This window comes from Rhinolophus sinicus, linkage group LG04 (genome assembly GCF_036562045.2).
Source record: "Rhinolophus sinicus isolate RSC01 linkage group LG04, ASM3656204v1, whole genome shotgun sequence".
Lineage (NCBI taxonomy): Eukaryota > Metazoa > Chordata > Mammalia > Chiroptera > Rhinolophidae > Rhinolophus > Rhinolophus sinicus.
This window is the reverse complement of record NC_133754.1, coordinates 187,032,141-187,315,986: the sequence shown is the minus strand read 5'-3', so window position 1 is coordinate 187,315,986 and position 283,846 is coordinate 187,032,141. Positions and strand designations below refer to the sequence as shown.

The window sequence follows — 283,846 nt, the reverse complement described above, 5'->3', positions numbered from 1 at the left end:
CCCCAGTTTCATGTTCATATCCCTGGGAACTTTGAAAGCCACCAAAGTTTGGGTCCCACCCCGAACTCTAAAGGTGTGGCTGGCGTGGGGTTTGCTCAGAGCCCCCTGGGTGATGCTAGCGTGCCACCAGGTAGAAGGCCTGGGAGGGCAGGGGAGGCACCCTTCTCTCTCTGGATGGTTCCCTCTGGATGGGATCTCAGACCCCCATATCAGAATATTTCCCCCGTGCTGCCCTTCGCAGAGGCCTGTAATCCAGGGAGAGGCTCCCATTAACTATGCACCGGAGAGAGAAGTCAGGTGTGGCCCCTTCCTCCTGCCTCCCGTTAGCCCCCACACCCACCCACGGCGACCTGCAGGTCAAAGCTAGTCTCCCCACTATTGAAGCCTGGCCTTCTCCAGGCACCCCCTCCACGTGCTGGCCACCATGCTGGCTCTGATACTGACCCCCTCCCATGATACCGGGCTGGTTGTCAGGACTCAGCTTAGAAGCCACCTCCTGGGGAGACTCCCTCACCCCCACTCTCAGGCTGAAGCATGTTCCCACCCACCCTGAAGTGTGCCTTCCTGGCTCCAGAGGTCCATGGGCAGTGAGCAGGTATGTTCTTCCCCTCACGCCCCCACCCTAACCCGCACCTGGCAGGGGTGGGGCCTCCTATACATTTACTGAATGGACAGAAATGGGCCTATCTGGCAAAGTTTTATCCCAGAAATGGCCTCAGGGCGCAGGGGGGTGAGCAGGTAAGAGGGCTGTTCTGTCCTCTGCTTCCTCCTGACCTACCAGATGTGGGCAGAGCCCCTCCCTGGCCTGGTCCGCAGACTGGGGCAGCCCTCGCTGCTAAACCTGGGCTGTTTTCCTAGGCCTTCCAGCTGGGACTCTTTCCCAGGCCCAATGATTTCTCCAAACCTCTAAGTGCTGGTTTCCTGGGGCTCTTAAAAATCCACAGACAAACACGAATTTGCGATGAGAGGCTTGCTGTTTGCTTTGCAGTTAATTATTCTATGTGTCGGCTCAAGGCAGAGCAGGGACTGTAGGAAACATAGTCTAGAATTGTCCTCAGAAGGCCCAGACCCAGGTCCCTCGTCTGCCCATGGAAGGCTGCAATTAGGACAGGGCAGGCTGGGTGGGCGGGGTGCGAGTGCCGCTTCCCCTGGGCACGGAGATGCGAGGGAGCCGGGCACAGCCCTGCACACGCCTGCATGTTCCGCCTGCACTATCTGGGGCATGAGGGACACGTGGCTGTAGCGGCTCCTGCCGGCTTCACCAGACCCCAGGGGGCTGTTACAAGGGACGAAAGATCTTTTCCACCAGCAATTTTCAAACTCTGCATCGGAACCTCACACAGGACATGGAGGAAAACACAGACACCTTCCCTTCCTTGGGCCCTCCCTCACAGGTAGGGCTGATTTAGCAAACAGAAACGCAGGATGCCCAGTTAAATTTTAATTTTAGATAAAACAACACATAATTTTTAGTCTAAGTATGCCCTATATAATGTTTAAGATATACTTACACTAAAAAATTAAGGTTATCTGACCCCAAAAAATCAGATTTAAATAGGAGACCTGTGTATAATGTAGCAACCAGCATGTTTCTCAGCTACCCAGCATGTTCCCAAGGGCAGCCCATGGCCACCTCCACTGAGCTTTCAGGAGCCTTACAGACCTGGCTGGAAACAACCCCTGCTCTTTTCTAGACCAACTACCCAAACAGGGAAGCAATTCTAGAGAGACTGATCTTTCAAGAGTCAAGCAGCCAGTTGGTGAGGTCTCCTGACCTACCCACTTTGTACCCGTTCATTTGTCTATCCATCAATATATCCATCCTCCACTATCCACCCACCCACCCAAAAACTCATCCATCCATTCACCCGTCCATCCAGCCACCATCCAGCAAGCAAACATCCATGCAGAACCAACTAGTCTCTGGCCCTTGTATAGCTGCGAGGAAAGCAGATGGAGTTTATATGTCCCGTGGGCTTCATAGTCATTGCAGGAGCAGACTCTAGCTAGCTCTAGCGTCACTGGCAAGTGTCCTGAGATAAGTGCTCTAATTAAAGAGTGTGTGGCATGCCCTGGAGCCCTGCAGAGAAGCCCAAGCTCTGGTGTAGGGAGGGCTTGTCCCTGAAGGTGATCCTGGGGCTGTGTCTTACGGGAGAAGAGGGCATTTGGCAAGGAAGAGGGAAGCGGGAAGACCCTCCAGGCAGCAGGGCAGCAGAGGTGTGAAGCTGCGGGAAGTTGTAACTCGAGTGTGTGTTTCAATCCTCAGACATGGGTTGAGTTTGCTCAGCACAGGCTTTGATTGCACTGTTGACATTTTTGGGAAGATGATTCTTGGTTTAGCTGCGTCCCAGATGCCAGCAGAACTTGTGACAACAAAAATATTTCTGCACATTGCAAATGCCCCCTGGGGGGGAAATCGCCCCAGCTAAGAGCCCCTGTTAGAGACTAGAGGGGCAAAGATGAAAAGAAATGCAGTCCTCCTTTCAGGAAGGTTGTGTTCTTCCCGGAAACAGGGCGGTGGGGAAGTTGGTGGTGGTCGTGGTGGTGGTGGTGGGGTGATGAAAAGAAAATCTATTACAACACACCCTCCATTGTAACAGCATTAAAAATTTTCTAAACCACAAGCAAATACCTCGAAAAGGGAAAACTATCCACAAAGAGTTAACGACATGAATTGGATTGCTACTCTTAAGTATACATACCAATAATGTAGGTATGTGTATATAAACAGGCAACAGCATATTGAATTTTTTCACACTGTTTACCTAGCATAATTTGCAGTTGGTCTGTATTTGATTAAATACCACCTTCTTTTATGTACGAGTTACATAAGTAAATAGAAAAATCATTTATGGTCCAATGCCCCATGAAAAATTAATCTCAGGTCTGTCCTGCCTGCATATTCCGAGTTGTCGGGGACATGTGGCTAATTGAATGTGGGGAGGGGACAAGGTGTCACTGGGGGCGCTCTGTGAGCCTCAATAATTCTCTGCATATGTGTGGATTAAAAACTCCCGTCGATGGTTTTTTAATCAAACAAATCCTGCAGACGTTTCAAAATAACAATTATTTTGTACACTGTAGACTGGAGGGTTCTCTGGGGAAATTATTTCCTCAGTCATAAGATTACAGTGTTTGAAAGCAAGTCTCCAGCCCACCTGGGGCCCCCGTCTCACACCTTGCAGCACTGCTCTGGCCTCAGTCTCAGGGGCAGAGGAGGTGACTGTTTTCCTCTGAGCCTGGACCCCACGCTGCTGACTCAGAGCTGTACCCAGAGCCTCATGGGCCCAGCAGTGTGGTGAGGCAGAGAGAAATCAGGCTGGTCCTCCTTCCAGGAGCTTAGAAATTCTAGAAAATGTAGGAAGGGACCATTCCTGCCACCAGCATCTGTGTCCTGGGGCCGCCACAACAAAGTACCATAACTGGGTGACTTACAACAACTGAAGTATATTCTGTCCCAGGTCTGGAGGCCAGAAGGTCAAGATCAAGGAGTCCCAGGGCCACGCTCCCTCCAGAGGCTCGGAGCGGCCCCTTCCTGCCCCTCCCAGCATCCAGGGACCCAGGCATCCCTTGACCTAGAAGATGCCCACAGACGCTGAGCGTCCACTCACCGTCTCCGCTGGGAAGGCCTCCCAGTGTCTTGCAGGTGGAGTTTGTCCCTCCCTTGTCCCTCCCCGTGGAAATGCGCCCCAGGTCTCTTAGCCACTGCCTGGCCTGGAGCCACACACAGCATACAGCACAGCCAGGCGGGGGCGGGCGGGCTCACTGAGGTTCCCCCCGGCTGTGGGGCTTGCTTCTGTCTGAAGCATGGGGTTCCGATTCCACAGTGGCTACCGCTGGGCCTCCGCCCCCTCCACTGTCCACACTGACCATGACAAGCTGCCCAGTGACTGCCCCATGACCAGGTCCTGTATCCTCTGCTCCCACTTGTCAGGACTGTGACCTCTTTCCTGGAGCATGGTCCTGGTTTTCCTCTCTCCTCAGGACTCCCTCCTCGTCACCTCTGCAAGGTGATGCCCAGGGCCTGGGCTTACTGCCCTCCTGTCCGCTGTCTGCCCTCTGCCCCGAGGTGGCCAAGTGCAGCCTCAAGGCTTGCAGCTGCTGCCTGCAGTTCAGGGCCTGCCCTCACCCCGGAGCTCCTGCTCAGCCGGTCACCGGCCTACGTGAGCCACCCTGAGCTCCTAATGCTCATCGCCACACAGCAGGGTTCACACACAGCTCGTGCTTCACACCCTGCAGCCCATTCTCTGTGTCTCCGCCGTGGGAGCACTGCCGGCCCTGACTCATCTCCTCCCACTGCCTCCATCAGCACGTGCCTGATCTGTCAGCCCACCTGAGGATGCACCCTCCGTCACTCTCTCTGCCTCCTGCCAGCAGCTCACGGAGCCACCCTCACGTGACAGCACCCGTGCCACCAGGACAGAGCTGTGCTCCCCTCGCCCGGCGCCCCGAAACAGGCAGGCGGAAAGTCCAGATGGAGTCACGCCAAAGGCTTCGCTGGCGCTCGGGGAACTCGGCGGCCCCAGTGAGCACCGCTGGCCCCACTCAGGCCTGGCCCTGCCCTCCTCTCCCGTCCCCCCATTTTCACTCCTTCCCCCCATCCCACCCCAACCCCCAAAAGTGTCATTCACCATGACCTCTCCTCCCTGGCACATAGTAAATGTCTATTATCTGAATGTCACTAATCTTTGGGGTCAATGAGGAATGGACAAAGCTGACCGTGCAAAGGGTTGAATGTGAAGGTCAGTCCGGATCCCAGGACAAGACCACCAGAGTCCTGGGACATGCTCACTGATCTGCCGGGAGGTGACTCAGCCCCCCCAGGTCCCCCAGCCCTCCTGGGGTGACACCTGGGCCAGCTCATCGGCTTGTCTGCTTCCCAAAGCACGGCTGCTGAGGAAAGAAATGGGCTTTAATTTGCTAAGAAACGATTGATTTGGCTCAGTTCACTGCAGCATGAGTCATTTTAATTAGCACCATCTAATACTATTTGAGATGAATTTTGCAAGCGTTAGCAGCTCCGTTTTTTCTCTCTCCAAAGTCATTGCTGTAAAGTTACCGAAGAGCCCTGCAGTGGGTACTGGCCCTCTGGGTGCTGTGCCAGCTACCCCGACTGGCTGGGCTGGCAGAGGAAGGAGGGCGGGCCCCTTTCCAAGGAGGGCCATGGTCCTGGGCTGTGGCTGGCACCTCATCACTCACACCCTCCCAGGCCCAGAGGAAGCCACCACACTGACACCTGGCCCTGCCCATGGAGGTTCCCTGACGTCTGCTGGTGACGCCTACATGCCCGACGGGCCATAGCTTTTCATCAGCACGAGTTTCATTCAGTGCTCACAGTGACCCTGGGGTCCTTGCAGTCTACCATCCAGCCTGTGAGCTGCAGGAGGTGGGGACCAAGGGTCAAGTACACATCACTGTGGGGGTCAGCCCAGGGCCCTCCCCCCCCTCCGGGGCTGCTTCCAAAGCAGCAGGGGGCCGATGGTCCTGCCTTCAATGGGCTGAGTCCTGCTGTTTTGTTCAGCATTGACCTTCTGCTCGGCCTAACTGCAGACACCCAAATGGGGGTTGGGGGTGGGGGTAGGGGAGTTAGGGGGCTTGGGGGGAGGGAGGAAGGGAGGGAGGGTCTTTTTGCCTGTCCCACTCATGGTGTTGCATCGAATGTGCCAGGTCTACTTAGCCTCACCAAGGACACCTGTGCTGTGAAGCTTTGGGCTGTACCTGGTCCCCGCGGGTCAGCGGAGACACCGTGAGATGCCAATCTGCCTTTCCTCCTAGGCCAAAGTCCAAGCCCCTTGACAAACTGTGTTAAGAGCTGAGCTCCAGAATCGGGTCCTCTGGCCCAGCCTCAGCTGTCCACTGGGCAGGTGGCCTTGACAAATCCTGCACGTCTGAGAGCCACTCTCCTTAGCTGTCAGATGACGACCATAACCCCCAAGGATGGCCAGGAGTGAAGGAGGCCAGCCTCACCTGTCCAGCTCACAGGGACCTGGGCGTGTTCAGTAAAGTGGCAGGAGCATCCTGTTGTCCCACCTTTTAACTCCCTCCAAACCCCACATGGCTCATGGGGGGCCAGGCATGTCCCCCGTGTGAGTAGGTGCCTGCAGACTCTGAGCGCGTCTCCTGGAATCAGAACAGGGCTCCCCGAACAGTCCACACGGAGCTTCCGCCGGCCACCACGGGCCCCACACCGTGGCTGAGTTGTACCCCAGACCCCTGGCCGCCCGGGACTCAGCTATCCCAGGCTCTCCTGAGCTGCCCGGTGTCTCAGTAACATGGGTCCAGATAATTGACAAGGCTTGTCAGGGAAGATTTGAGGGAAGGAGTTGAAGAAACAGATCTTTGAGGAGAGCTGTAATGTATTAAGATTACTCTCCAATGCGCGCTTCAGATTTCAGTTTTTCTAAACCAAGGCCTGGAAGACAGTTAAGGGCAAAGGGAAGCTAACTCAAGGTGGCAATGGGACTTTGCCTGTTCCGGGGTGGCTGCCAGCACTAAGGGCTCCCCCAGTTGCTACAAAACAAAGACACTTCCTTCTAAGATGGCTGCAGCCTACGGATGAGCCCAGGGCAACTCAGCTTTCCAATAAGCCATCATGAAAATCCTCCCTGGGCCTTGACTGCAGCTTTTAAGGCTCTCACATCCATTCTCTCATCGAAAACAAAAAAATTACTGTTTATTGAGTGCTTAGCGAGTACCAGCTCCTGTGTCTTGTCCAGCTATGCGGCGACCCACGAGGGAAGTCTCCTTACTGTGATTTTGCCCATGAGGAGACTGAAGTCCAGAGAGGTCAATGAACCTGCCCAGGGCCACACAGCAAAGAGGCAGAGACACCAGCCTGAGCCCTTCTGCCCCCAAAGCCTCATTCTTAAGCCCTCTGCCACCCTTCCCCCAATCCTCCCGACTGTGTGCCTGACCAGTGGCCAATAGCCCAACTTCCCCACAAGAAACAACGGAGACGCTGTGCAAAGATAAAGGCAGCTGAGTGTCATTGATGCGACAGTCACTCTCCTCTCTACATGGGGATATTTTTGAAGATGCTCATAATAAGAAGTTAAAACAAATAAATAAAGTCTAGGCTGCCCAGGCCGTGCCCAGGGCTGTGGATTGGGGTCCTCCGGGGGTGGGCCCTTCCCCAGGCTCCTGGGTTTAAAAAGCTTTAGTACAATGGCAAAATGGCAGGTAAAGCAAACCTTTGCCAACACTTCCTATGACAGAGGACATTTAATTTGTACCTTTTAAGATGCTCTTCGTGGTTTTGCTGTTCCGACAGAGGCTGCGCTCGGTGTATTGATCCCATGCTTTGTGGGAAGGTGCTGTTTCTCCCCTAGAGGCAGCAGGATGGGCTGGGCCAAAGAAACGCCCACCTTCACTCAGGAGAGTGGCCCCCCACCCCCAGGGCACCAGGAGCCAAGATGTGTGTCAGGATTTCACAGGGAGGCGCTTGGTGAGATGGGGTTGAGGGTCCTGCCTCCTACAGACTGTGTGTCCTCGGCTGGGCGATTTATGTCCTCTGTGCCTCAGCTGCCTCGTCCATAGAATGGAAGCATCCTGAAGATTAAATAAGAGACGCCTCTGCCGTGAGTACTCAGTACACCGGTCGCTGTGCGCGAGGTCAGCTGTGTGGGCCTGGAGGGGAGCTGTGCAGAGCTTTTTGGAAACGGCTGAGGGACCCTCACTTGGTGGACAGCCACCTTCAGAGCATGGAGCCCCCCTGGGAGGCAGCTCTTAGCCCCCCCCCCCCCCGGGAGGCCCCCCCGGGAGGCAGCTCTCAGCCCCACCGGGAGGCCTCGCTGTGCTCCCTCAGCCGGTTGTGAGCACAGACTAAGGAAACGGGCTGCTCCCTCCTCGAGGGAGCCTGACATTTCACCCGGCGACCACCGGACAGCAAAGCAAGACCATGCCCGACGTGGCTCCAGGCCCAGAGAGAGCTGCCTCCCACCCACGGCCTGTGAGCCGGGAAGGTGAACAGGGCCTGAGTCAGTGCGCAGGTGCTCGGACAAAAGCCGGAGCTGGACTCTAGTGGGGGGCAGGGCACATGGGCGTATTCCCTGCTGAGACCTCGTCCTGCATTCCAGAGCAGGGGACAGATGCCCCCCCACCCCCCACCCCCGTCCCCTCAGCACCCCCAGCCCCACACTGAAGCACTGACGGCCTGTCCTCACTTTTCACTGTCCCCAAGCTCTGCAGAGGGTGGCTTGGAACCTACACGTGCGTGCCTGGCTCCACGCAGCCTGGCAGGCACCTCGTGCAGGGTGGCCACGTTCATTTCTGAGTCCCCAGAGCCTGTATAGCCCCATACCATAGAATGTCAGTGCAAAAAGATCGTGGCATTGGGAAAAACAGAAGTTGGTGGGTCCTGATGGCTGAGGACATTCTAAGCTCCAGACCCGGCCTGGTGGTTGCTCTCATATCCGGTGCAAAGTGACAAAGACCTCATGTCACTGGGCACAAAGTCCTTCTGAGGACCCCTCACCTAGCCTCCTGCCTCGATGGCTGTCCCTGCACTCCCAGAGTAGTCACCCGTCAGCGGCCCAGCCAGCTTAGTAGGTTTCGGCCTTCCACCTCGCTGCAAAGCTGTGTGACGGGCACCTCTCAGCTGGCCATCCCCCTGGCAGCCCCAGGACAGAGGATGGAAGGGGAAGATTGGCGTCGCTGGCCGGGGGCCCGGCCCCACCTCTTTCACGTCTGTCGGTATGTCCTGTGTTCTGGTGCTTCTGCCCCTGGTTCACTGGGCCTCTGGTTGCTCCCAGATCCAGCCGAGACCCCTCGAAGAGCAAAGTCCTCTGTTTCCTGCCCACTGGCAGGTGTTTCAAACGTTATAAGGTCCAGGCACCGTGTTAAGAGAAACCCAGAAGTGTCCTGAGGAATCGGCCAGCAGAGGGGTTGCTGCCACTGGACCAGACTGCTGATGTGCCTGGAAATAAACCCACAGCTGCTGGAGGGTGAGCGGTGGGGGGGCGTTGGCCAGATGAGACACTGCAAGCCGCAGAGGACAGACAGACGGCCATCAGGAATACGACGGCGAAAATCCTTCATGACTGTCAAGGTTGTTTCTATGCCACACATAAAAATACACTGCGACAGCTTAATAAGTCTATTTAATTACACATTAAATCTTAAATGTAAATTATGATGAAATTCGTAAATCCTTTTGTACAAATTCAAATGAGGAGGGCAGCTGAGTCACTCGGATGTGGGAGGCCCACCTTCTACCTCCCGACTTCTCTAGGTGGTTGGCATGGTGCCATCAGCCATGGCACCGTCCCCAGAACCAGGAACAAATTGAGAAAGCCCCCCCTCTGCAGTGGAAGCTGACAGCAGCAACTAAATCAGTGAGCAGGTCCTTACCCTCCTTAGCAAGTGAGAAAATGGGGTCACGGAAGTGGAAAAACACCTCACTGGTGTGCCCCCACCCAGCAGGGGCCCAGGGTGACGCCTTGCCCCAGTGTCCTGTGGATGCCAGTGGGGTGGGGGTGGGGGAACTTGCCTCCACACCAGGATTCCTTTTTCTCCAACGTGGTCGTGGCTGCAAAGAAAATATTTTCTGGTCTCAGTCACCAAGTCTGTTTTTCCAAACACAAACACTGCTTAAAATGAGAAGAAATAAGTGTTTGTTTTCCGTAATGCTGCGAAGTATCTAACTGCCCCTCCCAATTCTAAGAGCACCCACCCTCTGGTGGCCCAAAAGGTGAGAGCTATAGGTTAGGGAGATGCCGGCGGCAGCCCCAGAGTAGGCTGGAACTTATGGGCAGATGGGCAGGCAGTGACCAAGTCCTTGATCCCTGGACCCCCAAGCAAACTGCACGCAAGCACGGGGGTGGGGATGGGGTGGGGAGGGAGGCAGCCCCATTGACCCCCTCTTTCTGAAGCAGATGGCAGAGGGACGAACTTGGGCCCCAGGTGGTTTGCAGTGGAGTCTGGGAAAGTCAGCCTCCCAGTTCCTGGAGACAGGTCCCCAGAGGTGCAGCCCCTCCTGCGGGGGGGGGGGGGGGGGTTGGTGCAGCCAGTTACACGGGGAGTCGAGTCCCACCCCTCCCAGTGGGTAAGGCTGGGCCCCATCTCAGCCAGCCTGTGACTCCATATAGCTGAAAATGAAGGCTGGAGCCACACCACAGAGACCCACATTTCCAGGCTGAAAAGCTTTATGCTGCATGCAGCTGGCCCAGACCCTTGGAGGCCAGTGGGGAGATCCATTGCCAGTTAACTCTGACAGACAATATTCTGGGCTCTGGCAGGAGCAGGGGGCACAAGCCAGGAGGGAAGCTGGCAGCAGCTGAGGGAAACTTGCAGTGAACGGCAAGGTTAATGTGCCCGGATGATTGTCCCCCATGGGAAGACAAATGCATTCGTTACAGGCCCTTTCTCTGCAGGGTCACCACGGTGTGTGGACACCCCTCTCTCACCTCCTCATACACCTCTGCTCTCCTGTGACTTTAACACAGTGGGGACCAGGTGGCTTTTCATCCGCTGTTCTGGAGTGGGGTCAGGCCGAGGGGCTCAGGCTGCTCTTTTCACATTGCACCAGGAGGTGACCCCTCTCCTTGGCAGAGAAAGCTGGAACCTCCTGAGACTCCCCCTGTTTCTGAGTCTGGGGGCTTCTGTCCACGGTCCTCTTGCTATTTTTCTGGGGACCCTTATTCTGTCACTTCTTTCCTAGCATTTTACAATTGTTCTGCCGGCAATGGCTGTGTTCACTGAAGCTCCTCAGGTATAAGTTGATTAAGTAGTTGGAACGCCACTGTGGAAGCGGAGTCCTGGAATAATCCCCATTGACAGGCAGGAGAGCTATGAACTGGGGCCCCGCCCACTCCGGAAGCTGATCTAAAACACGAGGACTCCACTGACATGACACGCACCACACGGTTGATTCCTGCACGCTCACCTCACGTGCAAAGGGACTGTGGTCAGCTACATCTCACCGCTGAAGAGGGCAGTCTCTGAATTTCTGTAACAGAAACGTGCCCAACCCTTTCTCTTTACTGTGGGGGTCTCTGTATTACTTGAAAGAAAGGCGAGTTTGAGCAAACAGCTACGTACTGAGTTCCCACTCTGTAACAATTCCCAGTCCTGGACTATCCACATTCTGGTTGTGGAAATAAAATGTGTGCCCAATAAACAACAATGAAGATAACCTAGATGAGAAGGAATTCACTAGTAAACAGTGTAGATCTTACTAGGCACCAGAGGAGCTTAGAGAAAAGAGACGTGTGTGTGTGTGTGTGTGTGTGTGTGTGTATGTGTGTGTGTGTTTCAGAGGCAAATCAAGGGGCGCTTCCTGGAAGAGGCGGTTTTCACACCAGGGATTGAGACAACCACTGTTTTATTTGCTCGTGATTCTATGGGTCAGCAGTGAGCTGGCCTCAGCTGGGTGGCTCTGCTGGCCTTGCTGGGGTCGCTCGTGCAGCTGCAGATATCTGGCATTTGATGGTGCCAGGCGGCCTCACTCCTGTGCCTGCTGGTTGGGACTGCCTGTTAGCTGGGCCTCTCTCATCTGCTTCCGAGCTCCTTAAATGGTGTGTCAGGGCAGGAGATTGAGGGTGAGACCGACAAGCCCCACAGCGTCCTTCACCACCTTACTGATCGGAGCAGGTCCCCAGGTCAGCCCAGCTGCTACCCCTGACACAGAGTCACATGGAAAAGGGGCCTGCGCTTGGGGTTGGGAGGACTCAAGTCCATGGGTACAAAGTTGAACACCTTTGGGGAAAACATAGTGTAACAAACCATTAGTGTCATGTGGTACCTTCCCAACACTCTGATCTGCCCATGTTGTCAGGGATCCAAGCAAATATCGACAGGAAGGGGCAGGGCACCGCGTGACGGGGGTGTAGGCCAGGCCACCAGTGCGAGTGGCAAGGAGGTGGTACAGGGGTCAGACGTCCGTGCGTGATTAGTTGGTGCCAACGGGCGCGAGCGCTCCCCGGAGTCAGCTTGAGGGGCTGTCCAGGGTCTGACTCAGAGTGGAAGGGACTCCACGCCCACCAGTGGGCAGCACGTCATCTGTGGAGAAAACGGACAAGAGAAAGAAACGGAGCACCACTAGCGTCTTGTGCAACCATCACAGCACCTTCCTTCCGTGCAGATGTTCTCCTCACCTTGTCCCACGTCCAGGTAAGGGCTGCTCCCCCGCCTGTGATGCCCCAGCAGCTAAGCCCTTCTGGCACACGCCAGGGAGGGCGCTCACCCTGAGGAGGCAGCCTGCAGGGGTGAGCACCGGAGAAGGTCTGTGTAGGGGTGTGATGCGTGCTTCAAAGACCAGCACATTTAAAGCTTGAAGCGAGCGTCACCACGTCACCAGGAAGCCCAGAGGCCCTTCGGTTCCCAGCCAGGTGGGCCATTTGTCCTGGATGGCCTGGCTGCCCAGCTTTGGGGCACAGTCAGCACACAGCCTCCAGGCGTCAGCTCCCATGCAGGCCTCCCGGCTTTCACTTTGCGTGTTTTTGAAGCTCTGCTATTAGGTGCATGAGTGTTGAGGCTTTTTAGGCCCCCTTCTGAATGGACTCCGTGATCATTATGGAAAGACCTTCTTTATCCCTGGTGAAATCTTTGCTCCGAAACCGTCTTAGCCTTTTATTAATGTAGCCAAACCAGCTTTCTTTCGATTAGTGTTAGCATGATATATCTTTTCCTATCTGTTTACTTGTAGCCCAGTTCTGTCTTTCTGTTTAATATGGATTTGTTATAAGCTGGAGATAGCGGTGTCTTGTTTGTTTACCCAAACTGTCAATCTCTGCCTTTTAATTGGGGTATTTGGGCTCTGACTTATGATGGGGGAACAGGCCTCGTCCTAGTCCTGCCTGTGTACCTGGACTGTCGCCTGGTCCTTCCTCGTGGGTGGTTTTTGCCCCCTGGCCTCACACACCGGTGCCAATTCATTGAAAACTCGTGGCACCTTCTGCCGATTTCTGGAACTCTCTTTGCAGCATTCCCCCCTTTTGTACTCTGCCTTGTATCTCCCTGAACCCCCAGCTCTGTTCCCTACAGTGTGGGAGACCTCGGCTCCGCCAGGCGCCCCTTCTCACCTGCCACCTGGGGACTCTCTGGGGAGTAAGCAAGAACAATCCCAGGGCTCACTTCCTTTGTTTTGCTTTGTTCAGGGTGTATTTGTCTTGTTGTCTGACTTGCTGTCCAGACTCTTTAGAACCATTGTTTGATATGTTTTGTTCAGTATTCGGGGTTTTTGTTTTTCAGTTAACTCAAGAGGGAGAGGCATCTGGTCCCTGCTACTCCATCTTGGCTGGAAGCTACGTGAATTGTTAAATTTGCTCCAGCCAAGAGACGGTTTTCCTGGAGACATCCATTCAACAAATATTTATTCACTGACTGTAAGTCCTCTGGGCAGTGATTGGGCACGGGGAGGTGGCGCGGAGAATAAAGACAGATCGCTGCCCTCGGAGGCGGAGAGACCTTAAGCACATCTCACCATTAGCTATTTACTATAGTTGTGACATTTGAGGGCTAGAGAAGCTGACAGCGTCTGAGGACAGGTGAGCCAGCCCATGTGACTATCCACGAAATGCATGTTTTTGGAAAATGAGTGGCCAGGAGTTCATCTGCAGAATCAGGGGGAGAGAAGAGGAGTGGGTCCAAACGGGCAGTGGATTCAGCGGGTGGGTGGGACGAGGGTCCAGGCCAAGGGTGTGGGGCCTCCACAGGGAGGAGGAGTCTGGGCACAACCCCTACGTGCATCAGTGCCCAGGGAGGCACGTTTGCCTCCAGCCAAAGCTGTAGCCACTTCATTCTCACCGTCACGCAGCCCGCAGATAGACAGCCACGTGGCACACGTGTGCCAGCCTGGTGCTGGGTGCTGAGAATTAAAGAACCAGAGAAACAAACCAACCAAAAAAACTCACCAGCAAGAACAAATAGGACCAACAAAGTTCTCTCCTGGGAGGAGGGGGTGGGATGCTCGAGAAAGGCTAATAAGGAAAGTGCAAGGGGCTGCTGGGAGCTTGGGGAAATGACTGAGGGCGCCATCGGCTCACACACCTGCGGTCGGGGAAACTGCAGGTGTGTGGTGGTGGCAGTGGCTCCAGGGCAGGAGGAGAGGGACAGGGGTGGAGAGGGCACTCCAGCCAGTGTGGGCTCTGGGGCAGGAGGGTGGGTGCACTGTGGGAGGGGGAGAGGGACAGCAGGTGCCCCGGGAAGTCTAGCCCAGCCCTTGTGTACCTTCGCTTGGTAACACAGTATCCACGGAACATCCCTGAAGACGAGCTTCTAAGTGTCCAGGCTGAACGGGTGTTGGCCTGAGGCAAGGGCGCAGTCAGAAGAACTTGGGATTGAGTGGACTAATACCCCTCAACTTTCTCACTCATCAGCGAGAGGCCATTCCCATGGGCTGTGTGGGGACCTGGCCAGGTTTATTGTGGTGACTTGTCCCTGTGGAGCATTCATAGGGCCCTTCCCTGTGCCAGGCACTGGGGACCCGTCAGTGCACAGGACACGTGGGTGCAGGTGCTCATGAGGACATGAGGAGCCTGGGGCTGGGAGAGGGAGAAGCCGTCAGTGTCCCGCCCCCACTGTGAACGGGTGCAGAGCAGGGGTCTCCTGTTGCTGGTGCTTCAACGTCTCCTCCCCTCCTCACACTTCCGTTGTCACAGCAGGAAGGGCAGAGACAACTGAGATTTTAACATGAGCCGTAACACAGCTTTCCTTGGTCGTGCCCCTGAGTTGACCAGGAGGCAGGCAATGTCCCAGGACAGCAGGACAGTCCAGGCTCCGCCTCCAGAGTCCACCCGGGCCCAGCCTGCGCTCTGCAGCTGGGCTTATGCCTCAGGAAGGCCCAGGAACGTGGCCCGGAGCAAACCACTGTCACAGTGAACGGAGGACGGGCCCGGGAGGGAAAACGGCTCAGCACGAGCTCGGGGCCGTGGCTCTTCCTCTTTCCTCCCTCCTATGTAGGCCAGACACTCAAACTATCAGAGTGAAAGCAGCCCAGGGGGCCTAGCCTCCGCACCCCCACCTTTCAGGTGGGGAAACTGAGGCTGAGATGGTTGCCCAGGGACCTGAAGATGTAGCTGGAGTCCGATGCTCAAATCCCCCGATGTCTGGTCCCAAATGCCTCTCCACCGGCCTGGTGGCCGGGGCGCTCCTGAGGCCGAGTGTCGCCTGGAAGGGATGTGCCCTCTGATGACACGTGCACCCCGGGCAGCCTGGAACGGCTTGGCTGTTCCTGTCCCAAACCACTTTGGAAAGTACTGCCCTCTACCACCTGACCCAGGGCCACTTAGGGTCCACTCCGAGAAGGTTTGGGGAGAGACGGGGCACTCATCGACTGGGAAGTACAATTATTGTTTCATTCATTAAGGATTGATTACACGTGTGGCCGGTCATTTAAATAACGGCTCCGCTGATGCCGTTAATTGAATGATGAATGATCCTCACCTTACTCCTCGGAGTCCACACCAGAGCTGCCCCAGAACGCAGCCACCTCCGCTCCCTTCCTTCCCACGGGACGGTCCCCGAGGCGGGGAGGGCTGGCAGCCCCAGTGTGGGGTCTCGTCCTAGCCCAGTATTCAGGGGCCCCGCCCAGCTGCCAAGAACTCACTCCACTTTAAATGTCTCCATGAGGAACTTAATTTCAATTTAATAACAGACTGCGTGTGGCTTAATGCCACCTCATTATTAAAAGCAGATTGATGGAGGTTGAAGGCACGAGACAGCCCTCCCAGGTACTGTGATCTCAGTGTTGTCTGGCCACACACGACAGAAGTGAATGAACACCCAGCCTGTTGGAGCCCAAGGGAGGCACCCATCAGGCATTCATTCATTCATTCATTCATTCATTCATTCATTCATTCATTCATATGTGATCAAAGAATAAATATGCAAACACAGAACAGACGCAGCCCTCCCTCTCCCTGACTCTCAGTCAAGTGTGAAAGGCGGGCAATCAGCAGAGAACAGCTTCTGGGGACACCTGGGCCCCAACGTTCTCCCCGGGTGCCCATGAGCATTTATTTGTATGAGGAAAACACGGCTACCCATCGCCCCCATGCTCCACCCCACCTCCCATCGCCCCCACGCTCCACCCCACCTCCCTTTCCCTTGAGGACAAGAGCCTCCAGGTGGAGCCTCGGCAAAAAGCAGGCAGGAGTTATAAATCACAGGTGTGGGGAGGGCCCCTCAGAGGGGGGAGCAGGGCGCCAGATGGCTGGTGGGGGAGCAAGGAGGCCCTGAGGCATCAGAGAGAATGGGGAGCTCCCGTCAGTGTTGTCAGGACTGTGGACCCTGCTGCCCAAAGTCTGTGAAGGAAGTGAGCAAAGATGGAGGTGCCTGTTGGGGATGCTTCTCTGCATGTGGGGTCACGGCCTGGGAAACAGCAGTTCAGGCAGGCTTCCTGGGGGAGGTGGCCTTCTGGCAGCACGTTCCAAGCGGCACTGCATCTGCTCCACATTCCCCTGTGCTCACTGAGCACACATTTCCCTCTGCATCTCTACCGAAGCTTAGTCTTAGGACAACCTGCGTGTCCCCATGTCCCCACTCACCTTTACCTGTTACCACATGAGATTTTAGTCCAGACTCATGACCTCCTGGGCCCCACTGGGCATTTCCAGCCGTGAAACCCTGGGATGGGACTCGACTGCCCACTAGGCCCTCATGGCCTCTCTGCCCAGCAGGCTTTGCTTCCAGGCCCTTCTCAGGGCTGACGTTGGCCCATGTGTCCAGGGGGGTGAAGAGAAGGGGTGTTGGGCTCCCGCCCTTCCCCACCCTTGCGTGAGAGCAGAGCTGAGGACAGCAGCGGTCGCATTTATACCCAGAAGCGGCGTGTGGGCTCGCCACGCTCACAGTAATGAGGATTTAGTATTTGTCAGCTGCTCGGGCTCACCAAGCATTTCCACGTCCACGTTTCATGCCATGCTCACAACCACCCAGCTGCCCTCTTACAGACGCAGAAACAGGGCTCCAAGAGGCCAGGGAAGCTCTCGGATGGCCACAGCACCGTGTTGCCTTACAGCTGCCAAACTGTTTGTTGCCCCGCGCTCTTCCCAGGATTTCACAAGGGAGTGCCTCAGCAAACTGAGGCCCGATGGAATTATATTGGTCCCTCCCCTTCAATGGATTCCTTGGAGATGTGCGTGTGTGTGAAGGCATATTACAAGCTCGAACACAGTGGGAACTTTCGGAGAGACAGCCAGCAGGCTACTAACACACAGATCTTGAGATTAACAATCTTTTACCTCTTTAGAAGTTTACCAATAAAAACTACGCGTTGGCCAGATTCGGGGCTCAGTCCTTGAGACTTGAGACCCTTGGCCCTGCTGGCACTCTGATCTTGGCTACTGTCTGTTTTTAGCCCTGTGCCGCCCTTCTCTCTTCCCATAGCTCGTGTTGTGCTGGACACGACAGCACGGGACCTGAGATTTCACCTGACAGAATCCCCGGGCTCTCCAGGTAGCTGGGTCTGTGGAGACAGGACTTGGGGTGCCCTCAGGAGACTTTCACTTTGTTCTGGGTCCTGGGCGAGCATCTGGAGCCTCAGGGCCTTAGGGGCCTGAGCAACCACCACAGCTGGTCCTGCTTCCACAGCTCCCTCCCCTTTGCTGGAACTAGTTGGGCTGCGAATCTGTGTCTGCGGACCACAGTTCTCAGAACAGCAAATATTCTGTTCTTTTGATCTGACACTGCTACTGTTCCGCTTCTAGCACCGGGCAGGTGGGGGCGGGGCGAGCTCTGGGAGGGGAGGGAGGGGGCGGCTGGTCTCAGTGCCTAAGGCTTCCGTTCTCTGCTTGGTAGTGAGGGTTTAAACCACTGATTTCAGACTTCTTCCCTCAATCTTTTCTCCGAGGTCTCTGCCGTGAGTGTTGGGTTCAGCCATGTTATATGCTGTCCCCTCAGCCCTGTGGGCCATAAACGAAGCCCTAGCAGTCCGAGTTCTTCCCTCTCCCGCAGCTGAGGTAGTTCCAGGATGCAGCGAGCTCGAAGCACTGAGCGAGGTCTGCGTCCTGCGCCCGCGCGGCTCCGTCTCCGCACTTCTCCCTTCTCTCCTCCCCCGCTGGTGCAATTCGCCCACCTGTAGGTGAATTCAGTAGTGGGCTTCTTCATCTTGCCTGTCTGCTGTGCAGGGAGTCCTTTGTGGAGTCACTGTTGTTCGATTAGCTGCAAATTCCAGGGGAGCTTTACAGAGGCTCACCTGACGCTGCCATTTGATGACGTCTCCTCCGCCACATAGTATTTCAAGAACACAATATCCCATGAAATGATTATTAAATAGATGGATAATGGACGGACGCCTGGTGCCATCATTAAATGTCTCTGACTCACTGTCCACAGGACATTCACGTTGAAGTCAGTGTGTGATTGTTCTAACCAGACTGTAGCTGAAGATTGTGTCAGAGACGGCTGGTGCTGGGTCTGTGTTGTCTTCCTCCAGGGCACACGTGACCACATGTCCCAGATGTCCTGGGGTTGGGTGTGACCGTGTGCTGAAGTCTGGCCAATGGAACACGAGAGGGAGTGATGCATTCTACTTCCGGTCAGCCATAAACTTCCCATGTTCTGTCCTCACTCTCTCTCCCTCTCTGCCAGATGAACGGTAGACAGGTGGAGCCATGAGTCAGGAGAGGCCTGGATCCCGAGTGACCATGTGGATTTTTGTGTTGGGTGAAGCCCCTGAAATTAGGTTGCTGTCTGCCAGAGCCCACCCATGTCCCCTTGTCCAGTGATCTCCCAAGACGTCCTCTAAGGGACCTGTGTTGGGTCATGGACACATGCATTTTAAATTTTGACACATGTTTTCAGATTGCCCTCCACATGTGGCAATGTGTCCTTCCAAGGGCTCCCTGTAGTCTAGCCTCCAGCCCCTGCAAGTGCCGCCAACAAGGCAGGGGTTGGCCTGCCCAGACGCATGCACTAGGGCTTAGGTCCAACCTTGGCTTTGAGTCTTGGTGCCGTCCCCTCCCTCCTGGACTGTGAACTGCCCGAGTGGGCCCATTGGTTCTGCTCAGCTCTTGCCAGGGACTTGGTTTTAAATAAAGAGATACACAAGGAGCCTACTCTATGCCAGGCCTGCAGGAGTGGACCCGGGGCCAGGGTTAGCTCTGCCCCTGTGATGGCATAGCCATGCCCTGTCCTAATGTCCACTGGATGCTGGTCTCCCAGAGGGCAGTTTCTGCTTGGTCCAGCTCAGCACACAGTGGGCACAGGCTGTTTATTATGTGGATGAATAAAGCCAGGACTGAGTGAGTAAACACATAGCAAAGGGAAGTGTTATGAGTTGAACTGTATCCCCTGAAGTTTGCATGTTGAAGTCTTGACCCCCAGGACCTCAGAATGTGACTGTACTTGAATATTGGAGCTTTGAAGGGTAATCAAGTTCAAATAAGGCCATTAGAGGGGGTCCTAATACAATATGACTGATGTTCCTCAGATAAAGGGACTTTATTGCACCGATGCAATAAAGAGAGGACCATGTGGGGACACAGGGAGGCAGCGGCATCTGTAAGCCCAGGGGAGGGGTTGTGGGAGGAGCCAGTCCTGCCCACACCTGGACCTGGGAGTCCCAGCCTCCAGGACGTGGGACGATAAAGGCGTGTTGCTTAAGCTGCCCGGTCTGTGTTGTTTTGTGACCGCAACAGAGCAGACCAAAGCAGGGAGCTGTGTAGGACGTGCTGGCTTGTCGCCCCCAAGGTACATCTAGTGCCATAATGCGGTTGGGGCCAGGAGCCTCTGAGGATACCAGGAGGTCCCTGTCACCAGTCCCAGTGCCCCCCAGCCCTGTGCAAGCCCCCAGCCCCACATGATCAGCCCCCTACTGGCTGCAATTCCAGTGCCCACAGCCCCTGTTTAGTTGGTTTCTAGAACCCAGCGGACTTGCCTTCATTAGCGGCTGTGGATCTCATTTTCAGCAGCTTCAGTCCCACACCTCTGACACGTCAGCATGTTGCATTTCACTACGCACACTTGGCCCTGGACGGCCAATTATTTCCTGTTTGGAACAAGTTTTTCATTTTATTTCAGGCAACTCGGAGAAAATTATGCCCCAGGATGAGTTAGAGGGGTTTAAAGAGCGGTGAGCATTGCATACGCAAGTGCACGTGTGTGAAATCCTGGGATGTGTGTGTACGTAACTCCTGCCAGGGACGTCTTCTGGCTTGTGGGGCCTGTTCTCTGTGATGCTACCTTCACACTTTGGAGTTAAGGAGACTGAGGGCTGAGTCTGAGCCCAGCCACTCCTGCATGAGCAACGGCAAGTGACTTAGCTTCCCTGGGCCTCAGTCTCCCCATCCATGTGTGGGAATGATGACCGTAGTGCACATGTAGAAAGCAACCAGCATGGAGCCTGGCTCACAGCCGCACAGCACTGTTGTCATTATGGCTCCCAGCTGCCTTGTTCCTCCTGAGAAACCCATGAGATCGGTGGAAGGCACCACGCTGACATACCCATTATGCAGAGGAGAAAAATGAGGTTCGGAAACAGTAAGGGTGTGCTGAGCTGAGCTGGGACTCAGGTGCCTGTCGGACAGGCGGACGGGCCCCCGTCAGGGGGTCGACAGCGCAGCCTGGCTGGGCACCGGGGCAGCTGGGAGCACTACTGAGAGCAGAGTGTGTCCTCCACAGCGTTTATGTGGGAGACATTTTCTTCCTGTGTTTCAGATGAGCACACGCTAATAGTCACCTTTATGTTCTGAGCAAGTTACAGACGAGTTCCTTTAAGGCCATTTATTTGCCTTTGTGGCCTTTAAAAAGCCCAATTAAAGTTTATGGCTCTGGATGGCAGAGCCAGCCTCCCGTTATTGTGACATCTGCCGCTGGAGTGGTCCCAAGGAGGGGACACTGCACAGTTCTCCTCCCGATTGTCAGCCTTCCCGCCACCCAAGGGCTCTTGCCAGAGGGAACAGCACAGATGAGAAGACGCAAAGCAAACCCGTCAAGTGTTCTTATTTGGAGCTTCAGGAAGAGCTCTAGACAGAGACCCAGGAGTCCCAGGTCTTGGTCCCAGCTCGGCCACCAGCCTCTGTGTGTCTCTGGTCACAGCAGCTCATGGCCTCACCTGCCCACTTGGGAAACCAGCAGGTTGGGGGAGTTGGTCTCAAGGGCCAGCTGGGAAGTTCTATGATTGAACGACACAGGGTGATGTTTAGACAGACGGGCAGCTCAACCTCGGGGACCCTGGATGCCCAGCCTGGGGCTGACGGTCTGCAGGAATTGTCTCTCCTCCCTGGTCTCGAGCTGGCGCTTCCTGCTGGCTGCTCTCCCCCCGACTCTCTCTGTCCTGTGGAAGGTCGGGGATGCCCTTAGGTGCTCTGCGCAGCTTCCAGGCAGCCTGTCCCTGTGCTGGCACTAGAAAGCCACTGAAATGCCAAGTCCCCAGCCTGGGCAGATTAGAGGATGCAGGGTGGTAGGTATGAGTGGGAATAAGGCAGGGAGCAAAGGTCTCAGGGTCCCTTGTAGGGCCGCTCACGGGAGCAGACGCTGGCCCTTCATCCTGGCCGAGCCTCTCGTCCCTGCCCTTTCATCCAAGCAGCTTTGACAGAAGCCATCGGTGTGCCTACAAACCAGAGAGGCAGCACCACCGTGCTGCATGGGAGAAAGGTCGCCGTGCCCTTCGCTGCTTAGCATGGCTCTGTAGGAAGGGCCTAATTACTAATTGAAACCCAGGCTTCTGGGTCGGAATACCGATCCTACAGCTGTGCAGGCCTTAGTCACACCTCTTCCCAGGCCTCGTAAAGAGCCGGCGGGAGTGGAGAACCTGGTGGTTCCTAGTTGGCGTCCTGTGAGCAGCCCGGTGGCCCCTCCTCCTTGGGGTCTCAAAGCCACTGTGAAATAGTGGGGCTGCCCTTCCTGGCTCTCTTCCCAGGGGCCACACCCAGAAACGGGGTTGCCAGGAGGGTCCGGCCTGAGAGCCCAACATGGGCCTGGCCGGGATGGGGACGTTCCCTCTCAAGGGTCTTGCAGCCTTTTCTCTCATGTCTCGGCCAGTGGTCCTTGGGCCATCTGCCTCAGTTTTGCCCGTGTTGGTCACAGCTATTTCCCAGGCCCCACCGCAGCCTGGGATGAGCATTTCCAAAGTTCTAGAAAGGTGGGTTTTCACAGGCTCTGTGGGGGTTGTACGAACGGTGAAGTTGGGACACTCCCGGGTTTGCCTGGCTGAGGGTGCGAGGACTGGTCAGGCCTTGCCACCGCCCAGCCATCCGGCACTGTCTGTTGCCTGGACCCGTCCAGACTGGCACAAGGCTCATCAGTCCCAGCTCTCCCACCTCTGCACTTGGCTTCTTTCTTCCGTCTGCCAGAACACAGGCTGGGGGCTGACTCATCTCTGAGACGCAGGCCCTCCCTGGGATGAAGGGACTCTTTGGGGCAGAGGCCGAGTGCGTTTTCAGTTTTCTGAAGGATAGGGCATCATATGAGTCATAAGCATGGATTTTGCTCTTTTGTGGGCATTAAGCCTGTTTCAATAAGCTTTATAGGATACGAGGCTGACCGGGGAGGGGGACCTGCCTAAGCCACATGACTTCCCAGAAGCCCCTTCCTGCACAGCCCGGGTTGCTTTGACCCCCCCTGGCAGCTGGAAGGCAGAAGCAGCGGCCATGTCCTTTTCTGCTCGGAAGGCTAGAGCTGGCCGGGGCGGGGGTGGGTTGGGGAGTGGGGCATGTTGCAGCACACGACGCTGTTGCTTGCCTGCGGGCATACCTCGTGACTGTGGGCAGCAGCTTCCACACCTGCCGGGGTCCTCCACGGGCTCTCCAACTCCTGGGCGGTGTGTTGTTCAGCTCCTGTTGGAGGGCGGTGGCTTCTCCGACGCGACAGCCGGCATCGAAGATGGGGGCTGTGTGGTGAGGCTGTCCTTGAGCTGCCATTCGCCCTAACAGCTGCCAGGCTGTCCCTTCTGCCCCCACTTCACGTCCATGTCTCCTTCCTGACCGGCTGCCCTGCTGACTTCAGGCTGCACCAGCAAATGCAGAAGCAAGCGCCTCCCGTGGCCCATGTTTCTAGCTCCCACAATTACATTAGGTCAGAACCTGTAATCAATCCTTCAAATGCATCTCCTGGTGGCTGGCTCTCCTCTCTGATCAAAGCCTTGCACAAACCTTGTCCCCCTGTAGTGAAACCCTGTTCCCCAGTCCCAATAGATAAGAAAAAAGTTCTCTGTGGTGTACAGCAGGTATCAGGAGAATGGTGACAATGTCTGTGGCCAACCAGAACTTCCACTGAAATAATTGCACAAGGACACCCATGAAATTCATGAAAATGGCTTTGCCCTTAGAGTGCATAGACTAGGACCCCTGTGCCAGGGGGACAGCACGCCCTGCGGTAGCTCATCTCATCAAATCAAGACCATGAGAGCTAGAGCACACATGCATACATGCACACACATATATGCATACATGCACACACATGCACACACATGCATACATGCACACATGCATATGTGCACACACATGCACACACATGCATACGTGCACACAGACGTGCATATGCACAGAGACACATGGAGACACAGACATACATAACAATGGAAAGCTTTACTAAAGTCCATTTTAAATTCTAAACAATGAATGCCAGGAAAAATTTCACTGGGGGACAGTCCTCGTGGACTCTTGTCATTCTTGTTTATTTTTGGAAACTTTAAGAGGAGAAAAGGGTCTCAGAAACATAATTTTGCCCTGCCATTGACAGGTAGCGAAGGTAAGACCCAAATGGGGCAGGACCTCCCTGTGGGCGGTTTCACAGCTAAGCCGGCGGTGGCATGGGATTCGAGCTGGCGCGTGGGTCTTCTCTAGGCACGGGTCTTTCTTCACGGGCCCCACAGCATGGCGACACCTCCCTTGGCCCCGTCTGAGCTGCCTGCCCCTTCGCAGCCTCCCAGCTTCCTGCCCAGAATGCTCCAAACCGCAGTATCCTTGGCTCAGGCCCTCATTCTATCCGGGCAAAGACCAAGTGAAAGAAGCGAGACTGTGGCACAGAAGCACACTGCGGCCCTATCCGGTTGGCCCCGGCTGTCGGAATGATGCTGCCGGCTGTTCCAGAGGGACGGGGCGCCCGCCACACTGCACTGTGGGCTGTGCCCTGGACAGAGCACACAGGCTGGGCTTCCAGAGTGTCCCTGGGGGGAGAGGAGTCATTGTGCTGGCGCCACAGCTGCCGGGAAGCCCTGCCTGTGCGAGGAAAGCCTCACTTACCACTGCGTCCAGAGTCAATTTTCATTCATAATTGATCAGCGTGTGAGCACCTCCATTATTATGCGCCATATGAAACCGCTGTAATTAATAGCACGGTATGAGTCGGAGGCTTGTTTAAAGACCAGGTTGACAGAGAACTATGTGCTATGTTCTGTGAACCGTCCTTCCTGCACCAATGTTACTTCCAGGTGACAGAAGCGGGGCTTGGAACCCAGCTCTCCAGGCTCTGACGTCCAGCAGCCTTTGCTCCAGTGCAGACCCCACGCCAGCCCCAGGCCCCGGGTCACATCAGAGCACGGACGACAGAGAGCGTGGACCCTCCTTTCTGCCTTATCCCCTCCCCCCAGCTGCCTGTCCCCTTAAACGTGGGTCCCGAGGCCAGTGTCCAGGGCCCTCTGAGGCACGGACACTTGGCGAGGTCCCCAGGAAGGTCCCCAGTGAGCAGGTTCCCTATAACCTCACTCAGCCAGGGAGAAGCCAGCCATGTAGAGAGAGTGCTGCTTCCACCTTCCGGGGCCACTGGATGCAAACCTCTGAGCCCACCAGGCTTACGTGCCACAGGGCAGGGCGTCTCTCTGCCTCCATGTTTCCCCAGTGCCTGGCGCATCAAGTTCAATGACTGGCCTTCGACGTAGTGAACTTAGCACGAGTTTTGATAAAAGCTCTGCCAGTCAGTGCTGCTTCTTGCCTTCCACCTCCCACCCCACCAAACCAGGAAGCAAGGGCTCTGGTCCCGCTCCCCACATAAGAACACAGGACATGGTGAGGCCAAAAAGAAACACACACGGAACCATAGATAGGGGAGTCACACCACTATATATTCTTGATGGCAGCTGGTTGAGACGCAAAAGCAAACATCTGCCAGCACCCCAACAAGGGGTTTTCCTGCACCCCAGTCTTGCTGGCGGCTGGGCGAGACACAGGAAGTAGGATCCACACGATCTGCAATCCGCCGTCTGCTTTTTTTCCTGCCAGCCCACCAACCAGCAAGCCACAGCAGTTATATCAGTGGCTAATTGGCCAACTGGCCACAGCTGATGGCTAACCAGTCACAGTTGATGACCATCTACTACCCGAGCCAGCACCTTTCCATGTAAGGCCGAGAGCCTGGAAATGGCTCTCCTGGCTCTGTCCCCACAGGCCCAGCACTGTCCTGCCACACCCGGGTGGGGACACCCAAAGCAGGTGGTGGAGGCCAGCAGTCCGAGAGCAGTCGGGGTGGGACATGACCCCCACGCTGCCTTCTGGGGAGGGGCTTCCAGCAGGTATAGGGGCCAGCAGCCAGCTGAGCTGAGGCTAAGCCATGGCACTGGGCTTGCTGTTGGTGGCCTTCACGAAGGTCTGTCCTCTGTGAGACGGAACAGTCAGCCACCCTGTCTGCCCGCTGGAGGCCAGTGGAAGGGACAGTGGAGCAGGACAGCTTTCCAGGCCACGAGGAGGAAGGCAGCCAGAGGGACTTGTGGGACTGAAGGTGGACAAGTGGAGGACAGCCTGGAACTGGTTGGGGTGAGGGTAGTGTGTGGGGGGCTTTCCAGTGCTGAGCTGAGTCCTCCAAGCTGGGGATCCATCCAACCCAGCGTTAGTGTCGCAACTGCCCGGATGGCCGCTGAGCTGCCTGAGGGACGAGGCCAGCTGCAGGTGCCGTGTGGGCCATGCTGGGCACTTTGGGGTCAAGGCTGTCCCCGGGGGCCACGAGGCAGGAAGACTCTTCTAGCACATTCCAAGGGAGCCAAAGCCCTCTGGCCTGCTGGCCGTGCCCCAGAGACTCAGGGCAGGCAGGTTTCAGGGGGACTCTGGCATCTGAACTTAAGAACTCTGCCCAGGGGTCCTGACACACACAGGCAGCTGACCAGAACTCACAGCTTCATTCCCCCCCCCCCCCTTCCTGAGGTCTCAGGCTCCCTCCTCTGACACTCAGGGGCTCCCAGCCTGCCTCCCCAAAAGGTAGTTGGAGGGAGGAAGTGCCGGACCTGGCAGAGCATTCTGAAAGCTGCACACACGTGGGTGGTTGTCAGAGCCTGGCCGCCCCCAGCCTCCTGGGAGACAGATGGCGGGAGCCTGCACAGAGCAGAGCGGGGAGGATCTGAGAACCCAGCCGGAGGCCAGGCTCCTGGGCAAATGGCATCGCCCTGAGGCAGACACCGGGCCTTACCTGGTTCTGGTCGGCCTAACGGTGCAGGGCCCCGGAGAAGGGCGTGCACAAAGAAGTGGGTGGGGGTGTGCGTGAGCCGTGTGAGTCTGTGCGTGAGCCGTGTGAGTCTGTGCAGGGGGTGAGCCTGTGTGAGTGCGTGTCTGTGAGTGCATGGTCTCCCTCTGAGAATGGTGGAAGGTTTGGCACAGATGCACAGCTGAGGGTGACGAGGCGGGGTCCTCGCCGTCCCTATCTCTGCTCCAGCCAGGATGAGCTCTCCAGAGGGACTGTGGGTTCAGGGCTGGGGATCACATTTCTTCCCGTTTCTGACCCCCAACAGCACCCAGCACTTGACTCTTGTAGAACTGACACACTCAAGGCCCAAGAAAAGGTCTAAGGCCATATTTGCAAATTGTCCTTTCATTGGTCAAGGACTTCTTAAAGCCAAAATGGAGGCTGGGAATCTGAGAACAAAGGGCCGACTTCAAATCAAGTTGGGCTCCTGCTGGGGAAGGTGGAAGCTGCAGATGGTGGGGCGGGGAAGGGCAGGGCGCTCCTGGACCTGCTGGCACGGGGCCCCTGGGGGACCTTGGGGGTGTGATGTGATGGTACCCACTGGCCCCACCCACTGCTGATTCCTCAGCTGTGACAGAAGTCAGACACCGCAAGGCACTGCTCCTGCCCACCCAGCCGGTGCCACAAAACCATGGCTCCTGTCCCTGAGAAGTGGTCCAGCCACCCTTCCACTGGGCCCCCCAACGGTGACATTTGGGGCAACTAAGCAGTGGGCTTTCAGAAGTGCCTCTGCCGGTCAGTGGTCCTGGCCGGAGGAGGGCAGCAGGTTTTGCACCGGAGGCCACGTCACCAGCAAAGGCCCGTTTGGGAAGCTGGGGTTCTGAGCTGGGAGAAGAAAGGGGTAGATGAGCCTGCGCCTAGGAACTGTCAGCAGAGCCCCCACCCCAGCCCAGTACACGGCCCCACCTCCAGCCAGGAGGCCACGTCTCACAAACCCAAGTGCATCTGAGTCACCGGGGACCCCAGGCTCCAAGCCAGTGACTGGTCAGGGCAGGAGCCTTGTCAGTGTCTTGTCATTAGGGACCAGCCAGGCCGGCGGTCAGCACTTCGAGGCAGAGTGTGTGGGCAGAGGGAGAGGAGGGCTCCTTTGCCCTGCACCTGCACCCTCGGCCTAGGGTGACTTTACCCAGGACCACGGGTGGCCCCGTCCCCAGGAGGCAGTTGGGTGGACGGGCTCCTGGCAGAAATTAGGAGCTTGGCACTCCATCCACTTGCATCTCGCCAGGCAGCCTGGTTAATCTGTTTCTCACCCAGTGCCTCAGTTTCCCCATTTGTGCAGGAGGGTCTTGGTGTTCTTCGAGGTCCAGGATCAGATCTTACAAGTGCAAGGGCAGGGTCAGGCCATTTGTGACCAAAGGTGTGACAGGTGAGAACTCCTTGACCTGCCTAGTGTTCGGGCTCTCTGCCCTCTTCCTATGTCTGCTCACTGCTCCTCCCCGGCCACCCACCATCTGCACAAGGTTCGCAGGCACCTGCCAGGGTGGTCACGTGTCACGAGGTCGCCTGTGCCCAGAAAGACGCTGTATCCCTTAGGGGGAGCCTGGGGGAGTCCGTGCTGGGCAGGGACAATTGCTGAGGTGAGGTTTCAGGCACGTGCAGGGAGGCACGCTGGGTCCAAAGTCAGGCAGGCCCAGGACGGGCAGCATGCAGACGTGGGACTGTGCCTGAGAAATGCTCCCACAGGCTTGATGTGGGGCTGGCACCTCCTGTTGGCTGCTTTCTGCAGGTAGCCATCAGCCTGGGCAGAGGTGCCTGGAGGGACCGAGTTTGCTGCTGTGGGAGGAGGGGCGGCCGTCAGGCAGCGTGGCTCCCCTGTGCGGCTCTTCTGTGCTGTTACCTCACTTAACCCTCCTGTGGCCTCATGATGTCGACTGTTGTTGTCTTTATTTATAGGAATCGAGATTCTGAGAAGTTTGTCGAGATCATGCAGGGCATGAGCTAAGCCAGCTGGTCTTTCCACCCTAGGTGCCCATGGCCTCGTTCCTGCCAGGAAGGGCCCTGGGAGGGCGCTGTTCCCACCACCACGAGCCTTGCCCAGCACCCCGCTGCAGAAACATCACTTCCCAGGACCTGGGGGAGGCCGCTTGGGGGCTCTTCCGGTCTGACTGGAGAAGTGTACAAGAAGCCAGGCTCACTCCCGAAACCTCCTCTCTGCCTCAGTTTCCCCTGTGTAAAATGACCAGCTTGGGTAACACAACCTCTGAGCTCGGTGGATAAACTGTTCATAATGGGAAGCTGCCCACAGAAAACATCAAAGAGACGCCTGCTTGACACCAGTGCTTCCCTCACCCACATGCTTGGACCGCACCCCCCAGCCCCCTCCAGCTCACCCCGGGCACCTAACTCTCCTGGCCTCGCCACCGCCACCGCACACAGGTCATCTTTAGTCCCTGGTGGCAGGTACAGAGCCGTCAGCTCCATACTGTATGTCAGCTGAGGGGGGAGGGGTGCGAGCAAAAGAAATGTTTAATTTATCACCCGTTCCAAGAGCTGAGGGAAAAATAATAATAATTCTGTCTTGAGCACCGTGAGAATATTATTTACAGCCTCAAACTTTCACAACAATTTGAATGCCAAGCAGGATGCGCTGTATTTATGGCAGCTTTGCCCCAGTGGGGAGGGAGGCACGTGACAGGCAAGCAGCACTTCGCTTTAACTGTTCGTGAAGAAAACGGTGAGGCTGCCTTCCAGGCTGAAATGTGCAGGTACCAGAGACGAAGAATGAAAGCCAATGCAAAGGCGCTCGGTGACAGCCCTGCCCCGAGCACAGCAGAGCTGGGCGGCTTTCTTTTCATTTAAAATAACATTTTTATTGATGTGGCATTTGTGCCCAGGCGAGGCTACAGCAGCCAGCGAGCAGAGGCTACAGGGACGAGGTGCCCCGCCCTGAGCGTCTCCAGTGTGTGCCGAGGGGACAGGGACGGGGGCGGGCAGGCACCTGGCTCAGTTTCCCTGCTCCTCGGGACAGGACCAGCCCTGAACCCCACGCGAGAGGGTCGGTGGGGGAGGGGCAGGGGGCGGGCACAGTGATGAACGAGCCGCTGAGCGGAGCTTTGAAGATGAAAAATATCCTCCCGGTCGCGGGATTAATCATCACATAATGCGTACTCCGTAGCTGCGCGGCTGAACTACCTGCAGTCGGCGAAATGAGTTCCCTGGGGCTGCTCTGGGGGTGGGGGGGAGGCCCCACTGGGGCCCCGGAGAAGCAGTTCTCTGCAGGGGGGCGGGCGGGGCAGGGGGGGCAGGGGGGCGGGGCGAGAGGACAGCAGCGCCCTCCAACGGTGGCCGGGGCTCCACGGCCCGGGGCTGACCGGGGAGCTGAGGGCGGCTCTTTGTGATGAAAAAATCGATTGAGCCTCTTCCCCCTTTAAAGGGGGCTGACAGTGCCCTTGGCCCTTTCGAGAGCCTGTCCCAATGGGGGAGGTCAGCATGGATGTGTGCCCTGATCTGTCCCTGCTTGTCCCTGGAGGCAAGACCCTCTCTGGTCAGGGGGCGCCTCGGGGCCAGGGGTTCATCCTGTTGACCATTCCTAAGGCGGCAACCTCTGGGCACCCGCTCTTTCCTTTCTGAGGCTTGTCACAGGTCAGTGTCTCCAAGTCCTTACATTGCAGTGTCACCCCCAACTGAACAAGCTCCCACCTGTGATCTGAGGACAGCAGGGCTCATGCACTGCACCAGGACAGTCCCCATTTGTGCTAGTGGGCGTCCTGGAACAGCTGGTGACATTCTAGGGGCCCTTCCCCTCTCCAATGTGTCCAGTCATCCAGTTTATAGGCAAGGGGACATTTGAACTTGTCTTAAAGCTCAGATGGGGCTTGAGGCAACGAGGCCACAGGGGCCAGGCAGGCACCTCACAGGCAAGGTCCCAGGGCTCCAGGGTGACTCCGGCACAGCCTCAGCTTTGTCACAGGACCTGCTTGAAAGATGAGCCAGGACCTTTGAGAGCATCCCAAGGGCCGGCAGGAGCAGCAGCAGTGTCCCTTCATCGTCCTCATGTTTCTGGTGACAAAGCAAGCGCTCAACACCCCCACCCCCCCAGAACAGTGAGAAGCATGTGAGACCTGAGAGCTGGGAGGCCCAAGGTCTGGATTTGCAGCCATGGCACAGGGCAGGGCGATGCTGAGGTGACCGGGGTGGGAACCCAGGAGGGCTGACTGGTTTCTGCTCCAGCCACATCCATGGCTGTCATCTCCAGGGTAGGGCAGAGTGGCCCATGCTCCCCCCACAGCAGCCTGCCCTGCAGAGAGCAGGGAGGGAAGGGCAGGCGGGCAGGGACCACACCCACCTGAACCCCAGGAACAAAACCAGCCAGCACTGGAGGGTGGGGTCTGGTAACATTCCAGAACCCCAAATGCAGCCTGCATAATTGGGTTACTGGTGCCATCCCAGCCAACACTCAATAACGCCACCTACTATTAAGTCATCGTGGATACTCTTTACATCATAGAGGGTTGAAATGTGCTATCAGCACTGTGCCGTCCACACTACAGCCCTTGTGTCTGAAGTGTGCCCAGGTGACCCAAGCCTCCAGGGCCGCTCCTGCCATCAGTAGGCCCCCAGGGACTGGGGTGGCCCAAACACCCTCTCCTTGCAGTCTGTGCCGGTCTTGGGGTGATTTGGCGTCTGCTCAGGCCTTGTCCTGAGGGGAAGGGAACTTAAATAACTAGATGTCTAGACTGTCCTGGGACCCAGGACCCTCTCCCTCAGGATGGGAGCTGCTGTGAGTACTTTGCTGATTTTTCTTAGAACTTCTAGGGAGGAGACTTAGCACTGACAGCAAAGTGTGTGTGACCCCACATGTTAACTGCGCAGCTCACGTTGGCAACACTGTCAAGAGGAACCTGTGCCCCTGAGAGGCTGGGAATCAGCAGGGGTTCCCAAACATGGTTTTGGTTTAACTGGGAGGTGGTGACATGGGGGTTTGCATTCTGAAAAAGGCCCAGGATGCCCTCTGACCTTGCTTTGGTTCTTATTTGTCATTTCTTTTGAAATGTCTCTTCTTAAAACACTTTGTGAGGAAATTGCTCAAATGAAATGCTTGAGAAGCAGGTTATAACTCGATCACCCAATTCACTAATCAGATTTGGAAATTTCTAGACAGATTCTTGAGCTTAGAGTAACCAGTTATCTGGTTTGCCCAGGACCGAAGGGTTTCTGGGACACGGAAATTTGACTGCTGAAACTGGGACAGTTCAAGGCAGAAGAGACCAGTTAGTTGGTCAGCCTGCTTGAGCCCTGGTCAAGATCCCCTATGATGGTGTGGCAACTCCATCCCAATTTTCCTTCATCATAATGATTGGCAGGTAGCCAGCCAATCAGAGGCTTCCCTGGGATTCTTCACTAGGAGTTACTGGTTCTTACTCTCTGTCTCTCAGGTCACAGAGCAGGATGGTTGAGACTCACCTGTGACTATGGCTAGGTTCTCTTTGCCTTCCAGACAACTGTCCTCAGTAGAAGGTGGGAAGGAACCCAGGCAAGGGCCATGTGTGTGTGCTTACATGAGTCTGCAAACCCACCGCCTGCCCATGGCCATCTCTTGTCACCGGATGAGCAGGATTAAGGATGCTGGGAGGACGGAAGGAGGAGCTGTGTGTCCCGGCTCCAGCCTTGGGCCCTGCGTCCCACTCCACTGGGCAGAGAAGGCACTACATGAGGTGCCTGCCTGGGAAGGGGGAGGCCAAGGAGAAGGTACTTAATGTATAATCAATATTTCATCGCACCCAGTGCTTCTCCCATAGCAACGTGTATCCGGGATTAGTTTTATGTATTCCACCCACACCCAGATACCCTTCAGCAAGGTTAATCCTGCCCTAATGCAAGTTTAAAAATGAAATCCGCTGCCATGAGCAAATGTCGGGGCAGCCTCATCCCATTCTCTTATGCAGAGTAAACATGTTCGCACAATGGATCTGGGAACAGAGCCCCAGAGCAGGTGACGTGTGCGTTCAGCACGGCTCCCGTCCCTCTACTGCTCGTTCCTTGCATTGTATATGACAGTCCCAATCCAGCCTCACCACTGTGCTGTGAGCTGGCAGCTCGTGTCAGCGTGTCTTAAATCAAGCGCCAAGCAGACTGTGCTCTGGTCCCCGGGAACTAAAAGAGGCAGAGGCTTTAGTTTAACTTAGGTGAGAACACGCTCCTGGGTTTTTCTTGTCTAAAGAAAAAGCTTGTTCACAAGCTTTAGAAATACACAAAGCGCAACAAGAAGCACACGAGCACACAAAGCCACCCCAAACACCTGCGTCCTGGTTTGTGTTTCCTGAGTTTCCAGAAGGTGACATCTCCTGGGCAAACCGAGAGAAGGACATTGCAAAATTTGCTGTCTCCCAGTGTTCTGGGGTTTGTAGACGCAATTAAGATATTAAAAAGAGGACACGCGTGGACAAGCAGGGTCCTTCTAGGGAGACCCGTCTTTTTTTGTCTGCCGCCAGCTGCACTGGGCCAACTCCTCCAGCCCCGGGAAGGCAGGGAGCTCTGAGCGGCTTATCTGCCTCCCGAGATATAAATTCCAATTGAGTCTGACACAAACTATTACCCAGCAAACACTGGTCATCCGTCTTCAGGTGCCGGGCAGATACTCTGCTCCCCAATGTTATTATCTCTGGGAAAGGAAAACGGGCTGCAGGGTGAGGATGCTTTCTGTGCAGCCCCAGGGTCGGCCGCCTCCACTCACCGACCCCCAAGCAGTTAGTCTGAGTTTTTCTCCTCCTTCACGTCCTCACTCTCCTCTCCTGCTCCCTCTAAGGGCTGCTGAGCACTTGGGATGCTTTGCAGCTGGAAAGGGGACCTATAAAGCCTAGTGTCACTGCCAGCCCGGGCCAACAGAGCTGGAAAGGGCAAGGCAAGAAAAGGGAAGGAAAGGGAGGGGGCAGAAGGCAACTGTACTGAGCACAAAGCTGGGGGACCCTCACCCTGCAACACTGGGCGGAGGAAGCGCTCCCTTCCAGGTCTCCAGGGCCCCCCTCCCCATCCGTGTAAGGCCCTGTGTGCCATCATCACCTTCTTCCCAGCATGCGCTCTCTCGCTCTCTCTCTAAATAGCTTTGTTGAGGAATAGTTTACATTTCATAAAATTCACACATTTAAAGTGCACAGTTCAGTGTTTTAGTGTCGTCAGAGTCATGTAACCGTCACCACAGTCTGGCTTTCAAACATTTCATCGCCTCAAAGAAACTCCATACACTTTAACTGCCACCCCTCTGTCCCCTTCTCCCCCAGTCCTCTAACAACCACGGACCTGCTTTCTGTCTCTATGGACTTGCCTGTTCTGGACATTTTATATCAATGGAGTCACACACGTGCAGTTTGGGTCTGGCTTCCGTCACTCAGCAGGTTTGAAGTTTCGGCCATGCCCTAGACGAGCTAGTGCCTTATTCCTCATTCCTTTTTTACGCTGAGTAATATTCCACTGTATGGAAAGAGCGCAGTTTGCTTACCCCTTTATCGGTCCACGGTATTTGGGTTGTTTCTGCCTTTGGCTCGTGTGGGTCGTGCTGCTGTGAGCACGTGTACGGGCTTGTGTGCAGCCCATCTCTTTCCGCTGGTGCATCCACACCCAGGAGTGGAGTCCCGGGGTCCTGTGGGAGCGCTGTATCTCAGGAGCTGCCCGTTTCACATTCCTGCTCTGCCTCAAGTGTGGAGAAAACCACTGTGGGCAAGTGCATATTCCACTGGACCCAATTCCCACAGAAATTAGGATCTTTTCCCCCAAACAGGATCTGATACAAGCGCCGGAGGGCATGGGGGTCTGGGCTGTTCCGTGACCTCTGCTGGCAAAGGGTCTGTGCTCCTGGGCTCAGAGTGTGGAGCCAGCCGCCTTGGGGGTGGGGTGGAGGCTCCAGCTTCAGCAGAGAGGGGCTGACAGACATCCAGCCTCCTTGTAAACGGGGAAACTGGGGCTTGTAGAGGGCGAGGTGCCCCGAGGCTACCGATCAGCCTGGGGCAAGGGCAGGAGCTCAGGTCTGCCTGGTCCTTCCCCTGGCCTGTAACGCCTCCAGGAGGACCGGGGGTGGACAGTTTACTCTGCAGAGGGATGCGTGTCCATCAGAGACATTTGCCACCAGGGCCCAGGGACTCGGTCTGCTTTTGCCTTTTAAACTTGGTAGCCCCTCAACCCTGGCCACTCCAGGAAGAGAAAGGAGATGACAGACGCTGAGGCTGGAAGAAGAAACACAGGCAGAATTTGTTCCTTTGCTACCATGACTCCTCGAACACGTGCCGTATTTCCCCAGCCAGACCTGAGCTCCTGGAGTGTGGGAGCCCACACGTGTCCCAGCGTGTGCAGCTGACAGGCGTGTGCTGTGTGCCGTAGTGCCAAGTGGGAGCCACAGGACTCTGCAGGACTGAAGGGGGATTGGTTTGTGCACGTGTGTGTGCATGGGTGTGCATGTACGTGTGTGTGTGCATGTGTCCCAGCACGATCTGTTCTCAATCTAGAAAAAGAACTGGGTTTTTCTCAGCTTCATTTTCAGTGAGCCTCTGAGGTTTTTCCTCACTGAATTTTCTATCTAGAAAAGAAGGCAATAGAATGAACAGACGTATTGGGTTATGTCTGTTGGGGATATAGGACGTACAAAAGTCAATAACAGTAATTTTTACCAATCGTTATCAGTCAGAGAATATAAATTTTCAGAAGCTGCCAGTTACAGTAGGGACAGAAACCTTAGGTATTTCGGAAGTAACCTAACCAAAAATTGAAAACCCTGCTATGAGATGCAGGGGCAGATGTGAATAAATAGCAAGACCCCACGCTCGCTAATGGAAAGACCCAATGTGTTAAAGATGTCGGCCTTCTCTAAGTTAACCCAGGACTTCATGCAATTTCAGTCGAATATTTTTGCGGAACTCGAAAGTGAGCTGAGATTTACATGGAGGGATCAAGGCCCTGAATGTCACTGTTATAAGAGAAGATTAAGGAAGGGCCTTGTTCTGTGAGATCTTAGACCTGCAATGACACAGACACGCATCCCACGTGGTCCTGGCCCCAAGCTGTGGACCGGAAGGAAGCAGGGGCTCAGGGCACAGCCATCGGCCACTTGGGGGTCTCAGTGCCTCACAAAGTGCACCACACGCCCAGTGGGAAAGCACTGGTTTGGCAGATGGTTCAGGAAACTGGCCCTTGAGATGGAGGATAATAGTGAATCGCTGTGTATGGGGTTCCGTAGAAAGCAGAACTACGTGGATTAAAGAATGAGATATGAGAGACACATGAATAAAGTTAGTCAGCTAAATGCGGGAGAATGTCGTTGGGACTTGGGCGGTCGGAAAGGCTTGGTAAAGAAAATTTCAAAAGCAAAACTTATAAGCTCCAAAACCGTCAGGGCAGAGTTACTGAAGTACTAATGGAAGAAGATATTCACAGTGTCTTAAACCAACACGACGAGAAGGCAGCGACACCAACAGGAAAGAACAATGGGCCACGACGATGGAAGAGCGGCTTACGTGAGGAGAAAGCCTTGATGCTAAGGAGCGTGGACAAGCTGTTCAAAACCCCTGGCGACCGTTGGACAGCTGGACAGCGCGAGGGCTGGTGGGAAGTCTAGGACTGAGGCACAATCCAGTTCCTTAGTCCAATTAGGAATCTGTAGACCGCACGGCCCGGAAGCCCCACCCTGGTCTGAATGCAGGGGGATTCTTGCACAGAGACCCAGGGACACTGCATCGCAGCCTTGGTAGTGGGGGTGGGGGGGGCTACAGGCTACCTGGATGACCAGGTTGGAACAGGTCAAAGACGACAGATGCACACCTTTGAGTACGACTTGGCAGTTGAAAGCAATGGACTAAATGTAGACATATATCGAGACACACGTTCCTGCAAGTCACACGCACGATGCAAGCTCAGTGGGGAGAGTGGAATTCAGAATGAGATACAGTCAATGCCATTTACTTAAGTTAAACACACACACAGAAATACACTTTGCAAGAGCATCACAGTGGAGGTGATGCTGCAGTGTGTTGTTCTACGGAGACAAAGAGGAAAAGGAGCCTGTGAGATCAAGGGGCTGGCTGGCGATCTTGCCCACCACGGACTTTCCAGGACAAACTTCCCACTTCACTGCGCTTTGCCGGTGTTTGCAGAGCCCTGACCATGCTGCCCCCCACTGTCTCTCCCTGACCACATTGCCAGGAGGCTCCCGGGAGCATCGCGTCACCCATTCTTCCCTGGGGACCCCAAAAGAGGTCAAGCGGACTGGGATTCTCTGGGTGGCTTCCCTCTGTTGGCTGACACCCTTCTGCAGGACCTGTCACCTTGCTGGGGAGATGAAGAAAGGAGGACGGCAGAGAGAAGCCAGAGTTTGGGCCAGGCAGAGATCTGTCCTCAGCCACTCCGCCTTTGGGTTAAGACACAGCCCTGCCGCCCTCAGAGATGCAGCTTTTAGCTATAAGGTCCAGCCCCAGCCCCCTGAGCATGGAGGGGTCATGTCAGAGTCACAGGCTCTTCAAGTCACAAGGATTTCCCGGGGTGGCGACCCCGCTCCCTCCTGGCGCAGGAAGGCCCGTCCAAGGAAAATTTCCCCCGTGCTGACCCCACATGCCCAATGGTGACTCTCAGAGGCCTCACCCCACCCTTCTCCCCCTCTGCCCTTGAAACCGTCCTTGGAAGGTGTGGGTCCAGCCCCTTGCCTTCCATCAGGGCCTCTTGTCAGTGTCTCTAAAAACCCTGTCCCCGGTGGATGCTGAAGCCTGAGCGGGGTCAGGTGGCAGAACTGTCCCCACTGTTGGCTGTCCTTGTTGGGTCAGCCTGCAGGGCGATGGCTGAGGTCCCACACTGAGCCAGGTGCCCTCTAGGCCATTGGTGTCCTGTGAGGATACCAGTCTCCCTCAGAGAAGATCTTGCTACACCGAGGGCACTAGCAGTCTGGGAAGACCTAATAGAATTTCAGGACTTGAGATTTTTTTTCTGGAACAATTAGATGTCAAAACCAGCTTTCAAGATTTTGTAGGGTATCCAATGGACCCTTGTCTCATTAGGGAGACCACCTCAGGGAAGATGTAGATGCCTGATCACTGCACTGTACACCTGAAGCTGAAGCTGAACAATAATGAATGTCAACTACAATTTCATATATATATATATTGTATATATATAGTTACAAGAAGTGGAGTCCAGCATTAGGAATAGAGACGGTGGAAATGTAATGGCTGTGTGCGATGTCAGAGGGGTAGTGGATGGGGGAAGGGGGTTGTCACTGTGTGAGGGATATAAATGATAAATGTCTAACTATTACATTGTTTTGTGTACCTGAAACTAATGAAAAAAACAACGCAGCTTTCAGTCCACGTTAGGGCTGGCGATTTCTGGTTCGTCCTTACGTGTGGGGAGCAGCCCTCTGCATGGCACCCCCAAACCTACTCCCCAAGCCTTGACTTTTAACGCTGTAAAAGTATCAAGGTAACTGCTCAGCTGCCTTTTGGGGATTGGCCCAAAGGGGCCCCAAGTGCTGGTGTCCTCTCTGCAGCTTTCCCTTGCTCCCCAGAGTGTGGCAAAGGAACCCCTTCCTTCATGCTTCACCTGGCCATGCCTTCAAGCAAACCCCTTTGCGAATGTTTTGTGTGTTCACCCTTTTAGCAGGCCGATGGCCCCACAGACCTACCCTGCCATTGCCAGGACTCCTATGGATCCACATGTAAGATATTTGAACTTGACAGAATCTTCCATTTTTGTTTTCATGTTCTCAGACCCACATACTCTTAGGAACATTAAATTGATATCTGATTGTATTGCTGACATCTCACCTGAAATAGTTCCACTGACAATGCCAAGAAGAGGGGACAGCTGGCACGGGGTCGTCCTGACTACACCAGCTGAGTCCTCCCCGGCAGACAGACGAGGTCCCAGCACTGAAATCCAGACCTGTGATGTGGGGACAGGCTGCCTGGGGGCTCAGTGGTGGCCGAGGCAATGCAGCCTGTTTCCTCCTCTGGCTCAGCAGGCTGAAGCCACTGCATAAAAAGCATGCAAAGTCTGTGTCATTGCAGTGCCCGCGATGGACGTAAGGTCCTATGTCCCCTTTGGTGAAGCCCCTGCTCTGGCTCCCCCATTTCTCTCCTGCTTAGGGACCTAGTGTGGTTCACAACCAGGCCCCACACACTAGCCCAGAGAAACGTCAAACCACAGAAGAGTCTCGCCCTCGGTCCCCCTCCCCTTGTCACCGCCCTGCTCTCCGTAGCACCCTTTCCGGGCATCCTCAGAACTCCTTCACACAGTGCCCACAGCATCCAGGCTGCACGCGATTCCACACACAGGACAAGACGTGGAGCGTGGCCGCAGCGGTTTGGGGGGCAAGACATAGCCTCACCTTCAGGTGTCAGGAGCAGCTCTGGGGGTCCTCAGGCCAGTAGGCGGACTTGACACCAATGTCCAGCTCTTAGTAGCTGTGTGACTTCACTCTCTCCTCCTGTGAAATTCAAATAAGAGGCCCCACCCCACGGGATGGTGTCCGTAGTTCTCTGCATCCAGTATGTTCAGAAGTTTTCTCTCTTCCTCTACGTCACACGCACAATGACTGACTCGGAACCTGAGTGTCCTGCAAACCAGATGAGGGACGGAAACGCCCTCTGGCTCCCTTCCTTATCCCCCAGCCAAGGCCTCAGCTGTTGTTTGGGCACAGCTGGGATTTGAAAGGGGGGCTTGGACGCTGGGCTTTCCTTAAGCCACAAACCAAGGAGGCCCTTTCTGGCAGAGTCCTGGGAGCAGGGTGTCCTCGCTGGGGGAAGGGAGCCTGATTCAGTGGGCGTTTGTGTGGGGCCCAGCGGAAAGGAAACACCCAGTTGGTGCACCCCAAGAGCATATAAGAAGTGGGCGTCCCCGCAGGAGTTGAGAAACAGGCCCAGGCTAGGCCTGGCTTCCCCTGCCCGAGGACTGGAGGACATGGAGCTGAGCAGGGGCGCCCTGGCCCTGGGCCCGCTGGCCAGCTCTTCTTCTTCCAGTGCATCAAGACCCCAGCTAGCCAGGCTGCTGACACCTGCCCAGGTGAGACGGACCTGAACGCTCTGGTCCCTGAAAGCTGGTAACTATCCGCTCGTTGACCACTGAGAGGGCTGGTCCTCTCCACACGTCCTCTCCACACGTCTTCCTCTGGGGACGCTCAGCAGCCTGGCTTTATCCTCAGGTGGGAAAACGGTGGCCCAAGGTCACACAGGTCGGAGGGAGAAGGAACAGGGATCACAGAATCTGTCTGACTCTCAAGCCTGTGATTCGCCGCATGGAGCTTCACAGCCGGGAATCAATTCTGTCACTGGGAAGAGAACAGTGGGCTTCCTGGAGAGACACCTGTCACGCAGGGTCTCAGCTCCCGCTCCCCACATAAGAACGCAGGACATGGTGAGGCCGAAAAGGAACACCCACAGAGCCATAGATAGGGGAGTCATACCACTATATTCTCGCTGGGGGCTGGGGTGGAGACACAGGAAGCAGGAGCCACATGATCTGCAATCCATGCTTGCTATCCCCACTTGTAGGCTGCGATCCGTGGTCTGCTTCTCTGCCAACCAACCAACCAATAGCGTAACCACGGCAGTTGTATCAGTGGCTAATGGCTAACTGGTTACAGCTGACGGCCATTTACTACCTGTGAGGTCGAGAGCCTGGAAACTGCTCTCTGGGACTCTGTCCCCACAGCGCCCTAAAATCCTCTAATCCAGGCACTTCCACACTTAGTGGGCAGTTGTTAATGCAGACTTCTGGTCCCCACTCCAGACGGGTTCAGCAGACTTGGGGTAGAAAAGGGCGTGTGGTTTCCCTCCCGGTTCATGGGTCCACGGCAGGGCATCGGGCCCACAGCTGGTGAGAGGCTGCTACTGACGAAGACCACTCCCCAAGTGGATGACATACATGGAGGCCAGTCTCGACAGTACCTCTGGCCTCTCCAGTGAGCAGAGTAGAGAAAGGAGATACACTGAAAACAGGCAGCAGCTGGGAACCCACTGGGGCACAAGCATTTCCGTATTCACTCAGTTGTCTCTTAGACGGGTGTGTTGGTTTTGTAGTCAACACACTCAAACTCTGAGAAGTGAATGAATCTCTGGTCCCAGTTCTGCCGGACGGATTTCCTCTGTGTCCTAGGATCAAACGCGTCCCCTCTCCAGGGACCTACACAGAACCCTTTCAGCTGAGGAAGCCCTGGTCACGTGCCCAAGGAATGCGGGTGAAAATGCTCCGTTGACCCGTTCATCTCCGTTGAGATGAAGGTGCGGCCCACCTAGGGCAGGCGGCAGACAGAGGACCTGGTCCCGAGCCTTCACCACTCAGGGAACACGGGATCTGGGTCACTATCCTCACGCGAATGCAGAACCTCACCACGTTCCCCACTTTGGGCTGGGACCCTCCACCTTGCGCCCTGGCCGACTCCAAGCCCCTCTCTCCCATCTGCCTGGATAAGAGTAACTGTCCCCCAGACCTCAGCACCCGCACATATTGTCAATAAAGACATTGGCTCACTCGATAGGCACACACGAGACGCCTTCGTCACTTGCGCTGGTCACTGGCCATGTTTCCATGTCTGTATCTGCCCATGTCTTCCTGTGACTGGGAGCTACAGGGAGCTTCTGATGGTCTCAGACAGGAGTTGGCCAAGCAGGGCCTGTGTGCCAATACAGCCTCCCCGTGGCCTCCCGGAGGTCTGGTTGCTGCCGGCTGTTCCCAGCAGTGTTCCAGCTGCGGGCAGAGGAGAGGAGTGGAAAAAGAGGCCATATGACTGCAGGTCCTAAAATCTTTACTGGCCAGCCCTTTAAGAAAGTGTTTGCTGCCCCCGGCTCAGCGATGGAGTGCTGTGCAGGACCGGCCTCCTAGTGACCCCAGCTCTCCACACACCCAGGCTCCTGGGTTCCCCTGCAGGACATCGGACACTATACAAGAGGGGATCGAATGCCTGCAAAGCCCTCACCTCAAACAAGTAAAACGCAGTAAGGCAGTAGGTGCAGCTGCCCTGAGCGCCCGGGAGATGGGAAGGACCATGCCTTGGTGTGAGTGTCCAGTGCAAAGCTGACCCACCGCCGAGCTCGACGTGCAGGATGGAGAGACACCCCTCTCACCAGGGAGGCTACCTCTAAGAGATGGAAGTGGCATTAGCGTTGGGGACTCTTGTCTGCTGAGGAGGGTACCCGGCCCGCTCCCCCAGTCACCGCCCTACTCACCCTGAGAGGACCCCACCCTCTGCCTGGTCAGCCTGTCCTGGCATTGGCCAGTACATAACCCTGTGTGGCTGTTTGGGTCACTTAGACTGCCCTAGTCACTTGGCTAATGAAGACAGATGAATCAGGGCCTACTCCCTACCACCCCCAGGCAGCGGGCAGGGTGCAAAGCTGTCTGGAGCCCCGCGAGTCAATCTACACTCAAAGCAGCTCCCAGCCTCTCTGGGGGAATGAGGCCTCGCCCCATAGCATCAGACAAACAGTCCCTATTCAGGGAAGTTTCCTTCCATTACTTCTCCACGGCCTGTCCAGCTGGGTGGACTGCCACATGGGATGTTGACAGAGGCTGTGCAGACCCCTTGCAGGATTGGCCCCTGGCACCTTTGTGCAGTCTCCCAGGGGACAGTGCAGGCCCTGGGCCCACCCACAGGCACTGTCGCGCAGGGCCACGCTGCATAGTGAGGTTGCTGTGACACGGCTGCAAGCGCCCACGCCGCCTTCCACAGAAGCTGCTGTCAGCAGAGCAGCCTGGGCATCAAGTCTAACATCAGTGGGTGTGGCCTGGCAGCCAGAGGGCGGGCCAGAGGGCCAAGGATTTTTATCGGGGCAAAGCAATAGCTTGAAGGCCAGTCCGTGGGGCATCCTTTGGGAAGTCAGACTTCAGTGGTGTGGGTTTATCCGCCAAGGCTGTCTGTCTGACCGGGAGTTACAAGGCAAAGACGTGCTTAGGGCAGGACTGAGTGCCATGCAGGCGGGACACAATGCAGTGGAGAGTACAGGAATGGGAGTCTGGCAGAGTAAGAACGACCCAAAACAGTTCTAGACCCAAGACAGGAAGAGGTGGGGATTTTCAAATCGCTGGAGTAACAAAGGCCTGAAGTAGTGGTGGCCCAAAGTGACCCACCATGTAAGTAACGGTCCTTCCTGCCCAAGTGGAAAGCTGGAAGCCATCCTCCCTAATTGAGAGATGGCAGGTGCGAAGGGAAAGTAGCAACACAGCCGATGGGAGAGGCATTTCGGGGAGAGGAGAGAGGAGCCGGACCACAGAAGGGCTGGCTTTCAGGTCACTGCGCATTGACCTGCCCTCCCAGACCCTGCCTCGGACCCAACCGGGGCAAGAATACATTTGTCTTGTGCTGCGGCCCTGAGACGTGAAGGGTTTGTGGCGACAGCTGGCTTTCTAAAGGTCACTTACTTGTACAAAGAGGTGGCCTCGGTCAGGGCTGGGGTGGAGGAAGGAGAGAGGACATCTGCATTCTCATCCTGCTTCTAAAACCCACTCTGGGCTTTCAGCCAGCTCTGCCTCCTGTCAATTTCTTTAGCCACATTCGAGCTACTTAATTTGGTTGTCACTGTCACAGTGACTAATCAGCCATATGGGTGGGGGGCGGCCAATTATCTGATTCCTGGAGCATCACAGGAGGCTGGAAGCCCCACCGCCCACCCCAAATGTGGCAGAAGTCCCAGCCAGGAAGCCATGAGAGCCAGGAGCCATCTGGAAGTTTCCATCTGTGCCAAAGTAGCAAATACAGCCCTGCCAGAGTCCTGTGCCGTCCATGACAAGAGGGGTGTCCTCGGCTTTAATTGGGGCTGAAATATAAATCGCCACATCGTAGGATCAGAGCGTAAGTTGCAGCTGCTCGGGTTCACTCTCCCTTGTAACAACATCACGGCCTCTGCAGCTCTAATGCTCCTGCTCCGCCTCTCCTGAAACGCTTGCAGGCATGAGAATCTCACCTCACCGCCGTCTAGGACAGCCGTACAGGGTGGCCTGGGACAGTTGGCAGTGGCATCAGAAGCTCTGCCCCTTGTCGAATCTGGCCCTGCTCTGCCACAGAGCTCATCTGTGGAAGGGGCCACGTGAACCGTCCAGCAGGACGTCCAACGCCGCTTACCCATATCCGCAGAAGGGCCTCTACTGGGCTGGTGGCCAAGACACGGGAGTCAAGGACAGAATGTATATTCAAAAAATAAAACAAAACAAACGAGCACTGCCGCCAAGTGTGTGACAGGCTAGCAGGGCCCTGCCCACAGCCACTGCATAGCTCAGGGGGCCCGGGTGTCACCCAGTTGCCTCAGCTGATAAGGGGTCTGGCTCCGCAGCCCTCACGTCTCTGGGCCGTGTGAGCAGGCATTCTAACTGTGTTTGTGATAATGTGATTGGCTTTCATTTCCCTTCCAGCACCACTGTCATCTGTCACACAAGTTTGGCTCTGATGGGCCAGAGGGTCCAGGCCTTTCATTTACTTGCCCTGAAATGAGCAAATGGCACACTTACCTCTCTGAATCCAGCCCCTCAGTGGCCCCTAAACCTGACTGTCCTTCAGAACCATCCGAGGAGGCCCTTAAAACAGCACGTTCAGGGGACCCATCCCAGACCCACAGGACCGAAATCTCAGCAGGCGCTACCTGGAACCTGTACTTCGTGAAGGCTGGCTGATGATTCTGAACAGGAGCCGTGCAGGAAACTGCATGACAGCACATCAGCTGGGCAGAGATGACAACCATGCCTGTGCCTCTCCCTCTCCCACCGTGTCCAGGCTTCTCAGCGCCACATGTCCCCAGTTCCTCCAGCCATTCCTCTGAGCACAAGGCAGGACTAATCCAACGGAAAAATAAATTCAAGTACTAACAAAATGCTGAAGTGGAATCAAGTTAATTACAGTGGCTGTTTTCATGCCTAGAATCAATTGTTTGGTGATTTGATGTTAGGGTTTTCGTCTTTCCCATACAGACTAAGACCCTAGCAGAAGTAGAAACCCAGAGAAGGGTCTTTGAGAGCGTCTGTGCCCGGGGTCATGTGCCAATCAGAAGTTTAGAGGCTGTGCCAGAGTGTGACAGCTTAGCAAGGTGAAGGGCTATATGAGCCAACAGGGCTACAGATCAATAAACAAGATCCAGATTGAGTGTGGAGAGGAGAAAAAGAAGAAAAATATAGAAAATAGCATGAGAGACATGGGACGTGGTTAAAAAAAAAAAAAGTGCTCACATGTGTAATTGGACTATTTGAAAGAGAGGTGAGAAGGGCCAGATTCAAAGAAAACCTCTTCCAGGCACATTATAGAAAACCTCTAAAGGCCGAGAGGAAATCTCATAATCATCCAGAGAAAAGTTCCCGTTCCCTTCAGCGGAGCAAGGACAAGACTTTGGGCAGAAATCCTGGAATCTAGAAATACTGGATGGACGTGTTTAAGGACTGAAAGAAAACACCTGTCAACCTAGCATTTTATACCCAGTGAAAATACTGTTTGGGAGTGAGGCAAAACAAAGATGTTTTCAGAAAACAAAAATGGGCAGAATTTACCACCTGTACACCGAGGTAAAGCCAACAAAGTGAAATGAAAGGGAGTTTGTCAGGCAGCAAGAGAGTGATCCAGAGTGAAAACGGAGGAGGAATAAGGGCGACAGGAAAAGGGGGGAGTGAGTGCCCACTGAGCAAACAGTACCGGTACCAATGTCTTGAGGGCTTTCACTACATGGGTAAAGTGAACGTGTGACAATGACAGAGACGGGGGGAGTAAATGAGCTGAAAGGGTGGACAGGAAAGCTCTTGCTGGTATGTGCTGCAAGGAATCGTTCAGCGCTGGCAGGATGGGTGCTGACCAAGGATCTGAGCTAGGGCACCTATTTTATTTCCGCTCCGAAATGCCAGCAAGTAGCAGTTCTAACGGTCACTGAGTTTTGCTGTTTTGAGTTTGAGGAAGCATTTGTGTTTAGAAAAGACCCTTCCTATGTTTACTTTGCTTTTTAAATTTCATGTTTGGCTTCAGAAAGCTACACATTCCAAAGCTCAGCTTTTCCTAAGCACTTAAGTGTGGCTCACAGATCGTGGTTTTCTATTTGTAAGACCTACAAATCTTAATAGTCAGCTTTTAAGGGCCTTCAAAGACTGTACATTTCATTCATTAAGTACCCTCGACACTTTAAATTGCAATAATAAGCAGAATATATTCCAATTCCTTCTCAGGCATTTCAATTGCCTACTGCGCAAAACTTCTCAGTACTAATAAATTTTTAGAAATCTAGTAATTTCTCTTGGCAATGAAATGGTCCCAAAGTCAGGCACATACTCCAATACTGGGCTTAAGTCATCCAGGGAACAGCGAGACCAAGTCCATTACACAGTGACGATGGGATTTGTGGCACTTTCCTGACAATACTCCAGATTCTTTAAACATTATCAGAGTACGAAATATTAAGCCTGTCCAGAGTCTCTACCGCAGAAGTCAGAATTCTATGGCTTTTATTATATGAACCATTTCTGCGCTCATCTACTAAGGAAGAAAAGTACCATCCCAATCGACAGACTTGACCTCTGACCTGAGGCTGTGTCAGGACCTAGGAGAATCGGGTCAGCCCCGGGTGGCCTGCAGGGAGGTCCCCTCACAGTCACTGAGTCAATGATCCCGGAGGTCAGGACGAAATGCACACGTAACCCACGTTCCTGGAACCACTCGCTTTAAAACTCGTTTTCACTTGTGAGTGTAACATGCACACAGAAGTGTACAAATGGAAAGTGCGTGTAAGGAGTTTGCATCACCGTACAGCCAACACGCTTGTGAGAACTAGCACGTTGCCATCACCCTGAAGGCCTGGCTGTGTCCGTTCCCTGTCACCACCCCGTCCACCCCAAAATTCAGTCACTTTTCTCTTTTCCTTCTGTATATCTACAAGTACTAAATACTAACAGTTGTTTTCACTTTTGAAAACCAGTCTATATAAAGTAAGGTCAGGAGGGCACACGCGCTTGCATCTGGCGTCCATCGTTCCCCCACCTGCGTGTGGTGGCCGCTGTGTCATTTGTGTTGCCATGTGGAGTGCCATGGCCTGGGGATCCCTGCATTCCACCCAGCCTCTTCCTGACGGTTTTTGGGTGGATGGCTATCGTGGCTATGGCCAGTGTGTGGCTATCGTGGGTCGTCTGGAGGTCAATGTTCCAAGCCACGCCCCCTGTGCACACGACAAGTGGACCTGCCAAGTTATGGGAGTGTCTCCTCCCCTACCAGTTAAACTATTTTCCAAGTTGGTAGCACCAATTAACATTGCCACCAGCAGTACATGGGACCCTGCTGGAGAGCGTCACCAACCCCTGGTGCTGTCAGTCTTCCAAATTTTCGCCGTCTAGATAAGTATGTTGTAGTATCTCATTTTGGTTATAATTTGCATTTTCCTGAGAACTAAACATTTTATAAATATGTTAGTCCTCTAGATATCATCTTTTGTGAAGTGTCTATAAAAATCCCTTACCTACTTTTTACTGATTTGTTATAATTTTTTAATTAATCTGTTGGAGTTCTTTAAATATTCTGGATATGAGACCATACTTTAAAAAACAATAGATTGTGGTAGGCAGAATAATATTCTGCCAAAGGTTTCCTGCCCTGATCCCAGAACTGGTGACTATGTCACCTGACGTGGCAGGTGTGATTAAATAGAGGATCTTGAGATGGGAGACAACCCTGGATTATCAGGTGCCCAACCCGCTCCACGAGCCCTTCTAAACAGACAGCCTCTCCTGGCTCTGCTCAGAGGGAGATGTGACCATGGCAGCAGGGTCACAGCTGATGTTACCAGCTTTGACGTGGCAGGAAGAGGCCACAAGCCAAGGAATGTCTGTGGCCTCTGGGAGCTAGAAGAGGCAAGAACACAGATTGTCCCTTAAAATCTCCAGGAGCCGGCCCTGCTGGCAACTGGCTTCTAGTCCACTGATACTCACGTTCGACATCCAACTTTTTAATAACATGTTTCAGTTATTTTAAGCCTCTGAATTGGTGGTAACAAGTTGCGGCAGCAACAGGAAACTAATGCACGCATGTTTACTAAGTGACTCGGTCACTCCTTTGATTCTCTCAGGTCCGTTGAGAAACAGAAGGTCTTGGCTTTAAGGTGGGCAAACGTGGGGCTTCTGAAGTCCTAGTGACGCGATGTCCCCTGGGGCTGAGAGGCTGAGAACTGCCCACTGTAAGGCTGTGCTGTGTGAGGTTGGCCTGATACTGTATTTTGGGTATGGATGGCCAGCTGACCCATGTCGCTGAGCACACAGCTGTACCTTCCTCCTGGATTGGTGTTGGGCCGTTCAGCTTTTCTAGGGGACGGCTGGCCCAAAGCATCACCCTGCCCTGACTGGCCGCAGAAAGGTCCCCAGTTAACTTTCCCCCTTTTTTATGAGAGCTTTCTAGGCTCACAGTGACCTTTTCAGAGATGTGTGAAGACGCTATGAGTCGGGAGGGGAAGCAGGAGACTTTGGGGTGAGGGAGAGCATTGATGGAGGAGGCTGGAGGCTGGGGCCAGTCATCCATGGAAAGCCACCTACCCCCTGGGACACCAGTGATTTCATCTGCTACTTGGGCCCCTGACTTAGCAAGGTAAGAAGCACGTGCTGTAGAATGGCTAGGGACAAAGACACAAAACAACTGGTGTTCAAGACACACAAATTGAAACCTGGAAAAAACCCCAAGAACATTGTCAGTTAGAAAGCAAACAACTTTATAAAGTGCATTCTTCCTTAAGGTGCAGCCGTGGGGTGCGCGCATGCGTTGGGACATGCTGATGGGAGACATGGGGCCCTGAGTTCGAGTTTTTCAGAGTGGGAGGCACAGGGGCAGTGGGGCGCTGCAAGCACTGTCCTCGGCTGGGTACTCAGCGCGGGGCTTTCTGGTGCGGCCGTGCAGGTGGGTGCAAAGGAGTGGAATCAGGTCGCCGGTCTGCCCATCCTAGGTGGGCTGCACCTTCATCTCCGACACCTTGTAACTGTAGTTATACCCTTTCCCCGACTTCCAGTTGATGCCATTTGCAAAGCTCTCGTGGGACCCCCCGAGGTAGTGCCCGTTGAGGTTGGACACGTGACAGTCGTAATACCACCAGGCTCCCTGGTACTGCACGGCACAGTTTTCAGCAACTCTGTCGTTGTCTTGGTCTTTGGTGGAGAAAGCGTTGTTGTTGTGGGACGTCAGGGAATCACCTGCTCAGAAGAAACAGTGGGGCATTTTACACACAGTCTAGGAGGCCTTGGGTCCTAGGTCGAGCCAGAGTGGTCCAGGTGTGCGTGCTGTGCACTGCACAACTCCCATGGCGCCACCCATGCAACCCCAGTGCACATGGCTCTGGTGACACGGTGACTCAGCATCCCCTCGTCTGGTCTGTCCCTGCCAGCTAACAGGCATCCTCTTACTTGGTGGGGGGCCACTCACTGCCCAAGAAGTCTTACGTTCCACGGGGGAGAGCAGCCGGCACCACGGAGTGGGCGGGTGGCCCACAGAGGGGTGCTAAACGGTCATCCTTCCCCACTTTTCACCCATGATGGTAGTAAACAACACCACCACCCCTTTTGGACTTTTTACTGCATGTGTCACATCGTCCTCTGGTACAAGTAGGGCAGGCATGTCATCCTAACCTATGGATGAAGAAACTGTGGTGAGGTCAAGTCACCATCCAGTGTCGCCCAGGGGAGACTAGCCAGGACACTGAGGGGGTTCTCGCTGCTTCCCGAACCCCTCTGAAGGCCAGGCCACTGCCCAGCGTGGACACGTACCAGCACTGCCCTCCACAAAGGCTCCCAGGACCAGCTTGTACTTCTCTGCCTCGCCGGCCATCTTGAATGACGTGAACTTGGCAAATTGCCGATTTCCCTCAAAGTCCACGAGGTCCACACGGAGCTCGCTGGTGCCTGTCGGGGAAAGGTTTACGGTCCCAGAAGTAGGGACCCTCTGCCGCCAGGCACGGGAGGTGGGACATGTGGGTAAATTCTTAAGGGACGTCTGAGCTTGGCATCCAGGAAAATTCTACTGGGCACATATGCAATCCCGTGTTGCTGTAAGGACCCCTGTTTCTGAGTGTCCTCCCTGCTCTTCTACATGCCAAGCCTGAAATGCCACGGGCGGTGTTCATTTGATGGAATGAAGGAATTTTCTACTGAGAAAGTGTAAATTATCCCACAATGGCTGTTCAACCACAAACTATAGGCCTAGAAACTAGTTGCTTTTGCAAGAATTAGCAGCCCAAAGCGGGTACCATCAGGGCTGCCGTGGGGCAGTGGGACTACGATTTCTCAGTTACTTCAGGGCCAGCCATGAAACGGATACCGTGTAGTGGGGAACCGGGGGGAAGCCTGCGTCTCTCGGGGTGAGTGTGGCTGTGTGGGGCCTGCCACACGTACTCACTTGGGAGAGGTAAGGGAGGCCTAAGGTCCCAATTTCTGGGAAGGACCAACAGCCAGAAGTGGGAGAAGGGTCCAGCCCCTGCCGTTCGTGTCCATGTCACACAGCACAAGCCTGATGGCCTCAGTGTCACCTCCTACTTCCGGGCAAGTTAGTTGTGAGACTGGAAAGGTCTTCACCCCATAATCCGACTTCCTCTCATCCTAACATTCGGTCTAAAAGAACACACGTCCTAGCTTGTCACGGTTGTGACATTTCCTGGTCTCAGACTTAAATGCCCGTGGGTGGGTGGGTGGAAGGAGTGGGGTCTCCTGTTGCAGGTGGCCGGGGTCTAAGGTCAGGGTTCCCAGAGCACCAGAGCCCCCGGCACTGGCCCTACCCTGGGCGGTCAGGGCATGGATGTTGTCGTTCCCCAGCCAGAACTCTCCCAGCTGACTGCCAAAGCCCTGCTTGTACGCGGCCCAGTCCCGATAGAAGTCCACGGAGCCGTCACTCCGTCTCTGGAACACCTGTGGGGAGCGGAAGGGCCGGGATTTGGGCCTGCTGTGGCTGCACGGGTGGGGGGCACACGTGGGAGCAGCTGTGAGGTCACAGAGCATCGCAGCCGACCACCAAAGCACGGCCATGCGGGCCTCGCCACAGACCCCAGAGCAATCAGATGGGTGCCCCATGTGACTAAGGCGATAGTGGAGGCTCAGAGAGGGTAGGCGACAAGCCCAAAGCCACACAGGTGGAAAGCGGTCAGCTCCCTCTGGGCTCCCTCCATGGCCTGGATGCGTTCCCACACGGGTTCTGCCCCACCAACATTTCTGGTTGCCCCGTCCTCAGTGAAATGGGGGGGCCCAGCCCGTGACAGAGGGGGATGGGCATTTGACAAAGGCCCGTGTCCTCCCACTGGCTAGAACCTGGTCTGTGAGATTCCCAGGACAGCCACCTCCGCCCGAGGACCACACGGCCGTCCCCGACACCCCGACACTCACGGTCCAGCCCCCGCCGTCCGTGTCCATGTCACACAGCACAGTCAGGGGCCGGCAGTCGGGCAGGTAGATGGTGTGCCAGCCGCTCAGAAAGTGTCCCCTCGTGAGCAGTTCCTTGCAGGTCCGAGGTCCTGGAAACAGAACCGGGAATCGGATGACAGGGTGCGCAGGGCAGGGCAGAGGCTGGAGGGGCGAGGAGGACGGAGCAAGGACAGCAGGCATGTGCATGGGCCGAAGAGGACTCGAGCCTGGGACAGAGCCCCCGACCCAGCCCGCCAAGCTGCGACGGCCAAGCCCAATCTGCTGGCCACATCCGCCTCCCAGGACTGCCCCCACCTGGGTCCCCAGGTCCGGGCCTTTGGAGTACGCGCTAACATTTCAGGGCATGAGACAGGAATGTCATTCCGGTCCTTCTGAAGGCAGCTGCCAGGTGTCCGGGCTGAGCCTGGCCTCCGTCATGGGCTAGTGGAAAGGAAGGGACAGAGACAGCCTCTGGGTCTGCCGGAGGGCACCGGGGCCTGTCACCCACCTGTGTGACATTGCTCAGGTTCCCAAGATTCTCCTGCAGATGGGGAGAGACAGGCAAACACACGTTAAAGGTGGGATCTTCAGGGCCTTGTCCTCAAACACAGAGCAGAAGATAGAGGCACGTTCTAGATCTTTCCAACATGGTGGTGATTACTACACCCCAGAAAAGCCCACACTGTCCTGGCTACCTGGAGGGCCGTGGCTCTTCCTGTGCTCCTGAGAGAAACTGAGTCACTGAGTTTTATTAACTGGCCACTCCCTTCAGCTGCCCTGTGCCAAAGGGAGGGTTCCCTCAGCCCCCCACGTCTCCAGAACGGCCTGCCTGGTCGGTGGCCATGGGATGCGAGGCTGCTATGTGGGCATTTTCTACATTTAGACACAACGTCCGGTGGAACCTGACCCTTCTCAGGTTATAGGAGGAGGGTCCAGGGTTGCGATTCCCGGAGCATGTTTCTCTGATTTTGGAACATTTTGCAAGAAAATATATCAGGAAAGTATTTTATATTTGATAAATTATACATATGAGTATGCGTAGCATATAAATATGTAACACTGATATACATAGTTACGATATTCATTGATATATTTAAAGGTATATATTCTACATTTACACATCTTCTGTGACCAGAGCTTGTCGTTAATAATCCGGCCACTCCTGGCCAAATTTGCATTTTAAACATTGCCCTCATTTACTGCAGGTGCGGGAACAGAATCCAGGAGAGGACAGGAGAGGACCCCCAGCTCAGGTGTCCAGGGCTGTGACAGGAGAGGTGGGGATGGGACAGGCTTGGGCAGGTATGGGGACCCCCATCCCACTCCCCTCCAGAAACCTCCCCAGTAGAGGGAGGGGTTGGTCTCCCACCCCAGGGCCCATGCTCCACACCCTGGGTGCCCCTGTCTATTCAGAGTCGGCGAGTCACCCCCTCAGGACGTTGCAATGGGCTTACCTTTCTCTCCACGCGCGCCCTTCTCTCCTGGGTCTCCTATGGAGAGAGAAGGGTCAGCACAGCCCATGCGGGGAGATGGCACAGCTCACGCCCGAACGCCTGGTCAGCCAGAGAAGGGCTCGTCTTGTCCCCAAACCCCTCCCACAGCTGGAGTGAGGTCGGGGCGGGGGACAGCTGGTGGGGGGCACAGACGCCCACGTGTTCCTTCAGGGCCAGGGGTCAGTCCTGGGCCAAGGTCAGGATCCTGCCCTGGCTCCCCCAGGGGCTCTGACACCGACCCAGCCCCAGGTTGAGCCGAGCGTCCCTGGGGCAGGGTTTGTCTCCCTGGAAACGATGCCTGTCACAGCCCAGAAGTGCCCTCTCCTCTCTCTCCCTTGCCAGGCTGGGGTCTCCCCTCTTCATCAGGTTGTTACCTTTGGGCCCCGGCGGTCCTGCCTTCCCAGGGACTCCGGAGGGACCTTGTTCTCCTGCAAATTCCAACACACATCACTGAGCCCAGCGCCCAGACCCAGGACCCGAAACCCCAGGCTGGGAGGCGCTGCTCCCGGTTATCTTTGTGGCCGTGGCCCCCCAGGTTGGACCCTGCGGAACTAGAGGGAGGGTGTCTGGACCCCCACCCTCACAGGGCTCCTTGTACCGTCAGAGGCCAGGACCTAGAGACCAGGAGCTCATCCCAGAGAACTGGGGGCCCGAGTCCCAGCTTTGCCCCACACCGAGGGAACCTGGGGACTTTTCCTAAATCCATGGCTGCGGTGTCCCCATCGGAAGTCTGTACCTGGAAACTTTCAGCCCCAGAGCTCAGGTGACACTATAGAGGGACATAGACTTAGGGTCCTGCCATGTCCACGTAGAGCAGGGGTGGGTCAACGCTATTTCTTGCCAAACCAGACACAGAGCTCAATGGGCGATTAAGACACTGGCTCCCAACTAAGGGCGTTTCCGACCCCGGGGGGACGCGGGCTCTGAGCAGGGCAAGACCCAAGCTTCCCCCCTGAGACCGCAGGGCCACTGCCCAACTCTGATATGGGTCTAACAGGGCAAGAGCTCAGGGGCCCCACCCTCACCCTGCACATACCTCTCCCTCCTGCGGTGCCTGCCTCTCCCTTGGGCCCTGTGGCCCCGGGCAGCCCCGGGCAGCCACGGAGAATGGAGAGCTTGTCGGAGCCCTCCAGACCCAGCACCTTCACCTCTGCAGACAGACACAAAGGGCCATTCAGTGTGCTGAGTTGAGGGCCTTGTAGAGCCAGAAATAGGCTGCCCCATCCGAGGGCATCTGCCACCCAGGTGACCTCAGGCCAGGCTGATGGCGGTGGCCAAATGGGGGGCAGCCTGCAAGTGAAGTTTTCCTGCCTCTGGTGGACACTGGGCGGTGGGAGTGACACAGGCCGAGCCCTTGGAGTCCTTCCTTCCCTGGGGAACCCAGCTCCTCAGCGCTGTGTGTCCCCGGGCGAGTCACTCAGCCCCTCTGGGCCCTGTCCCCTGGGCTGCCAGTGGGGATAAGAACGAGGCTGTGGGGGTTAGACTGGATGACGCACATTTAGAAAACCTTAGTGTGAATCACGGTGTTTAGAAAGAGCTTCATAGACAGCAGATACTTTCAATAAATAATCACAATAAACATGGAAGACTTGGGGCGTTTGGGTCAACGAGCACTTTCACCCGCATTCCTTGAGCACGTGACCAGGGCTTCCTCAGCTGAAAGGGTTCTGTGTAGGTCCCTGGAGAGGGGACGCGTTTGATATAGGACACAGAAGAAATCCGTCCGGCAGAACTGGGACCAGAGAGTCATTCACTTCTCAGAGTTTGAGTGTGTTGACTACAAACCAACACACCCGTCTAAGGGACAACTGAGTGAATACGGAAATGCTTGTGCCCCAGTGGGTTCCCAGCTGGTGCCGTCGCTTGGTCTGCCTTTGCCCGGTCCTCACTGGTCAGAACCAATGTAGAGTTCATTTTCATAATCCTTAATGTTTGCTCATTAGAGAAGAATATTGGCAATTTTAGACATTTAGAAAATAAGACACATTTAGGGAAGAAAATTATCACCCATGATATTACCAGTGAAGGGGTCCCCATGTGTGTTTCCTTCCTGACTCATTCCGGCTGTTCTCCACTGTACGTGGTGGAAACAATTCCTCCCGGTCAGTCCCACCTGGACCAGGCTAGTGACAGCAGGACACACGAGGCCCCTCGGGTGGCTCCGGGTCCTGGGTCACAGCACCCTCCTCTAGTGGGATTGAGAAGCACCGGGTCCAGTGTCTCCCCAGTCGCGAGGGGGTGGAACCAGGCATGTGAGGCAATGGGCGAGGGACTGAGGTCTGGCGCCCTTCGGGACAGTGTCACCCTTGCTCTGTCACCTCAGGGACAGAGTGGGATATGCTTGTCCCCAGAGCCAGGAAGGTCCCAGACTGAAAGTCCCACAGCACTTGGTGGGAGCTTCTGGGCCATTTCTCAGTGCTGGTGGTAATGACGTAAGATCCACCAGCGCGGCCCCGCCTCTTCACACTGCCTGTGCTGTGGGACTCGCGTTCCTCCGTGGAAAACCTGAGGAGCTCCTTCTGCAGACAGTGCTTAAAACATACTGTCTCAAGAATAAGAAAAGAATGTTCGAAAAGGCATGGGGACTGGTACACAGGAGGTCGTCAGTGAGTGGAGGCTGTCAGTTCTCAGAACTGACCGTTTTCAGGTCCTACTCACCTGGCGTCTGACTCACCTGGGCAGGTGTCAGCAGTCGAGGCTGAAACGCACAGGAAGGTGACGGCCAGCACAAGGGGCCCCATGGCCGCGGCTGCTCTGCTCGGCTCCATCGCGCTGCTCCTGGCGGCCGAGGAGATCTCTGTCTTATAGGCCTGCACCCACCCCAACCTCTGGCTCTATTTGTCACCCTGGTGGGGATGGCCACTTCCTTCCCCAAGCTTGTGGCGTCACCTGAAGGTGGAGATGCCTCAGAGGACAATCTTCCACACCCCACACCCCACTTAGGGAGCAGCCTATTAATGAGCTTCCTCTGTAATGACCCCACTTCCCCTCAGCTGGAGCACTTTCTTCCCAGCAAGAAGACGTCCCAAGGTCCAGTGTGGGGAAGGGCCCGCCTGCCTATTTGTGTCTTTAGAGAAGCCCAAGCCATTCCCCTCCTTTTCCAGCACTGTCGACAACCTTCCCTGAGGACAGGGCTGGCAGGACCCCACTGAGGCTATTTGCATACAATAGGTTCAAGTCTACACAGGTAGAGACTTCCCCAGGGGGTTTAGGGTGGTTAGAGGGCAGGGAGAGGAGAGCAGAACCTCTGGGGAAGGGGGGTGGCTTTTGACTGCAATGGACGTGACCTGGGGGAGGCTGTCCAGGCCAGGCCAGGATGGCTAAGGGCTGGCGCCCCGGGACACTGACAGACAAGTGCCAGTCCAGCCAGCACTATAAAGAGGCCAGACCGTGAACCAGACTGTGGCAGCTTCAGGCTGGGTGGGGGAGTGGCGGAGGTGGCACTAAATTGCCCCGGGGGCCATTTGACACCCACCCCAGCCAGGGACAGACCAGGCAGACCAGGAGTCTCAATGCCTTTTCCACAGCCCCAGAGAACTGGTAAATCCTGAACGGAGCTCTCACCTGGGGTTGAGTCCAGTCAGAGACGGAGGTGGCAGGTCTGTGCCCCCAACCCCACCCACCAACAGCCCCCGTCCAGGTGTGACATTAGAATCCTGACCCCACGTCCAACGAAACCACGTGAGGATCAAGGTTCCATCTGTTCCCTTTCAGTGTCCCTGGGTCCGTGGGCCTGAGACTGTGACGTTCCGATCATAGAGAGGACGAGACATTCTCCGTGTCCTCTGACTTCTCAGCAGAATCCTGCAACCTGAGGTTAACAGGAGGGAAACAAGTCCATGAACACACTGACTTCCTGTACACACGGGAGATGGGAGACGCTCAGGGGACATGGGTAACCACCCGGTGGCTTAGAATTCAGGACTAAAACGCTCTTCCTAGGGGAGGAGGAGACGTCGGCCTCTAGGGCGAGAAGCGGTTGTGGGGAAGGTGATGGGCGAGGCCTTGGAAGATGTGTGTGACAGTCTGTCTGCCTGTCGCGGGGACTTCTAGCTCCTGAACTGAGCTTCCCACCGGGTGCAGACAGCTCGGGACACTCAAAATCGCAGTGTTGATATTTTAGCATAAAGGAATCTGTCAGTTTGGTATTTTGAGTATTGGCTATATTTAAGAGCATTTGGTCCTGTTAGAGTGACAACCTAATAAGCTCATTGAAAATGTAAACTTGAGTAATGGAACAAGCTAGTGATGTATGTAGAGGTCTTACCGCGCTTCCATTTTTGGAGCATTTAAGGGACCCCTAAGTTCATGCCGTGTTTATGTTATTAGATTTCTGAAAATTAGCTTATCCTCAGGAGGCTTTGTTAAAGGTAGACAACTGAAACGCTGCAGCACAAATTTGAGTATATTCATCTTCTAAATGCAATTAAAATGCTTAAAGCTGTTAAATTAACTAAGTCACTGAGTGGAACAAGAATTATTCATAGGTCCCTTGAAGGAAGTCATTAAAATTTTCCTGTTATACATAAAGTTTACAAGTCAAACTTAAGTGCTTAAGGAATCATTGGACTTTTGAAGTTATGAGTTTAGTAAACTGAACAAATGACATTTAAATTAATTTTAAAAGGTGGTGACACACTGAGTGATCTTCTCTGTGCAACAACGGATACAACACTTAGTGAGAAACACCATCGAGGAGAAACAAGCCTGTGTCTCAAGGATGGGGCACAGCTCAGCTACTGTGCCTTTGAGGGAACCACTTGTTATGGGTGGGGAAACTGAGGCCCAGAGAAGGAAAGAGGCTGCCTGGGGCCACACAGTGTGGTCCGCTGATCTCCCTACAGGCCCCTCCCTTCCTCCCACACCCGCCCTCTGGCTCAGCGCAGGTCCCCCCCCCTCCCCGAGGGTGAAGGGTGCAGAAGCAGGAGCTCGGCCTCTGGCCCAGTGTCCCCTTCACTCACAACTGGCAGCTCTAATGGCCCCTACACAGGAAGTAGACATGCCAAGGGTCCCTCTGGAGCCGGAAGGCCACCCACATAAGCGAAGGGCTGACTCACGGACAATGATCAAAAGCTGAAGTCCTGTCACTGGCTGCCTTACGCTTGGGGGCTGTCCTCACTCCTGAATTTCAGAATTCTGTTTCTGCTGGTACTCCAGAAGCATTCCAGGGGCCAGTGCATGGTGACTAGGCTGCACAAGCTAGGGAGAGAGGGATGCTTAATGAGCACCTGCTATGTGCCAGGGGCTGGTCTGTGCCCTGTGACACTGTGGGACACAAAGCAGACAGGTCTCTGTCCTCCTGGAACCGGTTCTATTGAGGGAAGACAGAAAATAAGCAAATAGACAAACACATACAGAAAAACGGTGTGATCCGATCCCTGAGGAAACAGTGTGCACTCCAAAGGAAATACAGAGAGTATATTGTCAACGGTTCATCAGAATGCAAGACGTAAAAGCAGAACTCTCTGTGACTTCACACGCAATCGTCTTAACAGGCGAATATGGGTGCTCCTGGCCAGCACCTCTCCTCTGAGCCGCGACCCCAGGACCCACACCTCCTCCAGCCTGTGTCTGTCACCTCCCATTCATGACCCCTATCCGGAGGGTCATCTGCAGTCCAGCCAACCGGAGGGGAACAGCGCATGGGGGACGCTGCAGGAGCAGTGTGGGCCCTGGTGTTCACGTGTCTCTCACCCTTCAGCCCACTTATGGCCGGCCGTGAACCTCAGCCCGTGTGACCACCAGGGACACTGGGGAAGGCAGCCTGGTGAGTGACTGGAAACTGTGTTGCTGAGCATCAAGACAATGGGCTGAGACTATCAGAGAGGGCGTTTTTAAGGTCACTGCTTGCGTCGTGTATGCTTTTGCTTTGATGAACTTTCATCCTGTTTGTGCCGTTGAAGTGCGTTTCCTGTAAGCGTGGTGTGTTGCTGACACCCGCTTTTCTCATCCACGCCGACACTCCCTGTCCCCTCTGCTCAGCTGATTCCCAACACCGCCTGTACTTGTTGGATGTGGTGGTTTTTAGTATTTTGTGCTGCCTCTGCCTTGACTTTTGGTTCAATCTCTTTGTGTTCCATTTAGTGGTTGTCAGGAATTTCCTTGTGCATCTTTCAATGATCACTGGCCCCCTCGAGTGACTACTACACCACTTCGCATGTCATGGATGAATCTTCCCACAATCCTTCCTATCGTGGGTATAGGTTTTGCTGTACTATAAACCCCACCTTGAATTTTTATTATTTTTGCCTTAACAAGTCAATTGTCTCTTCACAACATTTTTAAATGAAGGAAGGAATATTTGATACACATCCTCGTATTTCCCATTCTTGCTGTCCTTCGTTTCTTCCTAAGGGTCTGCCTTTCCATCTGGCATCATCTCCCATCAGCCAGAAGAACGAACTCCTGGCTTTCTAGGAACGTGGCAACAACCTCTCACAGCTCTCACTTACCTGAAAGTGTCTTTATGTCACCTTCACTGTGGAATCATAGTTTTGCTAGAATTGTATTCTACACTAGGAATTCTTGTCTCTCTTCACCTTAGAAATGGCGGGTTTCACTGGAGATTCATTCTATTGGTCAAACTGAGACATTTTTGGCTTATGTTTCTTCAAATATTCTTCTGCCCCATTCTTTCTCTCTCTCCTTTGGATGACCACTGTACCCTTCGGTCCGCTTGACACCTTCCCATTGGTAATTACAGCTGGTTTTCCTCACCTGCTTGATAACCTGTGTTTTCCATGCTTCCACTTGGGTACTGTATCAGCACGTTTACATACTCAGCACATTCTCATAGTCACTAATCCTTTTTTACATTGTCCATTCAATGAATTTTTTTTATTTATTTCAGATATTGCAATTTTTATTCCTAATATTTGCAGTTGGTTCATACTTAGACTTTCCTTATCTCTTTTGAAATCCCCCATTTCTTCAACTATTACTGTGTTTCCCCGAAAATAAGACCTAACTGGAAAACAAGTCCTAGCATGATTTTTCAGGATGAAATACACTGAACATTAGCCCTAACGTGTCTTTTGGAGCAAACCTTAATATAAGATCCAGTCTTATTTTCAGAGAAACACGGTATATCCATTCATATTATTTAAAATATTTATCCTACTTATTTGAAGTCCTTGTCTGTGAATTCCAACATCTGAGGCACTGTTCACTTGTTTCTATCGACCTTTTCCTCTTAATTATGGGTCACACTCTCCTCCTTTTGTGTGTCTAGTAAGTCTTGATTCTGTGCGAGACAGTGTGCGTCTGTGCTCTTCCTCAGAAGAGAGCTGAGCTGGTGCTGGCAGGCAGTGTGGGTCATTTGGATCCTGTGGGTACTGGCTCTGGGCTTGTTCAGGTGGCTCTATTTTGTCCTTAATCCATGAGGTTAAGTTTCGTCCTGGGATACTGTCCTTTTACTTAAGGATCTGGTCTCCTGGGTTTTCAACCAAAAGCCTGAGGTGTCTATCAAATCCATCTAAAATGATGGGATTTGAATGCAGACGGCCTCCCTGACATTGGGAAGTGCTGAAATGTTCAGTCGGCTGTGACAGCCTTCCAGCGGTTTCCCTCCAGGAAGGTGACTACCGCTCACCTCATGCATGCTCAGATCAGCCATCGTCAGCCAAGGATAATAGTCTTGTAAGCAGATTTTAGGGCTTTCCCCATATGGTTCCTGTTCTCAGGATTTTCCACCCCAACCTCCAGCCACTGCAGTAGCTTAGATTTCTGACACTAAGTCCCAGCCTGATAAGACAGCCTCCCCTTCCATGAGCAATGTCCCCTGTATCACATGGACTGGGGGGACCCTCAAGAGAAAGTCAGGATAGCTGCTGGTCTCGTCCCCTGTGGTTCCCTGCTCTTGTGGCTTGCCCCCAGCTTCTGCCTGCTGTTAGTCACTCTCCACTGCCTTCAAATGGTTGTGTTTTCATTGATACTCTAGAATTTATTACTTGTATTGAGTTCATCCAACCTAAGCTGTCTTCCAATTACCAGACGTCTGAATGGTGAGTTTTCTAAGTGCTTAGTTCCACAGAGCCTGTCTGAAGAGGTGGCATTTGAGAGCTGAAATGCGTGCATCAGACATACGCTATTTAGATGAGAGTATTACAGAAAGGAGGAGATCTTGGTGGGTTTGGGAAAAAGAGAGGCCAGGGCATCTGAGGTAGGCAAGGATGAGGTTATTGGCGGGGGGGTTGGAAGGTACTGACAATGCAGGTGTGCTGGCATCTTCTCTGGCACTAACGTTTTTCATGGCCTCTGCTCTGCTAAAGTGACCTCCTAACAGGCCTCCATGACTTCCACACCCTCTGCCACACCAGAAGCCAGCTGTTCATTCCTAAAACTCAATGCCGATCACCTCCATCTCCTCTTCTCAAAACCTTTCCCTGGGTGTTTGTCCTTCATTCCTGAACAGAGTTCCGTCCGTGGAAAGTGTCCAAAGCCACTCTTCCTATTTCGAGCCCAGCCTGATAACCAGCATCATCCTTCATTTTTCCTCTACCCTCTGGCCAAACTGAGGATGCCACCATTATCTACACTCGGTGCATCACTGTCCCTGCCTCCATGGCATTTCTTACAATGGTCTCCCAGCTATGAGCACCCCTCCCTCATTCATCTGTAAACCACTACCTGTTTGGTCCTTTCTTTCTCTCTCCTGCCCGAGTACCAATCATATTCCCCCAGAGGAAATTTAATGCCAGCTATGGTGGAACAACCACCGCGTGAGGCCCTGCTGTCCTCCGCCGGCAGTCATGTCCACTGGCCTCAGGCAGGAGATGGCAGCCTCCTTCGCCAACAGGTGTTAGATAGATGAAGCCCACACCACACTCTCCTTCCCCTGCCAGAGCCGCCTCCACACTCTTCCTCTAATGCTGTTTTTCTGCATCAAATTTCACTTTAATAAAGATTGTCAAGTTAATTCTACCAAAGGATCATTGACAAAATAAAAAAACAAAAGCCCTCTCAAGTATTTGAAAGATTTGCGTTTTAAAGAGATTCCAAACTTTATACAAAAGGAACAAAATTCCAGCATCAGAGGAGCCCCGGGTGGAGGGGGGTTCAGTACGTTTTGAGTCTTCGTGAATCCCAGAAGGCAGGAGGTACCTTCCTAGTCTATGGCCAGGCTGGGCTGAGGTCCAAACACTGGAAGACCCATCATCCTACATGTTCCAAGCAGCAGCGGGACACCTGGGAACTTTCTAGGATTATAAGTTCTCAGCACCACCCACACTTACTGAATCAGACGCAGGGGGAGAGGAGCACCTGGCAACCTGTTTCAGCAAACCCTCCAAGTGACGCTACGCAGGCTCCCGTGGGAGAACCATCGGCCACGACCTCGCAGTGGCTTCCAGGCCCTGACCTCCCCTCCTAGAGCTCGGAGAAGAAACAGCCCCCTCACCTGTGAATAACCTCTCTTCCTTTACTCAATCCTCTCTCATCACCTGGTCCCAGGAGCCCCAGGAGTGGAGACCGGGAGCCACACTGTCTGCGCCACTCTGAGCTGAATATGGAGCCCTGATGGAAAGCCCACTCCACCCAATTGTCACCAGAGCCCACGCCTGGCCAAGCAGGACTCCTGCCTCACATGTTGCCTCCGCCTCTAAAGCACGTGCCGAATGGGTGACCATGGCTGACACTCACCCGCACAGTCCTTATGATGTTCCAGGCACGACTCCTGGCAGCTCCTGTGCCCGTTATGAGGGCTGTTGGGCAAGACTCCAGGGGGCTGAGTCAGCAGTGGGCTCGTGCCGCCCGCTCGGCCCGGGGAGCACATGGTGTGACTCGTGCGTTTCCCACAGCATGAGCTCTGAAGGCAGCAGAGCTCAGGGAAGCTGGCATGGCAGCTGCTGTCCCATGGCTGGGGATGGGCCGTGACGTTTGCCACCTGGCCAGCTCAGTGTCAGTCCTCTAGGCCAGGAAATCACCGGGAAGGATGGACCTGGCCCCGCTGAGGTCGACGAGCAGGATCACGGAGTCAGATCCGGTTTGTCGTCCAGGCCGGGCCCAATCCTGGCTTCCATGTAGACCCCTGGTGATGTGCATTTGTGGGGACCTGCCTTTTCCCCATGAGTCTGTGCCCCCTTATCGCAGCCTGCTGGGGCCTCGCAACCAGTGGAGCTCAGGAAATGAGCGGTGAATACCTAGTGCCCTGGGGGCACCTGTGGGTAGGGCCTGCATCTCTTCCATGTTCCCATTGCCATGACATCTGCCTGGGCCAAGGTGGGGGCTGCATCACAGTGGACTGGTTGCGTGAGCCCCGAGCTGCCCCCCCAGGCTGCCTTGGCTCCAGCTGTGGAAAACTGGGCTCCTTCTGCGCCATGGACAAGCTCCTCTCCTCATCTCACCTTCTCGGATGCCGGCAGCCGAGGATGAGCTCCAGGACCCAGGCTTCAAGGACAAAGGGCCCCTCTGTTGACAAGCATTGCAAACAGTCTCGGCAGACAGACCAACAGACCGACAGACAGCACAGGCAGGCAGGAGGAGCTGCAAAGTCATCCGGTCCATCTCCAGTCCCCCTCCTGTCTCAGGCCAGCTCACACCTTCTCCTGCACGGCAGCGCGCGCCCAGCAGACCCGGCCCTCAGCCCGTGGGTGGCCCGCAGGCACGGCTCGGCCTGGTCGCCTCTGCGTGGCTCTGTGCCGTGCTGCCTGGCAGTCTGCTTCCCCTGCTGTGCCCATGCCCATCGTCAGCAGCGTGTCCTCTCTACTCGCTTGCAGGCATGTCACTCGTATGCAGGTTGCTCAGTGACGCACAGCAGAGGGTAAGTCCTGTACCCAGAGAGCGCTGGGCTAACATGCAGGGGGCAGCATGGGTAAGGCTGGACGGGTCACAGGGCAACGGCTCCACACAGAGGCTGAGGCTCCGGCACAGAGTAGGGTCTCTCTCATCGGACCGTACAAGCCGGTGAAGTGCCAACCGTCTGCGCTTTACAGGTGAGGCCCCCAGGCCACCCGGCGTCTCACTTCTGACCTGTCCTCATGCCTAACGGGCTAGAACCATGCCCACGGCCTCGGAGGTGATGAGGGGCACATCTGGTAGTTGGCGCCCCCGCGCAGGAAACACACCTTGTGGGCTCCTCCCCCGGTCGAGTCTCCGGACGGGAGCTTGGCCGTGGCGACAGGATGCTGGCAGCTTTGTGACACCCTGAGTGAGGTCCCAGTGCCTGAGCCACAGAAATGTGAGAAAAGACGTGTGTTGTTTGAAGCCTCTAAGTTTTGGGGTAATTTGTTACGTAGCAATAAATAATACAGACACTAAAAGGTGTTCTTACTTAGTCTGTCTCCCATAATTAGTCTTTTAAAAGACCTAACCATCAAGGCCGCTCGGTCTAGTGGTTTCTAGATTTAAAATGAGTCAGAGAAAGTCCCAAAGGGCAGCAAGATTCTCGCTCCATCGATCGTGTCAGGTCCCCATATATGCCTGAGAATTAGGCTGCTCCTACATCTGCATGGTATCTGTCTGTCAATTAAAAGAAAAGAAAAAGCAGAATGTTTTGTGCATGTGGCTTTTGCTGAAGAATCAACTCTGGGAGTTCACGGGAAAGTGACGTTTTCCTGGCTGAGACACTGACATAGACAGACCCAGTGCCAGGAGCAGCTAGAGGCCCATCACGGGGACGTGGGTGCAGCGAAGGTGGCCATGCAAACCCTTTCCCGCTTGTGGCAGGAAGGCTGGAAGGAGGGGACGAGCCCCAGTTCCCACGGGCCGCCAGCTTCTGCAGGCTGAGTGGGTGAGGGGAAGGGCCGCAGAGCTGGGCCTGGGGACGGGCTCTTCCAGGCCTCAGGCTCTTCTGGAGGCCAGGCCTTGTGGGGTCTCAGGCCGTGCTCCCTGAGCCCACACATCCTGAGGAATTCTGTCGGTGGATCAGCATTCCCTCTCACGCTGTGGCCAGGTGAGGGTGGGAAGGTGGGGCTGCAGGGGCCGCAAGGGGACGGGCCTGCGACGGTAACGTGGTCCCCCACCTTCTGGTCTCCCTGGCCCACTTCTCAGAGGAGCTACCAACAACCACGACAGCTGCACCTGCATGGCTCACGCGGCCCCTCGGGCCCTGGGTGTGGCTGTCCTGCACGTCCTCAGGCTCTGCTGTCCCTTGTCCCACATCTCCTCATTACTGCGTTTGGCATCGGCCCTTCTAAGTCGTATCCATTGGAGGGCCTTGTCACGCTTTTGGGGCAGTCAGTACATTCTTGTTGATTGAATGAATGCTTGCTGGCAGAATTTTGGGGAGGTGAGGGGGATGTTGGGGCAAGGAAGGCAGACAGGGAAGCACGCTTCCTGCAGGAGCCCGTCTGCCGAGGGAAAGGCCCCAGAGCTGGCACTGCCCCTTCCGCTCTCCTGCCTTGCTCCCCGAGGAGACAAGACGTGGGCTGTCCCAGTAGGGCTCCTGGGCTCAGCTGCCGCTCAGCACCCAGCCTGTCCTGCACCGAGAACTCAGCAGGATCTGAGCCCCCCTGGGCCCCCGCCTGGCAGGTTGGCTGAAACGCAGGTGTCTCCATGGCCATCTACCATCCAAATGGAGGTGTTGCCCGAGGCAGGCGGGGTCAGGCATAGCTCTTGGAGGCCAAGGGCCCTGGCAGAAGGGCAGGGACCCCGATACTTCGAGGCCAGGAGCCCCAGCTCTGCAGGGACAGAAGCCTCTTGGCAAGAACCCCTGACCCCATGCCAAGTTGGTGCACACATACTCCTTCCTTCCTTCCTTCCTTCCTTCCTTCCTTCCTTCCTTCCTTCCTTCCTTCCTTCCTTCCCCTTCATCCCTCCCTCCCTCCCTCCAACTCTGCCACTCTAAGGACACCCCAGGACATGATAAGATAAGGGAGACTGAGGAAGTCTTTTCCAACCTGGGCAGCTTCAATGAAGATGGAGAACAAACGCCTGCTTTCTCTTGTGGAGACAGACGTTTCCCACTTCTGACAAGGACTAACAGCCGCCTGGGAATGCTGCAGACGAACGGACAGCCACTGCCGGCTCCAGTGGAAGGCCCCATGCACATGCCCTCCAGGGCTCCCCAGACAGACGCCGTGAACTGCAGATACTCGACCCCTTTGCAGCCGAGACCGGGCTGGGGCACCATCGTTTCCACGGCAGAGCGTCTCTCCCAAGACTGGAAGCAAAGGCCAGACGTGACTCCACTCACTTCTCCAGCAGACCCAGCGCAGGTGTGGTGGCTGCGGGCGCTTGGTGAGCTCGTGCTGACGGATTGCTGGGGATGTGACCATGGGTGCTGGGGCGGGGGGGCCTGGGCCGGGACAGCGGTGCCCAAGTCTAGCTCCTCTGCTTCAGCCTCTGGGGACGCGCCCTTGAGCGCACTGTGCCCCAGGCTCCGGTTGGCCAGCACCTGCAGGCTGTCATCCCACAGCCTAGCAGACAGGCAGGTGCCTTCCTTAGCCGGGTCCCCAGGGGGAGGGGAGATGCACAGAGAAGTGGGGGGCTCTGCAGGGCCTCACCCCCAGGGTCTCTCTCGCTACCCTCCTCCCTCCTCTCCCGAGGCTCCGTCTACTCACCTTTGGGGTTGAGGTCACAGCACCTGCCTCCAACGAGGGCAGCAGGCTCCTTCCCTTCCCGGGCGTCCCTCGCCCACATCGGGGGGCCTGGGTGGCTGGTGCAGCCCCGGGGTCCTGGGGCCTGAGGGCCACCGACTCCTTCAGGTGGGCTGGAGCTCTCCGTGCAGGACACCTCCCCCAGAGGTAATGGGCTTTGGCTGCTGGGTTTCGCCTCTCCCTTGCCAGGCTCAGGCCACAGCTCCCACACTCCCGCAGCCCAGCTCTGTTTCATGCAGCAGCTTTGGAGGGGAGAGCCACACCCTGTCCATCTTCTGAGTCATTCATTAGGCACCCCCGTCGTCCAGGCCGAGGTTTTAGGTGATGGGTGTGCCACTCACACCTGCGATGCCCGAGCTTTCATTGGCGGTCACCCCTCAACGCGTTTAACCGTCGATGCTGGGAAATGGCTGCCTCTTCCAGGCCTGAGACTCCTGAATCCGTGGACTCTGTCTGCTTTTGTTCTGCCCAGTCTTCCCAGGGCTTCTCTCTTTCTTGCGTCACACTTGCCAAGGGCAGTCCGAGTGGCCAGCCTGCGACCCTGTCCTCCTCTGACCTCTGACCCAGGGCTACAAGCCCGCAAGCTGTCCGTCACAGGTAACAAACAGCCATCTGACCAACCACGCGATGCCCCTGGTGGTGGGCAGCCTTCCACCCTCTGACGACAGCTCCAGCTTCCAAGCCTGACGTGACACGGCCGACTTCCGTCTCTTGTGCTGAAAGCAGTCCCCAGTCTCAGGTGCACTGTCCTGTCTCCTTCAGGATGGCCCAGGTGGTAACCCTCAGTTCTGAGCGAGCCCTGAGTCACCTGTGGCCTCGTCAAATCACAGAACACAGGCCTCCCCCCCCGCCCCCCCATGTCCAGGCTCGACCCAGGGATTTGCGCTTCCAACTAAACCACGCTGTGGCTGCTGGGCCACGGACCACACTTGGAGAAGCACTGGCCTAGGTTTTGCTGTAGTAACTTTCCGACATTGGTGGCTTTAAGCAATGAAACGTCTTTCTCGATCGTGGGACAAGTTTATCGCAGGTTGGCCAGGGACTCCCTCTGGGAAACTGCCGGGGACGCAGCCATGGGACATGCAAGAGGGAAGTGCTGCTTCAGCCTGGAAGGGCCATGCGTCACTCTTGCTCAGGGCCATGGACACCCCGAAGTATTACCCTGCTATGTGTTGGACAGCAGGGTGTGACGGCCTGGGGACCATGCCACCCCAAGGCACCTACTGCCCAGGGTGAGGGTGAGGCCTGCACACAGTCAGGTCTGGACACCCAAGGATTGCGGAAACTGCCCAGGAAGCCTCGAGCTGGTGCCTGACCGCACCCCAACAGCAGCTGGGGTACAGCTTCGTCCACGGGCAATGGCCTGGCCTCTGTCTCCTCCTCTTTCTGTGACCATTGCCAGGATGAGAGTTTCTACTGTCCTGTGACTGGGCTCACACACGGCTGTGACACAGGGAAAGCTCTGGTCACACTTAAGAAGACAGCCAATCGTGTGTTTACAGTGGAAACAGTAAACTCGGTTTATTGAAAAACTATTACAATTGTTCTTCTGTTACACAGGTTTAAAATATTTTAAAACACCCTTTCCTGGGCATCACAGTTAAAACTTATGAACATGTCTATTGAATTTTTAGGAAATGAACAATGCGTCATTTGACATTATATTTTAAAGGGCCAAATGTCCTAGAATCTTTAGCACAGGTTTTCTGTTTACCGTTTTCTTTTTCTTTGCGTCTACACGTGTCCAATTATATAGATTAGGAGGAAAAAATAAAATTACGCCAAAAGAATTTCTGCAAATATAAGAAGTAATTTTATTGCAATATACCGCAGCTAAGTGGTCTGGGGGGGAACGGGACACGTTTTGACTTCAGTACAAATTACAACAGCTTTGAAGGGACCAACGGAGGAAGAAGATGACAGAATAAAGGGAGGGTGCGGGAGGGATGAGAAATTCCACCAGAATCACATGACCTAGAGAAACCCACAGGGCGCATGCAGCAATCCTGGGGGATGGCTTTTCTTTAGAAGAGATGCACGCAACAGTCATTGGTGCATGCTTCGTCCTGGGTTCGAAAGATGCTTGAAGCCAGACATTTCTTTGGCAAGAGCAGGACTCGATTTCCACGGGCATTCAGGAAGTTCTCGTGGGCGGTGTTGAGTTTCTCCCGGACGGCTCTGCTGTGGTCTCCTAAGCGGGAACCACGTTCTGGCCGGCAGGGCGGGGTCGGTGGAGGACAGCAGCTCCTGAGGGGCTGTGCAGGGCCCTGGGGCCCAACTTGCTTCTCCCATCGTGGGAAGAAAGGGCATTGCGTGAGGGCAGCTTTTCACAGTAAAGGGATGCCTTTCCTCACCGGCCCTCGGGTCCTCGCCCACAGGAGGTGGCCCCGCGTCCAAGGGGAGGGAACCACACCTGGGCCGAGCCTTGCCTGCCCAGGATGAGGCAGATGGCATTTCAAATCATGCACGTGGGAAAGGGGCCCTGCTGGCGGCCCGAGAGACACAGAGTTCCTTGCGTGTGTCTCTGTCTGCTGAGGCCGCGTGGGGGGCAGCCCAGCGGAGAGAACAGGGGACAACTGAAGAGCCTGATGCAGTTCTTGGAACACATAGAAATTAGCACCACAAACATTCGGCAACCGAATACAGTCTGCTATGGTTACACCGTAGACAACGTGACAACGTCTCGGATTGTGTGTGTGTTTTCAAATCACAGAAGCTACTAATACTGGTCACAGGCCTGGGAGCGGCTGCACCACGGTCTGGTGGCACAAGAATGAGGGAACCCAGTGGGGAGGAAGGTGACATGCATTTATCTAACGTCCTGGATTGTGGAGGAAGGTGGGAGTGAGGCACGGCCAGGTACCCCCAGGGTCGCCCTCAAGGTCTCAGAACAGATAGCACCACAAAAGAGAAGTGTAAAAATAAGCACCAATTTTCATTTTGTTACCATCTACAGAAAACGTGGTTTCCTGCCCTGGCCATCCTCCCACCAGGCCTACAGGAAGAAAAGTGGAAAAAGGAAGCCATTAAAGTTAATTGAAGCCTGCCTTTTAATCTGAGTGCATGTAGAAAAGGTAAAGTGTAAAATTCTTTTCTGCTTCCCCATTAAAAAAAATGATCCAGAGCTAATAAAAAGTTGTCAGGAAAGGGTACTGGCACTTGGTGTTTACATGGTGGAATGAATCCTCGCTGCTCTGGGCGAATTTCCAATTTAGGGCACGTTCTTGTCCAGGGTTGGGGGGCCTCCCGTGTCTCAGCAGAATCAGATTTCATCCAGAGGGGACACCTGCTCCTTGTCCCAATGGGACTGAGCTGAGTTTCCATGTGTGATTGAAAGTCAGGGACACTGAACATTCATGACAACACAATACAAATATTTACTTAAAACTCACAAAAACAAAAGCACCTTTGATCCGTCGGGAAGGCCCATGACGAATGACATTTGGCCTGTGAGCGGATCGTGTTCTTGGGATCGGAGGCTCTGGCGGGTGGGGGTGACCTTTACGTGGCTTGCCTCGGAACATTTTTTGAAGGTCAGGGGGAATACACATCTTCAAGTGGAATTTTTTAAAAAGAGTGATCTCCAAATACCGTGGCCCCACCCCCCAGCCCTGCAGACCCTCCACGAACGCCATCGGTCAGCTCAGTGGCAAGAAGCGTGGCCCTGTTCCCATCCCTGTGGAGCGTGGTGTCCACGGAACGTTCGGGCCCAGCGGCCGTGGGACATCTAGGTCATGTGATTCGGCTCCGGGGAGGGGACATGGCTCTTTCCCTTTGCTCTCTCTGGTTTGGGGTGCGGCCCGGCGGGGTGCTGAGGTGCAGACGAGGTCGGGGAAGGGACGAGGGGCCTTCACTGTCCAGGACACCCACAGGCGGCACGCTGAGGTCACGAGGTTGGTCGTGGGGGCCGGGCTCCTAGCCCAGGAAGCAAGCCGGCCCCACTTCAAATCCGAATTTCTGTGCCGCTTCCCCGAAGTCGTGGAACATGATGTCCACGATGGGCACCTGCTCCACCCTGGGCGTGTCGATCTCCAGCACCGTCTTCTGATAGCCTTTCCTCGTCTGGGAGCGGGCGGGAGAGAGGGGCGGAGTCAGAGTGGGCGGGGCCTCCCAGGCCACCCCCACCCAGCAGACCCCGCCCCGCGTGATGCCTCAGCACTGAGACGGGCAGGTGGGAGGAGGAACCTTGCCAGCCCAGAGCTGGCCTCACCCCACCGTGGCCCAGTTAGTCCCCCCCACGGCCTGGGAGGGGTCCTGTGACAGAGTCCGCAGCACATCCGGACCCACCGCCTCCCTGCCAGGTGGGACACCCCCTGTCACACCACTGGCTTTGCCCAAGGCAGTCCTGCCAGGACCGTGGGCCCCACTGGAACACCCAACCACCGGCTCCTTGTTCAAAACTAAGGATCCCAAGACGGTGACGACTGACTGCCAGCCCCACCCGTGGCCTCCCCAGGCTGGATCGCATTCAGAAGTAAGAGGTTCCACGTTCAGTGGAGCAGGAACAGGAGAGAAGCTTGCCCACTGCTGGTCCAGAGGAGGACTGGGTAAACTGAGGCACAGAGGGCGAGGGCACACAGGGAAGCGGTGACCACTGGGTGAGTCAGCACCTCTCACTCAGAACACCCGTTTAGCGCCCACGAAACTCATTTCACCCTCAGCTCAACCGGGGGTGGGAACGCAAGCACCACCTGCCCAAAGAGGAATGAGTGTCAGAGAGGTGACAGAACTGCCCCGGGAGAGGCATCACCCCTCGTCCCCTGCTGGGCCACGTGTCCCAGAAAACAGGGAATGAAGGTGCAAGACTGTTCTTGTCCGGAAAGCCACCCAAGTCACCTCTGAGAATTCAGGACACTTAAATGTGAGGCTAAGCTGGCCTTGCCCTCCTGTCACTTCCCCTAAGACGAGGGTCCACGACCATCGCAGACGCCTACCTGCCGACCTGTCTGGACAAGCGACTTTCCACCCCTGGCACCAAGAACAGCGTTACCCATTCAGCTGGAACTGGCCCTAGGGAGGGTCTCCCTCCCCACCCAGTCCCTGGTGATGGGGTTACTGATGGCAGATGGTGGGGCCTCCTGGGGGGCAGAGCATCCCTCCCAGGGAGGCCGTGACGACCAGGTGGATGAAGCCCCTGGGTCCTGCGTGGCACGTGGGAAGACGCTGCAAGGGGGGCTGCTATAAGGTGACTTCCGCTCTCTGGGTGGCTGTGTCCACGAGGGCCCGGTTCCGTCCTGCTGCCCAGCCCTCTGTCACCCCTCTGTGAGAAGCTGCGTGTGGGCAGCGTCGTGCGTGTGCCATCCTGACGCAGACCTCCCAGCCCAGGCCACCCTTCCTGACTGCAGTCAGCACCCTCATGACACCTGCCAGGGACTGAATGTTGGGCCCCCCAATCCAGATGTTGACACCTTACCCCAGCGTGAGGCTGTTAGGAGCTGGGACTTTCAGGAGGAGACCAGTCATGCGGGTGGAGCCCTGTGAATGGGGTCAGTGCCCTTGGAAGAGGCCGCTGGAAGGCTGGCCTTCTCCACCACATGAGCACTGGGACGAGGGTCCCTGTGGGACCTGACCATGCTGCACCCTGATCTGGATGTCCAGCCCTCAGAGCCACTGAGGAATCAATGTGTTGTTTAAGCTGCCAGCTGTGGGGCTTGTTCGGTGCCTGAGTTAACTGAGACAGACCTGGGCCAGAAGGGCCCCGTGACCCACACGCAGACCGGACCCTCAGAAAGCGAGCCAGACGACAAGGCCTGTGGGCGTAAGTGCGAAGTCTGGGGGTAACTTGTTACAGCAATGTAACTACCGCGCTCTCTGCAGCCCAGGTTTCTGAACTGGAAACGGGTCTGTGAACGTCCCAGCAGTGGTGGGAGAGCCACAGAGACCCTCACCTGTCCAGGGCTCCCGGCAGGGCCAGGCACACCACAGGGCACCTGATGACCACGCCTGCGTGTTTCCTGGCTTCACCGCCTTCTAAAGCTCCCACAGTCTCTGTCCTGCCTACATCCCTGCCTTAGTAAGACACCTGACTCCCATCGGCCACTGGGTCAGGCTGGGGTTACTTTAAAGCGGGACTGGCCCTTCAGAGCCATGAGTCCCCAGAGAGCTTGTCAACACCCTTTGGCCCTGACTGTACCCGAGAGCCAGGTTCAGTGGGTCCCGGGTGGGATTCAGGATCTGCATTTGTTTATCAGCGTCTCAGACAATGGTGACATATGTGTTTCACAGCCACCCTGTCCTACAGGACCTGTCATAGGGCGGCCAGGACTCAGCAGCACGATGCTGATAGCTTCAAGCAACGTGGCCTGGCCTGGCAGACCACAGCCTTGGGACAACACCGCACTGGCCTGTGTGGACAGCCACAGCTCTCCATTTCCAGGGAGCAGGTAAGGACCAGTTGCAGCCTTGTAGCTACCAGGACGGACTGGGCAGCAGGGGCTGGGCAGTGTCTCCAAGGATGGTGGCCACCTACCTGCCTTCAAGGGTGATACCCTGGGAGGCAGCTGACCCCTTGCCCCTAAGCTGGCCAGGCCAGTGAGGCAGAGCCAGTGTCCACCCTTCCTGCCCAAGCCTCTCCGGGCCTTGCCCGCTTACCTGTCCGCATGCTGCACATGGGCAATCACATGAGACAGACAGCTGACCAGCTGGGCAGCGCCCGCCTGGCTTCCGCGCCCAGGGGACAGCCGCGTTTGCTGGGCTGGCAGGGTGATTTCTCCTGTATTTATGGGGCCCCATGGGTGCAATTATCAGAGCACTTAGAGGGGGCGTACATAAGCAGGCCACCATGCCCAGGCTGCTGTTACCCCACATTCCTGAGCGTAAATAACCATCACGGGCAGGAATGGGCCCCGAGGGGCAGACAGCCGCACAAACACCAGGATTTATGTGGCGTGGCTCCCCGGGCCTCTCGCCCAGTGATTTGTGCCTCTCCTCAGGGCCGGAGCCGGCTCCATGGCCCTTCAATCAGGCGACACAGCCACATGACGCCCGCCTGCGTGGGAGTCCCGATTTCTTTGGCCCTTGTTGCACTATGAATCTAGCAGGCACACATCAGGGCGTCAGGGTCTCCTGTGTAATTACACAGGGACTGATCTTTTCGGGGGGTTGGTGTAAGCAGGGCACGGGCCGCTCCTGGCCAACTTTACTGCCTGCGTTGTCCAGGAGTGCCCCCTTCACCAGCCCCCGAATTCCCTCCCCAGCACGCCTGCAGAGACAACGTTCTCCATCAGCAAGACTACTCTGCCTGGCGTGTCCTCCACCTTTTCAAAGACAGACTCTGCTCCCTTTACCAGAGGGCATGTACGGGGCCACCCAGAGGGTTTCCCTTTCTGCCGTGGAAGCCAGGAAGTTCAAAGCCAAAGTCCAGGCTCGGTCCCTAGGCCCTGCCTCTCTTCTGGCGGGCTCCTCATGTCTCTCACATCTCTACCTTCACTGCCTCCTGCCAGTGGGCCATGTGACTAAAAATAGTCACAGAAACGGGGATTCTTCTGGGGCGTATGGCGAGCGAAATGCAATTCTCAGCTCCTTTCAGGCGTGACTGGATGTGCTCCTGGAACGAGCCCTCGGAGCAGCTGCTGTTATTATCCTCGCTCGTAGGAGGCAGCGACGGAGGGGAATTGTACTTCTGCCTCATGACCTTCTGGAAGCAGCCTGGGCTACGTGTCAGGAACATGAACACTGGGTCCTTCTGACCTCAAACCGCGACAAGCCCTTCACACTCCCGAGTCAGATCTGAAGTGTGGACCCCACGGACCCCAGGGGCATGGAAGCAGGAGCAGAGGCGGACCCTCCATGCAGCCTGCTCACTGGTGCCCGGCCCCACGCGTGCCCTGTGCACACTCGCCCTTCATCCCCAGAAGTCGCCCCTGGGAGGTTTTCACTAGACCATTTGTGGGGAAAAGGAGCAGAGCTTCCCAGGGGCAGCCAGGTGAGGGGAGAAAGGAGCTGGACCTGGGTCCTCCCAAGTCCTGCTCTCGGCTCTACCCCGCAGCCCAGCCTGTGTGTCAGCACTGCCCTCTCGCGTCCACCTGCCCGGGTCTGCCCTCAGAGCCACCAGGACACTCTGGCCTGGCCCACACAGCACCGGATGGCCTCAGCAGACATGAGAGAAACGCCCAAATCCCACACAGCTTGACAGGAGGGAACGCCTATACCGACACCAGGCCCACACCTGCGGTGGGGACCAACCTAGAGGTGGGAGCCCTGGCTGCTCACACACACGGAGGTGGCTTGGTGCTCGGGACAGCCCCTGGCCTGGCACACACAGACCAGCTCTGGCAGATGCCCGCTGCTGTGTTCAGAGTGGGCTGGGAGTGAACTGGTAGAATGTCTGGAAACAGGAGGAACCAGACGGGATTACAGCTGGTTGACTACACTCGGAAATCCATGGGAGGGGACCCGTCTGGTGTTGGGCCCAGGACGTCCAGAAGGCCTTTCTGACCAGCGTGATGCCTATACAGAAGGGCCTCCATGGGCACGGGCTGGCCCTGGAACCTGAGCATGGACCCACGTTCGCCTGGCCCCCGTGGGAGCTGGCTTGGGTGGGGTGTCAGGCAGAGGCTCTGGAGAGAAGGCGGTGAAGACAACAGGGAGTTCAACAAGACGGGCTCCCCGTGCACGGCCTGGCCCTAACCTCCCAGGACACAAGACACAGCTCAGCCCTGGGGGCTGTCCAGGCACACGGCAGCCCCCAGAGGTACAGTCCCGAGGGGCTGACCCTCGGCTGGGCGCCCCCTGTGGGGGTGCAGAGGAGGGCAAGACACTGGGGGCCAAGGGGCTGCAGAAGAAATGCAATCCCAGCCCTGACTGGCTGTGTGGCCTGAGTAAGCCTCTCGTCTCTCAGGCCTGCCGCCCCTTGCTGGGAGCAGAACTGCCCTTCCCAGCAGATGGCACGGGGGCCAAGGAGGTGCCCTAACGCAAGCCGGGCAGTCACAGGGCTGCTGTTAGCATCCTCGGCGCCCACAGACCATTTCCCGGCATAGCCACCTTCTCAGGAGCAAATCCAAAGCCAGTCTCAGCTCTGGCCATTCCTACACCAGACCCAACTGAGGAGAGGGAGTCTGAATTCTGAAGTGGACCCACAACAGGTCTGTTCTCCATTGCACGTCACACCAGGGACAGGGTCTTGGACCCAGGCTCCCTGGCCCTTCCTGTCCAGTGTCAGCTTTCCCTCCTCACTCACGTGTGGCAGCCAGCCAGGGGGCCGCGCCGCGTCTGGGCCGCCATGGCACCTGGCACGCAGCTCAGGGCGTGGCACACGGTATCGCCCAGTAAATGTGCGTCGACTGAATGAATGAACTGCTCACTCAAGGTGTGAAGGGATCCCACCCCCAGGGCGGGGCCCGCAGTGACACTCACGGCACAGCCATCCACCAGGGCGCGGATGTAGGGGCTGTTGTCATAGGACATCTCCTCATCGTTGGAGCCCAGGAAGCGCATGGCCTTGTCGTAGCTGCCCGTGGCGGCGTCCTGCCAGGCGACCGACTGGTAGCAGTTGTACGTGATGTTCTGGTGAGCGGAGGCGCTCAGCAGGCGCAGGAAGGTCATCTGGACCACACCCACGGGGTTGCCCTCGGCGTCCACGTAGGAGAGCTACGGGGGGACAGGAAGGGGGCACTCAGCACTGAGGGGCGCTCCACAGCGACAAAGGCCCCCACGGTCGGGGCGTCACAGGTTTCATCCACCACTGTCTACCCCGGAGCGTCAGCCGTGCTGGGGCACAGCCTTATGGGGGTCCCTGGGACACAGTGAGCCACACCTCACTTCTCTCAGGACCTAAGTAGCTCACTCCTCTGTGCCTGGCTGAACACTACTCATCCTCCAGGGCTCAGCTCACGTGCCTCCTCCTCCAGGAAGCCTGCCCGGGTTAGGTGCCCTCTCCCCCTCACCTTGGCCCAGCTCAGTGTCCACCTCTCTAGCAGGCCGTAAGGCCCTCCACACCAGCACTGGACCCCTGTGTCCTAAGTGCCTGGTGCCTGGACTGTAGCCCTCTCTGGACTGTGAGTACCCCGAGGGCAAGTACGTCCGTGCCATGGAGCCCTGAGGCTGGCTAAAGTGCTCATTTGATTATGTTAATAAATAAAAATCATCTGCCAAGCGCCAGTGATGTACAAAGCGCTGGCCAGGGGGTCATGAGAATGTGAGGGAGAGAGGGCAGGAGGCCTCAGGGAGTAGTAACTCAGGCCAGCAGGGCAGGAAGGCTGACCCACGGGAGGCCAACAGCCAGAAGGCTGAGGGGATGGGGTGCCCTCTTGGAGGCAGAGGGGAGCCATGGGGCGGCATTCAGCTATTCCTGCCCCTTGCTGGGCATGGAATCCAGGGGAGAGCAGAGGGGTCTGGGGTGGTCATCGGTGCCCATGCTGAGTGGGGGCAACCCGGGGCACTCTGGTGAAATGACCGTCCTTCTGCCAGCAAACCCAGGGCAAGGCACCAGGGGAAGAGGATGTGCTGGTTCTTAAGTGACTTGTCCAGCGTCACCAGCTGGACACCCCAAAACTGGGCTCCTCAGCTCACAGGCCATGAGGCTGGTGAAGGGCGTCCCAAGAGACAAATCCCATCGCGCTGGAAAACCCCAGCTTTCTGAATCCTTAGCACTGCCAGGGATGTGGCTGTTTCTTAATCCCCTGGGACAGGCAGGTTTCTCCTCTCCACCCGGGCACCACCCGAAAGCCCTCTCTGCAGGGAAGGCCAGGCTCTCCTCACACAGACGCCCGCTGAGAGAGGGGGCCGCTGTGTTTGTGCGTCACACGATGGAGCAGACTAACGTCAGGGTCTGAGGCCAGCGGGCCCATCCCTCGTAGCTGCCGCTTCACGGCTGTTCTGCCCCAGCCCATCCAAAGAGAGCCATGCTGAACCGAAGGACACAGCCCACTTAAGCTGTGCAAATAATCAGCGAGAGCTGAAGGTGGGGCCAGGCCCACATCCCGCTCCTTTGCACAGTACAGAACCACTGGCCACTGAACCCTCACAGGTGGACCCGAGGGAGAGGGCTGAATACCAACCGCAGTCCAGGCCATCAGGCACTCCTTCTGGGAGGAAACGTGACTGACTCGAGAAAGGACGCATGCACAGGGAGAAGCAGTTGGCGGTGCTGGACACAGAAGGACCCCAAGCTCCCAGTGCCGTGCTGGGACCCCAGATCCCACCGGGAGACCCTGCCCTCCCAGGGAAGAGTCTCTGCCCTATCGTCCTCATGTGGTACGTCCGGGGATAAAGCTCAGCCCTGATAAAACACCTATTTCTTCAAGGAGGGCTCTGTACTGTTCTGTGCACTCGTGATGCCCTCACAGAGCTAGAAATGATGAGTCGGGGTGCAAAAGAGAGGCTGGTGCTTCCCCTGGACCATCTATGCCTGTCCACCCTTGGTCAGCTGTAAAATAGGACGGAGGTAGAGGTGGGCTCTTTGGGCCGATGGCTGAAAACGGGCGTTCCGTCACCGTTTCCTGGGAGTAAGGTAAGTGGGTGTGAGCTGTGAGGGTCCTGTCTGGGGAAGGCAGGGCCAAGAGGCTGCAGAAAAGCCCCCACTGCCTCCCCTGGGCCCGAGGGGCTGCACGCCCTCCCCGGTTCCTTCTCTGCCCAACCCATGCCCACCACGCCACCCTCAAGCACCCCCGGGCACCGGGTCCTCCCCATCTGAGCAGGCGTCCACTTCAGGTCCTTCTGTGTGCCAGTCGCCCTTTTCTGAGGAAAGCACGAGAGAGGTGGAGAAGGAGGAACAGCAGCAGAGACAGGAGGCGAGAGGGCCTGAGTTCACGCAGGAAATGAAAGGAGGTCTCCACACACGGCCAGGTGAGCGCAAACCTTCAGTGTCTGCAAAGACCTGGAGCAACTTGGAATCAGTGACAACAGGGCATGAAACATTAACAATTAGCCGCAAGTGCCTTGAGGTTTAGGAACGAGGGATCTTCAGAGGTGCGACAGGGCAAAGCTGTCTGGAAGCCACCGCTCTGTGAGACCATGGGGGCAACGTGGCCTCTGTGCCCCCCGCCCCCCAAGGCTGGGGTGCAGGGACTGATGGCAGATGGTCAGATCGGAAGTCATGGAGCCCAAGAGCTGGCTTCTGAGTGAGAAAGGACTTGCTTCAGGGGTCACTGAGGGGTGGGACGACTAGACCCGAGGAAGTGACCTACAAGCAAAGTAAGGCTCTAATGGCAGCAGGTCACATTCTGGAAGCTTGGTCCTTGTGTGCTCGGGAGAGCACAGAGCTCTGCACTGTGTTCTGGAAAAGGGCCCCCATCAGACTCCTGAGGGAATAGCACTCCTCTGTGCGTGAACAGCCACGTCACGCCAACAGTCCCTCCACGGGCGGCAAAGGCACCACGTTCAGTTCTGACAAGGGATGCCAATTCTTTCCATTTCGAGAAGGATTATTTAAGACTGGCTCCCCAGAAGTTCAAACAGGAACTGACACAGCCGTATGGGGTGCCCAGCTCGAGGGTCAGTACGCCCCGCAGGCCCTCACAGTGGCCGGGGAGGGGCCATGAGTCCTGAAGAGAACTCTGCGTGCGTTAGTGGTCCAGGACCTGTCACAGGGCAGAGCAGAAGAAAGCCCTCCCACTCCTGCTGGCTTTGGTCTCGGTCCCCGGCAGCCCCCAGCTGTGGCTCTGGGCGCCCAAAATGCCAACCTCATGTCCCAGACTGAATGGAAAACCATCCGCCTGCTCCCAGGCTGAAAGGCACTGTCGTGGGCGTGGCGGGAGTGGGCACCGATGCTGCGTCTGGCTGTCACGTGCCGTGGAGCGGTTTGGCCAGAGGGGCGCGAGCAGGCGCGGCGCATGGCGGCCGTGAGTCCCATGCAGAGCCGCGAGCCAGGCTGTGCGGCAAGCAGGCAGCGCCCAGTGGCACTTACCAGGGACCCTCGCTTGTACTGACTATACCAGGTAGAAGGCTGCTCTTTGGGCCATCGGGCCATTTTACTCTGCAAGATAGGAAATGGGCGGGTTTGAAAGACAACTGAGGGGGGGCCGGAGCCGCCTTACCAGTTTACCACGCTTGAATTCACTGAACCAGGAACCCGGGTTTTCTTTGGGCCAGGAAGTGATTCTGGCCTAAACATCGAGCAGGGGAGGTGGAGAGGGAGAGAAACAGAGAACGACAGGGTTACTTCTCCTGCCTCCACAAGATGCCCCACGTCCTGCAAACTCGCCTTCTCCCCCGCTGGGCGGACCCGTCCTGCCCTCGTTCCAGGTGGCCTCGATGACTGGCCAGCAAAGGATCCCTGTAGGCGCCTCAACTCCCCCCAGAGCTGAGGCACCAGTGACGACAAGGAGGCCCGAGGCTGTACAAGCTGGGTCGCAGTCTGCGTTTTATCCGTTGTTGTCTAAGGATTCTGCCTGGCCCTTAGTAACAGCTGAAAATGCGTGTGGAGTCAGTGAACGAACGAATGGGTCGTCACAGGCCACGATGACAGCGATAATGATAATAAGAGCCAATATTTACTAATGGGCTCAGGGAAGGACAAAGGGACATCTTGTCACTGAGCCCCGGATCTGAGGTGTGTGGCTCTGTCTACATGGCCTCTACCTGGGGACAGTGTGGGCAGGAGACCCTGCCAGGGTCCACCGGGCATCTGTGACACAGTCGGACCAGCGGAGGGGGGTGGTGTGTGTGTGTGAGGTGTGTGCGTGTGTGAGGTGTGTGTGTGAGGGGTGTGCGTGAGGTATGTGTGTGTGTGATGTGTGTGTGTGAGGTGTGTGTGAGGTGTGTGTGGGTGTGTGTGTGTGTGTGGTGTGTGCGTGTGGTGTGTGTGAGGTGTGTGTGGGGGTGTGTGTGTGAGGTGTGTGTGTGTGAGGTGTGTGTGGTATATGTGTGATGTGTGCGTGTGAGGGGCGTGTGTGAGGTGTGTGTGTGTGAGGGGTGTGTGGTGTGCGTGTGTATATGAGGGTGTGTTTGTGTGTGTGTGAGGTGTGTGTGTGTGTGTGTGTGTGGTGTGTGTGAGGTGTATGTGTGTGAGGTGTATGAGGTGTGTGTGGTATATGGGTGTGTGAGGTGTGTATGGTGTATGTGTGTGTGTGTGGTGTGTGTGAGGTGTGTGTGTGGTGTGTGTGAAGCAGATGTGTCCTCAGGAGGAACAGCATGTGTCCCCCTGATAGGCGGGCGGGGGCTCCCATTTGCAGTTTGCTCACTGCAGGGGCTCAGGCCGCAGTGAATAAATGAGTGAATGAGTGACTGAGTGAATAAATGAGTGAGCGCCTCCAGGAGGAGCCCTGCTGCCAGCTCCAGAGCAGAGGTTCAGAGACTGGGAGCGGCATGGAAGTGCCCACGGTCAGCCTGTCCCCAGGTCCCACGGGACCCGTGTGTGGGCCCAAGGTCAGAATCCTTGTCTGCACCCCCCTGGCTCTCCTTGGAGCTGGCCTCGTGCAGGAGAGCCTGGAAAGGGGCCGCTGGAGGAGGGGGCGTCACCTGCCTCCCGCCCGTCAGCCCCCACACTTTGGTTTCCAGGTCTGCCGCTGGTGGTGCCATGCTCAGGTAACAGCCTCCTCCGGGAACAGGACCAGAGATGTAGGCATGCGCTCGCCTCACCCCAGCCTCCTGCCTGAAACCCCCACCCCTCCTCCGGGCAACCAGGCAGGGGGTCTCCACTTGCACAAGGCTGAGTGGCCGTGGCCTGAGCCCGAGGGTCCCCGCCCGTGGACGCCTAGCTGGTCAGCACACGTGCAGAGGATGAGCAGAGGGGCAGCGGGGTCACTCAGCGCCCCAGCCCGCTGTCCGCCTGGCCGCACCACCAGCGACCAGGGCTCTCAGGGGCGTCCTGCCAGTTCTCCAGCAGTGAGGCTGTATGCTGAGGACAGACAGTGACAAAGAGGATGAGAAACAGTATCTTTTCCATCTGACTTTCCTCTGGGCCTCTGCCCGATGGAAGCACCTGAGTTTTGAATTTTCTCTGACCTCAGGGGGTCTGCTGCTGGGAGTAACAGGTTACCAAGGCTTTCAAATTCTGGGTTGGGGGAACATGCATATAAAACAGGGGTCCCTAAGTGGTCCCCGTCAGTTTGGAGTCCCTGCTCCTGTGAGCCAGGTCTCCCAGTCCAAGGCGTGCTGGAGCTCTCCAGGGTCACAGTGAGGTTTGGGGACAGGGGACCATGCCTGGGAGGACACAGCTGCTCTCCCTTCAGAGGGAAGTGCCCACGGCACTGAGGCCACCAGGAAGTCGTGACCATGGGCTGCTGACTCCTGCTGGCCTGAGCCTGAATGGCAAGCACGGCCTCTAGGAACTGGCCAGCCCTGTCACAGGACGGCTAGTTCTCTGAGAGGAACGTCCAGAGGAGGGTGTGTTCAGGCCAATGCAGAGGACGTCGTGGCTGAAGTCTCCGTCACCTTCCCAGTTAGAGACCTCCTCTTCCTCCTCCTCCTCGTGTTCTGGGCCAAAGTGGGCCAGGCCTCGGACGCACGTGTCACAGAAAGCAGCACACAGCTGCCATGTATGCCCATCTATGCACCCACCCCATCCACACGCCTGTCTGTACACACACACACACACACACACACACACACACCATCCACATGCCTGTCTGTAAAACACATACCATAGAGGTGAGACCTTGGAACGACCTCAGAGGTAACTGCTAAATTGACACCCACAACGTCTCACTGGGTCACAGCCTGGCTACCCAAGTCTTTACTAACACAGTTCTGACTGCACTCGGGAGAGCAGCAAATGCCACGGAAGTACCAACACGAAGAATCCACGCAAACACCAGCCTCTAAAAGACACATTGGGGTCACTTTTGCCCCCAACGTCCTCTGGTGGGTTTCAGGCTGGTCTGAGGTTAGAGCTACGAAGTCATTTAGGAGGGATCTACCTAGCACCGGGGCTGGCGGGGGACACCCAGGAGCCAGCTTCCCTCCACTTCTGAGACCCCAGGCTGCATGGCCCCCACCCCATCACTAAAAACTCTTCTTAAAGCAACTTAAGGGCTACTTATGGAAGGAAAACCTTGATTTTGAACCTGACTGATTTCTGTTTTTCATTCCTGAAGCTGCATGCATGAAAGGGCTCAGCCCTCGGCCTGGCCCCGCTGTGAGAGGGAGTCCATGGGGGGCGGTGGGCACTTACCCCCTCGGACTTCTTGTCGGGGAAGACGCACGTGGACCCTCCAGCTGTGAAGTTGCAGTAAACTTTGAAAGAGTCCTTGGAGCAGCCCTGGTTTGGATCTACCCAGTATTCACCTGGATGTGGAGGGTGAGGGGATACGTGAGGACGGAGCCCTGCATTGTTCAAGAAGCAGCTGCACCATTTCAGTTCAGCAGCTAAACCACGCCAGCCCACATGCTACCAGCACGGGCCTTCCCGGGGGCTGTGCTTGCTCTGCTTTTCCTAAAGACACGTGGGCAGACTCATCCCCAAGAACACGGCTGGATGTGGGTGCGCGGGGCACGTGCCCTGGGCAGGGGAGGCGGCCCCACATGCTGGTGGATGGAAACGCAAGACGCTCCCCTCTCTGGCCTGCAGTGCTCCTCCATTCTTGCGGGAGAAACGCTCACACCCCAGAGGGAAACAGCAGACCAATGCCATTTTATCCTCCAGGGAGTTTAACACGGTGAGACCAGGAGTGGTTTGCGGGCTTGATACTGGGAGGTTGAACAGCGCACCCCCAGGTACTTCTAACAGCGGCATTAGTACCAGCACTAATCCTGACGCTGGTGCTTACGCTGACTGTGGCAGCCGCGGCCCACACTCACCACAGGGGTGCCAGGTGCCAGGACAAACCACTTATGCTCCACGTCATTTCGCTCTGTCCTCTGTTGTGTGAATACTCCCATTGGAGAGACGGGCACATGAGGCTCAGGACAGAGCAGACCACCCATGAGACGGAGGCTAAGCCTAGACTGGAGCGGCTCTGTGGGACCCCGAAGCCTCGCCCTCTTTCCCCAGCCTGCCGGCATGTGTCCTAGCACGATGCACCCCCACTGCGCAGATGGGAACACTGAGGCTGCAGCAGGCGTGTGACAGCCCAGGCCTGGGCCTGCCCGCCGTGCCCACGGCCCCGGCCTCACCCCTCTGCTTGTCCCGCGGGCCCGGGCACAGCGCCCTACCGTCTGGGAAGTCGGGATGGCACAGCTGCAGGTCCTTGCAGGTGCGGGCGGGGTTCTCCTGCGTGCCCAGCGGCCGCTTCATCTGCTCGATCTCCAGCTTCAGGGAGTTGAGCGAGCCGAAGATCTCCTCCATGCCGTCCGCGTAGTCCATGTAGTTCTCTCCATCCCCGTCGTCCAGCATCTGGCTGGCGTCAATGTTCCTCCTTGTCCGGGATGCCTGGATCGGCAGGGGCTGGATGACCTCGCCCGGGGGGCCCTGGGGATGGCAGACGGGTGCCGTGGGTGGGACAGACAGACGGTCTGGGCTGCAGGCTGCAGCCATCCATCTTAGCATGCTTACTTCCCTCTTTGCTGCCTCTGGAACATTCCACACCCACCTCTCTTCTGGGCCTTGCCTGCACCGAGCACCTCCCTCCTCTAACCTGAGTCCCAGGAGCTCCTGAGACCCAGCCCTGCCACCACCTGGCCTCGCCTGCCTGTCCTGCAGAGGCAGCGCTCGGCAGCGCTCAGCCTGGCCTGGTGCTCGGGTGTTCTAGCCTCAGCTGGAGTCGAAGCCCCCGGCTCTCCTCGCGCCTCTACCACCCAACCTGCTGCACACAGTGGGGCCGCATGATGCCTGAGATGCCAGAAGCCTTCACCTCCTGGGGCTGTGTCAGGAGGCCCCAGCCAAGGACGAGGACAGGAGTCGAGAGGCTGCACCGCCAAAGGGGGGTGTCCCCTGGTGCTCACTGGCCTGGCTTATGGTGGGGCTCTGTCCTGCACCTCTGGGCCTTGTCTCATGCTGTCTACCCGACACATGCATACACACACACATACACACATGCACACACATGCACAGGTACGCACAAACATACATGAACATACACACGTGCTCTCTCCCTTCCTCTCTCTGTCTCTCTCTCTGTCTCGGTCTCTCTCTCCGGCCAAGCTGACTTCCCAGGGTGGGACGTCTAGCCTTGGGTCACTTATTTCCCTCGGCTCCATCCCAGGGACAGGCCCCCACCGTGCCGCATGCCACATGGGTTCCACAGTTTCGGAAAGTCAACGGCACAAACAGAACTTCCCACAGAGCCCTGGGTGTCAGGAGGACCCCTACCCCTACTACCAAGCCTTCAAAGACTGCTCACCGGCAGGCCGGGCGGTCCGGGGTGGCCTGCTTCCCCCTTTGGGCCAGTTGGACCCTGGGGAAAAAGGAAAGAGAACCCACTCTGATCACTGAGGCACAATGTGACTTAAATCCCCCTTGAACTCTAGAAGGACACTTGACAGCCTGTGTGGGGAAGATGGAGGCACAGTTTCATGTGCCGGGGGGGCTGACAGGGCCCTACTCCCCTCCCACTCCCAGATGGAAGAACCAGGTGTCCCCGAGCTGGGGAGCCGGGGGACAGTCCGCTGTGTCAGGCACCCCTCAATCTGCCAACGCAGGCTGGAGATGAGCTCAGGACAGCTCAGCACGGGAGGAGGCGCGTGAAGGACGGCACAGCCACGAGTCGGGGGTAGGGGGTGTCCAGGGCGGCTCTCACCCAAGGGGATACACATCCCTCCCCCAAGCTGGAATGGGCCCTTTCGGGGGTGCACACCACTTACCGAGGAGCCCTTAGCACCTTTCGGACCAGGAGGACCCTATGGAGAGTCCGGGCGTTAGCAGGCACTTGTGAGCAGGTGGCCCGTCAGCTCCAGGCACCCACCACTCGGGCCTGCCCGGTCTTTACCCCTCCTCACACCCGTGTCCCCCTTTCCAGGAGTCTTTGCTTGCACTTGCTTAAATGGGGAGATGGGGATGGGGCTAGGGTGTAGCTGAGCTCCCCCACACAGAGACAGGGAGGGTCCTGCCTGCCCCAGGTCAGCCCCCAAATCTCCCAGCGGGGAAACAGTTCAGGCAGCCAGAGCTAGAGATCACAGAGGGCGTGCTGGCCTCAGGCCCTGGACAGAGCCCGCCAGCCCGTACGGGCAGCTTTTAGCCCCGGTGGCCCGGGCCGCCTTGGCCATGTGGACCCACGCCCTGGGTTAGGGCAGGTAGAGGCTCAAGGCTGTGGGGGATCCAGTCATTAAAGTGTGGGGTCTCCCCGCAATACGGGGCAGCCCAGGCTGGTGCCTAGAGGGTGGGCCCCCAAATCCTTATATCTGGGTCAGGCCAGCCCGTTCACATGGATCAGGAGGGCGGGGGGGGCCCTCCTGCTGTTCTCAGCTTCCCCAGAGCCCCCGCAGAATAGGGGCTCCCCCGCCCTGCCTCCACCTGAAATCAGGGCCCAGAGACCCCACTTCCTTGCTTCTGTCACTCGGACCCCAATGTGGAGTTAATGAGCAAATCCACTCCAGGGCCCCAATCCTGGGGGGGGGGTTCTCACGCTTCTCCAGCCACACAGAGGCCCACAGTCAGCCCACCCGCCTCCCACCTCTCCCAGCAACAACCGGGAAATCATGCACCCCTCCCAGATACATACCGGTAAGCCGGGAGGGCCTGGGGGGCCAATCGGGCCAGAAGGACCAGTGATACCCTGCAAAGGAGCAGAAAACGCAGTGACCATCATGGGACAAGGAGGGCTGCAGACAGCGTGTCCTCCATCAGCACAGACACATCTCTTAGTGCTCGCGGCCGGCTGCACTGTGAGGGGTCTACCTATCTCTGCGAGGCCCAGTGGGGTCTGAACGCCCAGCAGGAGGCTGACCGCCCCCAGGCACTGCTTCCCTGGCTGGCTGGAAGGGACTCCCCGGCATCTACAGGCCCCCGGAGGCACCTTCGTGTTAAGACATCTTTTCTAGTGCAGTTTGAAGTGCAGGAGCAGGGGCTCTGAGATCGTCCCTGGCTTGGTCCCCTTTCGCCATTCTCTGTTCTGGTATAGGTCTCCCCACTAACACAGGCTGCGGGTGGCGGGGGACAGCGAGTGTCTCGGGGTCCTGTCCATTCCATCTGTCCTGTCCAGCCTCTAAATGTGCTGGCGGTCGAGTGTCCCTGTGCATCACCACGGCATTCTGCAGCACAGGCCCAGGCACGTTTCTCCTGGAGCCCCAGCCACGTGGGCTCCCCCGGGGCTAAGCCTAGCAAGGGGGTGTGGGGACAGCAGGCTTCACTCGGCTGAATGCCTTCTCCCTCCATGTCTGCTGTGGGGGTGGGGGCGTCCCTTTTTATGAGAATCTCAGCCAGCACGTCCCATCAGCCCATCAGTCACGCTGCCGGGACCAGCTCGGGGTGGGGGCACAGAGGGCTGCTTTCCTTTGGTGGCAGGCACCCTGGACAGCCTTTTGATTCTCACAGCTGCTGGGCGGCCCTTGTCTGAGAGTGGCCTGGAGACACTGGGCAGTGGGAAAATGGTCAATGCCACAGGGAGAACGGAGGTGGATAAGGCAGGGGTTCCCAAGGATACCACCCCACAACCTTAGGGTACTCAAAGACGGTTCTACTTTGTTCCCTGCCTCACAGGCTCCACCCCTTCCAGCTCTGTCGCCTTCCAGGTTAGGTGTGGGCCAAAGTGGGCACAGCTCAGAGGCATGTTGTGCTCCATCAAGCTGATCTGAGAAGCAGTGACTGACACTCTGCAATGAGGCCGGTGGCTCTCGGGTGGGGACAGCAGACGGCAGGTCTGCCATGGCCCCTCTTCCGCCTCCAGGGCATGCACCGCCCCTTCCCAGGCCATGGACCCTTCTGCGCCCTGCACTCCTGGCAGCGCCTCAGGCGGCTCCCAGGGTCTAGGGCTGGGCCACAGCTGTGTCCCAGCTCACGGTCCCAGCCGAGCATCCTCTCAGCTGCTCCCATCTGTATTTGATGAACGTGAGGACGTCCATCGGGCTTTAACGCCTTGGGTCCACTGGGCACAGAGACCCACAGTCCTAAGATGCTTCTCGTCACCTGTAAGGCACAGCACTGGCAACGCCATCTCACGCACCTGTTCTCCCTTAGGGCCAGAGGAGCCCTGGGGGCCGGGGAGCCCGCGGTCACCCTTTTCACCCTGTTCACCCGGAGGGCCGATGAGTCCGATAAGGCCTGGATGACCCTGTGGGACAGACACAAAGGCATGAGGGCCGTCGTGGTGCTGGTGCCTCACGTCTAGCCACGTGGGCCAGCTGGACGTGGCCACACGTCCACACCATGGGATGCCACCGAGTCACCAGCCAACGTGTCCTGGAGCTGAAATAAACCACAGGGCAGGCTGGGGACAATACAGCAGCTCTGAGAAGATAAAAATCCTACTGAAGAAACGGGGAGACACAGACCCCATGGATAAAAGGGGCTGCTGGGGGATAACACTCGTGCACGGCTTTTCCCAGGTTTTTTATGGTAAACACATACCTTTCGTTACGAGGAACAGAACCTACATTCACGGACTTAGATGCAGAGAGTCATAGTTATTTATTTTTAAAAGAAAAACCCTCCACATGTGCTCACATGAGATTGTTTTCTATGAGCCCGTAGAAAGCTCTGGAAGGGTTCCTCCAGCTCTCATGACCTTGGGGACTGGGGTGTGTGGTGGTGGGTGTTACAGTGGAACCACAAAGACTGCACGCTGCCTTTTCCCCCCAGAGCGTACAGCCTGGCTCGTATGCAGGCTTTACGTCTGTAGGTAGCTCAGTGCTGACAGAGAACCACCCCAACTGGAGAGGATGAGGGTTGCCAGCCGCAGGCTTCCCGCACACCCCCGGTGGGAAGGACAGGAGACCCGCGTCCTGTCTGCTCCTCAGGTCCTAGGCACCCTCAGCTGGGACCTCTGTACCATGTGGGCCTTGTGGGTCCCCAGCTGAGGGCAGGGACCGAGTCACAGACTTGTCTCTGTGTCACTAGCTCTCGGTGTCCGTCCCCAGCCTGCAGCAGGCACTTGACAGATGTGGGTGACAGATCGGTATTTCATGGTGTTGGAGGGCTGCGAGTCACAAACAGAGGCAGGTGAGGGCCATCTTACCTTTTCCCCTTTGGGGCCAGAATCTCCTTTGAGGCCGGGGAGTCCTGGGGGGCCCTGCAGGAGGAGGTGGCGGGGTCAGGTTGGCCTCCCAATCCCACCCTCCACCACTGCTCGGGGAGCTCCTCGGGAGGTCACTCACCATGGGGCCAGGGGGGCCATCGGGGCCTGGGGATCCCGGGAGACCTTGTTCACCCTGCAACACAGGCAGCCCTGAGTGAGCACATCATGCCATCCCCAAGCGGACGCCGCCCCTCCCAGGCCTCCCCATCCACTCACCACAGGGCCGGGGATCCCTCGCAGGCCGTCCGGCCCGGGCTTCCCAGGGGCCCCCTGGGGGCCAATGGGGCCAGTCTTCCCAGGAGGGCCTTCCAAGCCAGCTTCTCCCTGCAGGGCGGCAGGCGGACACAGTGGGACCCACATGCTGCCGCTCTGGCCACTTTGGCCCAGGACACTGCTCAGAAGCCCCAGGGAGCCCTGGAGAGAACTCTGGAATCCCCCAGATATCCGTGGGCTGCCCCAATTCTCCACATTCCAACGGAAGCTGCCTGGCCGATTCGTCATCTCACTAATTTCCTCAGCCAGCTGGGCTCCCCCGTCTCCCAGGGATCCTGCCAACTACTGTCACCGTGGTCACAGCCGGCCCTGAGCTTGCCCTGGACACGGCCGCCATTTCTGAGCAGGCATGGTGCTGTCTCGGGCATGACGGCATCGCCAGGGGAGACAGACGATGCCATGTGGGATCCCGGGAATGGCCCCAAAGTGCCCTGGGTGCCAGGCTGCACATTGACTGCACAGCAGCCCCGCGTCCCATCTTCTCAGCCCATCGTGGGCACTGTCAAACCTGGCTTTGCAGGTGAGGTGGCGGAGGCGTGTCCAGGTCGAATGCCAGGCCCGAGGCCACACCACACCCTCGGCTTCCTGCCACCATCACCCGCACCCCCTCCCCCAGGCAGGCAGGAAAGACAGACTCTGGGCCCAGGATCCCGGTCCCCAGTGTCTGAAGGCATTGCCAAGCCACCTCCATTTCAGAGAAGGCTAATTGTCTGTCCCAGGTTTGCCGTGAGAGCCAGGCCTCCCTGAGGCCCCGCAGCTCTCCCAGCCTCTGTGACTGTCCTATGGTCACACACGTCAGCACATCCCACCCAAGGTGGCCATTGGGCGAGCAGCTCTCTGTGGAAGCTACACAGTCACGGCCGGGCCCAAAGCACGTTACCTTGGCTCCTTTCTCTCCCTGTCTGCCTTCAGGGCCTGCGGGCCCGGGGGGACCCTGGAATGAGCAAGAGAACAACACGTGACAAGTTGGCTTGCGGGACGCGAGTGATGAGCGCCGTGTCTGGAGGGAGACTGGCCTGGGAGTGGAGGGGCATGCAGATCGCTCCCGGGCCACTGGCCAGGCGGACACAGGCCCTTAGAACGAGCCAGAATGACTCCAGGCTGGAAAAGACCTCGGGGTCAACGTGGGGAGGAGCTCTGGCTGCCCTGAGGGTTGAGGGGCGCAGCCAGCAGCCCCGTTTATTGCAACACCAGCAAGAGGCTAATTATTTGATGTGCAAAGAAACGCCTTTTAGCTGGTTCTGGCTTCTCGGAAGGCTTGACCCAGGGAAAGCCAGTTTTTCAGCTCTGTGGGTGTTTTCCTCCCATGATGGCCCTTGGAATGGTGTTAGCACTTGGCTTCTCCTAAAAGGAGCAGGTGCATCGACGTGGTGGGAAGCCGAGTGGAGAACACACTTCAGAAGGAATTCCCTCGTCAGGGCTGCTTTGAGTGCTGGGGTCCAAGCCGAGGGCAGGGAGGGAAGGGGCTCGCTTCATGCAGGAAGGTGGCAGGCGAGGACACGTTGCACACTTATTTACCCTTTTTCCTGGAGGCCCAGATGGACCTGGTTCACCCGTGGGGCCCGGGGATCCCTGGTGTCAGAGAGAAAACATGGGATTTAGGAGTCGGAGTCTGTTTGATGAAGGCGTGGCAGGTTTGGGCTGGGCTGAGGCAACAACACCCTGAGTTTCCACCCAGTCTGCCCTGGGCCAGCCCTGTCACCACCTCTCTCTTCTGAAGCAGGCATGGGAAGTCCTAAGGGGGGTCGTCTGGAGTTCGTGCTTCACCCTCTGCACGCAGAGCTCTGGCCCTGGCAGCAGCAGGGGGGGCCCTGCCCCAGCCTGACTCCTTGCTGCGTTTCAGAAGACGCTGCCCCACCTGCATAGCAATTACCCCTGCCACTCAGCTGCCTCCATCCACACCTCTGGCTGCAGGCTCTGCCTTCCACAGAAGTGGACGCTGAGGCACGGGGAGGACAGGCCAGGTGGAAGTGCAGACCTGGCCTCACAGCTGGGTCCCTAAGCTGCCTTCAGTTGCTGCTTACCTAAAATCAGTGGCACTGGCCTGTGCCCATGGGTAGGAAATCCCCAGCAGCCCTGGCCATGTGGGTACAGGGTGGGGGGAGGGAAAGCTGTGATGCCCCTTGGGGGTCGCCCCCAAGGGGGGGTCCCATGCAGGGGCCCATTGGGGTCATTTCCACCCCAGAGAGACTTGACTTGAAGCAATGTTTCAAAAGCTCATTGCCAGGTGTGAGAAGCACCGTCTAGGTGGTCTCAGCTGAGGTGCCGATGTGCAAAGAGCCCTTTCGAGGGGGACGTGCAACCAGTTAGGCAGAAATAAGGTAAGCCCGGGGCTCACGGACCCTTGTGTGCAAAGCCACAAGTACGACTGGACTTGCATTTTCCCCTCTATGAAGAGGGTCTTTCAACTGGTTCTCAGAGGGAGCCCATGGCCCCCGGTCACGGTTAAGAATCAATAGTAGAAGGTAACTGGCTTTGGGTTTTTCCCGCAAATGAACAAAGCAAGCTGCAAATTCTGAATGAACCAAGGTCAACCACCAGGGTCCCAGGGGTCATGGTGGACTCACTGCATGCCCAGGCTCGCCGTCATCTCCTTTGTCACCAGGGGGACCATCTTGACCCTGTGGGGACAAAAGCAAGTTCCTTCACCCTCCTGGATGGCACTGAGTCCATGTACCAACACCCTGTGAGTTCCCAGTCCCATCCTGAAAGCCCAAGTCCCTCTGGTGGGGCTGCAACAGTGCACTCAGAAGTGGGGACACATTTCTTCATATAACCACCAGAACGGACGGGGGTGCCGTAAGGAAAAGCACCATGCCCTACAGAGAGTTCATAAAGAAGAAACCATCAGAAAGAAAGAGAAGGGACAGGTCAACATGGTAGGGAACTGGGGGCTCTGCACCCTGAGCACCTACCGCGGGGCCGGGCTCTCCGGGGGGACCGGGGTCTCCGGGAAAACCGACGGGGCCCTGAAACCGAGAAAGAGGCAGGTCCAGTGCCCGGAGTGCGCACGTCTGAGCCATCACTGGGTCAAGACCACCTCCCTCCTACCCCCCCCAGAACATTCAGACGGTTCTGACACTGCCGTGCTCTTCACCACCTGGAGCCTTTCGCGGACATCTCAGTTGACTCACGTAACAAAACAAGCCTGGAAGCGGCCAGGCAGGCCTGGTCCTCCTGCTTTCCGGAGGCCGCACCGTCCATGCCCACACACCCGCTCCTCAGCTCTAGGCTGAGATGGGAACGTGTGAGACTTCTAGAACGTGCCACTCACAGCCCCTCCTGGTGCCGAGCCAGGGCAAGCCACAGGATGGGGCGGCCGCCCAGCCCAGTCCAGCATGCTGCCTGTCCACGCCCAGGACATCTGAAGGTCTTCTCCCTGTCCCACCTGTCCTCACTGCACTGTTTGCGTCCAGGAGCAAGTATGAAACCCTCTAAACTAGAAACACCCTCAAGACACTGCGGATGAACGCAGAGGGTCTAGAACACAGGGCCCCGCCCCAGCTTCGGGGTGCTACTCACAGGGCTGCCTTTCGGACCGTCATCTCCGGGAGGGCCTTTGGGTCCAGGGGGTCCTGCAGCACCAGAAGGGCCGGCCTCGCCCTTCTCTCCCCTTTCTCCTTTGGGTCCCTGCAGGGAAGGCCGGTGCTTGTGTTCCCGGAGCCGACCGGGCGAGCAAGGTGCTGGCCTGATGCGTGGCCCTCATTGGCAACACGTGCAGAGGGAGTGTAGCCCTTTCTCAGGTACCTGCCGAGCCCGGACCGTGGGCCAGGCGCTGGGCTGGCGCTAATCACACTTCTCACAACAGCCTGGCCCCTGGCCCCGCCGGGCGGCCTGAGGAGCCCACCCGCTTCCTGGGCACTCTGAAGCCAAGACTCTGCCTCTAGGTAGGAAGGACTGACCCTGAACTAGACAGCAGGCCGCTCGGGCCCTGCGGGGCAGAGGGAGAACTCTGCCTCCAGCTGCCCCTGGGCCTGAAGGAATGCCCACGGGACCTGTGGACTGTGAATGTCCCAGGTCTGGCTGAATAGGGGACAACAATCACCCCACATTTACAGCCGCCTGTGGAAGGGCCTGGAACACCACAGATGGCAGAGCAACTCACAGCCATCAGTCGTGGGTGTTCACTGCTAATGTTTGCACACACATGCATACACAGAGACACGTGCCCGCACATGCTCACTACCCTGCCGTGCCCTCTTTTCACATAATTCCGAGAGGTGGGCACAAGAGGAGACATGGCTCCCGTTTCATGGGGGGAGCACTGAGGGAGACCTTCCCACCGGCCCCCGTCCACGGCCACCCCACCTTCCCAGAGCCCGCTCACTCACCGGGGGGCCCCCTTCTCCGGGAAGGCCAGGCTCTCCAGCCTCACCAGGCTCACCCTAAGGAGGAAACGCGTGGTCACGGCAGTGACAAGAGCACTGGCTCCAGTGTCAGGCATGGACCACCCCCCACACCCCCACAGGTCATCCTCGCCCACGAGCATGGCAGACACGACAACAGTTAAGGGCCTGAGTCACCTTCTCTCCCACCGCACCAGGGTTGCCTATTCCACCAGGGGGACCTTGTGGCCCATCGGCGCCTGGAGCTCCAGAGGGTCCTCGGGGGCCGGGGGGACCTGGAGGGCCCTAGGAGAAGGAGAACCATTGAATAGAGAGAAAATGCAAACTTTCACCCAAACAGAAGTCAGCTGCCATGGACAGGGCCCCGCCACACTTACCATCTGACCCACGTCCCCCGTCTCGCCCTTCTCTCCTGGAGGTCCTGGCAGACCCTGAGAACAGGAATGGTCAGGAAATGTAAGTGTGTGAGTGCGTGCGACAGGCTGGCACTGCTCCATCCAATGCACTCGGCTCTCACTGGCTCCCCAGCACTCAGCTCACTGGGTTCCCAGCACTCAGCTCACTGGCTCCCCAGCACTCGGCTCACTGGCTCCCCAGCACTCGGCTCTCACTGGCTCCCCAGCACTTAGCTCACTGGCTCCCCGGCACTCGGCTCTCACTGGCTCCCCAGCACTCAGCTCACTGGCTCCCCAGCACTTGGCTCTCACTGGCTCCCCAGCACTCAGCTCACTGGCTCCCCAGCACTTGGCTCTCACTGGCTCCCCAGCACTTAGCTCACTGGCTCCCCAGCACTCAGCTCACTGGCTCCCCAGCACTCAGCTCACTGGCTCCCCAGCACTCGGCTCACTGGCTCCCCAGCACTCGGCTCACTGGCTCCCCAGCACTCGGCTCTCACTGGCTCCCCAGCACTTAGCTCACTGGCTCCCCAGCACTCGGCTCTCACTGGCTCCCCAGCACTCAGCTCACTGGGTCCCCAGCACTTGGCTCTCACTGGCTCCCCAGCACTAGGCTCACTGGGTCCCCAGCACTCAGCTCACTGGGTCCCCAGCACTCGGCTCTCACTGGCTCCCCAGAGCCTCAGGAAGGCACTTCTAGCTGTACCGCTAGATAGGACGACATACTGTGACTCCAGGTCTCAGAACCAGCCCAGGAAATAAGTAGAGAAATACGCAGATGCGTGGACAAAGGTGCTTATTTTCCCATAAACAATAAAACGATGAGCCAACAGCTGGGAAGTGTTTGCATTTACGATGTCACCACCATGTGCTGGAAGACTATGTAGTGACTGAAAATCATGTGTTCAAACATCAATAAAACTGACGTGTTCAAAGAGTATTTAATGACATGCTACATGACCCATAATGTGAAATGGAATGGGAATAGCTGGGTTCAAACTTCCTATGCATACGACATGACTCAGATTTTTGCAAAACTCGAATAATGTGACACGTGTGCACACATGTATGTGAACACAAGCATCCAAAGGGTTAAGAGTGACATGTGCCCAAACATGTACAGCTGCCATTCCCAGGTGGTACATTTAGAAGTCACTTTTGCTTTCCTTTCTTACAATTTACCAGTAGTTTCCAATATTTCTACTACGAGCATGGGAGTGTCACAGGTTAGAAGTCACTAACGTGAAGCCGCGGCATTTCGAACTCATGGGGAAGCCCCAGGAGGCCCCTGCAGCCTAGCCCCCCACTCTTAACAACATGGACAGGAGGGCGAGGGTGAGGAGAGGGGAAGGAGGGGCGAGGCGGGGACGGGGCGGAGCGCGGGGAGGGGAAGGCACAGCAAGGGCTCAGCCCCATGTGAAGGGCGCCGCCTGCCACTGTGCAAACCCCACAGTTACCTGCAGCCCCACAGGCCCAGGGGGCCCAGGGAAACCTCGCGGGCCTTCGTCCCCTTTCTGTCCAAAAAGGCCCTGCTGGCCTCGAGGCCCTGGCTCGCCGTCGGCCCCCTGCAGGCAGATAATGGGGCTGTGGGTGAGGACCGGCTCCTGGCACCCACCAGCCCCAGGGGGTCAGGCTGTCTGAGTGCCCTCAACCACAAGTACTCACGGAGGGGCCTGGCTGTCCGATGGGGCCTTGAGGACCCGTAGGCCCAGGTGGACCCTGTGGGGAAAAGACAGACACAGTTGCTTCCCAAGTCACAGCTGAGTCACAAGGCCCAGGGCTGCTCAGCATGGGGGCCGTGCACCCCAGGTCATCAGTTTAGGCCCCACATGTGGCCACCACAGGAGGGAGTGCCAGTGCAACAGTGCAGGGTTCCTGTAGGCTCTGGGACTGGTGACACTCTTGGTTCAACCCCAAGAGCACTTGCCACGGGTGGCAGGGGCGGCTGCCACCAACGTCCTACTGGAGGCCACCGGGCAGCATCTTAACTCCTACCACTCACCTGCGACCTGGGCCCCGGACGACCCGATTTAAAAATGAGGACGAGCTCACACAGCTCATCTGTGTGAGCTCCAACCGGGCAGTTGTTGGTCACATCCTTGCTGGGGCATCCGGCCGGTGCTGGTCAGACTCCCAGGAACAGCAGCGCCTCGGCCCCTGGCCTCCCTCCCGCTCACTCCCTGTGCTGACAGTGAGGTGTGTTTGGGACGCATACTCGGGAGGGCATCAGGCCTGAAAGCACCGGCTGAAAAGGCCCAACTGCACAGCAGACGGGACACGTTCCATGGCCACCGGAAGGAGCTGGCGGCCAAGGCACAGGGCTTTTGCAAGAACACAAAATCTGCTAGTATTTCTAGCAGATTTGAAAAAAACAAAGAACAAGAGGGAAAACGCAGAGGCATCTGGCTGAGGTGCCGCCTCTGTCAGCACCTGGAGGCTGAGCAGCCCTCAGCTCGCAGGGCGGGGCTCACGTCTGGGCCCCACAACCCCAAGGACAAGGGTGCTCTGTCTGCTTCATTTCCCAGAACCTGCCGGGGCCACCTGTCCATTTAGTAACAAGGGATCCCTCCCAGACGGATAAACATAGCCCCACACACACCATGTCACATACGTGCCTGCACATGTAGCACACACATGCGTCGCACACACATGCACACGAGTTCTTAATGGGGAAGAAAGCCCACCAGCTGTGTCCTGTCACTTATTGGCTGCTAATGTCATTATACGAGTCACAGCGCCTGACGTCAGCCACGCCTGTGCGTCACGCCGAGCACGTGGCCTGTGCCGTGGCTCAGCGCCGTAGGTGGCCCTGTGCACGCCCCCATGTGGTCCTTACCTGTTCACCTTTGTCCCCCTTGCTCCCCTTTTGTCCTGGCTCTCCGATCTCTCCCTGCGGGAAGATGTGGAAAGACCCGTGAGGCAGCCCCAAGCCAAGTGGACGTTCTCTGCTCTTCATCATTAATTTTTCTTGGAGATGAAGCATAATCTTTCCAGAGGTCCCTACAAATTACCTGAGAGGAACCGTTAACACATATTAATTTGATTTCCTCTTTAATACGAGCGCTAAAAGGGCCTTGATCCTACGCTATACAGAATTTTAGTGGATTTGGAAATGTGGTGAAAATCATAATGAAAGTATTTGCTGTGTTTGTCACATTGGCTGACATGACAATGCAATAACAGAGAACTCAATTGCTGTGCTTCCAAAGAAGCGATTAAACTGTCCAGTGTGTCTGCGGTACAGGGCTGCTTCTGCCCTCAGAAGCAAGGCATTGTCTACGCTTGGAGGTGAGAAAGTCGGAAGTGTCACCAGAGGGTTACCGTACATGGAAAGTTAAATTGAGTGTCTTCATTAAGTGAAGTGTACGGTACAAGCTGCTGCAGTAGTAGCATCAGAATTACGAAGCACAGGCCTAACGCAGGGAGCTTGGATAGCGCCGGGGCAGACGTTTAACAATAGCTGTTGAGTAAAACCTCGTGAAGTCGGGCCCCACACAGCAGGATATGAAACCATGCAGGAGGCGCAGGGCATTTTCTTTGCTCTGACACTAACAGCCGATGTCTCCGGCAACACGACAACAATGCCAGAGGAGAGCAGATTCTAAGTTTTCATGAGGTCATTAGTAAGTAAATTATAATATTTACTGTTATTACATCTCATACATAAAGGGATCTCATTTACTACCACTTATGTGTGAGCCATTCTGAGGTCATCTACTAACCCCGAGAAGGCTGGGTGGGCACGGGGTCACTGTCCCGGACCCCCCACATTGCCTGCAGCCCTTTCTGTAAAGTGACCCCTGGCTCTGACCTGCCAGCCCTGGCCAGCTGGGCTTGGCACTGTTCTCTGCTCTCCATACCTTATCTCCATCTTCTCCAGGGGGACCCACAGGGCCAGCCGGACCGGGGAGTCCCACAGGACCCTGGAGACCGTCTCGGCCAGCTGGGCCTTGTGGCCCTTTCTCGCCCTAAAGAGGAAAGAAGATACTGCTCAGACGTGGCTCAATCATGGGAACGTCCTGCCCCCAGGTCATCCCCCAGAGAGGGGCCTACGGGCAGGAAGTCGGCAGTTCTTGGGGGTGACCCCATTCAGTCCTAATGGGCTTCAGCCAGGGTCTCTGAGCGCAGCGTGGCGCCACCCACCTCTGAGCATCACGGCAATTCATCCTCACCCGTCCTGGAAGGGCTACTTTTACATGGGGAAACTGAGGCGTGGTTTGTGAGCAGTAGAGCCCGGATTCAGACCCGGCCCACCAGGTCCCTGAGCCTATGCGTGGTGTCATCTAAGGCTGGAGACCAGGAGGGCTGAGCGCAGGCCTCCACCCACTTCATTACCCTCAGTTCTCTGCAAACAGCCTCCCCGCCGAACACATGCACACGCACACATGCATGCACACACACATATGCCAACACATGCACACATAGGAACATGTGTGTACACACACATGTACACATGTGCGAGCATGCACTCACTCACACACACACACCATTTTCCTTTCCTCATAATGTTGATTCATTCCCCTCATGACTGCTCCTTGTTAATCACAGGGGACCTTCACTAAGGTCGTGCTTTGCTCAACTTTACCAGCCACCACGTCACCCTGAGGGACTGGAGGTTCTCAACCGAGCCCAGAATCCCTTTCTTCCAATGGATGCACAGAATGAGGGTGTGTGCGCTGGGGACAGAGCATGGAAGAGGCAGTGCGTGTTCAGTGTCAGGTCTCAGCGCGGACACACTCACACATCCCCATTGGGTCCCTTCCCGCCTGCACAGCTCGCTTCCTGCTCCCCAGGCTCAGTTCCTACTGATGGAAATTTCTAACCTCGCTAAGCCCGAGAAGGCCGGGCCCGCTATGTAGGGGCACCTCCAGCCCCACATGCCTGATCAACGCTTGGAGACACCTGACCTTTTCTCCTCTCCGGAGCATTCTGGGGGAGTGACAAGCTTTTAGTGGATAGTGCCACTCTCGAGAGGTTTCTGCTCAAATATTTACTCTCTTGAAACAACGAACCAAACTGTTTCTAACTGAGTTTGTGTGTGTCCTATGTGCACTGAAGGTCCAACAGGCGTCAGGTTTCTGACACAGATTCAGCGGGGTCACTGCCCTGGGTGCCTCACCGGAAATGGTTAGATGCCATCAAACTGCTGACAACATACTGAATGGTTCTCGATGGCACTGGTGTTCCCAACAGCTTTCAGTGGGCGGTTCACACCCGGGGAGGCAACCAGGGTTCTCTCTCTCCCCATGAGCCACTGAGAGCGAAATGCACAGGAGAACACCACCTTTCTAAGCTGCATCAATCAGCTCACACACCTCACTCCATTGGAGACCGTCTACATTGACGTTTGCCGGTCCCCCTAGAACTCGGCTACTTTTGACATTCTGAATTCAGAGGGAAGTTTGAGCTGAAATTTGTCCCCATGGCTGATTGGACTCGGGGCAGGTGGCAGTTTGCAAAATTGTGTGGCAATGCCAAACATCGTCGGTGAGTGTACGTCAGGGCAGTGAGGGTGTTTGTGAGTCATCGGGGGGAAGGTGAGGGGGGAGGGGCGGGCAGCTGGCGAGGTGTCTAGACAAGGGGACTCATTAGTCTCCTTCATGGAAACGAAGGGTCAAGACCCCCCTCCCTCCGAGGACTCATAAAGCCTCCATGCTCAGGGCGGACCACGTTTGGGTGGGCCATGCTGGGGTTCATCAGGAGGGCAATTGTTGGGGGTCCGGGAAGAAGCTTCTTATCTTCCTATCACACGTGTCCTTTGCTCCACACCCACCCCAAATATCCACCTTTCTCAGACAAAGACTGGCATGGGCTTGGGCCAACAGGGAGGGCCATGCACACAGCCGGTGGCTGTGGCCCATCCACAGGCGGCACCCAGAGCCTGGATGTGGACCAAGGCCAAGGCCACGTTTGGACACACTGTCCCCAGCCCCTCTCTGTGTCTGCACATGATGGAGCACACATGTGCAGGTGTGACAGCACGCCTCCAGCTCAAGAGACTTGCTGAAAGAAGCTGACCAAATATGGGACCTGCCCCCTTGGACCTCAGGGAGGAGCCTGGATCACACATACGCTTAGAGGACGTCCTCAAACTGCAGCCCCCGCCCCCATCCCTGGGAAACACCCAGGGAAACACCCATGGGGAGGGACAGCTTTGGGCAGGAACAGGGTGTGGGAGGCCCCGGAGTCTCAAGTCAGTACTTACAGGAGCACCTTTCTCCCCAGCCGGCCCTGGAGGTCCCTGAGGCCCAGGTCTCCCCGGAATTCCGATGGGCCCAGCGGCACCGGCCGGACCTCTCTCCCCCGGAGATCCCTGAGGTGGGGCAAGAAAATGGTTCATTCCAAAGGCTCTCAAACTGCATGGGTGCGATTTCCTAAAGCTCCGCCCAGTCACACCGCTCGCTTGCCCTCACTCAGGAGCCCTAGTAGTTCCCTAGGGCCCTTGGCAAGCACAGACGATTTGGTACAGTAGTTGAGGTGCTGTTCCAGGCCCCTCTTAGCTCTTCCTTGCCCATAATTCCAAGCACAGGTCTACCCGCCCCACACAGAGTGGCTGGGAATACATCCTCCTCAAGTGTTTCCTGGAATGAGCTCTTCCTGCAGCTGCCCCTTCTGGGGCCTGATCCCCTCTCCCCTTTGGGGTCCGCCTGCCCACCCAGCACTCTTTCTGTCCTGCTTGTCCATGTTCTAAGCGGGCGCTGCGCCTGGAGTGCTGCTGTTGGGTGGGCACCTGGCCTAATTCTAGGGGACAGCGTGGAGAGACCACCGCTGCCTGGGCTATCATCCTATACTTGGCCTTTATTGGAAAGAAAGGTGACATTTTCATTTCCACCTGACTTCTGGGTCATCATCTCTCTCACATGGTCCATACTCGGTTAGCGGAAAGGCGGTATTATTTCATGGTCCACTCTCAAACCCAGTCAGGGCCCAGGGGTCACTCCTGCAGCCCCACATCTGTGCAGCTGAATGGGGGCTGTCAGACGGGCCCCATTTGAAGGACGGGGAAGTGAGCAGATGTTACGCTTCCATAAAGTGTCACCAAGAACGGGGGTTCAGGGGTGGCCTCTTGGGGGTGGGAAGAGCTCCACATGGCCCTCAGTCCCCGAGGTAATAGCTAAGGGTCTTGGACCCTCTCACAGCTGGAATCTTAAAGTTGGGAGGAACCACTTAGTTTAACAGAGGGCAAGTAGAAACCCCTCGACCCAAGTTCTGGGGACAATCTCCCAGCTGTGCCTCGGGCGGCCCTGGCATGTGGACAGCCTGACCCTCGGACCCACATCAGAGGCCCTGGAGGTCTGTGTCCATTCCCTTCCCAGCTGCCCCTGGCCCAGACCCACACGAAGCATGTCAGCTGCTTCTGGCTCCCCACAGGTGCGATGGCACCACTCAGCCCTCCCTCCAAACTGCCCAGTTCTCCACCTTTCCTCACGCAACGTGCCCCTTGGCGCTTTGTCACCCCAGCTGCCAGCTCAGGATACACTGGTCCACATCCCACCCAAGTCCATCTCCTTCACTCCACGTTGGCCTCCCTAGGGCCTGGGGTGGGACCACGTCAGCCGTGCACTCTCACGGGCGTCGGGACCACCCCGTCTTGCCTACAGAGTCGGGTCTGAACCACAGGCTGTTCAAATGCTTGCACTGGGCCAGCGCCACTCACCGCGGGGCCGGGTGGGCCAGGGGGGCCCTCGCTGCCTTTCAGTCCAAGCGCTCCCTGCAAAGAAACGAGACCACAGTCAGGGGCACCATGGGGAGAGGCCACCAGAGCTGCGCAGTGTCCGACTCCGTCCCCCACCGGGCCCCTCACTTACCACTGGACCAGGGAGCCCTCGGTCCCCAGGAAAGCCGCGTAGTCCTGGAGGGCCATCTTTCCCAGGAAGGCCAGCGGGGCCTGGGTCACCCTGAAATCAGAGCCACAGCTTCGTCTGAGCAATGCCCAGGACCAGCGTCTATGGGGAGCTGGGCTTCTGGGGCGCTTGGCTCTGAAGGGATTTGAGCCCTGACTGACTCGCTGACTACTAGCTGAGGCTGGAGCACGGCCCAAGCTTGGCCCGGATTCCTCCATCTATGACCCTCCCAAAGTCCTTCGGGGGCCACATGGGCTGAGCAGGAGCTGGGCCAGGAGGTTGCTCCGCCCATGTCTGCCTTCTCAGAGATTCGGGGCTCCTCGTAAGCTGTGCTCAGAGAAAGGACTCTGGCCCAAGTGCTGGGAGCATTGCCCCAAACAGACTCGTCACTAGGGACACTTGCTTCGACCCTAAAACCATAGTTCCTGAAAAGATGCCCCATCTGAGCGTAGACTTCCCAGAGGTACACTAAAGCTTTGATATCTTCCAGAAACTTCTCTGGGGTCCAATATGGGAGCATGGGGGTCTCCAAACCAGCACGGCCTTGGCCTCCTGTCCAAACTCGGAGAGCTCTGCTTGTGACGGGCATTTATACCTGTTTCTGTATCTGTCTTCTACAAACATATGTACATGTATATTTTTCAAGTGCGTATATGTATTCAAGTATGTACATATATGTTAGGTTGGTGCAAAAGTAACTGCGGTTTTTGCAATTAGTTTTAACCGCAATTACTTTTGCACCAACTTAATACATTCATAAACAAGTGCGTGTGATTTTGTCAGTATGTCTTTATTGGTCCTATATTATTATTTTTTAAGATTATTCTCTTGCATGCAGTCATATAAAAGGCTAGAGAGCTTATATTTCCTGTGTCCGTTACTGACAAGCTGGAAAAGGAGGCGCTACCCATTTCTATGGAATTACGACCACCAACTTGGGGTACCCAGGCTGGTGGGGAGAGGCCTCCCAAGGAACAGAGAGGGGACACAGAACTGGTGCTAGCAGGTGTGAGAGCAACACGTCCATCCTCTATTTTTATTGTTTATTTTTTAGTCTCTAATGGTAGGGGACTTTTTACAGGGGCACTTTCTACTAAACTCGTTTTAGACATAGGAAGTGTCAGTGTTTCATCCGTTACTGGGAGAAGGTGTGACTGCTGGGGAAGAGCTGGTAACAAGCACGGCCCCGGGCAGAAGGTCAAGGATGGTTTGACCCCCAGCACCTGCAGGGGGTCAGCTCAAGTCCTCTTTCAAATCAAGTAAAAACAGACCCAAGTTCATGACCTGGGGAGTAGGCTGGCACAAAGAACATTTGTTTGAGAAATTAACCTATTCATCAGAAAAGAACAGCAGAAAACAGAAACAAAGTGCCAAAATGATGACGCAGGAAAAGTCTGGTCTGGCATGGAAGGGCTGAGTAACTCACCTTCGTCCCTTCTTTCCCGGCAAGGCCTGGGAGCCCCTGTTCACCTGGGGGGCCTGGGGGCCCAGGGTGGCCTCGCTCGCCCATTGGACCAGTTTCTCCTGTGGGACCCTGTGGGGGAAAATCAGCATCAGCCACAAATTTCAAGGGACACACGAGGGAGTAAGCTGCTCTTCCTAAATGTAAGGATAGCCCTGGCCACAAAGGTAAAGGGTCCACTGCATGCCCACCAAACCCCCACGTTGCTTTGCAAGTCTTCTCCTTCCAGGAAAAATCCAGAGAAGAGAGGATCAAAGCAAACCCATAGCCTGGCCCCATACCATGGTCCAGCGTTTCCTTCTCTGACACAGTAGGACAAGACCTGAATTTTCTGGGGAAATGAGGGCAGTGAGCGGTGGCCAAGTCTGCCCCGGGAGAGGGCAGTGTCCACATTCCCTGCGGCCCGTGGCCAAGACAGCTCAATATCTTATTTACCACTACTTTAGGTGTGACCGTCCCAAGAAACAGTGACTGCTGCTCTGCTTCGTTGCTCTAAGTCATAAGTCCTGCTGCAAATCACTCCTGTCACTGGTCTGGATAGCAGGCCCGTGGGCACTGTCAGGACTCAGGGGCAAAATTAGTCTGCCATGGACACCAAGAGCAAGGACAAGCGGGCACAGCTGGCCCCGGCCCATGGGGTGGAAGCCAATCTCCAAAGCTCAGCCCCGGTCTGGCCCCAACTGCCCGAGGGCCTTGGGCGGCCATGTTTGTTCTGCCTGTTGGGTTCATGGTGGCCACGCCCTCTGTTCCCGCCATCCGGTTTCCTGTACGGAGCACATCTCCGAATGTTAACAAGGACCATGGGACTTTACAGTATCTGTTAGCAACAGCCACACCTTCAGAACCCTGGGGGTACTGACACCCGAGCCATGACCCTCTCTCATATGTGGGTGGGTGACACAGGATGACCAGTGAAACCCAGGGATGGAGTATCTCACCTGAGGGCCGACCACACCTGGAGGACCTGGGGGGCCGGTCTTGCCTTGGAAACCCTGCGAAGAGAGTCACCCGCACTGAGACGGCCAGAGTGGCCCACACCAGCCCCACCCCCCCAAGCTGGTTCCCACGAGAAAGCTTGCCCCCCGCCCCCAGCCCATCCCCAGACAGTGGATGCTCCAGACTTCACTCAAGAGGGCCCATTTCTCTTGTTCCGTCTCTGCATTCATGCGTGAGGTAACGGAGCCAGACAACTTAGTTTCACTAGCGGCTTCCCATTGCCGTGCTTTTGTACTGAGAAGCATGTTTAGAAACCATTCATCTTTATAACGTCACCAAGTATGTTCGTTTTCTGAGCGGATTTGGTGCCGTTTCTCAGCAGCCAGAAGCTAGAGCTGGGCGTTCCCTCTGGGCTGTGTCATTAGTGACTCTGTGGAGATGGCCCTGGTTGTGTCGCTCATGTCTCGGACGCGGGACAGCTGTGTTGCCCGCGTGCCCCCTGCACTCACTCAAATCAGGAGAGTATGGACTCATGGCTTTCCCGGTGCAGCGGTTTGAGCGTAATTAGCTGTCCCAACTGGAATTTCTCATTTCTGCTGTGTGTGCTGGCACGTACGGACACCCCTGCTTTACTTCCAGTACTGGCTGCACCTACGTGTTCCTCTTGGAGGAGAAAGCTGACTGGAAGGCAGTACAGTCTTAATTTCTGGGCACATCTGCAGAGCATAGCACTGCCAACGAGATATGGTCTGCAAGTGCCATGCGACACCGGAAGAGACGTGCACATGTCACTCTAGTCTGGAGAGGGAAGTGCTGGCTTTAAGGCCACAGCTAGACCTGGAGGGTGAGCAGCCCTGCCCGTGTGGCTGATGAGTGCGGGTGGCTCCTTTTTCCCTGTAGGGAAGGCCAGCATGCAGGCTTCTGCGACCTCACACATGGCCCACGGCGGACTCAAGTTGCCTGCGTTTCTGGGACGGTTCTTTATGCCCAGCTGAGCTGCATGCAAGGGGCTAAATGCCCATGTTTAAAGCAGTGATCTCTGTAGGCATCATTTACGGGGTCAGAAACAAGGGGTGGTGAACAAGTCAACGGCACCCTACCCCCCTTTGCCCCCTGGTGGGCCAGGGCAGAATTGCCTGAGTAGAAGCAGCAGTTGGGGGTAAGGCAGGAAAGGCCTCCGTTTGGTCCATGGCTGGGGACCACCCATGGCTGCTAAGGATGGAATTCGTCCGTTGTTGAGGAAAGGGATTTGGGCGCTTTCATTTTTAAAGAAAGAACAAAGTCGGCACCCCAGGAAGACGTTTCTGGAGGGCACATCTGGACATCCCGTGGGGGAGCCATCGTTCCAGGTGGGCCTGGAGAGGGGGGGGCGCCCTGTGTCCATGCGGACAGCCGGCATGGCAGAGGTGGCCGGAAAGCACCTTGCTACTTTCCCAGCAAAGACCAGCAGATTAATATTTTTGCAGCCTCTTTCCAGAACAAGTCAGAGGGAGACAAGTACACGCGATGCAAAACCTTCCATCTTGTCCCCTCAGAACGGCATTAGAGAAAAATGTGCAAAGCTCAGATGAAATGTTTTAATTTTTCTCTATAAACAAAAGAGCAAAGTAATCTCCATCTATCAGCCTCATGCACCGAGCAGCGGAACACCGGGTTGGTGTAATTAAAGGCTTCCAGCACAATGAACCGGAGAGACAAAGGGAGTTTTTAAAAAGCTGGCACCAACATTGTATCATATATGGCATTCAAAACCTCTCTTCAGGAGGGGATGCTTTTGCTGGGGTCCTTCAGAGACCCCTGACCCAAGGAAACTGGCTGCAGAGACAAAGGGGCCTTTCCAACAACCTCCACCAGTATGGTGACAAGGATGTCACTGGGCCCTGCAAGTCCCCAGCTGTGGGAGCCTGGAGCCCCAAGGTCACAGGCGTGCCCCCACCCTTCCCTGGGACACACCAACAGTGGACGTGGCATGAAGCTGGGCCAAATCCCCAATGGCTCGCGGGGCAGGAAATGATCACCGTTCTGATAAATGCTTTTCCTTACAACTAAACAGGTTAGAGTCCTCTAATAGCCACACGGCGAAGCCTGCTATGGGCATTTCTAAAGCTAAGGGACACGTCAGAGGTCAGCCTAGATGGCAAAGACATTGAACCTGAGCCCGCTGAGCCTGCGTTCTAGCCCCAATGGCCACGTGTCTTCACTACAACAAAGGAAGGTGAAGGAGCTACCATCCACCCCGCGGCCAGAGGGACCTGGATGGACGCACCAGGATGGGTGCAGGCCCACACCCCTTCTCGTGACATTTCACAGCATGAAATAACCAGACGGCACAGGTGGAGCAAGGAACCTCGCAACTGCTTTTCCAGTTAGAATGCACGCAGTTCAAGTGAGGCTGCACTCCAGTTATTCTGGAGGAAGAAAGCCTGGTCCAGAGTGTTCGCTATCCCAACGGCATTTTGTTTGCGTCATGATGGTTTTACATGTGACCTTAGACCCAAGTTGCTAGGACAACTCTGAAGCCAGCACTGCCTTCTGCAGAGATGTCATAGGAGCGGCTGGCCCACACAGGGCTCTCCTCAGACAGGCCTCACCCCAAGTCAGAAGGCGGCCTGGACCTCGAGGGCCTTCCCGTGGCTGACTGTCCTCTCCCAAGCCGACAGGGCAGTGAAGGTGGCACCCACATACCAGGCTGTGGGAGAGGCCAGACCAGCCCATGTCCCCAAGCACCACCAATACTCACGGTCTCGCCTCTCTGTCCAGGGTGTCCTGGGAGCCCATCCTTGCCCGGAGGGCCCTGAAGAAAGAACAACAGGAGTTTCATTCATTCCTGAAAAGCACGCACCTTCAGGATGGAACGCCACGACGGGCAGCAAACACTGCCATTTCACTTCTAAGCATGGCACAATCACCCCAACAGTGGTGGCCACAAAGGGCCACAGAGGAGCCTGGCACCGCATCACATCCTTGAACCCTCTCAACCACCTGAGGGTCACACTGCTCTCACCCTCATCTTCCAGGAGGACAAACTGAGGCAGGGAGAGGTCAGTCAGCTCCCCAAGGTCCAGCCAGTGGGCGGCACAGGCGGCTTGGGGATACAGGCCTGTCTCGTTGAGAAGTCAAACTCCTTCCCAACCACTGTCCTCTGCCACATCCCGTTAGGCAAGTAATTCCCATCGTTAGGTGTTTTTTTTCTTTCCCCTTCTAGAGTGGTATTAGAGGAAATACATTGCACCTGTTGGGAGCGGAACTGTGTCCCCCAAAAGACAGGGTACAGTGCTATCCCCTGGGACCTGTGAATGTGCCCTTTGGGAATAAGGTCTGTGCTCATGTCATCAAGTCAGGATGAGGTCATCGTGGGTGCGGGCAGGCCTGAAACCCAATGACTGGTATCCTTATAAAAAGATGGAGATTTGAAGACACAAAGAGGGATGGAGAGGAGAGGGTGCGTGAAGATGGAGGCAGAGTTCAGGGCAGAGTCTACAAGCTGAGGACCGCCAGCCACCACCAGGAGCTGCGAGAGGGGCAGGGACAGACTGGCCCGTAGAGCCTCCGGAAGGAACCAACCCTGCCGACACCCGGATTTTGGACTTCTGGCCTCCAGAACTGTGAGAGGGTCCCTTTCTGTTGTTTCTAGTGACCAGGTTTGTGGTACTTTGTAATGGTCCCAAGACACTGACACAGACCCAAGTAGAAAGTCACGATAGTCTAAATGAGAAAGGGGTCCGTACTTCCCCAAGTGACTCCCCAGCGCATGAGGCTCAGGCAGATGGGCACGCCGCAGACTGCCCTCCGCCATGGCCCAGGGGGCTTACTGCCCTCACGCTGACCCCCAGCGTTCCGCCTCAGGCCCTTCTCCCACCGCCCGACGTGAGGAGGCTGTGTGGGCCCGGGAAAGACAAGCGTCCTTAGGAGATCCGAAGCCAGAGGAGCCAAACCAGGAAAACACGCTACTTACAGGGGGGCCCTTTGGTCCAGGAAAGCCCGTAGGTCCTTGGGGTCCATTGGGTCCCTGGGGACAGAGAATGGCCAGTTTGAGGAAAGATGTCCTCTCCCCAGTGTATGGGGCCAGCAGCTCCCACTGTGTCTTCCGGGGTTCTTCTCTGAGCACAGCCCCCATTTCTCACTCTCCCCAGGACCTCTCCTCCAGCGGTTCCAGCCCCCTCCCTCACCAGAGGGAGAAAGGAGGTCCAGTCAGAGCTGAGGAGGCCAGGTTCCTCAGGCGAGCCCAGGGCTGAGGACCCAGGTCCCGGTGTCCCAGCACCTCCAAATCCCCAAGACTAGGGCGAGGTGGACAGGGTGCCCAGCCCTCACCTACAGACTTGACTCCCAGGGAAGGCTGCACTGCTCCACCTCTAGATTTTAGGAAACACTCTCTTTCAGAAGGGTCAAAAGCATGTCTCCCTCTCACCAGCCCACCCCAGGAGAAAGGGAGAGGGGACATTTATGGCAGGCTGCTTCCCCGTAGACAATGGCCCATGTTAGGATGCTTACCCGTTCACCTGGAGGGCCGGCCGGGCCATCACCTCCAGAGTTGCCCTAGAGGAAGAGAGAGCAAGAAAAGCGTTAGATTATTATTACGATTTTTGATGGAAAGACTGGCCCATGACATCATCAAACCGTCAGAGTCACACACTGCACGTGTGCCGTTCTGAGGTTACCAGATGCTTAGCAAAGAGCAGAGCGTGTTAGGCACAGGTCCATGGCTCCAAAAGGTCGCCTGTCCTCCTGCTTCTACACACGGCTGACAAGGAACTGCTATCAACAGGGCTGTGACATCTGCAGAACAGTCTCCTGCTGTGGGGCAAAGGTTGTGCTCCAACCATGAAATGCATCAAAAACTCAGACGACAGGTCCCAGCATCCATTCCAGGGCCTGCCTGACACATGACAACAGCTGTTCTGTGACGTTACTTGCTCTCCCAGGTGAGTGCACGTGCCATGTCCCTAGAGCTTATCATGGAAGAGTGCACGATGGCCCCTGGGCTGGCACGACCGGTCAGCAGAGGGGCAGGCCAGCTCTGCAGCTCAGCCAACCAGAACGCTCATCTCCTCGGCAGGAATGTACTTTGGGGTCATGTCCTGGGCAGGACAGGATGGGCCTGCCTGGCTGAGGTCCGTTTCCACACTGACAATCGGAGGAGTTGGTGTCCAGGCCCCTCAGAGGGGTGAGGATGTGGGGGGCAGGAGCTGGTTCTTGCCTGTGGCAGAAAACTTTCTGTAGATTCTGGCAAAGATCTGTGGGCAGCTTTCAAACTGGGGCCCTTTTCAAGAGGACTAAGACTTCCTCACCAGACCTGGATGGGCATTTGTCCGAAGCTCGGCTGGGCCTGGCCACCTAGGGACCCGGGGCTGCTGTCTCAAGTTCCAATGGGGGTTGGCCCCTCCTGCCTCTGCCTCGCACTCCATTTGACGGAACTTTTCCAAAGGCTATTATTGGAGGGGACCAGCTCCTTCTTAAATGCCCCAATAAAACGTCTTTCTTTTTGTTCCCAATGAAAAGGCCCTGGTCAGCCTGGGTGATTCATGCCCCGCCACATCCACAGAGCAGACAGAAACATACCTTGGGGCCAGGCTTCCCGGTGATGCCCCGGGGGCCTCTTTCACCCCGTGGACCCTGAACAGATGGGAGAGAAGAAAGGTCAGCTCAAATCCTCCGACTCCTGGACACCGCCTTCCCCCATCCACAGGGCATGCGCCCACAGCGTGCTCCCATTTCTGCAAGAAACGGCCCTCAACCCAAAGGGTGGTTACCGTCGGGCCGCGTTGTCCCCGAGGTCCTGGCTTCCCAGGGGTACCCTGAAATCAGAGAAGAGGGGGTCAGTCACTGGAAATACACCTGTCACCACCTGGGTGGTGGCCTGTCTGGTAGTGGCCTCTCCGGGGTTACGGAGAAGGCTCGAAACTAGAAGCTAGGAAGGATGCCTCTTTATCTTTGATCTAACGGGAGATTTTCGGGGAGAGGGGACTCACTGCACACCCCACACACAGAGCCTTGGTTCCTGCACAAGTCTTGTGGAATCCAATTTTCTTCCTGTAGTCTGTTGGATGCTCTCCATCCTTATCCGGTTTCCTGTCCTCCCTCGCCCCCCACACTCCTTCTTCATCTGTCTCTCACCAAGGGTGGGGAATCGTTATTGCAAGGCAAGAGAAGAAAGGCAGCCCCTTCATACATAATTTACTTCTGCTACAGTTAAGAATATTAGCCATTAAATTTTCAACAGGCTCTGCAGACCGGCAAACTGGCAATTTAATATATAAATCCTATATCCAGGCGTCACTTGCTTCTCTTCTCACAGAATTTAGGCTTCTTTGTTGTTGCTGTTTTGCATTTTCCAAACCACAGAAAACAGATGCACAGCATTTTTTTTTTTTTTTTCAGAAGCAAGGATATAATAGCTGGTGAACGCAGCTTGCCGACTGCACGTGGAAGTAATGGATGGAACGGCCACGTGTATCTCCACCACTTCTTATTCATTTTCCAGAATTTTCTTCTGGTTTCTAATGATAAAGCCCTGATGGACCTGGTAAGCTCAAGGCCACCTGGTAAGTTCCCTCTCACCATCTTTCACTCATTTGCTGCCAGTGTCAAATGGCTTTCTAAAGTCTCCCATTTTTGAAATGAATTTAATAAAATTGTTCATGATGATGAGGTAATTACGCTTCTTTTTAACAATGCACTCTGGTTTCACTGCTTTAATTATATGGCAATACCCTTTGGCTTCATAAAAATATTTGCATAGAAGAATTAGTGCAACATCTGCTTTCCTGACACGATAGACTGCCAGTGTGGGCACTGACCAACCCTGGTGACTGCCTGGCATTTGTGGATAAGCATAGCTACCACGTTGTCTTGCTCCCACCGTCCACCAAGACCCAAACCCTCAACCCTAAGATACGGCCACCGTGACCCAGATGGTTTTAATCCTGCAGCGTGAATGGCTCTTGGTTCCAACCTAAACCAACTGTGACCAAGGCTCAGGGAGCAAGAGAGCGTCTCGGCCACCACTCCCGTCTGGGCCTCCCTGGTGGCACCTTGCTCCTCAGTTTAGTTTGCAAAGTAACCCACACCAAAGAGTTCCGGGTTCCAGTGACTGACGCTATTGAACAAAGTGCCATGATCCACAGTCTCCTTAGTGGACCTGTCCTCGTGTCCTCGCAGGGAAGGCATGGCAGACCCAAAGATGTTTTGGCTCTAGCCAAGAAGCGACACACAGGTGGGAGAATCCTCCTGGTGGCCAGAGATGTTTCTAAAGGGGCTGGCTCTCCCCAGGCCTGGCCGCTGGGACCCCGCTGTGTTCCAGGGTAGGGGCCGTCACTTGGCTGTGTTTTACCAGCTGTGTGGAGAGGCTCACGTCCCTGGTATTTGTCCTGCTGAACCTATAGCTGGTGGTCCACAGAAGCTGCACCTGTGCAGAAGCTGGGACGAGACTGATGGAAGGGCACCAGCTGGCTCGTGGGCAACCCTCAGACGGGACGCAGACGCACGCATGTGAGCACACACACGGCCGGGTCAGGCTTGGCATCCTAGCTTCTAGAAGCATGCATCTGGCCAGACTACCCAAAAGGACATTACAGAGCCCCCCTAGAGGAGCACAGCCACCTGCTCCCTCCGCGACCTCGTACCACAAGGGGACCAGAGCCGCCTTAAAAATCTCCCAGTCTCTCCCCTGATGAAAACACGCAGTGGGTTCCCACCGCCTTGGGGTAAGAACATGAGGGAGCACAAGGCCCCTGCCCGGCCCTGTGGCCTCGCTATCCCTTGGGCAGCCCTGTCCCCGCCCAGGCCTCGGCCTGCAGGCTCAGCCATGTGCCAGTCTTTGTCCCCTGCCCCACCCTACAGTCCTGCATGCCCCCCCGCCTCACCTACCCAACTTCTGTCCCTCTCCAGGTCCCACGGAATGTCACTGCGCCCAGGGAGCCTCCCCTGACTGCCCGGGTTAGGCTCCAGCTCCTGTGAAAACTCTCCCAACTCACCCTGCCTCCCTCATGCCCATCATTTGCGAGCGCTGGTCACCGTCACCGGGAACCCTCTCTAGACTGCAGGGTCCCCAGTGCTGGGCACATGAAAGGACTTGGGAAGCGTATGCTGTAGAAGTGAGTGACCTGTCTCCATAGGAAACCTAAACCACTGAGTTCCAAAGGCAAGACAAGACGAGGACAGTGGCACCCGAGACACTTGGGGACGTGACCAGTTCCATGAGGCTAACAGGATGAACCTGCAACCGAAGCATCACTCCGGGGACTCTGAGACCCTGGGGTGGGCCGGCCCCACTTAGCAGACCCCCATTCTTTGTCGCGCCCCAACTGGGCATAAAGTGGCGACATCGTCAAGAAGGTTGCCCTGTAGGTCAGCAGATGGTTCGCCCGGGTCCGGCTGCACTGGGCTCCTGAGCAGGGGTGCTGGGGACTTCAGACGGGACGTGCAGGCGGTGGCTCCTTCCCACGGTGCTGACCCCACCGCCCCGCACTGAGACTGGGGGGCCTGAGCCCACGCTGGGCGCTGGGTCAGGAGCACAGGCAGAGGGCACTGGCCTCTGATACGGGCAGACATCTGGCACCGCAGGGACGCAGGCTCCCATCTGTGGGGCATCTGGTGCTGGCAGGATGCCCAGCAGGTCTGAGCAGCATTGCTGTTTTGCCTCCAGCCTTTGTCCAGCAGTTCCCCAAAGATGGAGCCATGGGAAGACTGGGCAGAGGCTGGACGAGCACCCTTTCTGGCTCTGGACTCCATTCTCCCGGCCCGTCAGTCAGCATCTCCTCCCGCTCAGTGTTCAGGCTCCACCAGTGCCGAGGCCACGGGACTTCTGTCCCTCACCTTCCCCACTGTTCCCATCCACATTCCCATAATACCCACTTGGAATTGCTGGGGGTGACAGTTTATACTCGGCCGGCGCCTCCTGTCAGGTGGCAGGACCTCCTGTGCTCCATCGGGGAGGCTGTGAATCCCGGGCCTCGAGCTCGTCCCCACCCGCACCACCACACCCGTCACCATCCTCCACCCCTTGCCATCAGGACACCCTCGTTCGTGGTGACAACAAAGGGCACCAAAGCGCATCGTGCCCTGGCAGGTGCTATGACAATAACAGCTTGAGAGTAACAAGGGAGGGGAGCTCCCTGAATTCGGACTCGTGGGGTCAGTGAGCTACGCAATAAACTCCCGTCCTCTCTTCCTTTTAAAATTAGCCTGGAGGAGAAGTCACTGCGTAGAAAGAGAAGAATCTGGGTTTCGCGAATGATCTGCACGGGCTGTTGGGATTGTGGTGTTGATTAGAAAGCTCTGCTTCCTCCACGTGCTCTCCCCTCTCGCCTGCCGCTTCCTCCTGTCGGGAAGCGTCACTAGCGCTCAGCACTGCCGGCCACTAGCGTAAGGTCAGCCATCTGGGGAGCAATGTTGGCAGCACCATGGGCGAGAAGTAAACAGGATGAACTGCAGGACACACCCACTAAATAGGGAGGCAGCAGAACGAGCCTCCGGACCAGAGGCCAGGCTTTCCTTACCCTGCCACCCTTCTCTCCATTGGCACCGGGAAATCCAGGAAATCCAATTGAACCCTGAAAGAGAGTTAATTAAGGAAGACGCATGAGAGGGGGCCAGAGAATAAACTCTGCTGCAGGTGCCAGCAGGGGAGGGGACCGTCACAGCTCACAGCCTCTGACACAAACTCCATCCACCCACCACACAGTCATACATCCATCCGTCCATCCATACATCCATTTGTCCATCCATCCACCACCCACCCACTATCCATTTACCCACTATCCACTTCATGAACATTTCTTAACCATCTCACAGACTCCAACTCTAAAAACCAAAACAGAGTCTTAACCATGCTTCTCCTGTTCTCCCTCTCTTCACACCCTCCTCTCACACACCCATGTCTTTAAAATGCTGGTGTTTTGGAAGAAAAGGGACTGTATACAACTAAGATTAACTGGAGGTGATGTATAGATCTCACACTTACGACATTTTGTTTACTGCACCTTGTCATATTTTGTTATCTTCCCAGAACACCTAAATAAAGCATGGCAGCTTGTAAAGTCAGAAATGAATGCAAATTCATGTACCGAATGTAGCATCTAACAGCTATTTAATTCTAGAAATCTACAAGGTATATGTGGGCAGAAGATGAGACTAAAGGCTTTGATTTAGCAAATATCCCACACCTCCTACGTGGGCTCCCTCCCCGTGTGACACTGTCTGCGCGTGTCACCCGCCCACAGGGGCTGCTCACCATCTTCAGAGGTCTCAACTGTCTAAGTGGCTTAAAATCCTGACCTGAACATGTGCTTGGACCGTGAAAAGTTTGCCAATTTTAACCCTGAACTTCTCACAGGGGGCTGAGCTTGGCCAACCCACCCATATGCCCACCCGCTATCAGGCAGGAGACTGTCCCGAGGAAACTGGGGTGCTGGTTTCATTGTGCTCAGTTCCGAGACTGGGTCTCCGTGCGTGAGAGCGTGGCTACATCCAGTTGCTGCCCAAGGACTCAAAAGTGTCCAAGCAGCTTCCAGAGTCCACCCACGCCCTTCCGAAAGGCTGCCTGACCTTGACCTATATACCCCCACCTCCCAAATTTCTCCTCTTCTCTCCTCTCCTCCCCAAAGGGAAAACGTGTCCATCAGCCCCTTTTCATCTGACATATGGTGGACGCCACGAGTAGGCAGCCATGTCACAATGTGTTTCATGCCCCCTTGCCAGGCCCTAAACAAAATTCCTGCGTCACAGCAAACTGCCCCCCTGCACAGTGGGTGTGGGTTGGCGCCCCAGTGGGGACAGGAGCTCCCACAGGAAGGACTGAGCTGGGCACGTCCTTAACCAGAGCAGAAATAGCTACGTAGGCCCAGCCCCCCGGCCCTCCTGTTAGCTGGACCAGTTGTGAGTCCGAACCAGCCTGAGCCAGAGGAGGGCAGAAATGCAGGTGCAAACCTGAGAGACGAGTTCTCCTTTGTGCTTAATTTATCGCTCCTGCAGGCAGCTGGTTATTTTTTAAGGAAGAACCATGAATAATAAAAGGTGAGATTTGAAAAGAGAATGTTTTAAAGGATTTCCAAAGCCTTAAGGAGCTCTTTCACTTACAGCAGAGCATGATTTTCTATGAAAAAGGTCCTGTCTTTCTTTTACACCGAGTTATGTGCAAACAACCTTCAAAGCTCCAGGGTGAATCAGAGCCGGGAAAGGTGTCAGTCATGAATCTGGGTGTGGAAACCCGTAGACAAAGCCCCTAAGAGGGCCACAGACCCCGAGGACCCTGAGGTATGGCCCATGGCTCGGGTTGGCTTTGTCCCCTTCTCTGAAACGCTCAACTAATTGTCCGTCACCTCCTTCCGATCCTGCCAAGTGAACGCAGGGGCTACACACAGGCAGCACTGAGAGATATGGGGAATGAGACACTGTTTTGTCATGGGAGCCACCTCTGAGATGGCAAACGGGTGACAACGCACAGGGCGGGGAGGGGGCCGGTGATGTGCCCTGTCGTAAATTACCTTTGGCCCTTGTCTTCCTGGGTAACCTGGTAACCCCGGGACTCCGAGTTTTCCCTGGGGAGAAAAAGGAGTTGCATTACACAGCTGGCACGGTATTTCTCGAAGGTCACGGTCATCACAGAGAGGCCCTGTCCTTTTGGGATGGTCTCTCCGGTAACCCTGGTTCTCCCTGCCTGACAAGCAAAGGCCTGTGAGAAGGATCGATGACATTGCTGAAGCCACAGTGACGGAGGGAGAGGCCGGATAGAAAAATTCTCTGTCGATGAGACTTTGTGAAAAAGTTCCATCCTTGGGGCAGGATGTTTGAGTCACTTATAAGCCCATTCCTGTGCATGGCCTAAAGGTGAGGTGACAGGGACAAGATGAAAGGCGGGCAGGCAGTGTTCTACAGCCGGAAGCAGGAGGTAACAGAACAACTGCACGTGGAGTCGCCCTTGAAAGCTGGTGAGTGTGGCTGCCAGGCTCTGACCCCACGCCCGAGAGCACCTGGATGAGGCAGCTGTCCTGGGGACTGGCAAAGTGCTCAGAGGGAGCAAACTTGGGACAAGAAAGGGACGCATCTGTCAACAAATTTGCTGGGGGGTTGGCAAGCATGTCAGGGTAGAGGGAATGGGATGGAAACCTGTGCAGGAACCACACCACCCACATCTAGGGGGCTCAGCGGGACGGAGTCACCAGCCTAGACGCATGAGGCCACCAAGAAAGGCCGTCCCCAGGAAGTAGTCGAGCACCCTGTGTCACATACTTTCTCCCCTGAGGGTCCCAGAGGACCTGGGTCGCCATTCGGACCTCCACGGCCTTTCGGGCCTTCAGGGCCGTCTTCCCCTCTGGGACCAGGAGGGCCAATCTCACCCTGCAAGTCAGAAAAGGGCAGGTGAGGGGTACCCCAGTCTTCAACCCCCCACCCCCATGACTCCCACCGCCGCTCTGGGAGTGAGGGGCTGGATCCCGGCCCCCTGTGGTCAGAGCCACCCGGCCAGCTCCGCCAGGGCTCCCTCAAGCAGATGAAACCTCTTCGTGTCCTGACAAGAGCCTCATGCAGCAAATCCCAGGGCCCTGCTGGATGGCCACGCTTCCCTCTGCGCAGAGGCTGGCCGGCCATTTCTAAGGGCCACACACCCCCTGCTTCCTGATGACCTTCTCTAAATCGAGGGCTTCTGCCTGAAATAACTCTGCGGAATTGAGACTTCCCCAGTTTGGGCAGAATAGCCCCTACACTGGCAGAGGTTGGGGCTGTTTCTTTTCCTGAAACCCCAGGAGTTATCACGATGGACTTCGGTCGCTGGGCCAGGCAGTCGCCTGGGCATAATTGGCCAGGATGTATCCCAGAGACAGACGGGGCCTGGATACTGCCCCAAATTACGAGGCCTGGGCCCAGACAAGGGAGAGGGCCTCGGGGCCGGCCTCGCCTCTGAGCGCCCGCCTGGACCTCTTCCCCCACTGGCGAGTCCCCCTCTGAGCGCTGGCTTCCAGGAGCAGCTGCAGGACAGCTGTGCAAAGCCCCGACCAAAATGGGCACGGCACGGAGGAGCGATATCAGTGAGCCCACTTATTATGAGACCTGATTTGTCTGCGGGTCAAGAACTCTCTGTCCCTAAGAAGAGTCCCTTTGTTATTCTTATTCAACAAAATAACCCTTTGCATGTTTACTGAGCACCTAGGAGGTGCCAAGCGCTCGGCAGAAATTCCTCTGTGGGAGAAATCAGTCTGATGACACTTGTTTCCTGGCTGACAACGTGTCCAGCTTCTGGGCTCTGTCCCGCTCCATTCCCCACAAGAGGCCAGCTCACGGGGAGGCATGCGACAGGGCAATGTCTTTTGAAATGTGCCTTCCTAATATGGACCCCAAATTCGAGTTGTCAGAGACACAGGATAAAAGGGACTTTCACCAGCCAAACTGAGGGAGGTCCCCGCCTTAATTTGGGGACTCAGGGTATGCCACCATGGAGAAAGTTCTAGAACGGCTATCTTTAGCAGCAACATAACTGGGACATAATTGTGAAATGAATCCCTCTCTTTTGTTCCCCCTCCTTCTGATGCAGGCACAGACCGCCTCTGCCTTTTCAGTCTGGGACAAAGCGCCAAGTATATGGGCTCTCGGGTTCTGGCATCTTCTGGGAGGGCGCCTGCAGGCCCGCTTCCTAGGGGGATAATGATGGGAGTCGAGAGGCACCCGGCCAGGTGTGGGCACAGCTGCTGCCCCCGCTGCGCCCACCGGGATGGCACAGGCACCCCCTTTCCTCCTGCCTCATTTGAAGCCTTTAGGGAAACTTCTAACTGTTCCCACCCAGCAGGCGTGGGCCCTGAGGGAACCTTCTGCAGGGTTGTTGGCGGCACCCTCTGCTCACTCCCCAAAACACAGTCAGTGGCCACCTGCTGGGCACCTGCCACGTGAGCAAACCCCACCCTCCCTACCACCCACCGCTTTCTCTAGAGCTAAGATAAATCAGTCATCAGGAGATAAGTAGGTTGTTGCCAGGTGTCCTGAGCCCAGCAAGAGGCTGCAGAGCGGTCTGTGTGGGGTCCTAGAAAGTACTGAAGAGAGGTTTGGGGGCCAAGATGCCCTAAGGGCTGAGGGTGCTACCCTGCTGGTGACCGGCCTATGGCCCTGGGCAGGCTGCTGTACTCCCTGGTTAGACCGGGCCACTGCTGCAGCCCCTGTCCTCTCTCTCCCAGGCACCTCGCTGAGCCAAATAAATTGCTCTCCAACCTAGAGCACTGGTCCCCACTGACCTATCTGTGTAGGGTCAGGACACAGGGCAGAGGGGCAGGTGACCACAAGCTGACCCCAGTAATTAGGGGGTTCATACCAGGTGAGAGCTGCTGCAGCCTCCAGAATGAAAGCTCAGGAGGAAACAGAGAGCCAGGCCCCGGGGCGCCCAGCTGCTCCTGCCTGCAGACCAGGAATGTCCACAGAGGCGTTATGTGGGTCCTGAGAAGCTGCCCTGTGGCCCCAAATAGCCCAGCCCCTCCTAGAGACTTCCGCGGGGCCCGCACTCCACCCGCCCTCCTGCCCCCAGATACTCACCCGGTCGCCTTTGATGCCCATGTCTCCTTTGAACCCGGGAAAGCCATCTTCTCCCTGCGCGAGGGACGAGAGAAAGCCTCGGTCTACATGCAGGAACCCCGGGATGGCTTACCCACTGCACACTCAGCACACGGTCTCAACCCAGAGCCTCTGGGCTGCAGCACAGGCGCTGGCCATGCCAGGAGGATCCGAGTGCCCAGTCCCTTGTCCCTGGTGAAGTGTGTCCCGTTAAAGCTCTGCGTTCACAGACGTGAAACTCTGTGATCGGGCCGGCTCGGCGCCCTGCAGCTGGCTGGGCCCCATGTGCATCTGAAAGCTCGGAACCACCAGGCAATAAGCAGTCGGGTGCCTGTCGGCATCCGTTTGTCACAGTGGCTCCACTGCATCCATGATGGAGTGACAGGGGTGGGGAACATGTTGGGGGGGAGCTGGATGGAAAATGCCCCCAAGGGAAACCAGACTGCTACTGCACCTCCTCACGGGAAGGAATGGGTGTGGGGAAGGGCGGGTCCTGCCTGTGGGGCTGGGCCTGACGAGCTGGTGGCCTTCCGTTCTCAGTTACACAGTCCTGCACTTTACAGGGAGCTGCACACATGTGGGGAATTGCAAATGTCTGTGGCCTGCTGTCCACTCAGGTCCCTAGCCTGGACTTTCCCAGTCGGGAACCAGAGAGAGTGCGTCCTCGAACACGGTGCACGGCGCTGCTCTGCTCCCGGGAGAGGGGCCTTGGCGGGCGTCCTCCCCGACGTTCCCAGGACCTGCATCCTGGGCTCATCCCTCTGGCCCTGGGCCACGCGGCTGGACGTGAGCTTCAAGGCGGCCGGAGCCGCACATGGAGGGAGGCAGCTTCTGAGAAGGGTCGAGCGAGGCTTTGGTCGCCTCCAGCCAGACGCCTGACCCCGGGCCTGCCATGCTGCTGACCAGCTGCAGCCTCACTACTGCTGAAGTCCAGGGGAGCAGCGCCTCACCTCCTCCCACCTCTGGCCGCTTCCCGGACCCCCGGGGACAGAGCAGTAACTCTCCCGGCCAACAGGCGTTCCCGGTGCAAGCCGGTCAACATTCTGTCAAGCAGCCCTGTCTCTGGCTAAGGGATGAGTGTGACCAACCTGGGCTCTGAAGAGCCACCTTCAACAGGACGAAGGTCCTGGGACCAATGGGATGGGAACTCAGGGATGAGGGCCTGCTCTGGTCCCTGCCAGTGGGGACATCTGCTCCTCGAGGAATGTGAGCCCTTGGGATGGACACGCCCTTGGTTCCCACGCTTCCCAAGGCCCCCAGGCTGAGGGCGGCTCCTTCAAACGCTGGGCTCAAGGCTCTGCTTTGCTCTGGACAACTTCCAGGAAGAGCCAGGACACCCTATGGGTGTGTCTGTTTCTTCTACAAAACAGCCTGAGAACAGCACCAGGGCGAGGAAGCACAGCAAACACGGGTCAAAGAGGCCCAGCTCCTATGTCTTCCAGCCCAGAGTGGCCACGTGACGAGCCACCTCAAAGAGGCCAGATTCCACAGAAAGGATCCATGCCAGGCCAGCCGGAGTCTTGGGGGTGTCCTTTCTCCCTGTCCTCCCAGCTCTGCTGAAGCTTGAAGGCTGCCCAGCAAGAGCATCTAACAACTAAATGGACCCGTTTGCCAGCTGCCTTGCAATATGGCCGGCCTGGGGAGGGGCTGGGGCGTCTGCTGGCCTCTGCAGAAGAGCGGGGCCTGTGGGCTGCATCCAGCAAGGACTTGGCCTTGGGCAGAGCCGCAAAGCCTCAACGCCTTGGCCCCACCAGGAGACATACCCACAGCTGAGGGCCTGCCCTCCTCCACTTGTCCTTTTGCAAACAGTCTGTCCCCCAGGGTGGTATCAGTTCCAACAATACTCAGAGGCAACATCAACCTCAGGTGACACCAAAGGAACCCAGCTCTGCGCCCGTCTGGGCCACCAGGGCAGGAGGAAGGGACACTCACCTTCTCACCTTTGGTACCCTTCAGACCACGGATGCCATCTGCCCCCTACACAAACAAAAAGATAAAAAGAGTGACCATGCAAACATCTGAGCCCTGAAAGCAATGGGTCTAAGCCCCAAATGCCAAGGAAGGCTGAACCCTCAGCAGCCGACACGTGAGCCCAGCCACCCCACCCCACAGACACGCTCCCTCCCGCGTGTCCCCAGTCTGCAGGCTTCAAAGGTGCCTCCTGTCCCCACATCCACGTATCAGCAATTCTGGACTGGCCTCCACTGACACCCTGTTCCCTTCCAGAAACATCCGTCTCCCCGAGGTCTGGGGAGCAGGCGGGACGTGAGGCCTGAGCGTGGGATCTGGAGTCAGGCCGGCCGGCTCGCGCCCTGACCCCCACTCAGAGCCGACAACACCCAGACTTCTGTGAACCTCGGTTTCCTCATTGGAAAGTAGGGGTGATGGCAACCCTCACCCCGCTCCTGCAGCTGGGAGGGGACACCTGCGAAGCCCTGGGGACAGTGCCTAGCACACAGTAGGCACTTAAGACACAGTAGCATGTGCCATCTAATTAGCTTCCTTCTCCAGTGTTGTTACCATGTGGTAATACGGTGTGGCGTCGTTAATTACTAATGATCACTAGTGCTTCAGCTCAGGACGCCACTCATCTCCACGCTAAACACGACCCACGGGCAGGATGCGTCCTCTGATTCGTGGCGCCAGCGTGTGATTCACCAGCAGGCGAATCAGTCCCCAGCCTGGAGTTGAGCAGCCACCCCCTCCGGCCTCCCAGCGGGGCACAGACACTGACCGCCACCTGCCACAGGCTTTCTCAGGCCACCTGCCCGCGGGACACACAGAGAGAGGCCAGGCCTCCGGATTCTGTTCCAGCTGAGGCTGCAGCTGGGCCACCTCTAGACCCGCAGGCTGCCAGCTGCCCTCTTGTGGCAAGAACTCTGCACAGACTGTGTAGTTCTGAGCCTTTCCCTGGGGCCCAGGACAGGAGCTGGGAAAAGCTGGAGAGACTAAGGGGTGGGGACAGATGCTGCGAGCTGGGCCTGGCCTCGCTCTGGAGCACAGTGTGACGCCACGAGCGCCCCGGGCTCCGTCGTCCCCGGGCCGTGAGATACTTTGGGACAGAGGAGAGGCACAGCGTTACCCTGACACCCTGATGCCGTGGGGGCTCTGGCACCAGCTCCCCTCCCTCTTGCTGTGTGGGCCAGCAGGGCTTCCACTGCCCTCACCCTTCTGAAAACAACAGGGTAGGACAGAGAATCACCAGAACCCCTCCCGACCGAGTTCTACCATTTCGTGACCCACGTCAGAGGCCAGGAGGAAACGACTGGGTTCCTCGGCCGCGCACCATGGACACTGGGGCTTCCCTGTGCACTGCACGGTGCTGAGAAGCATCCCTGGCCTTTACCTATTAGACAGCAGTAGCCCCCAGGTCGTGACAATCACAAATGTCTCCAGAGTGCCCTAGGCTGTGAACCCCTGGGCCAGCGCATCCCAAAGGCCCCGTGGCCAGTGCTGGGGGAGCAGGCCCAAAGGAGCCAGCACAGCAGAGTGAGGGGCCGCTTGGCCGCAGATGTGAGCCCAGGACGGACAGGGTTCCGGCCTGGCCTGGAGTGAATGCGTGTCTGGGGTCTCCTGCCAGCCCACCCAGCTCCTGTGGGCTCCGTGACAGGTGGGTGTGATTGTGCAGTCACGCCCAAACAGATACCCTTCAGACCAGGGCAAGACAGAGGGCAGTGGGAGATGCTTACAGGTAGTGAAATCAAAGAACAGGAGGGGCCCCTTTCTCAGGAAGAAGGCAGGACTCCCCGGGGAAAAGCTAGACCTCCCTTACCAAGGGCTGTGGGTCTCCAGTGGTGAAAGCTGGGCCACCATGCCCACCCTCCGCTGTCACCGCCCTTGGAGGCCTGTTGCTCGTTACATTTTCAAGTACCCGGGCGATTGAGAATCTATTTCTCCAATGAAAATAGCATCCAGCCCTCACTTTCCTTCCACTTGTCGCTTCCAAGTCTAACCGGATTGCACACATCGTGAATGAATTTTAATCAGATAGACAAGATAAGAGCATTCTTCATAAACATTTTAAAGCAAACACCTCTTAGCTGGCAGAAGCAGCATTATGCAATTAGCCATGTCGGGGAGCTGGCAGAGGCTTTTGCTCGGCAACAAGAATTTGTAAAATAAATATGCATAGAGCTCATATAATCAACATTTCTGCTAAATTATCACCCTTATAGAACTCGCTAGGCATGCTGGGAAAGCCCGCTGCAGCGAGAAACCTGGCCCTCCTGGTGTCATCTCTCTGCAGCAGCTCATAAGCTTGGTCCATCCCGGTCCCTGGGAAATGGAAGTCGGGCCTCTTGGGGTCCAGGAAGGGGCAGTCGATTAGGAATAAGCAAGTGTGGGTTTGGGTTCTACCGGCAGCATCAATTTGGGGGTAAAATGGGCCAAGCAACTGAAAACTGAGGTGTTGGGTTCTCCACTCTCCACCTGGCAGGGCTGCCGCACACTCGTGCACATAAATGCCTGCAAGTACAAAGCACGGGGCACCAGAGCTTCGCAGCGGTGTGTCATGCAAATCCCCCACACCAAGCGAGCTGGTTTTTATCTGTCATCACGGATTTTCCTCCACATCAAGTTAAAGTCATTTCGAAGGAATCACCACTAGCTTTTTCAAAGCTCCCGCTCACCTAGCGCTTTAAGACGCAGCAACGTGCCTGCCCTGGGAGAAGGAGGAATGCCCCCCCACCCTGCAATTTCCAGGGGCACCTGCTTCTCCGTATACGCATGCCTGGCGTGTCCAGAGAGCGGCCTAACTGGGGATTGCACTCCATGGCTCAGAGCAAACACAGTTAGCGACGCCAGACCACACGGGACCTTGTTTGGGATATTGTCCTGCAGCTCTGCGGCCTGTGTAACAAGATTCCAGAAGCCTTTCAACAGCAGAAACACAACTGTGAATAAATGGACATGCCCCACGGACTCAGCTCCCCACCCCCCAGCGGCCCAGATGCTGTCCATGGGGCCAGACTCTCCTACTTGAATGTGCAAATGGCCCAGACAGAATGTCCTCAGGAAATGAGGGGCTCTGCACCTCGGCTGAGACCACTATCTTTCAGGGGCTTTGGATGGCAGCTGGAACTTGACAAATGGTGACAATAAAAGTAGCATGAGGCAAAAGGGTGCTGTCCCGTCATGACTGATGCCACCATCATGTCATCTGTGCTGTCACAGACACACAGGGACCTGTCCCCTGCTCTGAATCAGCCCTTCCTGGGCTGGTCCCTCCCTCCCCTGCTCGGGCCCTCTGTCTGGGACCCAACGTCCCCCACACAGGCCGGGAGGACCAGGGCTATAGTTCGCACAGGAGAAAGGTTAAACCATGGAGGAATTCCCAAAGGCCGGCCGTGCAGCGCCGCGCAGGCCCACCCGACCTCCAGGAAGACCTGCAGGCAAGAATCTCACCTTGACTCCCCGCGGTCCCGGATAGCCGATTGGGCCCTGGGGGCCAGGTGGACCCTGAAACCAAAGGGGAAAGACCATGAGTTCCATCTCAGGTGGGCAGGGCATGGTTAAGTCTGGTCCACTCCTGGGTCCTTCCCGCACAAGCCGGAAAGCTTGCCCTCCATCAACAAATTCCCCTCTTGCTAGGAGCACAGAGGACATCCCAGGTCAGACTCTCGGAAGAGGCCCCTGAAGGAGACACACAGGGCCAGTTCCCACGGGCACTTGTCCCCATCCCCACGGTAAAGGCAGGGGCACACATTGTGCGTTTCCAGATGCGTGAACACCCACAACCAAACTATCTCAGGTCACACCCCCGTGATTCAGGAATGGGATGTGGGGAGTGGTGATGGGGCAGGGGCGGGCTCTGATGCTTTGGAAGGGCCAAATTGTCATTAAAGAAAGGCACTGCCAGCTGACGACCGTTCCCGCCTTCTGGAGCAGGTGTGGCTTGGGGAGGTGGGATAGGAAGGGCCAGCAGTGGGCTTCTGCCACAGTCAGTGCAGTGGGCAAGTCCCCGGCGGCTCAGGCCACCCAGAAACTCCACCCAGCATCCCCCACACTCACACTCATCTTGGGCCCTAACCACACAATGGCGATGGGTCAGGAGGAGCCGTGGCCCGGAGCCTGCATGGGTGCCCAGTTTCTGCCTGGTCAAGGTCGGCTGCACCTGTACCCCATGTGCAGAAGCTGAGGGTGGGGTGAGGTCCATAGACCCAGACAGGATGGAAGGACCCAGCTTCTCGGTGGAATGTCCCTTCGGCATAACCACCCGAGGACGGGCACAGATGTCCCTGCTCATTCCCTTGCGAGCACGTGTCGCAGAGCAGAAGGGGGCTGAGAGCCCCAAGGCTGGCCTTGCACGGGGCACTGGAGGGGTGGCAGGCGGTGTACCTACCTGGCCTCCCTTCTCTCCTGGAGGGCCTTCTTTGCCAGGGTGCCCCTGTCACGAAAGAGAAGGGCTGCGTTCGTCAGTGGCCACTCAGCAAGCAGACTGCCCCTTCAGCAGTCTTACAACATAGGGGAAGGAGCTGGGGTCCCTCTCATCTCCTTCCCTCCCCATGAAAACAAAAGCGGGGAGCTAAGCTCGCTCAGTCACACCCAGCCACGCCCAGCCACGTGGCCGGGCTAGTCCTTTAGCCCCTGACCCTCGGCTGCTTCACCTGCAAAGTGGGAAAGCCCGGGCCTGGCAAGGGCTGGAGTCGACTCTGGAGGAGACCACACTTCCAAACCCACAGGTGTGCTGCAGGCACGGTTGTGTGCCAGTGTCTCCTGACTCTGTTGGTACCCAGCCCGCCCCCAACTGTGGGTGAGTGGGAAGAGCAACGACAAGGGCATTTGTTCAAGGTCACTCAGCAAAACAAATCTGTGGCCGAACAAGGAGCAATGAGGTGGGAGCAGACCCCTGGGCACCATGCTTCCTAGACTAGCGATCCAGGTTCTGTCTGCAGATCACAAAATCTCCACTGTCGGGGATGTGAAGACAGGCAGGGCAGGGGCTGGGCGAGCCATATCCTGGCATTTTCCAGGGGTCCGAGCACCTTCCCAGGCCTTTGTGCAGGTGCCTCCATCACTCCCCCTGCGCAGCTGATGCAGATGGAGGGGGAACTGGGGGGAAGGGGGACTTATCCTCCATGCCACAGATGTGGAGCTGAGGCCCAGGGGAAGCGGCTATGGCCCCTTGCTCACATGCCCACCAGCCATGACCAATTCCATTCTCAGGAATTCGAGCTTCTCTGACTTTCCCACCCAAGCTGGCCACTAGATGTAATGCCCTTGAGCTCACGAGACAAACACTGATAATAAAAGCAGAAAGATAAGTATTGTCTGGAAATACAGCTTCACCCCCAGGCCTGCCTGATTCTACTCCTGGTTACACCTGACCCGCTGTGTGACCTTGGGTAGGTCGCCTGTGCTCTCGGGGCCTCAAGTTTCTCATGTGTAAGATGAGGCGGTGGGCTGGAAGCTCTTTCAGCTTGAGAGTTCTAAAGACCTAGGACTCTATTTCTGGCACACGGCAACGTTATAAAGACCCAAATCTCATCTCTTTGAATAAATAGGGGTGTGTGTGTTCTTTTTAACTTTTGTTAGTTGTGCAATTGGACTTGATACAGTTGCAAACAAGCTATCGTGGTGACAAAGCAAGTGGGAGGGCGCCAAGCCCCTTTGCAGGGTGGGTACCCTCAGGGAGCCTGGTGGCACCAGCCTGTGAGGGAAATCAGCCACGGGTAGGACCACGCCTGCGGCTCCAGCCCAGAGGGAACACACCACCCACCACACTGCCTTCCAGAAACAAGGCTCATGGCGCCAGCACCTATGATGGTGGCCTGGACCCAAATTGGGCCCAGGGGAAGATGCTTTGCTTCGGGGTGGCCAGAAGGGAGTGAGTCCTGCTCCCTCTCCTACATGGGTTTTTGGGGGCCTTTACTGGTTTCCATCAACCACAGACATTTTTCTATTCAGAACTGAAGTGGAGGGGGTGTCTGTGGGTGGCCAAGGCCCAGGGTCCGAGTGACAAGCACTGGGGGGGCACACCCCACGTCTCGGTCACTCAGGGAGCAAGGAGCTCCTCCACGTGGTAATGTCGCCACTTAAGGGTGGAGATAATAACATAGCTGCCGAGGAGATAACACAAAGAGCGCATGTGACTGACAGATCTGAGCAATTATCAAGTTATTACTATTTGAATTGAGGTCAAACTTCATTAGACACATTTTAAGTTGTATTTATAGAATGAGAGTAACTATTGGGGGAGAACAAAGCTAGCTTTCTAAAAATGTTTGAATAGAACAAGATGAGAGGAAACATACCAAAATAAGGGTGACTGAGTTTTCTGCAATGAAAGGCCAGGCCATTTTCCTCTATCTTTCTACTGGTTTACATTTTTCCAATATTCTGTAATGAGCGTTACTTTCATAACGGAACACTAATAAAGCTTAAATTATTTGTATTTGATATTTTTCTGATTAAAAAAGTAACATATGTTCATTGCAGACAATTAGGTAAGTGGAAAACAAAATTAAAATCTTTCATAAGCTGCCCACACACAGCACGAAAGCCGACTGTGACAGCGCCCCTCTAATGTAATTTCTCGGCACATGTGCATGCAAAATTGGCATCGTGTGCCATAGTTTTAATTTAATATTATACAATGGCCTTGTCTCCCGTCACGGAATATTGCCGAAACTCAATTTTTCCTGGCACTGCAATATTCCTTTGCATCATAACTTGTTGACCCACTTCCCTACCGTACGCTAGCCAGAACGATCGAACAATACGTCTCAGTGCACTGAGTCTGCTCTGAAAAACCTCTGGCTTTTTGAGGGTTTGTAGTCAATCTTCCTTTTCTTAAGCCAAAACCAAAACCATAGCAAACCAACACAGGGGGCAAAAGAAAGAAAACCCTCTCTTTAAGGCTGCTCAGCAATGCGCTGCCTCTGTAAAGGAGAAACAAAATGTTTTTAAATCTTTCTTTCCCTCCAAGTTCACATAAAAAACTGGCTCGCTTCTCCGGCTTGCAGTGTCCCTTTTCATCCTTTGCTTTCAGCATCCTTGGTCACACTCAGACAGATCCACTGTACATTCGCATTGTAAAGTTTAAATGTTGGTTGGCAAAGAGAAATGGAGAGTCTACAAGAGGCAGCCTAGTGGCACCCCGGCAAGGGTTATCTTAAAGGCCCCCGTTTCTCCATAGACTCTGAAAGGAAACTGGTGAGTCTTCAGAGACCCCAGTGCACTGGAGGTTTCAGTGTGGGGAGGGGCTCCATGGCGGAAGTGGTGAGGTGAGGGCAGTGGGCTCCGGGCAGCCCACTCCACTCCCAGGCACCGCCTCCTCCCTGCAGGGCCACGGCCGTGGGCTTGACACATTGTGGTAAACGCTCCATTGACATTAAAAATTGCAGGAAATGAACAGAACGAAAAAAACGACTAGAAGAATAACGTCCACCTGCCATCAGTGGTTTAACTCATGGGGGTGGGATCGGGGATGATTCTCATTCTGTTGTCATTTCATTTATTTTCCTAAGCTTCCATAACAAGTTGTCCTATTTTATAATTTGAAAATGCAATTAAGTGTAAATGTAAATTAAAGAACATAAATGACACATTGTGAAATATTCATCACTTCCTCGCCAAGCTCCCAGAAGTCTAGGGGACCGAAGCCCCAAAACGGTTCCCGTGGGAATGGATGGTTGGAACCTGCTGGTTCGGATACGGTGGGATGACGGGCCATCTGTGATTCACGGGACCCAACAATTCTCAGCCATGAAAACGCAAAGACGGTCGTATGTTCAACGATCACCAATCACTCACTGAAGTATTTAAACTTCCTCACAGTTGTTAACGGTGGGATTAAAACAACAAAATCACTGTTTCTGAAAAATTAATTTGGCTAATCTTGTTTTCCGAAACAGGCGCACTATGCATCGTTAACTGAATACTCTAAAAAAAAACCCACCAGCAACTTACAAAGAGGATGGTGGGTACCGATAAACTGTTACACACCCACACCCCACACAGGCCCAGCGCTTGTCACGTCCCCACTCCTCGCCCTTCACACAGATTGGGTTTGTCACTAACTCGCTATTTCTAGGCGTTACCCAATTTGGCTCCACAGCTGTGTGTTCACACATTGCAAATGCATTTGTTAGTCACCCTCCCTTCTCGGTGTGCGATCCCTAAAAATATACTCAGCACACACTGCCCTTCCCTTCAAACACAGGTGACACATGCAATCGCTTGGAGCCCAGCCCAGCCCTCCACAGAGTTAAAAATGCAAGGCTGAGTTTTGATAAGAAATCCGTCCACCCTAACAAATGACTCACACTCCTATTCATGCAATCACCACCCTTTCATGGAAACGCGCTACAGAAAGTGTGTCCAAAACCCAGTAATTACCTGAGCAATCCAGCTTGAGTTCTCAAATGGGTCTTCATCAAAGCAGTTGGGAGACAGTGAATGAGGGCCCCACACACACAGCGTCCCCAGAGCAAGAGAGGCAGCAGGTGGCCTGGGTTCCCAGCCCCCATCCGTGGGACAGACGTGTGTATGTGTGTGTGTGTGTGTGTGAGAGAGAGAGAGAGACAGAGAGACAGAGAGGATGAGGGGGGCAGGGCTACTCACTGGGGGTCCATCAGCGCCGGGCATCCCTGGGAGGCCTGGTTTACCCAGGGGACCCTAGAACAAACCAGAGGCTCCGTGAACAGATGCTCCAGGGGTCCCAAGGGTCCCTTTGGCTGCACGCCCTCTCTACATGGCCCCGGGGTTACTTTTCAGCACTTCTGCCCCAAAATGTTTGCTGAAAAGGGTGCTCAGAGGTGTTCTGCCCCCACTGGCTTCAAAGCGTTTAGCCACCAGGGGCACCAGTGAGGGCAGGTCACCCCTCGCTGTTTCCAGGGCCTTCGGGTTCTGAGATTGGAACACCTGTACCCACCAGGTGAAGACAGGAGCGCCAGGCCCTGCAGCGCCCAGCAAGCCCCCCAGGCGGTCATGGTGCCCTGAGAACCACCCTGAGAGGTCACCCTGCTGGTCCCCACAAGGCGCTTTGAGGTAACTGAAGTCGCTGGTGCCTGGGGTCAGGCCGCAGCTCTGAAGCGCCAGAGTGTTTGTGGGTCTCTCCCCGGCACCTAGGAGGAGTAGGTGCCAAGGAGATACTTAGGGTTGCCAGATTTAGTGAAAACAAAACAACAAAACAAGATGCCCAGTTAAAGCTGGGTTCCAACAAACACAATAGCTGAAATTTAACTGGGTGTCCCATGTTTATTTTTCTTCCTAAATCTGGAAACCCTACATGGCTAGAGAGTGAATGAATGACTGAATGAATTTATAAGTCAATGAATGACACGGATCCATGATCGTCCCCTTGGCTCAGTGCTTGGTGACCTGGCCTTCGCCACCTCTGGGGGAGGACTGAGGGTCATGTCACAAGCGGGCAATGATTGGCATTCCTGACCAGCCTGCACTCTGGCAGGAGCCGTGCTTCCTGGGTGGGTGGGAGGCACCCTGACGGCAGGCAGTGGCACCCCTACATCCAGCTCAGCCCACCTACCTTTTCTCCTGGAGGACCGATTGCACCCTGGGGACCTGGAAGACCCTAGGAGGGGGAGAGTAGGGCAGAAAGGTCAGGAACTGGTTGGCTCAGAAGCCCTCCCTGCCATCGTCCACCTTCCCCGACAGTCTCCCTCATCCAGGCACCGACCGGGTTCTAGGTCACCTCCAGGCTGCAGGCCCCTTGGGGCTGGACCAGCAGCTTGGGGCAGCGCGCAGTGACTGCTCAGGCCCAGGGCACTGCACTGAAGACTTGCCCCTCCCGCTGCTCGCTGCCCAGGAGCCCACCCCGGACCCACTTACCTGGGCTCCTGGGTTGCCCTGCTGTCCCGGGGGGCCAGGCTCTCCCTGGGGACCCTACAAGAAACAAAAGCAAAGGCACTCAAGGGGGCTCTGGAGGGCGGGCAGGGGTAACTGCACCTCCTTCCTTAGGCCCGGGTGCCCCTTCCTGGTCTCTCGTCCTTTCCTTCTGTTCTCATGCCCAAGCAAGTGCCAGAGGGGGATGCCCAGATAGGAAAAGGCAGGGGCCCAGTGGCAGACAGCGGAACCAGACCAGCACCTGCAAGGCTCGCGACATGGACCCCGATGCGAGGCGCATTCGTTGCTGTTTGTGAACACACCCCGGAGAGCCGCCAGGAAGGAGCACGGGAAAGACTGACCAGAAAATTCCCACACCATCCCGCCATGCTGACGTCTGCCAGTGCCCTCAGACTAGACAGAGGGCCCATGAGGCCTCTCTCAGGGGGCGTCACATGTGCTGATCACAGCTCGTCATGTGCAATGACAAAGGACTTCCCTCCACACCTGGGCTGACCGTCTGGCTTCAGAAGGAATAAGCATGGACCACAGGCTTAGCATGAGCTCTCCCCGGCCACCCCTCCCCCCAGGCCTGCTCCACCCCTTCTGGTTTCCATGGCAATAGGTCTCCCTGGCCTGGCTAGGAGTGAGCACAGAGTTATCACCATGAGGCCAGGCAGTGGGGACACCTGAGACTTACCACGTTTCCTTTCGGACCTGTTTGGCCATCCATACCCGTCACACCCTGGATGAGATTAAAAAGAGATGGAATGCTAAGAATTAACAATGCTCAGAAGGAAAATCCCACTCAACAGGCTTGGCCCCCGCCTGCCATGTGCCAGAGGCACATCCTTTGGGGACGGGGAGGAGCTTCATCCCAAAGAAATCCCAAGGGTGGAGGATTAGTGGAGCTGCCAGGCCCAGTGTGTGGGGCAGGCCCTGAGTTCTCAGGGAGCAGGGCAGATGGACTGAGAGGGTGGATGGGCCAGGCCTGGCCCTGAGAAAGCTGCCCAACGGGACAAAGCCCCACTGGAACCACAGGCTTCTATCTCCTTCCAGAAATTTCCAAAAGCTGCTAGAAATGCTTTCAAGCAGGGAGGAAGTGTGGCATCCTGGTTACTGTTTGTAACAGCACATCTATATGCAGGAAAGGGAGAGTTGTAAAGCCAACTGGCCTCTGTGCTTCCACCTGCAAACCCACACCTGCTGGGAAGTTTCTTTTGCACGTGAGCATCAGAGCCCAGTTGACACCTCACACCAGCTTTGGGCAAGTATGCATGGCGGCCAGCACGGTGAGCAGCCCGAAGGCCCGAGTGGGCCACAAGGTGGGCTGGGGGGTGTGGAGGGCAGTGATGGGACTTACAGGAGGTCCAGGAGGGCCCGGGGGACCCTTTGGCCCCAGCAGACCACGCGGTCCCTGCAAAAGGAAAGAGAAGGGAGGCTCAGACTCGGCCCAGGGTCCTGGGCCCCTGGCCTCCTCCAGGCAAATCGTGCAGCCACGCTCAGCCCCACTCATTCCAGAGGCTGCTGCGGCAGGTCTCCAGGCTGCCCAGGGAGTGGGGCCAACACCCCCTCTTCTCCCTGCTTCCTCTCCTCTCCACACCTCACCTCTCCACCTCAGCTCTGGGAAGTGGAGGCAGGGTGCCTGGGATTGATGAGGGGGTCAGACAGGAGATCAAGGGGTGCCCCAGGGAAAGGCGAGCCTTTCAACTCGACGGGTGCCCTTTCACGTTTGCTCAGGGCGGGTGAGCACAAAAGCTCCCCTACGTGATGCCCAGTTATCCTCTGCTGCAAGGAGCACTTTGGTCCAGTTCTCGTTTCCAGCTCCCTCTGCAGTCCCTCTGTGCAGTGACATGCGACTGCATTTCTGACATGAGATTCCGTGGGCGCAGGGAGGACAGAGGTGGGAGAAACTAGGTCTCTGACGGGAACATCGTGACTAAACGCATGGAGAGGAAGTCTAGAGCTCAGATCTTTTCTGGGATGGCCACTGTGCACCCTCCCCGGCAGTGAGGGGCACGTGTGTGGGCACGGCCCCAAGGCAGCACTGTCCCTAGGATCTGAGCAGTGACATAGCTAAATCACTGCCTGCCCGGGGAAGGAGGCCACATCCTGGTCACACACACCTGCCCCGCCTCCTGGGGCATTATGGAGCCTTTGATGGAGGCACAGTGGTTTCAAATGCCCTTCGTTTTCATAGAACCTTCGCAGATGCAGTAGATGAGAAATCCTTCCCACGTTCACTGCTGCTTAAATGTTCCCTTCGTTATTCTAATACCTCGTCATATAAATTTTTTTAGAAGTTAATGACCGAGAAGGTATCGCTTAGACATGTGTTAAACAGAGAGCTGTGTTGATGAATTCTCCTTCGTGGCTAATCAGACATCTAGGGTATAATTTAGTCCCAAATGAACGTGCAAATGCCGACCCCAGGCTCTGCTCCATGCAGCGTTCGCAATATTTCTCCTCAATTCACATTACCAGATGCGTACGGCCCCATTGATGTCGATAAAAGAAATGAGATGTTCGAAAAGCAACAGTGAGTGAAAAGTAATTAATGTCCTTTTATTGCTGAGGAAATTTGCTTTGGCCCTAAATAGAAATCAGCTTCGGGAACAGCTTTCTGATGCCCGGCCAGGGGCATGCTGCCTGAACGCTCCTTATTGGAAAGTGTGGCCATCAAAAAGGGTGGCAAACTCTGGCTGATTCAGGCCCTGCAACTGCCCATGGACACCCACCATGATGGACCCTGGAGGCCCCACAACCCTCAGGGACCTGCGCGTCCTCCTCTGGGGGGGCAAGCTCGGCTCGACGCCTCAGCACTGTCCCACCACCCTCCCCGGTGCTCCTTCTTTTCCCACCCAGGGAAACCCTCAGCTGTGTCTGGGGAAAGGCAGAGCCATTCTCTAAGCTACACTCCAAGTCTATCCCCAGATCTGCCCAGAGGCAGCCTCCTCAGACAGCCTGTCACCATAGTAAGGGGACACAGAGTCCCATCCGGTCAGCACACTTACAGGCTCCCCAGGCAGCCCTCTGGGCCCCACTTCTCCATCGTCACCCTGTAGGGGAGAAAAGAGGCAACGTTGAGGGCCCAGCTCTGACGCCTGGATGCCAGACAGGGTAGTGCGGCCGTCAGCTGTGCCAAGCACTCTGGCCTGGGGCTGCCCCAGCCTTCGGCCAGGTTTCTAAGTCCCTGTGCCTGCCCGAAAGCCTGGGACGTCCTCATTCCCGAAAGCTGCAGGTAAGAGGGGAGGTCTGGCGCTCTGGGACTCCGCTCAGGAGCTCACAGACCACCGCTCCAATGACGGGAAACTGGGCAGAAAACATCATGTGATCAAAGGATTTGGTTACTTATAGGTTATGATAGAAATGAAGGAAAGAATGATGGCCAGAAACTAGACAGAGCTAGATACACAGATGATAGATGATAGGTGATAGACAGGTAGCTGGATGGATGGACAGACGGACGGACAGACAGAGGATAGACAGGAATGTGAATGACAGAAACCAAGCCTTCCCTCAAAGACCCCCAAAGAAATCGCTTGAGTGACGGGGGTGTGGGGCGGGTCTAAAGCCCACGGTTGTGCTTCTCTGCCACAGGACCCTTCTGCTTCAGTCTAAGGACAACACAGGGCCTGCAGCCCCGGCTGACACCCCTGACACCCCCGGAACGGGTGCACAGCCCCTTGGGAGCAGCCCACCGCTGGCCCAGCCCCCAGCTTGGACAGCAGCGTCCCTGCCTCCCTCTGCCCCACACACCCAGTCTCTCCCCACCTCAGGGCCACAAGGCACTTTCTAGACTCCCCATTCTATTCCTCTCCCCAAACCCTCGAGCTCTGCCCCTCGCTGCCTCCTCTGACCCTCACTCAGGTGCCATAAGCTCTCCAGACACCTGTCCTCCCAGTGCCACCTGGGCACCTGTCTCCTGGAGTGAGAGGTGCTCCTTCTGAGACCTCTGATGGGTGACAGCCACGTCTGGATGTGGCAGGTCAGCGGGAAGCGTCAAGTCAATGAAGACATTTGCTACTTGCTGTTATCTCAGAAGTTCTGGGTGACCTGTATCTCTACCCCTTCCTCTGCCCACTCACGGTCCCCTCAGCCTCTTGCACTGTCCACGTGCCAGTCTCACTGACACCGGCATTTCAAGTGTTTTCCTGCCAAAGTCACTGAAGCATCGGACAAGTGGGTACAGCTGAGAGACACCAGATACGTACCCTTTCTCCGTCGTCTCCCGGAGGTCCCGGAGGGCCAGAAGGACCAGGGTCACCCTAGGAAGTCAACCAGGGTCAGGGTTAGCCACCCCGGAGCAGGTCACACATGCTTGTCCCAAGTTCCCCGTTTCGTCTGTCTCTAATTCTGAGACTAAAAATCGCAAACCATCTGTAGCCTTTCCTGGAATCAGGAGATCCATCTGGAGGCCTTGCACGCCGGTGTGACAGGCTCACACTGGCTGCAGACACTCACCCAGGAAACCGGCGTCCTGGGGCAGCTGTACTGGACGGGGCACCAGCAAGGCCACAGGCGAGCAGCCCCCAGGACACTAGGGCAAGGGCTGAGCTACACCCTGCCACCTCTTCCCCAGCCCTGTACTGCCTCCAGGAAGGGCCACCACCTGGACTGTGAGCGCCAGGAGGGTCGGCGCCGGTCGCCTCTCGTCGCCACAGCTTTGGGCCGCGGACGCAGCTGCTGCTCAATATGTGCTCATCAGTCAGTCAGACGGACTGGCCCTGACCCAGCGACTGCCTCCATTCCAGCTTCCACGTGCGTGTTGGAGCACGTGGACGAAGCAGCTTGGGCAAATCGCAGCAGCCATCTCTCAGTGTGAGGGACCGTGACAGATAAACTCACCGCCAAAGCCGACAAATGCATGTGAGTGCGCGTGTGCCTTCCCAAGGTGCCCAAATATAAACGAAACATTGTCTACTTCAAAGGAAATGTAGAAAACGCCCAGTGGAGACACACAAACCGGCCGAGAAAGCCAGGGCAGGCCACCAGGTGCAGGGTGCCGCACCCTCTCCAACAGGAGCAGCCATGGCCTGTCCCCACCCCCCAGAATCACCACTCTCATGATGCAAAGGGTCCCCAGCCACTCCCGAAATGGCAGCCACTTGGACTCCCTGAAGCTGAGAAAGGCCCGTGTACCAGAAAGTGGGTTTCTAAACAAGAGCCCCTGCCAGTGAGTGGACCCCATTGGCTCTTCCGTAATAAGCAGCAGCTAAGAAATCTGCTTTCTTTGGGCCGACTTTCCATCAACAAAGTCATCACATGTTCATTTCCATTCCCCATCCCCATGCAGTTCCTTTAGTGGCCATGTTGGAATTGAGGGGACCCAACCCCCACACAAGCAATCTATGGCCGGCTGCCTGGAACGGTCTCTTGAGAGACCTCAGCTGCACAAAACCCATCAGGCCTTTGTGCCGGGAACTCTCAGGCAGGAAGCACTTACCCTGTGGCCCTTCTCTCCCGGCAGCCCAGCCAGGCCGTCGAAGCCGCGGTCACCCTGTGCGGAGGACAGAGAGCTGCTCAGAGACCACCCTGCAGTGATGGCCGCCCTTCCTTGGGTCATGATTCCGGCAGCGTCTATGCACCCTCGGCCCCAGGCCCCTGCGTGTGGTGGCCTCCGGCCTGCCTGTCACCACACTCTCTACTGCCTTGGGTCCATACTCCGGGCCTCTTCTCCCCAGACACCGCCAAAGGCACAGACCGGCCGTATTCTGGCCGACTGCTGAGAAGCTGGTGTGTGCTTCTGCCTGCCTGTCATGCTCCTCACTGTGCCCTCAGAGCCCAGCGCGCTGCGCACACAGGTGGCTCTCAGACTCATCCGGGTGGACTGGCATCCCAGCTCCTGGGCCAGCCCTCCTGCTTCCCCGGCTGCCTCCTGGAGGCCAGGAACAGAGCCTGGCCCACAATGTTGTAAACCTCGTAGGTGAGGTGAAGGGCAGGCTCACTCAGGCTTTCAATACATTAGTGTTGAAAGGAGACCACGATTTATTGAGAGAGATGCTGTAAGACTTTCTTCCCCCAGGTCACTGAAGACCAGAGCCTGTCACGAGGTCAGGACACCTGGGGGCACCTGAGAGTCCATCCGCGCCAGTTATTAGGTGAACAGGTGGAGTGGACACCCGGCCGTTTTGGTGACTCAGTCTCCATTGTCCCTCCCAGATAACAGCTGCTGTCCCCACTGTGGGCCTCTCACTGGGGAGTCTTCATTTCCTCTGGCATCTTGCATGGCCTTGGACAAACCCTTCTAGGAACTGAGGAGGGAGGGAGGACCAAGAATTAAGGGTGGGGAGGGCTTCACACCAAAGTCAGGGGCAGAGGGATGGCCACATGGTGGAACCACGGCAGCCGGGAGGGAGTGCGGTTTCCGTGGGCTCCGGCTGGTGTGCCCACTGCAGCTTTTGTTCGTGACACACGTGGGGTCCTGTACTCACCCACATGCAATGTCTCTTCTTACCCCCAGCGCCAAGGAGCCCAGATCTGGACAAGGTGACTTCCTGGCCCGTGGATTTGTGAGCCTGAGAACTTCAAGGCCACCCCTTCCCCTTATCGGTCAGTCCCCGTGTACGTGGCCTTTTCATCTGTACATGCGCAGGTTTTCATAGTTGGAGTCCCAACCCCTCATGCTCACCACTCACTTGAAAGGAACAAATCTGCCACCTAAACTACTGCCAACTATCATATGTGCCCACCAACCCGTCTTGATGTCAACATGCCAGAGTGACCCAAATAGAAGCAGCTTCACCCCCACGGTCCTACCCTCAGATGGACGCAAGCATCATGAGGTATTACTTGTCATCATAATTACATTTGTCATTATAACCTGTCACGCGGTCACATCATCAACATGGTGACAGCGATGATGGTGACCTGGTACCAGGACACCGGGAGGCCGGGAGTGGCAGCCTACCTTGGGGCCAGTCTGTCCAGGCATCCCTCTTGCTCCGTCACTGCCAGCCCGCCCCTGGAACAGACGAGGGCAAAACATCACCACAAACAAGACCTCTGAGCGGTGGCTTCCTATGAAACCAGGGAGGGAGAGCTCCAGGCCCGCGTGGCCGGGATGGAGTCGGGGGGCTGCTGGGCGCTCACGCATGGCTCTGGTCCTTCCGGGCCCTGCCATCCTGAACCACCAGACGGGGATAATGCCCCTTGCCCCTGTGTTTGGAGATGACGGCCTGAGGTGGCAGGTGAGACCTTGCCGGAGGAGTGACTAAGAAGCCATGTCAGTCTGCAGGACGGTCAACCGACTGTCAACGCGGGAGAGAGCATGCCCTTGACACCGGTCCAGCACACATTTGCTTTCCACCATTCGGAAGTCAAACTAAAGATCAACAGTCGCAGCGTTACAGAGAGCAAGCACCTGGTGTTAGTCCAATGGACTAAAGGGGAAACTGAGGTCTGAAAGGGAGGCTTGTCTTGCTGAGGCCGCACACCTAAACACAGGCAGGGTCTGGGCTGTAAGCAAGACCCCCCATCCGCGGGGGCCACCCCCATGGCCATTACTTCCAGCTAAGGAAGCAGTCTAAGACAAGCTCGTGGTCCCCACCTGACTGGCTGTGGTCTGCAGGGCAGGGCTCAGGCCTACCTACCGGGGTCCCCTACCGGGGTCCCCTCTAAAGGCCCACAAGCCCCCGGGAGAGCCCCAACAGGCTCGAGATCTTCCAGACAGCGGCAGGGACTCGGCCGGATGTCCACACGCTAAGAAGGAACATCTGCCAGCTGAGAGTAAAGGGCTGGCCCACATCAACAGCTGGTCTCTGCTCCAGGTTCCCTGTGCACCTGATCAAACGAGGCCATCGCCCAGTGACTCATGACAAGCGGGGAGAACATCTGGAGAGTGGCCACTTTGGGTCTCAAAGTACAACAAAGGCAGTATGGCGACAGCAGAGGAGAAAGAAGCGAACACTGGATGGGCCACAGGAGACGGTCTGTGCTCCCTTGCGTTAAAGGTTGCGAGAGCTGCCGAGGATGAAAAGCCGTCTCAGAGAAGGCGCCCAAGTGACACAGCCCCGGGCGAAATACAGACGTGACGCCAGGGGATACCAATGGGGAGACTCTCTTCAAATTTCCAAACACTTCCAGAAGTCAAGGGAAATTCATCAGAAAAGTTGCCACGATGTCACAGCACGACAGCACTGGCAAGTGTGCCGAGGCTTCCGTCACTCAGTGGCTCCTTGCGGGCTGCCCCACAAAGGACGGGGACAGAGAGCACTGCAGAGCCCGCCACCAGCCCGGCCCTTCTCCCACCAGCTCCTCTTCCCCAGTGGATCTTTCGGACAAAGGTCACTCCTTCCGCCCCATGTGTATTCACAGCCCCAGGGCCACTTAACTCGGCAACTCGGCACTCTGTGAACCATCCCTCAGCTCTTGTTTCTTTCCAGTTTTTACCTTGACTGAGAAATGATTTCTAGTGAAACTTGGTCAGTGCTTATAGAGATCCACAGAAAAATGTGATGAAATAAAACCCCTTTCAGAATCAGATCTAAGGTAAACCAAATTGTCTACCAAGAGTCACCAAACTCCAGCCTTGGTGGCCCTAGAACCATCTAGTGCAGCCCTCACCCGATCCTCCACAGGCCCCGGGACCTACGGCCTCAATGGACCCACATGACAGCGCTGTGCTCGGCTGCAGCTTCCTCCGTCACAATTCACTCCCTAACAGGAGGACTTGTAACCGCTAAGACAGTGCTCATCCTCGCGTTGTACACGCTGAAATCAAGGCAGGAACTGGCGGCTTAAGTGGACAACATTCTTTAAAGAGGTTCATACTAAACAAATACAACACAGGAAAACAATACTTTTTCACACCCTAGAAACATTCACTGGTTGAAAAGACCCACTTGTCAGATGTGGGTTAATTAGGGTCCCTGAGCTGGTCAGGAAGCTGTTCGTTAACTCACATTAACTTATAGAAAACGCCCTCTCAGTCACCGTGGTCCTAGGGAAACAAACTAGCTCCATTCATTTCATTCCATCCCAAACAGAGAATCCAGGTGGCTAGGACAACAGGTGAGCTGCAAGAGGGCCAGGGCGGCCATCTGGCCTTTTACCCCAAACCCAGGCCATTTGTGGAGAAACAAGCCCTGCCGAAATGTGGTCTTCTCAACGCTTGCTCCCAAAGGGCCTGGGGAATTGCTTTAATTAAAAATGTTTGTTAAGCTAAATTAGCATGCTCAGGACAGAGGCCAGGGTGGCAGAGGCAGGTGAGTCCCAGGAGACACCGCCTGGTGGAATGGGACCTCAGCCTTGGAGGCAGACGTGCCCTTTGAAGGGAGGTGGCAACTGGGCTTCCCGCCGCTGAGCCTGGACTGCAGGGTGGGCACTGGGGTACAAACCCACTGCAGACTCCCGCCCCATCAGTGCCCCAGCTGCTGTCACTGCGCCGGAAAACACTCACCCTTCTCCCAGGCTTTCCTGTGGGGCCGGGCGGGCCCTGCACACCTCGGGGGCCCTGTCCAGAATCAGAGGGCAAAGGGTCAGTTGCATATCCATGTTTCTCAGAGGCAAAAGCAAAGCCTTGTCCCCATGTTGTCACCTGGCCTGTGGCTCACCCTTCCAGCTGCCAACTTGTGGGCAGCCCCAGGTCAGAGCACAGAACCCGCTGCCCTGAGTGAGGGCGGGGACAGAAACCCACCAGCTCGCTCCCACTGCAAATATCAGTTATTTCTGTTCCGTGTCGAGCTCTGCATGAAGTGACAATTCCCACTAAGTTCTTTGAAGAAATGCAGCCTTTAGGGCGCCAACACCCCTCCCTGCCCAGTCATGGCCTCCAATGCACACAGGAGACGCCCCTTCAAAGAGACAAAGCGAGGTGCCTACGTACCTGCGGACCCATGTCTCCCGGCTCGCCCTTCAAACCTCCACTCCCAGGAGGGCCCTAGGGAGACACGTCTGGTTAAGGAACGCTTGGCGGCAGGTAAAGGCTGCCGGGGTGGCTACGGTGGGGGCCACGGAAACTACTCGGGATTGCCGGGTGGGCAGGCCTCCCTCTGAGGGCCAGCCTGCCCACCTTGGACAGATCCCGAGGGATGGGCAGTAACAGTTCATTGTCTGGATCTCTTCCTCATTCTGAGCAAAATTCTGGGCAGTGGAGGTTACAAGGGCCACAAGCTCTGGCGAAGGTGGTCTCTCTCTGGGATGCATGTGACCATCGCGCGTCACTGCCCCAGGCCTGGGACTACATGTGGACATCCTCCAGGCCTGTTCCAAGGCAAGATGCCCGGATGGAGAACAGCTCTGAGCCACAGACGGCGAGCACTGACCACAGACCCGGGGCCAGTGGCCAAGTCCACCCCTTCTAGGGAACAGCAGTGCAGGCACCATGCGCTTAAATCCTCCGTCTCCTTGCAAACTACACGAGCTACCCCAGGCCCTGGAGATGCCATGTGCAGGCCCTGTGCCCGGCACACACTGCACTCAGCTTGTGCAGCAGGTGCAAGGCGGGGAGGGCTGGCACCCTGAGTGTGCCCCACACTGATGCCGTCTCGACTTTGGAAACATGACTGCAAAGAATGGTGACGCCCTGAAACGATGAGGCTCAGAGCCCTGGGGTCAGGATCAAAACTCACAGCCAGTACAAGTATGGGGGCTCCCCAGCCTCCAGGCCACCACAGGCCCTCCCCCTGCCCAGGGCCCTGCCCCCACCCCAGGTCCAGTGCTAGAATGAATGCTGATGACCACTTAAAGTGAGTCCTCTCTGCAAGGAGCTGGGAGACTAAAGGGCAGATGGCCCACCCCTCACCACGCACCCCCATGCTCCCTCCCTGCCGACGACTTACCACAGGGCCGGGTCTCCCAGTAAGACCCATTGGGCCAGCTGGCCCCCTCAACGCCAACTGCAAGAGAAAACCAGACAGGCTAAGAAGTGGCTGGTGTACTGGTCCTGACAGGTGAGATGCTGGCAGGCAGCAAGGGGCTGACGTGAGAGGCCAAGGACAGGAGCCTCTGGAGGAGGAGGTCAGAGGGAGCCCCAGAACCCCCTTGTCTGCTTCTCTGGGGCTCTCAGCACCAACCACAATGCAACAGAGGAGGTGGAGGTAGAACCCAGGTGGGTGCCCATCCCCACTTTGGGGAGGGGTGCTCCGTTCCCGGGGCTGCTCAGAGCATCGTGCTGACCTCCTTCCTTGCTCCCCAGCCCTTTCCCCTCGGAGTGAGCTTGGCTGGGCTGCGCTGGGCTGGTCTATATATTTTACACGTGCGCTCATGCTGAGTACCATTTTATTCTGAGGCACTTCTAGCGCCCTCCAGTGACTGGGGAGCCCTTCTGAAGGGGAACTAAATCAGTCCCAGAAGCAGCAGCTGTTAGAGCCCAGCCACTGTGGACCCGGCCCAGACACCTGCTGCTAGGGCCCCCTCGCCCGCCTACACCCTGACCCTGTCCCACTGGCCCCATACAGAGGGTGGCTGCACCTGCCGCAGCAGTCAGCCTGCCCTCTTAAAGAACTTTTCCTGCTCCCATGTGCCGTGGTGTCCCCACGCACAATGCCATTTACATTTTAGAAGATTTTTTGCAAAATAAAACCTATTTGTAAGCCCACCCCCATCTGGCTCCTATTAGCAAGCACACAGATGAGAAGGCCAGCGGGAGGCCCAGGTGCAGGTATGGGGTTTCCTACGCACTGACTGCATCTCTCGGGCAGTTTGCTCCATCAGAACGACCCAGTTCCCAGCAGTCCTGCGCTGACTCACGCATTCTGAGCGCTGGTGTCTAGGCAGCTGGCTGGGAACCTCATAAATGGCCAAAAAAGGGCTTACTCGCAGCTCCTGGCGATGGCCACTAGGGGCGCTCTGCTGGAGGATCACCCACCCCACCCCACCCCACGGTGGCGTCTGCACTCATCACAGGCAATCAACAGTGGGCCTCATCAATTAGAAACTCAGCCCACCCATCAGCTAATGTGCAGAGCAGAGCAGTAAGAGGCAAAGGCTGAGCGAGGAGCTTTGGGGCCCACAGGGGCTCTCCCCCAGAGGAGTCTGGCTCAGCCCAGCCTCAGCAGGGACCGCTCACAGGGGCCTGCTGCAGAATGGCTGAGCTGTGTCCTCCCTCCCCAGCCCCACCACCTGGGACCCGGCCGTCACTCACCCGGGCCTGCTGCAGAATGGCTTGAGCTTGGGACTCCTGGGCTGAGACCATGGGGCCTTTGGAGCCGGCATCGCCACCCCCTCCAAACCGGAACTGCAGGTATAAGATGGGGGGTCACCAAGGGTGCACTGATGTGGGTGCCCCCAGTGGACCTCGGGGTCGAGGTGGTACCCACTGGCCTCTTGGGAGACAGCATAGCCTTAGAGGGTTGCTTGGGCAGCTTCTAGCCCCAGACCCCTCCCTTTGCATGCCCCCCTACTCTGCCAGCACAGAGCTGTCCAAGCCCCACCTGCCAATTTCAGCCCTGGGGCCTCCAGGAGAACCCCCCGCCATGTCTGGGAAGCCCTTTCTGACATCTGTGGCATCTCACCTGGAGACCCCATTTCTTGCAAGGAAAAGCCAAGGGCCCATTCAAACACCTTGCTAAGGAGGCCCGGCCAGGCTAGTCCTGGTTCCACGCCCGGTGACCCTGGGCTGCGCCCAGCCTCCCCGTCACGAGACAGACAGGCAGCGTGGCCTCACAGGAAAACTGACAGTCAGAAGACTGCTGTCCGCACCAGCCACATACTCGCTCTCCGGGCCTGGGCTCCCAGGAAGGAGATGGCCCCGGGCCCTTCGCCCACAACGTCATGGCAGGTCAGGCTCAAGGAGGAACCAGCTGGCAGCCTGCTTGGGGGTCTGAGTGGTGATAGTGGGTGTTTGACAACTAAGGCAGAGGCCACACAGCCTCCTTCAGAGGCCAAGTCCATTCCCTCTCAGGTGGGCCCTGGACACGGGCAGAGGTGCAGACCTTGGCCACTGGTGTCCCCTCTTCTGTGAAGGTGGGGCACCCTCAGAGGAGCCTTCCTCTATGACATGGTTGGCCCAGGCTGGGGCGAGTCTGCAGCCAGGAGACTGTGCCCCTCGGAAACAAAGCTCCGGACCCCACTCCCCATTGCATTTGTGCCCTGAGCCACCCAGCCCCACAAATACTCAGGATACTCACAGGCAGCATGAGCATGGTTCCAGGGGGGCCAGGCAGCCCGTCAGCCCCGGGAAGACCTGGGCGTCCAGGGGGACCCTGTGGACAGAGGGGCCGAGAGAGCTGGGTAAGAGTACAGGACAGAGCTGGGCCAGGGTGACGGTAGGGGGTCGGGAGCCATGGCGCCGCTGGAAGTACACTGGACAAGCACAGACTAGTGTAAGACTCTGTGGCACGGAATATTCCAGAACCCATGCCCAGAGAAGGGGGCATTGCTATGGGATAAGGATGAGGACAGGTTCCTGGTAGGGAGGGATGAGGACGGAGGTCTGGGCAGAGGAATTCAGAGAAGGAAAGGCAGGGAGCCGCAATCCAGAGGGGACGAGGCGACACTGCAGGAGGTGGGTGGGGGTGGCGTGCTGGGCGTCCACCAGTCTAGGTCACCCCATCCGCGTCTCCACACCACACAGGTGGGCAGCTGAGGAAGCTGGCACTGGCTGCTCAAAAGCCCAATTCCTGCGCTGTTGGCGAGGGCTCCTCACCGGGCCCCTCCCACGGACGCCACGTGGGTGACCAGATGGACGACGGGTTCAGGCGTCCACTTGCCCGGACACACACGGGGCACTGGCGTAAACAGGAGGGCCATCCACAGGAACGAGATCTCCTCTCAAGCAACTTAAAAAACCCACTTGCACATGGATGGCGCCGTGGCCGCCACAGATGCAGGTAACCTGGTCTCTACAGCGGGTCCCTGGCAGACATCCCTCCATACAGTCTCCAGGTTGATTCTGGCCAGCTCGGGACCACACAGATGTAAAACTGTCCTATAAGACACTTTATTTGCAGAACCTTTTCTTATCACTCAGCTTTTTCACTAAATCAGGCAGACTCCCAAAAGCTTGAGGCAGATGAAGTTGACTTCGCATCCAGATGGAAGTGTAACTACGTCCCCCGGTGAAGCAAGACTCCTGCTGGCCACACTCCAGCGGAAGCCTCAGGGGTTGGTCCCAGCTACGCTGGAGCAAGGGTGCTACCAACAGCAGAGCACGATGGCCCCAGAGAGGAAATGAGATGCAGTCCTGATTCCAGCCCAGAAGACCAAGAACCGGGTGGCTCTGGGACTCTCCAGAAGGCCGTGGAACCGTCTGGGCCTGAACCAACACTTGCTTGTTTTGATTCGGTAGTTATTTTGTGTCGCAGAAGCAACCTCTGTCCTTGTGAAAAGCTGTGTAACAGGTTTATACGAGGTGGAAAGTGAACATCCCTCTCCTTCCCCTGGAAGTAACCAGAGCTGAGGTCTGTGCGAGCAAAGAGGAAGCTGGAAGCACACACCAGACACACGGCACAGAACACATTTGTCCGTTCACAGGGCACGGCGCCTGGGAGGCGCTTCCCTTCCGTTTCTGTGAGGTCATCTTCTCCATGTTGTTCTGCAACTTGTTCTTTCTCTTCGCTGCACATCTCAGCCCATTTCTGAGCGTAGCCTCATTCTAGCCCCACGACTGGTGACTCATCCATCCTCTACCGAGGCACATTTGGGTCTTTCCAGTTTTCAGGATGACACCTGCTGCCATGATGAATATTCAGGCATCTTTCTCAGGTAGGTCCCTAGAGCAGAACCGCTGGGTCAAAGGAGTACACTTCCTCTTTTTTTAATTGTTAATGGATACAGTTAAATTCCCTTGCCTGCCATCTTGGAAACAAATTCTCCGAAGATAAAAAAACTTGTTTAAAAAAGAAAAATCTAGAGCACATTCTGCCACCCAGGTTTCCTCTTGGAAATGTAATGCCGACAGCTGCTCATAGCTGAGTTTCCTGCCTCGGAGTCTATCCCAAATCAAACCCCCCAGTTTAAACCTGGGGGTGCATATATCCCATGGACGAGATGTTGTCTACGTGGTGTCTGCCTGGTCTGCGTGCTCCTGTCCACGTGCCATGTGACGCTGGAAGCCAGGAAGTGCACGGCAGGCAGCCCCTCGCCCACTGTCTCCATCTTCAAAGACCCTCATCTCCGTGCTCTTCTTCCCTGCTCGTTCTAAGCCACTGTGGTGACAACTCAACCTCAGGGCTGCAAAAACAGTTTTACCCTCACATTGGAACAAATACTTCCTCAGCCACAACCAGAACGATCCCAAAGAATGTGAAAGTAGAGAACAAGGATCCCCAGGGACCCTGGAGGAATGAGCGTTCAGAGCAGAAGAGCCACCCAGGAACCCTTCCAACATTTTTAAATTTGACATGAGCCCTGCATAGCTACTAACCTGAGCCTGTACTTACTCCTGCAAACAACTGCGAGCAAACACTTGCCAAACACCGAGCTCTGTCACATACTTGTTCCCTGAGCTGGAAGACGGCGCTAATCAAAGCCGTCTTCTCGTTTTTCGAAACACCAAACACAAAGCTCGCTCTCTGTCCCATGGCCTGTGTCAGACACCCAGGGACGCTCCAGCAAGCTGAAGCGGGGAGGTCGTGGGGCCCCTTCTCAGCTCCCGCCACCGGGTTCAAGGTGGAATAAGACGTACTGTCTGTCCTCGTGCGTGAGACAATGAGTCTCAGGAAGAGCCATGTGCGGCCTTGACAGGCCCACAGGACAGAGTGGAGCTTGCCTGTGGCTCATGGGCCATCTTGCTTCCTGGCTACAAAACCCCAACAGGGCACACAATTGGCTCTGACGGCACAAATGGACCCCAGAAGCTGACTTGTGATTTCTGCCAACTGTTTCTTTTCTCTAGAAATATCCCCAGATATTCTCTCTTTTCCTCTCTCTCCATAAACCATGCCTGGTTTTCTATTATATACCAGTGTTTATCATTCAAAGGCATCGTCTGTTCAATAAATAGCTCCTGATTCCAGAACTATTGGGAGAAGACCCCCCCTTTCCCATGGGAGCGGAGGGATCTTCAGAAAGGGCACCCAAAGCCTGGAGCCATTCCTGTTGTGGCCTCAGGGGACAAGGTGCTCACTGAAGGCGACTGTGCTTGGACACGGCCAGTCGAGACCAGGCTGCTGGGGCTTAGCACACCGCCCCAGGCCACCCTCAAGGCTGGGAGACCACCGTGGAATGGCCCAGGATGTGTGCGTGCATGTGCACATGGGTCCACATGTGTCTATCTGTGTGGGGGTGCACGCACATGTGTGTAAGCGAGTGCTCTCCTCTGCAAGACGGCCTGAGCAGTTGGAAGCACAGAGAGAACAGACCCTCACAGATGAAACAGCCGGGTCGGGCTGTAGTTCACGAGGCACCAGCAGGGTTCTGCCCAAATGCAGAGACCGAGTGGGTCAGAGTGTCCCTCTGGTTATGAGCATTTAGATCCTCGGTGCCAGGCCAGTGCCCAGCGCTGTGTGCTGGGTGGACAGACGGATGGACGGACACCTGGAGCCACACGGGATCCACGCACGGTGTGTGAAGCACAGAGCCCTGTCACACGTCTACGAGGAAACATCTGCTACGCCATGTGGTCCTCTCTCATTGACGTGGAGACTCGGTCACACTCATGGGTCCACATGTGATGCTCTGTGGGGGGCTTGGCCATCACCCCATCTCAGGCAGACCTTTGGAGCCGCAGAACTCAAGTCGTGCTTGTCCTGGGGTGGGGGAAAGCAGTGGCCTCCACTTGCTTGTCTGGAATTTCGACTGTGGCAGAGGGGGGAGCAGAGCCAGGGACGAGTTGGAAGGACAAGTGTCCCAGAGGCCAGCCGAGTCCCCTGTCACGGAGCAAGAGCCTCTTACTCTGGGCACCCGAAGCCACCGGCCATAAACCAAGTGGCAGAGAATCCTGTTTGAGGCTCCATTTGAGCTAGACTCTCAGAAGTCACCCAGCACGCAGGACAGGAAGACTCCAGCCACCTTTCCACATGACCAGAACCAGCCATCGTCCACCCAAAACCCTAAGGTTCATACTCCACTCTGGGCAGGACGCCAGGCCCTGGGGATAAATGTCCATTAGGACACACACCCTCCCAGGCTCTCTCGTCTACAGCTTAGCCAATTACCGGCTCTTCATCTGATTTTTCTCACATCGATATCCATTAGACGATCGACATTCATTAGACCATCGGGAAAAACAAAAGAAAGAAAAAGAGCCACGCCAGACAAGAACCGATCAGGCTGCAGTACTGCAAATCCCCACTAGGTGTCAGAACGAAATTGCGGTGTCAGGTTCAGCCCTCATCTCTCCTGCAGCGACCAGTCCCGCGGACCAGGGTGACCCCGGGAGCAGCCCTTTGCCCCGAGCAAGCTCCCCCGTGTCTGCTGCTTGATTTCAAACAAGGAAGGTAGAGTGAGGGGGATCAAGGCCAATGAAATCTTTGGGCTGAGGAAGGATCCATGCAGATTCCACATGAAGCCTGGACAGCACTGGAGCTCTGGCCACAGCAGCCACTGTTGTCACTGTCATACCAACGGAGGGCTGCAGCTGCAGGGTCCCCACTGTGAGCTGATCACCAGCAGCCTCCGTGGGACTACAGGCCGGCCCCACTGGGTCCTACTCTTGCAGGTGTCACCTTACTCACGGCAGGGCGCTGGTCGACCTCCCTAAATATCGGAAGACGCTGGACGCATTAAGGGGGCTGGGGCAATTAGAAGAAGGAAGTTGTGTGGCTGTCGTCTGCACATGTGAGGACAATGCCCGTCACAGAGCAGGGGACACACGGATGAGCCCGCAGAGCGTGGGATCCCAGGGAGCTGCGTCAGTCCTTACCCTTTCTCCAGGGTCACCCACTTGGCCAGTGGGACCCATCGTTCCTGGAGGTCCTGGCAGACCCTAGAATTGAAAATAAAATCAGGGCAGAGTTCAAAGATGCAGCCACAGGCAACACGTGGTACCCGCTTGTCTAGGTGATGGTGCAGGTGGGACCGGTGTGGTGCAGGGCCCCATGGAGTCTGCACAATGTGGCGAGCGCCCCATTTCCCATCCAGGAGCTTTAATGGGTGTCACTGACCCCCCGCCCCCGAGCACCTCCCACATGTCATGGGCAAATAAAAAGGGACACTCACCGCGGGGCCTTCTGGGCCCGGTGGCCCCTCCAAGAGCATGCCCTGGAAGAGACGGGGACAGTGTCTGAGGCCAGTGCCCAAGACCCTAGGGTGGGCGTGGGGCCCCTGCAGACCCTACTGGTGAGGACGGACCCCAGACGAGAGGACCGCAGATGGGGTGTGGCCTCCAGTCAGCGCCCACCCTCCTGGCAGGGGTCTTGAGCAGCCGTCTCTGTAATGGGGGCTATGGGGGGGGGCCACGGTGACTGTCCTCTGACCATTTCCAGGACCTACAACAAGCCCAGGACACTGAACCCACAGGCTTCCCTCCAGAGAAGAGCCTTACAATGCCAAGAGTAGAGCGGGGGACCCAGACTAACCGGGCCCCCTCAGGGACTCTCCTACCCCCCTGAGGGGGAGCACCCAGGGAGGTCCTGGGCAACAGCTGCCTGAGGGAGGAGTGGACCTCAGCCCTCAGCCGGGACAACCATCAGGCCCAACTCTGCTCAGACAGGACTTGCTGAAGCTCCCTCCTCCATCCAGGTGGGAAATACCCCCCATCCCCCAACAGCAGCCCAAAGCAAGTAAGTGGGCACTGCCGAGTCCACTGGACACTCGGCTGCCCTCCTCCAGCTGCTCACCCCGCTGGGCTGAGGTCCATCCTGCCTCTGCCCCACTGTCTTTACCCACAATGGGGACAAGGCCTTCTGTCCTCTCTGTTATCTGGGCTCCAGAGAGGGGGGAGTGGGCAGGAGGGACAGTGGACTTCAGCCCTCCGCTGGATGGAGCTCCCTGGCCCGGGGGGAAGGCTCCCCACTCTTGGGCCTCCACTTCCAGCCCCTTTCTCAGGGCAGGACTCCTCTCTACCCCTGTCCGGTCAATGCCAGGGTCAGCCCCCCCTCCTGTTTCATGCCCACTTCAGGGGGCTCTGAGCCAATGCACAACCTTGCAGAGAGGGAACAGATGTCCTGCACCCTGCCGGGGTCTGCACGCTGAGGATGCAGCAGGGATGGGTTTATCCGGGGGGCCTGGGAACAGGGAGGTTCTGTCCGCGCTGCTGGGCAGGCTTCGGCCGCACGCCGGGCCAGTGGCCATAAGCATGCAGTGATGTCCTAATTCTCCCTAATTCTTGTGACCTCTGGGACAGGGTGAGAGGGCTGGATGTACAGGCCTGGGGGCAGGCCTGCTGCCCCCATGCCCCCAACCAAAGAAACACGAACACTTCTCTCTAGGGATGACCAATGTCACTGTATCCTGGAGTTGTCTTCGAAAGTGAATGAGCCTCTTGTGAAACCTGGAATGTCTTCCTAGGAGAAGGAGGATGGGACCAGCAGAGGCACATGGATCGGCCCAGGCGCCAGGCGCCAGCTGGCGGGGGCTTCTGCTCAGGGGGCTGCAGAGCCCCTCCAATCCCCCGCCCCTCCCGTCACAGCTCCCTAGTTGCTGTGAGGGTGGACGCTGTGTTTACGCAGATGTGCACTCGGAGAAATATTTGCACGCGAGATGCACACAGAAAGCTTGTCCAAATGGCTTCGTAAATCCAGCTTTCCTGTTTCCTGCTCTGACAAAGGCAGCTGGGAAGGCTCAGAAACTGAGCTGGGGTTAGGAGAGAAACCACTGGCTGTTGTGGGCCCAGGGCTGCAGCTGTCTGCCCAGACATGCCAACTGCTGTTCTGGGCGCTGTGGCGATGCCAGGAAAGGATCTCATGGGAGGGCCCCCCAGATCACGGCGCATCGCTCGGGAGGGATGCTGGAAACGGCTGGGCGAATGAGCTCAGCAGAGCAACGCCTGAACTCTCCCAGGCAAAGCCATCGCCCAGACGCGCCCCTGTGGCCACCACCAAAGCGTGCGTCTATGACAACAGAGACGGTGGCCTTGCTGCAGGGTGCTAGCCCCGTCCACACCTCAACAGGGTGCAGACGTCGGTCCCAAAGCTCAGCTGGGAGAATAACTACCAGGAAAGGTTTCAGTGACTGCCAAACCCAAACCTCTCAATGGAGGTCTATCCACATGCTAAATAGCATGGACGGAAAAAAAAAAGGTTTTTAAACCACAGAGAAGGCAGAGATGGTGATTTGTGTGCCTCTGACGGACATTCACCGGGGGATATAAACCATGGAGTCCTGGGCTCCCTGGCCTGGCCCCTGAGGTCCTGCGACGGCTGGGAGCCCCCACAATGATCATTATCTTAGATGTTCTCGGCCGAGTGGAGTCCTGTCCTTTTAAGGAGCCTCTGGTGCTGCTGACACATTACAGAAGGTGCCGGATGTGAGTGGGAAATAGCCGGCCATGTCCCTTTGGATGAACGGAGAGGAGCTGCTTCCAAGAGCGCCATCGACAGTGAGTCACATCTCCCAGAGGGAGGTCCCTGGGGCAGGTGGGGCGAGAGGAAACAGGCCCCCCAACCTCCATGGGGACGGACGCCTGCGCAGTCAGAGGTGAGACCACGTCAGCGTCTCCCAGGACTCGGCCATCTGTTTATGAGAGCTGAGACTTTGAGGACATCTGGCGACACTCCAGGTTGAGAAACTCCAACTGTTTACATGATTCCTCCAGGGATACTAGCCAAGGGCCCGTGGACACTCCGAATGGGCTGGGGGCTGGGTGGGAGCGACGCCAGGGCCCGAGGCGGGGACCCTTCCCTAACAGCATCCAGATGGCTGGTTTTCCCCCAGCGAGGCTGAAATGGGTTTTCTGTAGACACACGTTTTGTGTTGGACTGCCCCTGTCTCCTCGCCCTCTCCTCTGACCCACCCCCACCAGAGGAGCCTGGAGCCAAACACCCGGAGCTGCCCACCGCCAACCCCACTCCGGAGCCGGGATGCACGGTTCTCCATGCAGTGTTCCCCATCTGGGGACATGAGCAAACAGGAAACTTATCCAGGCAGAGGTGACAGCCGAGCCCTCCCACCCCCGCCACCCAGCCAGGGGACCAAACCGGGACTCTACAACCTAAGTACCTACCTGCCCTGGGCTCCTACTTTCTTCCCGGGTAAGACACCCTTTGCACTGAAGCAGTGGAGACACCACAAAAGGCACCCCAAGTCAACAGCAAGTCCACCTGGGGACCAAAACCATCTGGGGAAATGTCACTATCAGTACCTATACCCCAATGAGGTAAGCACAGCTTGGACCACGGGGAACTGACACTGGGGTGGTTCCCACACCCCGTTTTTCCGGGATGGCCTCCCAGGCTGGGCTGCACAGTTCCTAACACCATGGATCGTCTGCATGGTGTCGGGACTTCTCGCATGGCTGAGCAAGGGGCCACCGGGCTTTGGGCCTCCCTAGGCATCTCTGCACCCCCACATCCAGATAAACCCTGTCTTCCTTGGACCTGCAGAAAGCACCAGAAAGGAGATGTCCCAGTCTGAGAAAAGGATGTGTGTCCAGTGCCCACAGCCCAGTGGGAGCGACGGGTCCCATCCCTGGGCCACACAAGACCACCTTTACATCCTCAGATACTTCTGGGGGCCGGGAACGGGCCAAGCCAGGAGAACTGTTGAGTCTCTGCCCACTGGAAGTTCCACCCTGCGATGGGACATATTTACATGCCCTGGCCCCAGGGCTTCAGGTCTCTCTGGCGAGATAAGAGCTTGCCATGTGCCATCCATCAAGGTTCTGAAAGAACCTTCCCAGAGCCCCAGGAGAGTGGAGGCCACCATGATTCTCCATCCAGAAGGGCACTGGGGCCCCAGCGTTGTGTCCTGAGCTCAGCCATCAGGAACCCGGTCCTGGCAGCACAAGCCACAGCCCAGGCCCAGCCTCGTGACTGGCTGTGCTTCAGGACCCCAGGCCCTCCCTGCAGCACTTGGATGATACGACGCGTGGACCGCTCTTCCTGGCCCACACCGCCGTGCCTACCACATGTAGGCAGGGGCCCCGCCCACCCGGCACAGCGGGTGGGGTGAGGGGTTAGGGCCCAGGCCCGGGGCAGCTCTCAGGCCCCTTCCTTACGGCTCCACACATGAAGACATGACTGAGAGTCGCTTTTGCCTAACTTACCCACGATCCCGTTACCCAGCATAGCTGGGTTTTATTCAGCAGGAGTCTCAGAGCAGCTCTGTGTGATTAAATTCCCCTGACGTGGTTTCATAAGCGTTTTCACCAGTTCCAGCGAACTTAGTCCACACCACACGGTTGTAGCACCAGCCGTGGGGGACAGAGCCCGTGGTAAACAACAGCACCTGGCCCAGCCCAGGTCCCCAATCCTTTCCGACCCTCCAGAGGGGCTCCGCCTCCCTCTCTGAATTGAGTCTCTTTTTATCAATTGACACACAGTGACATGTGCTGGTCTGAAGTGTACAGGGTAGACTTCTGACCAATTCAAAACCCAAGCAGCCACCACCTCAGCCAAGGTCCAGAACATTCACCGGCCTGAGTCTCAGCAATAAGCAGAATGTGGAGTTCACGGGGCTCCTCACAGTGGCCCAGGGCCTAGGGGTGCAGGGGTCCCACAGGTCTGGCCACAGCCCGTAAGCAGTGACCCCCACCCCAACCCCCGCCCATTTCATAAAGAGGATAAGAAAATGTTCTTACTGGTTCAATGATGGCGGGTTCTCCCTTTTGACCCTTCTCGCCCCGTGGTCCATCAATCTGGGATTTGTAAAACAAAGATGGAGGGAGAATGAGTGGGAGAGAAAGGCAGGAAAGGCTGAGACGACGGCAAAGCTGCAACTACGCTTACAAAGCCGGGCAGCCCCCCACCCCCCACCACGCACACACCTAGGCCCAGGAGACTGAAGTGAGCAAGGCTGCCATACGGTGCCGTCAGACCCGCCCTCGGGACCCCCGGTAAGGAGCCCACCACCCCCACACCTTCCCAGCCCCTCACCCCTTCGAAGATGGTGTCCTGGTTTGCTGGCATGCCCGGCCCGATCTCCGACGGGGAGACAGTGGGGTCGTAGTAAGGGTCGTAGTAGTTCTCATCCAGGTTCTTGATGGTTTCTTCAGTGAACTCCCCCTCCAGGTCATCCTTCCCTTCCCCCGGAGGCAGAGCTGGCTGAGAGGGAGAGGGGCAGCAGGGGTCACCCAGAGGATGCCAGGCAACTGGACAGAGATGCCCCTCCCTTTATGACTCCAGGCCCCACAGCCTCAGGACTCCAGGGACAGTGGCCTCCCAGAAGCCTGGAATCTGACTTGTTGGGAGAGCTCTTGGGGCTCCTGGTGGCCTCTTTACACAGCTTTTCCCTCTCACCATGTGGAAACTGGCATCCATACCCCCAAGGCCCCATGGCTAACGAGGGCTGTGCCAGGATGGGCCGTGTGCCTGGGGACGTCGGTGCCGTCAGGGCTCCACCCCAGGGCCTCAGTCTTGGGGTAACATGCCCCTAACCCCATGCCCAACAACAGGGGTTTGGACACATCGGAACCCAGTGTGTCTACTCTGTGGCCGCCACGAATTCATTATGGCACAACGGCTGTTTTTAAGCTTCTGCTCTGGACTGTGCACTGTGCTGAATTAAGCTGAAGACTTGGCAACAACCCCAGGAGACGGGCACAGTAGGGCCATGTTATAAATGAAAACACTGAGATGGAGCGAGGGGACGTCACTCTCCAAGGTCACTGGCGCCGAGTTGAGGCCAGGTCTGCCTGACGGGAAAGCCCAGGATGTGCCCAGAACTACCCGCCTAGCGTCCCGTTTGCTGGTCCACAAGACCAGCTGGTCACCTGTCCAGCCTGACGCCTCCCCAGGCCACAGACAGGGACACTGTCCCTAAGCATGCTCTTGTCCTCCATCCCCACCGAACCCCGAGAGACCTGGACGGCGGACCTCACTCCACCCACTTTGCAGATGAAAAACTGACAACACTGCGATGGACTCAGCAGGCTGGGGACGCCAACCTCGCTTGGCCTCTCCAGGGAGCAGGTGCCACCGGGGGCTCCCGCCCCTCCCCCCGACAAAGGCCACTCAGAAGGAAAGCAATTACGTTGGAGGCGTTGGAGGTCCCAGGGGTGCTGGTGGGAACGCCGGGCCCTGCGCCGTGGTCGGGGAGCTGGTCGGGGTCCTCGATGCCCTCGATGTAGCTGAGGTCCTCGTACGGGGACGGCGTGTAGTAGTCCTCGCTGGGCACGTAGTCATAGTCCCCTATGCCGGGGTCCTCCTCCTTCCCGGCCCCCTCCCCAGTGCCTGACAGCAGAGGGGCTATCGTGGGGGGCGGGGTCAGCTCCTGAGACCAGGCAGAGAGAGGTCGGGCTGGGGAGGTGGCCGGCGCAGCCACCAGGTCTGGGCTTCCTCTGTGGGAAAGCACGGGCCTCCCAGCCAAGCAAGAGCCCAGTGGACTGCGGGTGCAGAGTCATCTCAGTCCCTCAGGGAGGGGGCAGCCCAGCCCAGGAGTTGCTCTGAATGGACTAAAACCCCTGAATTACACACTTGGAAAGGGTGACTTGTATCTCAAAATTTTTTTAAAAAAGGAGAACATTCCAGACTGTTACAGCAGCCTGGGCCAGTCTCCTGGCCATCCTGTGGGGAGGTGACTGTGCCCCTTCACATCTCTGCCCCCTGATGTCACACACCACCACGGGCAGCCCTCTGCCCAACACTCCCCATAAGCACAAACAAAGCACATAGCATCAGTCACCCCGTCACTCCTTTCCCACCGAGCGTCCACCCGCCCCCACCAGTCTCCAGGCCTTACCTAGCGGCCCCACACTCACACCTGCCACAGCTTCTTCCTGCCCCCCAGCCCCCCACACTGTGGCCTCCAGAGACCAGCAGCCCAGCCGCCCAGACCTCGGCCACCTCCGTGGTCTCTCTAGCAGCTTCCACAGGCTTCTGGGTGGGTGCGGGCTCCTTGTTGGGGTCGTCCGTGTCCTCGTAGTAGGGGTACTCGTAGTAATAGGTCTCGCCTTCTCCCTCTCCTTCTGGGTACTGGAAATAATCGGGCACGTGAGGAAGCAGGGACCCTACCGGAGACCAGCCTGCTTTCTTGTCCCGCTCCGGGCTCAGCCGGGGGCTATGGACACCAGGAAGCCATGCCCAGCTCTAGGCACGAATCCCCACAGAGCCCTGAAAGGGCTTCTTCCCCCTCCAGGTCCTTGGGAAGCTGAGCCAGCCCCACGAGAAGTCCAAGAGAGGAGATGGGGGACCCCAGGACCCCTTCAAAGAAACTTGAGCCCTAAGAGGTCCAGACGTTCTGACCCTTTAGAACCCGAGGGATGGACAACCAGACTGTGGCTCTACTGGCAATGCCACTGTCACTCAGGATCCCTCAAAGCACATGGGAGGGACTTGACAGAGACAGGGCAGCCCTCGTCCTCAGGACCATTTCCACACCAGGAACTGGGAGGGGCCGGCCAGGAGGCCTGGGCTGCAGGACTCAGCCAGGAGCACAGTCCAGGCTGTTCTTAGGTTGCTCAGACGTGCCGGGCCAGGGGACCCACAGGTCCCTGAGGGCCACCGGTCCTTCTCTGACTGGGAGGAGAGCTAAAGAGCAGCACCGAATACTTAGAAGAAGAGAGTCAAAACTGGTAGAGGGTTCTCACAGGAAGTGTGAAAAGGAATCGCAGAAAAAATTAACCCCGGCACTGCTGGGGTGTGAGGGCAGGTGCGTGAGAAAGCCTGACCCACAGCCACAGCAGGTCCCGGTGAGGGGGACGAAACGAAGGACAGGTTCCTGAAACACTCGGGCCAAGGCTGCTCGTCAGAGGTGCTGTCACCCTGGTGGCCAGAGCACCCAAGCTTCTGCAGCGAACGGCCCTCCGCTCCCTTCTCCTTGGCCAGCTCCAGACAGCACCCCAGGGGACTTAGCCCATGAGGGCACCTGTGGCATCTCCACTCACAGACACGCCGTCCAGGTCATAAGCCAGAGGGTAAGAGCGACACCTCACCTTTGTCACCTAGAAACTTGTCTGACCCCAAAGGAAGGGTTCTTAAACGTCCTGCGGGACTCGCTCCACATTCTCTCCTGGTGGGTTTACTAACGAGGCCCCCGGCTTCTGTGCCCCTCACCCCACCCTACCTGCCTGACCCACCGCCCCCGCCACGAACCCAGCCAGAGCCGACTCACATATTCATCAGGGTTGGGGTCCTGAGACTGGGGGGTGTCGGGGACGGCAGTGTCACAATCAGGACTGTAGTGTTCGCAGTGATCGTACGCTGCCCGGTGGTCCGCGACGAAGAGCAGCTGCTGAATGTCACCCTGGGAAAGGAAGAAAGCCCTTGAACAAGTGGCACACCAGGACTCATGTGGGGACACGGGAGCAGCCTGATGCCGGAAAGGAGCATGTCCGCAGCCAGCTTTCCTCGCCAGAGCGGCTGCCTCCAAAACCCACTCAAGCCAGCTGGCCCACCCACCCGCCTAACCCATTATCCATCCATCCTTCCTTTCATAATCCATCCATCTTCCCTCTTCCCTTCCTCCGTCTCTCCTTTCCACCCACCCATCCATCTGTCCATCCATCCCTCCATCCATCTACCATCCACCATCCATCCATAATCCATCCATCTTCCTTCCTATCCATCCATCCACCCGTCCATCCATTCAATAGCAATTATTGAGCACCTACTAAGTGCTAGCCACTGCATCACACACAGGGGATACAGTCACGGCCCAGACAGAACCACTGCCCAGCGGTGCCCACTCTGCCTGACACCTTGGACTTCCCTTGTGCTCCATGGACAAGATCACACACACAACCAGTCTGTGTATTCACCAGGCTTTCATTGATGCCCCCATGAGTCTGGCCAGAGGCCCGGGGCAGCTCCTGCTCCTATGCCCTGCTCTGCTGTGGTCCAGCAAAAGGCATGCTCCACTCCTCAAGGGCAGAGCCAGGAGTGCAGGCAAGAGAACGCTGTGCCATGACTGTGACCCAGAGGCGTGGTGCCATCCTGCACATGTCGGAACCACAGGCCCAAGCAAGGAAGCCATGCCCTCCCTGCCTTTCATTTGGTGAAGCGGTGTGAACCCCTTCTCTGTGGCAGGGAGGCAGAGAGACACAGAAAGGGACCAGGTATGGCCTGCCATCACTTGACGTGTCACCCAGAGTCACTAAGTGTGAGTCCCCGGATGGCCTTCAGGGCTCCGAAGCAAGGTGCCCGTGATGTGCACAGCCCTGGGGACAGGGTCTATCACCCTCCCTGGCTTCCCAAAGGCTCTGGGGAAAACGGGCCCAGAGAGGAAGTGAAGTGGTGGTGACCCAGCAGGAGAACTAGGCGCCATCCTGGAGTCCAGAATAGGCCCACCCACTGACCCCCGAGGCGTGGTCCTAAACACATGCCCCCCACGCTCAGGTTTGCAACCCCTGAAGGAGGAGCGAGTTGCTCAGAGCCCCTCAGGCAGGCCCGTCTCCATGCAGACGGGGCTCAGGAAGCGTTCCTCCTGCTAAGGCCACCCCCACATGCGGCTCCGCCTCTGGCAGCCCACACGGATGGACCTCCTTCTGTCAGGGTCACTGGGCCAAGGCCCACCCAGCCCCTCTGCCATCCTGCCACGGGCCTCCTCCCTCTGGAGAAGGAAGGGGAAGCAGAGTGAGCGCCTGCTCTACCGCAGCCCAGGCCCCACCACAGCAATGGGGCTTCACAGCACACCTCAGCCACCCCCTCCTGCCCACACCAGCACCTCGCCTGCCGGAGGTTTCACTCCCAGTGTCGTGCTGTCTGCAGCGGCTGGTAGAGCTGCCGAGCTCTTGCGTCTTCTCCCTCCTGTTCTCTCCCTCTCCCCCGTCCCACTTCCCTCTCCTCCCCCCCCCTTTTCTCTTTCAGCCCCCTCTCCTCCCTCTGGATGTCAGAGGCTCCTGGCCCACACTTTAAACTCTCCAGCAGAAGAGAACCATGTGACAGGAACAGTGAATCAAAACCACACGTTTTCATTAAGCAACAGGACTTCTAGTTCAAATTTCATCCGATTCAAATAAAATATTTTCTCCTTTCATGGGCAGCTTGACATCTGAGTATATGTTCTCCAAATGCAGTTACTGCAAGAAAGAGGCGACTTGGGGGCTTCAGGGGGCGGCCGTGACCATTGGCACTTGGGGCGCCCTGGGCCGAGCAGCCGGCACACTGTATGGCAGCTCCCTGGGGAAGGGCCGGGACGGTCCCAGCCCTCTCCGCCCTCGCATCCCAGGGCTCGGGCTCAGCACCGGGCACCAGGCAGGGCCGAGTCCATGGCATGAATCTGTGAATGGGTGCGGGTGGGACGTGCTTCCCTCGCTCTCCTCAGACCCAAGCCCCCATGCGCGCTGACCTGGCCCTCGGCAGCCCCGGTCCCCTGCCTGCCCCAGGGCTGACTCCCCGAATGGCAGCACGCTGAGCCCGTGCTGAGCTGGGGGCCGGCCGCACGGCGCTGGGAGCAGGAACCGGCTTCCTCCTGGCGCACGGCCTCCACTGCAAACACCTGCGCTGGTTCAAAATCATGTTTCCCACCAAATTCTTCAGTGGGATTTAACAAACATGCCTGTTTCTTCTGTGGGTGCATCTCTCCAGGGTCAGGGGTCTGGCCACCCCACCCCCACTGTGGAGAAGGGGGAACTGAGGCACAGGTGTTGGGGATGCACGAAGCTCTGGGCACCCAAAGGTGCAGTCAGGGCTGACGAGGGCCCGTACAGTCTTCACCCAACTCCCACCTTCCTCTTTGAGCCAAAGGCAGCCCCTTGGAGAATGCCCCTCCTGACGTCCCCAGGGAGATCTCAGAAACTCCTTCTAAAATGTCCAATCAGAGCCAACTAATTTCTCTCTGGAGCAAGGGGGCATGTACAAGACTGCCCAGCCCAGCCGTCCACCAGCCCGGCGACATCCTCCGGGAGCCTCGGTGCCCCCATTCAGCCACAGGAAACCTCGGCCTCCCCTGCCCTCCTCCATGCTCGATCAGACCAGGCAGAGAAATCTGAGCAATACTGTGAAGCCAGAACTTTCATTGTTCAAGCTCCCTGCACTTAGACTTTTCAGGCTGGGGACGCTGAATACCTGTGTGTCCTTTGCAGAGATGGCGTCCCCACTGTGCTCTGTCTCCTCTCAGCCCAGGGCTCTCAGCAACCACCACCAATGACCTGGAGACAGCACAGCCTCGGCCGGCCCTCTCTGCTACATATTGCCTTTCTGGTCAATATTCTGGTCATATTGCCAACGATCACAGCTTTATGGGTGTTTTGAGAGCGTTTTCATGATGCCTCCTGTGAAGCCAGCCCCCTCTCCTGGTGGAGCCGTTCATAGCGGCTGTTGGTGAGAGATGCCGGGGGCCTGGGAACAAGTCAGCAGGACTGCCCCAGGCTTAGGCGTGTCTGTGTTTTGGGGGGACGGGGCTGAAGGCTGGAGCCCAGGGCTGAGTCAGGACGCTCACCTGCGGCTATAAGGACCACACACAGTGAGCCCCTGGCCTTTTCGGAGCTGGACACCAGCTCTAGGAGGCTGGCCTTAGGTCAGAGTTGCTGGTGGGCAGGGCCCTGACCCTTCTGGAGGCACTGAGGACACCCTAGGACTTCTCAGCTCTGGGTGGCCTTTTGGGTGGGGGGCGCCTGACGACCAGGAACCCTCTTGTAGCCGGGCCTTGACCTTGGACAAACCTGTTGCCCCTTCCCCCAGAGGCAGCCGAACAATCCCCACAGCCCATTTGTACGGTCTGAGGTTGCTTGGTGTGTATGTGAGTGCATGTGTGCACCTGTGTGCTTCCTGCGTGTGTGCCTGTGTGCACACACGATGCAGAGGATGGCTTCTGTGTGACTGACTGGCCTGGCTGACCCACATCTGAAGAAACAAAAAAGGAGCACCTGTCCTAAGGACCTGCAGGAGAAAGTGAAGGGACATTACCACCGCTGGCCAGCACTGGCTGCTGACCTCGGAGGGCTCTGCTGTGACGCCAAGGGGCCTGGGATTGGGTCCCTCCCCACAGCAACAGCCCATCAGTCCTAGGGCTGCTGGCACACACTCTGACCCCACTTGCAGGCCCGACATGATGGCTTTCTGAGGTGCCCTGTGCAGTGCGGCCCCGGTCTTTCACATCCCCTGTCCACAACACGTCTGGAAGAGAGTGACTTCTCAGACGAGCCCTCACCTGTCCTCGCGGCCTCTCCAGGATGGAGTGGCAGCCTCGTTTCTTCTCTTGTCCCATTTCACACAGCATGAACTGAGGCTCATGGAGAGGGCCCCTCTTGAAAGGGCACAGACCCCAGAGCTGCCTGGTCCCCTTGGAGTTCAAGTACTGTGCCCTGCACATATGATAACCCTGCCCTACAGTGGCAGCTTGCCCAACAGTGGCTCAAATCACCTTCCCAGCGAAGCGGGTGCCTGCTACGTTCATTCCATCACTCGCTCTGATGGTGATCACAGCTTTCTCCTTTTACGCCCCCTATTTCTGCTCCTGCCAGGTCAGGAGAGCTCTGCTGAGCTCCTAGAAGCTTCCGCCACAGTGCCTATTGTCATTGAAGCCACTCTGTTTCACTTTCCAGCCCAGGGTCCGGGACAGCAATTAGCGGTAGGATAGGCCAGGCAGCCCAAGAGGCCATCAGCTGCTGGGACACAGCAGGACGCATGCTGTCCTTGGCTCTCGCTGGGCCGGGAACGTTTTGCTGAGGGAATCAGTTCTGCCTTTTCTGATAATGAGATTTTATCCAGCCAACGCGTCTGCTGTGAGTGGAGGAAATTGAAGAGTTTTTGTTGGAGAGCTTTACAACCTTGGGGACTGGAGATGGAAGGCGTCCGGTTTGCCCAAATGAGGGAGGCTCTCCCACGGGCACGTCCCAGGCTGGCGTGTTTGTGTTGTCGCCCCTTATCCCCTCTCGGTGCCATTCACTGCTGCCTTCCTCCTCTCAACAAAACCTGCTCTGCTGGGGGAGAGCAGCCTGGCGGCACCAGGGCCCCTCCTCGCCACCCCAAAAGGCCCCGCGGGGATCCGTGCGTGGCTTTTCCTGTGATTTTTGTAGCCTATTTTTAGCCAGAGCACTTCACACTCATAAAGGAGACACAGATAACTTGAGAAAACAAACTTTTTGTTGGAGGCTGTGGGAAGGATAGTTAGAAGCGTGCTGTTCACGGAACAAAACCAAGAGGAAGGCACCCACCTTCCTGCTGCCAGGGACTGGCCACAGGTTTGCACCATCTGCGCAAAAGGCAGCCCAGAATAAGTCGGCGTGGCCACCTGTGGCTTAGGGAGGGTGCAGGGCGCCCCAGCTGGGCTCTCACAGGACAGAGGGAGGAGGCCAGCAACCCTGGGTTCCCACCCCAACCCAATGAAACTTAGGTGTGTTCCCAAAGAGGCACTGCCACGGTTTCCTCCCTATTCAATGAGTGAGCTTGAGGCTGCTGGGAGGGGGGCGCCCGCCCGCCTCTGTGAACAGGAGCTGAAGCAGGGCTGCATTTCCCAACGAGCAACAGGGGGGCGGCACCCACGTGCAGATCACCCAGGACGTGTGAGGGCACACACCATCACTGTCCGCCCTGCAAAGCCTCCTTCCCAGAAAGCCTGGTGGATTCTGACAGACATGGTCAGTGCAATGGCCAGGAGACACCAGGCCCTCCTTCCACGAGCCAGTTCCTGAGGTCCTGGGAGATGTCACACATAAAAGGCCACCTGCTTCTCCTGTTCAGGCTCTTGTGACCCAAACAAATCCCATTTACAATCTGGTTGTAATATTTTTCATCCATGAGTCACACAATGGAAAAGCAAAGGCCCTGGCCAGAGGAGGTCTAGATCATTTTTTCCATGATTTTTGGAGAACCCGTGGAGTCTGAGAGTGAGACTAACACTATTTGGGCAAGTGCTAAAGAAATATCTCCCTGTGGTCATAAACCACTTCCTGCTGCAGCCCAGGTCCCGCTTCCCAGGTCCCTGTCTGACTTCCCCACTACACACCAGTCCCCTCCAGCCCCCATCCAATTCTCACCTGTGCCACTAGCCAGCTGCTGCTCCAGGGTGACTAGGGTTGGGTCTACTCACACCTGCACTGGTGCAGGCTGGGAAATGACACAGCTGAGTCTCCATCGGGCGCCAAGGGCACAGGGGCAGGGAGGGGGATGGTCAAATCCAGCCTCATTGGACCCTGAAGCTGGTTGCAGTGACAAAGGGGCCGACTTAGAGAACTCAGAGAGGGGACACTCCATTCTCAGACTGAGGGACAGGGCAGCCGAGCCAGTGTCAGGGGCCAGGCAGATGGGCCCACCTCCTCAAAAGCCCACGAGACTCTGTAAAGGGCATGGGTCTCACGTCATTTCCCTGTTGGCTGTGTGGCCCTGGACATTTAGATGACCAGCCAGCCCAGACACAAATGCCCACACTCGTTGCCTGGGCAGCATGTGAGTGAAGCAGGCCCATCCTGCTTCCCTTTGAACTTTCAGAGCAGCAAGCCTGTGGGGTCTGGGTTGACCATGAGCATGAGGAGATCATGGGAGGACACACTTTGTGACAAGCTCCACAGAGGAAGGGGCACAGACTGGCATCACCATACAGAGGGGCGAGATGCTGACCAAAGGCGGCCTGGGTGCTGGATCCCTCCTCCGCCAGCAGTGGGGCCTCACTGGTTCTCTCCAGGCATGTGTTTGTTCATTGGTGAAAGAGGATAATAAGATCTGGCCACAGCAGTATCCTGAGGACTAAGTGTGATACTGTGTGCAGGATACACAGTGGGCCTGGGACAGTGAGGACGAGATAAACAGAAATTGCCACCACCATCACCACCATCACCACCACCACCACCACCATCACCACTAGCACCACCACCGCCACCAGCGCTACCACCGTCACCACCGTCACCAGCGCCACCAGCGCCACCGTCGCCACCACCGCCACCACCGCCACCACCGCCACCACCGCCACCACCGCCATCACCGCCACCATCACCACCACCACCATCACCACCATCACCACCACCATCACCACCACCACCACCACCACCACCACCACCACCGCCATCACCACCACCATCACCAGCATCACCAGCATCACCACCATCACCACCACCACCATCACCACCATCACCACCATCACCACCACCATCACCACCACCACCACCACCGTTATCACCACCACCATCACCAGCATCACCAGCATCACCACCACCACCACCACCACCACCACCACCACCACCACCACCACGACCCTGACAGAGGCTCACCAGCCTCTCCCACGTGAAGGCAGTCAGCTCTGATCACTCTTGCGCTCATTCAACCAGCATTTGTGGCACCTCTGTGATGAGCCTTATGGGCTATGGGCACACAGATGGATAAATCAATGTCCCAGACCTCAAGTCTCAAGCTTAGAGCTTCCTCAGGGGGCAGCCAAGGTGACTGAGTGACTCGCTCTGCCTGGGGAGGTCAAGAAAGGCATCTGGAGGGGGTGGCCTTGGAGCCCGGCCTTGGAGGCGGTGGATGCTACGTGTTCACATCCACGGATGTTCCATTCATCGTCCTCGCTCTGTCACCGCCTCATCCTGTCCACTTGGATGCGATTCTCCACCCTCCGTCACCAACGCCCTCTCCACCCTGCCTTCCCCAGGCTCGGCTCCGACTCCAGGTGTGCACTTAGCCTCTGCTGGGCACAGCCCAGACCCTCAGTCCTGCTGCAGTCTGTTCTGAACGGGGTGCTGCAACGCCGTGTCACACCCATGGTCGCTCACGGGCTTGACAGCCTCCAACCCCTACGTCCTTTCGGTAGGAAATGCTTCACCACCACATCGCATCGTGCTTTTATACAACGGATTGCTTTGAACCACATGCAGAAACGCACACTTATCCTTACTGAATTTCATTTCCTTAGTTCCAGAACATGGTCTCAGCCTGAAAGACCTTGCAGAGTCTTCCTTCTGTCGACCAAGAGAGTAACTTGGCGTCATCCGTGACAGTCAGGCTGGACTCTGGATCTTTCTGCAAATCCACAGCCACAGGAAGCATTCTCACGCGCAGGCAGACCATGCACACCCCACTGTGGGGGCCGGGCAGAATGGGGGGCTGCTCCACACACTCTGTGCCAGCGTTCCCCAGGTCTAGCACACCATGCGTGACCCGTCCTCACTTCCAGCTTTAAGCTGAATGGTGAGGGACCAAAGCATCATTTGCAAGAAGACCATGTGGCATAACCAGCCAAGGTCCTGGGCTGTGCCCCAAAGCCAAGCCACCTCGACGTGAGAGGTATGGGGTGGGTCTGTGGCTGACTCATGGAGGCCATCTATACTTCCTAGTTATGGAGAAGTGGCGTCAAACACACAGCCTCCCAGCAGCATTATGAGAACCGAGGAAGGCTTGGAGAAGGCAATGTGCGTGTGCTCAGGGGAAATGAATTCCGCTATGTAGGTTCCAGGGCTCCATGAGGGCCGAGGCATCTCAGTGTCCTCAAGTCCTGCTGCCCCCTGCTCACCCCCAGAGACCTTTCTGAAGAACCTGCTGTGGACACAGACTGTACGGGCTGGCTGCAGTGGGACAGAAAGCACCTGGAGAGCCTGGGAATCCCAGTGGAGATTAGGGAGGGCAGGGGTTCCGGGGTGAGAGGAAGAAACAGCAGGGCCTGGGTGGGTGGGGCAGGAAGCAGGACGGGTCACTTTGAATGGGGGCATTTACAGGCCTTGGAACCCAGGAAGGACTGAGAACAGGCGCCAAGCGTGATCCTTGAGAGGGTGGTGGGCAGGCAGTGGCTCTGTAGGGCTGGAGTGTCACACGTCTACAGGGACAGCGATGGAAGCTGACTGCAGGGACCTGAAGCCTTCGTCCTTTCTTCTGAGAATCGGAATATCCTCCTGATCCAGGGAAAGGCTCTGACCTGGCACTTCCATGCTGTGTGACCTGGGGCAGGTGGCGTTTACAATGTGTGTCTCCTGGGCAGCTGTGACGAATGATGGGGAGGAGGCCATACGGAAGTGCAGCCCCCACGCCATCTCAGACCTTGGGTTTTCTGAACAAGCAGTGGCCAGTGCCTGGGCTGCGTGGGGTGGAGAAGCTGCAGGCGCAGGCCCCCAAGTGCCTGTCCTTCCCAGCACTGAGAGCTTCCACACGAACCCAGGATGGCGTAGGCAGGAACACGAAACTAAGATGGATTTTCCACGTTCTCAGAGATCAAGACATAGAGCAGGACCAGCAAAGACCTTTAACCAAAGCGTGACTGTCATCTGGGCCCCTCCACCCGGGGACGCAGGTTCTAGAGCGGGCACCCAACCAGTCTAGCAGGCTTTCTCTCACGGCCACCAAAGGGCTTCCAGGGCATTCACCCAGCCAACAGCCAGCCCCCTCCCTGCCCCACTGTGTGTCCCCCCTCAGAGGGGTCTCACTGCACCCACACTCTCACACCTTCAACCCACCAACAAGTCACTCTGCAGGTGGGTGAATTCCAGCTCCCATGGGAGCGGCTTGCAGACCTTTCACGCGTCTCTCTGAATCTCCCATCTCTGGACACGGATGGCAGAAATGACAGTGACACTAATCATTATCGTCATTATAACTCTACCACGGTGTGGTCAGCAGAGCCTAAGCGTTCACGGCAACCGTGTGCCGCACCCAGGGGCCCTCAGACAACATCACCAAATACAGGGACGCCCGGCGCGGGCTTGCTGGCTGCTGCCCCGAGCTGAGGGCTTTGTCAGGCAGGCATCGCCTTTCGTCCTCACCACAAGTCTAGCAGCCCCATTTTCTGGATCAGGAAACTGAGGCCCAGCCTTGCCCAAGGAGGGGCCAGGGCTCAGCCACAGCTCCCCAGCACCCCCTGGTGGCTGGCCATGAAAAAGAAGCCCCGAGCATGAGGTGGGACCCCCTGGCCCTCCAGCTGCCCACACCAGCAGCTCTCAGTTTCAGGCGGGTGGGCCTCCCCTCGTCCTCTGCCCCCCAGCCCTGTCACTGCGGCCGAGACTGCAGGAGCAGCATCTAGAAGCTCAGACACAGTATCCCGCTCCTCCAGGAAAGCCGCGCACCCTCCTGCCCTCCTGACGTGACCCCATCTGTCCCCCTGGAGCCTCTGTAGCGCTGCGGTTCCTGGAGCCCTGGGCGCTGATCTTCCCAGGGGACCACAGATCAGAAAGTCCACTGTAAGCCACGTGTTATCGCTCCACAAGGCTGGGCCTGCAGCACTGTGTCACCCGTCTGGGCTGGCACACTGGCCTCTGCTCCCAGTCTCCACGGAGCAAGCCTGAAGCCCTCTGCAGCCAGGTCACAGGTGTCAGGGCCCCCGGCACGGGCAGAAGCAGGCCTTCCTGACTCTGTGGGGTCTCTCTGGACCCCTCCTCACTGGGCCCTCGGTAGATGCTGCCCTCCCGGCCGCTTGGATCTCACAGTCACGAGCACCCAGCACAACCCAGGCCAGCGAGGGGCTCGTCCTCAGAGCTCGACACCCACCCCTGGAAACCCGACACCCAAGGCATCATTCCAGATGAAGGCTCCTGGGCACGGACACCAACATGAGCCCCTGCTATGTCACCGAGCTCCCGCCTGCAGGCCGCCTGCCAGCTGCACCAGGCAGGAGTCCAGGCCCACACTCGCTCACTGCCCAGCCCTTCCTGTACCTGAACCAGAGGCAAAACGCACCTCAAACTTCCGGCTCACTGTCCGCACTGGCCAGTCAGCCACCCGTCCGAGCCGGGAGACACGCACAGGGCTGCCCAACCATCCTCTCCCCCTCCTCAGCGACACAACCCAGCAGCCTGAGAAAGCCGCCATTTGAAACCAACAAAACACTCACACCTAGAGACATGCTTTTCATTAACCACACACGCCCTGCAGGAATTAATGGGAGACAATCCCTCCCCACACTGCTTGTAGCAAAAGGGTTGGATAGTGACCCCAAAAGAAAGGTCCAGGCCCTCACCCCCTCACTTAGAAACAGGGTGTGTGCAGACGTCACTAAGGTAAGGGTCTGGAGATGAGCTCACCTGGATTAGGGCGGCCCACACCCAGTGATAAGTGACCTGATAAGACCCACAGAGCAGAGAAGCAGGGACGAGAGGAAAAGCCACGTGGAGACGGAGCAGTGACCGGAGTGACGTGGCCACAGCTCAGGACCACCTGGGGCCCCAGGAGCCGGCAGAGGCGGGAAGGTCCCTCCCCGGAGCCTCTGGAGGGAGCACAGCCCTACGACACCTGGATTTAGGATTTCAGCCTCCAGAACCGGGAGGGAATAATTGTCTGCCTTTTTAGCCACCAAATTACAGACATTTATTAGAAGAGCTGCAGGAAACTCATGGAGACTGCAACATCCCTGCCCTGCCCAGGAACTAGGGAAAGTCGCTGCAAAGTGGGTGAGCTGAGACCCAGCCTGACCTGGCAGGGCGGCACTCCGGGGAAAGCCCACATGGATACCAAGGAAACATCAGGGACTGGGGTGGACATAGGGCTTGGAACAGAGTGGGAAGGGCCAGGCCCTTCCAGGTGCATTGCACCTGCAGCTGGGCCTGGCCACGCCCACTGCCCTCTACCAGGCCCTGCCCAGGAAGTGCTGTGTACAGTGGGGAAGCCTGGGTGTGAGCTGTCCCTCCCCCAAGGCTGGACCGCGGGCCCATGATTGAACCCCGGGAGCTTCCATGTCCTCATCTAAAGTCAGGGCACGTGGGGCTAGACTGGTGACAGCAGGCCATGCAGACACTGTCGCTCTGCTGCCTTGCGTGCCAGGGTCTCCCCTGGGAGTTACGGGGACTGTACACGTGGCCACACCGGCCCGGGCGGGGCAGGGACGTGGGCCCTGCACTCAGAATGGCCAGCACAGCTGCCCCACGCAGCCCTGGCAGAGGCAGCCCTTGAGCTGCCAGTTCCAGCAGGAGCCGGGCAGTGAGGAGACCCGGGGCAGCGAGGCCCTGCGGCCAGGGCCGACAGCGGGCTCTGGCTCACCACGCCAGGGGGCCTGTGTTTGCAGCAGGGGACTGACCCTCTGGACCACACGCTACGTGGAGTCGTGGTGCCGCCTGCCCGCCCAGCAGAGCCTGGCGCCTCCTGATCCCAGCGTGGGTCCAACTGGCAGCACCAACTACAGAAACACCAGTGGACCTAGGGAAAGCCCCTGACCTGTGGATGCTGTCCCCAAGTGGGGGTGGGGGACACAGACAGCCCAGCAGAGCCCACAGCGCTGCCCCGACAGCAGATTCTCTTGCCACCATCCCACCTTGTGCCTGAACATGAGGGTGGATGCAGAGCTGGCCGGCCAGCCGCACAATGGGCCCCTTGGGCTGCCTTCACTCCAGGCCGCATCTGTGGCTCCTCTGGACAGAGAACTTCGGGTCAAACTGACAGCCGTGGGGAGACCGAGGCTGATAGGCCCGGTGTGGGTACAGTGCGGGTGGAGTGTTTCGGGTCCAGCACAGCCATGGTGCACCCCAGCCACAGAAAGCGTTTCCTCCAGCACACAGTCTGGGACATGGGACCCCTGTACTGGCACCCAGGTCTGGGCTCCCAGTCACGCCCAACGTGCTCCACACTTGCTTGGCCCTTGGACTCTGGCGTTTCCTCGGTTCCAACACCATCCCCCACCCCACCCCCTGTGCCCAATTATGCATCTGTCAGCTCTGAAGCTCACCAGACAGCAGTTTCCTGAGCCCCCCTTCTTTGTGCCCAGCACTGGCTTCCCTGGGAGGTGCTTGGCAAGTAGTGGGTGTCAGGATGTGTCCTGGGGGGTCAGAGGGCTCAGTGGTCACAGCCTGAACAGTGAGAGAGGAGACATGGACCAGGTCTCGGGCCAAGCACACTGCTCTCTTGCCTTCGAGAGCCTGACGCCAGTCACCATTCACATGAGCGAGGAACCCCAGGCTGCCTCCGTGATTGCTACCGCGTTTCCCCGAAAATAAGACCGAGCCGGACAATCAGCTGTAATGCGTCTTTTGGAGCAAAAACTAATATAAGACCCAGTCTTATTTTACGGTAAGACCAGCTGTAATATAATATAATATAATATAATATAATATAATATAATATAATATAATATAATATAATATAATATAAAATAAAATAAAATAAAATAAAATATAATATAATATAATATAATATAATATAATATAATATAATATAATATAATATAGAGTCTTATATTAATCTTTGCTCCAAAAGATGCATTAGAGCTGATTGTCCAGCTAGGTCTTATTTTCAGACAAACAGGGTAAGACAGCGCCTCTTTGGCAGAGGCCCTATTCCTGCCCCGGGAAATTCCAGGAAAGAACGTGAAGGTGGAGAAGCCAGGCTCCTGGCTAAAGGGAGTTGGGCATTGGGTCTTTCCAAGCGGCTGAAAGGAGGGCAGATGGACAGAGGGACATTCCTCGGGTGCACGGCCGTCTCTTCCTACCGACACTGGGCACATCTGCAGAGCACGGCCCAGTTTACAGTCTGTTTGGTCTTGTTGCCCCTTGAAACACTCAACAGCTTTGAAGCAGACTTGGCTCTTGGCCCAGAACTCGCTGGCTCCCTGTCCTGAGGTGGCCTCCTCTTCCACACCCCCTCCCATCGTGGCTCAGCCCAGAGGAGGGTCCTTCCACCGCAGAGCCCCGACCGAGCCGCAGGCCCTGTCCTGCGTCCCAGTCCCACCTCTCTAGGCCCCTCCAGCTAGAATGCTCGCCAGCTTCAGGTCCCCAGATGAGCCGAGGGATAGGGAGGGGTGTGCAGACTCTCCTGATCGGCCCCTTGTGTCACAGCCAGGCAGGGGAAGGGTGCTCAGCGGGGAGGTCAGTGACCACGTGGGGAAGACCAGCTCTGGCAGCCACTGCCCCTGCGCACGGCTTGTGCTGGCTCTTCCTTGCAGCTTCCCGGGCTTCACAAACTCCACGGGCCAGGGGACTCCGAAGTCCTTGGGGCGTGTACAGGGCCATGGGAACAAAGCAGCCGCCCAGGATCTGCCCTGGCTGGGGAAGGTCATGACCTGGTTTCTGAGGTCCTGGTTCCCTCGGTCAGGTGGACAGAGACGCAGGGACCGCGGGAACCATTGCACCCACACTCCATCATGACATCAGAAGGGACCATTGGCTCTCGGTAACAGCCAATCTGGGCACCGAGCCCGCTCCACTGCAGTTCTGCTGGGTGACCTTCAGCAGATTACTCAGTCTCTCTGGTGGTGGCTTGCCAGGCATGGGGACGGTTGGCGGGAGGGCAGAGCACACAGGTGGCACGTGGTCACGGGACCCGTTGGTCAGTGCTGGCCCTGACCAGCCTCCCGCCTAGCTCTGCCACTGAAGACCAACAACCACTGCCCGCTCCTGCCATATGTTCACGCTCTCCCTGGCAGCCATGCCTGTGTTTCCAACAACACAAAACTGTTCCTAAGCCCTAGATGAAAACAAGACTTCTCCACCCGTGAGACCCGCAGGAACTCTGCATCTGGGTCTGAAGAATAGCTCCCGACCTCCCCCCACAGTGGGCCCTCGGCCTGCCCAGCACTACTCCCCATCAGGGGTGGGAGCGATGCCCTGGGACCCCTGGCTGCTCACTGGACCCAGGGCACAGCCACATTCCAGAAGGGAACAGGACACGGGACATACAACTTCCCAGGAACATCACGGTGATGGGTTTGGAAGGGACTGGAACATCCAATGTCCCCCACACCACAGGGTGGCCCCATCAGAGCCAGGCTCACACCAGGGCTGGGAGACTAAGGGAGCGGGGGCTGCCAATGCCCACTTCGGCCACACAACCAGGGAGGCCCGGGGGCATGGTGCCATCGGGTAAAACTGGGCCCTGCACTGCGGGGGAAGCGTCTATATTGGCTTTCAGTCTCCATACCCAGCTCTCTCTCTCAACAGTGCTTCACTGCGGACAAAGAGAGCCTCTGTGGGGCCACACGCACCCCGGGAAAACCCCAGTGCCCCCAACACACTCTACAGTTTGGCAAATCCTGCCTGGAAACAGAGTTGAACACAAAACTCAGCGTGTGGTGCCAAGGTGACTTGGCCCTCCACCAAAGTTCCCAGCATCCCCTGCTGGAGCTGCAGGACAAATTGGCTCTTAATGAGAGGAAGTCATCCTTCCAGGGGAAGAATGTGGCCACTGGAGAAACAGTTTTCAACGGTGCTGGCCCCTCCTTTTAAAGAGCCTTCTCTAGAAGCCAAGTGGTTAAAATGTGAAGTATCATTACTTGGGATCTGCTGGAAGGTAAGGCGTTAAATCACTTTTATTTCAAAGCAAGTAAAAATTCTGTCTCACTCGCCAAGACATGAAGGGTGGCGGGGAATACGAGGCCAACCCACCTCACTTATCACTGCCCCATGAAGGAAAAAAGAAAAAGAGAAAAAGACGCTCGGGGGTCAGTGGAGGCATCTCCACCTCCCACTGGTCATTAGAAAACACAGGTGGCATTTTCCACCGTGAACAGGTTTCACAGCGTCGGCAGCTAGGGAAACACCCCCTTCGGAACACGAACAACTTGTGGTCAATGAAACCCCTCCTTCCTGGCAGCCACACTCCCTCAAATCCAATGCTACGACCGGAAGAAGGTCCCTCCAGAATTGCAAACAAATTCCTGACCTGCTCTCTCTGTCAAAAGCCTGCCTGCCTTCAGCTGCACAGTGAGACCTGCCCTGTCTATTGGAGAGACAAGCAGAGAAGGGAAACGGGCTGTCGAGATCTATTTCTTCTACAAAATTATAAATTGTTTCCATCCTGTAATAAGACCAGTAGGGACCAATTATGGAATGCTGGCTGTGGGCCACACACACACACACACACATACACACACACACACACCATGAAGTAGGCGCTGTTATTGTCCCCATTTGACAGATGGGGACACTGAGGCTCAGACAGGCTGGGCAGCTCACCCATAACCTCACGGCTGGTAAACGGTGGCACTGGGACTCCGGCCCAGCCCTGCCCTCCCTACAGCAGTAGATTCTGAATACATTTGTGCTCATGGCAAAACAGCATTTCTGGCTCAGTTAGGGGTCCTAATATTTTTAGGATCCTAATTTTTTTCAGAGAGACAAAGCTTTTTCCTGAATCTTTCCTACAAAAGGCACACTGTGAGCACACAAAAGATACTAGCAATTACAAACCATTGGCACAACACAGAAAAGCTCCTGCGTGATAAATTAATCCGCACCCACCTTGTGCGGTGGCCTCAGCACACTCCGCACACCTTCCCACCTCCTGATTCAGAACTTCCACCAACAGCAACTTGGGTGGTGGCAAGTGACCTGGCTCCTGAAGCAGGGACACAAGCCGAGCGCTTCACAGGTGTGCCCAGGTTAGCTCCCAAATATCCCCGAGGCGCCATTACTGGTCCCACGCTTTACAAATGCGAGACCTAAAGCTCAGCAGCGTCACCTGCTACACCTGGATCCTCCCACCAGCAAGAGGTCTACACCAGCCAACACTCCACCCACATCTGTGTGACCCCCAAGCTCCCAGGGGAGCCCTGGAGCTACCTCCTGCCTGGCTAAGCACGGCCCCGGCCTCCCCCAGTTCATCCTGGATCCCTGGGCAAGTCTGGCTGGAAGCATGCTCAGACGGTGTGTCTCCAGAAGTTGCAAAAGTTGGCACTGCCAGTTGGATCCGGGCGCCAGCCCACCCTGCTGTCCCGAAGGCTCAGCTGTCCTGGGAACCTGCCCGCACATGGGCTGCCAGTCTTGGCAGGAGCCACAGACCCCCCTTCACACACCGGCTCCCCAGCTCTCCCCTGCATCCACACAGGAGGCTGCCCCGGTCTGCCCTTGGCTGTCCACACTGGACCACATTTCTACCTGCTCCGATACCGAGAACAGCCCTTCCTCTGAGGAAGGCAATGTGGGTGCAGCTCGCATCCACCCTCATGGGCTCTGTGCCCCTAGGAAGCAGCTGTGTTTGTGAGTCCCTTTTCCAGCTGGAACAGCTGAGGCTCGCCATGTGACAAGGACTTGCCTGAGGCCCCACCCCCACCCCGAGGCCAGCGTGAGCCTGAACTTGTGTTTCAGCTATGCCCCATGCCCCCAGCATGACTTATAGAAAGAGGGGACTTCAGGAATTTATTCTTCTCACAAGCGCAAAGGTGCAGGGCCAGTGGGTTCGATAGCCCTCCCCACTAGTAGCTGTCATCACTGTGAGAAATGGCCATGAGCATGCGTTCCCTCTCCCTCTGGTGCCGCAGGCAGGGCCGCAGGACCAAGTCAATGCCTGTCCAGCTCAGGGGCCTCCATTCACTGAGTAGACGCAGGCACCCAGGGGCCCCACCTCAGGTGTGAGCACTGGCGAGGTGGGGACTAGACAGGCCCAGGATGGGCCATGTGAACATGGCCACGTGTGTGAACATGGCCAGGGGCTCACACAGGCTCTCGGGGACACCGGGAGGAAATGCTGTCTGTCCTGGTCTCTGCCTCTGGGAGACTCCCAGGACGGAGGCGGGGCCTAGGAATCTGAACGCCTACGGGTCGCCAGGAGGTTCCAAGGCACTGAGTACTTGCAGTCGTCACCTACTTGTGGACACAGTTCTCCAGCATCATCTTATGCTGAACCCCAATGTGTGAAGGGGAGAAACACAGACTCCACAGGTTGAAGTGCAGGATCCCAGGGCCCACTCTGCCCAGCTCCTGAGGCACTGCCCAGGAAAGCTGGGCTCCAGGCTCGACACAGTGGGCACCACCGACTTAGAACACCTCTACATTGTGGAGGCATGTGCCTTCCTGAGGCTCCCACTGGCTGGCCGAGCTCTGCCCTCCATGTCCACCCAGAAGGCAGCTGTCCCTTATCCCAGCACGGCCCTCGGATGTCAGAAGGCAGGAGTCGGCATGTTTCCACCAGCCTCAGGTCACAGCTCCCCAAAGCCCCATGTCCCTCCCAAGTTGCCACGGGAGACACGGATACTGGGCCCTTGGACAAGGGCGGCCACTGCTGTCTTCACGTGGCCTCTCCAGCCCCACAGGCCACAAGCACCCCTTGGGACAGCCTCGGAGGCTCCGTCTGGGCAGTGCCTGCCCCCGTGTTGGCCCCCGTGTTGCGTGGGGTGTGCTGCCTTTCCTGCTCACCTCAAACACTTCTTCGTCCAGAATCCGGGTACCAAACACAATGATGCCGTTGACATCTATAATGGGGTGGTCACTGCGGTCCAGGAACTTAGTGACCTTCTTTTTACAGTCCAGGATCAAGGTGACATTTTTCTTGTGGACGCTGAGTGCAATTCTGTGCCACCTGCAAAGAAACAGACAACGCGGTGGGTGACGGGCAGCTCGGTCGCCAGTTCAGGTGACTCTGCTGCAAACTGCTGGAAATCCAAGGAAGAAGCCTGCCTCCTGCACCGGCGTCATGGGCTGAGCCGTCTGGAGCCGGGCCGCTGCAGTCAGGACAATGTGGGCACAGATGCCAGCCACACCATGGCCATCGTGAGGCACATCCCACCTCTGGAAGCCTCAGATTTCTCGTCTCTCAGACGAGGTCCGCTGTCTAACCCACAAGCTCCTGGGGAAGCCCCAAGCACAGGCTCTGAACCGTGAGGGCTCGCGGGGTCTAGTGCAGGGAGACATGTGGTACTGCCTTGTGTGGACCACATGCACCCCCGTGGCAAACCGCAGGCTGCTGGAGAACACCGAGTTTGATGGGAAATGGTGAAACTGAGGGATCTCCAGAAAACTCTCAGGGAGAAATATGGCGGGGAGGGGGGAGGACGGGGGGGCTGGGTCACGGCCTGAAGGTCTTCATCGCACGTGGCCTCACACGTGTCAGCCAGCAAAGTACCAGGGTTTAGGTACACACCCAACACAGTTCTGGGAAGGCCTGCTTTCTTTTGAATCATTCATTCCCACATCTCATGTGACTGTGGCCATCAGGACTCCTTAGATCCTGTCTGAATCAAGTAGGGTACAACCACACGACCTCCCGGGTCCCTTCTGACACCGAGAGGTTAGCACCTGATGCGCTTTAGTGCCTTTTATAAAGGGACATGGGGCTCAGGGAGAGGACAGGATGCCCCGGAGCCACAGAGGATGACCCGAGACGGGGACCCAGCTCTCAGGACTCCACGCCCAGTGCTCCCTCCACCTGTGGGCGTCTCGGCACCACGCTGCTATCAGCACATCCTGCGGTCTGGCCCTATCCGGCCAGCGAGCCTGCCTGCCCGACCCTCCGGAAGGAGAAGGGCTGGTTGCTGAGTGGCGCCCACTTACTTGCCATCTGACAGGTTGATGCCCCTGAAGAGGGGGTAGTCTTCTGGGCCCGGTTTCCCCGTGTGGTCCTCGTAGAGGAAGACAGGCGAGCGGCCCATCTCCAGGCCGATCTGCTGGATACCCTGCTCATTGTAGATGGACACCAGGAAGGCCTGGCTGCCCTTCTTGGCTTTCACAGTGGTTAGAATGGAGAAGTCCTCAGGAAATGCAGATGCTGGAACAGAGGAAGAGCTAAGAATGCAGTCGGGACGACCCCAAGCACGCCCAGCAGCTACTCTCTGCCAACAACCCAGCTCAGGAACCTGGCGACCACATGGTGGTGCACAGCCGCCTGTGGCACATCTGCCCCTGGAGCAAACTGTTCCTGCAGCCCTTCCCTATCACCACATGGCCACACCTACCCCTTCAAGGCTCAGTTCAAATGCAAAGCTGATTGGTCCCTCCAGCTGAGAGCCTTCCATGCCATCTTCTCAGCTCCTACACTTTAGTGTGTCTGTGTGTGAATCCTAGTTAGAACCTCCTAGAAGGGGAGCTTCCTCTGGACAGGGGCTGTTTCACAGCCATCTTCGCACCCTCTGGAATGCCTAAAGCTGAGCCTAGCAGAGTACGTCCTCTGGAGGGAGCTGGAGCAGGGAAGAAGGCAGCAGGCGGGGATACAAGCACAACTACACTGTTTGCCATTTCCTGCGGGGGGTGCAAAACAGACAAAGTAGAAAGAAATCAAAAGACTTCAATCGGGGGCGACGGGGTGGGAGGGAGAGAGATCGAGAGAGAGAAGGGAGAAAGGAAAAAAGAAAGAGCGAGCCCTGCTGTGCTGACAGGAGGGAAGGCTCCTGTAACACAGGTAGGTACAACTTGGTCACTACAAGCCAGACCCAAGCGGGCCCTGCAGAAGGCGCCCAGGCCTGCGCCACATGCTCCAGACATCTCTACACACACCTCTTCCCTTCCCTTCTTCCCAGAGCAACAGGAGGCCGTGGCCGCCTCCTCCCTGTGGACCATCCTGGTGGGGAAGCCAGCCATTTTCCCACCACCGTGTGCAATTTGCAGTCCTGCCTAGAACCCAGGGGCTAATGGATGTGCCGTCAAGTCAGCCAGAAAAGCTCCGGCCAAGTCAATGTGCTTCCCCGAAGCTGCCGGAAGCAGAAGCCCACAGACATGTCGGCATGGACACACTAAGGGAGGAAGGAAGGGGCAGGACCTGCGGCTGCAGCCGCTCACGCTCGAGCGTGCTACAGAGGGCTGTGGATCTGGCTTAGGGCCTGGAGAAGGAAAGAATCCATTATCAGAGCTGCTCCTTCGTTAGAACTGTAACAAGGTCGACCAGATGGCCCCAGAAGGCCACTCCGTTGGGTGGCAGAGCAGTTTCCAACGAAGAAGCTGTGTATGGGCGCCCTCTGCTGGCGGAATCGCTGTGCAGCCGGGCAGCTGGCCTCTGCTTCTAGACATTAGAGCAGGGCACACAGGGTATCATGCTAGGGAGTAGGGGCCTACAAGGCACCAGGCCAAGGGTGTCCTAAGGCTCCCAAGGGGCAGAGGAGAAAACCGCCTGCAGCAGCCTCTGCAGAACCAGGGAGAGGGCAAGAGGGGGCCATAGCTGCTTCAAACAGGGAGTCCAAAGCGGGCCCACAGAGGTTAGCTGGGAGAGTGGTATGCGGCGGTATGCGGTGTTGAGGCTGAGACAGAGGCGGGCTGAAAACTCCATTCCATGGGCCCCTAACCCCTGACTGAGGCCGACAAGGAAAGGGCCAGGCTCCCGGCTGGGGGCCGTGCACCTGTGTTAGCGAGCTAGACGCTGGGGTCTGTTGGCTGTGCCCAGTGAAGTGGCCCGGCCCTGCCCCAGGGGGACCGCTCACGGCCCCCATTCCCCAGTGCTAGGGACAGCGCTAGGTGACAGGTGATGGTGGTCATCTGAGGAAAGGCTAGTTTCTTTGAGGAACCAACTCAAGCTGCCCTTCTACTTCCAGACAGGAAGGCTTTGGGAAGAAGTTTACTGAGGCCACTATTGTCACACAGCCATCAGCTTCACACTGTCCCTCCAAATGTAGGCTGTGAAGGGGAGTTGGAGCTCATGGCCCTACTGTACCAGCCACGCAGGGAGCAGGGTCTGCTGTGCAGGCCCCAAGGGGAGACCCCGGCTGCCAGGCCAGCAGCAGGGTGTTGGTGGCCTCATCTGTCCCTGGGGATGAATGGCACTGAGGGGCCCAGGGTGTGCTTGACCTGAAGCATCTCAGAGCGCACGGTCCACGTGCAGGACAGACTGTGCAATTACGACCTCAGTCAGTGACTCGTGTTTCAAAGGGTCAACTGCCTCCTGCCCCCACTCCCTGACAATGCCATGCCACCAGTCATTGTCCTGTCTTAAACACGAAGAGTGGGAAATGAGTGAGCTCATTGTCCCCGCAGGATACACTGCCGGGGACCACGAACCCCCATCTCTCCCAGCTCATCAAGATGCTCTTTCCTAATTTTTAAGTCTCTGTGGTAACAAATTTTCTCAGCTCAGATAACCTAAGAGGGTAAATTATGTTTAACATGAATCTCTCTCCCGGCAAAATAACAATGGATTTATTGTCACATTAGAGATGGTCCATTCCAGTCATGACACGAGCTTGGATCCTGCCGCACGGCACCAGTTACACTGTCTGGGCAGCCGGGGAGAAATGGGCTGCTGTCCGTCTCTGCATATGTCATTTCTCAGAGAAAAGTCACAGTTGGGGGGTGGGCTGAGGCCCAAGGGCACTGGAGCAGTTTTAGGTATACAGTAGGAGTTTAATAAATGTGCATGCTATTAAACTGAATCCTACTAAGCCAACAGTTACTGGACAGGATGTTCTGCTGGATGGAGGCTGATTCTGGAGCCCCCGGCCGCCATGGAGGGAAAGCCTGGGGTGAGGGGGAAAGAGGGCGGGAGGGTGTCAAGTCCAGTCCCTGCCTCAGATCCTGGACAGGGAGTCTCAGCTGCCCCGCAATTACCAGATGGAGGACAAAATAGAGAGTGGACCTCAATTGTCGGCACGAGAACCGAGGAGGGGCCACCTGACCACAGCATCCCTCCCTCTCCAGCTGCCATACACACACAGGCATCTAAAATGCAGCCGGACAGGCCACTCCCCGGAACAGGGACAGCACAGCAGAAGACAAGTGGCATGGCATGGTATTCAGAGCTTCCAAGACAGAACGGGGCAGAGAAGCTGTGCTGGTTCCTCAGGTCCCAGGTACACAAAGCTCTGCTGCGCTGATCTACAAGGGTGTCCTTTCACAGAGTTCCCTGACTCGGCACCTTGGGACGCGCAGAAGGAGCCACAGAAATTCCTATGTCAGTTATTCTGAAGCAGCCTCCGGTTTCTGTGGCTCTTGAGGGGACCGTCATCTGTGGACCCATTCGACAACTAAAACAATTATGACTAGGAGGCTCCTTAAACTCTTTGGGTCTAATCAGGTTACTAATCTGAGAGCTTAGGGGGAAAGTGGGCTTAAAAAAATTCCTTGTCTTACTGTTCAGGAATTCATACTCGATCTCCAATAATCAGCCTGTGTTCTGAGATCCTCGGGTACTTCCTGCCACCAGAAAATGCCAGGGGTGGGAGGATACAAGGACACAAATTCCAGTGAGTTTGCCGTGCCCGTGACCCTGAACTGGGTGGCAGGGATCAGATTAAAGTAACTGTCAGCAAACAAACTACAGGTCACCTCCAAGAGGGGACGCCTTACTGCCACAGGAGAACCTGTAATGTGACAACAGCATGCCCGCCAGGCCCAGCGGGTGTGAGGTCTGGAGAACCGGGTTCCAGAGCCTTGGGCAGTCAGCCCCCTCAAGCCTTCCCCTGGACGCAGCCCCTCAGTCTCCCTAGGACAGGAATTCTAAACTGGGGACACAGGGCAGAAAGCAGGCAATTCTGGGCAAAGACACAAGTGAGCACTCAGTGGGTGATTCCAAAAGATATGTTCCCCCCAAAAGGTTAAGAAACACTTCTCTGGATGTATGAACAATGAGACCCCACAGTTCTCCACAGTGGGGAGCAAAGCAGAGCCCTGACAGTGACCTCCGTCTGCAATGATGAGTCAGACGTTCTCCAGGCTGGACGTGTGAACCCAGGGCAACTCGGGAGCCCAAAGCGGGGCTCCTTGAGAGGCACTGAAGAGAGCTGGCGCCTCCGAGCAGCCTCGTCAACCCAAAACGACGTTCTTGAAAAGGGCTCACCCAGCCTCTGTGTCAGAGACAAACTGTTCAAAGTGTTGGTGGAGGCAAAGCAAGGCTGAGAATACAGTTGGGGTGAAGCAAAGGGTCGCAGGAAGCAAAAGCGCAGCCCCGAAGAGAGTGTGTCCTTCAGGGACCTGGGAATGAGTGGGGACGTGGGATGAACAGAGAAGTATTACTTGTCACATTCAGGTCACCAAAAAGATGCTGCACGGTCTTCTCATGATTACAGCACATCTCATATGGGAGTTTATCTGCCCAGGGTGCCCTGGTCCTTTCTGATCAGAATCAGAAAGAGCTCATTTAAGGCAGGGGGAGGCTGTCAACCACTGCCCATTTGTCTGTGTCCAAATAAGCCTAGAGCAGTTAACTGACTCTGGGATGGAGGGAGGGAGTACCACATACTGTCCCACAGCCAGGTGACAGGGACAGCCTAGATCCTGCAGCTCAGCTGCTAACGCTGCTCTGCTCTGGGTATGTAATTAAAAGCAGAGCCTGGCAATTGATTCTCATTAAAAGCCCACACTCTCGCTGGGAGTCGTGATGTGTGATTCATGTGTCTCTTAGTGTCACTGTCCCCAATTAAGCTTCTGTCTGGAAGTGCTTCCTTTCCCGTGACCCTGAGGTTTCCCTCAACCTCGTCCCCTGGGAACCATCCATCACATTTTTGCATTTGGAGCCCTGGCAGCCTGTCTGCACCTGGAGCTACACCTGCTTGGAGAAGCAGCAGGAACAGCGAGGCCCCAGTGCCCACCTTTGGTGGTGAATGGTGATGGCTGCCGGGGCTGTGTTTTCACCATAATGAGATCAAACTGGGCTCATTAGAAGGGCTTTCTGAAAAACTGGGCATGCTTCTCCCAGCATGCAAGCTTCTGACACTGCTCCCTGACTGGAAGCAGGCGGGTGAAGACGTACACCCCCCGGCCCCCCGCCCAGCACACACCCGCATGTCTCTTACCGGGGTACAGCTGCTTGGTGGGCGCGCTGAGCTGGGCATCTTTCGTGACTCTGTAAGCCACATCCGGGCCTTTGGCCGAGCGCCGCGTTGTGCAAAAACCTGTTGTCTTGGTTATTCCATCAGGCAAGTTGTGAAAATCTAGAACCTTCAGGAGATCTGCCGGCTGAGCTGAAATGACAATGGGGGGTGGGGGGTTAGCCACAGCTTGACCAAGAGCACTGGGGGGGAGGGGTCAGATAAACCGGACACCAACTCAGAGCCAGCTTGGAAGCGCTAGGAGGAAGCTGGGATCCCACTTTGGAGAAAGGAGCATGTCCAGCTCAGCAGCCCGGTCCCGTCCCAGCCCCTGTGAACGGCCACACACCAGAAGCAGACCCCGGCTTACTCCGCCTGCCGGCCTCCACCCTCCAGCTTTGCACGAACATTGCTTGGCCGCCCCAGTCCTCAGCTGGAAGTGCTGTACACACACTCACACCCCCACCCCAGCTCCCACTCTTCTCATTAGCATGAGGGGAACCCCGCCCCCAAACTAAGCTGAAAGGCCGGTGAGCTCCCACTGCTGAGGGAAGCAGCTTTACAGAGGGCGAGCTTATGAGTGGGAGGGACTGACACTCGCGCAATCTGCTAGGCGACTTCTGCTGTGTTGGCGCCTCCTGAGTAAGTCCCAAGGAGAACAGCATGCAGTTCTATCCCCCTCGTTACCCGATTAAAACGTGCTTTTCCCACAACAGTTTACAGCAATATCCCGTTTCCACGGCCCCTGAAGACCTATGGCTATATGCGAGGCAGTGTGAAACCAAGAGTGACGGAGGAGCAGGTCCCTGCGCCCCTTCTGGAAAGTTCCTGACCCTCCATCCAGGGCTCCTCAGAGAAGGACAGTAGTGCCGGGGGGCAGGGGGAAAGCTGGCTTTCCAACCAAAGCCACACACTTACTGGACAGCTCAACAGTCCCCCCCAAACACAAAAGATGGCCTCCACATGCCTGCCCTAAACGAAGCCTGTTTCATGTGGAGAGTTCAGCTCATGTTACCGCAAACAAGAGGCCCCTAGGAGTCCCGGCAGAGAAAATAAACTGAAACATGGAGTCAAAGTGATAGAGCACACAGGCAGCTGGGCGCTGCTCTGGGGGTTTTAGGGAATCCAGCAGCCAGAGGCCACATGCCTGCCCACGTGGGTGTGGGTGTGGGTGTAGCCTGGCCACGCCCCTCCCCTGGGGCACCTGGGTCTGGCCTGGCCAATCAGAGCACAACACCACCCTGTCCCAGGTGGTCGGTTCAGGGATGGGCATGTGATTGGGCAGGCCGAGGAAGCTCCATCCTGGGGCTTTTTCCTTTGGGATGAAGGAATTCTCTGAGCTCTGCTGGCTCTACTCATGGACTAGGCACCTGGAACCACAGGCGGCCACCTCCCTGCCAGGCGTGTGGGCAGACCTTGTCTGAGAATGCAGAGACAGACTCCCACAACACTATTTGGGCTCCTGGATCAAGCTGTGCCTGAAGAAGGCACATATATAAGCCAATAAGTTGCCCTTAGGCTTACACCAATTGGGGTCAGAGTCTGACACCTGCTACTAAAGAGTCAGCACCCACTGCTGGGTGCAACAGCAGGGCTGACACGAGCTTGCCTGCTGAACCATCCGTCTTCCTCCCCAGAGGGTGATTACTTGCCAAGGACTCGCTCAGACGAAAGCCCCACTTTTTTAACAAAGGTAGAAGATTTGGAGGTGAGAAAGGACCCCCAGTGCCAGTGTCCCCTTTACCAGCTGCTGCCCCTGGAGCTCGGCACAGCCATCGGAGCGGGTGGCCATGCAGCCTAACGCTTGTCCAAACAAGACAGAAGCCCTGTGCTCGGAAGGGAAGACATGGAAGAGGAGGGGCCAGGCCAGGGCGCTCAGTGCAGGCACTGAGATGGCGCCAGAGGGAGGTGCAGATGGCGCCCCGCAGGCCACCCCGCTGCCATGACGAGCTGGGACGGAGGGGAACACAGCTGCTGAGCAAGGCTCTGCGGAGACTGGGGTGGAAGGGAAGAGATGCTTCTTCTCCCAGCACAAAGCATGGCCCCGTCTGCAGTTCCCTCCAAGGCACCACATACCCAGATTCTAGGGTCCTCAGTGCCCTGCCTCCAGTGGTGTCATTTGTACATTGCGGCTCTGCTGCAGTCCTCTGTCACTTTAATCAAGGTACCAGAAACATGAGGGACGAGGATTTCCCCTCTGCATGAAAATCGTTAGGTAGGGCCAAGCGAGGGGCAGTGTGGGGGCCCAGCACACTGGGTCCAGGCTGGCCTCCACTTGTGTAAAGAGTGGCTGCCTCTCGTGGGCTCTTTGATTTTCCTGCGTGACTTTCAGCTCCACCCAGAGCCCAGCCCCCACGCTGCGCAGTCAGTGCCTTGCACATCGTGGCGCCTCCCACTGGCCCCTCATGGCCCTCGCTCGACAGATGCTTGTCCACTTGACATGAGAAGCAGAGCCGGGCGCAGGTGCCCGGCACAGCCCCAGGCCTGGACTCGGCCGTGGGAAGAGATGGCTGTGCCAGCTGCTGGCTCACCTGTCGCAGTGACACAGCGCCAAGCTCTGGCTCATCTCTGAGATTCAGTTCCAAGATTGACAGCGGCCAGGGGAGGGATCAAAGATCCTGGCCGGTGTTTTCTGGATTCACATCCCAACAGCCGTGATGCTCTTCCCAGACGTACAGGCCTGTAAACCTGTTTTCTCGATTGCTGATGGGAAAGCTGTTTCCAGAAGCTTCCGGGGCCTGTTTACAGACCTCCTGCGGCACAAGCTGAAAAGGCCACCAGACCTCTCCAGGCCCAATGCCACCCTCCTGCCGGCCAAGGACTCCCTGTGCCAGGGCTAAAAGAATGTTTTTATGTTTTATAAAAGGCGTGGCAGGCGCCTGAGAGGAACCTGGCAGCACAGGCCTTCCGTGGGCTTTCCTTCCTTCGATGCGAGCCCTCCCCTTCAAGGGCCATCTCCTGAGACACCAGGAGCCTCAGCTCCCACCAGGATAACAGCCCCGCTGGAAATCACCATGGCTTTGGGGCAGGTGCCTGTGCGTTTGCACGCAGTGTCACCCCCACTAAGGAGGGGACCTTAGGGTCATGTTCTCTCCAAGACTAGTGAGAGGAGCTACAGCCACAGAGCGCCCAGCACAGCTAGCTCCCTGCACCTTGGAGCTCGACCAACAGCAGCACCTTCTCCTGGCTCTTTGCCCCTCGGTGGCTGAGGGGCGGACATGTGTCCCCACGCCTAGCCCGGGCCCACTCTCTGTGCCTGAGAATCACTGGTGTGCACACAGGCCACCCACGGCGTCATGAAGCCAAAGCGTGGTGCTGCCCTGGAACCACCGTGACCGGGCCATCGGCAGTGGTGGGCACACGCCGGCGCTCCCTCAGGCCTCAGCCAGGCTGTTCCCTTCCTTCCTGGTCTGCAGGGCCTGGGAGCTGAAACTGTTTCCCAGACGCCTCTGCAGTCAGAGTTCCAGTGCAAATGAGGTTCTACCAGACAGAGTCCCAGGGAGTTGGGATGTGACAGGGAGGCAGTGGCCTGGCCTGGCCTCGTCCTGCAGTGCCTGGGCCATGTGCCAGGGGGACTCCAGTGGCATTGGCAGCAGCAACTTCTGGAAATCTAGGTGGCCACTCACTGGTGGCCCCGCCTCCCCAGCCCTCCCTGTGGGTGTGGAAGCGCCTGGCTGCCCGCATCCATCTCTTTCCAAAACCAGCCCGCTCCCCCTCTCCTTTGTGCATTGAGCCTGCCTGTGACAAGAAGCCACCCTCCAGTGGGGAAAGGCCAGCATGGGGCCCTGAATTACAGGGGCATCCACCCCTGGCTCCCAGAGCGTGCCAGACGTGGGTTCTCAGGACCTGCTCTCTGGGCCCTGGAGTCCATAATATGCCTCCAGATTCCACCAGATCACTCATGGCCAGAGTCCCAACAGGAGGTGACCCTGTCCTCAATCACCTCAGTCCCGGTGTCTGCTAAGTCAGGGCAGTGCCCCCTGCTATTCTGCAATCAAGACTGCTCTCCCTGCCAGATCTCCTGGGCCCTGAGTTCCTTCTCAGATAATTGGCTTGCCCCAGACCCTAGCCACTGGGAGGGGTGAGGTGGGATATAACATCACCTTTATCTCATTAGAAGGTATTTTCAGCCCTTCCCCACACAACAGTGGCTGGCTGGTCAGCCCCCAGGGCTTAGGGTCTCTCAGGGAGCGTGCTGATCTGGGCAGGATCCATCTCTGCCCTGTGGTCACCTGCACAGCCCTGGTCCACACACCTGCCTTCACCGCTAAAGGAGGCCATGGCCCTTATAACACATGCACAGAACACTCAAGACCCAAGTTCCAGGCAGCGCAGCTGCGTAAGGCGAGGTAGGCGGCTGGAGGCCCCAGCACCCCAGGGGGAACGATGCTGACCCCTCCTTTGGGACCCAGTCACCATGTGTGGATCCCCAGGCCCCCTGCCCTCCACAGGACACAGCCCTCCAGACGCTGAGCCAGGCCAGATGCTGCCAAGTGTCTGGGCTGCAGAGCACAGTGAGCGAGACGGACCTGACGGAGTGAGCCAACTGAAGGGGGCGGGAGGGAGGGGAGGTGTTGTACTTTCCAAAGTCAACATCATTATCTTGAAGAGAAATTTTAAGAGCCCTCTAAATAACCACCAAGGTTTGCATCTTCAAAATTCTCAGAACTGTCTAATTTTAGATCTAGACAGGGTCATGAATAACATTGTGGCTGATCACCTTTATCATGAAAGAGGAGACGTGCAGAGAGAAGGGGAGTGACCCTCACACAGCAAGCTGGGGCAGTCGGGCCGGAACAGAACCACCTTCAGCTTCGGATCCACCCAATCCCAAGTTCCCTTCCACTCAGCACAATGACAGGTCCTAAACCACAGCAGCACATTCGCCTCCCAGTACACAATCACCTCAGTGTTCTCGGCGAGTTTGTCGTTCTGTAAGTATAAATTCGTCAAGTCCCCTATGGGCTGTAAGCCTCGGGAGGGCAGGCACCCACAGTAATTGTCACCAAGTGTCACACCGTGGAAGCATACCTGCTCTTCCTGCGTCCTTACTAGTTCCCATCTTCCACTTCCTGGAAGCACAGAGAGCCACAGCTTTTACAGGACAGCACAGGGGGACAGGCCAGTGAGGGAGGGGTGGCGCCCAGGGCCGAGGCCCCACCGCACCAACCCCCCTGCAAAGCACGTGGCCCACCAGGGAGGTCAGCCCAGCCTGGAGGCACAGCTGTAACTCTCTTCCATGACCCAACCCTGGGACCAAGCAAAGGGGCAGCAGTGACAGGTGCTGAGGGCCCAGGGCTGCAGGGCAGGCGGCAGCCATCCTGGGAGCAGTGGCACAAGTCCTGTCCCCTCCCCTGACTCACGCTCATCCCAGGGCTGTCTTGGGGGTGAGACCTGAGCCCCAGCTCAGATAACTCAGGGCATGTCGCCAGGCTCACTGCCACACTGGGGTCCCCTTGCTGGCCTAAAACCAGCCCCCCAACACTCTTCCGTGGCATCCGTTCCCCAAGAACTGACAGCTCCTCAGCCCGACACCAAGACCCTGCCGCCCCCGCCCCAGTCCTTCTCGCTGACTGCTCACACCAGTCATCCCTCACCAAAGCCATGGTGTCACGTGGTCCGTGAGAACAGAGCCCCTAGGAGTGGGCAGTGCTCAAGCCCCAGGCCGGCCACATGGCCTTAGCCCTCCTGGACCCACTCAGGCAGGGCACAGCAGAGACCAGTGGTTTGGGAGCTGGACGGGGCCAGGCTAGAGCCGGGCTCTGCCCGTGCCTCAGTGGGCCACGTGTGCAGAAATGGACGGATATGAAGGGGCTGCCTGGTGGGCTGACGACACTGCCGGGGCGGGCCCACCCGGCTCGGCCTTTCCCACATCCATGGGCGACAATACAAATCACCACGGCTTGGGGTTCAGGGGATTTGGCTCTGCTCCAGGACCTCCAGTTATGAACCCCACGGGCCTGAACCCAGGGGGGCCCAGCTGGAACCTCCCTGTCATCTGTGAAAGGGACACCCTTCAAGGAAGGACCAGCATGGGGATGGTGGCAGGTACAACTCACGTGGGCAGCATTAGCTCACCTCCACCAAGCCCGAGGTCTGACCGCCGGACCGCACCGGGCCCCTCCCCAGGCCCCACACAGCCACCCCCAGTGCGAGGGGTCAGCGATCACAGGGTACAGGAAGTGACCGGGGATTGCTCCTCCCGTGAGAACGCAGGAGGGCAGGGACGGGAAGAAGCATGGCCTCACCCTGCTCCTCGTTATGACAGCATGGGAATGTTTTAAGGGTGACAAGCAGCCAACATGACATTCAGAATGAACTAAGAATTGTTAGAACCAAAGGCCTGAAAGGTATTTGAGGCATCAGAAAGCAGAGTAACCATGAGCCCATCACAGAGCCAGTTACTGAGCATCAAGGCCAGACTGCAGGCTCTCCTCCCAGCCCAGGCCTCCGTCCACCTCGCTGGTGTCTGTCCCCCACGTCACCTCCGCCTCCCAGCCCAGGTCTCACTCAGACTCTGGCAGCAGAAACCTCAGAAGGAACCCTATTTCATAAACATGAATCCCTCACAGACCACATGCCCCAGCCGCTGAGCCCGTGGGAAAGACTGACCACCCTAGCCCTGCTCCGTCCTCCCGGGGCCCAGAAGCCCCCAGCTGTCAGGCTGTGCCTTGGGAAGAGCAGGCATTTCAGGTCACCCAGTTATAACTGCACTTAGCACCAGCTCTTTGACCCGGAGCCTGGCCAGCTTTTCCCTGCCAGCAAATGCCATCTTATTCTCTGTGTGCTGCACTTGTGTTTGCCCTGGAGGGTGTAAGTCCTATCAGATCACTCAGGCTGTCGTCATGGCCGGTTCAGCTGCCCAGAAACACGGCAGGAAACCGGGATCTCTGTCACTGTTCACCGGAGTGAACATCAGTGAGGGGTGACGGCCGCCAGGATGCAAACAGGCTCTGAAAGGCCAGGAGCAGGAGAGAGGAGGGCACTGGCCAGGGATGCAGGCAGTTCTGCTGGGCTGGCACCGGCTCATACTCCTGCCCCGAGGAATCTCCCAACGCATGACACACTGGGGCTGCAAGGAAGTGCAATGAGCCTATGGGAGGGGGCGGCTGAGGCCCTGAGCACCCACTGTGCACTACACACCCATCTACCGCCCCTCCCTGGTTCACGAACGCAGGTCACAAAGCAGCCACCTTCATTCATAGATGAGGAAACTCAGGCCGAGAGGTTAGGTAAGTCACACAGGTCCCACTGTGACTCCAACAGCTGTCTGTCCCCAAGTCTTCTTTCCCCTACAGCACACGGCGGAGAGACGGTGGAATGCTTCCCACAACGCCACCAGGCAAATCACTGCAGAGTTCGCTCTCCTTACAGGGAGCGACCAGCAGAGAGAGCTGGAGCAGTGACAAAGGCAGAGTGAGGTGCCCTCCAGGGAAGAGAGGTTCTGTCCTTGCCCTTGAGGCCTCAGGAGACCTTGGGAAAAGAGAAGATCCTTGGCATCTGAGCCATGGGGACTAGAGCGAATCTGAAAACCCCAGGCCAGCGGAAGAATGGCAGGGCAGAGGGCGCCTCTGCTGTCTTACCGTCTACAACATCGGGACTCTGTTCTGGACACTGAGAACGCATCCCAGAGACACAGTCCTGTCACTTGCACTGTCTCTTCAAAGTGCCACACGGGATGCTCAGTAAACCCTCATCGAAGGATGGATACATGGGCACAGGGATGAAGTGAATGGAAGAATCGAGAGATGGATGGATGGATGGACGGACGGACAGATGGACAGATGGATAGACGGATGGGTGGATGGAAAGACAGATGATTAATGGTAGGATGACAAAAAAGAAGGATGGATGAAGAATAACTTCATGAATGGATACTGGATGGATAGATGACTGAGTGGAAGGATGAATGGATGGTGGATGGATGGAAGGATGAGTAAATGAAGGGAAAAAAGCCAGCATCTTGAAATTCAGTTGATAAACTCATTTCTCAAAGACGTCCACACCACCATTCACCTGACCACTCCCCTGGCCTGGACGGCCTCTGTTCCATTTGGACCAGAGAGTGCAGTCCTGTGTGATGCATATGTCTTATTCCGTGGCAACCGCCAACTGCCCTCTGGCTCGGTGCCTTTGAGGGGTCCAGCCTGGGGGGACCTGCGGCGTGCACTCAGCAGATTAGACAGTCGTCGGATTCCAAGTCCTCCCAGGGAGCGAGGCCATCCAGGGTGGACCAGAAAGACAGGATGACAGAGGGGAACGGCTGCCCAGCCCCCACCCCAGCGGGGGGCTGGTGAAAGGTGCTGGGGGGCCCTGTCCCAACTCCCATCTGCGAGTTGTCCTTGATCTGGGAAGTGTCCTTGGTCATCCTGCTCCTCGTCCTCGTCCTCACCCAGCCTGACAGCCCTCCTTTCCTGGCCACAAAGTCAAGAGCTCTGAGCAGCTGGAGGGCAGACCCTACTTATGAGCACCGTGTTACTAGGGAGGTGACCCTCCCCATCCACACTTGCTCCCCGGGGTTTGGCCTCCCGTATCCCACCTTTCACTGAGGCAGACCAGGGGTCCAACACCTGGCATCTTCGCATCACCCCCACGCCATGGCCAGATGCGGGCCAGGTGCCTCTGCAGGGCTCACACATACATGTGCCACCGTCCAGTGTACGGCCCCCTACAGCCCAGCCTGGCGACCCCTCCAAGTGAGAAGCTAGCCCTCAACACCCACACTGTTACTCAAAAGTAAGCTGCCCCCGAGAACTCACATGAGGGACGGTGACACCCAGAGCACCTGGGAAGGAGTCCTGGAGGACAGGGTGTCAGGAGCTGACAGCAGCCCCATGGGTAGTGTGGGGCCACACAAGAACATTCCATGCTCAGGCAATCCACCCAGGGACAGCACAGGGACCTCCTGGTCAGGGTGGAGCCAGGTCACAGAGAGGCCTGGCTCCCGTGTCCCAGTGACCATAGGTGCTGCAGACCACACTGCGGACCAGGAGGAAAGGTCACAAGGAGGGACAAGAGAGACCTTCCAACAGGCCCCAAGCAGGCAAGGGTGTGGCCAGCTGCTCACTGCGTCCTCTTAGCACCACCTTCCTCTTGTTGGCATGGGCGACGTCTGTCTGCCTTTAGGAAACAAGTGAGCATGTATGTCCCTCTCCCCCGTCATTCCTCAGAGGACTATGAACAGAACAGAACGTGGCCATGGACACTGGCCCTGCAGCTGACTGCCAGAGACGGCGCAGGGCAGAGGGGCGGGCAGGCTGCCAGCGGGCACCAGGCCAGGCGCAGAGCCCGCGAGCGTGACGGGGCGCCAGATGATTAAGCTCAGCTTCCGCAGAGGTAATTTATCTCCTTGTTCTGGAGGAAAGGGGTGGGGATGGTACCAGATGCCAGACTCCGCCGTGCTCGGGTTGGCTGTGTGCACGGCAGGCTCTGCACGGCCCCACTTGCTTCCGGGAGGCCCAGAGGGTAGGCTAGCTGCCATCGGGCCAGCTTGGGTCACGCTGGCAGAGGGCCCTGTGCATCCAGGCCTTGCCCAGGCCCAGTTCCCAGGAAGTACTCCGGGAGCTATGGGGGGGGGGGGGTGTGGAGGTGTGGCCTGAGACAATCACAGACCTGCACCGGCGACAGGTCAGACTCCCACGTGGGCATGGATAAGCAGGACGTGTCAATCGGGCCCAGCCGGGGGGCTGCAGGGGCGTCATCCACTCAGCATTCGTTCACTCACTGAGGCCTATCGCGAACCAGCACATGCTGAAGGTCCCCACCATTTCTGGCTAATGTCCCTTCATTCCAGAATCCAGATGAGCCTGAGGGCACTGACCTGAGCATCTCCAGCTGGCCGGACCCCCACAGCGGCTTGGGCTTCCCGCACATGCTGGAGGGGTCCTCAGGCCTCGGAACTAAACACACTGACATGCTCAATGGAACCAGGGACTAGGATCCCCCAAACCACTGGCCTCAGTTTCCCTGCTGTAAAGGGGTCTAATGTCAGGGCCTGCCTCTCTGGGAAGCTGGGGACAACACAACAGCTGGTATTAGGAGCATAAACAGTCTTGGCTTCTCCGGCTCCATCCCGCCCTCAAGAGTTATGATGACACGTCAAAGAGGCACACATGAGAGCCCCCTTCACTCCATGAAACTCGAGGACAGCAAGAGGCCCTGCCATAGATCGTGCCGGGCCTCTGCTTCCTCCGCATCACCCCAGTACCCACCACAGCCTGCCTACGCCATGCCCTGCCCCACACTGGACTGGTAGGAGGGGCTCCTGGGGTTGGGAGCTGAGCCCAGAGCAGACGCTCAGGACAGCGATGGAAGGAACCAACCAACCCACCACTGAACAAAACCAACCAGCAAACACATGCCTTCCGTGATTCAAGATCAATGCCGGGCGAAGAAACCTTTTGGGGCCAATTTTGCAGTATTCCACTCAGGATGAGCACACACGTTGACCTGCACCCCCCTCCCCCGGCCCCCATTCAGGCCTGAACCCTGTCGGAAGCCTTGTGCATGTGCCTGGATGTGCAAGGTAGTGTCGTCTGTGACAGCGCAGAACTGAACACCAGGCAAACGGCCCTCGCTCTGGAGCTGGTTAAATACACAAAGCTGCGCCTATGAAATACTCTGCAGAGGCTGCACAGGAAGGGCTGGTCTAGAGGGCATGACGAGGACTGACGGCTGACACATGCCTTAAGTGAAAAGAGCAAGTCACAGAAACCCTCATAGGGGCCACCCCTTTTATGGTAAAATGAATCAAAGACGCCTATGTGACCTGAGGCTACATCAGGTAAGGTAGCACCAAACGCCCAGGACAACACCAGCCAGTGAACGCGTTACGTCCGGGGAAGGGCTGAGAACCGGCAGAATGCAGACGGGGAATGTCCGCTCATCGCTCCATGTACCTCTGCTTCTGAAAATGTTCTACGTACACATCCACAGATAACGTGCACTATTTTATTTTTTAAAAATATCAAAACAAATGTTTTAAGTGTAGCAGTTTGAAAATGGCCACAAATTCTTCAACTGCCCATCAAGAAGCGGTGTCTATGTCCCCTCCCTTTAGTCCAGCTGGGCTCTGTGCCTACCTCACCAAGGGGACATGATGGAAATGACACAAGCTCGCTTAGGGATCGAAGCTTTAAGAAACTGGCGGTTCTACTTCCTGTGTCTTTGGAATCAGACACCATGCTGTGAGGAAGCCCAAGCAGCCCCTCAGAGGGTCCCTTGTGAAGAGAAAGCCAGGCCCCCAAGCGGCAGCCCCAGCTGAGCTCCCAGCCAACAACCAGCACTGACTTGCAGCCACCTGGGAAAATTGTTTTGGAAATGGATGCTCCAGGCCCAGTCAAGCCACTCAGTCCGACACCATGAGAGCAGACAAATGGTCCTTAACCCAAATGTTGACTCACAAGCAAACTAAGCTGCTAAAACAAGATTGCTATCGTCTCCAGACAGAAGTTTTGGGGTAGCTGTAATGCAGCAACCACAACACGAAGCCAGCAATACACAGGGAGAGATGCTTGTAACAGAAATACACAGGCTACACACGTCACATGTGCACGAAACTCTTGCCACTAAAAAGGCGCGGGGAGCAAAGAATGATCGATGTCACTGCTAGTTCAATAAATCAAAACTCAATCAAGACGCCTTTGTTTCCCAAATCTGCAACGTATTTTTTTATTTTCTCACGTACCAAATTTTGGCAAGGAAGCAAATTCTCCTTCAGTACAGATGGGAGTCTAACTTGACACCTTTCTAGGGGACAACGTGACCTTGGTACTGAACTTCCTAAAAGCATTCGTCCCCTCATCCACCTGTGGGAATGAACCTCTAACAGAGTTACAGGTAAGCACGAGCACTTAATCATAGACCCTCAGCACAAACTTGTGTATACCAAAAACACTAGAGAAGTGAATAGTCCACCCCTGGGGTGTAACAGAGTATCAGATAGCCGTCAGTTTGTACTTAATATTATAATTAGTATTAAATTAATATTAACATTTAACCGAGTAATAATTATTAATACTAAAGGGATATTGAAACACATGGGGAAATGCTTGAGAGTCTGTGTGCATCTGGAGTCAGGTTTTTGGAGGTACAATTTCCACACAGCAAAATTCACCCTTTTTAAGTGTACAGTTCAACGAATTTTGACAAAGGTCTATAGTCCTGTCAGCACCACCACAGTCAAGACAGGATATTTCTGTCACCACAGCAAGTCTCATGTCCTTCTCCTCACACTCTGGCCACCACTGATCTTTCTTCTGTCCCTAGTTTTGCCTTTTCTCAAATGTCACATCAATGGAATCATATCACATATAGTCTCGTGTCGGCTTGTCTCATTCGACGATGCTCTGCACCCACGTGTTTCACGCATTCATTCCCTCTATTGCTGAGTGGTGCCCCATCGTATGGATGGACCTCAATTTGTTATCCACGCACCAGCTGTTGGACATTTGGTTGTTTCCAGGTTGGGATAAAGTAGCATCAACATTCACATATAGCTCTTTGTATGGACATTTGCATTTCTCTCCGGTATGTACCTGGGAGTGGAATTGCTGGGTCCTAGAATAACTTTATAAAACCTGTCGAACTGTTTTCCAAAGCAGTTGCACCAATTTGCACCCCCACCAGTAATGAATGGCAGTTTCTCCACATCCTCACTGACGGTTGTGTATGTATTGGTTGTATCCCCTTGTGGTTTTAATTTGTATTTCCCTGATGACTAAAGCTGTTCAGTGTATGTCTGTTCAACTCTTGCCTGGTTTTAAATTGGGTTATCGGTTCTAATATTCCTTTATATTTTTTATATGTAAGTCCTTTATCATATATGTGTTTTGCTGATATTTTATTCCAATCTGTGGTTTACCTTCCCATTTTCTTAACAATGCCAATGAAAAGCAGAAGTTTTTAATCTGACGAAGTGCAATTTATCACTTTTTCTTATGGTTCATACATTTTGTGTACTTTCTAAGAAAATTTTGCCTACCTCAAAGTCAGTCAAAAGATTTTCTCTTTTGCTGAATTGCTTATGGTTTTAAATCTTACCTTTAGGTCAATGATCGGTCGTTGGTGGCGTTGGTGCCAATTCAATGCTAACAGGAATCCCCAATTTGGGATGCAGTGGAAAAGGAAACTTTGCTAACAGTTCAGTTGTGTAACAACACGGCTGTGGAACAGCACAATGGTGAGGCAGGCCTTGGAGAAGGTCTCTCTCTAACTAGACAGCTTTGCTCCATTCCGGTCTGATCGGTGTCTTCCTATGTGTTTCAGCTCCAGCCGGGAAACAAATCTGCAGAGAAATTGCGCTCCCTGAGCCTGAAGAGAGCCGACTTATATAGAAAGAAGTACCCACCCCTGGTCCCTGATTGGCCCATCCTCATGCAAATAAAGACTCCAAATCCTCACAGTTTGATTGGTCCAAAAAGCACTGTCCTGATTGGACAGAATGGAGCTTCTCTGATTGGTCAATGAAGATGCTAATAAGGATAGAGTTGCACATCTCTGATTGGCCAGGAATGTCTCAGTACTATTGGTAGAAATACCATTCCAGGAACTCCTTTATAAGGGCTGGCTCAATTGGCAGGAACACAGTGCAGGCTTCTCCTGAAGTGCGGTTTGCGTGAGAGGCCCCTGCTTGGAAATGGCTGCTAGGCTCTGCTTTTAAATGTGAGCCCAGTGGGCCACCAGAAGCCCTTCTTAGTCGGTATCCTCTTTCTCAGGGTTGACAGATCCACCTTAACTTTTACATATGATTTAAAGTAAGGGTCCACGTTTATTTTTTGGTTGATAAAGACTATCTTTTCATCACCGAATTAGGACCATTGTCAAAAATCTAATGATTGGGGTGGCCGGATGGCTCAGTTGGTTACAGTGTGAGCTCTTAACAACAGGGTTGCCGGTTCAATTCCCACATGGACCAGTGAGCTGCTCCCTCCACAGCTAGATTGAAGACAACGAGCTGCCAGTGAGCTGCTGGTGGGGCAGCCAGATGGCTCAGTTGGTTAGAGTGCGAGCTCTCAACCACAAGGTTGCCGGTTCAATTCCCACATGGGATGGTGGGCTGCGCCCCCTGCAACTAAGATTGAAAACGGCGACTGAACTTGGAGTTGAGCTGCATCCTCCACAACTAGATTGAAGGACAACGACTTGGAACTGATGGGCCCTGGAAAAACACACTGTTAATAAAAAATTTTAAAAAACTCTAATAATCATATATGTGTGAGTCTATTTATAGACTGTACTCTGTTCCTTTGGTCTGTATGTGTATCTTTATATCAACTGTGGCTTTATAGTTTAAGTCCTAAAATCACATAGCATGAGACCTCCAATATTCTTTTCAAAATTGTTTTGATTATTTTTGACTCTTTGGATTTTCCATATAAATTTCAGAGTCATTTTGTCAATATGTTTTTTTAAAGCCTGCTGGGATTTTAATTGGCATTGCATTGAATCTGTACATCAATTTTGGGGAAAATTGTATCTTAACAATATTGTCTTCTTATCCATCAGATGGTTTATCTTTCCATTTCCTTAGATCTTCTTTAATATCCCTAAGTGATATTTTGTAATTTTCAGTGCACAGGTATTTCGTCAAACATATCTCTAAGTATTTCATATTTTTGTTGTTGTTATACTGGCTGTTTAAATTTCTATTTCCAACTGTTCAATGCTACTGTCTGGAAATACAACTGATTTTTGTATACCAACTTAGACTCCTGTGACCATGCTAAACCTTATTAGTTCTAGAAGCTTTATTTGTAAATGCTTTAGAATATTTAGCATAGATAACCATGTGGTTGGCAAATATAGACAAATCTACTTCTTCCTTTCCAATCTGCATGCCCTTTATTTCTTTTTCTTGCCTTGTGACACTGGCTAGGCTCACGGTACAATGCTGAGCAGGTGTGAGGAGAGCAGAAGTCCTTGCTTTACTCCTGCTCTGGACGCGAGCATTCAGGATGTAGATTTTACCTAGATGTCCTCTGTCAGATTGAGAATGTTCCTTTTCACTCCCCCTTTACTGAGACTTACTCATATTTTAAGTTAAAAACTATTACAAAGTAGCACGGGATCCCAATTTTGTAAATGTAGACACAAAACAAATACTGGAAAATAAATGCATCAAAATGTTTGGTTAGTCGTTTATTTGGCCACACTTAATAGACACACCAGCAGCAGCATCATAAACAGGGATTATAATTTCCATTTTCTTCTTCATGCTTTTCAGTAGCTCTTAACGTTTCTATGGTGGCTATGCATTGCGTTTATTACAAATTAATGGAATAATAAATGTCAGTTAATGTACAGCAGGAAACGGCGTTACACAATTAAGAAGCTGTCCTCGCCCCACGTCTGCCTAAAACTTCAAGATAGTCACAGATATTTTGGTGTTTGTCTTGACAGTGGGCAATTTTTAACTGGCCTTTATGAAACAAAACCACATTGGCACTTCTCAGGAACGTCTATACTTTCCAGAGTCTGACATTTGAAGCAGCCACCCCATGTCACGCGTCCTCACGGGGCCTGCTGGTCAGGCCCAAGTCCAGCTCACCCTTGTCCTTTTGGACTGAAATGCGGACAAAAGGCCCATGTGTCTGCTGGCTCACTGTTCTCCCAGCACTGGCATCAGCTGGCATTTGCTTTGCAATTCTCATTAGAAAAGACAGCTTTAGAAACACAAGGAAATTGGCCCCTAGAGATGGTTTAAGCCCTATTAAATGTCACAAAGCAAATAACACAATAGATGAAGTTTACAGGAATATTTCCGGTTACAGATTAAAGCCACTGTCTGTCCAATCAACTCCTTAAAAACCCGCCCAAATGCACGGTTCCTCATTCAGCCCAAATGGAAGTGCTCCCACAGCACAGTCCGCGGGGTGATCCCGGTGCAGTCCCGTCGGTTCTGCCTATTTGGTTCTGAAGTCACTCTTGTGATTCAAGCAAAAGAATACTGCACTAGGTCACTCTGACCTTGGGAGGAGTATGTTACATTACTTCCCCCAGGACCAGATGGCATTTTTCAATTACTACAGCTGTGCAAATTTTCAAAACACTCGAAACTGTGACTCAGAACCAGCTACATGGATACAAATGACTGTATAACCCCACGAGGGCACCACAAACTATGGCGGAATTCAAAACTGCCTTCTGCAGCATCACCGGGACTCCATACCACCAGCACAGCTGACTTCCCTGGAGGTCAAGTTTCAAGGTGTCCCCGGGGTGGGGGGAGCTACAGGCTCCCCATGTTTCACATTCACGAGATCAGAAACCTCAGTCAGCCCTCCTGGAGGTGGGTGAAGTTCACGAGTGTGTGGAGCCACAAACAGAGCCCACCCACATCGCTACTAGAAAATTCATTGACAAGAATCCATCCTGCTGCTCTGAAGTGAAAGCAGGCCCTTCCTTCCACACCTGGGCCCACACAGCCCAGGCAGCCCTCTCTCCCACATCACTGTAGCACCCCAGACACCAGCCCCACCCCCTCTCTCAAAGGTGCTCCAACGCAGACCCCAAGCACACTCACCGATGTGACTGCCTTGGTGGGGAGAAGACCCTACGTGCAGCAGGACCCTCATACCACTATCCATGCAACTGGCCACAGCAGAGACTCACTTAACACACAAATGGTTGAAGAGAGTGGGGTAAGGGCCGGAGAGAGAATCAGCATCTACTAATTGTATTTCAGATTCTAGAAGAGTCCCTCCTGTTTTCTATAATTCTGATCAAAAGCTCTGAGTACATGGGTTTCAATTTTTATTAACAATCCAACTTCTGACAACAACCCCAGGGAGGAGGAAATTCTACTCCATTCTCTGAGGAAACCGGAGTGACCCTAAGGGTCCAAGAGACCTGGGATGAGCCACAGGCCCGGTAATGGCCAAGCCAGGTCCCCAACATTAAATAGCATCCCCCTGCTGACCCCTAGGAGCAGAAAGGGGGAAGTGGCTGGCTTACAGAGGGTGGGTGGCCCTGGCTGTATCACGTGGGGTCCCTCTGAGTTCCACACCTGAGGAGAAGGCTGGCCAGGGCACGATAGCTCGGAGGGTAACTGCCCACTGGTGGCTGGAATGTGACCTGCAAAAAAAGGGCTGTGAAGTGCTGACAAGTGAGTCACCGTCTGAGAATCCATCCTCAGGAAACAATCAGAGAGGCAGAAAAGGTTCACCAGGGAGATGTTCACTCAAGTGTTATTTACAACAGCGAATAACGAAACCCAAATCCAGCCTGAGAGGAACTCCGGTGCAAGCAACGACAGAATGTTCGTCAGCCACGAGCCTATGTTACACAGGGTGTTTCTGTTATTAAGATGGACACAACAGTTTCTACACATGAGCTCGGCCACGAAAGGGGAAACTGAGGAAAGTGCTATATGGTTGGAGTGTTTGTGTCCCCCTAAAATTCACATGGTGACATCCTAAACCCCACAGAGCTCCCCGCCACTCCCACCATGTGAGGACACAGAGACGGCACTGGCTACGAACCAGAAAAGGGTCCTCCCCGCATGGCCTCTGCATCTTGGACTTGCCAGCCTCTGAAACTACGACAAATAGATTTCTGTTGTTTGTAAGCCACCCAGTCTGTGGTATTTTGTTATAGCGAACGGACTAAGACAGAAGGGAAAAGAAAAAGGCATTTTTATAATTCTCAAATTTGCTGTAATGAGTATGCTTTACTTTTATAGTACAAAAAAGTTAACAAAGGTGTTTGGAGAATGAGCAGACTCTCTGAAACTATAACCAAATTAGCCTGAAGTGTGGACTGCAGCCTCTGGTTTCAAGGCACAGTGTATCTCATATTTTACTGCCGACTGGAATGCTTTCTTTGTTTCCCCCATCTGTCCATGGCCCAGCTCTACTGGGAGCCCAGTTCACCTTCCACCTCCCTGGCCAGTCCGGAGCCATGACCTCTATTAACCCCTATAAAGCAGTGGACACCTGAGTATCCTGACTGCACTACTGTAGCTGGGTTTATCCGGCCTCTCATTCAAGTCCACAAGCACAGCTTGTGGGTGGGGGGATGGAAGGAAGGAAGGAAGGAAGGAAGGAAGGAAGGAAGGAAGGAAGGAAGGAAGGGAGGAAGGGAGGATAGACGTGCAGATGGATGGATGGGTGGATAAAGACAATACATCTTCGCCAATTTAAGTGAATCAAGGGTGCCCAAGGCCTCATCTCTTGCCACTCTCCCTCTCCTGCCACCCCACTCCTGCTTGGCTGTAGTGAAGCTACACCCCACATTCAAAGACCAGCATCACACACATCAAGGCACATTCAGTTAGTTCACTGTACATGAACTGCTCCAGCTTCCCCCATCTCCACTCTATCCCTATTCATCCTACAGACGTCAGCTTAGACAACGCTTACCTCTGGGAAAGGTGTCCTTAAAACCGCTCACTCTTGTAGTATTAGATTGAACCACGTGAAATGGCGGTTTGACCATTCTGTTCCACAAAATGTCAATTTCACATGGTTCAACCAGACAGACAGATCCCACACTCATCACGGCCCGATCCCACTCACACGGGACTGCAGGACAGGGAGCCCACCCATGGTTTCCAGTAACTGGTGCCATGATCAACCCCTAACACTGTCAGATGAATGAGTGAGGGGACAGGTGTCAGCGCCCTCTCCCACCCCCCAGCTCTGCATCCCCACAGCACGGACCAGCTTCCCCAGTAGGAAGGACAGTGGCTGAAGTGCGGGGGGGAAAGTTCACATTCCAGCAGGGACCTCCTGGAAACAAGACACAGGGCCCTAGGGAACGAGTGCTACTTCAGTCCCTTTTCTAGGAAGAGGAATTGTCTCCCGACCCCATACAGCCCCCTCTCCTCGCCGTCATCACCGGAGGTCCTCCAGATGAAGGGCCCTCACAGCCTCATTTCCAGGCTGAGCAGAGAATCAACCAGCAAGGGAGACTGGAGGCCCCCTGTGACTCGCAACTGTGGAAATGGACCAGCCTAGTGACAGCAGGTGGTGGGTCTGCTGCTGGACATGAAGGTGAGGCCCGCCCACCTAGAGCCAGCACCAAGGACGATGTGGACGACCTTGCAAAGACTGTGGCCTGCCCTGGACAGGGAGCACGGGAGGTGATGCAGGGTCCTAAGTGACCACAGAGCCAGGGCGGTGTCCACGGGGTTGAATGTCACAGGGCCACACCCACCACCAGTTGCCCTGTGCTGGCCCCCGTGCCACCACACAGCCTGTCCCAGTCACACCTGTCACGTCCATGGTCCTCCCATGAGAGGCCCCGGCTGCAAACATTTCCTGGCCACTCGCAGAAGTGCTGTGCTGGGGAAGTCACACAGACGGGCTGAATCCGAGCCCCCACTGTCGGCCGAGTGGTTCTGGGCAATTCCCTTCATGAGCTTCATCTATTTCACAAACTCACTGTCAGCACCTACTTCAGAGGGTTAAAGCCGACATCTGTGGAGCTGTGCCAATTTGCTGCGTGACTCTAGGTGAGATGTGTACCAGCCTCAGTTTCCCCACCTGTAAAACGAGTGGATGGGGGCCATTGAGGACATTTTCAGTTCTGAATATTGACAAGTGCCTGTTGTTATTTTCAAAGGATCACTGCATGACCCATGCTCAATTGGTTGGGCCCTTCCTAGTCTTTTTTTTGGACTATAAGTGGCTGCCTGCCGGCTGGCCTCTCTGTTACCTACACACCCACCCCCTTTCCAACCAACCCTTGTGTTCGAACAAGCCATCCGCCCAATCCAAGAGATGCTGGAGACAGTTGTGCCCCCAGCAGCCTGCTCTAGGGACCCCACGGGTCCCTTCTTGTCATCTCTGCATACACAAGACTAGATTGCATCTCTTTTCTTTGAACAGAGATGTGTTCATACTTAGAGGAATATGCTTTACCTTGCTTTTCTTTACTTAACATATCTCAAGGACAGATCCATTCAGGAAGTGTAAAGCCAGATAAGCCCATTCTTTTAGCTGCATAGTCACTTATCTAAATGGATCTCATGATGGTGTTCGGTTGTTTACATCCTTTGCTCTCTAGACAGTGCTGACTTGTCCATGGGTGTCTGCACACACCTGTATCCACAGGAAATATCCCAGGATGCAGTGGGCGGGTCAGAGGATGTGCATTTGCATATTTTGGCAGATCCTGGGTGCGCCTTTAGAAGAAGGGCAGTCAGTGAGACCGACCTGACCTCCCCTCCCTCGGGCCCACAGGGCATGTCCTTAGGGTTTGTTCTCTGTCCATCTGGCCAGGTGACAGGTGCTGTCTCCCTGGGGTTTCACCTGCCTTCCCTTCTCGTTAGTAAGGTTTAACATCTTCTCACACATTTAAAAGCTATTCATATTTTCTTTTCTAAGACCTAGTCATGTCTTTTGCCCATTTTTTTGCTTTGATTCCTGGCCTTTTCTTACTGATTTGTAGGAGTTCTTTGACTATTATACCATATCAATCCCTTTTCTGTGACATGCAGCTGACTCTTGAACAACATGGGGGTTAGGGGTGCCGACCCCCCACGCAGTCGAAAATCTGTATAACTTTTGACTCCCCAAAAATGTAACTACTAACAGCCTTCTCTTGACTGGAAGCCTTACCGATAACATAAACAGAACACATATCTTGCACGTTATATGTTTTATATACTGTATTCTTACAATAAAGTCAGCTTGAGAAAAGAACGTTATTCAGAAAATCATAAGGTAGAGAAAATACATTTACAGTATTTATTGAAAAAACCCATGCAGTTCAAACCGTGTTGTTCAAGGGCCAGCTGTATTTTCATATTCTTTTCTTACGGTAGTTGGTTGTTTTTTTGGTTTTTTGGTTTTGACCAGACAGAAAACCTTGACTTTTATGGAGTCAAATTTTTTTCTCTTCTAACTTTTGGTGTTTACGTCATACAGAGAATGGCCTTCCCATCCCAAAACTACAAAACCCAGCCTCCCATGTTTTCTTCTAGTCATTCTATGGTTTCGTTGACCAAGTTCACATCTTTCATTCATCTGGAATGCATCCGGGTGCAAGAGAAAGGCGGGTTCCAACGGCTTTTTTCCCAGACGCCTTCTCCAGCATTCCAGCCCCTCTCCAGGACTTGCTTTCCCAGCCAACGAAAAGCCACCTTTATCACGCCCTCAAAAGCTACAGGTGCCTTGAAAGTCAGAGAGCATCCGCTATGCACCCCTTCATGTCCCACATCGAGGGAGGTTCTGCTGCTCACCCATATCCCCAGGACACTCTCTTCCCCCAAGTGCAGCCCAAGGGGGCGCTCGTGCCTGCCCATGGTGGGGCAGCTCAGGTAAATCCCCACACAGCCTGTTTCATCCACGCACGCCACTGACAGTATCAGAAACTGGGGAGTGGCCAGATGTCCAACCATATGAGACACTCCAAGTGCATTAGGCTTTTACAGTGGTCGTGAACGAGGACACACCTTCCTTATAACGTGAAGCCAGGAAGTCCAAAACTTACTGCGTCCCCCTCAGAGGCCTTGACCTTGGGGGGGAGGGGCAAGGCCCCTGGCTGGGGGGGACTGCGTCCTGGTGTTCCCAGATCACACCAGGATGAATTTCCCTTGATTCTTTATTCTTTATTCTTGATACTCAGTAGAGTTTGAGGTTAGGGATTGTGGGTGATGCTTATTTTCTTCTTTATAATTTTTGTATTTTCTAAAGTGACTATAGTGAAATGTATCCTTTTTCATTAAAAAACATAAATCATTCATAAATAAATAGGAAAGGGAAGAAGACACTCAAGAAGGTTACTCCTCTCTCCGAGCGTGGCCGTGGCCTCCCGGATGGGGCACAGTCGGCATTTCTGCACAGTCTTCCCGGCCCGGCCCTGCCAGGAGCCCCTCACACATCCTGGCCAAGCGTCTCTCCTCTGAGCTTCTGCACCCTGCTCCCTCGGATGCCCTGGGCAGCACGAGCTCACCCCCCAACCCCAACTGCCAGCAAACCACTGCGAAGCCCTGAGGGCCCGCAGCCCGGCCCCAATATGCCCTCTGAGCCGCTGTGACCTGGAGGGCTCAGGACTACACGGAGAGGGACACAGAGCCAGGCGGGTCAGGGGCCAGCCTGGTCCTAGCTCAGCCCATGCCATCAGTGTGCATCTCCAACTGACCTCTGACCCCTAGTGTCCCTGGCATTCAGCGGGCACTACTCTTCCTCCTTCAGGGGGCTGTCATGAGAACGGGGCAGCATGAAGGAGGGGAGACTTGCCTGGACTAGGAAAAGCCAGGGGCCCCCATGCTGACTCTAGTATGGGAGCCCAGGTTTCCAAGGCCTCGGGGTCAGCCAGGGCTGGGCAGGGGCGCCCCCTTCTCCCTGGGAAAAGGCCGCCAGCCCTTGGAGCATCACTGCATCTAATTCACCTGGCACGGGATGGAGGTTGAGGGGGCTGGGCAGTCGGTGCTCAGTAAATGCTGACCTGTGCTTTAGGGAGGCCATCTCTCCAACCTTGGCAATGCCTGGCACGGTGCCATCCACCTGGAAGTGTCTGCTGGTTTAACCCAGAGGCAGTATTTCCAGTACATCCCCAGCCGGGAGCCTCACAGGAGCAGGGCCCATGACAGGTGTGCACACAGGTGTGAGGCCCGGGCTGCGAGCTTCTCCTATCCCAGGTTCAGAGTTGCAGGCCTGGGCGCTGACTCCGTGGCCCAGAGAAGACACGATCAACAACAGATCCAGGGCGCTGTTCCCTGGGCCGGAGCGTTTCAGGAGCCTTATCTCCTTCCCATCCACACTGGCAGGCCCACATCTTCCCCTTCCTTTGTGAGCTGGAAAAGCTGAGGCCGGGAACAAGACAGAGGCGAGATGAGGGCCTGAGGCTGCAATTACATGGCCATCCCAGGAAGCTCTGTCTCCTGCATCAGCCCTCACTTCTGCCCCACCCCACTGCCCAAGGAATGTGAATGTCCCCATGGGGGAGGTTCAATGGCCCAGGCAGGCAGTGCTGTGCACCTGGCCAGTGTCAGGAAGGGTTCTGAGAGAGCTGAGCCTACCCAGCTGGCACTGGCTGGCCTGGAAACACCAGCTCAAAGCTTCCCAGGACGATGGGAAAGGAAGGATCTGGACAGCAAGAAGGAGAGAAAGCAGTGAGTCGTCAGAGAAAAATGTGCTCAGCGTTAAGCCTGACATACCCCAGAGGTGGGTGGTCGCTCAGCACAACACCGACGTGAGCGCCAGGCTTGGGTGTAGCTGCTTTACTACTGGAGAAATCAGACCAGGAAATGTTTTAGTAAGTAATGGACACAGACCAGACTACCCCGATTCAAAGGGCTTCTTTCTCTCTTCCTTTCTTTCTTCCTTCCTCCCCCTCTCTTTTTTTCTTTTCTTCCTTCCTTTTTTTTTTTTTTTTTTTTTTGCCAAGATATTTACCAGGCATCAAGGTTTATGGAGAAAGGCACATGCCTGGAGCTCAGCACTCTTAAGTGGGGACCCCAATCCAGCACAGTGGGGGCTAGATCATGGAAACCAAGAGGCAGACACAGAGCAGTTAGCCCTGGCTTTGCACGAGCAGCCACCCCACAGAGGGTGGCTTTGAGGTGCAGCATGGGAGAGCAAGAGGCAGCGTCCTGGAGGCAACGTGAGTGACCCATCACACCCTGGGAGTTTGGAGAACAGAGCAGTTCAAGGAGAGGGCACGGAGTGAAGAAGTGGCCTGAAGAAGAGCAGGCATCGTTGACAGTACTTAAGGAATTCCAAAACATGGCTGAAAGAGTTTCTGGAAGATATTTATAGGGTAAGATGATTAATCCCGGAATTAAAGAAGCCTGAGGCGAAAGAGCCTGGAAAGATTCATCTGGAGAGATTACAGCTAAGGAGCAGAATGATTGCTGGGAAAATTATCAAGAAGATGAAGGGGCTTGGGGGGTTGGCAGGAGGAAGTTTCCAGGGATGTCACAGAGACGGGGCCCAGAGTCACAGGGAGCCATGGTCAAATCTCAGGTCTGTTTTCTTGTTAGTTGAGTTGCCCGGACAAGCCCTTTCTGACCTCACAGGGTTGTTGGATGGAGTAGGAAGTCATGAGTATAAAGCAGCTGGCACACAGGAGGCTTTCAGCATGTCAGCCAGCTGTGTGCCCAAGGGACCAGAGATACCAGAAAGCAGACGGGGCTTCACACCTGCTTAGACACACATGTCATACACACCCTGCCACAAACTGGTCATTTTCCTGGGGATCCCTCGAGATACCGGGAGTGGTTCAGATCGTTGTGTGAAGGCTGGTGGCACACTGCCAAGTCAGTGTGGCACAATCGAGTGGAGCCCTGAGTCCACTCCAATCCAGCAAATACTGCTGGACATGTGCCCTGGACCGAGCACCCTGACCAAATGCCAGAATGACCCAGGGGAAATCCTCAGCTTCCTGTCTCCTTAGCCTCTCCAAGGATATCAAGCCCAGACTACCTGCCTCTGCCAGACAGTGAGGTACCCTCCATGCTCCCCAGAATATCCCAGGCCTCCTCACACCTGCCCACCCTGCTTCGGAGAGCCAGCTCAAATCGTGTCAGCCAAAACCTTCAGAGTTTACAAAGCACCTTCAGTACTCAAGGAAGCACTGCACAGCTATTGGCCCCATCCTCCTGTGCTACAGGCACTGTGACACACAACAGAAATCCAGTGAGACCCCCGTTATCATGGAGGTCTAAAATGCCTCCTCACATTCTCACCACAAACACATGAGGTAGACATCATCAGCACCATTTTACACATGAAGAAACTGAGGCCCAGAAGAAAGAAGACATTTCTGAAATCACACCACAAGTGCTGTAGCACCAGGGACCCAGGCCACACCCAGGTTTCATGATGTCCAATAGAGCTGGGATGCAATACCGGTCTTGGCCTCTAGGTGAACCACACCCCTTGGTCTTGAAATTTAGCCATCAATGTCATTACAGTGAACAGAATTCACCACTGTTTACTGTGACTTCTGCTTCCTGACGTGACCTACACCTAGAAATGCTGAGGATCACAAACGCAGGATAAGCCCAAACAAATTGAATTCCCCTGACTTTTCCTGGTAGAACCCATCTGGACCATGCGGTGGGGGAGGATGGCTACCCAAGCAGTGCAATTCTGAGGGATTGGACGATTCTCCAGGACTCAAGATCCTTCATAAGGGAAAACCAAGAGCAAAACCCTTTGAGCCTGGTCCCTGGCAAGACTGCAGACTCTCACTGACTTTTCGGACACATCACAGGCTAATAAGATAAAGGGCGGGCTCAGAAATCAGGCCCGGGGCCCTGCTTCTCTCAGGGTTTTTTATTTTGCTTTTCTGAAATGCTGATGGTTTAAAGATGTGGACCACCTCCTGGTCCAGTTTCCCTGACCCAGAAGAGGTTATACCAGCTTAACTCCCAGAGCATCTGACAGACAGCTCAACCCCCACCCTGCCCTCATTGGGGGAGCTGCCCAACACGTTCCCCACCCGTATCTTGTACAACATTTGGCGTGTTGGCACAGATTCGCACATGTCTCTTTCATTGTGTGTCAACTGATATTAAACAGGCAAGACCTACCTGGCTATAATCCCTCTCCTATCACTCTTTCCTTCCTACTAAAATGGAAAAAATGACTCAGAGGAGGGCAGCTCACCCCTTACACAAACACTCTGCTTGCAGCTGAACACAGGGCTCAAGCTCTAATCCTGTAGAGCTCATCTATGAAGTATGAGGGGGACACTGGGGGGCCTAGGACTCGGGGTGGCTTTGGAAAGTGGGTACCGAATGACAGGGCCCAAAAGCACTGCTTCCTCCTGAGATGAGGCACCAGCTCCCACCACCAACTGGGGCCCAAGGAGACAGATGCGGGCAGGGAGGTCACCGTGGAGATCCCCAGGTCTCACCACCCTCCTCCCCTCTCAGCCCCCTGCTGCTGACATGAAAAGCCCACAAAAAAGATGACATGTCTCTGATGGGGCCGAGACCCCCTCCTCATCCAGACTCTAAGCATGTTCCCAAGAGGCTGCACAAGCCAAATTCCAGTGACTCCAATGCTATTTTAAAGGCTCCAACTCTGCCACTTACTGGCTGTGGGGCTTCTGTGGGCCTGGGTTTTCTTGCCTATAAAAGGCAATGACACCTCTTACTTTGGAAAGATGTCATCAGGATAAGGGAATATGTGAAAGCAAGGTAAGAGGAAAGGAGGAAAGAAAGAAAGAAAAAGGAAAGGGGAAAGAGGGAGAAAAAGATGGAGGAAAAGAGGGAGGGAGGGAGGGAGGGAGGGAGGGAGGGAGGGAGGGAGGGAGGGAGAGAAAAGAGACCCAGAGAATCTTATTCTTTACCTTCAGAGAAAATTCTCAAGCCACCTGTGCCCCTCCTGTCCTATGTTCTTTCTACCTTCCTTTACATTTCAGGTATTACACTCAGCAGACCCTTGGGGAGTGCCGGGACCCCAGGGCCAGCCCAGAGCCCAGCTGCCCCTTGTCCCCCGGCCCAGAGTCTGACTTTCGTCCAGCTGAACTCCACCTGATGGCACAGTGGTGAGAGGGCCCGAGATGACAGCCTGCTCCCACTTCTTCAGCTCTCCAGGCTGCAGAAGAAGCCCCCCCCCCCCCCCATGTGTCCTCCAGCCCTTGGCAAGGGCTTTCCCCAGTGTTTGTAAGTCCTGCTCTCAGGCCAGGCAGCTGTTTGCAATAGGCCAGGCCCTGCCCCAGGAAAGGGAGGTGGGAGCCTGTCCACTGGGCGGGGCCAATGGAGCTGCAGGGTGTGTGAGGGCTGGCTGATTGGGGGGCGGGGGTTAATTCGGGCCTGGCTGGCACGGCTCCAGCAAAAGCCTCCTCTGGAAGCTCACTCTCCCCACCTCGCAGTCCCGCTGACAGAATAACAGAGCCTTCCCTTTGGATAAGAGCGACCTCACCCCCTGGGCAGGAGAGGAAAACCACAGCATCACTGCTTCTTGAAGGTGAGACCACCTTTCTTCCTTCCTGGCATTCCTCCCCTTGTAGGTGCCCCACCACCACCATTTATGCTGAAACCTGCAGTCTACCTGTGTCAGGTGAGGGAGGATGGTCCTGAGAAGACACGGGCCTCCCTCCCACAAGCCCTCCACTCTGCAGTCTCCAAATTCTCCCCAAGGAGCATCACGCCACAACTCAGCAGGGCCGCCCCACCGCGCTCTGCCCGCCGCTCCGCCCACATTCACTGCACCACCCGGTTGCTGAATGCGGGCACCACCACACTGAGTGCGTGGGTTCCCAGGGTACCACGGAACCATAGCCATTGCCCCGGCAGAACTTTCTTAGTTGAACGGCCATGATTTACACTATGAACTTAAATAACAATAATAATTCCCTGGAAAGTAATTACATTTAGAAATCCTTTTTCCTGCACTTCCATCCAAGAAAGTTCTCTTCGCCCCGCCTTTTCGACAGAACACCTTCTAGTCTAAAAGGTCTGAGAAGAAGCAGTGTCCCTTTCTCCTAATTTGCATAAAACACCCGGATACTGCAACCCTCTCTGCTCAGAAGAAGGAAGAGCAGCGTCTACACAGAACACTGACTCAGGAGGCTGTGTCCTTGACCTCCTGCCCCAGGAGGAGAACCCAGAAACAGCACAGAAAAGAAAGCGGGAGCTGCCCTCAGCATCTCAGATTCTCCCGCAAAGAAAAAGGAAAGGAAAAAGCCAAAGAAAAAACACTAACAGTAAAGAGGGATTGCAGTAAATTCACTCCCCGCCAAGATGGTGAGGATGCAAGACAACATTTCCCCTAAAGGCTTCCTGCAGACATTGCTCCAGACGCTCAAATCAGACTGAGCTTGGGGCACAGGGCTGTGAAGGAGCCATCCTTCCTGCACCCGTCCACCTCGCTGCTCCCCCCGTGCAGGGCTCCGGGCCAGCCAGCTCTCCCCACACCTTTGTCCACTGCTCCCTATAGGGTCCAGTCACTGACCACATGGGCTAGGGCCCCAGATACCCACTTAGCACACAGCTGTCCCAGTGCCCCTCTCCCCAAAGAAAAAGGCTTTAATCATTAGCAAGACAAAACCACAGCGGAAAAAACGAACCCACCACACTCCGATTGCACATTTTGATGTATCAGAAATGAAGGAGAAACTGAGGGAGAGGCTCCAAGGCTGCTCACCGCTGACGGCGGGGGGGGGGGGGGGGGGGGGGGGGAAGGCATGCACCTCTTTTTGAAGCACAGGCCACTGGCTGCCCTGGGAAGTCCCCCACTGCAAACAAAAGTGGAAGCTGCTGAAGCCATTCTCACCTGGCTCTGAGCATCTTGCATCAGTATGTATGACAGTAAAGACCTGTACCAAAATGGGGGTGTGCTTTCCACTGGGATGTGGAAAGCAACTGTCTTTCCTTTGTGCCAGCTGGGCTCACAGAGCCTCCATTTACACATCTGCAGGATGGGACCAACGCCACCTGGTCCAAGGCTAGTGTGAGGATCACAGGTGTGCCACAGGTAAACACCCCAGAGCCAGTCCGGCTAAATATGCACAGGAGCCAGAGAAAGGACACACACGGGAAAATGTCATCCATCAAGGGGCCGTCCCTTCAAACTCACCTGGGGGGACCCCAAAAGCCACAGGCCCTAGCAAAGCAGGCTGATCTCACTTGGCCAGCGCCCCATTGGTGCTGGCAAGTACCTCCCTCTGATTGGCCAGCGCCCTTTTGGTGGGAGGTGCCTACCTATGATTGGCCAGTGGTTTCCTCTGATTGGCCAGTGACGTGCCCTACCTGCTGGTGAATGTTTCCCTACCTCCCACTTTGCACTTCTCTGGATACAATCACCTGTTCAGGGGTCTGATTTGCTCCATGCACTGGAAGCGCAGGACAGCTCCCCTATTGCTCACCTGTGTACCTGCTGTCTCATGCCTGGCACAGGTCTGATTTGAGGTGGAGGTCCACAAACGCTTCAAGCATAGCCTCTGTCATTTCCGGGTTCCCGCAAGAGGGCCAGCATTTCCTGAGTTCCCTCTGGAACCCTCTACAGGAAAGAAACTCCTGGAAGCTGGGCTCACCGCCCCACATACAGTGCCTCTCATGGTAACCCGCTGGCCGCAGGGGAAACAATCGCTCCCACCTTTCATTGAGGTTAAAACTCTTTTTCATTGTGAGATCATTATTTTTCCAATGCAAGGGTCAGAGATTTTACAACTAAATCATGCTCATTTCAATCATCTAAATCACACACACATTTTGATGTTATTTTGTGGCACTTATTTAAAAAAATTAAGATGTCATTGGAATCCCTTTTCCCAAGGTGCTGGCAGGAAAGAACAGGGCAGAAGAGTAAATTTCACCAAAAGAACACAGGTTTAGGAGGCAAAGTAGCGGAGCCCCCCTTCCCCGTTTCAGGCACAGAGACATGGCGTGTGCCCCTGGAGCTCTGTGTAATGAAATCTGGAGACAAGTGGGTCAGACTGCGGTTCCATTTCTTAGGTCTGAGTCACCAGAGTGGCAACATTTACTCTGAGTGTGGGGTTGTTACTTAGGTTGGGAATCTGCCAGAAAAAACTACCCGATGAGTCAAAGCTGATGAAATGACAGCTCAGATTATGTGATGTATGTCACACAAAAGGACCCCATCACCCACACCACACATCCACATGCATCCAACTGCACGTTCATTCACTCTATAAACCTCTCCCCAGCTGCCTGTGGCTGGGCTGGCGCAGAAACGGCATGTGGGCTGGCAGAGGCCCCGCCTGCGCCCACCCCGCAACGCCCCCTTGCAGTGCACCAGCCATCACCCTTGTCGTGTCCCAGAGACAGAAGACTAGAGTCCCAGAGGTGGGAGGTAGGCAGGTCCCCTCCCATATCTGTACCCCAAATCCTCCTTGTAAAGTGGGGTGGCCTGACGAGGACAGGGAGGGGCGAGGGGCACATGGCGCACCCACGACTGCCCAAGGACATGCTTCCATGCCTGAGCTCAGAGCCGCAGAAGTCACAGCGAGTGACCCAATAAACTCACCAGGGGACACTGTATCACCTCTTCTCATGTTTACCCTGTGAGGTAGGCACTAGACCAGGGGTGTCCAAACTTTTTTCAACGTTTTTTACCAAGGGCCATATGTGATAAAATACACAAACAGCCAGGCCACTCACTCGAGGTGAAGTACGTATTGCCTCACTTGGTTTATTTAAGTAAACTAAATATATTTTTGGAATTTGCTGCAGGCCAATGAACAATGGATTGCGGGCCGCAGTTGGCCCGCGGGCCGCAGTTTGGACACCCCTGCACTAGAGGGATAGTTTGCGAGAGAGAGGGAGCCACTCACATGGCAGCCAGTGAGCAGAGAGCCAGGAACTCGGTGCCTGACCCCAGGCCCCTGCCTTGTGCTGCTTGGGGTCCAGGAAGGACAAAACAGTGACAATGGAGCTTTGCTCTGTGCTTCGTACACGTTATGCAATGAACCCTCAAAAAATCCTGCAGGAGTCACAATCATCACCCCATTTTTATAGACAGGGAAACCAAGGCATGGAGAGTTAAATGCACAGCTGGTAGGAGTGCAGCCAGGATCTGAATCCAGGCCGCCTGCCCCTGACCATCACCTCACGCCCTGGCCTTCATGTCGTGCCCATGAGAAGAGCCAAAGCTGGCCCCACCTTCAGGATCTCGGGATCTCCAGCTGGACCAGAAATCTTTGAACTTAACATGTGGCAAAGTGCTGACATCAGCTGATTGGATTACACGAGAGAATATAAATAGAGGGGAAAGCAGAAGCTATAATGTAACATCGCCCTCCTGTGAGTAAAAAAAGACTTGTCCAATTACCGGATCCAGCTGGCCCTGCGTGCCCTGTGGTGGGACCCACGGCCTCCTGGTGGCCCAGCAGGCTCCGTGGCCACAGTTCACCTCCACATTGCCCATTTGGCAGTGGGAGGGCATGTAAGGGGAGACATGTCGCCTTGCCACACCAGGCCCTGCATGCAGGAGCACCTCAGGGGACCGTGTAAACACATGTGCCCAAGCATGCTTATATAGGCATGTACACTCACAAACACACACCTGGACACATCACACATGCACACACTCTGACACACACATGCAAACACACACATGCGTGTACAAGCTCAAATGGACCTGTAAAGCATTTCCACAAGTGTTGCCTTGTGTGACCAGTACAAGGACCCCTGGGGAAGTGGACCCACCAAGCAGACCAAAGACCATCAGCTCGTCCAAGGCTGACTCAGCTCATGGATGGCGGAGCCCTTGGGGTCACACCGGGGTCAGGAGCCTCCGTGGACAGACACATCTCCCCCTACTATGCTTCCTCTGGAACACTTGCATGGAAAGAAGATTGTGGCAACGCTATGCTTTCTCCTTTCAGAAAATGCCACCAAACATAGCAGTCAGGTGCTCACTACACACTGGGTGCTCCACACGCTCCTCCATGCAATGCCTCCATCTTCATAACCACCCCTCAAAGTGAACAATGCAATTTGCCCCATTTTCCAGAGGGGAAAGCTGAGGCCCAGTGACCGGCCCCAGCCCAACCAACCCTGAGCATCTCTCAGATGAAAAGAAACTCAGTTTGCCCTGATTTCTCAACTGCCCACACTGCCCCCGGGGTTCAACAATCTGATTGCCAAGAACTGTCTCCTCCCACACCCAATGGCCTGTCACCCAGCACCCGTGCCCGCACACCCCCAGACAAGGCTGCAGCATCTGTCAGTCTGTCTGCAGAACTGCCTGGCCTCTCGTGCAGGGCGGAGAAAGGGTTAAGGGCCCCCCAGCTCTCCCACTCACTCCCCCTCGGATGCTCCCTCTTTCTCAGCTGGCACAGCACTCCCGGGACAGGCCTGCTGCTGGGGGCACCCCGCCAACCAAGTTAATAAGGGGCTTTCCAGCCAAGGGAAGCAGCCCAGCCCAGGTGAACACTGCAGCAGGGTCTGGAATATCCTGCCAGGAAGGAGGGAGAACCAGGCTAAAACCAGAGGTGGGTGAGGGCAGCTGCAAGGAGACGCTTCAGTGCATTTCTGGGATAAAAGCACAGGGGAAAGGCCTCCTCCAGGAGGAGTCCCCAGACCTCCCCAGTGGAGTCAACCCTCTCAGACTGTTTGAAAGGACACTCGGCCTGAAAATGAACGATGTCCACATGTGTGCCTCCCATCAGACTACGAGCTCCTGCAGTGGGGACTGCCACCTTCACCTCTGTCCTGTAACCCTCCAGACCAGGGCACACAGGCAAAAAGCCTTCAGGGGCCAGCAGGTCATAAGGCTGAGAGAAGGGCCTAGTTACGGACAAGGAATGGTGAAGACTACAGGCACTGGTCCCCTTTGAAGGCTTTCCAATTAAAAAAGGAGGGAGGGAGGGAAGGGAAGAGGAACAGAAAGGAGTAGGGGAGAGAGAAAGGAAGGACGGAAAACAGGGCAGGAGGCAGGGAGGGAAGGAGGAAACTGAAACACTGTGCTGGCCAAATGGAACGCCTCCCGCACGCGGGGGCCACCTTTGGGCTGGGCCCCCAGGCCTGGACTGCAGCTCAGGGCACTGGGCCTCTCCCAGGGGAAAGCTGATGATAAACAGACATAAAACTCCAAGAAGTCAAAGGCACCGAGGCGTGGCCATGCCAGGCAAGCAGGACAGAGAAGCTCACTCGGGGCCCAGGCACAGAAGTCAGACGGACCCAGAATCTGGGGTCCCTGCTCCCCACTTCCTGGGCCTCTCAGAGCCTCAATCAGTCCCTCCCTTACTGTTCAGGCCTGTGTGAGGGTCCAGTGAGATAATGACACAGGGCATAGCACAGGCCAGGTAAGTGCCAGCAAATCCCTACAATCCTTACCGTGTGTGATGGTCTCACAGGGAGGCGGGAACCCTGCTCTGTCCTCTGTGCAAACCCAGGGATCCAGTGTGGGTGCAGCAGCAGGGCCTCAGGGGTCCGGGTGACTCATCCTTGACCCTCCAGGACCTCCAAGCCAGTCGGCCTGCACAGTCCCTGTTATTAAGTGGGGGTGGGGGGGCAGCGGGTGATTGTTCCCCACACTCCTCTGCTCCACCCAACAATGTCTGTGACCCAGGCAGTGACAATGGGAGACTGGGCCAGACAGCTTGAAGGCAGGGGCAGGGCAGGCTGGCATCAGCTGTGCTCAGCTAAGGCGTGGCTGTGGTGAGAATCCAGAAATATCTGAAGGGTGGGGTAACGGGGCAGGCTCTGGCCAGCACCCCAGGAACAGCCCAGGAGCAACATCGCCGAGAAGGGACTTTGTGCCTTGGCAAGGGGAGGAATCTGCTGCCCACGGCTACTGCTGGGTGGTCACAGCTGCTGGGCAGTGACCACAACTCCAGCCCCTCCAGCCACTGAAATCTGGAGCCGATGAGGGAGAGAGCTTTGGGAATCAGTTTGGCTTCTGAACTCCCTCCCACCGACTGTTCTTTTATGGGGGGGAAGAGGGGGCAGGATGGGAAGGATGTCTTTCCAGCCAACTTGATTGAGTCAGAGGCAATTTAACCATTTGATCTCGGTCAAGTCCCACCAAACTTGGACGACTCTTCCCACAAATGATTGCAAAAAGCAATCACATGACCGGGGCCAACCAATGGCATGCAGAGGAGATGACCTCAATTTCCAAATATCGGGGTCATGTTTCATTTCACATACTCTCCTTTGCCCGTTACGATGTTAAACGGCCCCAAATGCAATCTTACTTTTCAATCCTTCACACACTTGGCCAAGAAGAAGGTAGGAAAAAGCCTTGTTCAGAGAAACTCGGAAAACATCTGGTACACCCCAAAATGGAGAGCAGGAAAGGCGCTGGCCGATGACCCCTCCCGCCTCCCTGCATCTCAAGTGCACAGCCAGACACTTGAGGGTGACTCCAAAATGGTCCCACCCTAGGCAGTGGGTGGAGAGAGGTCTGTGGAACCCACCAGAGAAGTGGCTTCTTCACATGCTTCTAACGTCTCTTTGACGAAAGCAAAATGTCCAGCTCCACAGCCAGGGTCCACCTCCAGGCTTCGGCTCCCACAGGCCGCCCTCAAGTAGGAAGGGAAATCCGAGCAAAAGCAGGGGACAGGGGTGGGAGGCAGAGACGGGGCGCAAACACATGCTCTGCACGCTGCCCAGCCAGCACGCAGCCCCAGCTTTTGGGGTGGTGACCCCATTGAAGGGTTCCCTCTCGAGTTTCTGGGAGAAAGCCCATCAGAGGAGCTGGGACAGGACTTAGTCCCTGGGCGACCATGGGGTCCCATGCCACATCCCCCACCCCGCTGCACACCACTTTCCAGTGAGGCCTCTAGTGTCCGCCACCTTCACCTGAACCGGGGAGAAACACAGAGCCAGCCAGCCCGGGCTTGAGGGCTCCATGGTGGCAACCCAGGGGGAAGACCCCAGTCCCCAAGCCACACAGGCTCCCCTCCCCTCCCCCAGCCCCTGATGTGCAGGACACCCAGATTCCTGCTCCCCCTCCTTGGCCCAACAAGCACTCATTGTGCCAGGAAGAAGGGAAAGACTATCTTAATTGGCAAGTGAAATATGGAAAGTGATTCTTCCCACATGTCTTCAAATCACGAAGTGGAAGAGAGAAGCGGGGGGCACTGAAGTGGTGCCTTCTCACAGGACGGCTGGCTGCTGCAGCTGTGCACTGAGCCCACTGCCTGTCACTTCCTCTGACTTTGCCTTGCACCAGCAGCTCGGAGCCTGGTCTCCCCACCTGGTAATGGGGACTCGGACTTTCCAGGCCTTGGGCTCCATTGTCTGAGGGTGTGTGAAGACCCCTCCCACAGGTAACCACCAAAGGTGATGCTTAGAAAGCCACTGTCCCATCAGAAAGCTGGGTCAGAGCTGCCACCAGTCCAGGCAGGCATTCGGTCAATGCCAGCTCCCACCGGAGAGGGCTCCTTCTAAAGGCAGACCTCTCGCAGGAGGCCCACATCTGTACATCATCTAAACCTCTCAACAGTTTTAACACCATCTCCTGCTTTGCTCCAGGAACCCATCTCTGGGCAGCAAACCCAGGAAAAACTGCCTCCCAGGAAGTCAGGAGGTTTGGGGTGGGATTAGGAGCAAGTCTGCTGGACCATCCTCCAGGGCTCCCCAGTACTGCTAGCATTTAGATGGCTGCAAGAAGCCCTGTTCCCTGGGGAAGCGAAGAGCCAGCCCAGTCTAGAGGCAGAGGGCCAGTGCGCTTGGGGTCAAATGCAGGGCCGGGGGCTCAAGCTTCTGGGATTCCCCCCAGTGCCTCCCGCCTCCAGTCCCTGCCCGATTTGATGGGCTGTGGCTCTAGGGGGCGACCCTTCCCGGTTTTCAGGAGAGGAAGTTCTGCCGCAGGGCTGTGCGGGCTGGGCCAGAGCTGAGATGTAGGAGAACGCAAAGTTTCAGGACAAAAGTTTGCCGGCCCCGAGGACAGCCCTCTGGCTGATCCCGCACTCAGCCCTTCCCGGGTTCCCGCGACAGCCCCACCCGGTCGGCACGTTTGGCGCGCGGGGCATTGTGCTGGCGAGTCTCCCTCTCCAGGGCCCCCAACTAATGGCATTCGGAGTCTCGGCCCGTGCATTCCACAGCCAAGGGGAAACGCCGTGCAGGCGCGGGAGAGGCCGGCAGCCGGCGCCGAGGTGACAGCCGCGCCCGGCCCGCGTCCCGTCCCGCATCCCCGCCAGCGCCCCGCGCGCCCCCGCCCTCGAGCGCCCCTACCTGCGCGGCTCGGAGGCGGTGCCCACAGCAGCAGCAGCAGCACCAACAGCAGCGGCGGGGACAGCAGCGGGGCGCCCGGGCGGAGCGGGCTACGCGCTTTCCAGCGGGTGTGGACATCCATGCCGGCTGGGCACCGGTCGGGGCGCGCAGGGACGCTCGGGGGTGCGGGCTCGGCCCGGGCAGCGGACTCAGCGGGGCCGGCACGACCTCAGGAAGTCATGGGGAGCAGGCGCTGGCCCGTTCTCTTTGTGGCAGCGGCTCTCCGGGACGGGTCTGCGGGTGCGCTCGCCCACAGGCAGGAGGGCTCGACCTTGGCCCGCGGGGCGGCCGGGACCCCGCTCGGCGCGCTCGCTCTCGCCTCCTCCAACTCCTCCAACTCCTGCTTGCCTCCCCTGGCCGCCGCCGCCCCGCGACCCGCTCCCCGTGGGCGCTCTGCTCAAGTGAGGTCCTGCACCAACCGCCGGGACGAGGAGTGCGGACCTCGCCTTGGGCGCCGAGCACTTTTTTCCCAGGTTCCTCCCTCCCTCTCTCCTGGAAGGCACCCGCAGCGGCTGTCGATCCCAAACGCCTGCAGCAAATCAGAGCCCGGCGCTGGGCTCGGCCAGGCCGGCCCCCGCCTCCCACTGGGCGCCGGGGGCGAGGGGGTGGGGACAGTGGGCGAGTCGCTGCGAGGAAGGGGCTGGCCCGGGGCGGGAGCAGACGTGGGGCGGGCGCGGCGCCCCTAATGTCTCGGCGGGCGCGCGCTGAGGGGCGAGGGGGCGGCCTCGGAGCCTAAGAGCCCACCCGGGGCCCAACTCTTCCCGCCCCAGGTGCCCGCACCTGGCAGAGACCCAGGAACCAGCGTGGAGGGGCCCGGAGTTTGATCACTTCGGGTTAAAAGAAAAAAGTTGCAGCTCACCCCGCCTAACTTTTCTTTTACGTGGAGGAGTTCAGAGCCCCTCTTCTGGGTGGAGACTGAACTTCCAATCCCGCCAGATCGTGGCGCCCAAGACTGCAGCCCTGACGGAGGACCCGCCCTTGCCTTCCCCCTAAATGCAGATTGGGCGTCTTGGTCAAGTTAGGGTCTAACTTCCCACGGAGTCCCCAAAGGAGCTTGCGTGCTGCACATCAGGCCACGTTGGGCCAGGCACCCCGTTCTCCCTTCCTTCGGCCTGCTCCCTGGACGTCCCTTTGGGAGCTGGCAGCAGGCAAGGGAATAAGGGTTGTGTGATCCCTGGGGCCTGCTACTGGGCCCTGCCTTTCTGCCTTCAAGTCTTTGACTTCTCTGAGGCCTGGTGAGGTCCCCTTCTAGCCCAGGCCGGCCGGGCTCCTCGCAGTATGTGGGAGCCCCTCCTGTCAGGCTCTTGAGGCCCAGAAAGCCTCCTGGCACAGCCTGTTGACGTCCCAGTTCAGAGCCCTTCTGGGAGAGCTGCAGCGCTGGTTTTTAAAACGCAGAGGCATGAAGGTGAATTAAGAGGGCTTTTCAAACCTTAAGCCATCCCCTCTCCTTTGAACAAACAATCCAGCCAGTAATGCTGAAACAGGGCTGGGGTCCCCACCTCCCTGTCTCCAGTTACATCCCTACACTGGGCATGAAATTCCTCAAATGCCCCTTAATTCCCATCACTCTGGAAACAGGACAGGAGGGGAGTGGGGGGGGGGGTCAGAGGTTCAGTTTGCTGGGGCCACTGGAGTTGGGTCCCTGGTGCTGACTGATAGGTCAGGCTCCATCTTTGCCTCCTGTGCTCACTAGGTCTCATGTTGCCCAGACCAGAATGAGAGGGGCTGTACACAGACGTGAGGAGCTTGAGATACATTAAGCACAGCAAAGTGTTCTTTCGGGTTTCCATATTTCTTTGTTATTTGATTTTTTTCTTACAATGTGTATAAGTCATATATGTGATCAGGGGAAATGTGTGTGTTTGAGTTGTGTGCATATGTAAGTGTATGTGTGAGGTGTATGTGTGTCGGGGGTGGTTCAAGTTAGAGCTGCTGGTTCTTCACTGTCCTGTGTGGCTTCATGACAGAGAAGTCCCACCTGACACTCCCTGAGCCCGCCCCCAGCAGCCTCGCCTGACCCCCAGAGTGCCCCCCACCAGTGGGAAGGCCAGCTTCTCCCCTGAAGACTTGGGGGTACTGACACAAGTCAGTGGCCTGGTTATCAGAAGACAGCACAGACTTTCGGGGTTCCCGCTTTTCCCCAAGGACACATGGATCCCCTCTGACAGTCAGCCCTCCCAACATCTGGAACTCAGAATGGGTGTCTGAGCTTTGGCCTGAGTTAGCACAGCTGGTCCCTCGGGACCTGAAAATCAGGTGACCACCCAGAGGCCCCCAAAGAACTGACCTCTCAGTAACAAGACAACTTCTCACGGCTGTGAGCAGATAGGACATTTACCTTTTACCCTCTCTTGGGGAGAAAGGGATCAGGTGGGCCAACAAACATGTGTTTCTACTTCATCCAAGCCTGGAGAGAGAGGCAAGTTTCTATCCCACCAGAAAACTCGGAGAAAAGACCCCAAACTGGGCAGCCCGACTGCAGAACATGGCTGGAATTCTGGGGGCAACAGTGCGTATCCGCCACGTGTAAGGGCTCCGCTGTGTTGAGCCCTGTCTCCACTTTAAACCCACACTTCATCAGGTTACGCACAACACTGGGGAATGATAGCATTTGTCCCCTTTACCGATAAGGGATCAGAGAGGGTAAGGAGCTCACCCAAAGTATCAGCTCACCTGTGGGGGAGCCAGGATCTGAACTCAGGTTTGCCTTTGGGCGGGAAAGATGCTGATCGCCTTGCCCAGTGGTGACGGTGGAGGCTGAACCCAAAGGCAGCGTCACTGCCCCCTCCACCCTCTTGCAAATGATTAAAACAGCGGGTCCTTTGAAAACTGTGTATTCTGTTCTTGGCTCTAGGGGGTGTGCAGTGAGCAGGACACCCGGCCCCTTGCAGATGGGACGTAACGATGCTGACACCTGTGTGAGGTGTGGCTACTTAATTGCAGGTATGCTTTCCTCATCTTCTGTAATTAATGCCAGGGTCCAGTCCAGCCCACCCTGCATGTATACATGTCACTGCTCCATGGAGGGGACCGCCTGCGGTCCAGGGCTCTGTACACCCCTGGCCTACTACAAGTGCCACCGCCCATTGCTGTACGTTTCCCCGGAACCAGGTGAGGCCGAGCTTCGCACCTGCGATCTCACTGCCCAGCTTCCCTTTCCATTGCTGCAAGTCTTCTCCCTTATTCTTAGGTAGCAGAGTTGTGGCTCTCGACAGACCACCCATGACAAATACCAAGTGCTGCCCTCTTGGGTTTATGTTTCTTTGCCCACCCTCCCATTTTAAGGGGCCTCCCAGCTCCCAGAGTCATTGTGGGGCTGGAAATGGCCAGCCCTTCCCAGGGGTGCTTTCCCTCCAAGGCTGCGGGTTCCTTCCCTCCAACCCCCTCACAGGTGGGAGCTCACAGCCAGCAGAGGAGGCGGAGAACCGAGGTGTCTGCTTGCCCTCCAAAAGCTCATGGGCCACTGGGGCCCCAAGGTGGCCCTGAGAGTGAGGGGTGGGACAGTGTCCAGCGGGAGGGACCTGTGACGGCCTCTTGCCCTGGCTGCTCGTCCAGCCTGGCCAATAACCTAGCTTCTTTGGCACATGGAGCTGAGTGTGTGGTCTGTAACAGCATCCACACTGCGTGGGCACAGGTGAGGGGCAGGACACAGGCTAAGATACAGCTGTCTCCCACTCCTGTCTCCCTCACTACCCACAGCAACGTGCTTCCCTTCTGGGAAGGAGGTACCCCACACCTGTGTCCCGAGCGCCCAGTCTAGCTGCCCAGGGTGTGCAGGGGAATGGACAGTCTTTGTGACAGCTGTTTACACATCCACGAGGGTGGGAGCCGGGCCTAAACATTGTGTGGTCACGTGGGGTCGTGTTCGCGTCTCCGTCCACCTCCAGCAGGGCGGCCCCTGGGCCTGATCTCGGCATCTGGGGCCCAGCCCACTGTCGGTGCGAGATCAAGGTTCAGTTAGTGACAGAGAGCTCATGGGGCTATGCTGGAAAGACCGGGCACGACACAGGAAGTCAGAGGGCATGTGCTCTGGTCCTGGGCGTCACACTTAACTCCAGGGCCCCATGAGTCCATCTGAAATTCTTGACCCATGGAGCCTCCCCACCTATGTCGACACCTCCAGAACTCCATGACAGGAAGGCTCTTCCATCCCCAGCCTCCCCAACGCCGAACCCAGCAAAGGAGCTGCTTGTCCCCCCAGAGTTCACAGCCAGGACAGGGAGGTACCAGGCCCATCAGCCCTGCACAAGACCAGTCGAGAGTGGGCCGGCGGCATCATTCAGACCAAGCACACACCTCTACCAGGAGGCTGCAGTCCTTATCATGGCTGCAGAGGGTCCCCGGAAGCCAGGAAGCAGGGCTCTCAAGGGCCAAGGAGCCAGCCCCCTGGGGCACAGGGACAAAGCAGCATAAATCACAGAGCCCGTGACTAGCCACCATGACGGGTAAGGCAGCCCGACCATCCCTCTTGTGCCTGGCCGTCTCCCTGGTTTGCGAACACAGCTTTGATTCTGTGTCAGCCCACAAAGGCTGCTTTCCTGAACCTCAGTGTTCCCACCAGGAGCCCAATAAACTTGCCAAGTAATGGGATTTCCAGACAAAGTGGCCCATGACGGACACCAATTGGACTATAGGGGAACTTTGCAATTATTCAGTGTTGTGGGGTCACACATCTCCCAGCCTGGGGCGAGCTGGGCACTTACCGCCAGGAGAATGTTTGACAGACAAAGTTGAGTTTGCAGCTCAGGAAAAACGTCAGTTGGAAAAATCCTTGTTGTAAGGAACCACCTGTGTAGGTGGAGAGAGCTGCCCAGAGGTCAGCAGGCTGCTCCCCGGATTCAAGCAGCAGTTTTAGGGTGTATGTGACGGCACCCAACATCAGGATCTCATTGGATCCTCCCCACCGGCTGGCATGTGACTCCCACTTAGGGTGGAATGTCCACAGAGCCCAGAGCAAAAGGCCTTCTGACCCCAGCTCCTCACCTGGAAAATGGGGCCAGGAGAGCCTTCCTTCATAGGTTGTGTGCGTATTATTTGCAGTGGCCCGTGGGCTGTTCCAGGCGTAGAGCATGTGCTCAGGAAATGCTCCATCCATCTCATTCTCTCAGCTTCACCAAACCTCAGAGGGTTAGCCAGTAGGTGGAGGTGTTGTGGGCACCCAGGCCCCATCTGAGCAGCGGTTTCCACAGCCACCACACTCCCTGCCCCTCTCAGGTCTGTGAGTGCAGATGGAGGTGATGTGGCTGAAACACTGTGTAAACTGCAGAAGAATTTCTCATAAAGGTGACAGGGTCCTGATCCCATCTGCAGTGAATGCTGCGGAGCCTCCTGGACCCCCTTTGGGACCTGGACTCTCAGGTGCCCCTGCAGAAGTGTTGGCTACCGATGGCCATAGCTGAGTTCCTCGGCCCCTCCCTGTTAAGGGGAAGCCACTCCAATGCATGGACACGCCCGCCCATTCTCCGAAACAGACATGTTTAAGTTTTAAAAAGCTCCAGTCTGTGGCCATGCCAACTTCATCTGGGGCCTTGTGTTGGTGTCCTAGGGCTGCTGAAACAGCTGGATGACTAAAACCATAGAAATTGATTCTCTCTCAGTTCTGGAGGCCAGAAGTCTGAAATCCAGGTGTCACCAGGGTTATGTTCCCACCAGTGGCCCTGAGCGATGGTCCTTCCTGCCTCTGCCAGCTCCTGGGGCCCCAGGTGGTCCTGAGCTGTGGCCACGTCACTCCAGCCTCTGCTGTGTCTCCACATGGCCCCCTCCTCTGTGTGTCTGCTTTAATCTCCCTCTGCTTTTCTCTTATAAGGATACTTGCGATGGCAGTTAGGGGCATACCTGGGTGATCCAGAATGATCTCTTCACCTCAAGAGCCTTCACTTAATTACACCCGCAAAGACCCTTTTGTCAAATGGGTCACATGCACAGGAGGCCGCCGTTTACCCACCATAGTCCTGGACACAACAAAACAGGCCTCTGTGCCTGCGGTCTCCTCGCTCTCCCCACGTGTGCTGCCGAGGAGGCACCGGAGCCCGCCGTGGTTTGGAGCAAGGGGTCAGTGGTACCTCGTGTGCGCCCCGTGCACATGCAGAAACCCTGAGTTGTTCTCCGCGTCCTGAGAGCTGGTCCCAGCGGCAGGGCTCAGGCTGGCACAAGGACAGAGAGCTCAATGGGGACCTGAGTGCGACGGCACACTGCCCGGGCATGCCAACACTGTCTGGGATTGCTGTTTTTCCCAGTAAGGCCGGTTTTATTTGTTTTCATTTTTAGTATTAAACCAATATTTTTAATGGAAATAGCTCCCAAATTAGATTTTCTTCCATAAGAGGAAATAAAAGGGAATATAGAATTGAAAATGAGTCCCCATAACTGAAGTCCAACCCAGAAATCGAATTCATTCACTCCTCCAAATCTTTGAGCACAGTCCAGGAGTTGGGCTGTTGAGAACGCAGGTGACTTGGGGTAGCAGGGGGAGGGCGGGGTAGGAGGGGGCAGGAAGCTGCCTAACACCCTGTGACCTTCTTTACTCACTCACGCCACAACACAACACCCCCAATTTGCAGGTGAGAATCCAAACTCAGTGCGTTTAAGAATGGGCGCCAGGGCTGTGGAACCCCCAAGTGGAGAAGCCAGGATCCATTCAGAACCAGGATCCATGGACACACGCTCTCCCTGTGCCACCTGCCTGCTGGAAAGGTGCTGGGGGGATCTGCGCTGACACTCAGAGTCTGACGGACAGGGTGGGGGCACCGGGAAGGAGTGGGTGCAGAGCTAATGTCGGGGACCCCAGGTAGGTCTGGCTGTGGGAAGCTGACAGTGGCTCCCAAGGGCAGGTCTGGGCTCTAATCCCCAGAACCCGTAAATGTGACCTTATTTGGGAAAAGGGTCTGCACAGATGTGCTTAAGTTAAGGGCCTGGAGATAAGGAGACCATTGTGGTTTAGCTGGGCCCTGAATGCCATCCCTTAGAAGAGGAAGACACAGGGAGATTCAAAAATAAACAGGAAGAAGGTGATTCGAAGACCGAAGACCGAGGCAGAGACTGGAGAGACACATCCACAAGCTGTGAAATTCTGAGCCCCCAGGAGCTGGGAGAGGAAGGAAAGACCCTCCCCTAGAGCCTCCTGAGGGAGCACGGCCCCACCCACACCTTGATCTCAAACTTTGGGGCTCAGAACTGGGACAGAACGAATTCCGAATTCCGGTTGTTTTAAGTCCCCTGTCTGTGGTCCTTTGCCAGGGCAGCCCCAGGACACAAATGCACTGCACAAGGTAGGCTCCCGCTTCCCTATCTAAAGACCCAAAATTCAAAGGTGTGAGGGACCAGCTGAAATTCCACAGGAGTCAGGGGTTGCATGGTGCCCTCCTGCCTGGGTACCTGGCACCATGAGTCCACAGCTCATCAGTGACATCTCAGGCTTGCCAACCTGCCTGCACTCAGAAAACACTGGCTGTGTCGCCAGGCTTGTCATGACTGTCACCTGGGTATTCACGTCCCACCTTCAGCCTAGGAAAAGCCAGACTCCGTGCCAAGGAAAATGAGACAGAATGTGTGCAGCGCGAAAGAGACCCTGGGCTTGGGTATCTCCAGGCCGCCCCCCCCGGGGGGGGGGCACTTCCATTCACCAGGCACCTCGCCAAAGCCCCCACCTGGTGAAGAATTTCCCCTTTGAAGCCCAAAGGCCCATGCCAGTTGGGAACGCATGGGACCCAGCTCCTTGCCAGAGAATAAAGGCAGTGAGCCGACGGCAAATGCTGGCGTCAATTGGGCACTCCTTGTTTTTGTCAACAAGGAGATTTGTTTTAATGGAAACCAGCAGAACTCAACTTGCAGATTTTCCACTCCTGCAGGTCTCAACGGCAGCGGCCTGGCTCCCTACCCCAGGCAGGACAGCTGCAAAGCTTCTGGACCAGTGGGGGGATAAGGGGAGGGGGAGGGCATCCCTGGAGGATTCTGTCTCTCTCCTGCTTCCCCCCAACCCCTCCCTCCCTGCACCTCACCCTCTACTCACCGGCCCTGAGTTGTGGGCTCCAATGTCACCGTCCATCCCACAGCCCTTCTTGCTGCACGGACCCCAGGGACATGTGCTGACCACGTCCCCTGACTCATGAGATGGAGGCAGCAACAACAGAGGGCTTTCCTCCAAGCTGATTGCACACCTTGGCCTCTCTGTGCCTCAGTTTCCTTGTCTGAAAAATGGGCTGTCATGAGGACTCAGTGAGACAACACGTGCCCTTAAAACCTGGCACACAGAAGGCACTCAACACACGTTTGCGGATGTCAGTCAGGCTTTGGCCTGGATGGGGGGACGCTGGCGGTGTGTTTGCTCCTAAACTGGCCGGCACGCAAACCTTGGACTCTCTGAAGTCTGGACACCGGTAATAACTCCAGCACTGGTGAGAGCCCCTTCCCCACTGAGCCAGGGCCCAGGCCACCGGGTTGCTCCTCTCTTACCTCAGCAGCTCTCTGGAAGGTCTAATCTTGACCCTGACTGCTTCGCCTCAGGTCTGTCCACTTGCCAGATGTTAGGAGAGGTCCACTGGTGGGCTGGCGCTGGCTGGTACCAGCTCGAAACAGCTGGCTCTGCGTTCAGCGACCCTCATGTTGATGGCTTAAAATCAGTCATGGTAAAAGTATTTACACCATGGAAATTGGCAAGCACTTCAGATCTGGGCCTTTTTCCTGAGTCAGTCTTTAAACATGTCAGCACCCCACTCATTTCGCCCTGAGTGTTCCTGACCTTGCTCCACTTCCTTAAGGTTGGGTGGTGGCCGCCATCTTTCCCCGAAGACTTTCAGTGATGCATTGGCTGGGGGGGTGGGGGGGAGGGGGCGGGAGGATGAGAAAACCTTCCCCTCATCCTGTTTAAAAGTCCCGATTTCCTGTGTGGTGGCCATCTGCTTACCTAAGGAGCCCTCCTTCCTAAACAGCTGTCGTCAAGTAGTTGAGGGACTGTAATATGGAAAAGGAGGGATTCCAGATGGGCCCAGAGGAGAGCAGAAATCGACTGGGTAGATATTTGGGGAAATGCTAGTTCTTTCATTGCACAGGTATCAGAGCCATAGGGACCTTGCCAGGGTTCTTCTCGGAGCCCCCTCAAAGCTCAGCGCGTTTTCAGAGCAGAGCAAGGAGACAATTATATTGTGAATGAATCTGTTCCCCACCGCCAGCACCACCTGTTCCTAACTACTGGACATCCTGTCCTTATCTCTGAGATGTCCTCCGGAAAAGTATAACTCACGCACAGCTCAGTGCACAGGCTTGAGCAGTACGAAGAATTCAGTGCATAGTGACCACCAAGACTTTTATTTGCATCCAGTGGTGGACTGTCAACTCTGGTGAGGCTCCCAGAGGTAGGCTAAGTACCAGCACTATCACTTCAGTTCTCAGCAAACACCCACGAGGGCAGTGTCCTTATCACAGCCTCAAACCAGGGTACCTGGGACCACGAGGTGTGCTGTCTCCTACCCCTGGTGGGTCTGGGCTGAGTTTGCAAGCAAACCATTAACTTCCATTGGGATAAGCAACTGGACATCCTGGATACAAAGCATGCTGAGGTTTTGTTTACTTTTTAAACAAACGAAAACCATTAACTATAGCTTTAAGATTAGGTTGGCTAAGTCTTTGGGGGGCAGTGATTTCATTTGCCTGAAGATCAGTCTTAAGTTAATGTCGCAGCAAAAGGACAGGTATTATCCAATGAATGTGACTATTTCCTCTGATTTGCTTGTTGTTGACAGTGGATACAATGCTTTCAAACACATCATTTCCTTTGTAATTCACAGGAAACTCACTGGAATAAGAAGAAAGACACAAGGAAGCCAAGTCTTGCCCCAGATCACCACGCCGTGTGTGGCAAAGTGTGTGGCGAAGCCGCTGTGAGAGCCCTGGGCCCCTGCCCGCTGGTTCAGACTCTGTGCCCCTGTGCAATGGCTACTTCCAAGACCCAGAAATTATGGCGAAATCCAAACACTAGATCCCAGCATCGAGTGTCTGGTACCTGCCAGGTATTAACACACAGCACCGTATGTGATTCTTGTGGTCATCCTGGGACACAGGTGCTGCCACCGCTGTTTCATAGATGAAACCTGAGGCTTAGAGATGGGAGGGAGCCCTCCAGCCTGGAATCTGGACCAAGTCTTCCCAGCTCCACGCTGTGCCTCCGACTTTTAGACTCAATCTTTACACCCTAACACCCTCACGGCTTAGGTCACCCCAACTGGCTCTCTCCTGCGCCGAGACCACCTGTGGCTTAAGCCGAGGTCAGGGAAAACCACGCTACTTGTTCAGAAGGAAAGTGTAGGCTGATGTTCAGATGTGCATGTAGGTGTGAATTTGAGAGACTGCTGGGTGTATATGAGAAAGTGTTAACTTTAGAGGCAGGAGGGCCTGTGGGGTCAGCCCGTTGCCTCATTCACACGGCTGACCTGCTTTTCCTCCTCTTTGGGGTATGACTTACTGCTCCAGAAGGACTCTGCACTGTCTGCTGTACCCTCCAGGCTGAGTGAGTCAATGGGCAGGAAAGTCTCAGTCACCCTTACTGATGAGCAATTTGTTGGGGGGAGGAGGGCGGAGGTGGTGTCTGGAGGCACTGAGACAGCTCCTGTTCTCTTCAGAGAGACTGTTTTCAATGGCTGGAATACAGGGACGTCAATAGACGTATCTCAGACCCCAGCCCCACTGACAGGGCCAGCTGGTGACTAAGGGGCATGCAGTCATGTCGATTTTAAGGTAGGTGGCCCCTGAACTGGCAGAGGCTGATTCAGAGTGGGGTAGGACACAGGGATACAGAGTCAAGTTGACCAACATTTGAGCAGAACGCCAGAGGGAAAGCTTGGATGGTATCAGCCTCCTGACACCAAGCAGTGACTGCTTTAGGGCTTCTGGAATATAATGGAGGCTTCTGGAAAGCTGACAGTCCCTTTGTGCATAGATGTTTTGAGAGGTACACCAGATGGCCAGATGATTTTTGGGGTCCTATTTTTTTTAATAGACTTTGAGGAATTTTTTTCTAATTTTCAGTTCTGAAGAGAGAATCTCTGAGAGAATTTGAATGCCCAAACATAATACAGCTGACTGTATGCTTTCTACATGGCAGTAGGATTCTTTGATGATTTGCGAGACAGACAGACAACCTCCTGTATGTTAATCCGAACTATTCTTGTGAACAAGCAGTTTACTTATCCCCCCTGAAGTTCAGCTCCCACCTCCTGGGTTCAGGCGAAGATGAACTGGAATAACTCACACTGGGAGCTTCTCTGGAGCCAAGCTCAGAGTACACGTACTCTGTGAGTCTCGGCTGTAAAATTCTTACCTGGCCCTTATTTAGTGCTGCCTGTGACCAAGGGCCTAACCAGCCTGGTGGTTTCACAGCTGTGCTATACAGCAGCATAGCCACTAGCTACATGTGGCTATTTGAATATCAATTTAAAATTCATTACGATTAAACGCAACTTAAAATTCATTTCCTCCATTGCACTACCCACATTGCAAATGTCCGGTGACCACAGGGAGCTGGTGGCTACCAGGCACACGGCCCAGGTAGGGGACGTTCCCATGGATACACAGAGTTCTGGTGCCCTCGGACAGCGTCCTCCCAGAACCAGCACTGCAGCAGGCCCTCCTGCCCTCCCAGAAGCAACACCGCAGCAGGCCCTCCTGCCCTCCCAGAACCAGCACCGCAGCAGGCCCTCCTGCCCTCCCAGAACCAGCACTGCAGCAGGCCCTCCTGCCCTCCCAGAACCAGCACCTCAGCAGGCCCTCCCGCAGCTAGGACAGGGGTTGGAATGCAGATTCCTGCACTCACCCCAGCATCCTGCTGAGGGGAGCTCAGATCCAGGAGCCCAGGATTTGCATGTTTGAGAAGCTGCCGTGTAATTCTGATGAGTAAATTACTGGAGTAACAGACACCCTTTGTACAGATAGGGCAACTGAGGCCCAGCCGCTTGCCACGACCCCATAGCTCGTGAAGGAACTGCCCAGTCCTGGGGCTTTTGCTCCAGGATCTGCCTCATGTCCATCGTTGGCTGAGCAGTCTGGGCCCCACCCGTTTTGCATCTGGTTTCTGAGGTCCCCCAGTTTGCTGGGTGAAAGGGGCTCACACCCTAGACGACTTTGGTCACCCCCCCACGCACACTGCTCTGTGCTGCATCTGGGTCGCCAGCCTGAGAGAACCAGTCATTTCATCGTGAAAGCCAGCGGCTCAGCGACACAACAATTGTTCTAAAGCCTAGCATGAGCCCAGTCTGCCGGAAAACATCCTCAGCCTCAGCCCTCCAGGATGTCTTAATGGAAATGACTTTCAAAAGGAGACAGAATGGGCAAGGACAGGAGCCAAGAACTACTTTCTTGAAAATGAATCATGTCACTTAGCTGGAGCAGGCGCTTGGTCTGCACACAACCCATGCTTCTTTCTGGATATTTAGAGCTTGTAAAGCCTGCTCTGGATTCACTTGAGTTCTGGAAAATTCATCAGTGTGACCTAGAGGAGCGCTCTCAATGGCTGCACTGCCCCTTCCTCCCACGGCTGGCCTGCCAGCACCAAGAAACTTCCCCCAGCTCGCTGGAGCCCATGGCCATCTCCCATCCAGAGCCAGCCTCTTTCATATGCCCATATGCTGGTCCCATATGATGTCAGATCGCCCCGGGTTCCCATTCGGTCATCAGAGAGCTAAAACGCATCAGCCTGGGCTGGGTCTGGCACTCAGCATAGCAGCTACCACTGGAACAGAGCCAAGCCCTGCTGGGAGATTTCCACAGCAGCTCAATACAGTGCACCCCGAGAAGCTCCATTAGGAGCTTGTGCAAAGTGTGTGTGTGCCCAGAGGAGTCCCTAATTCTGGGGGCAGGAGGGAGGGAGGGAAGCTTTCATAGGAAGAGATGGCTGTGCTGAATGAGTGACTGAAAGCATTAAAGAGCAAAGGGAACTTCCAATTGCAAACAAGCAGAGGGACTTTCGTGGGCACCGTGTTGCAAGGATGGAGGGGCATGAGAGGCCATGATGGGCAGGGGCCTGTCTACCATCAATAGGGAGTTTTGTCCCTCAAGTATCAGTAAAGTGAACCGACAGCACGAGCCGGCTTCCTTTTGTGTCCCTGCCCCTCACAGTGGGGCCCAGGGCCTGGCACACAGGTGTCTGAGAGGCCCCTCAAGGTCAGGGCGGTCAGAGCCACAGGTGCTCTGGGCGGGGCCCGCCTCCCGCCCCTCACTCCATTTCTACGCTGTCCAGCTCCATCTCGCACCCTCACCAGTGATACAGGTCCGGCCTGATGACTCCCCAACAGGCTGCAGCCGGGTTTCTTCACAAGGCCCTGAGCCTCAGCATTCTGACATTCGGGGCTCGACCAGTCTCTGTTTGGGGGTGTCCTGTGCAACGTGGGAGGTTCGGCAGCACCCCTGGCCTCCACCCACTGCATGCCAGTAGCAGCCCATCTGCAGCAAAAAAAACAAAAAAAAAGGCATCTCCAGACATTGTCACGTGTCCCCTGGGGGCAAAACTGCCATCAGTTGAGAAGCACCGATATCCATGGATTTTGGGGGGCCTTGGCTGGTCTTCCTGGCAGGCCAGCCCCCCACCCACAAACTGTGGACACGTGTGCTCCTGCACCCAGCTCTTTCTCTTGGGAGAGTAACCGATATTCTTAGCAGATGCTCATAGGGCCACAGCCCTTAAAGTTCAGGCCCACGACCTAGAAACGCCAGGAAGTTTTTCAGTAAAGGTTAGACAGGACATATTTTGGCTTTGCAGGCCACTCTGAGACTGCTCTGTTACAACCACTCAGATCTGTGGCCGTGTAGAAGTAGCCACAGGTAATAATGAATCACGGGCGAGGCTGTGTTCCAGCAAAACTTTATTTATGGGCCTTAAAATTCGAATTTCATATCATTTTTATGTGTCATAAAACAGTCTTCTTTTTTACCAACCTTTTTAAAGTGGGAAAACCAGGAGACACTTGAGGCTGGTGATACAGTTCTCATCCTGGAAAGAGAGGGGTGTCTAGAGGCCAGTGGGAAGGGATTGACACTAACAGGAAAAAGCTGGATTAATTAGTTCCCCAGGTTAATCCCCCTCGTAAGAAAAGCCGTCAGAATGTGACAGCAGTCTCCTTATCAGAACCCCGGCTACTCAACGTATCTGCTGGGCGGAAGGGTCATTGTGTCGTGGGGGCATGGGCGTTGACCGGGGCCTGTCTCAACAGCTGTGCCATGCTGGTCTGAGATGTCCGCACCCCAAAAGGATTCGACTCCAGAGACAGGCCGCCCTATTTATAGCCCTGCCTGTGCCTTCTGCAGATGGCAATTTCATGCCCGTCCATAAATCTCCAAACCGGTACTTGTAGGACAGCAGAGCGGGGACCAAGAACCACAATTGCTGCACTTCCAGCTGGGGTTGCTGAGGCTGGGACACAATTAGGACCCCGGGCAGGCAGTGGCCTTCGTCCGAGGGCAGGACACGTCGGCTGTGGGCGAGGGTGGAGCGGGGAGGCCCTGTGGGCGGGCAGCCTCAGGGAGCATGCAAGGCAGCCCTGGGCAAGCCCAGGCCCATCACCAGGACCCGGATTGACAAAGCCCAGTGTGCAGCACTGGGCAAAGTTCACGCTGTGCCCGCAGCCTGGCACAGAGACATACGGAGCACACCCCACCCCACAGCGCCAACGGGGCTGAGAAAAGCAGCTTCTCACTCTCGGTGTCTGGGCACCTGCTCTGGGTCGTTCTGGCCACTGAGCTAGACAGACAGGACACAGGGCCCTTTGGCAAGGATGTTCCTGTTGGCATGAAGCTGGACGGTCATAAGGACGGTACCTGGATGCGTGTCACACCAGGAAACGCTGGGGCAATGGGAAGACAGGTGAAGAGCACCAAACACAGACCAGGCATGCAGTGTCAGCTCAGCCTAACCGGAAGTCAGGCCTGGTCCAGTCCCAGCCACCAGCTGGCTGGGGACCTTGGGCACGCCAGTCAGCTGCTCTGGGCCCTCTTTCCCTCAATCACAAAAGGGGCAATTGGATTAGATGGTTCTGGGGTTCAGTTACAACCCAGCCATTGGAGCCCACCGCCCAATCCTTCTCAAAGTCTGACCCTACAAGTTGTAGAAGCTCATTGACAGGAAGCTGGTGGCACAGGGGGCTGCAGGGAGGGGTGGGGGCAGGAATGGGGCTTTGGCTTCAGACGGCTGTGGGTTTACACCCTGGCTGCCACGGGTGCTTCGTGAGCCTGTGAGCGAAGATGAGCCCAGTGCTGGACCTGTGGGGCTGGGCCAGGCACCTCTCCCAGGTGGAGCCTGCTCTCATCCCCTCTGGCCTCCCCCAGGAAGGGCCAGACCCGGTCTGGTCTTCATGAAGCAGCGCTTTTCCTAATCCCACAAGTGTCAAGAGTGATCCCTGACAAGGTCTGGCCCGAAATTCCAACGCTGATAGTTTATCTTTCTAGATGAAGACCAGAGGTGCAGGCGAGAGGGTGCTTGGCACACGCAGGTGGACCTGCCTATGGGTGATGGGGCGGGAGGCCGCCCTCAGACCCCACACAGGCTTGGGGGGAAGGGGGACACACATTGCTGAGTCCTGTCCAAGCTGATTGCTTTGGAGATAACTAGAAAGGGAGCCACAATCATTATCACATATGTGTCCCTGTGTGTCCCTCCAGGGCCCCAGCTTAGAGGACAAAGCTGGCACTCAGCCTGGCGCTCACATCCTCTCCACCCTGACCCAGCTTGGTCTCCACAGGCAGTTACCGAGCTCCTGGCGTTTACAGGTACTGTCACCCACCTGGGGGCTCCAGGTGAAGCGGTGCAGTCCCCCCCACCCCAAGGAGCCCCTGGCTGGTGGAGAGAAACATGGAAATAGACATTAGCGTCCCCCACAGTGGAGAAGGCGGCAGGGGGATCCATGGATGTCCCATGAGACCCAGTGAACCCCAACTCTGCCACTGAGCACAGCTGATGGCGGGTCCTGCCACCACATCCATGGACTTCAGTAAAAAGGACAGCGACTCCGCAGGGTAGGACACTGCACAGAGAGCTGGAAAGTGGCTCAGCCCTGGGCCGGTGAGTACTCAACACAGCGGGGTGCTGCCGGTGGCAGGAGCCCAGAGCCCAGGGGCCGCCTCCTACCCCACCTCAGGCTTGCCTCCTCGCACCAGGATCCATCCCGGCCTCTTCCACAGCACATCCTTCTCTAGGACCTGGCCCAGCCTGCCAGGACCCAGAACCCACCCACAAAACCTGTCTGACCCCCTCTTCCCTCTGAAAAGGAAGCAGGCCCCCTGCAGGTATCTTGAGCTACCTGGATTGGCCCAAGCTGCCCTCGTGAGCAAGGAGGGTGAGGGCCTCGGTCCCTGCATGGAAATCACGTGGACCCTGTCCACCCTGGTCAGTGGGGGCTGGGGCAGGCTAGGCACGTCCCGGAGTCCCGTGGAAGGGAAGGGAAGTTGCCTTAGGACAAACAAATAATGCCAATGAACTTGAGGAAATGGAAAACATCAAATCCTTTCTCTGGCAGGAGAAGGCTGAGTGGAGCCAAGGAGGGTTCCGCCCCGGCCCGTCGGGCTTCAGAGCAGCTGGTCTATGCATGTGGGGTTTGGGGCAGCCAGCTCTCAGCGTCCAGGTGGAGGAAACCCATGTGTGCGGGCCTGCAGGAGGCTCAGAGAAGCGCCTGGTTCTAAACTGGAATGCGGAGCAGGAAATGGCCTGAGCGACAGAGGGTAAAGGAGAGTGACCTTTCCCAGGGCACCCCATCTGGGATCTCCAGTGACCACAGGGACAGGGCATAAAGGGTCTGCTCCCTTCTGCGTCTCCCGAGATCCAACAGCCTGGAACTAGAGATGAGCCCTGTGGGCCAACAGAAACTGGACCAGCAGGCCACTGACTGGGGCCTGGCATTCGGAAGGGCATGTAGCTGGCATGGGAAGGGTTCAGGAGTGATGCCACACTCAGGGTAGAAAGGGTCAGATTCTGCGGGGGTACGTGAGCAGGAGCACTGATCTTAGCAACCAGGGGGCTGTGTCTTCAGTTCCAGAACACTCAGAGCCCCGGGATGGAGGGGAGTTGAGGTCTCAGGACACAAGGATGCGCTGAGGTAGGGTAGTTACAGGGCTGGTGAGTCAGCAGCTCGGTGGCCCCTCCGAGGCCTGGGCTCTTGCCGTTTTGTCATGCTGCAAACCTCGGCCTCGGGCAGCCCCAAGCATCATGCCTTCCCCACTGATGCCCGATGTCTGGGGACAGAAGAGCACTAGATCTTCCTGAGGACTAAGGGCTAAGAATCTTACCGGATCACCTCCTGGGGCAGAATTCCCCTCACGGCCTTTTCATTACCAGGGATGAAGGGCAGAATAGATGTGATTGGCTACGAGTAAGGAAAAGCCCCCTCACTGGGAGTGACTGTCCTAAGACCAGGTGGGAGGCTTCCCAGAGTCTATCTCAGGAGAGACCCACCTCACCCCCATCCCTCACACCTGCCCCGGGGGTTGGCACCCCAGGTACAGTTGTAGCACGTGGGCGTTTGCTATTCCCTGAGCACATGGATGGCACCGATGAGGGTGAGCTCCAAAGCAAATCAATCAACAAGAAAGAGAAATGTGGAAGGGCAAGTAACAGTATCTGTTGAAACAGGGTCGTCTACGAGGTCTGACAATTAAGTCCTTGAACTCACCCTAGAAAAAGTACTCCATACCTCATTGCTGAATACCACTATGGTCACCTTCAAAGTCCTCCCCTTGGGAAGCTATGCACCAATGCCAGTGCCTAGTCCACCCTTCAAAACAATTTTGGAACTCTTTCTGGAATGGCCATCAGAGCTGTCGTAGTATTACCCTTGATGTCCTGAATGCCATCAAAATGTCTTCCTTTCAATATTTCCTTTATCTTCGGGTAAAGAAAGAAGACATTGGGGGCCAGATCAGGTGAGTAGGGAGGGTGTTCCAGTACAGTTATTGGTTTACTGGCTAAAAACTCCCTCACAGACAGTGCCATGTGAGCTGGTGCATTGTCGTGATGTAAGAGCCATGAATTGTTGGCAAAAAGTTCAGGCCATTTTCATCTAACTTTTTCACGCAGCCTTTTCAGCATTTCCAAATAGTAAACTTGGTTAACTGTTTGTCCAGTTGGCACAAATTCATAATGAATAATCCCTCTGATATCAAAACAGGTTAGCAACAGTGTTGCAACAAGTTCACAAACTTAATTCAGGCCTCGTGTGTGCGTGTGTGTGTGTGTGTGTGTGTGTGTGTGTGTGTATTTTTTCTCCTTTCTGTCAATTGCCTTTTCATATTCTTAACAGTGTTATTTAACACCAGAGATTTTAAATTTTGATTAAATCTAATATGTTGATTCCTAGTTTTATGGTCAGTGCCTTTCGCACCTTGCTTAAGCAGCCCCTGCCTACTCCTGCGGCGTGAAGACAGTCTCTGACACGACCTTTTAGAGGCTTCATAGTTTTAGCTTTCAGGACTAGGTTTATGACCCGTCTCAAATTAATTTTTGCTCATGTGGTGCAGGAAGTGCAAGGATTTTTTGTTTTCTGTGTCAATAGTCAGTTACTTCAACACAATTTATTGAAAAGAATTTCATTTTCCCAACTAACTTCTATGGGTGGCTTTGTAAGTCTATTTCTAGATTCTCTGTTGTGTTCCACTGATCTGTCTATTCTTTCACCAAAATCACACCGCCCTGTGGACTCTTAACTTTATACTGAGTCTCAGAATGTGGGAGTGTATATTCTCCAACATTTTCTTCTCCAAAATTATTTTGACCATTTATTCTAGGCCCTTTGCAGTTCCATATAAACTTTAGAATCAACTTATAAATCTCTATTAAATTTCTTTTTCAATCCATTTTCATCCTGTATCAACTTTCAGTTAAAAGGACACTAGAAATTGCTATATGCACTCTTGATTTATTACAGGTTTTTTTTATAGGTACATCATAGTCAAAATGCTAAAGATCATAGATAAAATCTTTAAAATAGCCAGAGGGCATGGGGCAGGGAGGTATATTACCTTCAAAGGAGAAGCAGTAAGTATGATGGCAGAGTTTTCAACAAAAATGTGGGGAAAAAAGACAATGGAATGACACCTTTAAAGCACTTAAAGAAAAAAATGCCAGTATAGAATTCTATAGCCAGTGAAAATATCTTTCATAAATTGAGGTGATGTCAAAATGTTTTCATACAACAAAAAGAAAGCTTAGAGCATGTGTCACCAGTGGGCATACACTACAGGAGATAGTGAAGGGGGTGCTTCAATCTGAAGCATAGTCACCGAACTGCAGGAAGGAATGAAGAGGGACCCAAACAGTAAAATGTGGGTAAATGGCAACGCATATTGATTATCTAAGACAACATAAATAGTATTATATTGCAGGTAAATAAAAATATGTGACCGAAGCAGCACAAAGGACATGGATGGTGTAGGTGGCATTAAGTTGGTGTAAAGTTCTTGCATTTGAGGGGGGATTCTACTGGTAAAGATATTTTGTCTTAAAGTTTATTGAGTAATGTAACTCTCAGACATTAATATAAATATAACTGTCAATTTTTGTTAGTGTGTACTCGGTATGCTAATTTTCATCCTCTACTTTTACCTCTTTGTAGCCTTATCTTTTAAAGATATCTCTTTTAAACAGATTATAATTAGATTTTTTTAAATATAGTTTGGCAATTTTTATCTTTTAAGGGAGTTTTTCATTCATTTATATTTATTTTAATCACTGATATGTGGATTTATTTCCATTACTTATTTTGTATTTTTTAATTTATCTTGCTTCCTTTGTTTCTTTTTCTTCTCTCTTCAACTTCCTTTTGACTGATTGAACGGTTTTTACTCCAATTTTCCCTTTATAGCCATGCACACTATTTCTATTGCTAATGGTTACCATAAACATTTTGATTTTAAACATGTATTTGAATTTATCAAAATACAAAGTCAATCAATATATTTACCCTATTTTAAAGGTTTGAAGCATTTTAACTCAAACAATTCCTTTCTGACTTTTCCATTATGATAATTTTTAAAACTCTATAAGGCATTTTTATTGTTTTGCACAGTCAGTGTCTAATTACATTTGCCACTTTCTTTGGTCATCATCTCTACTTGCATCTCATCTCCCGTCTGAGATTACTTTCATTCTGCCTAATATATACCCTCTAGAATTCCCTCTAGGGAAGATGTGTTGGTTGAGACATTTTTATTTTTCCTGTATTCTTGAAAGACAATTCCTCTGAGGATACACTTTCAAGGTAGATAATTATTATTATTATTATTATTATTATTATTATTATTATTATTTTGTTTGTTTGTTTGCCAAGAAATTAATGATCCCACTCTCTTCTGGCTTCCACTGTTGATGTTGGCGAGGTTGATGTCAGGCTAATTATCCTTCCTTGGTGGGAAATTTGTCTTTCCTTTTTGGTACTTTGAAGATCTTCTCTTATTCTTTGGGGTTCTACATTTTCACTTTTATGTGTCTGGGTTCAGAGTGACTTTTATTTGTCCTGCTTTGGATTTGAGGGGCTTAATGAACATGAAGGTTGGTGTCTGTTATCAGTTCTTGGAATTCTTGGCCATTGTTTCAGCAAATATTACCTCTTCTCTCTCTGATTAGATGTGAGTTAACCCGTGTCACTCTATTCCCATAATTCTTATCTTTCTTTTATGTCTTCTGCTCTTTTTCTCTCTGTGCTGCATTCAGGATAATTTCTACAGCTCTATATCCCAGTTTATTGATTCTCTCTTTAATTGTATCTAATCTGTGGTTAAATTCATCATTGAGTTTTTCATTTCAATTAAAATGATCTTCATTTTTAGTGATTATATTTGTCTCCTTTTCAAATTTTCTTGGTCATTTCTTTTCATAGTGTCTTGCTCCTTACCCATATTTTGATCTCTTTTATTTCTTTAAATGTATTAAACATACTTATATTCTTGTCTAATTTTTCCAGTATGTAGTCTGTGTGTTTGATTCTTCTAGTTGCTGCATTTTATTTTTTATTTTTCATTTGGGTGTTGTTCATGGACTGCTGTTTTCTTGTGTGTAATGCAATTTTGACTGTAGACTCAAACCCCTTGAAGTGGGATTGTTTGGGGGAATTCTTTGAGATCTGACTTGAAGGTAAGTTTCTCCACAGAGGGTTTATACTTACTTCTGTCAAATACCTTAAAATATTGCCAACCCATAATCACTCTAAACTAAATTTTCAAGTTGAGGATCTTTGGACCACCCAGGTACTATGAACTTGCACTGCAAATCATGTGAGGGCTGGCTTGTGGTTATGAATTCTCAGGAAGAATTTTTTCTCCACTCAGTGCCAAATTTTTCAAAGGTGGTTTTCCTGCCTGCCCCGGGGCATGTTGGGGGCACATCTAATCACACTGACATGAGGCCTTTGGAGTCACAGCAATGGACTCTTAGAATCTCCTTGGTGGATAGGAAATGGTCTTTTGCTGTCCTCTGCCCTCTGGAACAAACACAGAAGCTGACACTTACCTAAGTCATCGTGGTGAAGACCCATTCTGGTGCATAGGTCCACAAACAGACCAAGTTATTTTGCCCCAGAGAATCTTTTGTTTCTTCCAGGAGTACACTTGGACAAAGTGACTCTAAAAATTAATCTGGAAGAATAAACAGGTGAGAATAGTAGCATTTGGGGAAAATAATAATGAGTCACAACATTGTGATGGTTAATGGTGTGTGTCAACTCGACTGGGCTACAGAACGCTCACAGAGCTGTTAAAACACTATTTCTGGGTGTGTCTGTGAGGATGTTTCTGGAAGAGTTTAGCATTTGAATTGGTAGAGTGAGTAAACAAAATTACTCTCACCATTGCAGGTGGGTACCATGTAATCTGTGGAGGCCGGAATAGAACAGAAACAAAAAGGCAGGTGAGGGCGAATTCGCTCCCTGCTTGGGCTCGGACATAAATCTTCTCAGACGTCAGCATTCCTGGTGCTCAGGAGGCCTTCACACTCAGACTGGGAGTTACACCATCGGCACCCCAATTCTCAGGCCTTTGGACTTGGACTGAATCACACCACTGGCTTTCCTGGTTCTCCAGCTTGAAAGCAAATCCTGGAACTCCTCAGCCGCTGTCTTGTGTAAGCCAATTCCTAAAATAAATCTCTTCTCATCTATCTATTTATCATCTATCTACCTAGCTGTATCTATCTTTCTTTCTAATTAGCCTATTGCCTCCGTTTCTCTGGAGAACCCTGACTAACATTCACACTAAAACATAATATAAAGCCTCAAATAATTTTAAAGGTATGGCACCAGCTCGTGTTGCAACTTAGAGATCAGGAAAAATGAATAATGTGACTAGAAACAGACTCTGTGATCGTAGCTTTCCAAACAATTAGAAATAGAAAACATTCTTCCACAAACAGAGTTTGGGTAATTGCTAGTCATTCAGAAAAATGGGCTGTTCTATCTTGCCTCAAAAAAAGAAAAAGAAAAAAGAAAATGTCCACTATGCAGTGAATACCAACAGCTGATATCAACATCACACAAACCCTTCCAAAGTCACCAGAACCTGGAGGGGGACCATGAAAGACGCCAAGGAAGGAAGTCACCAGGCAAAGGAGAGTGGAGCAGAAGAGAGAGAGAGGGAAGACTTGCATTTCCATTGGAAATTGCCCCACACCACCTCTCTTTCTTTTTCTCTCTCTTTCAAATGTTTACTCACTCCAACACCTGTCTAGTGTCTGCTGACCCCAGGACTGCACTAGGCATTAAAAATGAGCATGACTCAGAGTCTAGTCTCAAGGAGCGTCTCCTGGGGAGATGACAGCCTTTGACCCTCGGGTGCCTATTTGCTCTGTCAAGGTGAGCCCCTCATGCACCCGGCAGAATGCCAGCAGGCTCAGGTTCCCACAGGGCAGCTCTTGCCTGTCCGTCCCTGTGGTTGGCCCCCTCTCCCGTGGCCGTCATGTTTAGAAGCAGAAGCTGGCCCGCGGTGCCTGCACAATGGCTGCCTTGTTGCTCTCCGACACCTCTGAGGCCCAAGGAGCCTGCTGCTTCCCTGTGGCCTTGTCTCGCATCGCTCTGCTCTCGGGCAAGGGCGATACCTCTCCGGATAAAAGGCTAAGGAGGAAACGATGTGGGGAAATCAAACTGCCATTAACTGGGCACAGTCATTCCTCTCTATGAACTCTGCTGGAACGTGCAGGAAGCCTCAGGCATCCTCCCAGGGGCCACCTTGCCGAGGAGATGGCAATGGTGGCCACCGCTGGGACGAGGGTGAGGCCATCTCACCGACACTCCGGCCAGCATTTTCTTCTCCAAGAAGGAAAGCCACGGTAATGACAAGAAGAGCTGACCCATGATCTTTGTCACAAAGGGCAATGCACTGGCCTGTGAGCCGTCCTGGGAGTTCACGTAACTATTGGGCTCGTCAAATAAAATCAAGGTGGGTGAATTTACGGAGCCAGCGGAAAGGCGGCAGTTATTCAGGCCTTTGGCCATGGTTTCTCCCTGGAGGGGCGGGGGGGGGGGGACCGGGCTCCATCCTGGGAGAACGTGGTGCCTGCTTCCCAGCTTCCTTTTTGGGCTGCCCCCACGGTGGGAGCTGGGGAACCTCTCAGAAAAACAGATGATTCCTCAGCTCTCAGTTTTCAGAAATTCCACACATTGGTCTGGGTTGTGAATCATGCTTCGGGTTTGGAAAAGGTTGCAGAATCAAAGCCGACGGTTTGGGGCCCACCGGACGCGGTAGCAGGGCGTCGGGGGCGGGGGGACGGTTCTGGAGGCTGGCCAGGCTGAGTCCCTATCTACTCTATCTGGAGGTGGGGGCAGGATGTGTCAAGCTACGCACAGGACTTAGTCACAGGTCAACTTTCCCAGAAATCTGGGCTCATCCAGTGAACCGTCTCTAACCACAAACGTAGCCCTTGACTCCTACAATTTTCTAATTCTCTAAGGAGTCGCAAACCATGTCTAGGGGTGTCCTGAAATTCCCAGAACAAGACTGTTCCTAAGTGAGCGTACAAAAACCCGGCAGTGACTATCACACAAAACACTCAGAATGTGGGTGAGAGGCTGGGCCGCGGACAGGAGAGGCCTTCCACAGTGTCCTCGTATGCTGTCCACAGAGCCACGGGACCTCAGGAGATGGGAGGCCATGTTTTCCTTTTACAAAAAGAGAAACTGAGGCCCAAACAGGGAAAAGGACCCCTCTCACTCCCACTCGGGTCCCAGACTATGCCACAGCACAAACCATGCCACACGCATCTCCATTATTAGGTTTACTCCTTCAGGACGTTCTGAAGACATGTATGCATTTTTCAGTTTTATAACCAAACATGTGAGAATTCACATGGAATGGATTCGTCACTGCCACCCTCACCCCGAGACCTCCCCTGGGTAAGCCTTCCCTCTTGCTGTCGCACAGCTGGCCTGCGCCTTTCAGGAGTATTTTTCCAGAAGGATGTGCTGCCTGTAGGAGGGGGCCTTTGTGTTGCCATCTCACAAGATTAACAGCTGGCTGAGCACAGGAGTTAGGGGCGCAACCTTTATCTTTCAAGTTCACTGTCATGTTGCTCCCCTTGGCTTTTCCTATTGCAGAGAAATCTTGAGACCAATTTGATTTCTGCTCCTTTGTAAACACACTTCTTTCCCCACCCCATATGGTCCAAACCTTGAGAAGGGGGCTGGATTTTTCTCACGAGAAATGAAGAGCAAATCAGCCCAGACCCCCTCCCACCACTCTTAGCTCCCAGGGTCCTGCTTTGGATCAAGGGCCAGGCGTGGGTCAAAGTTGACTATGTTCTGTCACTCACTGGTTGGTGACCCGAAACAGTCACTCATCTTTCTAAGGCACAGCTTCACGCCTTTCTCATAAAGTGGAAATATTTCCTCCTTGCGTCTGTCAGCGTGGGCTCCGTGATGCGGAGGAACAAACATCCCCCGACACTCCGCAGTCTAAACCCAGGAAGTGTGTCTCACTCGTGCTGTGTGTGCCTCCCGACACCCCACTCGGTCATCCAGCACACGGGAGCATCATGGCAGAGAAATGACCAGCCCTCTCTCAGGGACTCCGCTCAGAAGCGAGATGGGTCACTTCCACTTGTGTTTCATCTGCTAGAGCAAGTCCCATGTTCACACTCGAGGTCAATGGGGGAGGAAGTGCTGGCCCCTGCCCAGGAGCGGAGGGAGCACACTGCCGGAAGCAGGCTGCTCAGCACTGGGCTGCACGAACGGGCAGCCACGACGGTTCCCTGGCAGGACCCACCGCATGCACAGCTTTGGGGGGAAGCTAGAAAAGCCAGGATGGGGTTAGTGGATCCCTGTCCACTGCGGGAGCCCCAGAAGTGACGGTGCCTAAGGGCATATTTCTAAGGGAGAAGTGCAGGCGGTCAGGACCCCAACAGCGGGCAGTGGGGGGACCCAGCAAAGCAGCCCTTCTTCCTCCTGACGCCTCTCCCAGCTGAGTGGGCTTTGTCTCTCATCTCCCTTCACTCAGTGTAGCCCAGGGACCTCACTCTGCTCGGGGGTCACTAACGGACCCTCCTTTCAAAAGGAAGAGCGTTACAAACTGGCAAAAATGGGATTGTCTGATTTTCTAAATCCCTGGTTTCTTTTGATCTTTAAAAAGTAACTTGTTTTTTTCTGAAGTTCAAGATGTGCTAGAACTCAGGTTGGCTAGTTTGGTTTCCAGTGAAAATCCCTAAGGGAATGGGGTGTCCATGTCAGCCAAGCCGTCTAAGGTGGTCAGAACTGCATCCCTAGTGCCTCTCTCGGTCTCTCTGTCTCTCTCTGTGTCTCTCTCGCTCTCTCTTTCCTCTCTGTCTCTCTCTGTCTCCCTCCTCCTCTCTCTCTCTCGCCCTCAAGCCAGACAACAACAGCAGATGTAACTTGAATCCCAAGCAGCCAGATTCTGTGTCTGAAGAATCTGAGAGTTTTAGGTGTTTTAGGAGAGAACTGCCCCTTCTTTTTCGGGGAACATGATAGAAGCAGCCACATTTGGGAGTTCACCCTCTCCCTGAAATAAAGCTCCCAGACCCCTGAAATCCAGCCAGGCCCCTGGGATCCCCCAACGCCCTGGAGCCCAGAGACCTCCTTGCTCATGGAAAACGGGCCTCCCAAGGCTCTGGTCTCTCCCCTCGTCCAGGCAGCCCTGGTAACAAGCTGGCAGTGTCCGCTGGACACAGCAGGCTAATGACAATTGCAGACTCTGCTGGCCTCGCTAGCCTTGGCGCAGACAGAACAACCTCCCTCTTCCAGGCCGTCATGTTTGCTGTGCTGTTCTCCAGTCTGCCGGTGGAGACACGTGGTGGGCCGGTCACCTCCCGCGTGGGCTGTGACTCAGATGGAGTGGCTGTGCCCTGGATCCCACGGCCACTAAGCTCACCGGCCACACAATGGGACTGTCTTTGGCACAGGAGAAACAGAAAACACATGCGTCCTTATGTGGCGTTGGGGCAGAACGGGGCCCAATGTAAGTTTCCACCACTGAATGTGGCTTTTGCTAACCAGCAATTTCTCAGAGACCCACTGCAGCTGACAGTAACCACCGGTGCTTGAGGACTTAGGCGTGTGCTTTTGTGTGTGTGTGTGTGTGTGTGTGTGTGTGTGTGATGTGCTTGTTCTTGATGAGAGGGCAGGCTGGAGAGGCTGGAACCAAACAGGATTGAAAACTAGAAAAGCGTATATTCCTTTTGATCTCAGTTTTGTTTGAATACATTTTCAAGGCAGAGAAGTTTAAAGATGGAGGGGGAAATCCTTCCAGCTTTTACACAGAGGCACGAATACGTAAAATGCAGGACTCCTCTCCCTTGGCATGATGAGGAAAAGAGAGAAAGGGAGAAACTTGCTTATCTAGGGTCAGGCTGAGTCCTCAGGGCGCATGAGGAGGGTCTGCCCCAGAGAGACACCGAGCACGAGAGGCTGAGGGACAGGTACATCCTGCAAGACACAGAAGAGCGAAACCCATGCTGGTTTCACTCCTCCAAGATCACAGACGTGGAGCAGTGAGACAAGATGTCTCATTTTCCAGATGGGGAAACTGAGGCACGCATGAGGAATGACTTGTACAAGGCTTTGGTTCCGTCCAGTTTCCTGATTCTTAGCCCAGAACGTACCCCCCCTTAAATCTTAGCCATCTGGGGAACAAAAAAGGGTGTGGACAGTGTGCAGCTTTCGTTCAGGCATTGCGGTTGAGACAACAGTGGCCACTCGTGACCAGCTGTCTTAGCTCAGGCTGTGTCACAACACACCATGGTCTGGGTGGCTTGAACAACAGACATTTATTTCTCACAGTCTGAAAGCCGAAACTCCAAGACCAAGAGGCAGCATATTTGGTTCCTGGGGATAGTCCACTTCCTGGCTTGCACACGGCTACCTTCTTGTTGTGTCCTCAGATGGTAGAGAGAGAGCGCTGGTCTCTCTTACCCTTCTCATAAGGCTAGCCATCCGCTCATGGGTCCCCACTCCATGAACTAATCTAAATCTAATCACTCCCAAAGGCCCTGCCTCCGAATACCATCACATGGGGGGTTAAGGCTTCAACAGTGAATCTGCTGGAAAGGGGGCCACATTCAGCCCATAACACCACCCTCGGCTCCCTAGTGATCCTGGTGGAGATGGTGGGACCACTTAGCAGGGCACCTGTTTAAGAAGTGCGAACTGTCACTGCATGACTCTAGGGGGCACCAGTCACATCATGGGCTACGGACAGATCTCTGGAGTTGTGCAGTGCACAACCTGTACAACCATTCAGAGAACCTGAGTCTGGCATATACTGGTCACTTCGGGCCCTGCATTTGGGGTTCTCCCTCTGTTAGTGGGGCTTCCCTTAATAAACAGGTGATGTGTTAGAATGTTACACCAGTGAAGATATTACGGGCCAGGTGCAGAAGCCCACGAGCTGCCCGATACCTAACACCACCCCCCGCCCCTGAGTTGACCCCCCCCCCCCGACTGACCCTTCTGGGACAAACCCAGGGAAGCCCTGGGTGACTGGGGGGGGGGGGGGCAGAGCTGATGTGTGCCGAGCACAGCATGTATGTGCCTGGTGCCCAGGAGATGCTTCTTGAATGTTTGCTGAACGCAAGACTGAGTCCTCGTGGGGCTTGTATAAGGCCCCTTCATTGATGCAGTCATTCATTGAAAATATGGAGCACACTGTGTGTGTTAAACTTTATGCTAAGCACTAGGGAACCTGACTGAAAAAGAAAGAGGGAAAGAGGCGGAGAGGGAGGGAGGGAGGGAGGGATGGAGGGAGGAGGGACAGTCCCTGTGTAAGATGCTGGCTGTCCCCAAGAGTGGCAGGCTGGAGAAAATGAGGGTGTGCGGAGACGAGCAGGCATGAGCAGGTTATCACAGTGGAGTCCAGCTGTGTTATTCATCGGACAGCGATGTGCCCCTTGTGCCCCAGGCGTAGGTGGACGGTGGGGCCTAAGCTCGCCAGTGGACAGCCAGACAGTAGCCGTGGCCAGAAGCCCCATGTGGGTTGGCACAGAGGCACTGCAGGATTGCAGGGAGCAAATGGTGGGGGCCCCAGGTGGTGTGCCTGGGGAGAAGGGGCCAGCCAGGAGGGGGTGCACACATGCCCACTGCGGCACGAGGAGGATGAGGACGAGGGGTGTGGGTGGTGGGGGCGGCTTCACGTGTATGTGGATGTTGACCCACAGCCAGGCTTCTCCTGGCCCTGAGAACAGATGTAAAGTGACCCATTTCTTTCCGGAGAACCCTTGGGCCCCAGCAGAGTGAGCTGAGTGTGGACATCAGACTGTCCAGGAGGGGCTTCCAGAACCAGGCAGGCCAGCTGGCTGAGTGCTCTCAGCACTGTCTATGCGGGGCGCCTCATTCGAGACCCTGAGTCCTGAGTTGCACAAGCGTTGCCTGTGGTTGGGAGCCCAAGGGGGCCTTGAGGCCAGGCAGGGAGGGGCAGCGAGGCTGGAGGAGGGGGGAAGAATGTTTGCACAGTGAGTCAGAGCAGATGTGGGGCTCCCGTTACACCCCTGTCCACGGGAGCAGACCAGGCCTCACGACGGCTGGTGCCTCTGCTCCCTCCCGCCAAAGGGAGGCCACGGAGGGGGCAGGGAGGGCTGGCCACAGACAAAGGCCTCGAAACGCACTGCCCATGGCCAAGGGCCAGTGTGAATTAGTGAACATCTGAAATGAAGAAAGTTTTGTTTTGTTCTAAGAATCCAAATCTGTTCGAACAGTCGGCCACACGTTAGTGGCCCAGGGGTACCGCCAGCCAGGCGTCTTGCTGGGCCTGCTTCGAGGAGCGGATATAAATAACTCGATTTCAGAACACGGGTTATTCAGCAGGCAAAGGGACACAATTAAAGGGACAGAAAGCCGGCCCTCTCAGGCACCCTGTGATCTCAGGGTCACCGAGTGGCTTGGTGGTAACTGCGAGCACGGGGCTTGTGAAGCCGGCAGCCAGACGGGCTTATCACGGCATTTGGGCCGGGGTTCAAGAGAGTGGCTATAGAGCGCTGGGACTCCTAGAGGCCCAGCCAATGGCTCACGCCCACATCGCTGCACTGTTTCACGAATAGAAAAAAATGCTCAGAAACTCTCCTGTGGCTAATTCATTCCAGAAGGCACCAGGCTGAATATCGCTACTGTAAATAGATTTCTTCATTATCCTGGGGCATTTTTTGGCCAAAAGACTAAGGAAAAAACCAGGAAAGAGTAAGTGTCTGGGCTCCCAGCAGGCCCCCCTGCAGGGGGGGAGGGGAGGCACAGGAGAGTGGGAAGAGCAGCGTGTTCTCGCCCGGACATTATCTGTGTCTGCTGTGGTACCGCCTGGCTTCCTGGCTGGTCTGGGGCACCCAGGGCCGCCCAGATGTGATAGCCAAGCGGGGAGGAGGCAGGCACTTCAAACGCCCAGGAGGGGGTGAATTGGGCCGAGTTTCATGATTTACCCGGGATTTAATTTATAGCGATGACCAGGGGATGACACAGAGATCAATGACATTGAACAGAGCATATTAATACAATTTTCAAGAGAAGGGGCCACGTCACCCAAGGCCACATGGGGAAGCACCACCATGGGTCGGGAGGTAGAGTGGGGAGAGGAGAGTGTAACCCGGAGCCTTCACTGTGGTTTCCCAGGAAAGGAACGCGGGAGGCAGGGGAGGTGAGCCACAGTGAGCGTCACGTTGGTGAGTTCACATAACTCCTGTGGGCTCTGTCTCTAGTGGTCCGGTTCCTGGCCCGAGTGATTTGGGGGCGGGGGAATGTTGGCTGGTGTGACAGGTAGGGAGGTGGCTGGGGCAGCGGGCTCTGGATCGATTGGTCTGTGTATGAAAGACGAGTTGTTGCCTGTCTCTAGGAATTAGCTCCCTTCTGGGGAAGCAGTCTCCTCCCAGCCAGCCCGGCCCCCAAGATGTCAAAGCATCATAAGATAGAGAAAAGAAAAAACGTGAGTAATACAGGCAGACGGACCCTTCTCTGCTCTGGTGCTATGCTCGCCGCCAGAGCGCTCGACGCAGCTGGCCACTCCCTGGTCCTTGCAGTCCCCTCCCCTTGGGCTCAAAGGGTCCTTCATCTGCCGGGGTCTCCTCCTCAGGGCCTGGCCTTGAGTGGTCCTCTGCTCCCACTGCTGTGCCCTGGGCGACCTCCCGGCGGCACACAGGCTGCTGGGGCCCCATGGCCACCTCTTCCTGGCCCCTCACCGGGATGCCCAGCTGCCCACCCTCCTCTCCCCCTGCCCCGCCCCCAAACACTTCCACACCGGTTTTTCCTGTGGTTTCTGTGTCTGATCAGACCCTCTGTGCTGTCCCTCACCCAGGCCAGAGCCCCAGGTCACCATCATCTCTGCCGCCCCCTGTCCATACCCCCGGAAACCCATTCATAGCCCCTGTCCACCCTCTTATATCCAGTCAGTCCCAGATTCCAGCAGTGGCTTCCAACCCTGGCTGCCTCCCCAGCTCCAGGCTTGACCACCTTCAGACCTTCCTCCAGCCGAGACCCAGCACCGTCTTTCTAGAGCCCACGCCAAAAACTCACGCATTTGCAAAACCGTGAGTCAGCATCTCCCTAAATTTTACACCCCGGTAACTTGGTGGCCTCACCCTAGTCCCAGGCCGTGCACAAAACGTGCTAGTGGCTTCCCACTGCCCTCAGGGTCGGTGAGAGCACGTCTCATGCTCTGGCCCGGCTGACCCACCCCTGGGCCCTCAACTCCCTCCCCCAGCTCAGCAGAGCCACTCTCGGTTCCCGCAGCCTGTCCTGCCATCTCTGGCCTCTGAGCCTTTGCATGGGATGGGACGCCCCTCTGCGCCCCACGCTCCAGCCCCTCCTCTTTCGTAAGGCCTTGGCTCCCCCCACCCCCGGCCAGCATCCACCTGGGCGGAGCTGTCCAGGGCACTGCCTAGTGGGCACAAAGCCCCTTATTCCGTAGGTACTGCAGCACCAGGGGTATTTAAGCAGGGAGTGGAAACCCCTGGAGTCTTGTTTGGGGAGAACTGGCCAGCTAGATGGGGGGTAGTGTCTTTGTCACTCCCCGTGCGCTGGGCTACACCATCCAAGGGACCTGACCAAGCAGCAAAGGCCAGTGTGGCCTGGCCTTGCCCCTACTGAGAAGAGGCCTAAGAGGGTGAGAGCTGTACTGGCACTTAGAGCTGCCGGTGCGGCCAGACACGGGGCCACTTGGTGGGGAAGTGCACCCCCAAGGGCATCTGGTGCTTTGAAGGGCAGAAGGGGCTTCCCGGCACGCAGCAGGCTGGCTGCTTGTCACCAGGATCCCCCACCAACAGCCCACCCCAGCCAGCTCCGGGCAGAACGCAGTGGACGAGACATGCCGGGGAGCCCAGCCAAGACCAGAAGTGCCCTGCAGAGAGGACCTACACAGGCCTGGCTTAAACAAATGCTCACGTTTCCAGCCACTGAGTGTGGGGTGGTTTATAGGGTGGTAAATGACTGATCCCACTTGCTACTGAGAGTGGCAGCACAGGGAACAAAAGCACCATCTGACTCATCCTGGAGGCTGACCAGAGTCTGGGAGTGGACGCAGGTGCTGCCGATTTGACCTTAGGCCGCCACCAACCAGGTGAGGCTTCATTCCTTGCCTGTCTTCAGAAGTTGCATGTCGGACCTGGGAGTCAGTGGTAATCCCCACCTGAACTTACCCCTGCTCAACAGGAGGCCAGCAGTGGCTCTGCACATGGCTGTCCCCCACCTGGCAGCACCCATCTGGCCACCTAGCTCCCCTTAGAAGGGCCACTGTGCCTGAGACGCGTGCTTTAGAAACCTTCTTGCGATTATTATCAGTGGGGACAAAAATCCACATATGACAGACCACGAGTGGCGTTCTCTGTTGAGTCCCTGGAGAAAACCACTGTGGAGGAAGCCACTATGAGGCCCCTGCTGGAATGACACCTTCACACAGGTGATGTGCTCCAAGCAGAGCTCAGGACCCAGAATCTCTCACCCGGAGGGAAGTTCAGACGCCTTGACCCCAGCTCCTGCTGACCCAACCTCTCCCACTCTCATTGGCTCCAGGGACCCTATAGTTGATCGAATTGGCTTGGGACACGTGTAAAACGGAGACAGGGACACCACAACTGGGGTTCTTAACCTGCTGGTGAACATTTAGGACCATTCCCCCAGAAAAATGCCAAGGGCATGAATGCAGACATGCCACATGGTCCCAGGCCCTCTGAAACCCACCCCTATCATCTGAGACCCTAAGTGCTGCTCCTGACTGTACGGTCAGCTACTGGCCACCAGGGAGGCACCGAGGGCCCTGTAGGGTGGTGACCTGGTCTCCAGACCTCCTCAGCCCTCACTTCCCGGAGCAGCCCACAGCCCACGCAGGAAGCAGGGCCACGGTCCCTCAGAGTCACTGAGTGGGGCCTCGGGTTCTCAGGTGAGGTGCTGTACCCAGAGCTGAGTGCTCACCAGGTCAGCACGTCCATGGTAGGTCCCTTGGAGCCCCTTTTCCATAGCAGTTCCGTCACCTGGCACCTGGATGAACTGCTCACCTGTGCCAGGCAAGGGCCCGGCTCAGAGCACTGAGAAGGGGTGCCGCCCACCTGCCCGGGCCCCATTTCCTTCTTCCTAGAGACCAGGAAGACAGCCAGGAGATGGAAGGTGCCTCTGGGGCCAAGCGTGGCCACAGTCCAGAAACAGCGTTTGGTGTCCCCAGGGTAACACCGGGCAGTGTTCCAGCTGGATGCTGAGCCTGTCTGCCTTTGCTGCCCGAGACGAGGCCAGCCCAGACACAGACCTGCAAAGGAGAGGGGGCCCGGAGTGGAAACAGGGGTCTGCACTCGGGAGGCCAGTGTGGCCACAGGCTTGAACGGGGGAGGGGCTGCCGGCCAGATCCTCCAACAAAGACCCAGGGATGGTGACACCCATGCCCACCCTGCCACTCCAGAGCTCTGACCCCAGCGAATCGCCCTCTCCTGGTGCCCGCTCCTCTGCTTATCAGTAGGATGCCAAGGAGATCCACCCCACAGGGTAACTGGGGACTAAAAGCTAAAACCCGTGAAGCATCCGTCAATGGGAGCCATTAGTGGGCATTTGCAGAAAGGTCTAGTGCCCTCTCGTCCTGTGCTCCTATCCTGCCCGCTTCAGGATAGCTGGCACACACACTGTAATCGTTTGCCCAGCTGTGCCCGCCGCGCATTCAGCTCTGGAGAATAGGGACTGTGCTTTCTTGTTTGTGTCTCCCCAGGGCCTGATAAGGGCTGGTCACGTTCTAGTTGCCCTGGGGATATCCACTGCACAAATGGACGAGTCAAACCCAGGAACTAGTTCCCTCTGAACCGGGCAGAGCCCCCGATTTCGGTCTGATCCCTGCTCCAACTAGTGGTTGTCCCACAACAGCGTCCCTGCTTCTGCCGGTCCCATTACCTAACGCCCACAAGGTGTCTCAGAAATCCTTCCTCCACCCCAACACTGTCCCCCTGCCCCACCAAGGGCAGCCACTGTCCCAGCTTCAAACGCTACAGGTTGAAACGTGCCTGTTTTAAACTTCATGGAAATGGAGTCACACACGTTGGTTGGATGGTTTTTCTCGCGCCCTAAAGTTTTCCGCCTGGCTTGCCACACGGGGCCATGTGGCAGTGGTGTGTTCACTCGAGCTGCGGCATGAGGGTCCCGCGGGGCGCACGGCGGTGTATCGCCCGGGCCATTGCCGGAGCTGGGATCCGCCAGCGTGACACTCACACAGCGGCTCTGGTGGCCGATGCACTTCTGTGCGCCCACGGACGTGTTCCCAGCACCTCGCTAAGGCCCCGGGTCTGCACACGCTCAGCCTCAGAGCATGAAGTCACCTCGGTGGCAGCGACGCACATCCTGCCGCCCCCGTGCGAGCGTTCTAGCTTATCCACATTCTCGTCAATGAACACATTGGTTGTCGGTCTTTTTAAATTGGAGCCACTTTGGCGGGGGGCGGGTGGTGTAATATGGCATTGAGATTTTTTTTTTAAAGAGTTTATGGATTGAAGTACACAGAACATAAAATTCACCATTTTAAGGCCCACGATTCCAGCACCTGTGCACCCACCACCTCCTTCTGGTCCCCCCAAACCTCTTCACTCCAAAGCAAAGCCCCTCCTATCTTAAGCAGTTTCTACCCACCCCCTCCACCAGTCACTGGCAACCACCAGTCTGTGTTCTGTGTATAGATTATCTGTTTTAGGTCATTCACATGAACAGAATCATACGATATATGACCTCTCGTGTCTGGCGTCTTCAAGTGACTCCGGGTCTGGCAGTGAGGCTCCCTAGGGCTAGGATGGAGTACTCGGGGGAGAGGTGCTGTTGAAGCTGGGGGAGGGGCACATGGCCAGCCTCAGGGCAGGACCCCCGCCCCCACCACACAGCATCATCTGGGAGCGGCAAAGGAGAACCCACTCATGAAGGAGAGAGCCGGCACACAGGGAAGGATGTGGGGTCCCCAGGGCCACCCTCCCAGGGCTTTGCCTTCAGCCAGCCGCACATGCAGAGGTGTGGGAGGGACAGGGATGTCCTTTATCCTCCACCACTTACCCTGGGAACTTCCCGGAGGAAGGGAAAAACCATGGGTGGGTGTGGTCGGCTGGAAAATGGTCCCAAATAGCCCCCATCCTAATCGATAGCATCTGCAAATGTCATTTTTAGGAACACTGCAGATACGATTACGGGTTTTGAGATGGGGGGTGACCCTGGATGACCCCGGTGGGCCCAGCGTCATCACAGAGTCTTTATAAGAGGGAGGCAGGCGGTCAGAGTCAGAGGAGAGGATGTGATACCAGAAGCAGACGTGGGAATGGCATGCTTTGAAGATGGCAGAGGAGGGGCCACGAGCCGAGGACTGTGGGGGCCCCTAGGACCTAGGAAAGGCCAGGAAACAGATTCTCCCAGAACATCCAGGAGAAGCCAGCTCTCTGGACAATCTTGATGCGGGCTACGTGAGATTGATTTGGGATTTCCAGCCTCCGGGACTGGAAAAGAATAAATATGTGTTGATTTTAGACACTGGATTTCTGGCCATTTGTTCCAGCAGCTTCAGGGAACTCCTACCATGGGGAAGAGAGAAGAGACACAAGCTGAAGGGCTGCGGGTGGATGTTCCAGAGAGTGGGGTGTGGGTTTAGACACCTGGATGCAAGAGGGCCGTCTACACTGGCTCCCTGGGTCGTGCCACAGGTGAGGGCACCAGCTCGACACCGTGAGCAAACAGCAAACATGACAACCTCACGGGGACTCCCAAGGATTCTTTACCATGATCCCAAGTGGCAGAATGTCTGAAATGGTGGCACCTGCGGGCACCTCATCTCCAGCACGGGCACCTCATCACAGGCTTGGTTGGAATCTACGTGAACAGTGGCTCAAGAACCTTGCACTTAACCAACTGCCACCTGCTTGCGTGACAAAGAATAGTCATAGCAACGCCAGCGGTATTGACAGCGGCCACTCACTGAGTGCCGGGTGAGCTGTAGCATCGTGTGGGCGCCAGGTGACCTCTGGAGCAGGTCTTGCTGCTCCATTTCACAGGTGAGTCCCCCAAAGTCATGCACAGGACAATTTCTGATCCCAAAGCGATGCTTTTAACCCTGAGGCTTCATTGCCATTCTCACCCCCTAAGCACCCGATTCTTTTAAGTGAAACAAAAGAAAACCACAAACACTCACTAATTTGGGTAACTGCTCATTCTGAATGTGCAGACCTGGGCCTTTTCTTAACAAACCATTTCCTCCCCGATTCAGGTCCCCAGCACCACCGCCTTTGGGAAGACTGACACCCTCTCAAACCTCTCCTGACTGTTTGCACACAAGCAAGAAGCAGAGCCACCCTATTGAGTGTGTGTGGCCCTGTAAGGGTCTCCAGGACACCACCTGCAACAGCTGACACACACCGTCCCAGGGTCCAGCTTGCACTCCCTGTCACAAAACTCTTCCCACACCAGCCAACTTCTTCAGGCCTCTCCAAACTCCAGACTGGCCAGTCTCCTAATTAATTAAAGTAAGTGATGGCTCAATCATCTGCCTCCATCCCTCCCTCCAGACAGGACCTCCGTGTGCTCGCCTCCGTCCCAGATGTTGTGGGGCCAGAGGCCACTGTACTCCTCCACAGCAGTGAACACAGCCAAGAAGAAACCAGACCCATGAGGAGGGCACTGCCCAGCTGTCCCCCGCGGCTCCTCTCAGGCAGCCTACACCTGCTAACTGAGCTGATTGCCTCAAAGGAATAGATACAACCACCTATACCTTCCTGGAACTCACGGGCCCCATGTCCCCAAAGTCAGAACAAGGAGTCAGGGAAAAGCCGAGACTGCACTGGATGACATCCCCATCCTGGCTCAGTGTCCCCCTGTCCTTGGCCAAGTCCCTGTCCCCTCTTTCGGCCTCATGGTGCTCACCTCTGTACCAGGGAGGGGAGGGGGTTAGCTCAGGGATGGCCAGGACAGTAAAAAAAATTAGAAGGTAACCTAGGGGTTGCCAAGTTTTAAAAACATTTACTATCACCTCTGTGTCATGACAATAGGAAGCACATAATCTCAGAATAAAGGACACTACAGAACACACAATAAACGGAGTGTTATGAAAACCTTGGCATGCTGCCCTTGTTTGGTTAATTCCACCATGGACCACATTTGGGGCGCACAGGCTGGCTGGCTCTCAGGTCATGATAGCTCCTGACAGTCCAAGTCCAGGAAATCCATGGTAAGGCTGATGTCACTGACAGGCCCCCTGGTCCATCCCCTCAATGCACAGAAGCTCTTTGAGGACCAGATAGGGCAGCCCATCCATCCCTCTGAGCGCCTCTCCCTGTTGCTAATGAAGGTGTGTTGCACAAACATGCAAATGAGCGGATGCCTGGGCACGGTGCTTAGGGCCACCTCAGGGCCAGTCATCTTGCCTGAAGGTCGCCTTGGCTGTGGTTTCCGGAGGCATTCATCTGTTTCCTGGTATTGATTGCCTCCTTCTGCTCTGTATTCTCCTCTTTCGGAAAATGGAACGTATCACTTTCAATGAGGTCTTTACAGAGACTATGGACTTGTATGCTTCACTTTCGGTAAGCACTGGCCCTGTTCGTCCCTCACCTTTTAATCTAGAAATGCCGTGTCTCAGTCACTTAATTTGTGCTCAGTCTGTGACATTCATCCCAGTGATGCTTCTGTCTCTCGGTCGTCTCTGCCCTTGAATCGTGTATTTTCTTTAAATCCATAATATCCTCCAGATTGTTTTTGGTTTATTTTGTTTTGTCTTTTTTCCCAAGATACTTGATGAATCTCCTACATGCTAATGTTTCAAAAGTAAACTTTTTTCTTTAAAAGGCCATAGTCCTCTGTTACAATCTCAAATGTCTATGACACATGTGTATAGGGAAGAATCGGGCACGGACGCAGCAGCTGTGTGAAGGTAAGCTTGTCGGTGGTCCCTCTAAGCAGAGTTCTAGGGACTGGACTCAAAATCCAGGCACAGAGGACACTATGCCAATTCCAGCACAAAACCTTTTCTTAATTCCAGTCCCGTCATTCTTCACAGACACACACGCCACCCACGTTACTTTAGGAGAAATGTTTAAAATATCGAGCTTAACTGAATAGAGTCAGCTTTGGTTTCTAAATTCGATCTTTATCTAAGGTGCTGCAAAAGAAAAATAGCAAAAGATTAAATATTTGGAGTTGATAGCTAAAGACAGGAATTTTGGAGTGTGTGTATATGTGTTTATTTATTTAAATTTCCATCCTTGGTCGTAGGGTTGGCTGGGGTGACCGCCCCTTGGGGTCACAGGGGCTTCAGGGCTCTACCAATGTCACAAAATAGAAGAAAATGCCTTATTTTGGGAACAGGCTGGCAGGTCATCACAGACCTATACTTGTCTCACCTTCAGTCAGTTCCTTGATATGAAGTCAAGCTGGGCTGGTACCCACCGCACACTGATCCCAGGACAGAGTTTATACTATTGAATGAACACACTAAGTGGGGACATACGAGACTTCAGGACACTGAGTGTCCCTACCCATGAGCCTGGGGCATGACCTCCTTCCCTTCTTCAGCGGTTCAGATGTCACTCTGGGGACACACCGGAAGTGCTGAGTCGTCCCACACTGCTGAGCGCTCAGCACGAGCCCGGGGCCTTGTGCTGCAGACCGTGCGCTGGTGAACATTTGCACATGTGCACTTGGGAAGCGAGTGAGAGGACAGCCACGGATGCACCACAGAAGTGGGCTTTCTAGGCCGCCCGTGCGAGCACCCTGGGCTTGGGAAGCTGTGCCGAATCTCCTTCTGGAAAGATGATACCAGTTTACCAATGGTAAGGGACCTGACTTCATGCGTGAGCAGCGGCTGGTGTGAGGCTGGTGGCAGTGGTCCTTCCTGGCCCCACTCACAGGCTGGCAGAGGAGGCGGCATCCGACTGTGAGTCCCTGAGAGCAGCCCCACGCCCCGTGTCGGCCCCTCTGCCTTTGTCATTGACGGGGCTCCCCTGAGGACAGTGGCTGGAAGTGTGGCCCCGCCACCACCTTTCCTCACAGACCTGGAGTGCGGTCCACCCTCAGCCGGTGACTCTGGAGCTCATCTGAGCTATTCCATAGGGTGTGAACTCTGCCCACCACACCCTTGGCTAAGGCAGCGCCCAGGCACAGAGCCCGCACACAGGAAACACTCAGTGAACTAACTAGGATAAGACACACTCAGCACAGGGCCAGCCCAGAGTCCAGGGGAGGGGACATTAACTCCCTCTCGACTGGGAGGTAGCATCAGTGTACAGGAAGGAAGGCACTGAAGGTGGCTGTCCTCAGCTGTAGTTAGCCCTGACATGTGTCACGAGGTCAACATCAACAGTCATGGGTGTCATCTGTTGGGGTTGAATCTGTGCCGGGCGCCAGGCAATGGCCCTTCCAGGTACATATTTTGTCCCCATTTCGTGGATTGGCAAACAGATTCCGAGCGGTCCAGTGTCTTGCCCAAGGATTTATATCTAATAAGTAGCAGCATCAGGGCCAACCCTGCTTCCATCTTGTGCCTAACATCTCACTCTTTCTCCCACACCAGGATGCTTTATGAAAAGGCATACAAGGGACCTCCTTCCAGAATTTTCTAGGATAGTTTTCAAGGGCACTCTAATTGCCTCAGCTCTTCTATTGTTTTAAATTTTAAAATTATTCTAATTCTGAAACATAACATACAAAAGAGTGTACATTATTATAAAGCAAACATCCCTGCACCCAGCACCCAGGTCTAGACACACCCCTGCCAACACCCCCGCTGCCTTCCTCCTGACCTCCCGGGCTCGGCCCCTTCATCCCTCGTGGAGATAACCACCATCCTGACTTTCATGGTAATTGCTTCCTCCTTTTCTGTTTTAGTTTTACTATCTAATTATGCAGCCCTAACAATATACTTTAGTTTTGTCTGTGTTTTAATGTTACGTAAATGGATCATACAGTAAGTATTCTTTTACGTCTAGGGTTCCCCCCCCCCTCAAAATTACGTGTCTGTGTGTATCTGTGTTGTGTCACAGAGTTCAGTTCATTTGTGAGTGTATGTGTGTGGCTTGGGTGGGCCTTGTTGTTTTGTTGTCACCGTGTGTTGTGCTCACGCTGCTTCATTGCAGGGTTGTACCACACTTCATGTAACCGTTTTTCTCTCAATGTGCACTGGGCTCTGGCAAAGCCGCTCTGAGCCCCTGGTATTTTCTCCTGGCCCACGTGAGTATGGGTCCCACAGGGCGAATTTCTAGGAGTGGAATCACTGCTCATAGACTGGTGGGTCTCCAGTTTGGCCGGACCACGCTGAATGCCCCGGTGTTGACAGATTATCAATCATTTCCGTTCATCTGGTGGGTACATCGTGATAGCTCAATGCGATTTTTTTTCTGTTCTGCCGTATTTTAAAGCCAAGTTCCAAGGGCACAGCTAATGAGTAAGCAGTACAGACTAATGATCCCCTTTTGCCTCTCGAAGCACGGTCGGGTTCCAGGCCTCCTCCATCTTGTTCTATTTTCATTCCTATTACTTTTAATGATCACAGCTGTGCTGGGAGATAATAACATCTGTCTTTCTTTTATGATGAGGTTGCAGAGCTGGGGGGTGGCTGCAAGTCCACCCCCAGGCACATTTAGTCACAGCACCCAAGGTTTTGCCCTCTGCCCCCTGCTTCCCACAGTCCCGTGACCGGAGCCGACGAACATGGTCACGCCGTCCACAAACGTGTGCCGGGTGGAGAGCCGCCGTCTCCCCGCACCTAGCTGGCGTGCGCCCGCGCTCTCCACTCACCGGCCACGTCCTTTGATGAGTGGTTCTGATGAAGCAGGAGTCAGCTCCCTGTTTGTCCCTCCCTCCAACACACCTTTGTCACATGCCAGCTGACCATTCTGAACCGCTTACTACCCTGTGCCAGGTGCCGTCCTCAGCACTTCCACAGCACGAGCTCCTTTAATGCTTATGCAACACCTCGAGGGAGGTACAACACTGTCCTGTGTGACAGGCGAAGAACACCTGGGCACAGAGATGCTAAGTCAATTAACCAAGGTCACACAGCTAAGAGACGGTCGATCACACCCAGGCAATCTGTCCCAGGGCCCACACACAGAAGCGCTGCGCTGTTCCTCTCCAAGCTTTGTGTGCTCAGGGCACCGGACACTATCCTAGTCACTGCCCTCCTGAAGGACTCGTGCTGCCAATATCAAGATACACTAGACAGCTATAGACCATGTGATTGCAAAAGCATAGACTCAGAGAACAACGGGGGGGGGGGAGAGGGGGAGAGAGATAGAGAGAGAGAGAGAGAGAGAGAGAGAGAGAGAGAGAGAGCCCAGAAGTAGATCCACACAGATAGAACACTCCCAGCTGCTTTGTAAAACACACTTAAAATTTCAGGATAGTTTCAATTTCACAGAAAATAGCAAAGGCAGTGCAGAGGGTCCCCGTAGACCCAGCACCCAACGTCCCCCATTTTAGCATTTCCCATGACTGACCGTGGCACAAAATGAAGAAGTGACATTGACTGAGCATGACTGAACTGGCATAAGTACTGTTAACGAAACCCTACACCTTGTTCCAAGTTCACCAGTTTTTCCCTAACGTCCTTTTTCTGCTCCAGGACCCCATCCAGGACACCATATGACATTTAGTTGTCATGTCTACTTGACTTCCTCTGGGCTGGGCCAGCTTCTCAGACTTTCCTTGTTTTGGATGAACTTGGCCTTTTGGGGAAGTGCTCGTCCAGGATCTTAGAGAAGTCCCCTCAGTTGAGACTCGTCTTGGGTTTTTCTCACGGTGAGACTGGGGTGCTGCGGTCTGGGGAGGAAGGTGACAGGGGTAAAGCTCCCTTGTCATCGCAATATCTCAAGGGCCTGTGTTGTCACCTGACTCGTCACTGCTGGCGTTGACCTTGACCACCTGGCTGAGGTCTTGTTGGCCAGCTGTCTCCTCTGTGAAGCACTTTTTCCCCTTGGCACACTGCCTCTGTGGAAGGAAGTCACTAAGGCAGCCCACGCTCGGGGTTGGTTGGAGAGGACCTGGGCAAGTCCTGGGGAACCCTCTGTGCAGGTCCGTCTCTTCTCCCCCGTTACTTGTTTATTCAGTCACTTATGTGTATCAGTATGGAATTGTAAGTGTTCACTTTATGATTTGGGTTGTGGTCCAATACTAGTTTGCTTATTTAGTTGTTCCAATTGTTCTGGCTTTGGCCGTTGGAAGCTCTTTCAGGCTGGCCCCGGTGGCCCTTGGACATGCCCCATCCTTTTGTTTTCGGAGCGCATGCTTACTTCCTGGCACTAAAGATGCTCCAGGCTCGTCTTGTATATTTCTTGTCCCAGCCGTAGAACCAACCGTTTCCCCAAGGAGCCCCGATTCCTTTCATTGGAGAGGGTGTTAGAGACCACAGCCCAGGCACTGGGTGTGCCCGCCGGTATGGGGCAGCATTGCTTCTGGACCCTCTCGACTGCCAGAGGTAGAAAATGGATAATTGTAAACTAACGTGTGTACATACACATCTATAGTTACTTCTGAATCTGTCCATCTCTATCTATGTTAAGCTGACATGAGCTCATCCTGACGACTCCAGCATTAATCCAGTCCCACAGGGTTTATTCCAGCCTTTCCCCTTGCTTATCTGTTACGTCCGCCTCCGACAGCGAGACTCCGAAATCCCACTGCTCACCACACATTTACTTGTTCATCCATAAGAGTTCTTAGTGTCTTCTAGCTACACGTCCTTTGTTGGATATAAGATTCGCAAATACTTTTCCTGGTCTGTGGTTTGTCTTTTCTCTCCATATGGTTAGATCTTCTTGAGTTCTTGGGCCCCTGTTTTGTGATTCTCCACGTACAGACCCTGCACATGTTTTGTGAGACAAGTGATTCAATGTTTTTGGTGCTATTGAGGTGACTTTTGACAATGGGGTGAAGACAATTCAATGGAGAGAATATAGTATTTTCTGGTGCTGTTAGTGCTGTAATAATTGGTCATCCATACGAGGAGGAACAAATGAACAGCCCAGATCTCTCGCTAGACAAAACAAAACAAAAAGTAGCTGACATTCCACATGAACCAAACCCCCACTCCCCGTCCTCTGCAGCCTGGGACCCAGCCTGGGACACAGCTGTGCAGTGGCTAAGACAACCTGGGTTAGAATCCTGGCCCCGCCATTTACCAGATGTGGGACTGGAGCGAGCGGCTTTAACGCCTGTGTGCCTCAGTTTCTTCAACTGCAAAACGAGGATAATGACACAAACACCGGGCAGGCGTCATGAGGACATGACATAACACGCAAAATGCCCTGGGACACTGTCTGCCGTGAGCTGAAGCTGAAGCAACCTTTGCTATTGCCATCAAGGTAACAACAACGGTGATACCGCTTTGCTGCCCCTGCACCCACAGCACTGCCCCTCCAAGACGTCCCCCCTAGGGTCTGGGGATGCCATCTCTCCAAAGGTCCATCCCTGGATCTCAGAGACCTGCCGCCTCCTGGAGATGCCCAGGGGAGGGCTTGGTGCTTGACCCAAAGCTGCACATGAGCAGCTCTGCCCTGTAGGCAGCATTATGCCCCATACCGGCCAGGAAGTCAAAGAGCAGAGGGCCTGTGGCTGGAGGGTGGGGGAGGCCTGGATTTGCACCAAGGTGGTCTGACCCATCGCTGGGTCCTCACCCACTGCACGTGTGCCTCCCAGAACGGGCTTTACGAACTTTCCAACATCAGGGGCCGGCATGTGTGGGAGCACCCTGGCCAGTCATACTGACTGGAGCACACAGCAGCAACGCTGCAGGGGCCCTTACAAAACCTTTATTTAATCCTTCTAGCATGTTCCTGCAAATCACACAGAGGCTTGAAATCATGGCCCTCAGCCAGGAAAGCAGCACAGAAAAGCGATGAACCTCAGACAGAAAACGTACAAAGGGCCGTATTGCATATGGCGGCTGGAGACTTGCAGGGTGACAGCTGGCGAGTGGTTTGGCTTTGGGGTTAGAAAGAGAAGAACCTACCCTCTGACATACTCCTCGCTCCCGCACACAGGCCCCTGTTCTGTCTTCCGCACGTGTGGGGCTGCTCCGGAAAGCAAACTGGCGGGGCTGGGGGCCTCGTCATCGTGGTGCCTGAGGCGCCTAGCCCAGCTCCAGCTCACTTCCTGCCTGTTTGAACACGTCCCCCCTGGGGGGCTCCTGAGCCCCCAGCCTTCTGGTGCAAATCTGTTTCCTTGCAGACCACGTATCTCAGGCAGACACAATGTACAGAAACTGCCAGGCCATCTGGGCCAGAGGCTCTACAGACTCAGGGCTGCTGTCGGTCCAGTGCTGGCCGTGCCCTTGGCCACACACCCAGCCATGCAGGCCTGCTCTCCCTCCATTTCACCGTCCAGCTATGGCTGGTGAGAGACCCCTCCTCGATTCCAGCCCCAAGGAACCCCTAATGTTTACAGTAGCCCACCTTCACAGTGGGGCACACAGCGCAGCTGTAAAGAGCAGGCCCCGGCCTCAGGCACAGCTGAGTTCACAGCTGCCCTGCCCCCACTTGCCGTACAGTTTGGGGGAGGTGGCGGTGCCCCCAAGGGTCTCAGTGTCTTCGTCTATAAAACGGTTTGGGAGGGTTCAGTAGAGCTCCGTGTTTCTTTGGTATCAGAGCCATGCACTGAGCCAGTTCCTGGGACCCGTCCTGGGACCTGGGAGGCCCTACCCGCGCTGCGTCTCACATTCCCAGCTGATTTCACCCGCTGTCCCAGCTGGCTCTCAGTGCCTCCTTCCAGAACACGGTCATTCATCAGAGGGTTTCAAAATGTCCTCCCCAGGGCCAGTTCTGTGGTTGAGAGAGAGAATTCCTGTGATACTTCAACCAATGTCTCTGTGCCTTCTAGCACATTTCCACATAAGTGTTCCACATTCCCTTGGCTGTCCCCTCATCTGCTGGCCTATAAAGCAGCATCCATGTGGCAGTGACCACCAGGGGACAGTTTCATAGCAGGAAAACAATGGCCCAGAGAGGGCAAGCAACCTGGCCCAGGCCACACAGCACAATCGCGGTGAGATGGACATGAGACTGTAGTCTTCCTCTCCCCCCGATACACCGCAGAAGCCTTCCTGAGGCCCCAGTTTCCTCATACCCAGAGTGTCAAGAACGCAGACCCTGTGCGGGAGCCCCTGCAGCCACAGCACACGCTCCCCATGATTGGACTCAGCACCTGTGGACCACAGCCCCTCTGGGCTTCTGTGGATAATTCGGACCCCACCCTGATCCCCACCCTCGGCCTAGGCCAGCGTCTGCAGCCCATGGAGAGTGCTGGCCCCGCGTGAGAATGAGCTCAACCTTCTCGTCTGTTCTCCAGATGCCCCAGTCCCAGACCAATTCTGCCTTCTCAGGCGGTCCTCTGATCCTGCCCCGAGCACACATTCCTTGGCTTGTCCTCAGGAGACAGGTCACACGTCATGCATGCTATGCTATCTGCACAGCTCATCCCAGCAGAGCTGGGGACTGTGGTTGATCAGGATGGCCAGTGGATGTCACCTTGGGTGGCTCCATGGCTTGACAGGAGGGCAGGGCAGGGTGAGGTCAGCCTAGAGTGGGCAGGCAGGTGCTGGGGTGGATTGGTGATGTCTGCCCTGGCCACGGACGGAGGCCACTCCCCTGCAGCTGACCAAGGCCACACTCATCTCTGCAGGGCATTTGTCCACGCCAGTCAGTCTGCAGCAGGGCAGTGATCCCGCCGTGCGTGGGCCGGGGCCCTTCCTGGGTGAGGTACCTCACTTACAGACGGCTCCCCAGGACAGACCCCGGTGGTCCACACCATCGGGAGACGCTTCAGCCAAGCACAGACAGGGCACTGTAACCACTGAAGTGTTGTCACCCCAACTGTCCCATTCAACCCTCACCACAGGCTGAGGAGGGGCCAGGGAGGAGTCAGCCCTATTTCAGCTGAGAACTGAACCCCAGGGGATGGATTGGAATCAAGGCAAGCTCCAGTCCAAATCTCTCTCAGGACAAAGGAATGGAGAAGTCAGTTGACCCACCACCTTCCTCCTGCCTGCCCTCCAAGCCTCCCCTCTGCCTGCCTTGTCTGGGCTGGGCCTGGGCCACCCCTTCGTTCTCACACCTCGTCTTCCCTTTGGCCCCCCAAACGTTCATCTCCCACCATTGTCCATCTCTGTCTGCTCACCTGACGCCCCCCACTGCCCTCCATCCCCAGGGCATCTGCTCACCTGAGTCACCTGGAGCACCTGCCCACCTGCCCACACCTGGCTGTGTCTGCCAGGCTGCGGGACTCGGCTCTCTGCCTCTCCCTGGGACCTCACTGCCTGCCCATCTTCTGCATGCCCCCTGAGTAGTGAATGCCCCTCATTGCCAGAGCACTCAGTATATTCATGGGAACATGAATGCCCTCTGCCCGACCTTCCCCTTCCCCCCCACTCAAGTTCTCCCATCTGCTGACTGGCAGACAGCACCAGGACCCAGAGGACGCCTGGGGGAGAAGGTGCTCGAAGGCTCAGAGTGGCACCTACGTGGAGCTTGTAGTCAGGCAGTGGCAACGTGCACTCTTAGGTCATCGCAAGCTGCTTACATGGAAGGGCACGCTGGACACTTCACCAGGACCTCTCCCATCGCCTCTTGAAAGACCTTGACATCTCCAGTTCCTGTCCATGCATGCCGAGCCCGGCTGACCCAGGATGTCCACCGGCCAGACTCCTCAGTGCCACCCTCACGTCCTGTCCACTGGCCCCTAGAGTCAGCAGGACAGGGCACTGCATGGCGGGCCCGAGGCTCAGAGCCCTGCTGGGTCACAATCCGCACTCCTGCCCCCACACCCTGTCTATTTAACTTGGCCATCCAGCTTTCCCTTCTGTTTCCATTTCAATAATCTCAGGGCAATTTCCTTTCTCGTCTGGACACTGGTTCCTCTCCAGATGGCTTGCTCCCTCCATCCCCCTCTACCAGGGTCTTGGGCCAAACCCCAGGCTGAAGGGGGACGGGCATGGCAGAGGGTGGTAGATGGGCAGAAAGGCACTGGCAGCCGCGTCTGCAAAAAGGCTGGGCTGAGGCAGGCTGAGGGCTGGTTCCACCAAACCCGGCTTGGTGGCCACAACTATGCCGTGAGCACATATTTAGACTGTGAGTCAACCGTTAATAGTGATTTTTTTAATCACCCCAGAAGGAAGGCTGATTTATAGCTCTTCTCTGCTGGGGCGGGAGGGAGGGAGGGGGCTCTGAAAGGGGCTTGGATGGGAGGGACAGAGGGAGGGCCCCCAGAGCAGCTGGCTGGTGGCGCAACAGGTCGGAGGACACGTACAAACCTCCTGGCCCACCTCCACATGGAGTCTGGGCTCCCCGAGATGAAGGGCGAGCCGGACTTTATTGTCCTATTAATTAGGACACCAAGTTACAGCCTCTGTCAACTTTGACACTGGCTTATATCACTGTCACTTCAACTCCTTGTTACAAGAGAAACAAAATCAACCACAGAAGCTGTTATTCCGTGTCCTCAGCCTATGCCAAACCTTGTGGGGATTGAGGGATGATTAAGACAAAGCAGAAAGGCAACATGTATACAAAAGAAGCATCCAGATCTAAATAATGGTGGGTGTGTTCCATCTGAGCCTGTAGAGAAGGGACTGGGGTGCAGCGTGACCCCAGCAGACCAGACTGTTCCAAGGACCCAGGCATTCACTCCCTACAGGGCGCTGGCTCCCCAGCCACTGGCGGGCGGGGCAGGCTGATGCAACCCCGCCTGGGGGGGTGGCTGCCACAGCTCCAGCCCTGCCCGCCCCATCCAGGCAGAAGTCTGCTCCGACACCATGGCTTCTGCAGGGTGGCTCCGGGAACTCTGGAGTCTCCACTTGGGGTGAGGGGGCAGGGAGCTCAGTGACCCATCCTTTCCAGCTTCCAGGACCTCAGAGCGGGTGCTCAAGTTCACCCTCACACCCAGTCTGACAACTGATTCTGCCACCACTATGTGCCATGGGGCACAATTTCCTCAGCTCTAACAGGAGGCTCTGAGTTATGTCTTCCTCACAGAGGAAGCAAAATGGGGCGGACATGGAAATGCCCAGAGGGTGGTGATGAAGCACTGCCTAGTCCCAGGACAGCAAGCGACAGGCACCCAGCTCTCCCCATCCTCACTCCACGACAGACATTGCTCATGGATCACAGCTCTCCTTCCTCTAGACCCAGGGCTCAGAACCCTTCTGAACGCAGCCCTCTAGGCCACCGCTTGTGAGTGACCAGGATGGTCAGTGACGCACGTTCTCTTTGCCATCACTCTACACTATCGATGAAACAGCAGCTCAAAGAGGGGCAGGGACCTGTTGGGGCTCTTAGAGTTGGGAGTAGAGCAGACGCTGAGCCTCGGGAAGGAGAGGAGACGGGGTGGGGGTCAGAGGAGGCGGGAGCAGCAAGATTGGAGGCAGGAAAGGAAGCAGGACCGCACTGGGCAGAGGTGGCCACCACGGATACAGATGAGGACACTGATGAGCCCTCGAGCCATCACCAGGCGGCTGCCACCACCCCTGCTCTTTCCCCCTCACCCCTCACCCCTGGCTTGGTGCAGCCAGAAGGCGCTCCTGCGGAGCATCCAGAGCCCAAGGCCCTGGGCGAGGGCTGGATGGGCATGAGACAGGCTGGACCTGGGGCTGCTGAGGGCTTGAGATAGCTGGCACTGCCACGGAGGAGGAAGCCAGCTTTGGTGTGACGATGTGAGAGCTGGTTACGTGGAGTGTCCTCTCCTCCCGCCTGCCAGAGGAGAGGGAGGGACCTATGGCACCAATTACATGGGCACTGCAGCCAGAGGCAGGGCGGACCCTGGGTTCTGTCAAGGACGCCGGCACACTGCACACAGCCAGCAGGACCCCTGCCGCCGGTGGGCCCTGGGAGCTGTTTGGGGTCAGGGCTGCGGGTGACTTCTCAGGGAGGTAGGGTGATGCGCTCCCCCAGGCAGCAGCTGCAGGCTGTTTCCCTGGGGCTGTTGACAAGCCCACCCACCACTTCTCCCCTGCTCTGACCCTAGCTGAGCTGAGCCCGAGCTCTGTGAGCCTGTGCGTGGCTGGCCCAGAGCGACTGGGAGATGTTTGCTGAATGAATGAAAGATAACGTGTGACGCTGAGGGTGGGTCTCAAGTCGCCAGGACGATATTCTGCCCCTGAGCAGGGGCCCGAATCAAACCAGCAACAAGCGTCAGTGGCTTACTGGGAAAGTTGTCACAGTAAGAGAGAATCTTTTAAACGGGGGGGGGGGGGGGGATATAAACTTGGCCCAGGCACTTTAAATGAATGTTGCAGACATTCAACAAGCAGCAGAGAAGCACAGGGTGAGGATCTCTTGGCCAGAATTCCTGCAGGATCATTAGGCAAGGCCTTCAGACACCCCGCCCACACTGCCCAGGGCAGGTACCTGCCCCCTCCACCCCCAGGATGCAGTTCTGAACAATTGTGTATGCGAAATAAGGGGAAAGCCCAATAAAATGTTTACTTTTCTACCAAATGACTACCTCAATTTTTTCATGAAATATCAAGAATCACATTTCATTCATATATGGAATATATATATATACAAACAAATAAAACAGAACAAACATAGACACAGACAACAGATGAGTGGTTACGGGGGAGGGGGGTGAAGGGAGGGCAAAACAGGTAAAGGGAGTCAAATGTACGGTGACGGATGGAAACTAGATTTGGGTGGTGAGCGCCCTGCAGAGCTTATAGATACCACATCACAATGTGTACACCTGAAACTTATAGTGTTTTAAACCTCAATCACAAATTTTTAAAAAAATAAAAACTTTGTTTAAAAAAATTAGTTTTGGTGTCCCTGGCTAGCTAAGTGTGTGCGCTACATACAGAGGGTGCCAGAAAAATGTATACACATTTTAAGAAAGGAAAAACTATTAAAATTGTAATACTCTAGAGTCTGAGATCCTAAGGAACAAGGACTTTATCTCTTTTGGTTTGGCTTTTCTATTGTTTTACTGCCATATCCCTGGTGTTTAGAATAGCACCCACTCAATAAATATTTGTTCAATGAATGGAAAAAAAAATTGTAATACTCAATATATACCGACAACAAAAGATGCATACACGTCATGTTTGACTTCTGCAACTACAAGAGGTGCTCAAAGTGGTTCCCATCAGCATCCAAACACTTCTGATTACGGCAAACTACTGCTTGAGCAACAAGTGGACCAAAGTGTCCACTTATATACATTTTTTGGCACTGCCAGTATTTCAATTTATTTCAGCCCAACACGGGCTTGGGGGGCGTGTAGCTTTCTCCCACAAAGGACCCCCAAGGACACTGGGACCTATGATACTGCAGGAGGGGGCTTCCCAGCTCCTTCAAGGGCTTAGCACCCCTGTTTCCTCCTCGCGGCCCCCACCCCAGCCTCAGGCTGGCAAGGAGTGACACTGGCTGGCCCAGCAGCGTTCCCAGAGAGAAACACTCCCTAAGCCCCAGGGCTCTCGCCTGCGAGTGCCTGTGATATGTGGGGTTCCCATGGATCCTGGCTGCCAGGAAAGTCAGTGCGACCCCGAGACATTCTTCACTGCACGCCGAGAGGCAAGAAATTGTCTAGAAGAGCAGGGGCTTGTGACAGAAATGGCTTGGGGCCCGCATGCCCCCCCCCCCCGCACCTTCACAGGCTACACCTCCCCAAAGGTGTGGGGCCTTGGAAGGGCCTTTTGAAGACACAGCTGAGGTGCTGGCTTAGAGATGGCACCTTGTAAGGGTGAGGTGGTCCCGCCTCCAGGAAGCGGTCTACACCCTAAATCAACCCTGTTCCCAGGAGGTTCAGCAGTGGGTCTCAGAACCCAGGGCTGGCAGGAGGGGGCCTGTCTTCCTACCCACATAACCTCAGGCTCTTCAGGCCTAGAGGCCAGCAGGTCACAGGGAGATGAGCCCACCAGCAGGGTCACTGACCAATTAACAGGGAGACACCACCCTGCTGGTGCGGCAAGGGGTGTGTTGTCACAGGGTGGGGGCAGGGAGGAGCATTGCCAGGAGAAGGCTCTATGGCCAGGAGCTCTGAGCCCTCAGGCTGAGGGCCCGTGTCCCCTCTGGTTAAGCCGGAGGAGCAGAGATGAGCGTCAGGGCCTGGGCAGAGGAGGGGAGACGTGAGGCGCCGGCTCGCATCTGCACGGGGTGAGGCTGCAGGCGTGCTGTTCTCACCCTCTAACCCGCTCTGGTACGTTTCCCCAGGGAAAAGGGCTCGACCACAATCCTGGAGGGGTTGCTCTCCAGGTAGGGTGCGCAGCTGATGAAGCCCGTGGCTGTGAGCGGCAGCAGGGCTGCACTGGATGCTGGCGTGCGCCCCCACTCCCCACCCCCGGGAGCCCCCGGGAGACCAGAGTTCTGAGCGTGGCTGACAGCTGCTCTGGACCCAAGGATCTCCCTGGGCCTGCCTGCACTGCAGGCTTGGTCACATAGGGACCTAGGTGCAGCCCCTTTTCTGGGGCAGGCCCTGCAAAGGCGGGTGGGTTGTGGCCCCCATCACCACGGCACCACAGCTCAAGGCCTCCCACTGCCCAGGCCAGGGCACCTCACGCCCCCAAAGCCGTCTGTACATAAGTCTCCATTTCTGAGTCCTCCACAGAACCCACCTTGACCCCAACCCAACACTGATGGTGCCACAACCAGGTGAAAAGGGAGAGGAGACAAGCTGTGGGGGCCTGGGGGTCATCTGCGTCCTGGTCTGGGAAGAGGTGGTGGCTGGAGGGGCTCTGGCACGCCCCCACCCCGCCGCTCTGGGTTTGATAAGTCAGCTGCCTCTGAGAGTCTTCAGGACCCGTCTTCAGTAAATGAGGCAGGAGAAGCCCGAGCCTTGCCCTGGGCGGGGCCGTCGTGGTCTTCAGTCCCACCTAGCACAGGTACCTCCTCCTGAGATGAGCGCCTGTCAACATGGTGCCCATTTAGATATATAGCGAGTGTGCTTTTAATTAGTTGTGCAAAATAAGTCATGGGGCCTGACTCTGCGTTGACCCCCTTTCAAGGGGACGGTGGAAGAATTCACTGCACGTAAACGAGCTGTGGAAAAGCAACGGGCTTCTCAGAGTGCGGATGCGACGCTTGCCTGGGATTTTCAGTGTGGTCCACAGCCAGCCTTTTATGCCTCTAGGAAAACATCTGAGATTCTACTGAAAACCAGGGCAAAAATAATTCCATGTACACGCTTTAGGCAACCCTCCTGCTGGAATGAATCTCGTATGTAAAGTGAGGCCTGGCTGGATTTATACAGACTGCAGACAATTTTCTAGAAGGCAGCTTGGAGGCGGTGAGAAACCGGTCCTCTGGTAGGACAGTAAAGAGTTTGGTAGTTTCAAACCTTGCTTTTGGAGCCCCAAGGGGCCCACTGAAGGCGCCCAGAGACTGTCCTGGGGACGGGGGCATGCAGCTGGAGTGGGGGGGCCCTGCTCCCCTGGGCATCGCCTTGGGCACCCCATCTCAGTCTATGTCACATCCTGGGCTCCCAATACGATTCCATGTGACAGAAAGACATTCTATGGCTAAGAAAGCAAAGTCATGCTCTCACGTAAATGACACCATGCTCTTGCAAGGCCTCGGCTGGGACGGCGGTGCCTGGGCAGCCACATGTCAGCTGGGTACTGGACTGCCCAGTTCCACGTAGGCAGCATGCTGGGCCCACATGGCGGGGGGGGGGGGTAACCATGGCAACCTCCCCCCAGTCATCGCTAAGTAATTCTTCCACCAAGTACAATCGCTCTGTTTATAGGAAGAATGCTGACCATATATTCTGGTTTTCCATGCACAATACTTCACTAGGAAAGAATGCAGAACCCACCAGAACAAGCACACAGGGCAGTTTTCCGCAGTCAGCCAGACCTCTGCCCCGTCTCGGGGACATGATGGATGGGTTTCAGTGGCTCTGTCTGCAACCGGAGAAGGTGCAGCCTGCCCCGGCCGGCCATGCACCCACTGCCCAGAGGTGGGTCCCCACAGATCAGACCATGGGGTCTTCCCGCCTGAAACCTCCTTGTGACAGAAGGGGCATTCGACCGTGCCGGCCGTGGGTCTGGAGTCTGTAATCGGGCCAAACCACCACGGCATTCATTTGTCAGAATGAAATTTCAACCCAGATCGAAGCCTGGAGGCAGTTTCGAGTCTTGCTGGGTGAAGCCACAAGCATTTCTTTGTGACTTTGGCCAGGCTGCGGTTCTCTGGGAGAAGACACTCACACTCACACACATACACACTCGCTTCCTTGCAACACGAAGTTCAAATTTAGGAGGGGAAAGATGAGTTTCAGATGCTAAAAATAATCTTTTGGGACTTTTCGAGGAAACGGAATGGTCCTGCTGTGGGGCCAAGCTGCAGAGACATGTTTTCAGTCTTGATTTCTGTCTTTGATGGATGTGGCAGCTGCGTCGTTGATATTCCAAACGTGGCCTGTAATTTCCTGCGACCTGGAAATCCAGAAGCTTCCTTGTTTAGATTTTTCAACTCAGAAAAATGAATTTTAGTAAAATGCACATTGGAACTTTTTTTAAAAAAAAAACTTTTTAAAATGGGATGCGTGTTACGGAAAACTGCACAAATCAAAAAGCGTCACTCGGTGGATGGTCACAGAGCATGTGCTCCAGGAGCAGCACCCAGGTCAAGAATTCAGATAGTGCCATCTCCTGGGAGCCATGAGTCCCACCACTGTCCCTTCACCTGTCCCCAAAGCGACCTCTACCCTGTCCTCCGAGTGCGGCCTTATGTAAACAGAACCGTGCAGTATGCGTCCTTTCTTTTGCTCAGCATGTGTGAGACTCCACGTTGCTGGGTCCAGCCCTTGTCCATTTGCTACCATGGCTCTGTACTTGCTCGGAGCCTTTTTAAAGAAGAAGACAAGAAAATGAGCTTGTTGTTCGAAGGACGACCCTGCCGGGGCGGGTGCTCTGGGCTGCTGGGCCGGCCACCGGGGCCGCCCCTCTGAGTTTGCGCTCTCAGCCCCATCCACCATGAGTGACACCCATGTGTGACTCACGCCGCTGGTATTTTTCAGTGGCCTGCAGCGAGCCGGGAAAGGAATTCCAGTTATTAATTCTGTGCTGATTACAAGCGCCTCCCTGCAGCTGGTCACAGTGGGAACCGAGCGGGGAGCAATCGTTTCCTTTCACTTTGTCCAGTTGCAACATTTCTTTTGAGAATGTGAGGGAGAAAGCTGGTCTGGGACTCAAAAGATAAGCAGTCCCGTCCAGTGCCCTCCCCCCACACACTGTCCTTTCATCTTTTACCCCCACCCAAGCGCGGTTCTCTGCAGAGAGGGAGAAACACCCGCACCCACACCCACGCCGGGGACAGGACTCTGGCTGCATGGGCTGTGCCGGGAGGGCAACAGGAGCCCGCAGGGACCTGCTCACAGAACAGTAGACAGTTACCATCCACTTGCCTGTAAAGAAACGAAGCCAGCAAGAACACATAAAGGACAAACAGACGCCATTTACAAAACACTGAAAAAGTTCCAAAATGCCCAGGCATACTTAAGAAATACACAGGATCTGTACTAAGACAACACTGAAACTAAGTTCCATAAAGTAAGACAGAAACAGGGAAAAGAGGACACGCCTCATAGATACGAGGCACATGAAATATAAAAACGTCATTTATCTGTCAATTCAACTGAACCTTACTGATTAAAATCCCAATAGTATTCTCCACGGTGGGGTTGGAGGGAACCTAACAAATGATTGTGTAGCTTGAGCAAAATAAAGCACTCATGAGGACAGACCAGAACTTTCCGCTAAAAGCCACCACACTTCAAACAGTGCTGGACATTTAGACTGATCGGTGGAACTGAGCAGATTCAGAAATAACCCCAGGAAGACATGTGGGATCTTCAAATATGACAAATTGCAGGGAGAAGACGGGGTGTCCTATAAATTGTGGTGGGGCAAATGACTAGTCATTTGGAGGAAAAAAGCTTAGGGAAGAACTGAATTCCTCCCTCCCTCCTCATACCAAAACAAATTCCAGAAAGCGAGAGCTTAGACCATGAAAAATAAAACCATAAAAAAGTAGGGAAAAACCACCTGGGGATTTACAATACAATCTTGGAGGAAGAAAGACCATTCTAGACAGTGCCAAAAATGTTGTATTGGAAAATATCGATTGACTGGAATAAGCCAAATTTGAAGGTTCTGCGTAACACACACACACACACACACACACACACACACGTATGTGTATGTAGCTGTGTAACGATGTAAACTGATGCTATAGATACCATATGTAGGCATGTGTGTGTGCACATACATACATATCTATGCAAATATCTCACATACTTATTCAAATACAAAGGTAATCTGACCAAAAAGAAAAACAACTTGCTGCAGGATAGGCCAAGTCTCGCTTCCTTAATAATTTGTCTAAGAGCTTGTACAAATCAATAAGAAAAACAGGCAGTGACATAGAGAAGGAAAACAGATCGCCTACAATTAGATAGAAAGATGTGCAGCCGAGCTCATACTACTTGCTACTTATTATATTGTCAAAAACTTAAAGTTTTCAATACCGGGTGTTGGCGAGGGCACAGGGGAAGAGGAGAGCATAGTGCGTGGTGAGTGCCAATTGGTGTACTTGTTGGCAGGGCCATCTGGCCCATCAGTGGGCATTAAAATACCACAGAGAATGTGCTCACTTTGACAGAAGTGGCCAAGATACGCACAGGAGAATAACAACGTTGCAAACAACGCAGATGTTGGCCAAACACTGAGGGCAGTAACTGTGGGCAACGTCCCAGGTGCCCTGGGAACGCAGGAGCTGCCCTGTGAACTAGGCATCTTCACCATCCTCACAATACAGACAAGTAGACGGAGGCACAGAGAGGTTTGGTAACTGCCTACGGTCACCCAGGACGAAGTGGAGGCTGCCACGGAAGCTGGCACTTGGCAGGAACTGACCCTGGTGGTCAATGCGATTCCTGTCACGGTAGGCATGGAGCGTTTTGGTTAATAAGGTTTCTTTACTGAAATGATTTCTATCATCCTTCCCAAAAGTCTGAGGCCAATTCTGCTTACCTAAGCACTGTGACTAACAGCAAATTGTAGGGAGGACCCAGCATGGGTGAGCAGTACTGTCAAACAGGCAGATTTGGTGACTCTGATGTGTCCAAGCAGACCATCGCCACCACGGAGACCCCAGGAAGGTTCCAGAGTCCTGGAAAGGAGCACTGAAGCCCAGAGCACCTGGGGGCTCTGAGATTCTGGACGTGGGGCCTTTCCGTCTCACGCAGAGCTGCAGCCCCTCTAGCCCGCTCGAGCGCCGACCAGGTTGGCACACAGACAAGTGAGACCCTCCTCTCCTGCGTGGAACACTGCTCCCCAAAGAGACCACGGGCTGCCAGCCGCACTTGGCCATTTCCAGGAAGTTATTTGAAGCAAGTCATAAAACTTGGGAGCATTCCCCTCCTCCGGGTTCCGGAGCTGGACCCCTTCCAGAACAGTCCCCACACCCTTGGCGGAGGTTCAGGGGGATTTTTCCCTCTAGTTGAACCAGAGAATCAATAGGGGGTTTGTCCCACAGACCAGGTGGTGGGTCCCTGGGTCACTGAAGGCCGGTGTGGAGGTCACCGTGGGGAGTAGGGCTTGGGGAAGCCACAGCCTCAGCTGCCCCGGCAACTGTGAATAAGACACTCACAAAGGCCTCACATGTCCACAGATTGTGGGTCCTTCCTCCCAGGAAGGTTCCAGGGCCCTCCCCTGGAGAAACCCCCAGACCATCCCCAAGGGGAGGCCACCGGGACTTCTCAGGAGCCCTAGAGGGAGTGGCTTAGCCCAATGGTGGGGTCACGGAGATTCATCTTCCAGACAACTGGTCTACCCCTCCCACTGCTCATGACTCCTTAGTCCCTGGAGATGAGAGTTTGCTCCCAAATCAGGAATCTCCTCCCAGGAGAGAGACCTACTCGAGCTCTGGCGAGCCAGGCTATGTGTGTTCTGGGGCACGGGGTTGGGGGAAGACCATCCAGTCAGGAAACAAGGAGCAGAGTAGAATGACGGCTCCACAGAAAAGGAAATCATGTCTACAAGGACCTGGGGTTTAGCCACGGCCACCTTGTGCATCCACACCGATGTACCCTTCAGAAAAACAAAGTCAAGGAATGGGAACACACAGCTTCGAGGTGGGGCCTGGACGCAGCCATTCACTCCAGGAGTGACCTTGGCTAGCTCCCTTCCCACTCACCCCTGTTTCCCTAAATGAGGGGTTGCCTGGATCAGGGTTCACGTAGGTCATTTCAACTGGACCATTGGGCCCCCCAGGTCTCTTTGGGGTGGGGGAGGATACATGGGGAGAGAGGACAGTTGGTTACACACGGCCATTGAGGGCCAGGGAGGAGGCAGATTAAAGGGGAGCCATGTGCTGGGAAGGGAGGAGGGAGCAGGGGAACGCCCATGAAGGAGCTTGGAGAACTTCTGAGGGCTGGGCTCCAGCAGGCTCCATGCTGGCCCCTGAGTGAAGCGCAATGGGAGGAGGCCTGGACCAAAGCAGACCAGCAAACGTGCCCCTGGGTGAGGCCCCGAAAAGCCCAGATTCAGGGCCAAGTCCCCAGCAAGCGGCCCAGCTCCCTTCTCCGGCCACAGCTGGGTAGCAGCTGTTTGCTTCGGAAAACTCTGCCATTCCCCCACGTCCTTGTCTTCCAGTGCTTTTTGCTCCAGTTGGGATTTTGCTCCAAATGGTAAATATTTTATTTCCATCTGTGAGGCTCCCACACAGATGACTTTAACACAACATAGACAATACCTGCGTTCCTAGATTCAACAAGGAGTCTAGAAGATGAGTTAGCTGAGCAGCCAGAGGGCAAGCTGCTGGCAGAACGCTCTGCCTTCAACTGGATCATGATAAACTAGAGGCACTGGCTCTCCTCCCTGCCTCCCTCCCTCAGGGTCTGCTTTGGGGCCGGGAGATGACATCATCAGGGGAAGGAAGCAGCAGTCCACACAGAGGTTTTTGTTTCAATCCTGTCTGTCCCAGTGTGGTCACCACCTCTCTAAACCTCTACCCCGTGGAGCGCAGTGGTCACCAGTGTGTACCCAGGGACCCACTTCCTAGCTGGGTGTCCTTGGGAGGGTTACCTCCCCTCTCTGATCCTTGCTGTAAGCTAGCAGTAAGAATGGCACCCACTCCACAGATTGTTGAAAGCACTGAATAAAGTAAGGAGCATAAAATACTTTGCCGCTACTCAGGCTGTTACAAGAGATGCAGCAAGAAATAAGGAATTACAGAAACTGAGTTGAAGCGTCCACCTACCAATGGGGAAGTGGTACCAAAAAAGCACGGCTGGCTACTTGGGTTACTGATTGCAGGAATGAATAGCTGCTGACACATCAGAGCGAGCCCTGTGCTGGCACCACTCATGCCCCAAATTGAGTACAAGGAGACCAACCTCTTTGGGTGTCAGTCTCCTCGTGAGAATAAATCAAGCAACCGCGTGACTGTCTCTGCCACCTGAGTGCGGGGGGCCTTCTTGGATCTCCAGCCCTAGCAGCACATCCCCAGGGTTCATTTACTAGTGGAAGATGGACCAGGGTGGGGGGGCCGCTCCAGTTCACCCCTGGATGCCGGTCTCTTAGCAAAGTTCACACCCGAGAACAGCTGCCTCGTAAATACGGTTTTCATTAATTTCCTGGAAGATGGTGTTTTGATTTCCACGTGATGGGTCCTAGCAGAGCTGGGGAGGGAGGGCCGAGTGCCACGCTGGCCCTCTGCAGGTCCTGGCACCTTGTTTGCCCTGGTCCCCGGGGGGTTTGTGTAATCATCGCCAGCCTGCAGTCCTGGCCCCAGAGGACGAGAGCAAGCCCATGAAAACATCGCGATTGCTTTCTTGGTGGTGGCGGGGGAGGCATTGAGACCCCACACAGGACAGTGAGGACCTTCTGAGGGGTGCTCCGAGCATCCCCCACACATCCATCCCAGGGACAGGACCGCTCTGGTCCCTGAGCCTGGGAGGCGGGGCTTCAAGGCGTGTAAGAAAAGCGTCGTGTTTGGGTGGACACGAACTCTGTCCAGTTCCAAGCATTGGGAGTCTATTTTCTTCAGGCCCCCATAAAACCTCTAAGAAGTGATAGGAGACCAGGGGTCATTCTTAGTGTGAGGTCGGGGTGTGGCAGGGTGAAGTCACGTGCCTGGGCTGCTGGGAACCTGGACATGGCGGCTGCTGCCCTGCACGGCCCACACGAGCACAGAGGGTGGGCGGCATCGCACACAGGGGCAAGGCCACCACGCCCTCTGCACGGGCCACCAGCTCTTCCTCTGCTTGGAGAGAAAGTGCAGACTGGCCAGCCTGGCCACTGCAGGGGAGGGAGTCACTCTCTAGAGCAGGTTAAAAACACTAGAAGGTAATGGGCCACGCAGCACACCATCCCCCTCAGACCTTGTCTGCCTCAGTTTCCCCACCTGTAACGTGAGAGTCATAAGAGCTTGGCTTCATGGCAGTGGCATGCATTCAATGAGCTAAAGTTTGCCATTTTTAAAAGCGATGGAGGCCCGTGGCAAGTTCTTCAGAGTGTTGGTTAAAGAAATGCATGAGGAAGGGGGGCACGGATCTAGAGGGAGGAGGAGAGCCCCTGGCCCCCTGGGAGGGCTGCTCATTCCACAGACGGGAATCAGGCATGGGAGAGCCGGGGCCCGCACGGCTGCCCCACAGGCGGGCAGGACACAGGACAGGAGTCGTCTTGGACCAGACCCCTCTGTGGAAGGGACAGCGCCTGGGCCCCTGCTCCCCAGCACCAGCGCGTTCCCGGTGGGGAGGTAGAGAGCATGGAACCCCCTCCCCATGGGGGCAGCCCCCCTCTGCCTGCCCCTCCCTGGACCACCCTGCTGGGACCCCCACTTTGCCAATGGCCCAGTGACTTCTTGGCTTTGGACCTCAGAGGAGGTCCCTGCTCCAATAAGCTGGTGTTGAAGCAGCTTGTGTGCCGGCCCCATCCAGGGCAGCCCGTCCACATCCCCAGACCCACCAAGCTCTGCCACCCTGGTCCAGGCTGAGAGGCTGAGTCCCAAGTTCAGGGGCTCTGAGTCAACTCCACCCACACGCTGTCTCTGCTCCCCACCTCCTGCTCCACGCAGACCCCACAAACACTGCTTGCTTCTGTTGCTTGTTTTGAGGCCTTTTAGGGCACTTTTTTAAGTGTAAAATATTTCAAACACACCAGAAAGTACAGAGCAGTGCCATCCAATGGACTGTTCTGTGATGTGGGATGTCCTACGCCCGCCTGGCTGACTTGGTAGCCACTGGACAGACACAGGTGGCCGTGGGGCACTGGGAATGGGACCAGTGTAGACTGGGGGCGGCCACACAGGCAGTTCAGGTTTGGAGAAGATGACTCTGGTGTGACAAACCTCAACTTCTGTGAGGTTTTTGTTTTTCCAGAAACAGATCCTGAGATGGACTGGAAAGCAAGTCATGCATTTGGAAGATGGAGAGAATATGTGTGTGTGGGGGGGTGGGGGGTGGACATGGGGAAGGGAAGGCCACCAGCAGAGAGAGCGTCCCCCCACTCCCGGGTGTGCACCCACAGTGACTGAATACAGGGCTCCAACAAGTCCACACACACCCGTGTCCATAGCAGCACGTCCACCACGGCCAGGAGGCGGGACCAGCCCGAGTGCCCATCAGCTGATGGACGGATGGACTCAGTACGGTCCGTGCCCACCGAGGAACGTCAGCCATAAAAGGGATGCAGCAAGGACACTCGCTCCGGCCGGAGGAACCACAGCAACACACTCGGTGGAAGAAGCCAGACACAAAAGACCCTGTAATGTGTGATTCCATTTATATGAAATCCATAGGGACAGGAAGTAAAGCAGTGGTTGCCAGGGCTGGGGAGGGGAGAACGGGGCAGTGGTGGCTAACGGGCACGGGGTTTCCTTCTGGGTGATGAAAACGTTTGGAACTGGACAGAGGTGATCGTTGCACAACATTGTGATGGGACCACCTGCCACTGAGGTGTTCACTCTGAGAGGGTTAACTTCACGTTACACGAATCTCAGCTCAAAACAGAAAATGAGTGAGCATGTGTGAAGCCAGTTCCCACACAGCAGGACTGTGGGTGCATCCTACAGGGGCACTCTGGGAAAATAGTCCAGAATACGCCACCAAGGGGTAGGGAGCTGGGGTAGCTCTACGCCCACCCCCAGTCGTGATGCGGCCGAGATGTGGCCCCTGGAGGCTCAGCTGTCTGGAGGACGACACTGAAAGGGCAGGGGTGGGGGCTGCGGGTGGTCACAGACACCACTGCCCCCGTCCTTTAAAACAATAGTAATAATGCACAAAACAGCCCAGACAGGCAAAGGCCCCTCTGTACCCCTTCTGAATCCCATCCCCCTCCCCAGAGACCTCCTTTCCCCTGAATGCCCCAGGTGAGTGAGACACATGGGCCTGAATAACAGCCCCCAAAGGCTCCCACATCTGAATCCACAGAACCTGTGACTATGTGACCTCACGCAGCCAAAGGGACTTGGCAGACATGACTGAGTTAGCGACCTTGAGACGGGAGATGACCCTGGATGGTGCGGTGGGGCCCGGTGGCATCACAAGGTCCCTACTAGAGGGAGCAGGAGGTCAGAGTCAGAGAGAAGGCGTGAGGACGGAGCAGAGGTCGGAGGAGAGAAGACACTGCAGCCTCGAAGCTGGAGGAAGGGGCCGCGAGCCAAAGGGCGGGGAGGCCTCCAGCCCTGGGAAGGCCCCGAAGGGGTGCTCCCCCAGGAGGAAGCAGCCCTGCTGACAGCCTGACTTTATCCCGTGGGGCTGATGCCAAGAAGAGTGAGGCACTAAATCTGGGTTGTTTTAAGCACTGAATCCATGGTGATTTGCTCCAGCAGGAGTAGGGGCGGGGTTGATGGAAGGAGCACTGACTATCCACTTTCTTCCACTTGCCTTCCTCCCTCAGTTATCGTTTATGTTCATCCATGTTGATCCTCATAACTGCTGTTCATCTGTTTTACTGGTGTGTAGTATTCTGCTGCATGGACACACCCCTGTCCGTTTGTCCAGGCACCTGTGGATGGGCGTTTGAGCTGTTTCCACCCTCTGGTATTATAAACAATACTATTATAAACATTCTTATCCGTCTTTCCTGTTTATAAACAATAGTTTCTCTCGACTCATATATTCTGGTATTTATTTATTCAGCAAATACTTCCTGGGCAACTGTATGCTACGCTGATTACTAGGAGCTTGGCGGGGTCCCCCCGCACACCCTACAGACACAAGTCAGGCTGCAGGGCTTCCCTGGCACCCCTGGCCCGGTCTCCCATGAGAAGGAAGCCCCTCTTCCCCGTCTCCACACAGCACCCTGCCCCTCCACCAAGAAACCTGCTCTGCTCACCTCTTTCAACAGACGCTGATCTCTCCTACCTGCTCGGGGCAGGTGAGGCATGAGGTGACAGATGGATTGAAACTCACTGTCCTTGGTGTCTGTGCCCCTGCACCAATTTCAAAACAAGAGAGCGGTCGTATTTAGCAGACACATCAGACCAGGAGCCTTTTCCACCTGGGCACTCGGTACCACAGTGACGTACAGGTGCAAGGTATGACGTCATCGCAGAGGCTGCTCTGGGCCCCCCATATGTACCAGGCCAGGTGCCCCTCTCTCCACACATCATCACCGTGAAGTTAATAACTGTCCCCACTTTACAGATGAGGACTGTGAACTTAGAAAGGTGCAATCACCTGCCCCAGGTGGATGCAGCCTCCTCGATCTCATTTCTCTCCGACTACAGGGCCTTCTGCTCTTCTGCCAAAAAACTGCCACCTCTTCATGGGACTGTCCTCTGCCCCTACATGTCATTTTGGTTCCCTTGAAGGTGGGAGACCCCAAAGAAGGAAGCCAGTCTTTCTGCAGCCAGGACGCAGGCCCTGGGCTCAGTCTCTGACGCATTTAGAATACCTGGGACCTAACTGAAATAGTGAAATCACTGATTTCTCCAAAGCATATCTACTGAGCTCTGCCACATACTGGGCACCGGGCCTGGTGCTGGGGTGATACCAGTGAGTGAGACCTAGGGAGTGCCTGCCCAGGGAGGTCAAAGTCAGTCGGACTGTGCACAGGGTCTCATTTCCTGCCTGCATGCGTCAGGCACCCACAGGAAATAGGTGCTCTTTCAAGTCCAGGTAATTCAAGGAGGCTTTCTGTGCTACGAGGTGATCTGCAGCAGTGTGGGTGAAGGGGCGCCCCAGGGACAGTGCAGTAAAACTGGGGGCTGTTGTCCCAAGCCCCAGGAAGGAGGGAGGTCAAGCTGCTGGATCCCACACGGAGAGACCACCTTTGGAGGAGCGGGCCTCAGAGGCAGGGCCAGCCCGAGACGAACAGACGACCTCACAGGAAGGGCACATGCCCTGCCTCACGCTCCTCTTCCCTCCCCTCGGACCCCACCCGCTGGCCGAGACCCATGGTCAGAGGGCAAGAGGGCCCTTCGATGTCATCGACCCAGGACCACCTTTCAGGGCAGGGAACAGAGCCGAGAAGGGTGGACGGTGGGCTTGGAGGTGCAGACAGAAACACCAGGAATGTACTACAGTGCAGCCGCTGTAAAAAGCAATTTGATGGTCTTCATAAAGCTAAATATACAGTCACCATGGGACCCAGCAATTCCACTCCTGGGTAGAGACCCAAAGGAACTAAAAAGAGGGACTCTCCTCCAGGAAGTTTCTGGAACCTCTGCAGCCACTTGATTTCTCCCTTCTTCAGGCATCTTGCTGCCCTTGTAGTGCAGTATGTCATAAGTCAACATTTTACTTGAGTTTCTTGATTCGTCCACAGATCATGGTGCCCAGTTCTGGGCCAAATATGGTCCAATAGCCCCCTGTTCCCCACATGAGGCTGTGTGCAATTTCTTGGAAAGCCCACTGGTGAAAACAGACTCCCCTGTGGAACGCACACGACTGTTCTCATGAAGAGGGACGACTGCATAACTGGCAGACCCCCAGGGGCAGGGACCATTTTGGCCGCGTTGTCAGCATGCTGTCCCCCATACGGGGCTTGACACACAGTAGGAGCTCAGTTGATATCTTCAGGGTGCAGATGAATGTGGGTTCCTTCCCCCTGTGGCTGCTCACGGCGAGTGCACTGCAAACCACACCCCTTTCGCAGAGGAGCTGCCTCCCACTTCCCTGTTCCAATGACGGTTCCCCTGGCCCCGAGTTTTGTTTCATTTTAAGTTGTTGGGGGTTTTTTGTGGCGAAACACACATAGCGTTTAACATCTCAGCCCCTTTAAAGTCTGCAGTTCACAGGCGTTTAGTCAACTCACAGTGTTGTGCCACCCTCACCGCTACGTCCTTTCAGGACATTTTGCCCCACGTGTCTTTGTGTATTCACACTTTAATACTCTTTTAGTCTATGCATTTACTGTGAACTGGCTCCGATCCACATGGAATGAGGCAAGATTTCCATTAAGAAAATACCTGACCTGAAAGGATTAGGTTTGGGCCCTTCCACACTCATAACACCCCTGAAAGCGCACCCCTGACGAATGGGCTGAGGTCTTCTGAGGCCACGTCGATCCGCTTATGCAGCCCTTTCTCAATCTTGGCAGCCAAGGGTCTCTTTCCATGGACACCTCAGGCGCCCAGCTCCTGAGCTCTGGGGCCCCCAGTGGGGGCCCAATCCCAGGAGCTGCCGCAGACCATCGCCTTTCCGTTTCCCTGGGTTACACACAAAAGTTTTGTCCCCTTGGCTCTGCAGATGGGCTCTGTGTAATACAAACTGACCGACGCCAAGAGGAGGGGCCAGAGCCGGCATCCTGGAGAGGCCAGAGGGCCTGCTGTGGCCCACGCCCCGCTGCCTGCCCGGGGTGGGCCGGGGGCTGGTGGGAGATCTGCATCGAGGCCCCACAGGCAGCCACCTAAGGGGCAGCGCCCTCCTTCCTGCCGTGCTGAGGCCATCCCCTCTCTGCTGTTGTTCCCCCTCGTGGCGTGTTTGCCAAACACTGAGTGGAAACATCTGAGTAACTCTGGCTGCTTCTCAAGACTGGGATTCAAACACAGAGATTTCGTCCTCATGTGCAGCCCTGGGCTGCCGTCTGGTCAGCGCGGCTTGGGCTGTCCTTCTCTGCAGCTTTGCGGAGAGAAACAAGGTCTCGGACGAGAGGTCCCAACCCTGCCTTCTGTGCAGCCCATCTGAACCCTGGCTGGCTCCCTGGAAGAGGAGACGGAGGGGGATGGCGTGAATAGGAGAGGCCTTGGAGACAGAGGTGGTTCCTGACCCTCTCCCCCCTGGAAGCTTTTTGTTCCCTTGACCTGATCATTGCAGCTGCACGCCCGTCCAGTCAGGAGTGCCCTGGAGGCCTTGGGAAGCACGAGGCAGAATGGGAACCCCCCAGCCCATTGCCCCCTTCTCACCCTGCCCCCGGGCCACACCCAGCCTCTCTAGGCTGGAGGGCCAAAGGGCCGGAAACAGCTGGACAGTGTCCATCCCCTCCACTGGTTGGGAGAATCAGGGAAGGCCGTGAGGTCCCTCTGCAACCACCTGGCCGGAGCGACGCTGACCACTGACCCCACTCAAGGCTCTGGCTATGTGGGCCCCATGTCCCCACAGAGCAGTGACAGAGCAGCCTGGGCTCTGTTCGGACGTGTGACGTGAGCAATTGCTTCCTTCTCTAAACCTCAGGCTCCTCACCCACAAGCTGGGAATATGAGCGGCTCCTGTGTGGGGCTCGTGCGATTTTTCTCTCACAGGCGTGACAGTTCTGCTTGTTCCTGGCATGTTTGTGGAGGGACTTTGCCAGGTTTAAAAGAGCCTCGAGTGCTTGTGAGGGATGCGGTACGAAGCATCGCATCACACAGGAAGTGCTCTCACCAAAAAAACGTTTATCTGAACCTAATCCAGACTCTGGGGCTGAAACACAGGGGCCAGGGGAACAAGAAAAGCAACACCCGACGAAATCCAGGCTGGGACGGACGCTCTAGGCATTGGTCTCTGAAAGTCAGTGTTGTGGGGAAACATGAAGGGGCAGGAGTGTCCTCCAGGGAAATAAATGAGCCTGGACCAAATGGGTGTGAGCGATTACATCCTATGCCCAAGACACCAAAAAGCCATAAGGTACATTTCTGAACAACTGAGGAAAGGAAATATGGACGGGACCATAGGTAGCACAGGACTGCTCCATTTCTGAGGCACCAGAAAAGTATCATGTTTATGGAGGAAGGTGGTTCCTGGGGGGGGGGGGGGGGGATGCCAGAGTGTTTGGAGGGCAAGTGTCTGCAATTATTAAGCCAGAGAGGAGGAGGGGTGGGAGGAGGAGGGCAGAGCAGCGGGAGGGAGGAGGGGGAAGGAGTGGGGAGGAAGGATGGGGATGGAAGTCCAGCCTGACAAGGGGGCGCAGGCCTCCAGCTTGGAAAAGAGACGTGTCCCTGCAGCTCCCCGGGGGACAGAGCAGGCACACCTGGACACCCAAAAGTAAGTGGGTAAAATGTGAGTGATGGGGGAAGAAGCAACATTTTGGGCAAAACTGAACTCCATTAGACGTGCTCACACTTACTTTATAGTTTAGCACGACTTTTATTTGGATTTACATGGGTGCCCACAGACCCATAGCACCAAGCAGAGCTCAGGAAATTCGGCAAACCCTCAGATCTGCTCAGACAGGGTTCCCAGAGGTCAGGGGCCAGCCCTGAGACTGTCACACAAACACAAGGACAGGCCAACCTGGGGCCCATAGGGGAGCCAGAGCCGCCCCACAGCCACTGCTGCCCCTCCAGGTGGGCATGGGGCCCTGGAGCGCCACCCCCCACACACACACTGTCTGGGCCACAGTGGCATTCTGGGAGCTCAGGTTTGTGTCTTGGTTGCTTAGCACCAGGAACAGTGACCTCATCGGCACAGAGAGTAGACGCAGCCCCCGGTTCTGGTGAAATTCAGTGGAAGGACAGGAGGGGCTGAGGGACAAGCCCATGGGGGGCACCAAGAGGCACCCCGAAATGTAGGGAGGAAACAGAGACTCCGAGAACAGGAGGGACCCACATCACCCACCCTGCACCACTGGTGAAACCCATAAGCGGGCTGAGTGTATGGCCTGCAGGTCAGACAGACCTTGAACCCGGCGCCCCTCTTCCTGGCTGTGTGCCCTGGGCAGGTCACCCAGCATCCCTGAGCCTCTGTTTGCTGCTCTGCAAGATGGACTTACTAATAGCACCTACAAGAGAGTCCCGGGATGGGCAGCATGTGACAAGGAATACAAAGCAGCTCCCTTCCGCCCTGAGTTGATTTACTTGGTGGTCACGATCCTGGGGCGGCTGTAAGGAATTACCTCAACTGGGTGGCTTAAAACAATAGTTACTCCCTCCCAGTTCTGGAGGCCAGAACTCCAAGATCAAGGAGTCAGCAGGGCCGTGCTCCCTCCAGAGGCCCGAGGGGAGGGTCCTGCCTTGTCTCTTCCAGCTTCTAGTGTCCCCAGGCTTGTGGCTGAGTCCCTGCAGCTATGCCTCTGTCCTCACACAGCCTGCTCCTTTGTGTCTCTCTGTGCTCTCTTTTCATAAGGACACCAGTCACTGGAATTCAGGACACCCTAATACCAGAATATCCCACTTCAGATCCTACATAACATCTGCCAAGAACTTATATCCAAATAAGGTCTCACTCTGAAGTCCCAGGTGGACATGACTTTTGGGGGAATCCTGTTTAACACGTTACCCTTGGAATTATGTGTGAGAGTAGCTACATCATCCAGGAATTTCATTTCAGGATCGTAACAGGACTGCAGAAAATATGTTAGAAAAAAGGGACGTTGGGTCTGACGGGGTGAGGACCGGTGTGAGAGCAGCAGCCCAGAGCTGGTACCTCGCTGCTTGTCTGTCCCGTCCAAGGCACTTGGGAGAGGAGGACTTCCCACGGGGGCCAGCGGGGGGGAGGCAGGATGTGCAGGGCGGCCTGAGCACAGGGTGCAAGAGGTCCAGCTGGCGGTGGCCGCACACGACAAGGGGCCACCGAGGCACAGCCCAGCCCACAGCTCGGGCTGCTGCAGCCACTCAGGCAAAGTTCCTGGGCCAGGACGGGGCTGTGTGGAGGGCCAGGGCCTTCGACCTCTTCTGCACCTTGAGGTCACCCCTCACTGCCTCCTCCTCACCTCCCTAAGCCCCCGTGAGCCCAGCCCCGTCCCAGCTGGAAACTTCCAAAGCAAGCACCATGCGTCCCCAGAAGCCCATGTCCCCCATCGGGATCGGGGTGGGAGGGCAGAGCGCTGCTGACAGTGGACCCAGTGGACATTTACCCAAATCAAGAAGGCAAGAAACAGAGGGAACATTTTAGCCCTTCTTGGTGGAAAGAAGGCAAAACTCCCTAATAGTACTTCAAACGCTAAGAAGACACTTTCAGCAAAGTCTGGTGGGTTGGTGTTGGCAGCACGTATACACGGCTGGGGGCACAATGGCTCAGTCCTCTGAAACTGCATTTGTGGGTCTGTGTCTAGAGCCAGACAAAGAGCAAGGACCAGGGTGGATCCGTGACACCCTAAGGACCTTGAGGACACACGGAAAGGCGAAGAGAGGCTCACACCCTTTCACTCCATCCTCAGGAAGAAAAGGGCAGGTGGGGAGCTCTGTAACAAATATGTGCCCAGCAGTGTGTTTAGAGTAATGAGAAGTTCAAAACGCCTGCGGCGCTTATTCTAGAATCTGGACAAAAATACATGTAAATGAAATGAGTGTGCGAGGCCAGGTGGGCATGGGAGTGCGGCTGTGGCCGGAAGCTGCCTGAGATACACCTCCCTGCCGGAGGCGTCTGCTGTCACAGTCACACTCTCCCCAGAAAGCCCTTTGTGAGGAGAGGATGCTGTGGCATTTGTCCCCAAAACCACACAGTCAAGTCCAGGGTCCGTGCCCTGAGTCAACCGGAGCAAACAGTCAGAGGCCAAGAGTACGGCTGGACATAACATCTCTGGGCCTCAGTTTCCTCATTTGTAAAACGGGGACCGGGGCCCTGGGAGGACTGGCTGTGCTGGCATGATTTCCTGGCTGACCCCGAACCCAGGTGGGGCTGCATGGTCACTGTCAGCTTATAAACCTGGAGTAAGATGCAAGAGGCACACAGCTTTCCCACGTGGAACTGGGCCTGGGCCCCGGCTCCCGGCCTGGCCTGCTG

At 55.7% G+C, this 283,846-nt stretch overlaps 2 protein-coding genes across 5 annotated transcripts; both read right to left on the bottom strand.

The window, feature by feature from the left end:
* Positions 1-47,918: 47,918 nt before the first annotated feature.
* FCN2 (ficolin 2) lies at positions 47,919-57,293 on the bottom strand. Of its 2 annotated transcripts, XM_074331332.1 has the most exons (11): positions 57,161-57,293; positions 55,765-55,914; positions 54,778-54,881; positions 53,140-53,253; positions 52,478-52,531; positions 52,065-52,100; positions 51,119-51,151; positions 50,593-50,720; positions 49,992-50,121; positions 48,988-49,122; positions 47,919-48,417 (listed from the first exon to the last, which is right to left on the bottom strand). In XM_074331332.1, the coding sequence occupies exons 3-11, from the start codon at positions 54,869-54,871 to the stop codon at positions 48,170-48,172; spliced, it is 972 nt and encodes a 323-aa protein (XP_074187433.1). In that variant the 5' UTR covers positions 54,872-54,881; positions 55,765-55,914; positions 57,161-57,293; the 3' UTR covers positions 47,919-48,169. The 2 variants fall into 2 exon arrangements, with proteins under 2 accessions (XP_074187433.1, XP_019573781.2); XM_019718222.2 differs by lacking the exons at positions 55,765-55,914; positions 57,161-57,293 and adding an exon at positions 55,668-55,686.
* A 10,135-nt stretch (positions 57,294-67,428) lies between these two features.
* Positions 67,429-215,431, bottom strand: COL5A1 (collagen type V alpha 1 chain). 3 transcript variants are annotated; one of them, XM_019718217.2, is made up of 66 exons: positions 214,878-215,431; positions 179,315-179,482; positions 174,156-174,369; positions 173,022-173,184; positions 155,225-155,356; positions 153,949-154,086; positions 153,146-153,385; positions 152,050-152,217; positions 151,755-151,811; positions 147,236-147,277; positions 146,940-147,002; positions 142,264-142,338; positions 141,279-141,371; positions 139,975-140,031; positions 139,020-139,073; positions 138,594-138,647; positions 136,104-136,157; positions 134,640-134,693; positions 133,408-133,461; positions 132,208-132,252; positions 130,557-130,610; positions 129,894-129,938; positions 129,200-129,253; positions 128,898-128,942; positions 127,973-128,026; positions 123,750-123,794; positions 122,813-122,866; positions 119,342-119,386; positions 117,392-117,445; positions 115,109-115,216; positions 114,364-114,417; positions 112,378-112,431; positions 108,631-108,675; positions 108,440-108,493; positions 107,372-107,416; positions 106,836-106,889; positions 105,621-105,674; positions 102,883-102,936; positions 101,909-102,016; positions 100,447-100,536; positions 100,296-100,349; positions 98,844-98,951; positions 96,499-96,606; positions 95,475-95,528; positions 94,304-94,357; positions 94,096-94,203; positions 92,621-92,674; positions 92,421-92,528; positions 92,229-92,282; positions 91,420-91,527; positions 90,813-90,866; positions 90,465-90,518; positions 89,416-89,469; positions 88,778-88,831; positions 87,841-87,948; positions 87,704-87,757; positions 87,565-87,618; positions 86,554-86,661; positions 85,114-85,167; positions 84,257-84,292; positions 83,797-83,850; positions 82,670-82,925; positions 81,690-81,802; positions 78,483-78,551; positions 74,993-75,226; positions 67,429-69,700 (listed from the first exon to the last, which is right to left on the bottom strand). In XM_019718217.2, the coding sequence occupies exons 1-66, from the start codon at positions 214,996-214,998 to the stop codon at positions 69,554-69,556; spliced, it is 5,529 nt and encodes a 1,842-aa protein (XP_019573776.2). In that variant the 5' UTR covers positions 214,999-215,431; the 3' UTR covers positions 67,429-69,553. The 3 variants fall into 3 exon arrangements, with proteins under 3 accessions (XP_019573776.2, XP_019573775.2, XP_074187432.1); XM_019718216.2 differs by lacking the exon at positions 78,483-78,551 and adding an exon at positions 78,613-78,681 and having other exon boundaries at positions 214,878-215,430; XM_074331331.1 differs by lacking the exons at positions 78,483-78,551; positions 214,878-215,431 and adding exons at positions 78,613-78,681; positions 179,700-179,801.
* Between the last annotated feature and the right edge of the window lie 68,415 nt (positions 215,432-283,846).

Bases quoted from the DNA above. Each gene is read 5' to 3' on its own strand.
- COL5A1 (XM_019718217.2), bottom strand. From the start codon at position 214,998: ATGGATGTCCACACCCGCTGGAAAGCGCGTAGCCCGCTCCGCCCGGGC. The intron at 153,386-153,948 runs GTCTGGGCGGCT...GCCTGGTCTCAG, and splicing joins AGACCACGGAGGTGGCCGAG to GAGCTGACCCCGCCCCCCAC. The intron at 152,218-153,145 runs GTAATTGCTTTC...TCTCCCTCTCAG, and splicing joins GGACCTCCAACGCCTCCAAC to CCAGCTCTGCCTCCGGGGGA.
- FCN2 (XM_074331332.1), bottom strand. From the start codon at position 54,871: ATGGAGCCGAGCAGAGCAGCCGCGGCCATGGGGCCCCTTGTGCTGGCC. The intron at 53,254-54,777 runs GTGAGTCAGACG...GTCTGTCTGCAG, and splicing joins GACTGCTGACACCTGCCCAG to AGGTGAAGGTGCTGGGTCTG. The intron at 52,532-53,139 runs GTATGTGCAGGG...TGGAATTTGCAG, and splicing joins AGGCACCGCAGGAGGGAGAG to GAGAACAAGGTCCCTCCGGA.